This window comes from Podarcis melisellensis (genome assembly GCF_964234715.1).
Source record: "Podarcis melisellensis genome assembly, chromosome: 8".
Taxonomy (NCBI): domain Eukaryota; kingdom Metazoa; phylum Chordata; class Lepidosauria; order Squamata; family Lacertidae; genus Podarcis; species Podarcis melisellensis.
This window is the reverse complement of record NC_138540.1, coordinates 25,253,905-25,516,468: the sequence shown is the minus strand read 5'-3', so window position 1 is coordinate 25,516,468 and position 262,564 is coordinate 25,253,905. Positions and strand designations below refer to the sequence as shown.

General features: G+C 45.9%; 7 protein-coding genes across 21 annotated transcripts in view; 2 read left to right on the top strand and 5 right to left on the bottom strand.

Annotated features, from left to right (window-relative positions):
- LOC309376857 (arylacetamide deacetylase-like 4) overlaps nt 1-2,318 on the bottom strand; it is a 4,917-nt gene extending 2,599 nt beyond the window's left edge. Inside the window, exon 1 of the mRNA XM_081923760.1 lies at nt 2,076-2,318. Within this exon, the coding sequence (XP_081779886.1) occupies nt 2,076-2,252 (177 nt within the window). The 5' untranslated portion in view covers nt 2,253-2,318. The remainder of the gene's footprint in view (nt 1-2,075) is intronic.
- A 20,184-nt stretch (nt 2,319-22,502) lies between these two features.
- DHRS3 (dehydrogenase/reductase 3) lies at nt 22,503-47,090 on the top strand. Of its 2 annotated transcripts, none has more exons than XM_081923827.1 (6): nt 22,503-23,969; nt 40,372-40,515; nt 41,510-41,629; nt 43,533-43,771; nt 44,754-44,879; nt 45,912-47,090. In XM_081923827.1, exons 1-6 carry the CDS (start codon nt 23,775-23,777, stop codon nt 45,994-45,996), a joined length of 909 nt encoding a protein of 302 aa, XP_081779953.1. In that variant the 5' UTR covers nt 22,503-23,774; the 3' UTR covers nt 45,997-47,090. The 2 variants fall into 2 exon arrangements, with proteins under 2 accessions (XP_081779953.1, XP_081779954.1); XM_081923828.1 differs by lacking the exon at nt 22,503-23,969 and adding an exon at nt 38,391-38,411.
- Nucleotides 47,091-61,468: 14,378 nt separating this feature from the next.
- VPS13D (vacuolar protein sorting 13 homolog D) lies at nt 61,469-176,487 on the bottom strand. 12 transcript variants are annotated; one of them, XM_081923359.1, is made up of 72 exons: nt 176,014-176,234; nt 173,595-173,631; nt 171,005-171,175; nt 169,495-169,569; nt 168,899-169,089; nt 167,826-167,906; nt 165,999-166,115; nt 165,146-165,250; nt 164,889-165,059; nt 163,491-163,591; nt 162,184-162,352; nt 161,272-161,364; nt 160,447-160,657; nt 159,346-159,525; nt 158,470-158,600; nt 157,520-157,592; nt 157,235-157,405; nt 156,209-156,339; nt 155,680-155,812; nt 152,650-154,881; nt 150,675-150,823; nt 148,408-149,451; nt 146,164-146,254; nt 145,145-145,271; nt 142,975-143,155; nt 141,679-141,861; nt 141,521-141,568; nt 140,147-140,366; nt 139,332-139,542; nt 138,672-138,843; nt 137,912-138,018; nt 136,410-136,619; nt 135,041-135,306; nt 134,080-134,213; nt 133,308-133,463; nt 131,864-132,098; nt 131,026-131,100; nt 129,669-129,875; nt 128,571-128,660; nt 127,760-127,900; nt 127,365-127,487; nt 126,129-126,203; nt 124,440-124,545; nt 123,631-123,783; nt 122,891-123,026; nt 121,015-121,062; nt 120,111-120,261; nt 118,851-119,061; nt 118,049-118,296; nt 117,490-117,681; nt 116,765-116,891; nt 116,420-116,562; nt 115,042-115,172; nt 114,514-114,689; nt 113,792-113,915; nt 113,459-113,694; nt 112,198-112,306; nt 111,924-112,087; nt 110,806-110,914; nt 105,535-105,714; nt 104,010-104,117; nt 102,532-102,681; nt 101,791-101,940; nt 100,339-100,435; nt 99,497-99,645; nt 97,028-97,162; nt 95,915-96,082; nt 82,971-83,103; nt 82,348-82,543; nt 67,403-67,534; nt 63,431-63,671; nt 61,469-62,719 (listed from the first exon to the last, which is right to left on the bottom strand). In XM_081923359.1, the coding sequence occupies exons 3-72, from the start codon at nt 171,099-171,101 to the stop codon at nt 62,588-62,590; spliced, it is 13,242 nt and encodes a 4,413-aa protein (XP_081779485.1). In that variant the 5' UTR covers nt 171,102-171,175; nt 173,595-173,631; nt 176,014-176,234; the 3' UTR covers nt 61,469-62,587. The 12 variants fall into 12 exon arrangements, with proteins under 12 accessions (XP_081779485.1, XP_081779486.1, XP_081779481.1 ...); XM_081923360.1 differs by lacking the exons at nt 173,595-173,631; nt 176,014-176,234 and adding an exon at nt 176,353-176,487; XM_081923355.1 differs by lacking the exon at nt 173,595-173,631.
- Nucleotides 176,488-177,148: 661 nt separating this feature from the next.
- On the bottom strand, nt 177,149-217,532 carry LOC309376989 (tumor necrosis factor receptor superfamily member 1B-like). The gene is made up of 10 exons (XM_081923952.1): nt 217,380-217,532; nt 199,225-199,330; nt 195,271-195,399; nt 192,851-193,000; nt 188,557-188,650; nt 187,330-187,523; nt 185,352-185,429; nt 183,918-183,955; nt 181,753-181,981; nt 177,149-180,613 (listed from the first exon to the last, which is right to left on the bottom strand). Exons 1-10 carry the CDS (start codon nt 217,446-217,448, stop codon nt 180,324-180,326), a joined length of 1,377 nt encoding a protein of 458 aa, XP_081780078.1. The 5' UTR covers nt 217,449-217,532; the 3' UTR covers nt 177,149-180,323.
- Nucleotides 217,533-224,465: 6,933 nt separating this feature from the next.
- LOC309375841 (uncharacterized protein) lies at nt 224,466-241,322 on the bottom strand (the record flags this gene model as incomplete). The annotated part of the gene is made up of 11 exons (XM_081921759.1): nt 224,466-224,566; nt 226,072-226,178; nt 227,790-227,961; nt 228,941-229,041; nt 231,378-231,555; nt 232,619-232,725; nt 233,052-233,223; nt 235,256-235,356; nt 239,579-239,612; nt 240,370-240,440; nt 241,315-241,322. 11 exons carry the CDS (start codon nt 241,320-241,322, stop codon nt 224,562-224,564), a joined length of 1,056 nt encoding a protein of 351 aa, XP_081777885.1. The 3' UTR covers nt 224,466-224,561.
- A 2,780-nt stretch (nt 241,323-244,102) lies between these two features.
- On the top strand, nt 244,103-252,696 carry LOC309376802 (kelch-like protein 38). 2 transcript variants are annotated; one of them, XM_081923631.1, is made up of 5 exons: nt 244,103-244,209; nt 245,358-245,484; nt 246,534-246,612; nt 247,807-248,034; nt 251,091-252,696. In XM_081923631.1, the coding sequence occupies exons 2-5, from the start codon at nt 245,406-245,408 to the stop codon at nt 252,574-252,576; spliced, it is 1,872 nt and encodes a 623-aa protein (XP_081779757.1). In that variant the 5' UTR covers nt 244,103-244,209; nt 245,358-245,405; the 3' UTR covers nt 252,577-252,696. The 2 variants fall into 2 exon arrangements, with proteins under 2 accessions (XP_081779757.1, XP_081779758.1); XM_081923632.1 differs by having other exon boundaries at nt 244,157-244,209; nt 245,355-245,484.
- Nucleotides 252,697-256,578: 3,882 nt separating this feature from the next.
- On the bottom strand, nt 256,579-261,971 carry LOC309376648 (kelch-like protein 38). Of its 2 annotated transcripts, none has more exons than XM_081923181.1 (5): nt 261,854-261,971; nt 260,681-260,795; nt 260,505-260,583; nt 259,432-259,659; nt 256,579-258,103 (listed from the first exon to the last, which is right to left on the bottom strand). In XM_081923181.1, exons 2-5 carry the CDS (start codon nt 260,745-260,747, stop codon nt 256,660-256,662), a joined length of 1,818 nt encoding a protein of 605 aa, XP_081779307.1. In that variant the 5' UTR covers nt 260,748-260,795; nt 261,854-261,971; the 3' UTR covers nt 256,579-256,659. The 2 variants fall into 2 exon arrangements, with proteins under 2 accessions (XP_081779307.1, XP_081779308.1); XM_081923182.1 differs by having other exon boundaries at nt 261,849-261,957.
- Nucleotides 261,972-262,564: the final 593 nt, after the last annotated feature.

The window sequence follows — 262,564 nt, the reverse complement described above, 5'->3', positions numbered from 1 at the left end:
CAGCAAATAATATAAAACTATATAAAGATCATTATTTAAAAACCTGGGAAGATATTAAAATAAATTTGCAAATTTGGGACAGAATTAAACTTTCACTGTTATGTAAAGTGTCAGCTATAAAAATGAATCTATCACCAAGAATGTTATTTTTGTTTCAATCAATTCTGGTGTATGGCAAAAATATATTTCTAAATATATCTGGCAAGGGGCAAAACTGAGAATAAAATACCAAATATTGATAGATGCAAAAGTGAGAGGAGGTTTCTCCCTGCTGGATATGAGATTATATTATGAAGTATCTTGTCTTTGTTGGTTGACGGAATGGATGACATTGGAGAACCCACATATCTTAGATTTAGAAGGTCCTGGTAATACTTTAGGTTGGCATGCCCATTTGTAGTGAGAAAAGGTGAAAGCAGACAAAAGATTAACAAATCACATAATTAGGGGGGAAATTATAGAGCCTGGGATAAATACAAAAACTTATTCGAGACAAAAACACCACTTTGGCTCTCACCATTGGAAGCCATAGCAGTAAAGAAAAAGAATATGATAGAAGGTTAGACAATTTATAGAAATTTATTAAAACAAGAGGGAGGAGAGTTTAAATTAAAATAATTTAAGGATTTATCAGGAAAGTTAACAACATGGATACAATATCATCATTTGAATGAAGTATTTAAGAAATGGGAAATGAGGGGTTAGGGAACAAATATCACAACTGGAGAGAGATCTGTTGGAATGTAATGAAGTGCTGTCTAAAATGTATAAGATATTATTGGATTGAGAGACAAAGGATGAGCAAGAAAAATCTTCAATGATACATTGGGCAATAGATATTAGTTATAGATATGGAAGTGTGGGAACGAGTGAAATACGGATATAAAATTTACAGCATGCTATGGTGTAAGAGAAAACTATGAGTATGTTATATAGGTAAAGGTAAAGGTACCCCTGCCCGTACGGGCCAGTCTTGACAGACTCTGGGGTTGTGCGCCCATCTCACTTAAGAGGCCAGGGGCCAGCGCTGTCCGGAGACACTTCCGGGTCACGTGGCCAGCGTGACATCGCTGCTCTGGCGAGCCAGAGCCGCACACGGAAACGCCGTTTACCTTCCCGCTGGTAAGCGGTCCCTATTTATCTACTTGCACCCGGAGGTGCTTTCGAACTGCTAGGTTGGCAGGCGCTGGGACCGAGCAGCGGGAGCGCACCCCGCCGCAGGGATTCGAACCGCCGACCTTTCGATCGGCAAGTCCTAGGCGCTGAGGCTTTAACCCACAGCACCACCTGCGTCCTCAGTATGTTATATAGATGGTATCTAATAACCTGGCAAAAATGTATAAATCAAAATCAAATAAGTGTTGCAATTGAAAGAGAAAGAAGGTACTTTCCACCATATGTGGTGGTCTTCCAGTAAGGCTAAAGCTCGCTAGGATATATAATGAATTGAAAAATATGTTTAAAATAACATTTGTTTTTTTAAAAAACCCAGAAGCTTTTCTTCTGGGAATTATAAGGGTAGAACTAACTAAACAGTATACAAATTTATTCATGTATGCAACTACAGTGGCAAGAATGTTATTTGCCAAAAAATGGAAAGAAGAAGAAGTCCTGACGAAAGAAGAATGATTACAAAAACTCATGGACTATGCAGAAATGGTGAAACTTACCATAAAAATAAGAAATCAAGATAACAAACTTTTTTATAAAAGAATGGAAATGGTTTATTGAATGTGTACAAATAAGTTGTAAACATTGGCAGGATTATTGTAATAACCTGCAGTTTCATAAGAGGAAATAATTAAAGCAGATGAATAAAAGAATAAGTTAATGTAATTTAGAATATAATATACAGGAAATGTAAAAAATAATTTTAAGGAACCACAGAAAGAGGAGGAAGGAAGTTGAGTTTTGAAACATTAAAATGACTGTAGAACTATTGAAATGTATATAACTGAAAATTTTAAATAATAATAATAATAAAGATTATCATCATCATCATAATTTTTTAATCACATTTTACATCAGAATGTACGAATAACATCAGATAGTGGCTCAACAAATCCCCAACTTACCACAATGACCACCATAATGACATTGTAGTGAATGACCCGAAGCTTTAATGGACAATCAAATCCAGATGGAATTTTACTCCTGGAAAGATCATAATAAATTGCAAAGGAGAGAAGCAACAAGAAAAGAATCCCAATAACTCCAATCACCCCAAGCAGGAGGCCCAGAAGAAGCTCCATTTCACTGTTCCAAAGAGTGCAAGGGAAACATTGAGTCTACACTGGAAGAATTTCTACTCCACCCAAGGTATCTACTCTACTTAATTGTCTGTAGGCTGGTTGATGGAGTACTGTAATTATAAATTAGCACACATACTTCCAGGAAGAAATTTCATGGGTCTTAGCAGTAGCACAATGTGTGGTGTTCTATCCAGCTTAATGAACTCTTTAGTCAGAAATGGTGGTAGTAGTTGTTGGATATTGAAGAGGACTAGTGTGCAATGCCCAGCCCAAAATTTCCTACTCTTCAGACCCGAGTCCCATTCCTACCCAGAGATCTCAGGGTGGAACCTAAACCCTTGTATTTTCAAAGCATGGGCTCTTCTCTTAAGGCATGGTCCTCATAGGGAAATGCAAGTCCATGCTAAGATGAATTATACCTAAGACTACCGGATTCCAGATATGTTATTATTAATTTAGCGTATTTCTTAACACCCCCACTTTTACCTTGCCATATTTGTAAACATGTGTATTTCCTATCTTTCAGAAACAGGATGTGGGATTAAATTGCATGTATGCCAAGGGGAAAAAATAATTGTCAGTAATTATGGCTGCAGTCATGATAAATGCCTTTTTTTCTATTAAGGTACTGAACTTCAATATAGCCAGGAAGTGGAACAGGGCTTTGAATCCTTCAGATTCTTCCCCCTTTATGTCTCCCTGTCAACAGGTCTTAAAGGAGTTCTTGTTGTTGCTGTTGTTGTTACCATCCACACATGAATTACAACAAGAAGAAACTCAAAATATCAAAAGCACAGGAAGCAAACCACAGTTTGCTAGAGGGAAAGGGCAGGATTATTCCTGCCTTAATGTTGAGCTTTGCACTGAACAGGGCCATCTTTACCTGGGGGTGCAAGGGGAGTGGGGCACCCGGGCGTTCATTTTGTTGGTTTTGGCCCGAATCTGGAATCCTGATTCTATGAGCTACCCCTCCGTGTTTAGTGTCATCTACAAGTCGGATGGGCATCATCTCTATTCCTTCATCTTGGTCATTTACCAAGACATTGAAGAAAAAAACCCTCCAGCATCCAGTTCTCACAGCATTCAATTAGATGCATATGGGAAACATGCACAAGACATGAGCACAAGAGCACTTTTCCATCCTGCAGCTTCCAGCAACTGATATATGAAAGCACTGCTGTTAGTAGCTATTGGTGGCACGTAACTGGCTACCCTAGAAGTGCAGGAATACAAAATGCAGCAGTCAGCTTACTGGATGCAGTTCTGTTTAGATATCATATAGCCCCCATTTTCAAACATCTCCATGAGTTGCCAGTACATTTCTGGACCCAATTCAAGGTGCTCAGGTTGGTGTTCACAGCCCTGCATGATTCAGGCCCCAAATACCTGCATGACTGACTCCTTTGGGGTCCTGGCATTGCTCAGCTAGTAGGGCGGGGAACTCTGAATCTCAAGGTGGTGGGTTCAAGCCCCACATTGGGTGAAAGATTCCTGCATGGCAGGGGGTTGAACTAGATTACCCTCATGGTCCCTTCCAACTCTACAATTCCCTACAGGCCCTTTCAGGTGCTAAGGTGGGCAAAGGGGGCTCTCTTGGTAGCACCATGTTGGGATGCTGCCAGGGAGACAAAAGCCATCATGGCCCCCAAGCCGCCTCCGGACGTCCATCGATCTCCCGTAGATACAGTATCAGTCAATTAGCGACACGAAGCCTCAGAATTAGCTTTCCACATTCCAGAGCTCATGCACGCTCTATCAGCAGAGTTCGCACAACGAAAGATGCACTCAGGAGAGCATATTTACAAGTTTATTCAGCGTTGGTCAGAACAAAGAAAAAAACATGACTGCCTGCTCCGATGTTCAGACACAGAGAGAAAATGAAAGCATATACAAACAGAAACTTCCTGTGAGCAGGAAATACGTAGGCTGTGACTCACAACAGCCTGTCCCTTTTTTTTAAGGTGGAACGGAAATATCCTAACACACCACTGCCCTCAAAAGCTCAGGGGGCTTGTGGAGGGCATCCTCTGTGGTGGCCCCTAAGTTGTGAAACTTTCTCCCTGCAGAGGTTCAACTGGCACCTTCAACAGAAATCTTCCAGGTAGCATTGAAGAGGCACCTCTTTACTTTGGTTCTTCATACTTCAGGTGTATATTTTCTGAACCCCACTTTATTTCTGTGACTGTCAATTGCTTTAAACTGTTTTTAATACTGTGCTTCATTCTGGAGATTTGTACTGCTCAAGACAGGAAGCTGGGCTAGACTGCAGATGTGTCAGAGGCATAATTTTCCTAGCTTGCATTTTGAAGGGTAATTATGCTATACAGGTCGCAATCATAATAAATGATTCCATCCATTTCATTTATTTAATGAAGGTAAACAACAATTACAGATGGTGAATGAAGTCAAAGCTACTGTATAACTTTGAGGAGGTAATGATACTTTTCTCATTCTTATAGAACATGGACATCCAACACCGGCTACAGATTTGCAGTATTTTGGCATGTTTAAGATGTTTCATGGAAACACATAAAAATTTGAAGCAATGTGAGCCATCAGGATATATATTTTCGTATATTATTTATTGAAAAAGGAAAAGTACAAGATTACAAACGTACAGATAAAACAGGAAGAAACAAGAAATGGTGCCCATGTAGAAAACAAAACAGAACAACAACAAAAATGATATATATCAGGATGCATGCAATAGTAAATGAGATACTCTTATTTTGTTACATTGAGCTGCTCAAAGTTTATTGGCAACTGTGTATGAAAACTGGTATGTAATTTTAAAATATAATTTATTCATTAAATTCATTTGCCACCTGTCAACAACAGGACAGCATATGCCAATCAAAGCAATGCATACAATGAAACCATACCAATATACTGATTTTTTTAAAAAAATACTCTGCTTTTACAAAAAAAACAAAAACAAAAGCCCATGTTTAATATTCAAAATGTCCAAGAGCAGGGATCTGGACTGTGCTGAGAACATACTGACACCAGCCTTCAGGTGGGACATGGGAGAACAGAGAACAGGGCCGGACCTTCCATTTGGCAGAGTGAAATGACTGCCTCAGGTGGCAGATTCAGTGGAAGCAGCAGCAGCACATGGCTGTCCCTCCTGTGCCTCCCAATGATTGCTCTGTGGCTGCTCAGCCTGACTTGGGAACCCAGCTCTGACTTGCTGCCTCAGGTGCTGTGGAGGATTCTATCCCATCACCAGTGCAAGTAAGATTCAGCTGCCAGCCCAGCTGGCTCCTGTCCCTGAAATGGGAAGGGGGTGCCATCTTGAAGCGGTAAAATGGCAGGCCCTGGCTAAGGGAACAAACTTCCAGAAGAGGAGGAGCGAACTTATGGCCCTCCAGATTTATTGGACTCCATCTTCCACCAGTTCGTTAAGGGTTCTTGGAACTGTAGCACTCTGAGGGGTGAACTACACTTCCCAGGGTTCCTTGGGGGAAGCCATGTGCTTTAAAAAAAAAAATATGTGAACTTCATGCACATCCCTAGTCCTGAATCTTCCCATTCTCCAGGCTTCATTGGATGAGCCCCATTAGATTCTAATATCATGGGAACTTGGAGAATTTGCTATTAAGTTGAAAATTGCAAGATCCAGGACTTGCAATTAGGAATCGCAAGCTATGTGGAATCCAGTGGCCAACCTATTTAGCTTGAAATTGCTTTGCCACCTTTGCAGCACCTTCTTGCCTGTTTCCCTGTGGTATTTATAGAACTGGGGTCACGCAAGGCCCTCTGGGACAATAATTCTCACCTCAGACCAGTAGTTCCAAGGAGGTGGGAGATCGGACACAGAAGGCTCAGTGTTTGGTTTGAACAAGGACGGCTCAGTTTGTCGATCAGCTACAAGCATGCCTGTGTTTCCGCGCAGAAATAAGAAATGCTGCAAATTGGGGGGGGGGAGGGTAGGAAAAGAAAGGTCAGTTATTCAAGCACCAAGAAATCAGGTGATGCCATAATGACTGGTGTTTGTCTCGGAGGCTGGTTGAGAAAGAAAAAGACAGTGCTTAAAAATGTGGTGCTGATAACATTAGAAGGAGGCTGTTCAGTGCAAATTTGCACACAGGTCATAGAATCATAGAACTGAAGAGTTGGAAGAGACCCTGAGGATTATTTAGTCCAATCCACTGCAAGGCAGAAATACGCAGCTGTCCCATATTAGATAGAGAGCCAGTGTGGTGTAGTGGTTAAGAGTGGTGGACTTGTAATCTGGTGAATTGGGTTTGATTCCCCGCTCCTCCACATGCAGCTGCTGGGTGACCTTGGGCTAGTCACACTTCTCTGAAGTCTCTCAGCCTCACTCAGCTCACAGAGTGTTTGTTGTGGGGGAGGAAGGGAAAGGAGATTGTTAGCTGCTTTGAGACTCCTTCGGGTAGTGATAAAGCGGGATATCAAATCCAAACTCTTCTACTCTTCATATGTGGAGCGAACCCACAACCTTGGCAATATCAGCACCATGCTCTAACCAATGGCTCAGATCAATTTTACATATACAATTTTCTTCTCTTTTCTTAGTGCTAAATGCATAGTCTTTAAAAACAAATCATTATTCACTGCCACTTTGTTAGGTTTTGAGCCTTCAGGGCTCAGGCAGCATTTAAATCAGCCTATGATTCTGTCTCACAAATCCTGGTGCTCTTCAGATGTTTTGTCTCCAGGGAGACAGCTGGAGCTGATGGGGGCTTCTAGTTCAAAACCTCTTCAGGACACCAAACTGCGGAAGGATGATTTAAAAGTATCCCAATGGTCCACTGATGTGATATCTATTGCTTGCAAGGTCAGAAATGCCCTTTTCAGGCCCAGATGTTATACAACCCTCCTAGCTGCACCAATGTACAGTGTACAGCTGTTATCACACAGCACCGAGGTGGAGCAACTCATGGTTCTCCAGCTGTTCGTGGATTCCAGCTCCCATAAACACCAGCCAGCAGGGCCCAATGGTGGTCCAGCAAAATCTGGAAAACCACAGTTGCGCCACCAGTCACCTGGGCTGTGGTGTTTTTCATGCTCATTAGAATTTCTCATCCTGACATTGTTTTTTTGCAGACACTGACCTACGATTTCAAAGTATGGGTTCTAGGACTGTTGCTTTGATTGGCTTAGCTAGTTGTATTCTCTAGAACTCCTAGGTTGACTTTGTTGGGGGGGGGGAATGCTAATCGTTTGGCACACTCTAGGAGTTGAAATAAATAAATAAATAAATAAATAAATAAATAAATAAATGACACTGAAAAAGCCAGCTGACATTTGTGATCTGGCTGCCAGACGACGTTCAGAATTAAAGCGTTCAAATGAAGGTTCAGAGTTGCCTTTTCACCAAAGATAATCAGTGATCTTTTTAGATTAGTTCAAGGACTTTGTGGCAATGTTTTATGGGGGGAAATGTAGGAATTAAGCACAGTTTTGCAGAGGTTTGTCCACAGTATACAAATGTTTCTCAGGGACATGGCGGCTATTCCGGTTTTGATGTCAAGAGGCTATGAAATTAAGTCCTGCCCTTTTCTGCCTGCATTGCAGAAGCAGTCAAGTGGAGCAGGTAAGGAGGAAGGGAGAGAGGGAGCAGCACATCTGGGTAAAAGGTGAGATGTCATAACTGGTACTGTATGCAAGATGGCTAAGGCTCTCATGCATTCTTCTGTGCGCCGTTTCCCTATATTGTGTCCTCTATTCCAGGAATCCCTGTATTGCAGTCAAATTATACAGACCTGTGTGGTGTGTAATTAAGCAAGTTTGTGTGGGCAGAACAGGTCAAATTTTATTTGGTTACTTGGTAGGTAGCATGCAGTGTTGCAATAGGAGAGATTGCTAGGCAGCTATGACAGTGATTGGGTGCTTGAAGGAAGTGAATGAATGCTTCTGCAAAATTGTTCCAAATAAGATCTGGTGTTGTTCATGGGACTTAATGCAGTATAGTTATCATTCAGCTGATTGGTAAAGGTAAAGGGTAAAGGGACCCCGACCATTAGGTCCAGTTGTGGCCGACTCTCGCTTTATTGGCTGAAGGAGCCGGTGTACAGCTTCCGGGTCATGTGGCCAGCATGACTAAGCTGCTTCTGGCGAACCAGAGCAGTGCACGGAAACGCCATTTACCTTCTACTTGCACTTTGACGTGCTTTCAAACTGCTAGGTTGGCAGGAGCAGGGACCGAGCAATGGGAGCTCACCCCATCACAGGGATTCAAACCGCTGACCTTCTGATTGGCAAGTCCTAGGCTCTGTGGTTTAACCCACAGTGCCACCTGCATTCAGCTGATAGTTTTGTGTTAAAAGCTTTCCATACACTCACTATAATGGATATAAGCTATTACAGTCATACCTTGATTCTTGAATGCCTTGGTACTCATACGTTTTGGGTCCCGAATGCCAAAAACCTGCAAGTAAGTGATCCGGTTTTAGAACGTTCTTTGAACCCGAACATCTGACGTAGCTTCCGTGGCTTCTGATTGAGTGCAGAAAGTTTCTGCAACCAATCGGAAGCCGCACCTTGGTTTTCGAATGTTTTCAGAAGTCGATTGGACTTCCGGAACGGATTACATTAGAGAACCAAGGTACAACTGTAACTGGGAAAAGCCCATAAATGTCCCTGTGTGGAGCTCCTTCTGAGGAGTCCCTCCCTGGACCACCTCCTGGACCATCCTGGGATCTTTAGATGAAGGGTGGTATACAAATTTTAATGATGGTGATGATGATGATAAGTCCAAAAATTTTGCCTGGTTTCCAGTATTCTATTAAGTAAAGCTAGAATGTTTATAGCAGGCAATAATATGATTTTCACTCAGTGCACGTAGCCTATGTATGAGCCATACAGTTGCTGAGCATAGCTTCAGTGTGTGGTTTGATAGTGTGTATGTGTTTTATAGCTTCTGCTCTACCCCCTTGGCTCTTTCTCAAGTTATCTAAGATTTATATGCTGCTTAATTAAAAAGAAAAAAAAAGAAATCTAAGTGGCTTGCGTGAAATAATACAGAATATTCAGAAAATACCAACAAATCTAAACTTTAAAAATAAGCAGGCATCATGCAATTGTCAACAAATGGATAAAATCAACAGCTCTGCATAACAAAATCAGAGGACTGTCTACAGAGAAGAAAAACGTAGCAGGCATCAGAAAGCTATCATTATCGATAGACAGGAAGTATGGGCGAAGAGGTGCTGCGGCAATTAAAAGTGACTTTGTATCAGATGCAGAGCAAACATTGTGGGCAATTGTGAAAGTGCCGATTCCAGAGATGAAAGTGGTTGAGTGGGAACCAATTGGGGTGTGGTGATCATCCAAGACAGTTTCTCCAAAATTGTAGAGGGTTATCAGTGTTGAGGTTTATTGAATTTCGCTTGATAAGAAGTTGGCAGCTCATGCAAATCTTTGATGTGTTGTAATATGCTGATGGGGACCAGGGCCGATCAGCGGCGGGGGAGGGACGATGCGCCCATGGGGGCGCTGTGGCGATCAGTGCATGTGGTGAGCTGCCATTGGAGTCCACCTGGCGGATGCAAGCCCCACACTGCCTTTTCGGGCGAGCTGCAGGCCAGGCCCAGCGGTAAGTGCCGACCCCCGCGGTGTGCCATTTTGTCACACACAGCCCTCAAGAATGACACCCAGGGTGGGCTGCACCCCCCAAACCCCCCTTCCTACGCCCCTGATGGGGGTCTCACTTCTGCCAGCAATTCTGCCGAGGCATTCTGTGCTAACTGCAATTTCCAAACCCAGCACAGTGGAAGCCCCACACGGAATGCATTGCGGTAATCCATTTCTCAGGAGCATAGAGTTGTAGAAATCACACACCTTCACACGTTTCCCCAAGAAATCACACACCTTCATATATTACCCATAAGGTGGTAATAAATGTGTTCCTAAAACCAGAAGTGTCAATATGTGCCAAAGACACCCACACCTGACTTTATCGCAAGTTTGTCTTTATTTACTTTCTTTTGCTGTTTGTTTTACATAATGTTATTTGCCTCTGCAAACCTTTTATTTTACTATAAGTGTTTAGTTACACGTCTTTAGAAGGATACAATCTCCATACATCTCCTATGAACTCAATAAAGAAATTATAGAGAAACGTCAATTGTTATTAAGCAAACCATTGAAACGATGTATAAATATATATTCCATGTAGTTTTTGGTTGTAACTGTATTTTGGTCGTAACAAAAAAGCAATGTATCAAAAGGGACCTGGCCACAGATTTCCCAGAGGAGAAATCTTCTGATCATAACCTTCTTCCTCGGCCATTCCAGGAACTTTGCATCAACATTGAGCCTGCAGCAAACAAGAAGAATTAATTCCCATATCACACCCAGTTTCTGGGGATTCTTTCCCCAGAATCCGACTATCAACCTACCTTTTAAACCCACCAGGACTCTTTTGCACCTACCTTCCCTGACAAATTTAAATTAGTTTGCACCTGTGTCTTTTCATTTCTGCACCCGTGTAATCGTTTTTGGACTCCTCACCTATGTACCCACATATAACCCAATCTCTCACACCCACAACCCAAAAATGTAGTGTACCTACCTTACCATAGTAAATAAAAGTGTTACTCACCTGTAGGTGGCATTCTTCCTTTTGCTTTGCCTTGGGGGAACTCAGTTGCAACTGAAATAAAGGATCATAGCTTAAGGCTGCCTTGTTTTTGTCTCTTTGGTTGCCTGCTTTTCCAAACCTTGATACAGTGGTACCTCGGGTTAAGTATTTAATTCGTTCTGGAGGTCCATTCTTAACCTGAAACTGTTCTTAAACTGAAGCACCACTTTAGCTAATGGGACCTCCCGCTGCTGCACTGCTGCTACACGATTTCTGTTCTCATCCTGAAGCAAAGTTCTTAACCCGAGGTACTATTTCTGGGTTAGCAGAGTCTGGAACCCGAAGCATCTGTAACCTGAAGCATAGGTAACCCGAGGTACCACTGTATCCTGCAACACGTGCTCGACTCATTGATAATGCATTAGCGGTGGGTTTGTTCTGCTTTCGTTTGTGCTTCCTCGATGCTGCCACAAAATTGCTGTTTGGAGGTGCTACAGCACAACAAAAGTGCGACAAACGGCAACAGCAGCCCCAAAACATTTGTAGTATGGAAAGTTATGGGATTTCAGCAAGAAGTTACAAGGTATGCACCGATTGGGAATGGAGCAGTGACCCATCTGAAACTAGCTAATGGGGCCTCCCGCTGCTGCACTGCTGCTACACGATTTCTGTTCTCATCCTGAAGCAAAGTTCTTAACCCAAGGTACTATTTCTAGGTTAGCTGAGTCTGTAACCTGAAACGTATGTAACCTGAAGCACATGTAACCTGAGGTACCATTGCATTGTAATTTTTCCAGCAATAGGAGTCAACTTCTAGGGGCCAAGGTCCCTTTGACACAATGCCACCCCCGCAGGTTGATGGGCATTGCTGTTCAAATGGTGTGTGTATTGTGATCGCAGATGTGGGGCAGGGCTTAGCTGGGCCCTCTGAATGTTTTGTTCGAGTTGGCACCCCTGCTTGGGAGTTACCAATGCCTGGAGCAGGGGTCAGCAACCTTTTTCAGCCGTGGGCCAGTCCACTGTCCCTCAGACCATGTGGTGGACCAGACTATATGGGGGGGGGGATGAACGAATTCCTGTGCCCCACAAATAACCCAGAGATGCATTTTAAATAAAAGGACACATTCTACTCATGTAAAAACATGCTGATTCCTGGACCCTCCACGGGCCAGATTGAGAAGGCGATTGGGCCGCATCTGGCCCCCGGGCCTTAGGTTGCCTACCCCTGGCCTAGACTAACATACCCTCCAACATTTCTCTGATGAAAATAGGGGTGTCAATAATAATAATAATAATAATAATAATAATAATAATAATTTTTATGCAATACCCATCTGACTGGGTTGCCCCAGACACTCTGGACAGCTTTGAACATATATAAAAATGGAACAAAACATTAAACATTAACAAACTTCCCTATACGGGGCTGCCTTCAGATGTCTTCACAAGGATATATAGTTGCTTATCTCCTTGGCTTGGGAGTCGCATAACTCCATACCCTCCAACATTTCTCCAATAGGGATGTCCTAAGGAAAAGTACAACATTCTGGGATCAAATCAGAAACCGGGCAGCTTCTGTAAAGCCAGGACTGTCCCTGGAAAACAGGGACACTTGGAGGGTCTGGACTAGTCTGTTCAAGCTATTCCAGTCCAAGAACAGACATAGCTGTTGTAGAAGCCAAAGGCATTCATAGCCACTGAGGCAGAGTTCCTATCTTCTAACCTGTCGCTAAAATGCCTATATCTAATTTTTTTTCCTCCATAGTTTCTGCAACTGTTTCTGTATGAGGCACCAGTCACCACTAGATGGCTTCTAAGCATGGCAGATTGCAACAGAAGCAACAGATATTGCTAAACTTCTAATCACTTCCCAGCATTTGCCAAAACAAAACATACAGGGTCACTCCCACTCGCTGCAGCATTTTAATTGTCCCCGGTGCATTTTGTTTTGTTTTGTTTTATTAAAAAGGGCAAGATTCAGTCTTGCAAATGTGTAGCACTTCAAACATGGGTTTCTGTGTTTGCTTTGCACAGTGCCAAGACTGGGTGGTGGCAACTCTGAAAGTCATGTTGCTGTTTCTTAGCATTCAAGGCCAATCTGAAGTGACTTGGTTGTTGTTTCATTTATGGTCGATTCCTGCCTACCTCCACCGTTTACATAGGTCTCCACATCATGCCGATCCTGAAGCTGAGGCTCCAATACTTTGGCCACCTCATGAGAAGAGAAGACTCCCTGGGAAAGTCACTGATGCTGGGAAAGATTGAGGGCACAAGGAGAAGGGGAGGACAGAGGGCGAGATGGTTGGACAGTGTTCTCGAAGCTACGAACATGAGTTTGACCAACCTGTGGGAGGCAGTGGAAGACAGGAGTGCCTGGTGTGCTCTGGTCCATGGGGTCACAAGGAGTCGGAAACGACTAAACAACTAAACAACCACATCATGCCAACTGCAGCTGCACATCTGATGTTGGAGGATCCAGATCAGTGTTTCTCAAAGTGGGTGATACCAAGGGGGTTACTGGAATGATCCAATGGGGCAGCAGGAGCCCCAGGTGCAATTGGAGGACATGGAATAAAAATAAGAGGGCAGTGGAAGTGTAAAGAAACAAGAGAAGAGAATAAAATTTTGAGCAACCATTCATACCTGTTTCATCTGTTGTGTAATGACGCTTACCAATTTAACATAAAATTGTGGTGATTATTTTCCAAATAAACATACAAAATGCAAGTTAAAAAAAGAGACCAAGATTTGCCCACACTGGAAGAATGGCAGATGCAACTGATAGACTATATGGAACTAGCAGAAATGACTGGCAGAATCCGAGACCTGGGAGAGGAAGCAGTGGAAGAGGACTGGAAGAAATTTAAGGACTATTTACAAAAACATTGCAAATTGTATGAGTGTTAAGAAAGATGCAAGATTGTAAATAACATGGCACCATTAAGCTAGTTGGAAGGAACATGAAGACAAGTGAAATTTAAGAAAAGATAAATTTTGGATAAATATTATGTCAAAATTAAGTTTTTAAGGTTTGGACAAAAGTATCTAAAATTAGGGACAAAATATTGGAAAATTATAAAATAAGAATTGAAACAAGGTGATAAATTGCTGGTTAAAGTTTCATAAACCAGGAACGCAGGAACGAGAGATGCGAGGAAGCCCAAAAAAGCGAAGAAAATATGGCTATTATAAGATGTGTTTTTTTCTTTTTTGCTGTTATTTTCTTTTTTCTTTTTTATTGTATTAAGAAAATCTTTAATAAATATTTTATAAAAAAAAAGAGAAACCTACTGAAAATAGCCAATCGTGGCGATTTTAGAATGCTGCCGCCAAAATAGAGCCGAACATTAATAAATTGGCAGCAGTGCCACCGGTTGATCCTTCTCATTGGGATTATCTTTAATGTTATTCGTAATTTTTATTTGAATACTGTATTATCCTTTGTTGCCTTAATTTTCTGTGTGCAGTGTGAATGTTACTATGGTTGATTTTAATAAATAATTTTATTGTTTCAAGCTTCAACATGTCTTATTTACAACATCTTCTTTCATCACCATGTTGTAGGACATAGGTAGGAATACAGATACATAAAATAATGCAAATTTGTCATGGCAACTTTCTGTCTGTTCACTTAAAGAAGGCAGATTTCCAGGGGGGTGCAGGGCCAGATTTAGGTTTGATGAGGCCCTATGCTACTGAAGGTAATGGGGTCCTTTATATGTCCAGCTGTCCTTTGTCAACAACAAATTGTTGCTGTTTTTTGTGTTGAATATATGCTATATGGTAATTTATGGACCTAATAGGTATCGAAAGCCATTTGCACATAACAACTAGGAGCCTACAAGACACAAAACACTGTTCCTGTATGTAGGTTTTATTTTATTTGTTTTTTTATCTCATATTTTGAAAATGTACATCCAGGTTTTTTTCCTTTAATTTTTTGGGGGGGCCCAAGTGAGTGGGGCCCTAAGCTATAGTTTGTTTAGCTTATATGTAAATCTGGCATGGGGGGGCGCTATTTTTTTTCTTCTAGTTGGCCAAATGAGTTTGGAAACCTCTGATCCAAATGGATGCCATGTAGCAACCTTTTCCCCATCTCAACAGCCACAATATAAAGCAAGGGAGGTGAATCTTTCTTCAGCCCAAGGGCCGGATTCCCTTCTAGGTTACCTCACAAGGTTCACATGCCAGAGGAAGGCAGGGCCAGAGGAAAAAGTGGGTGGAGCAGCAAATGTAAATTTTACCTTTGTACAGGAAGAAGAAGAGTTTGGATTTGATATCCAACTTTATCACTACCCAAAGGAGTCTCAAAGCGGCTAACATTCTCCTTTCCCTTCCTCCCCCCACAACAAACACTCTGTGAGGTGAGTAGGGCTGAGAGACTTCAGAGAGAAGTGTGACTAGCCCAAGGTCACCCAGCAGCTGCATGTGGAGGAGCGGGGAATCGAACCCGGTTCACCAGATTACAAGTCCACTGCTCTTAACCACTACACCATGCTGGTTTGACACATACCCTCCACGCAGGCAAGCATGGGGTGTTATCAGAGTTCCAAGGGCACACTACGGTCATGGATGAAACATTGGATGAGCATCTCCTCAATTCCTTCATCCAAGACATTTATAAAGATGTTGAATAACACTGGGACCAGGGCAGAACCCTGCAGCCACTGGCGGAGGAACAGGGGTGCGGGGGGGGGGAATGCATTGCCCCCAGTGGCACTATCCCGGTGGGGTGCCATCGTGACTACACACACAAACACACACACACCCGCTGGGCACCACACTCCCGCAGGCGGCACGCCATGCCCCCAGGATGCGTGGCACGCCCTGGGATGCACACCACACCCCTGCAGGCAGCATGCCATGCCCCCAGGACATGCGCCAGCCATGCCACCACCTGCTCTCCATCCCCCCCACCCCAAGATTAAAGCTCCGCCACTGTCTGCAGCACTCTACTTGTCACTTTTTTCCCAGGATGACAAGGAACCACGAGTGAGCACTCATTGAGTTCAGTCAGTCAGTCAGCTACAAATCCACCTAACAGTTACCTCATCCAGCCCACATTTTACTAGCTTCTCCACAAGAATATCCTGGGGAACTTGAGGTCCAAAGCAGGACCAGTAAAGGGTGTGGCCTGGGGAGAACTTAGGAGCCAGACAGCTGCCATGCCTGAGGATAAAATGATATCAGGATATCCACGCCTGATATAAAACAGAGACAAACTGTAAAGCAGTCTTCCTCAAACTCAGCCCTCCAGATGTTTTTGGCCTCTAACTCCCATGATCCCTAGCTAGCAGGACCAGTGGTCAGGGATGATGTGAACTGTAGTTTCACAACATCTGGAGGGCTGAGTTTGAGGAAACCTGCTGTGAAGGGTAAAGAGAAGGAAGCCCTGCTAGGATTCTGTATGTGCAGAAATGGAAGGAAGAAGAAGTTCCAACCAAAGAGGAAGTGGGTTAATGGACTATGTATCTCAAATATTTCCATGAAGATATGAAAAATTATATAATCCTGGCCATGGCAAAATTTCTCTCGGAGGCAGTAAGAATTAGAAATATTGGATAAAACACAGTGACTGCCTAGTAATTTTTTTTCTGTATTTCTGCTGTACTTTGCTTTTGAAATCACTTTTGCCAGTCTCTGAACCATAATAAAGAATGTAGTGTGTGTGTGTGTGTGTGTAGAGCTGGCAAAATTAACAGCAAAATTAAGAAAATCTAATGGTGAGTGTTTAATGGAAACCTTCTTCAGACAAGTTAAAGAAATATTATAGTATGATGAACTCGCTAGAAGGGTTTGACCTATGAGCAACGGAAATCATATCTATCAAATCATAACCACAATATTGTCATCTACAATACTGTGGTTATGATTTGATAGCTAGAAGACAGGGTGCAGAAGATATACAGCATACACGGGTGTGCACAGCTTGACCAAAACAGCCTTGTGGGACACATGGAGAAGCCTGGCAGGCTGAATTAGGCCTGCAGGTCTGAGGTCCCCCATCGCTGTGTGTGTTTAATACAACAACAACAATCTTTATTATGGTCCAGAGACCCAACAAATCATTACAAAGCAATACACAATTCATACAGCCTACCTCCAGGTTAAACAAGCATTTTGTTCAGAATATATGGATCATTGGTTCTTGCAACCACCGATAAAAACTTTGCCACTGCTAAAGTTCTAGCATTTGTCTGGTCTTCCAATAGGAACCTGACATAGTGAGCCTCTGATTTTCCCGGGAAAGGCACCAGCAAGGGTAGTATCAGTTCAACCCTTGCTTGCTCATATTTTGCACAGTGCAACAAAATATGTTTTATGGAATCAATGTCTTGAGCACATGAGCAATACAATTGTCCCAAATGTCTAGTGCAGGTTGAGAAATGATAGAGAAAAGACAGAGTGAAGCAACAGTCTGCAAGTCTGTCAATTTTGTAGTTAATTCCTTATTTTATATTCTCTTTTGTAAACAACATAGAGGGTTTTTTTGGGGGGGTGCGTATGACAAAAGATACAGCCTGTTGTTCAGGCATAGGCAAACTCAGCCCTCCAGATGTTTTGGGACTACAACTCCCATCATCCCTGACCACTGGTCCTGTTAGCTAGGGATGATGGGAGTTGCGGTCCCAAAACATCTGGAGGGCTGAGTTTGCCTATGCCTGCTCTTGTTCAACAGATAGACCTAACAGAGACTGGTGGAGTGCTCTGCTGGAAAAGCATTACAGATTGGCTTTTTGGGGCTGGGAATGGCAGGATGGAGGTTGGAGAGCCCTTGTTAAGAACCTGTCTGAAGCAGCCAAACCAACAAGACAGGAGAGACGATTGCAACATTGCTTCACCCAGATATTGCTCCGAGATTGCAAAAGAAATTTTGGTGTCGTAACCCTGTTGAACTAAAGCCTTGACATGAGGAGGAGATTAGCTTAAAGAACTCCTCTCCATTGGGAATTTAAAAGCCCAGTTGCTTGGGCTAATCACTGCTGGGAGAATAAAAGTATTTTCATCCTGCTGAGCAGTAAATCCCAAAATAGTGGTCTCTTTGTGTTCCTTATCCAGGCTTGGAAAGCTCCTGATTGCCCTTGTGAATATCTTCCTTTATGCTTAAGAACATAATCGTAGAATTGTAGAGTTGGAAGGGATACCAAGGGTCATCTAGTCCAACCCCCTGCAATGTAGTACTACTGGCAAGCCAGGAGTCGCACCTCTTATATTTGTGCAGCTGGTTCTTCCTGCCTAAGTGCAGAAGCTTGCATTAGTCCTTACTGAAATTCATTTTGTTAGTTTTGGCCCAGTTCTGCGATCTGTTACGGTCATCTTGAATCCCGATTCTGTCTTCTCTGGCATTAGCTCCCCTCCCAGTTTGGTGTCGTCTGCAAATTGGATAAGCATCCCCTCCATTCCTTCGTGCAAAACGTTTTTAAAGGTGTTGAACAGCACTCCACTTGTCACTTTTTTCCAGGATGACAAGGAACCATTAGTGAACACTCATTGGGTTCGGTCAGCCAGCCAGCTACAAAACCACCTAACAGTTACCTCATCTAGCCCACATTTTCCCAGTTTCTCCACCAGAATATCCTGAGGGACCTTGTCAAAAGCCTTACCGAAATCAAAATACACTATGTCCACATTCCTCTGATCCACCAAGCTTGTAACTCTATCCCCAAAAAATGAGATTTGTCCGGCATGACTTGTTTTTGAGAAAGCCATTAATCACAGCGTCATTTTCTGTTTAATAGTATGTTCTAGGACCTTTCCTGGTATCAATGTCTGGTTGATACTTACCTGGGTCTTCTTCTTTTCCCCCCCTTTTGAAGATGGAGAAAACATTTTCCCACCTCCGGTCTACAGGCACCTCAGCTGTTCTCCAAGAATTCTCAAAGATCATAGACAGAGGCTCTGAGATTATATCCACAAGCGGCTTTAGTGCCCTTGGGTGCAACTCAACAGGCCCTGGAAATCTGAATTCCTTTAAAGTAACTAGGTGTTCCCTTGCCACCTCTTTTCCTATCTTGGACTTCAGCTCACTCCTTGCATTCTGTGGCCCACCTAGTCCTGTTCTCACAGTGGTCCCCCAGATGCCCCAATGAGAAGCCTATGATGAGAACCTGAGCACAGCAGCACTCTCCCTATCTTTGGTTTACAGCAACTGGTATTAAGAAGTATTTCTGCCTCCAACTGTGTAGGCAGATCATAGCCATCATGGCTAATAGACATCGATAGCGTTCTACTCCTGTATCTTAGGCTGAACACCTTATCATGTAGAACCACCAAGGTCTGTACCTGCCTCATTTTCAAGCCTTCCAAGTTGGTGACCATCACTGCCTCCCAAGGGAGCAAGTTCTGTAGTTTAACTCTGCACTGTGTAAAGAAGGACTCTCTTTTATCCAACCTGAATCTCTCAACACTCAAGTCTCTTTGGGTGTTAGGAGAGAAGGAGAAACACTTTTCTCTGTCCACTGCCTCCAGGCTATGAGCAACCTTATAAACTGCTATCATGTCCTTCTCTTAATTACCTTTTCTCCAAACAAAAAAGCCTCAGACTTTGGCCAGTGGTGGCTGGTGCCCTTTGGAACTGATTGGGCGGAATGCAGGGTACCCTGACAGTAGGTGGCGCCAGAGCCAATGACAGGCAGAGCTAACCGATTGACGTTTTTGTCAGTGGTGCACCTCCCTGCTGCATTGTACAAGACCAGGGGTCAGCAAACTATTTCAGCAGGGGGCCAGTCCACTGTCCATCAGACCATGTGGTGGGCTGGACTATATTTTGAAGGAAAAGAATGAACGAATTCCTATGCGCCACATATAACCCAGAGATGCATTTTAAATAAAAGCACACATTCTACTCATGTAAAAACACCAGGCAGGCCCCACAAATTCCCAGAGATGCATTTAAAAGAAAAGGACACATTTTACTCATGTAAAAACACGCTGATTCCTGGACTGTCCATGGGCCAGATTTAGAAGGTGATTGGGCCGTATCCGGCCCCCGGGCCTTAGTTTGCCTCCTCATGTACAAAATGGACAATTGCATTTTTGTGGCAGAGCAATTGTCAATTCAGTAAGACCAGTTGGTAGGGAAGAATGTGGCACTGCTCCATAAGTTAACAGAGCACTGTAGAGTCATGAGGGGTGAAACTGACAGGGACAGGTTTCAGGAGGACCAGGTCTCTTTTATTTGCTTTATTAATTCTTACCTAGAGGAACCTCAACCATCTGCTATTCATTTTGGAGGGCCTGGTGCCTTAATTCTAGGCATGTTGTCCTAGTATGCTTTTGTTAATACCATTAATTTTTGAATGTTTGTCTTAGTTTGCTGCACAGGATACAGGTGTTGCCATATTCTGAAGAGCAAGAAATAGGACACATTTGCCAACTTCTACTTTTAACTATGGATCGCTGTGAGGACTCTACCCATGAAAAAGAGGGTGTGCCCTGGGGAAAAAAGAGGACATATGGCAACCCTTTTCCAGCCCAGTGCAGGAATCACAACTAAAGAATCCCTAATAGATGTCCACCTAACCTCCAATGAAGGAGAGTCCACCACCTTCTGAGGTGGTCTGTTCCACTGTCAAACAGCTCTTACCACCAGAAAGTTCTTCCTAAGGTTTAGTCAGAATCTCCTTTCTGGCAGTTTGAACCCATTGGTTTGGATCATACCCTCAGGAGCAGCAGAAAACACGTTTGCTCCACCTTCCATGTGACAGCCTTTTGGCTATTTGAAGATGGCCATCATATCACCTCTCAGGCTTCTCTTCTCCAAGCTAAACATACCCAACCTCCTCAACTTTTCCTCGTAAGGCTTGATTTCCAGACCCTTGATCTTGGCCCCCTTCCTGTACACGCGTCCCTTCTTAAACTGTGGTGCCCAGAATTGGACACCACAGGTGAGGTCTGACCAAGGTAGAATAGAGTGGAAAAATGGATGTGACCTTTGTTTTATGTAGGCTACATTCCAGACACACAAAGGTTCTACACACACACACACACACACACACACACACACACACACACACCCCTCCATCCTGGCAAGCAAAAAGCATTATCAGAGTTCAAGGACAGTTTCCAGCCAGGAAAAATAAAGAACTCAGGCAGTGTGTGGAGTAGGGCCATGTGAGGGCTTGGGCTTGGGCAGTGTCTTAGAGGGCAGTTTTGAGTTTCCACACTGCTGATTTTAAAAAAATGCAAGTAGAAATACTTGAAATATTAGCTTGGAGTTTATTTTATATGTATTTATGTGTGTACTAGGAGCTCTGCCCCAACTCGCTTTGCTCTGCCCTGCTATGGCGGTTGTGTGACGACATCATTATATTTTTATTATACAGACTTGTCTAGGTGGATTACCATAGGTTCCAAAACATCTCTGACATTTTCTTTTGGAGAGACTGGAGTGTCATATGTTTGTCTGGCTCAACTCTCGGCTGGGAGCTTTACAGGGAATGACACCGCACAAGGGGTGTTGTGTAATAGGTTGATTGCTGCATAGTACCTCTAAGGTTTAGAGTAAGGATCAGCAACCATTTGGTGTCCATGGGCACATTTGCAAATAAGAGAAACTGCAGTGCGCACCACTGTAAAGGGAAGTTTTTAACAGTTGATGTTTTATTGTGTTTTTTTGTTGGAAGCTGCCCAGAGTGGCTGGGGCAACCCAGTCAGATGGGCAGCATAGACATAAATTTATTATTATTATTACTACCACTACTACTCCTGCCAACCTAGCAGTTCGAAAGCATGTCAAAGTGCAAGTAGATAAATAGGTACCGCTCCAGCGGGAAGGCAAACAGCATTTCCGTGCGCTGCTCTGGTTCGCCAGAAGCGGCTTAGTCATGCTGGCCACATGACCTGGAAGTTGTACACCGGCTCCCTCGGCCAGTAAAGCGAGATGAATTCCGCAACCCCAAAGTTGGCCACAAATGGACCTAATGGTCAGGGTCCCTTTACCTTTACCTTTACTACTACTACTTCAGTATCCACTGGGTGGAACCTTCCTCCCTAATAGACTCCTTTTCTGCCTGCAAGGACTTCTCTTTTTCCTTTTGCATGCAGACAGTCATGCAAAATCCCATAGGTAGATAAGAAGTGCCTTCTGGATCAAGCCAGTGGCCCCTCTAGTCCAGCATCTTGTTCTTACAGTGGCTGACCGGATGCTGGTGAGAAGTCCACAGGCAGGATCTGAGCACACAAGCTATTCTCCCCTCCTGTAGTTTCCAGCAACTGGCATTCAGAAGCCTCAATGCCTCCAGATACGGAGGCAGAGGATAGCCATCACGAAGGTGCTCAGTCCTCTTTCCCTGCCATCCATTCCTGCAGGAGCGAGTTCCATAGTTTAACTAGGCACAGTGCAAAGAAATCCTTTCTTTCTTTTTCTTGGTGCGGAGGCGCCAGCTTGGGCAATTGGGCCATTGTCACCCTGGAACAAAAAGGAAATTTCCAACCCGTACTTTGAAACATATGCTGCACACAACCCGGACTTTGAAACTTACGTTGCACCCCACCCCGTCCCTCAATAGCCCGGTCTCAGCACTCAGTTTAGAAAACACGTGCTCGTGTGTGTTATCAGCAGTGTATTTATGTAAAGGGAGGAGGAGAAAAGAAGAGGGAGCTTCGGCTGGCTGTTGCCGCTGCCTCTCAGTTACAAAGTACTTGAATTACAGCTTGCGCAGGCCCAACGTGGCATCCAGCAAGTCCCGGCTTGCAGGCTTGGAAAGGAGGAGGATGCAGCCGAGAGCCTGGCTCGCGCTTTCAAGTTGCCTGCGTGTTTGTGCTTGTGTGTGTGCGTGTATGCGCGACGCTGCTTGGGGGAGGGGAGCGAGCCCAGCTAGCCACTAGCAAGGAGATCTTCTCTGTCTCCCTCTCCCTCTCCCCCCAACCTCCAACAATACTTTAACTGTCAATCAGGCTTAATAGGGTATAAAACCTGCTCCCAGGGCAAGGGAGCCGCGCCGGGAAGATAAGAAAGTGTCCCAGGAGGAGCAGCCAGAGGTCGCCGAGAGGGAGGCGGGCGGGCAGGCAGGCAGCGCGAGTCGGACTCCTTCCCTGCCTCGGATCGGCGGCTCCGGAGCAAAGAAGAAGCGGCCAAGGCTCTCCGCCACTTCTTTTCGCGTCTGCGTAAGAAAAAGCAGAGGAGGAGGCGGAGGCGGGCAAAGGCGACGGGGAGTTTTCTTTACGCGGCGTATGTATAGAAGGGGGAGGGACCCCGGCGCGCTGCCCTGAACCTCCCCCCCCCCGACACTTTTTTTTTTTTTAAGCCAACTCCTTCCAAAAGTCTCTTTTTTTCCAACCCCTTCCCCGAGAAGCAATTTCCTGAACTCCCCAGAATAGACATGAGCTGTCTGGAAAAGCGCTGCCGGCTCCCCATGCAGACGCCGCCGCCTCGGAGAGCTTCTGGGGGGCTTTCCAGCCCGGCTTAGACAGCAGGACGCTCTCCAAAGGAAACAAGGAGTTTTCTTTCGCGAAAGCGGAGAAACGGGCTCGATCCTCTCCGGGATCCAGATCGCCCAGCAACTCTGGAAAGTTCTCCCGAGCTGTTTGTTTTGAGATCTCCCGCTCCTCAGCGCGGCTGCTCTTGCTTGGCACTTTGGGAGAGCCCCAGCGCAAGATCTGTATATCTATATTTGTACATCTATATGTGTACTCGGAAGTAAGCTCCGTTTTTAAGCGGGCTGGCGCCCGGGTAAAGCGTACATAGGACGGCGGCTTTCCATTGGATTCTCTACCCACCTGCGAGGAAGTCCGACCGAGGAAGCCAAAAACTCGTCCAACGCCAGAGCGGACTTTTGCGCGCAAGCTCGCGCAACCCATCTCCTCCCCCCCCCCTTTTGTTGTTGTTTTCTTGTTTGGCGGGGTGGAGGTACGTTTGCCTAGGATCCGACACACACTTCTGGACGCCGTGCCCCCCCTTCCCCACCCCTCATTTTCGACGGACTCCTCAAAATTCCCTCCCTCTTCGTGCGTAACCCCCCAACCCAAAGAGGATGGTTTGGAGACGCCTGGGCGCTCTGCTGCTCTTCCCGGTGCGGATGCTTTGCTTGGTAGCCAAGGCGGCGGCGTCCACGGTGCTCCCCAGCAAACTCCGCGACTTGGCCGGGGACAGCGTGCTCATCACCGGAGGAGGGCGAGGCATCGGGCGCTACTTGGCCAAGGAGTTCGCCAGACGCGGCGCCCGCAAGGTGAGAGGCTGGGAATAATGGGTGGCAATGATTTGAAGGCGGGGTGCGTGCGCCTGCTGGGGAGCGCGCGGGGGGGGGTCAAACCTGAAGCTGCCTTCCAGGTCCCCCTTCCAACTTCTCCGCTTGCACCGGTGAAGCATAGTAGCCAACTCCTAGAGACGGAGGAGACTTCGCCTGCCAACCCACAATAAAATATTTGAGGGTGCCTGGCCCCCCTAAAGTTGATGGGCATTGCCATTCAAATGGTGTGCGTGTATCGTGCCTTGTGATTGATTACCTGGACCCCCAAAATATTTTTTTCAAGTTGGCATCCTTGCGGCAAAGGGACCCTGCAATTTAAGGGTTAGCCTGCAGGCCAACTGAATTCAATTCGTGGAAATGGGTGAGCCTGCTAGTTGTGCCCATTAGCCTGAATGGGTCTGCTGTTGGTTTATTGCATTGATACCCGACCTTTTCACTCTCCAACCAAGTTACTTGAGTGGGCCTACATGGTTATCCCTTTCTTCATTTAATACACAACATCAACCCTGTGAGGTTGATTAGGGGGAGAGATAGTGACTGGTTCCAAGTCAGTGTTGTGGCCAAGTAGGGATTTGAACCCTGCTCTGCCAAGGTCCTAGTCTGACACTCTAACCACTACGCCACCACGGGCTCTCATTGACTAGCCTTGGCTGCAACCCCTAAAACTGCACTCCTAATCTGGGAGCGGGGCAGGGGAAGCACACCTGAAGCTGCCTCTCCCACCACCTCCCAACTTCTCTACTTGCATTGGTGTGGCAGGGATTGTGCAATGAAGGCAGGGCAGCCTAATGGTCAAGGCTGCATTCCTAATCCCACTTAACCTGGGGTTCTGAGGGAGGGGAGCCTCCGCTTGAAGCTACTTTCCAACCCCCCCCCCCCCCGCCTCCAATTTATCTGGCTGCATGAATAGAGCAACTGTGCAAGTGACAGATTGTGCAATTAAGGTGGAGTTGCCCAGCGGCTCATGCAGCAATTCTCATCCCACTTAACCCGGAGAGCAAGCCCCACTGAATCAATGGGACTTGCTTCTGAGAAGGCATGTTTAGGATGTAGCCTAAACTGCAGACAGTGCCCTGCAATGAGGGAGGTGCCACAGATCTCTGATCAGTTGGCCCCCACACCCAAAACTCAGATGGGCTGGCTTCCCACATTTTATTTATTCATTAACTTAATTTCTACCCCCCTCCCCATTTTATTCCCACAACATCCCTGTGATTATAGGGTGAAAGACAGTCTTGGAAGGTCACCCGAGGGAGATTTATGGCTAAATTGGGATTTGAACCCTGGTTTCTCAAGTTCTAAGTTGGACCCTGTAACCATTACACCTGAAGCAAATAAAGCAGTCCACTATGCCATCTAAAGGAATGTGTCTGTGCATGCAGGTTTAAAATCACTTTACAGCATCACTGGCTATGAATTGGGTAGCTCCCAGTTCAGATCTCAACTCTGCCTTAATTTGATCCTAGAGACTTAATTTAATTTGATCCTTGAGAGTTGGGACCCGAAGCATCATCTAGTCCAACCTGCTGCAGTTTCCCTAAATGGTCTTCATCAAGCCACTCTTTTTGTCCACCCTTCAACTACAATATGAGGAATATTAATCTAGATTACACGGTTAATGTATGGATTATGGCTTCCAGATAATGCAGGAAGGATAATATCCCAAGTCAGGCCATTGGTTCATCTAGCTCAGCCTACACTGACTGGCAGTGGCTGTCTGGGGTTTCAGGCAGGAGTTTCTCCCCACTCTGCTGGGGATCAAACCAGCGACCTTCTGTGGCAGATGCTCTACTACTGAACTGCAGCCCAGTAGTAGGGTGCATTTGCAAACTCTTGTGGGCACCATGTGCCTTATGTGATCATCCACACATGCACGCACTGTGTTTTTGAGCCATGTGTCATGCAGAGGTTAAGGCTGTGGTCCTAAGCAGCTCCTGGAAGAGCTGTGTAGCTCAGTGGCTGAGCATCTGCCTTGCAAGCAGAAGGTCCCAGGTTCAGTTCCTGGCATCTCCAGATAGTGGTAGGAAAAGACCCTTTTCTGAAACTGTGCATAGCCTTTGCAAGTCAATGTGGATGATAATAAGCCAGATGGACAATGGTCTGTGTTTGTATAAGGCAGCTTCCTATTTAAACCAAATTCTTTTTTTCCCAGAACCATGAGGGCTAGAACCCTGCTTTATTTTTTTAAGGGAAGCACCAAAGCTCAGTGGTAGAGCAAACCCTTCTGATGCAAAAGATTCCCCGTTCAATCCCAGGCATCTTCAAGTAGGGCTGGGAGAGGCTTCTGCCTGAGAGCCTGGAAGAGCCGCTGCCAGTCAGTGCAGACAATACTGAGCTAGATGGACCCAATAGTCTGACTTGGTATAAGGCAGTTTCCTATGTAACTCAATATGACTTTCTTCTGTATAGACATGCATAGGATTGCATGGCTTATAGCACACATGTCCTGTTGGTGCTCTGTCAAGGTGATTTAAGCTTTCTTTCAGCCTGGCAGTTTTCACACTGCATGTACAGCCTGGGTAAGGGATTTGCCTCCCCCAGGCCACACACCGCTAGCAATATTTCTTGCAGATGATAAGGGAGCAGTCACGCCCAGGGAGGGGTAGACCTCCCACATCCAGCTCTCATTGAGCTGAATGACACCCCACGGCCCAGTGGAATGCAGCCAGACCATTACGGCTGTCTGGTTTGTTTGCTAAATGGAGAGGGGCTCTAGGGTGTCAGGAATATGTGCAAACTTTTATTTCCATGGGTGGCAGATGGCAGATCTGGAGCTACCGGTAAATGGGTAGTTAATAGCAAATCAGCAAAGATTTCTGACTCTCGACTGCTCTACGTTGTCAACAGCCAAATAGACTCCCTCCCTTGGGGTAAACAGGAATGATTTTTACATGGAAGGGGTACATGCAAAACTAGTTCCTGGGCTTACATTTACTCACAGTAGACCCGCTGAAATTAAATAACGTGATTAAGTAAGGTCCATAGAATTCAACTTAGTTGAATACCACCCTCTAATACTAAACCTATGGCTTCAGACACACCATGTATTTAGAGCACAAGACTTCCCTCCTCCCAAGAGTCCTGGGACCTGCAATTTACTCATTGTAGAGCTACAATTCCCAGCACCCTTGTCAAACTGCAGTTCCCAAGATTCTTTGGAGGAAGTCGTGTGGTTTGAAATGTGCTTTAAATATTTGCAGTTCTGGTCGTTTTGTACCTGACCCTTGTGTGGGTGGATTTGGGGGTTGGGAGGGGGCCAACAAGCCTGAAGTCCTCCCTCCCTTGATTATGCAACCACTCCATAATCTGGAGCATGTGGCAGCAGGTTGTGGCTTCCGGGAGGTGAAGGGAGTGTAGTTTGCACATGCCCAGAGAGGCAATCTGCCCTTTGATGTGGCTCGGCGGAATGCAGTGGGTTTCGGAACAAAGGCAAATTTGGGACTGGCCTGTCTTGGGGTTGTGACATAAGAAGAACTCTGTGGAAAGTCTGTCTTGTCCATTTGCACACAGTCTGCAAAGAGAGGTTTCTTGGAAGCTCAGAATCTAGGGTCAAAGGCAATAACTGCACCACCACAATTTGACCATTGAACCTCTGGGATAGTTTAGTCCTTAGAGCATGAGACTCTTAATCTCAGAGTCATGGGTTTGAGCCCCACATTGGACAAGGATTCAGGATTGGACCAAATGACCCTTGGGATCCCTTCCAACTCTACAATTCTGATTCTATGAAAATGAATCTGCTGAATCCTCTAAGCCAGTAGTCATCGCCACATCTTGTAGCTAAGTGGTGGTGACAGGTAAATTTAAACTCTGGTCTCAGAGGGTCTGGGCAGTGTATCTTCAAATGGTAAGACTATGTATTGATATGCTTCCAGATGTGGAAAGCCGAGGGAATGGGACTCTGAGCTTCTACCCCAGAGTCCTGCTCCAATGGCACCCTGCCTGCATGTTAACTACAAATTATAAGAAGGGCTGGATGGTCAGTTCCTTAGTTAGCTTGATGGGGATACTGGATAATGCAGTCGTTCCATAGGCTACATGGTGTAAATAATCCTACATAGAACTGACGGAGTCTCATTACTGCTTACTGGGCTGGTTGCATGCTAGGGGATCATTAGACAAGGCTTGTTTGTTGCAGTCTGTACCAGTAGGGGGAGCTTCTCAAAAGATTTGCATTATAAGGACCTTTCCCGATTGGTGTTTCGCTGTGGGTGTACAGTGGTACCTCGGGTTAAGTACTTAATTCATTTTGGAGGTCCGTTCTTAACCTGAAACTGTTCTTAACCTGAAGCACCACCTTAGCTAATGGGGCCTCCCACTGCTGCCGCACCGTTGGGGCACAATTTCTGTTCTCATCCTGAAGCAAAGTTCTTAACCCGAGGTACTATTTCTGGGTTAGCGGAGTCTGGAACCCGAAGCATCTGTAACCTGAAGCATATGTAACCCGAGGTACCACTGTATCCTGCAACATGTGCTCGACTCATTGATAATGCATTAGCGGTGGGTTTGTTCTGCTTTCGTTTGTGCTTCCTCGATGCTGCCACAAAATTGCTGTTTGGAGGCAGCACAACAAAAGTGGGACAAACGGCAACAGCAGCCCCAAAACATTTGTAGTATGAAAAGTTATGGGATTTCAGCAAGAAGTTACAAGGTATGCACCGATTGGGAATGGAGCAGTGTGACCCATCTGAAACTTCTGTCTGCATAAACAGCATTGAAAGTGGGATCAGGTATGACCCCCTCCCCCAATTGTATCATGAGCACCAATCATCATAAATTTTCAATGAAAAGGACATCTGGGGATGCCCTAAGTAAGGTCGTTGGTTCATTCAACCCAGTATTGTCTGCTCTGGACAGCCAGGTCCGTTGACGCAGGAGTCAAATCTGGGATTTCTGACATGCAAAGCCAGCTACACTTGACTGTGCAAGTGAGAGGCAGCGTTTTAAAAACTGAACGGGAGGCCAAAGCAACCAAACTGGGGAATCTGGTTGGGTGACACCAGAAGAAAGGGGACGACTCTGTTGGTTTTGATTGGCGGCAGGGATTTCAGGAGGTGGGGCCCTGTGCTGGCGTGTGCGCACACGTTGTGGTGGGGAAAACCCCTTCGTGCTTCCAAACGGCAGAGATGCCAATCTTGTTCCAGCTTGCACGGAAATAGGGAGTGCGTTCACGAGCTGTGCAGCTGACTGACAGTTTGCATTTATGATTTACAGGCTCAGTACACTCTTTGCTGTTTATTTATCATTGGTATTTTTATACCGTGCACATATGGGTGTTTGTACATACCAGGGGCTGTCACCCTTGCTTGGTTTGTTCACCCAATCAGTCTCCTTGCCAAAACAACCCTCTTCCCTTAGAACTCGTCAAAAGCCTTTTATGATTATCCCCCCCACTTCTCACCCTTCCTCCACCCCATCACCACCAGTGTCGGAGGTGTAAAAGAGAAAGGCAGGGTGGGTTGCAAAAGTCTTGTATCTTCTTCTGTTGGGATGAAGAGTTGGTCCAGCAGTAGGAGGAAGGAGACCAGAAGAAGCCAGCCAGCCAATCTGGGAATTGGCAACTTCTGCAGTAGTAGATTACCAGGGTGACTGGCTACCACTTCTGGCAACCTTCCTTATTCCCACGCAGACTGACCCTTCATCCTAACTGGGTGGGTGGCAGAGGAAAAACAGTGGTTCTCCAAGCTGCCCAAGGAGGAGAAAGGTCACCAGTAGCACAGTGCTGGCCACTGGGATCCAGTGGCAGGGTTCCCAGGGCTGACAGGCTGAGGATTCAGCGGAGACCGAACCCATGGGACTCACTAATGTGTGTTAGCGATTGTAGCAGAGAAACTGGGGAGAAGTCGAATCTGGATTAACGGATTTGGCACAACGAGACGTGCACTCCGGATCACTGGAACAAGGCAGGCTAGCAATAGCCAAGCTTCCCCTTCTTCTGGCTATAGGACTCTGCTTTAGCTGGCTGGAGTGACAGAGGGGTTATTGCAGGAAATAAAGCAAGTACCGTATTTTCGTTCTGTAAGACGCACCAGACCACAAGACGCACCTAGTTTTTGGAGGAGGAAAACAAGAAAAAAAATATTCTGAATCTCAGAAGCCAGAACAACAAGAAGAATTGCTGCGCAGTGAAAGCAGCAATCCCTCTTGCTGTTCTGGCTTCTGAGATAGCTGTGCAGGCTGTATTCACTCCATAAGACGCACACACATTTCCCCTTACTTTTTAGGAGGGAAAAAGTGAGTCTTATAGAGCAAAAAATACGGTATGTAGTTATGCTAGAAAGGTTAGAGAATGAGGGGAAAAGCAAGCAGGCTGTTTTGCAGTAGGAAGAAGCACAGATCCTGACAGAGGACAGCTTGGGGCTCTGAGAGAAAGGGTAGCCAGAGAGAATATTTTGCCACACTTTGTTTTTGTGTGTGTGTGTGCTTCCTTGAATGACCTGGATACTAGGACTGGGGAATATCTGGTTTTCAACCTCGTGCTATATCACCAGCTAAAAATCATGATATACTGATATATCACAATGTCTGAAATAAGGATGGAGCTATGTAGAGGAATTGGCTGGCTTCAGGGTTTTCCCAGGATTGTGATTTTTGCCTAGCACAAACCCATCATGATTTGTGATATATTTCCAGGTCAGAAATTATGAGACCGATATCACAATATGGAGTTCAAACCGTTTTTTAGACAATATATGGATATATCACCCAACCCTACTGGATACGAAGTGGATCAGTCCCTTGAGTAGTTCACAGAGCTCTGTGTACATTGGGGTTGGGAACCTCAGATGTGGCCCTCTAGGCTTCTCTATCTGGCCCCATGGAATCTCCCCAGGTCACGCCCAGCTGTCCTGCTTTGCACCTTATTTGAGTGTTTTTGCCTGGCTGGAATGTGTCCTTGAATGACAATAGCGGCTTGTGCTTGTCTGGATCAGGGATAGAGCATAGAAATTTGCTTACTAAGCATAGGTAAATTTGCACCTGCTGCTCCGCCCACTTTTGTCTCTGGCCCCACCCACCAGCAATGTCACACAGCCCTTGAAAGGTTGCCCAGTAGGAAATGCAGCCGTCTGACTGAGAAAGATTCTCCAGCCCTAGTGTAGATTATTTCCAAGTGGTCTGTGGAGACGAGAAGCCTTGCTATCACTGCTCCAAGGTATTCAGGTGCAGCGCTCTTGCTGAGAGCTCTGAGCATCGCTGTCAAGAGGTTCTCAGCATCGGTTGCACACTGCACCTTCCAGAGCATCCCCATAAGCTTCTCAGCACCCACCGGGCTCCTGAGCCTTCCTCTGCCTGTTTCGCCATGTCCTCACATGCTCTTCCGAGGGCATGCGTCTCTGTCCAAGCCCTGCTTCTCAAAGCGAATTTCACTTCCCTTGCGGCTCTTGTTGAGTCCCTGCCACCTGTTTCATGTGGTTTCCGTATGGAGTTTCTCTTCCACGACGATTATGTAACTCTGGTGATTTTGCTCAACTCCTTCTTGTGGGCAGCTGCGCCTCCTGTTGATTAAGCTTAAGCCAATCTTCAAGCGTTGATCTGGAGGGGGGCCAAGAAGTCTTAGCCTAACAAGAAGAGGAAGAGAGAGGAAGAGGGCAGAGAGAGAAGGGTGGGAAGCTGACTCATAGCAGCAGCCTGGGCCATCCAGTTACTTTCCATTGGGATGAAGACACTGAGGTGGTGGCCCTTCGCAGTGAAATCTTTCTTTTTTTCAGACAAATTTTTATTGATTTTCGCAGGTTTTACAAATTTGCTTACATTTTGATATATGTTTCTCTTAGAATTTTGACTCCCCACCCTTATTTCCTTGATGTTTTTATTCCCACCTTATACCTACTGTTTTATATGACATTCTTTTCTCTAATACAATTATCCTCTGTTTCACTTATCGTTGTTCTCATCCCGCTGCCCATAATTTGAACCTTGTCCGCGTTTTCATTTGACTATAAGAGTACTTCAACTAGTCCGGAAAGGGTTCTCTACTCTTCCATAAACAGTTCATCTCTTTTACCTCTTATTTTTGCTGTCAAATTTTGTCATTTCCGCATATAGTCCATTAACTTTTGAAGCCATTTCTCCTTAGCTGGTACTTCTCTCCATTTCTGCGTGTACAGGATTCACAACAAAATCTTTCCCATGGGCAGAATCCAGCTACGTTTCTCTGAGAGGAGAACCTTTGAAATTAACGGACCCAAATGAGTCAGGACCCTTAATTTCATAGGGTCTACTCATGAGTAGGGCTGACATTGGCAATAACACTCTTGTCACTTTTGGTTTCTCTTTTTTTTCCAATTTTCAGTTCTTCATATTTCTGCAGGGATTTTTGTGATTCTGTTTATTTCATATAAAAAAGCCACAATGAAAATTCATCTGCATATAAATGCAAATTTTGCTTAATGTATGCTGCCTTGCCTTTTCCAAGCAGTGTCCCCAAGAGGATGCAGTTGGTGTGTTATTTTCATGAATGTGTGCAGAAAAATGCAGGATGGGCCTGGGTAGTGTAGAAGTCAGCAGCTGATGATGCTGAAGCCAGCTAAGAAAGGTCAGACTCACAGAGTTTGACCTTTGTCCCAGCAGGGATTAAATTGATTCTAATTAATAGACTTCACAATGGAAGGCTACCTTTAGTGGAGTTTAAAGGGCTTGGGTCATTGGTGGGTCGTTGTTGTTGTTGCTTTTTCCAGTCTGCCATAAATTACATCTCTAATTAGCTTGGGGGTCCTCTGTGTAGCTGCCCTTCCCCCTACCCTCTAGCTTCTTAAATACATCCCATTGCACTCCCAGCAATGCCAATGTAGCTATATTTGCAACCTGGGGGTGAACACACACAGAAATAATTTTGTTTAGATTTTGTTTTTTAAGAAAAGAAAACATAGCCATGGAATTAGGGCTTTTTGTGGTTGCCTTCTGCAACATGTCATAGATGCAGTAATAAGGCCTTAGCTGTGGACCATCCACTGGTCATTCCTCATTATTAGCTGTTCTCTGATGCTTCCACAATATTATGGTATTGTTGCCATCTGGAGGGATTATCTGGGGCTGCATTCACACCACAATTTATTCTGTCTCCCCAGCATTTCCTTGCCTGTTAATATTTCACAGAATCAAAGGGACCCCCCAGGGACTTCTCTTCCAACCCATCGCAATGCAGGAACCACAGCTAAAGAATCCCTTGCAGATGGCCATCCAATTTCTATTTAAAAAACCTCTGCCAGAGGTGAGTCCACCACCTTCTGGACTGGAGTTGCTTGTGTGGAAGGCAAATCCTCGTGAGATGTGGTTCTCCGCTGTTCAACGCTATTCCTCTGACTTATCCAAAATAATGTTTTGACATCTGAAAGTCGGGTTTGCAGAGGAGGACATTTGCATATGTAAGGGGAAGCCTGGCAATCAAAGGATCCTTGGTGTGTGTGTGTGTGTAAGCAGATCCGGATTGCTTGAGAGAATTGGCACCCACTACCTCCTTTGTGGCTCAGGGTTCATCGGCTGGTCAGGCAGTCCCCCCCCCCCAACCTATGACATCATGACAATTTTGTTTATCCCTCTCACAGAACAAGCACTGTGAAGGGAGAAGTGGCTTCTGACTACTGGTCCCCCAAATCTTCTTTCTTTCTTTCTTTCTTTCTTTCTTTCTTTCTTTCTTTCTTTCTTTCTTTCTTTCTTTCTTTCTTTCTTTCTTTCTTTCTTTCTTTCTTTCTTTCCTTCGATTCAGCAGCCGAAAGACACTTGAATCAGGAACCCCGCAGCCCAGCAATTTTTGCTCTCATCGACAAGCAAGCATGACAACAATACTTTCTTTCTCTTTCCTTTGAACTCTTTGCAGGCTGGTTGCACCGCCAGAGACTGTTCCAGACTGGGGACGGTGGTGTTTTTTATTCTATTTTAAGCAAGTATATTCAGCAGCATGTCATGGACACAAGAATGGTACGCTAGTGGCAAACTTAACACTGCGCTGTCCAAATACCATAACAGCTTTGTTAGTTGTGCTCTGATGCTTGTAAAAGGTGACCCGTTAGAAGGTTATAAGGTTAGACATGGCATAGAGAACACACAAAGCTTTATTGCGGTCCACAGACACAAAATACATAGTACAACAATAGTATATGTTGTTGTTTAGTCGTTTAGTCGTGTCCGACACTTCGTGACCCCATGGACCAGAGCACGCCAGGCAACAATAGTATATAGTATATTAGTATATATATAGTATATAGTACAACAATAGTATATAGCAACAGTCATTAAGGTGTAAGATCGGCCTTGCTAGCCAACAGAGGAGCTTTAGCCTATACATACTGATTTCTGATTTTTACTGCCTCTGAGAGGAATTTTACTACATCCAGTGTAATAGTATCAAACTTACCCTCAAGAAGAACCTTGACATGAAATGAGTTGGCCATTCCAGGTTGTTCTGACAGTACAGTGGTGCCTCGGGTTACATACGCTTCAGGTTACAGATGCTTCAGGTTACAGACTCCGCTAACCCAGAAATAGTACCTCAGGTTAAGAACTTTGCTTCAGGATGAGAATAGAAATCGCACGGTGGCAGCAGGAGGCCCCACTAGCTAAAGTGGTGCTTCAGGTTAAGAACAGTTTCAGGTTAAGAACGGACCTCCGGAACGAATTAAGTTCTTAACCCGAGGTACCACTGTATTGGATTGCTTACCATGAAGTTGTTACAGTAAGTGCCACACTTTTTTAACAATTAAAAAAATAGGTGCCAGTTCTACATACCCTTGAGTACGCGCGCCCCCTCCCCCCCGGGGGCGGGGGAAGCACCGGGTCTCGTAGGTTTAACAGTTTAGCATGCAGAATTTGCTTTGCTCTCTTGCTGCCACCCTGTTTCATCCCAGGGATTAGGAATCCAATGGAAGGAACTCCCCTATCCTTCTCAAAATACGTCACTGTATCTTTCCATTCTCTGCCGACACCTCTCGCTGTTTGCTTTCCATTATCTTTAATGCTCAAAGATTTGCCTCTGGCCCAACAGTGTTTACCATAGTTTCTCAGAGGTGTCATTAAGAGGCCTCTTAATGTCAGACTCCAAGCATCAAAAGGGTTTCTCTCCCAGCCTTGGACAATGGTCAACCTTTCACATATCTCCCTTGCACAAAAGCTTGCCAAATCTCTTTTTTATATATACATGCCAATCTGGCATGACATGGATTATCTTCTTTTTTTTAAGAGCTATTCTGGGAAGGGATGATGGTGCTTTATATATGGAGTCTGAGCACTGGTCCATCTAGCTTAGCATGGTCTGTGGTCCTCCAGATCTTGATGGACTATAGCTCCCATCAACCCTGTTCTCATGGAGGCTAAGGCTGGCCGTGATGGCTATACTCTGTCTCTGTGAGCAGAGGTAGCGATGCTGCTTCTGCATCCCAATTACTGGAAACCACAGGAGGGGAGAGTGGTCTCTTGGATGGGTCCTGCTTGCAGTTTTCCCACAGGCATCTGCTCAACCACTGTGAGAACAGGATGCTGGACTAGATGGGCCATTGACATGTCCCAGCAGGACAATTGTGATGACCTTATCTTCAAAGGCAGCCCAATGTAGAGCACACTGTAGTAGTCCAGTCTGGTGTCCCTGAAAAAAATTACCCTTCACTTGGGAAGACAGGTGAACTAATGCCAGTGTACTGGAAGAAGCAAAGATCACCAGTGTTGAAGCAATGATTCTTCAACATCAGCTTCATTTGACTGGTCATGTTGTTTGGATGCCTGACTATTGTCTTCCAAAGCAACTACTCTATTCCGAACTTAAAAATGGAAAGCGTAATGCTGGTGGTCAACAAAAGAGGTTTAAAGACTCTCTCAAGGCAAATCTAAAATAATGTAGTATAAACATTGACAACTGGGAAACACTGGCCTGTGAGCACTCCAATTGGAGAACAGCCTTTACCAAAGGTGTCATGGGCTTTGAAGACACTTGAACTCAGGACGAAAGGGAGAAATGAGCTAAGAGGAAGGCACGCTAGGCAAACCTTCACCGTGATCAATTCCTGCCCGGAAACCTCTGTCCCCACTGTGGAAGGATGTGTGAATCCAGAATCGGCCTCCACAGTCACTTACAGACTCACTGTTAAAACTGTGTTTATGGAAGATGATCTTACTAGGCTACGAGTGATCGCCAGAGAAGAAGAAAGAAGAAGTCCAGTCTGGAAGCCATCAGAGCATGGAATGCAATGTGCATGCACATTGATCACAAGCCATTTTTACTATTTATAGCTCTGCTACAATCAGATCCCATTCAATGGCTTCCCATGGAGGCATCTGCTTGGCTACTGTGAGAACAGAGTGCCAGACTAGATGGGCCATTGGCCTGATCCTGCAGGACACTTAAATTCTTATGTTCACTGGCCATTCTGGCTGTGGCCGAGAGGACCACATATATAAGTTTTAATAACATTCACATGTCTCTCAGCAACTTTTCCCACCAGGAGAGAACCAAAGTCTTGGTTACCAGTATTACATTTAAGCAAACCCCTAGCTGCAGGCAGCTGAAAAGAAGGGACAAAATTTGACCTCACCCAGTCCCTTTCTTCCATGACTGAACACAAACTTTGCTCTCTTTCAGCTACTGTTTGCGCTTGCTCAAGCTGTTATCCTTTTGTCAACAGGTACCTTTGTGTGGCCTGGGCTGACAGATCCTTCCTGGCTTCAAGAGTTATGAAGTGCCCATTAAGGGCAGGCAGATCTGGTAGCATTGCTTTTTCTCTGCTTCTCATTTTCCCAGTCTTAAATTCAGGTCTCCACATCTCTGGAGCAAATTCGCATTTTTTAATATTAAAAAACAAACAGACCCACATCCTCATTAAAATTCACCAGCATTTTAAGTGTACACTTCTCCCAACAGACACAATTTTTAATGCAGGTCTGGCTAACAGACACTTGCAATGCACTCCCCCCAACTATAAAACTTTTTTGTATCTTATTTTCACTAATATATGCATTTCGGGCTTGAAGCACCAACCAGAGCACCTTGAACTGGGTCCAGAAGTGAACTGGCAACCAATGCAGCTGTTTTAAAATGGGGTTTATATGGGGCACAGGATGCTAACTGTTGAGCAAAATGAAAAGAAAAAAAATTGGGGAAATGGAATGGAGTATCTTGAAAGGGGAAATGGCTGACTGGCTGGCACATTACATAGGAAGCATACTGGGCAACTAGGTCAGTTGGTAGAACATGAGACTCTTTATCTCAAGGTCATGCGTTCGAGCCCCATGTTGGGCAAAATATTCCTGCATTGCAGGGGGTTGGAATAGATGACCCTTGGGGTACCCATCCAACTCTGAATTTATATAAGTCTATGCAACATTTATTGCAGAGGCCACTTTTCTTGGTATGTATTCCTCCTGGGCATCCTTTCTTTCATCTGCTTGTCTCCAACAAAACCTTTTCCCCCCTGTTTATCTATTGCCTGTACTCCTTGCATTTTTTTTTCTTTGCACCTTTTTCTTTTAGAAAAAGGTCCCCCGCACCCAAATTTACGGTACATTACATTTTTTTAAATTTAAATTTTTATTGAATTTTACAAAAAAAAAAAAGAGAAAGAGAAACAAAGAACAATACATAACTCTGTAAACACATTTATACAGTGGTACTTCGGGTTACAGACGCTTCAGGTTACAGACACTTCAGGTTACAGGCACTTCAGGTTACAGACACTTCAGGTTACAGACGCTTCAGGTTACAGACTCCGCTAATCCAGAAATAGTACCTCGGGTTAAGAACTTTGCTTCAGGAGGAGAACAGAAATCGTGCGGCGGCGGCAGGAGGCCCCATTAGCTAAAGTGGTGCTTTAGGTTAAGAACAGTTTCAGGTTAAGAACGGACCTCCGGAACGAATTAAGTTCTTAACCCGAGGTACCTCTGTATACATGTTTTCCAAAATGCAGACTAAAAAAAAGACAAAAGTTGCCTTCGGCATCTTTACAATAAGGCAGGATGCCATTTTTTCAACAAAACACCCAACCGTGCGCTGCGATGTTTGTGCATTGCTCCTCCTCTGCTGACGCCAACCACAGAAGGCAAATGGGGTTGGTGGCAGAGCGCCACCCTGAATGATGATGTCATGCCACCCGTTGCATTGGCATGGGAAGGGAAAAGAATGGCATCGGTGCGGAGCCCCTCTCGGTCTGCTATTTGGGGGGTTGAGGCAGTTAGCAACTTGTAGCTAATTACGGTGCAACAGCAGAGTCCTTCCGCCATCCAGCGCTGGCATCCTAGGCGGGCGGGAGGCCGCTCGCTGCTGAACCCAGCCCCTGGCAGCCCACCTTCTCCTGGGATGGCACAACGAAGCATTCCACCTGGCTGCCAAGGATTGAGGTCACCTAGAGTAGCAACAGGGCAGCAAGCTTCTGCACAGCGCCAGCCTTCCACAGCAGGGATTAACCGCCTCGCTGAGCTGCTGCCCTCGACAATTTTCTGGTCAGTAACTTTCTGAAAAGGAGAGCGTGTCTCTTGCAGGAGGGAGGGAGGCCAGCAGCTGAGGAGGGGTAAGGTGGGGGGAGAGAGAGAAGAGGACTGGATGGGTTCCAGGATGGGAAGCTATCACATCCGAAAACTACAGCCCTAGACAGAGGTCGGGTCTTCCTGTCTGCCCCACACAAATACAGAAACCCCAGTGCTTATTTAGGGATTGGGGGTGGGATGTGTCTATTCCACTGATATTAAAGGTGTGAGAGATATCATGGCAGGGAATGGTTGTCTACTGTAGCAAGTCTTTGACTGATTTATTTAGTTTTTTATAATCCACACTTTCATTAAAAAATATAGCAGATGGAGTACAACACATAGGAATAAAATCAGCAGATGATCCATAAAAGCAGCAATTAAAAGGGCAAAATAATGATGATGCAAATGGCTGCCTAAACAATGCAGATTTCAGAAGACATATAAAAGAAGGCAGGTACAATTCCTGCTAAACCTCCACTGGCAGGGAGGGCAGGGCCTGCCACACTGATCTTTAGAAATGGCCAAACGAATCAGAGGATCTCAGTGACTGAGGTGGAGCATAAGGAATTGGGCAGTCCTTGTTGTGGTGGTGGTGGTTGTTGTTGTTAATTATTATTATTATTTATATGCTGCCCATCTGACTGGGTTACCTCAGCCACTCTGGCCAGCTTCCAACAAATATAAAACCATAATGAAACATTAAAAACTTCCCTAAACAGGGCTGCCTTTAGATGTCTTCTAAAAGGCAGATAGTTGTTTATTTCCTTGACATCTGATGGGAGGGTGTTCCACAGGGCGGGCGCCCTAACCGAGAAGGCCCTCTGCCTGGTTCCCTGTAACTTCTTGCAGGGAGAGAACTGCCAGAAGGCCCTCGGCGCTGGACCTCAGTGTCCGGGCAGAACGATGGGGGTGGAGACACTCCTTCAGGTATACTGGTCTGAGGCTATTTAGGGCTTTCAAGGTCAGCACCACACCAACATTTTGAATTGTGCTCAGACATGTACCGGGAGCTAGTGAAGATCCTTTAGGACCAGTGTCATATGGTCTCGGTGGCCACTCCCAGTCACCAGTCTAGCTGCCGCATTCTGGATTAGTTGTCATTTCCAAGTCACCTTCAAAGGTAGCCCCACGTAGAGCGCGTTGCAGTAGTCCAAGCGGGAGATAACCAGCACATGCATGTACTAAATGGCCTCGGTCCAGTATATCTGAAGGAGCGTCTCCACCCCCATCGTTCTACCCGCACACTGAGGTCCATCGCCGAGGGCCTTCTGGTGGTTCACTCACTGCGAGAAGTCAAGTTACAGGGAACCAGGCAGAGGGCCTTCTTGATAGTGGCGTCTGCCCTGTGGAACGCCCTCCCACCAGATGTCAACTACCAGACTTTTAGAAGACATCTGAAGGCAGCCCTGTTTAGGGAAACTTTTTATGTTTGATGCATTACGGTATTTAAATCTTTTGTTGGAAGCCGCCCAGAGCGACTGGGGAAGCCCAGCCAGATGGGCGGGGTATAAATAATAAATTATTATTATTATATTATTACTTTAGCCCAAGTTGTGTGGATTAACACAACTATCTTGAACCTCCCCTAATAGCAAATCAGAAACCAGTGAAACTCAGCATCTGAGTAACATGATGGCTGTGGTTAGAAACTTGGGCAGTCCCACGTGAAGCATGGCACCATAATCAAGCCTTAAGGTTACAATTGGCACTGGTAGGGAAGGCGGGGAGATGGACAATAGGTGGAACCAGAGCCAATGACGGGTGCAGCTACCCCCTGGCTGGTTGTGAGTGAGAAGGCAAGCAGAGAAACAAAAGGCGCTGGGCTGGCAGGGTGGACACTGGGGTTGGTGGGGATGAAGCTGCACTGGTGAAGCATTCTCAAAGCAACTGGATGTCATTGGGCAATGATTCTTAAAGAGCCATCTTCTTGCAGATTATCCTGTGGGGTCGGACGGAGAAGTGCCTAAAAGAAACCACGGAGGAGATCCGAGCGATGGGAACAGAGTGTCATTACTTCATCTGTGACGTGGGCAACCGCGAAGAGGTTTACCGACAGGCCAAAGCCGTCCGTGAAAAGGTACGTTTGGTGAAGAAACTTATCAAATTCTCAAATGACACCAAACTGGGAGGGACAGTGAATACCGCAGGAGGATTCAATGTGAGTCCACAGTGTGATGCAGCAGCAAAAAAAGCTCATCTAGGCTGCGTCAACCGAAGTATATTGCTCAGCTCAAGGGAAGTCAGAGTACCGCTCTATTCTGCATTGGGCAGACCACACCCTTAGTACTGTGTCCAGTTCTAGGCACCAGTTAAAGAAGGATATTGGCAGGCTAGAGGGTGCAGAGGAGGGCAGCCAAGATGATAAAGGGTCTGTAAATCAAGCCCTATGAGAAACAGTTGAGGGAGTTGAGGGTGTTTAGCCTAGAGAAGAGAAGATTGAAAGGAGAGCCACCTTCAACTTTCTGAAGGACCGTCACATGGAAGATGGAGAAAGTTTGTTTCCACTGCTCCAAAGGGTGGGACCTTTCTGACATTAAGAGCTGTTTGTCAGTGGGATGGAATCCATCAGAAACTGTACTCGACCCTGCTTCGCTTTGCAAATATGCCGGCAGTAAACAATGCAGACTGGAATCTTGCTTTCTTTTTAAGGGCAGTTCCATAAGTTCAGTGGTAGAGCATCACCTTTGCTTACAGAGGGTCCCAGGCATTTCTGGATTGGGCTGAGAAAGGCCTGAAACCCAGGGGAGCCACAGCCTGTCAGTGTAGACAATACTGAGCTCTAATATAACATGAGGCAGCTTCATGTGGAGCATCTGTAGCCGAAGAGCACATGTATTGGATGCTGAAGGTCCTAGGTTCAATCCCCGGTGTGTCCAGGTAGGGTTGGGAGAGAGTCGTGTCAAACCCTGGAGAACTGCTGACAATACTGAGCTAGATGGAATCTGTATAAGGATGCATAATATGTTTACTGTTGGGAAACAAAAGACTGAGCTCAATGTACCTTTGGTCAGATCTTGCAGGGCTCATCCACTGACTGGGGGCTTCTCCTTTCTCCCCTCTCTCCTCTCCAGGTTGGGGATATCACCATCCTAGTGAACAACGCAGCCGTTGTTCACGGCAAGAGCTTGATGGAGAGCGACGATGACGCACTGCTGAAATCACAGCACATCAACACGCTGGGACAGTTCTGGGTACGAAGCCATCCTTTCTCCCACGTTCTCAGGCTTGGAAGTGACAGCAGGGAATTGCAGCCAGTGAAATCTTGGCTGCTCCGAGGGATGGCTCAGCCGAATTCGGGAAGATCAGCCCGGCGTGCAAACCTGCCAGGAAAAAAAAAAGTGGGGAGGGGGGAGGTGTGTGCAGGGGGAAAGATTCCAGCTACCTACTGAAATCAATACTAAGCACCATCGGGTGATGCTTTAGGCATGTGATGCTCTTTTAGACATCCCTGAATTAGTCTCTACTGCTGGGTAGATTTTCCTTTTCTTGCCCCTGATCTAACCTGGGGTGATTAATTAATTAATTCTTCTTCTTCTTTGCCAATTGTCAATTAGATTGGGCATTGGGGAGCTCCTTATCTCTCGCTACCCAATGCATTTCCGCCTGTGGTCAATTGCCTGATATCTCAGCTCCATCCTACATGAGGAATTGTGACTTGCAAAGGAGAAGCAGGTCTCTTGAAAAAAAGAAGGGGATGGCCTCTGTGGCCCTCCTGGACTCCAACTGCCATCATGCCTCAGCCAGAAATGGCCAATTGTCAGGGATGATGGGAGTTGGAGTCCAGCAGTTCCTGGAGGGTCACAGCTTTCCCATCAGTCAGGGTTGGATGGAGTCAGGAGCAAGTTGGCAGTAAATCACATGGCGTCAGTGAAGTTCTCTTTATTCAAGGAAACCAGGTTGACTCCAGAGGCCAGGCCTAATGAGCACAGCAGTTCATCCTGGTAAATCTTGCCCCTATGAGAGAGTTGTTGGGAGTGAAGGTCCCCGCCTTCCCACAGTTCCCTAAGTCCTCTCTTCACCCAGGTCCTTCCCAAGCAATCTGAGTCATTGCCACTGTGCCTGACTTTGCTCCACACTCTTCATCTCTCTTCTGGTTCTGGGAGACCAGGGAGGGAGGGGAGCTGAACAAGCATGAGGGGAGACTCCATGGCTTCTTCAGCAGCCTGCCTGATCTCTGCCAATTGGGCCTCCTCTTCTCCAGCCTCTGCTTCTGTACTGCTCTCTGCCACAGCCACTTCCTGCTCACCAAACCCTTTGACCTCTTCAGCTTCCAACCCTCCTCCCTCTTCTCCCTCTAGCCCCTTATCATCATCCCACCTCCAGTCCCCAGGCTCTGAGCCTTCTTCCCTTGGAGGTTCCCCAGCTGGTGCCTCCCACCACATCTCTGACACCATCCCTGCCATGGCTGCCAGCTTACAGTAACACAGATGTGGGCTTTTCCAACTGGTGGCACCACTGTTGTGCAGTGTCCTCCTCTCTGATAATATAGGAGCCCTCCCCACTGGTTCTCGCTTTCCACCAGCTCTTGAAGACACACTTGGTTAAAGACCAGCATCCCCCTTAAATTTGAACTTCCTGATCTAATTGCCTTGGTGGCTCTTTTCATGCTTCTTCTTTTCAACGGGTCTTATCCCGTTGCATATTGTAGTTGCGGAAGATTTCGTGGGAATGTTTTTATTGTGCGTTTCAGTTAGGCACGGGTATTTTATGTTTTATTTTATACCTGTAACCCGCTATTTCGGTGCGCAAGTAGTACATAAATCAAGTACAGTGGATGCTCGGGTTGCGAACGTGATCCGTGCGGGAGGCACGTTCGCAACCTGCAGTGTTCATAACCCGTGACCCACACGTCTGCGCATGCACTGGTTGAGAATCAGTGCTTCTGTGTATGCGCAAAGCGCGATGTAGCGCTTCTGCACATGCGCTAGCGCCGAAACCTGTAAGTAACCCGTTCTGGTATTTCCAGGTTCGGCGCGATGCGCAACCCAAAATCATGCAACCCAACGCGTCCGTAACCCGAGGTATGACTGTAATTAACAGCAGTTATCAATGTTCATGATATGTGAACCAAGGTTGTTCTCTCTCTGCCCATAGACCACAAAGGCCTTCTTGCCGCGGATGCTGGAACTGCAGAAAGGGCACATTGTTTGCCTCAATTCTATCCTGGCCTTGTCTGCCATCCCTGGGGCTATTGACTATTGCACTTCCAAAGCCTCCTCTTTTGCCTTCATGGAGAGTTTGACGCTGGGTCTCTTGGACTGTCCTGGAGTAAACGCAACCACTGTCCTGCCATTCCACACCAGCACAGAGATGTTTCAAGGCATGCGGATCAGGTCAGTACAGACAGCCACAAAACAGGTCTGGTTGGCGATGCATGAGGTAGATCCTGCATTTATGAAGGAGCAGGGGTGGGAAATCCTGGGGCAGCCCGGCAACATTCAATCTACAGCTGAAGGATATCATGTAAGTGGTAAGGATAATGCAATATACAGTACAGTACAGTACAGTACCTTGGTTCTCAAACTTAATCCGTTCCAGAAGTCCATTCCAAAACCAACATGTTCCAAAACCAAGGTGCACTTTCCCATAGAAAGTAACGCAAAATGGATTAATCCGTTCCAGACTTTTAAAAACAACCCCGAAAACAGCAGTTTAACTTCAATTTTACTATCTAACGAGACCATTGATCCATGAAATGAAAGCAGTAATAATCAATCTACTGTACTATAAAATAAATAAGACAGTATTGTAGATGATAATTTTTAAAAATAAAAATTCTTACCTGCGCTGATGATAGTCATTGTTTGGATGGGGGGGTTTTATCCATTTCCGCAGTCACACAATCAATCAATCAGTAGCTGAACTGGGCTCCACACAGTCACAAAAACGAATTAACCGAAAAAGCCTCAAAAACAAAATTTCAAAATAAATAGTAAAAACAAAAGTCCCAAACTTATTCATCCGTTTGACTTCTGAAATGTTCGAAAACCAAGGCGCAGCTTCTGATTGGTGCAGGTTCCCCCAAAACAATAACCGACAACCACATTGGATGTTCGACTTCTGAAAAACATTTGAAAACTGGAACACTTACTTCCAGGTTTTCAGCATTTGAGAACCAAAGCGTTTCAGTACCAAGGTGTTTGAGAACCAAGGTACCACTGTATACGTTTTTAAAATATCAATATAAAAACAAGGAGACAGAACGTTTTTTCAGCGCCACTTTCTGTCCACCAAAGCCTGAGGCAGCTGCTTCATTCCACCTAACGGTAGAGCTGGCCATGAGATGAACAAACAGGACTGTGTTTTGTTTTCCAGATTCCCCAACCTCTTCCCTCCACTAAAGCCAGAGACGGTGGCTCGGAGGACAGTAGAAGCTGTTCAGCAGAACCAAGCTTTCCTCCTGCTGCCATGGACAATGCACATCCTGATCATCTTGAAAAGGTGCGGCCTGCTGCTCCACACCCATTTTTATTTTATTTGTTCAGTGATACAAGGAGGTCAAGTTGGCTCTCCGACTCCTCCCCATTTTTTATCAACAAGCCTGTGAAATGGTGGCTTGGTCCAAGGTTACCATGTGAGCTTTATGGCCAAGTGAGGGATTTGAACCTTGGTCTCCTGTGGGCTATTCCAGAGCCTATTCTGGCTGTCCCAACAGCTAAACCACACTAGCTCTCCAAATCTAGTCCTGGCAAGATGGAGCATGAATGGGGGGAGATTGAGGGGCTGCAGGTACCAACCCTGCCCTCATCATCTCCTACCTCCACCCTCAACCTTCATGTGTTGTGAAGGAAGGTCTGAAGGGGGAATCTTGGAGAGTTTGGCACTGAAAATCCTCCACATGAATGGTAAGCCCAGTCCTGCAGACCACACAGCTATTCCCCCTTCAGAACGTCCCAAGCCATGCATGAACATCTGAGGCTGCAACTGGCAGGGATGGAGGGCAGCGCCTCTTGCTGCCTCTCCTTGTGTGCATCTTTGATGATGAGAAGAGGCCTGATGGAGTAGGGAAGGGAAAACCAAGGCCCAGCAGCTCTCTCGGTTCCACAAAGAGCTTGTGCCAAAATGTCAGCACAGTGAGTTGCAGAGCAACTTGAACTGTGAGATGAACACCCTGAGATGGTGAGATTGTCCCAGAAGCCGGAACCCATCACCAAAAGTTGCACGTATTTCCATAAATGTGAAGGGGTGTGTGTGTGTGTGTGTGTGTGTGTAGGGCCCTGTACATTAATGCAAGGCCCTTTAACTTGGCCCAGAGGCGTATGGGCAACAACTGAACATAAGAACATAAGGAGAGGTTTACTGGATCAGGCCAGTGGCTGATCTAGTCATAGAATCATAGAATCATGACAAGCGTAAAATAAAAACAAATTACCCAGTCCTTCAGTGTCCAGTGCACCTGTCTGCTCTGCCTGTCCTCTGCTCTGCCTCCAGTGGACTGGCTGACCCACCCTCTCTTGCTTTCCTCTCTTGCAGCATCCTCCCGCAAGCGGCACTCGAAGAAATCCACAAGTTCTCCGGGAGCTACACCTGCATGAACACTTTCAAAGGGCGCACGTAGGCTCCGCGTCTCGCTCACGCACCAAGCAGGCCGAGAGTCCGACGAGGGCAATCGGGGGGCCTCCCGAGGCCATACGTTTGCTCTCCCTTGCCACGGCGACAGCGTCGAGAGCCGTAGCGGAAAGGGGTGGAAGAAGAACTCACAGGGGCAAGGAAGGGGGACGAGCAACGGCAGCCATTTGCAACGTAGATTTTCAGAGGAGTTTCAAAGCCTAGCGGTTTGCCGAACCTCCCGTGCCGAGTACATTCCACTTTGGCCTGCTAATCAGGAATTGCAAATTAATTTAGTGGGGTTCCCTCCCCAATTTGTGTGTGTGTGTGTGTTGGGGAAGGGGTGTTCTCATTTTGTAAAGCTTGTAAGATTTCACTACTCTTGGGTGAGTGCTGAGACTAGTGGTTCTGAAGAAGTAACAGAAAAATGGATGCCACATTATTCTTTTTAGCCAAGGAAGCAGCAAGGACCTCTGGCTCTCACATGCCAGGAAAAGAGTACGGAATGTTCCTTAGCAAGGGGCAGCTGGCAGGAGTCTTTGGCAATGGACAGAGGGAAACAGCATCAAATGCTTCTATTGGGTTATCCGTAGATTGTAGGGAAAGGTGCATCTTGTGTCTGCAATGCTTGGACCAAGGAAACCATCACAACTGCCTCATCGGATCACACCAAAACCCAGAATTCTGTTTCCAGCAGCAGACAACCTGAACTCCCTGGGTTGGTTTCATTCCATTTGCCTGGAGTAGATCTACTGCCTCTGAACAGGACGTGGTCCTTCTTAGCTATGGTGGTTTATTGCCATTGATAGACTCAATCTTAATATGCACAGGCTACGTGCAAGGGTTCTGCTTTTCTTCTTTTTGCAAGGAAGGAGCAAGTTAAGGCGAGTCATGCAAGGGTATCTCAGCATTTTTCAAGATAGGTAGTTGGCGCATCCTCTTTCTATGGTGGCCAGAAGCCTTGTGGGAAGGATCCAATTCACACGGACAGGCTTCCCAAACGAGTCCAGCTCTTTGCTCCTAAAAAACACCTCCAAATGGAACACAAAACCAGCCACTCATGCATATACACACATATATAAATAAAGGGTTTGCTAAGCTGCAGTGGTGGTCTTTGTGTGGACTCGGCGTGTTCTATGGCTGCCCATAAAAATAAAAAAAACAGCTCCAGATATAATGTCTGAATGGGATGAGGAGTCCAGCGAGAGAAGCCATTTTGTTTTCGACAGTGTATCCAGAATCAGCAAGCAAGATTGGCAACCAATTGTTCAGGGTATCAACCACTCAACCATGCCCTCTTGTGGGTTACTCAATCCATTCTGTGTTTTTCCCCCTTGCCCGCCCCTCTTTAGTTGGTAAGCATTCTGAGTCTGTCTTCACTAGGCTTGAGATGCATCAATTGTTCAAGAGATGTAAATTCTCACAACCTTGTGAAGGGAGTCGAGTCTCCTTCTTGAAGGGTCCTGGTGGCTCTTTCTGTCTAAGGACCGCATTCCCTTCTGGGCATCCTTCCTGGGAGGAGTCAAGTGTCAGTGGTGGGTGGGATCAGATAGAAAGATGGGTGGTGACAGATGTGCAAATTCTACCTTTGTACACACCCAGTTTTTAATTTCCAGCTAGTCAAACAAGGAGCTTTATATGAGTTGAAGAACTCATTCCAGTGAGGAGAAAACACTCAAGGAAGATGCAAAGGTGCACTGGTAAGAGGCATGGCCCAGGGAGAGTCCTGAAGGTCCTGGGCCTAGGGCTCCTGGTTCCTGCCATACATCAGAGTAGGTCTAGGGACCAAGTGCATGACCCTTGGAACTCCATGGGGCACACACCCTCCCCAGACTTGCTTTGCACCCTTCTTGAGTGTTTTCACCTGGCTGGATTGTTGTTGTTGGCATCTGTCTGGCTCTGGAGACACTGGAATGCACCTCCAGAGAAGTCAAAGTGCTGCCTTAGCAGCACCAAAGTGACCTCTACTGGGCAGTGTGTCTGGAGGTCCTGGACTTCCCAGAAGACAAGACCCACCCCCTCTTGGCCTCATTGATGTGGTCCAAAGGAAAGCAGAGCAATACACTTGGCACCAGCTTGGCTGCAGGAGTTGACAGAAGGAGGCGTACAAGGTGCCATCCAACCATCTTAGGGACTCCACTCCGGATTTGTGTAGGGTTTATTCCTTAGCCTCTCCTGAAGATTTAGGTTTAGGATCAGAGTTTTCCTTCTCCTAGATGGGCTACCTTCCCGGGTTGACAAGTCCCACCTGCCCCTCACTTCCCTCTACAGCACTTACAGAAACCACCTTCTTGACCATTGGACCCACTGTTGGTCCTGTCCACTGAGTCCATAGCAGCCTGTCTTTGCATGCTCATCCTTGACCCTGATCCTGCCTCTTACTAGTCTGGATGGAGGATACGGAGGGATTCGTGCGAGCGAGTAGAAGCTAGCCTACTGCACAAAGGTAAAGCTTAACATTTGCTGCTCCACATGTGACCCTCAGAAAGACTTCTCAGAAGGGAAAGCAGCTCTCTGGTTCAAAATGGTCTCCCACCCCTATGCATAAACTTAACAGGATTAGCTTTGCCTTGTCTGATCTCCACTGCTTAGCCTGCTTCTCTATTAATACCTGCAGAAGTCAAAACTCTTCACTGGGAGGTGGGCACAGGGAGAGCTCCCTGGACTATTTCTGGTGTGCTTCACAGTGGGAAAATTTCCATTCTTCTATTTCATTGCATTCTGTTTCCTTCCCCACCACCACCTCCTCCCCCTCCCTGCTCTCCACCATGTTTCTTCATCGCTACCCGCAGAGCTATATTAAATTAAGACATTTTCTTTCTTTTCTTTTTTTTAAAGAACTCTGTATCAACCCAGCGCTTGCTTAATGCCACCATCTTGTAGCCAGATGTCAACCACAAAATCGGGGGTGGGGGGTGGGGGGGAATCTGAGCCAAGGGAACTTCAACTGATCAGGGAAAGAGGCGAGATGATGTAGCAAGATTGGGACCATAGAAGCAAAAACCAGAACTGCTTAATCACACGGAAAAAATTAAGTAACTAAAGCCTGGGAGCAGATCACATTGGGTTGCTTCCAATGCAGTTTTACCCAGAGTAGAACCATTGAAACAGATGGAACAAAGTCATTCATGTTCATTAATTCCAATGGGCCTACCCTGAGCAGGACTCACATGCCCAAACCATTGGTGGTGGTCTCCTTTTTCTCAGAGTAGACACACCACGTTAACATGGCTAAGTTAGACCCATTGACACTGAAGCTCTATTTGGTTATGATTTTCTCCATCAAATAAAACCATAGGACGCTACCTTCTACCAAGTCAGACCACTGGTCCATCTAGCTCATGGTTTTCAGAGAAAAAGGTTCATCTTAGCTTCCTGGAAATGCCAGGGATTGAACCCGGGACCTTCAGCATGCAAGGTAGATGCTCTGCCACTGAGCTACAAACCTTCCTGCAAAGGCATGGAAATGTATAGGAAGCTGCCTTATACTGACTGGCCTTCAGATGTCTTCTAAAAGTCAGATGACTTCCCTAACTACAAACCCTGAAATTTGGGATCACGTCCAAACCAGGGCCCGTGAATCCAATGGACTTAAGTCTGTCGTGTTCACTACTCTGAGTAGGACTCACATTGGATACTACCTAGTGATCAGGGCAAGTGATCGAAAACCAGGCCCTGGTAAATAGGCAATTGGTACTTACGTATAATCCCAAAGGACTGCATCAATATGCCCTTCCAGAAACATTTGGCTATGCAAATGTTTCCTCTGGCGCTCGGTCTCTTTTTCCTTTGAACTTCCGGCAAAGAGTCACGGTCTGTTTGCTTTTTCTTTAACCACAGAAGGTCTTTGCAGTTGTGTGTGTGTGTGTGTGTGTGTGTGTGTGTGTACACACACACACACACACACACACACACACACACATATATGTATGCTGAGCTTGCAGAGAAATGAAGTCATCCCACAGGGATTTTCTGCAGTGTTTTTCTTTTTTAAATAATAATAAAAATAAAATAAAATAAATTGCACAATTCCTTCATTGCTGGGATGTTAAAAAAAAGAAAAGAATTTTCAAAGGAGAAAACACAAGCTGGTTGTTTGTGTTTTTGCTCTACAGCCAGTGCAGCAGCTTGAACATCTCTTTTGCAAGTTCAGAGGAAGGGAAAGTGCCAGGAAGAATTGTTCCTCCATGTTTGTCTTGAGCTTCAGATGGCAACGCTGCGGCCGCCCTCCTTAAGGTGCCCGTAAATCTCGAAGTGTTTCATATAGGCTCCTTGTCGTGTGGCCATTAAGTTTTATAGCCTTTATGCTTCAAGTGAAACGATGACTGCAAATTCCTTCTAAATGTCATAATGCATCCCACATGCTAGCAGCTCCGAGCATACAACCCAAGATCAACATCGAGCATTTAATAAGATGCGGGGCCATCTGCATCAAAAAGCACGAGCGGGATAGAAATGTCATAGTATCGCAGAGCTGGAAGGGACCCTAAGGGATCATCTAGTCCAATCCCCTGCAATGCTTTAAAAACCTCCAATGAAGGAGAGCCCACCACCTAGTGAGGGAGTCCGTTCCACGGTCTCAAATAGCTCTTGCCATTGGAAAGTTCTTCCTGACGTTTAGTCGGATTTTCACTTATGCACGCAGGGCCCCAGAATATAACCCCCACAAGAACTGGGAGGAGGGGACCTGAAATGATTCTACCCATTTCACAGCCTTTCAGGTGGAAGTCAAAAGGCAGCTATTAGACTTAGGCCTAGGACTTGCCGATCAGAAGGTTGGCGGTTCGAATCCCCGCAACGGGGTGAGCTCCCGTTGCTCGGTCCCTGCTCCTGCCAACCTAGCAGTTCGAAAGCACCTCAAAGTGCTAGTAGATAAATAGGTACCACTCTGGAGGGAAGGTAAACGGCATTTCCGTGCACTGCTCTGGTTCGCCAGAAGCGGCTTGGTCATGCTGGCCACATGACCCGGAAGCTGTACGCCGGCTCCCTCAGCCAACAAAGCGAGATGAGCGCCGCAACCCCAGAGTTGGCCACGACTGGACCTAATGGTCAGGGGTACCTTTACCTTTAATCCACATCAGAGTGGACATTTCAGCTAAAGTTAGCCATACGACTAAGTCCCACTGCAACTACAGACTCCTGAGAATCAGTACAAGACCATTTTCCATCTAGGTTCAGGTGTTGGCCCAAGAAACAGATCATCTTTATCGGGAGATGGACCACAGGTTGCTTCAATTTGATGTCTCAGCAGGTTTGATGCCACCAACCATGGCATCCTATTGGACTGACTTAGTGGGCTGGGAGTCGGAGGCACCGCCGTTTTCGCCTGGTTGGACCACATCCTTGAACTTTGATCGTGTATCTTGCATGGTGGACAGAAAGGGATCCGTGAGCCTGTGTAGAAACTAGCCTTTTGGACATAGGTAAAAATTTGCATGTGTTGCTCCTCCCACTTTTGGCTCTGGCCCCACCCAACACTAGCATGCGGCCCTCAGAATACTAGCTGAGTACCAAGCTGCTATGCACCTGAGATACTATGAAATCACATTCTTTGTTGAAGCTTTCACTATTGGCTCCACATTCTGCCTGTCAGACTCCATCTTGGCGTGCTGCATTCTGCACCCTGATTTGCTACTGCTTGCATCTGCCAGACAACAGCAGACTCCACCCCCTACCCCACAAAGCCCTGCCCCAAAGCTGACAGCCACCAGTTCTCTACCTGCTCATTTGGGGTCTGAAACTTTGAGAAGCTAGCAGATTCCAAGGAAGAGGCTATGGGGTTGCCAATTTCTCTTTCATCAGAGAATCAAGCAAATGGTCTCAAACAGCCAGGAATGGGCTCAAACTCCCAAAGGCTAGCTAATTAAAACAAAAGAAAGCCACGCTGTCTAAATCTAAACACACACACACCCTGTGGAATATGTTAGATGAACTTCCTTCTGTAGAAAGTAGATCTGCACCAGCTTTCTAGTGTAGATGGTTCTGAGTCCCTTCCAACTCTACAATTCTATGATTCTATGGTCTTCTCCTTGCCCTGGTTAGGCTACCAGTAGCAACCAGCCACAATGGCTATGATCTAACACCACTGCGAAAGGCAGCACATTGAAGAATATTGGTTGCTGGGAACCGTATTAGAGGAGTGTACTGTTGCCAACCTAGCAGTTCGAAAGCACGTCAAAGTGCAAGTAGATAAATAGGTACCGCTCTGGCGGGAAGGTAAATGGTGTTTCCATGCGCTGCTCTGGTTCACCAGCTCCCTCGGCCAATAAAGCGAGATGAGCGCCGCAACCCCAGAGTCAGTCACGACTGGACCTAATGGCATACCCTCCAACATTTCTCCAATGAAAGGAGGGACATCCTATTCCGCAATAAAAATAATTTTATTATTTATACCCTGCCCATCTGACTGGGTTGCCCCAGCCACTCTGAGCAGCTTCCAACATACACTACAGTGGTACCTCGGGTTACAGACACTTCAGGTTACAGATGCTTCAGGTTACAGACTCCACTAACCCAGAAATAGTACCTCGGGTTAAGAACTTTGCTTCAGGATGAGAACAGAAATCGTGCAGTGGCGACGTGGCGGCAGTGGGAGGCCCCATTAGCTAAAGTGGTGCTTCAGGTTAAGAACAGTTTCAGGTTAAGAACGGACCTCCAGAACGAATTAAGTTCTTAAACCAAGGTACCACTGTAGTGGCGGAAATTGTGGAAAACTTATGGGAAAAGTGTATTTCAGAGGTTTGATGGCTCATAACACCTAATTGGCTCTCTTTACACAGTCATGCTCATTGGCTACATTCAAATGAAGGAAAGCTATAGCATATCAACCTAAGCAAATTGTACTTCCTTTTTCTGGCTATTTGGCTATAACCTTTGATAGAATACAGATAACTGAACAAACTTTGTTGCATGACATTCTTCATTAAATTATCTTTCCATTGTTATATAATTTTATGGTATTACTCCAAAAAAAGGGGGTGTTATGAGCCAGCAAACTTCAGAAATACACTTTTCCCAAAAGGTTTCCACAAGTTTGGCCACTGGTGTAGATAAAAACATAATAAAACATTAAACATTTAAAAACTCCCCTATGCAAGGCTGCCTTCAGATGTCTTCTAAAGGTTGTGTAGCTACTTATCTCCTTGGCTCAGGGGTCGCCTAACTCCATACCCTCCAACATTTCTCCAGTGAAAATGGAGACATCCTAAGGAAAAGTGGGACATTCTGGGATCAAATTAGAAACAGGGATGGCTTATGTAAATCTGGGATCGACCCTGGAAAATATGGGCACTTGGAGGGTCTGCTCCTGCCTGCAGGTGTCCTGTGGGCACCAGGTTGGCATCTGGTGGAAACCGGAAGCAGGACTAGATGGGCCAGCAGGGTGCATTCCAGATGTTTTGGACCAGATGCCCCATCAGGCCATGCTGGAGGGCACCAGGTTGGCGAAGGCGGTTGCATGCTGTGGGTTTCCGATCTTCTCGGCATCAAATGCTCTCTCCCCATCTGTCTTGCTCCTTTCTTTCCCTTTCTAACATCCACTTCCCTCGCTCCCACCCCTGCCTTTCCTGAAGGGTCAAAGGGCAGGCAGAAAACCAGGGAGGGTTTGGCAGACGTCTTTGGCTGACATGAGCCTGCTCAGGAGAGGTGAGAGGCAGGGGTTCGGGGAGCCTCGGGTTCAGAGCAAGGTTAGCCAAATATCAGATAAATTAAGCAGGAGCACCAGACAGCTTGGCTTGTGGGTGAACTTTTCACCCAGCTCAGCTAACCTGTTCCTGTCCTGGCCGTTGCACAGGTGGAGAGGGCTCCAAGGGAAGCCTGACCCTCGGTCTCTCCGCCTTCCTCTGTCAACGCGGGGGCAGGAATCAAAGCAAAGGCCCAAGCAGGGAGGACGCCCAGCTCGCAAGAACATGAAAAACTGCCCATTGGTCCAGAATGCATCTGAGGCGACACATACATACACATTCAGAAGACCATTCTATGTGATGCTAAATTGACTTTAATTAGGGATGTCCAAATACAGTGGTACCTCGGGTTACATACACTTCAGGTTACAGACTCCGCTAACCCAGAAATAGTACCTTGCTTTAAGAACTTTGCTTCAGGATGAGAACAGAAATTGCGTGGCAGCAGCAGGAGGCTCCATTAGCTAAACTGGTGCTTCAGGTTAAGAACAGTTTCAGGTTAAGAACGGACCTCCGGAACGAATTAAGTACGTAACCAGAGGTACCACTGTATGTCCATTGCAGTTTCTCATTTTCGCCAATCCTCCTCATGAAAATTCACTGGCATTTCAGTGTGGATGTTTCTTAACTGTGCACTGGTTTGAGTATCGGACTAGGACCTGGGAGACCTGGGTTCAAATCCTCGCCACTCGGCCCTGAAGCTCACTGGGTGACATTGAGGCCAGTTCACTGCCTCTCAGCCTGACCTACCTCACAGGGTTGTTGTGAGGATAAAATACTATCTTTCAGAGGAAAGGTGAGTTGCAAATGCAATCAATCAATCAATCAATCAATCATTAAATTTGCCTAATACGTGTATTTCTGCAAAGCAATTTCCTCTACTGTAACACATTACAGTACCAATAAAAATTAAAATGTTACTTTCACTCATATATGCAATGCTATGCACACTTTACCCTTTCAATGCATTTATTTACAAATTACTTGGGTAGAGGAGTGCATTGCAAGATTCACGGAAGTGTGAATTTCGGATGGATGGCCCTGCTTTGGTTTGTACTTCGTTTCAGAAAGTGTGAATTAGGTGAGCTCATCTTCAAAGGCAAACTGCAACTAAGTTCTCCAGCATCACTGATCAACTAGTATAATGCTCTTCTAATGGTTTGGGGTTTGTTTTTAAGAAATTGATTATTAATATATGATATGTGATTCTAGGTCATTTCTTTTGCAATACTGAATTTATTCTTTTCTAAATTGTTGGGTTTTATCTTCTTCATATTTACTGATACGTTTTGCAAACCGTTTTCTCCCCATCTCTTTTCCCCAACTTCCCACAATGTTTTACATTTGGATAATAAGCAGGTGTCCATTGTAAGATGCTCACTGTGGGAAAGCTGCATAAAAATAATCTTAAATTATTTTAAATTTCAGATTTAAAATAATGGTGCAAATTTAAAATATGATGCATATTTTAAATGCATCAGTATTGCATTGTACCTGGCTTCTGAGAGCCTTCTGCATGTGAAGCAATTAAGAAATGTTCTTACAGAAAGCGTAACATCGGGAGGAGACCATATTTGACTACCCCCACATGAAAGCATCTATGGGGTTTCACACACCACCCAATTCAAAAGCCCATTTCCTGTGATGCTACATCAACTTTGACTCTCTGGCACAATTTGTTACCATGTGTAAAATTTGCCAAGTCAAGACAGAAATAAGAAAATGGCCAAATCTGAACCAGAAACCACTTGCCCTTGTATTGATTGCCCTGTATTGCTGAGGAAATTCTATTCATAGCACTGCACCATGCAGAATATTAATTGGGCAAACATCCGAAAATGGGCATTTTCTGTTCTTGCTCCTGTGGAATGCCCTCCCCTCTGCCAGACACCATCAGTTGCTCCAGAAATCTTTTGCCCAGGCCCTCCCTGAGCCATAAAATCGGACCCTCTTCTTATGTTTGAATCCCTCAAATTCCTGTTTTATTTGCTGCTGTTTTATTTGTTTAAGGTTGCGTTCTTGCTTTAACGATATTGCTTGCTTTTATGCTGTATGCTGTTTAGAGGTCTTTTAAAAAAAAGAATACTGAGCAGCTCAACTGTTGCCAAATAAAATAAAAAGTAGAAAGGGATAAGCAGAACTAAACATACAGGAACAAATTTCCACACCGAAACCAAACATCATAAATTAATATCACAAGGTTCCAAGTAACACAAATGGGTTTACATTACCTCATTATCGCAGTACATTATAAAAACACTGTATTTCTCAATAAAGACATTACAGTGGTACCTCGCAAGACGAATGCCTCATAAGACAAAAAACTCGCAAGACGAAAGAGTTTTTCGTTTTTTGAGTTGCTTCGCAAGACGAATTTCCCTATGGGCTTGCTTCGCAAGACGAAAACGTCTTGCGAGTTTGTTTCCTTTTTCTTAAAACCGTTAATACCCAGGGAATCCGTGCTTTGCAAGACGAAAAAACTCGTAGAACGAAAAAACTCGCAGAACGAATTAATTTCGTCTTGCGAGGTACCACTGTATCTTGTTGTCTGCCCTCTCTGGTTCTCACCATATAAGTAAGCTTAGCCATGCATACCATGTCTCAGATTTGAGTTGTTGATTGTCTCATGGTGTTCTCCTCCCCACCCACCCCCATTTTGACAAACAATATTTTTGGCAGCATTTAAGAGATGTTGCATTAATTCCCCACCCTCTGCTAATACACTTTCCTTAACATATCCCAGACTCTCCAAGTGTCCCTATTTTCCAGGGACAATCACAGATTTACAGAAGCCATCCAGGTTTCTAATCTGATCATGGAATGTCACGCTATTCCTAAGGACGTTCCTATTTTCATCAGAGAAATGTTAGAGGGTATGGAGTTATGCAACCCTCATGCCAAGGAGATAAGTATCTACACAACCTTTGGAAGACATCTGAAGGCAGCCCTATATAGGGAAGATTTTTGTTTTTTAAAATGTTCAATGTTTAATTATGTTTTTATCTATGTTGGAAGCCGCCCAGAGTGGCTGTGGCAACCCAGTCAGATGGGTGGGATATAAACAAAAAAATTATAATGATGGAATCGGATGTCCCTCTTTTCATCGGAGAAATGTTGGAGGGTATGATATCCAAATACAGTGGTACCTCGGGTTACAGACGCTTCAGGTTACAGACTCCACTAACCCAGAAATAGAACCTCAGTTTAAGAACTTTACCTCAGGATGAGAACAGAAATCGTGCGCTGGTGGCAGCGGGAGGCCCCATTAGCTAAAGTGGTGCTTCAGGTTAAGAACAGTTTCAGGTTAAGAACGGACCTCCAGACTGAATTAAGTTCTTAACCCGAGGTACCACTGTAGTAAAATTACACGACCCATGGGTAAACTAGTCAGTTATTACTTCAACTTCCATTGCTATATCTTCCCAGACAGATGGAGGGAAAGACGATGAAGAAAAATCCGTCAACGGCCCATTTTAGGACCACATCTGCACATTTCTTCTTGCAGACGAGATCTGGCCCCTTCCCAAGAGACTCTCAGCTCCCCAATCTGAAGCCAGTCACCCATTCCCTCCTTGAACAAAGTGCCTAGAAGATCAGGCCAGGCAGAGCAGCTCCTCGTGAGAGTGACCCAGCGGAGGAGACGGAGGCTCCCTCTGCCCTGTTCCATTACTCTTTTTGATTGACACTTTAATGAGGGTACGACGGGTCGCCCCCCTGCTGGGGGGCTGGTTCATGCCCCGTTTATCTCACAGTCCATGTAAGCCGAAAATAGCCGCTGGGCTGAGTTTCACCGGCCTGTGACCCAGCAAACCCCACCATGATGGATTGAGTGACTGAGGCGAGTTGGCAGCAAAAGTGTGTAGCAACAGTTTTGTTCTGTCAGCACGACACAATGGATTTGCTGATCCCTAGGTTTTTCCCTCCACAGCCGCTGCCGCTGTCCCTCGCAGATCTCCCCTCCCTTCGCAGGGGAATGGAGTGGGGAGAGGGAGAGGGATCAACAGAAATGGAAAACCTTCAATTTCAGTTTCTCTCTGCTTCTCTGGTTTAAATTCAACCTTTGAGAAAAAAATTCTCCTGAAAATTCACCAGCACTCCAGTGTGAATTTCGACCCACTCAGAGTGCGGTTTTGATTCATATATATATTTGCAAGCAAATTTTCTTATGTAATGCAATTATTGTACATTATTTTCACTAATACAGACATACACTTGCGCACGGCTTGTTCGAACTGCGTAGCAAAATTCAGCAAAGCGCCTATTTCAGACGACAGCTGCGTTTCAGTCGGTGTACTGTTTTGCGAACTAGGCGGTTTCTCATTAAAATGCAGTGTAATAAAATAAAATTGATTCCCCCCCCCCAATCCCTAGCTACCAAGGAAAAATAAATAATGTTTGAGAAGTCAGGCTCAAACCTTCTTCTTCCCTGACAAAGTACTGGGAATGGGCAACAGGAAATTTGAACTTTCCTTTTCTTGCCTTTTAAAACAGCTGCTCAGGAGCTGAATGGATGAGGCTCCGTTGTTGGGTGTGCCTGATTCTGCTCTGGCTCTTGCAGTTGCAAAAGGCAACAGTCACCAGATGTTACCAGACCCTTTGTGACCCTCAGGGTAGGGTGGGAATGCACTCTTGCGCTATTTAAAGCTAGGTGATGTCAGTGCATCTTGTACAGCTTTATACTTGAGCCATGCTTATGTTTGTTATTATTTACGGCTTGCGCAGAGCCATCAGGGCAGCAACGGAGGACGAAGAGAGGCCCTCAAAGCATTCTCAACATCTAATGAACTTTAACACGTGGAATGATAAAAGTCCGCCGTTTTATCAGGACAAGTTATTCGTTGTTTACTGTTGTAACAGATGTTTCCTCAAAATTTATCTTCTGTACCATGAAAATAAATAAAAACAGTATTCCAACGATATAGGTAATAAGCCTAGGTTAAAATGGTGCTTTTATTAAGTAGCAACCTCTTTGAAACTCACCCCCCCCCCGATATTGTGACACACAAATATTTTCTACAAATAAAAAGCTGTATTTTAATTAACCTCCAAAAAGCATTAACCACCACAGAAATGTTATTTCGTCTGTTGTTGCGAAAACCAAGATGTCTGAATTGGTCCTTAGGCTGCTTATCCATTTCAGTTTAATACTGATATTGCCTCACAGGTGCAGGATGGTGTTGGCAAAATGTGAATTTTTCCCTCTCAAAGGCCTTATTGTTTGGAAGAAGCTTATAGAGGAATATTAGACAGCTAGGTGGGGTTTACGGCTGTTTGTCATCAAATTTGGCATTAAGAACTCAATTGAAGAAATCATATCTAGATTTGGGACACCTTCATATACTCGGAAAATAAACCCTGGTTCATTATACGAACAATTTTGGAGGTACGCAGTTCCATTTTTCTACATCTATTTCACAACTCTTCTAACAACAGGAAGGCACCGTAAGGATCCACAATCTGCAAACAGCATCACTATTTCAGATATACGCTGTTTTGATAAACATGGGAGAGGTTTTAATGCATCTCCCCCTCCTCATTGCAGTCCCCACCTGGATTGGGCCCCACACTACTTTTCTTCGTACCTGGGGTGGGAGAAGCTCCCATTTAGGAGAAGCGTTCAGAGCCAAGCGCTTCCCCCAAGATGGCAATTCTGCATGTACCTGCTGCCCCCCAGTAATATCAGGCAGCAACTGAGGGTATGAACTCAATGTCAGCAGCTATTTCAGAGTTCACCCATTTGCAAAATGGCACACTTGACTCCTTGAAGGGTATCCATGGGGGGGGGGATAAGAAACCCCACCGCTTTGTGCTTTCTAGAAGTAATGGGAAGGCGGGGGGAGGGCAAGGGAGAGCCGGAGGATATTTTAAGCCATGGGCTTTGGAATCTGAATGCAATGTTTATTCACTTAGTAATGGGGTATTAGTGCCAATATCAACAGGAGTGTCACAGCTCCACACACACACACACACGACTGTGGTTCCTAATGCTGTTGTTGTTTTTTTTAAAAAAAAGCTTTTCCCCTCTGACAAAACACACTGCAAAAGTCTGGAATGACTCCTTTTGCAGACGCTAGATCTGAAACCAAAAGCAGAGGAGCCGGACGAGGGGCCCTCTCACCCAGAATCCCACCAGAGGGCAGGAGCAAAGCTGTGCTTTCAAGATGGCGTCAGGAGGCTGCTTTCCTGGCTCCGCACAACCATGAGGGAAAGTGACTGAAGTTATCCTGGTTTGAATTGGAAAGCTACCTGCGCATTTCAGAGTACACCCAACACTTGATGGACTCTCCCCATGAAGTCCTTTGGGTAGCTGAATTGGTAGCACACGTACGATATGTGGCCTAATCACAAGGATTCACAGCAGCAGCTATTGTGTTCCCCTTTCTATACTACCTATAGGAAAGTGGAGGTTGGTCCATTGAAGTGAATGAGGAGCAACCCCACCACCCTCAGTCTGGCCTCAGTCAGCTCCCACCTCCCTGCCTTCTTTCTTACAAGTAGTCCAGGGGTGGGGGGTGGGACTGGCTGTCAGCTTCTTCCTTCCTAGTCTCAGGTTTGGTTCATCCTGGAGCCTCAGAGATGAGCAGTAAAGTTGATTCTTTATTCAAGGAAACGGAATACAAACAGAGAAACCTAAGGCAAGAGTGGCCCCCTGGCAAAGCAGTTGCCAGTGCTGACTACCCGGGACTCCCGCTTCAATGTTTTCTTTCTACTATTGCCTCCTTCCCCCCACAATTTGGAAAGGTGCCTCTTGCAATAAGAAGTAGCTTTACACCAAATCAGACCACCATTGGTCCATATAACATTGTGGGCACATCTGGGATTTTGAAGAAGCACGGTGGATGCTTGTCACGTCTAAAAAGGTAGAGAAAGCCACCAACATCAGCTTCCCCCACACCCACAGAGACAGAACTTTGACAGAGAACTTCCATGAGTGCCATAGGAGGTGGCGCCCGCAGGCGTTGTGCTGATAATAATAATAATATTTTATTATTTATATCCCACCCTCCCTGGCCAAAGCTGGGCTCAGAGCGGCTAACAGTAAAAATAGCGCAATTAACATAAAATCACAGTCAATTAATTGAAATACATTCTAAAATCAATTCAGAATCGAATTAATGGCAATCATTGGGCTAGAGTTCTATGAGGATTATAGGAGAGAGGGGGTCAGACTGTGCCTTGGCCAAAGGCCTGGTGGAACAGCTCCGTCTTGCAGGCCCTGCGGAAAGATGTCAAGTCCCGCAGGGCCCTAGTCTCTTTTGTGACAAAGCGTTCCACCAGATTGGGGCCACAGCCGAAAAAGCCCTGGCTCTGATTGAAGCCAGCCTAACCTCCCTGTGGCCTGGGATCTCCAAGATGTTTTTATTTGAAGACTGTAAGGTCCTCCATGGGACATACCAAGAGAGGTGGTCCTGTAGGTACGAGGGTCCTAGGCCATATATGGCTTTAAAGGCTAAAACCAGCACCTTTAACCTGATCCTGTACTCCACCAGGAGCCAGTGCAGCTGGTATAGCACCGGGCGAATGTGATCTCACAGCGAAGACCCTGTAAGGAGTCTCGCTGTGGCATTCTGCACCCGCTAGAGTTTCTGGGTCAGTCTCAAGGGCAGCCCCACGTAGAGTGATGACCCCTGGTCTATAGTTTCTTCCCAGATCTACACACAGAGGCCCGGAATTGAACCTTGGATTGTCTGTATGGAAAGTGTTTGCTTTTTTCACTGAGCGACAGCCCTTCCCAGAGCTGCGAGGCAGGGAGCCAGCCTGGAATTCATGGTCACCATCCAAAGAATGTGGAGACAAGAGGAGAGAGCAGCAGTAGCATTTATTAATCCTCAGATTTAAGACTACAGGACTGCAGTATTAAAATTTATAAACTTCCATTCCTTTCCCCCCCTCCCAAAAGGCAGTTGATACTTTCCAGTCGTCTTATATACCTGGTGTTATTTCCTGGTCAGAGTCCATTTTCTGCTTAAGGCCAACAGAGGGGAACGTTTGTGTGTGTGCGTACGTGTGTGTGCAATAACATCACTTTCCTCTGCAAATGTCCCACTATAAAAGGAGGCATTATTGTTTAAACATCAACACTGCCTTATAAAGTGAACATCACAAAATGCAAGAAAAGTTACGCAGATGATTAAAAAACAACACAAGTCTCCTGTTTCCCTTAAACAGGAGATTCTGGCTCCCTGCAGGGATCACTGCAGTACACACACACACACACACACACACACACACAACCTCACCAGATTTATTTTATAGAGCCAACACCCTAGGTATCATTATTTTGCTGGAGCCCCCTACCCTTCCAAACAATGAACCCAAATAATTCTGGAGCCAGCAGCACACAAAAACACTGAATGGTGGAAAGGAACATGCCCCACCCTCGTCGCCAGGCCCCATCCTGACTCTGCCATAACCCAGCTTAGTGCAGGTCACTCACAGCACCTGTAACAAAACAAAAAATATGAGCCTCAAAGTGTTCCAGGTGTCCTCATCACCACCTCCACAGGAAAAGCATTGTTTCAAAATGCTCAGAATCAGTGCAATAGAAAACTCAATATAACTTCTCCTTTAATTTCTTTACATGAGATAGACCATTATACACCCTCACAACACCCTGTGCACTTTCTTATTTACACCAAACACAGTTGTACATACATACATATATATATATATTTATATATATATATCTGTAGAGGTATATATACACACAGAGAGAGTAAGAAAATACAGGGCTTCCCCTAAAACTAAATGTATGTCAAATACGTCTTTGATCTCGTAGTTCCCCCATGGCGAGACTCTCTCTTGTTTCCAGGGCCTTAGCTTCCTAGGCTCTCAGAACACACTTTCTAACACCCAAACGCTGGTCCTGCTCTTTTTCACCAAGCGCGGAGGCGACTTCTCCACGAGGTTCCGTCAGGGTCAGGAGTCCAGCTCGAGTTGATCTGGGTGCTCGCTGGATCTCAACATAAGCTGTTGTTCATAGAAAAGGCTCTTTGCATAGTTGATTTCTTGAGACAGCTTCACCGCGTGGGCTTCAGACGTCACATGGACCTGCACAAAACAAATCACATTTCTCATGTCAACAGAGAACGGAAGCTATGCTTTGGAAGTAGCCTGCCGCTCCCCTCCCCTTGCTGGGTAAAAATGACAAAAATCCACAGCCAGTGGTGACTAAGCTTAGGATTCCACCGTGAAGAAGAAATCTTAAAATATTGCTGGTTGTACACCACCCATGTCTTCATTTGTGCTTAATGGTGACTGGAGACAGCAGATGGCGTTGGGGTGAACCCCTCTATCTGGAACAGTGGTAGGCAGACCAGGCTGGTGAGATCAACTTGAAGTTTTTAACTAGAATCCTGAGATTAATTAATCCCCTCCAAGAGGCTTGTCTGGTGCCCAAGTTATGGTTCTTTCAGTGCCAGGTGAAAATTTCAATTCCCCACCCCGGCCTTTGAATTTCAGCCGTCTACTTGGCACTTTTAAATCTGGACACAGATTGCTCTCTCTTTTTGCTGTTTCTTTAGGTTGGTTTTTTAATATTTATTTTATTCTAGCTTGTTGTTCTGCTGCTTGGGTCACATTTTATGCTGGTTCTGAGTTCATGATGTTTGTACCAAGGAGACTTATTGACTGCATTGTTATTTGTGCATTCACTGGTTTTTATGGACTGCTCACAGAGGGCTTGGGTGATTTTCAGGGCGCGTCTGTCTGTCTATAAACAGCACAGATGCAAGAGGAAAGTAAATGAACCAATATCCTTACCATGGGCTTCTGATGAGATGGGCCAGGTATCGACACCCCACTGCTTGAATTGACAGCTTTCTTTGTCAGCTGCACATAGACTTTCCCGTGGTCCTTTGAGATAAGGCAATGGTAGAGATCGTCATACTTGACCTCCAGGAAGACGGCTTCTCGGTCCATCGTGTCGCCACTCTTCAGGAAATAAACCGTTTTGGAGGAAATGATAACGCAATAACTGTCTATGTTCTCTGCTGCAATGAAGCTGCAAAAGAAAGAAAGAAAAATCGAATCAAATCAGGAAGTCAGTGTCTCACTTGCTAGATGTTCATGTTTCAAACATCTGCTATCAAATGAGTTTGCTGCTAGAAGAATTCCAGACAGCACACTGGCTACCGAGATGGATTTTAATCTCACGCAAAACCATCACAGGACAGAAGACGAGGCAGAGAGGCAAGATGTGGCTTGAGAATCATTATCTGCCTGAACTAGAATAAATCGTCCTTGGGTCCAGTCCCAACTTGTATGCAGCTTGTGTCTGGCACTTGGGAAATCATTTATAATTATTGACAATCATGCAACGTACATCCTGAATCCAACACTGAGTCAGCTGCTTCTACCAATGAATTATGTCCCCCTGTTGCACTTTTAGGTTCCTACATTGTTAAGGTTGGTTGGGGGGCTGCCTTTCCTATGGCCTTCTGTATCTGAAGTTTATTTTGACCAGGAGTGCTAGGATGTTTTAACTCCTCATATATACACTGGGGCAGAGTCACGTGGAACCCGGAAAGATGTTCATCTTTTATGATTTCCCTTTGAGGCGGAAAACGACCACTTTCTGAATGCATTTTATTTCCAGGCCCTCTTTCCTTACACGCTTGGAAGAAAGTTTCCCGAGTTTGAAAGGGCTCCTTTCCAAGAAAGTTTGTGCAGATGAACGCCATGATCAGAAGCCTGGCTGCAATCCTACGCACAGCTAACCTGTGGTGAGTATTGCTGAAAACAATGGGATTTACTTCCAAGTAAACTATGCAATAGATCTGATGGCAAAGTCTCACATGCGGCGACACATTTCCGGACGGACTTTTGTTTCGCCTTTGCCCTTATTGGAGAAGGAAAAAAAATATTGTGTGGAGGAACCTGAAGGTAAAAACGTTCTCACCTATCCCCACATTTTAAACAACGTACTCTCCACAGAGGTGGCATTACCACAGATTCAGCGAGACTCCCAGGAGTTTGGGAAGAGCGTGATTGTGGCTTTAGAAAACTGCCTTCCCTGAAGGTGCTGTTCCTGAGCTACAGGATCCAGCTACATAGAGTCACCTGAACTCAGCAGGGGAATTCCCAGTTTTGTGACCATGCCTGGACTGGTAAGATATAGGGCATGCTCCTAGGGCAAGCTGTTTGCGATTCAACTCTGAATACTGCTACTCCTTCTGGAGACTAGGTGTTTCAGGCATGCAAGAGAGAAAACTTCCTGTGGTTGCTTATCACTCTGAAACAAACAACAGCTGAACATCCATTCACAGTTGGGGCTGCAAACAACTTCCGCTACTCTGCCTGCAGTTATATAGAGAGGTATAGAAGAGGGAGAGCCATGTACCTTGTCTACAGGGAAGCCTTATAATAAGGAAGCTTCGAAATCAGACACTGGGGTGGCTCACTCAAGGCCCTTTTAGAGACCAGCAGGTGGCCTGGGACAATATGCCTGGCATATGGTAGTGTTTGAAGTTGGGGGGTGTTTAAAAAGCACTTTCCTCTAGCATTAGCTGTAACTAGCCAAGTGCAGAAAACAAAACAAAGAACACGGCCACCCCTTGGTCTCCATAAAAACAAGCAAACACCCAAACACCGCAAACTCCCCTGTTACAAGGAAATCTTTTGTCAGCTGCGCTAAAATGGGCAATTGGGTGCAACGTGGGCAGGGAGTCCTGTAAGCACAAGAGGAGCCTTGGCAATGTTGTTGGCTGGAATATCCGTAGCAAGAGCTCTGTTTTGTTCTAAGCCTGAGTCACACATCATTGTTCATTTTCGCTTGCTGACACATGCCTTTCCCCTCTCCAGGATCAACTGACAAACCTTCTGGTGACCCCTGAAGGCTGTTGTGCTGCTCCAAAACCCCACCCTCCCCAAAGCCCTACATTTTGGCAATTAAAAAACAACAACAAAAAAACAGCAACAACTGCAGCGGCAGCAGCGACAACATAGCAATGCAAGCGACAACCTTCTAAATAAAATTAAAACCAAAACTAAAACAACAGATCTACAGAACAAAGTGGAAGCCGATAATGTCTCTGGAGAACTTATGGCTCTACACTCTTGCAGCACCCCTCCAAACCTCCCCCCTCCTTTTTTTTTTTACATAAGGAACTAATTTAATTACACAACCTTTTCCAGAAGTGAAACAGTGGGCCTAGCTGACGGGGGGGGGGGGGGGGTGGAATGGAAACATTTAGCAAGAACAGTAAACCAAGGCATTAGAGCCCTCCATTTTATGGATTTAACTGTGGATAAAATATGCAATCGTTTGATCGTTTGGGTCTCTCTCTATATATGCGCAATATACAATATATGCAATATATGTATGTATATATATCACAAGTGAGGAGTGTATGGCCGTTGGGGGCGGGGGAGAGGAATGCATACATCGGAGTTTGTACTGGGCTTCCCACAAATGGGTGTTGGCTTTGTTACTGAGATACCAGAGGGAAATGCTCTGGCGAATGAGCCATCGGTATGGCTCAGAAGGTTCTGGCTGACAGTCCAATTATCTTGTCTGGTGGGGGGACAAAATGAAAATTATGGCTGATAACAACAACAACAACAAAGCTTGGGAAAGGCTGCAGGTCAGTGGCAGAGCACCTAGTTAGCATGCAAAAAGGTGCCAGGCCCAACCTCTGGCACCTATCTCTAGGCAGCTGTGGACGAGATCCATGCCTGAAACTCTGGACAGTCATTGTCAGACAGCGCAGACAACTATGAGCTAGTTGGACTGATTCAGCCATGGAACTTGCTTGGTGATCCCCAGTCACAGGAACATAGAAAGCTGCCTTAGACCAATGGTCCGTTTGGTTCAGTATCTGCCACAGTTAAGAGTAAGTGACATAATGCCTTCCATATGTTTCTGGAGTTCAGCTTTGAGCACAGGCCATGCTGGCTGCAGCTGATGGGAGTTGGGAGTCCAACCTCTCAGGGTTGTTTGCAAGATCCTCGAAAAGAGATATAAGAATAATTTGAGCAGCACTCAGCCTCCTATGAACTTATTAGCTACTGGTAGTGACAAAAAAGAGTGTGTTTTGATACTTTCTGTCCAGTACAGCCTTGCAATATGACCACAGAATGAGCAGGAACTTGGCTACCCGGAAAGGCTTTTCCAGTTTTGTGTGTAACTTAATGGAACCATGTGCAATCACATTTCCAGGGATTTGTGGCTCACTCAGTTGTGTGTGTAGTTTCTTCTCTATGCTTTCATCCCACAGAAGACCACAATTTAAGGGCACAAGTTGAGATGCATTAAAAAGGAGAGGACAGATGCTCCCATTTTTCCATGCTCAGTTGCAAAGCGATGCTCAGTCTCTTACAGGCCCTTCCTTCCCGTTTACTGCCTTTCAGCTTGAAACCTTTAAGCGGACGCTGCAATGAAAAGAGGCTTACATTTATACCCCACCTCTTAGATTGTCTACAGCCAGATTATATAATGAATTGGATAAGGCATGTGCGGCGGTGGGGCAAGGAGTACAAGAACAGAATCCTGTTTTGGTTTTAAAAAATCTGTTTTCATCTCAGGAAATGAGGGGCAACAATAATGTGCTAGCAGGCAAAGCTGTTGCAACAAGGGGGTGATGCAACCCACATGGGAATTTCCTAATGCCGATGGGAATCGCACAAGAGCAAATGAAAACTGCGTTGCAGCGAGCTGCCTCTTGGTCTGCAAAACACGAGAAGGCATTTAAAGAGAATGTGGGGAGCAAAGGGACAAACTGCTTTGGTGCTTACAACTCATCCTGAATGTTCTCCGTCAGCTTGCACAGCACCTCTTGCCCTTCTGCCTGACTCTCCAAGTATCGAGGGAGGAGTCCTTGTGGGCCCCTGCAGCACCGCGGCTTCCTCACTCTTTCCGCTTGCGTCCTGTCAATCATAAACAAGACAGGCAATGTTATTCTTATTATTTCAATAATAATTTCATTTGCAAGTCAGTCAAATTCAATTTGCTGAAAAAACAGCAACTCATTAGTCACCATGAAAATGCCATAATACGGAAAGGCACTGAGATACGTTTCAGCGTAAGTGGCCCCCAGCATACTGAATTTTTTTCTAATCCGCTGGGCTGCCAAGGCCAACGTAGACACATTGCACGTAGCATGTTTGTTCCCATCCATCAGCAAATAACCAAATTTCTACCTACTATTCAGTAAGGAAACTCTCTGAAGAATTCCCTTAGGAACTCTATCCCAAGGGGAATTATATACAGTGGTACCTCAGGTTGCAGATGCTTCAGGTTACATACGCTTCAGGTTACAGACTCCACTAACCCAGAAATAGTACCTTGGGTTACGAACTTTGCTTCAGGATGAGAACAGAAATTGTGCTCCGGCGGTGCAGCGGCAGTGGGTGGCCCCATTAGCTAAAGTGGTGCTTCAGGTTAAGAACAGTTTCAGGTTAAGAACGGACCTCTGGAACGAATTAAGTTCTTAAGCCAAGGGACCACTGTAGTACATAAACAAGCAGAATTTCCCACCTCCCCCTGGCAGTGATTAGAACAATTTACAGGTGACTTATTAGTCACTTTACACCAGTGATGGCCAAACTCGGCCCTCCAGCTGTTTGGGACTACAATTCCCATCATCTCTGACCACTGGTCCTGTTAGCTAGGGATGATAGGATGTAGTCCCAAAACAGCTGGAGGGCCAAGTTTGGCCATCACTGCTTTAGAAAGAAGTATCAAAGCAGCTTACAAAATAAAACACACTGTATTTTGGGCATCACATGGCAGGGCAGAGTCTCAAACAAAGATGCGCTTTCCCAAGCCCACATTCCCAGCAGGTTGACACTCCTGTCTCAGTGATGTCTACGATGGCTTGGTCATGACCAAGATGGCAGGGTCCAGCGAACTGGCTTCAGGCACCAGGCCTGTTGGCAGACCAACTCTGTGTTACAAGGGCGCCTGCAAACGTGACGTGATGGTTGGCGAGATCCACCCGGCCGCGTGGCGATCCTTTGCAGACAACCACAGGGCATCCATAGCAGTGACGGGTGAAGGAATGACAGCTAGGAGTGCAGAGAGAAGAAATGCCATGGTGCATCTGCAGCAGCACAACCAGCTGCAACAAAATAATGTCTCTCCAGTATTGGTCTCTCCAGCCACAGCGGACACTGTAGCCTTCCAAGAGTTTGACCTCACCCTCAAAGGCGCACTCCTCCATTGTCTCCCGAGACAGACTGATACCCACAACAATACAATACAGACATGTTAAAGCCAGTAAAAAGGTCATCAAAGCTCGAATGAATATCTGCTAGGCTCCTTGCAACAGCACCTGGTCTACCCTCCCAGCTGACCCGTCCCTTGCAAGTGGAGATCATAGATGCACACATATACAATAGTCTTCTGTGTATGGTTTGCCCAGAGTAGACCCATTTATATCAATGAACCTAAGACAGCCACATCTGTTAAGTTAAACAGATCTACACTGAGTAGGAATAACATTGGAGCCAACCCTATGTAATTAACTTGCAAACTGCGGCGGCAATCTCTGTAGGTGCTCCGGACCGTAAACAGAGTCCTGTAAAGAAGGTGATTCTTACTCCCATTTTGCAGATGGGCAGCCAAGGCAGGAATTTGACCAAGGCCTCTGTGAGGAACACAGGAAAGCAAATCAGGCAGGCAGAAGCTCCAGCTCTCAACCCTGCACAGAGCATGCAGCAGGACCATGCTGTCTTGAATCAACAGCACATTTCGGGTAAGTCAAAACATTTATTATTTGTTTTAGATGTTTGCATACCGCCCTTTATCCTATTAAGGATTTCAGACTGGTGTACTGCCAACTTTATCGCAGTTCAAGTACAACAATGAAACAGATAACATCCCTGAAGTGAGTTGAAATGAAATAGGTGAGTAAGAGTGTGAGTTTTCTGACCTTGCATCAAAGATTATAGTGAAGGTGCTGGAAGCGTCTCTTTATGGAGGGCATTCCATTAGTTGGGGCATCACTCCTAAGAAAACCCTTTCCTTCATTAAGTTGTGCAGCTCTTATAACGAAGGCATAGGGAGAACTTCAGCAGAAGGTAATAAAACCCAAGGAAAGTGAGGAAACCATGATACATCCTCCTTGTTTTAAGGACCAGAGGACACAGAATGCTACCTTATACCTAGGGTTCATCCAACTCCATATTGTCTACATTAGGGTTTCCCAAACTTGGGTCTCTAGCTGTTTTTGGACTACAATTCCCATCATCCCTGATCCTGCTAGCTAGGGATGATGGGAGTTGTAGTCCCAAAACAGCTGGGGACCCAAGTCTGGGAAACCCTGGGACTTTATTGGGCCTATCTGGAGGTGCAAGGGATTGAATTTAATAATTTCTGCATGCATAAATGCTCCACCACCGAGCTACAGCCCCTTTCTTGAAGTGTCCAGGATTTGATGTCTTGAATTAAGTCTGAGCTTGTCCTGGAGGATGGCAGGGGGCAAAGCAACATTCCTCTGACCAACTTTATCTTCTTTAAAGAGCCCCACTTCACACACTGAGAATCTCTGGCTCTGACCACACATTCCTCCATCTTCACTCCACAATCCTAACCCAAGTGTCTTGTGCAAGGTATTTCAGATTTTATCATGAAGACCAGAGACTGTATCACTTCCTTGCACATAATCATTCTATGCTTTTGTTTAGAGACACTGCCTTGATGTCCGGAACGGAGAAAGAGGGTTCCTTGCTTGTAGATGCCATTTTGGGTGTTGCCCCCTCCCCGGCAGGGGCTGTGCTCAGTGTATTCTGCTTTCTTTTCAACCTTAACAGAGCTCAACAATCTGAATGCTGTGGGGCAGGCAGATGCAGGCAACCACTGGGGTGTCTTCACACCAAGTCACCCACCTTGGACTTAACACTCCCTAGATTTCATGCAGAAGTTTGTGGGTGCCTAGAGCTGCTTTATTTTTCTGCGCTACCTTCCGCCAGCATGAAGCAACCCAGGGGCTGCTCCTACGTGACTCTACAACCACGCTCGTTGCACAATTTGTGCTCCCCAGTTCCCCCCACCCCCCCTACAGACTGAACTGCTGCTGCTGTTGCACGTTTGATCTAGAAATAGATGAACAAATCATGCACTGTAACTGGAGGTGTTTTTCTTCTTCTTCTTCCCTGCTTAAGCCTCTTGGCAAAGTACAGAAGACTGACTGGCTTCTTGCAGATGTTTTCTCCAGAGGCTAGTTTCCTCCTCTCATACCTCGGCAGCCCCCATCCCCTTTAGCAACATGGGTCCTGGCTAAGGAGCACACAGGCCTTCTTTCATCAAACATGCGTTCCCCACTCCCTTAAAAAAAAAAAAAGGCTCCATTTACGGGACAATAGTGCTATTTGCACGTCTTCTTCAAGAGTGCCACTTTGCTAAATAAAAAACGTGGCACTAAGCTCAAAGGTAAGAGTTATGAACTCTATTACCACCACCGCTGCTCTACTGTAGCTGTTCCCCCCTACTCTGTCTCTTGGCTTTTCTTTCTTTCTTGCAAGTCTCTTCTATCATATGTGCATAGATGCATTAACAAAGGGGCCAGACGTATTGTCCCCGAAAGCCAGTAAAATCCTGCGACTTGGGAAAACTGAATTCAGCAGCCTACATATATTAGCCAAATTAAAAACAAAAAGAAAAAGTGATTTTCTTGTACCGGGAGTCAAGGGGGGCAGGCGGCGGCTGAAGCACTGCCCCCTGGGAATCTAAGGCAAGGGGTTGCATCTGATACTCAAGAGTAGCCCGACTGAAGTTAATGTATGTGACAAACTTGTGTCCTTTTAATTTCAATGGGTTTACTTGGCTGGTTGCAACAGTCCTGCTTCACACATGCCACATGACGCTCTAAACAGAGTAGGCTATAATTATAATTATTTGTCGCTTGTTGTTCAACGGAGGGGGGACACAGCTCTTACTAGAACCTTTCCTCCCAGCTTGGGAAGATCTATTTGCATTGGGCAAAAGACTTTCACCTGTCCCACCCAAGCAATGACCAAAGGCACCTCCATTCAAAAGATACCATGATTCCTGCTTCCTTGCTACTCTTTCATTCTGCGATGCTCAACCTGGTAATGATGATGATGATGATGATAAAAATCTAATCATGATGGTAAGAAGGTCAACTGCCTTCTAAATTATGTCCTGCTGGTGCTAACATGAATTACATTAATTGGTGCAGGCCATCAGTGTTTTGGCAAACTGGTCTGTTTGGTCTGGACAGCAAGCAACATTCCACACTACTCAATTTCCTTTTTTTTCTTTAATCCTACGATTCGTTCCACTGTCTCAAGTTACATTCTGTAAATAACAAGCCACACAGTGATGAAATCCAAAAAGCCGAAGATCCGAAAAAGCAGAATGAATGGCGGTTCTGCGCTCACATCTGTGTTACATTAAACTCAACTCTCAACACTCAACACATTTGCTGATTCGCTTTTAATAGGCACACAAAAGCCAACACAAAGCAGAAATGCCCTCGTGTCTACCCATCACAGCAGGGAAGAGCGTCGCTGAATGGAGGAATGGAGAGGCCGAGGACGGCGTCCCCAGGAGGCTGAGCGGCACGGGACAGAGTGCCACTGTTCAAGACCACGTTTGGCACCCGGGCGGCTATTGATCAGGCTATCTATCCATGGCCAGTACCCCTGATGGTTATGTTCCACCTCCACTGTCAAGAGGCAGTGTGCTTCTCAGTACCAGTTTGCTGGAAACCGCAAGGGGGGTGGAGAGTGCTGCTATGTTCTGGTCCTGCTTGTGGGCTTCCCACTGGGGCACCTCGTCAGCCACTGCGAGAACCGATACTGGACTAGAAGGTCCACTGGCTTGACACATCAGGTTGTCCTTAAAGGTAAAGGATCCCTGACCATTAGGTCCAGTCGTGGCCAACTCTGGGGTTGCGGCGCTCATCTCGCTTTATTGGCCGAGGGAGCTGGCATACAGCTTCCGGGTCATGTGGCCAGCATGACTAAGCTGCTTCTGGCGAACCAGAGCAGCACAAGGAAACTGCCGGAGTGGTATCTACTTGCACTTTGATGTGCTTTCGAACTGCTAGGTTGGCAGTAGCAGGGACAAGCAACGGGAGCTTACCCCGTTGCGAGGATTCGAATCGCCAACCTTCTGATTGGCAAGTCCTAGGCTCTGTGGTTTTAACCCACAGTGCCACCTGCGTCCCTCTCCATCCAAATTCCTTTTCAGTCCCAATGACCAAGAAAACTCTGGCTGCTGATACGTTATTGGGCAAAGTTCGAGGTTCCTGTGTTTATTTAAGGAGCGACTGATTCCTTATATCCCTGCCTGATCCTGGGTATCTTCAGAGGAGTTGCTGTTAGTGGTCGCCCATGGCTCAGATGCACAGCTTGTATCCATCTGAACTTGCTCTTTGCAGCCTCTGTGGCTGCTGCTAGAAGAAGGATCTGCCACCCACCTACTCCCCCAAAGGCGAGTGAGCGCAGTCCAACTTTTTTTATTTTCACCATCTACACGATCCAAAGCATATTGGGATAATATAGGAGTTTTAAACTTGGATAATGAAAACTTTGTAGATGAATTCTGTGGATAAATATTGAAACGCTTAATCCCATTGTCACGCTCACCCAGTCTTAAGATGCAGTCCTATGCTTTCTTTGCTTCAACAGGATCTGGTGGGTATGTGCTTGTCCAAGAAGGAAGGAAGGAAGGAAGGAAGGAAGGAAGGAAGGAAGGAAGGAAGGGAGGGAGGGAGGGCGGGCATGGCAGCTGGAACCATCACAGATACTGGCTGCAATTTTAAAGAACTGTTTATGTCTGGAAAGAGGTTTATGTCTGAGGTTGCTTTCCCCTTCTCCCTCCCCCTCCTTTTTCCTCGTGTGTCATGTCTTTTTAAAACTGTGAGCCTGTGGGGCAGGGACTGGTTTTTGTAAACGGCTCCAAGAGACCTTTTGGCTAACGGGCAGGGTATAAAATGAATACCTAACAGAATCCATGAACAACCAAGATGGCCTTCCTTTTGGATTATGGCTTTTCTCTGAAGCCTAGTAATGGACCACCAGAATACAGCTCTACAGAAGCTGCTGGAAAGGTACAGATGGCTATATGCAAGGAAGAAAGCAAAGCTCTTTAATAACCTTGATCTCAGTTGCTTTTCCAGTGTGGTGGTGTGTTATGTGGCTCCAAAGGAAGGTGCTACACGCAGAAACAGGCAAACACTTTTAACCCTGCCTAGGGTGGGGGGCAAAGGGTGGCTGGCTGGGAAAATACCTGCATTTATGATTTGCACAAAGAAAACCCGTTTTTCTGGTAGGAAGCCTGTAAGTCCTGTTTGTAGCTAACAAGAGAAAACACTATTTTAGAAGAAAACAGGAACCTGCCCCCGAGCAAGAGGGGAGAAACACAACAATGCCTTTAGGATAGACAATCTGGTGCCCTCCAGGGGTTACTGGACTACAACTGACATCATCCCTAAGAACTAGAATGAGAGTTGGAGTCTAGCAACATCCAGGAAGGCCACAGGTTCCCTAGTCCTGGGTTTTAGTGGTTGTTATTTATGATGGGTATGTCAATCTCAAAGCACTTTGTGGACCTAGGTAAGGTAAAGGGGATCCCTGACCACTAGGTCCAGTCATGGCCGACTCTGGGGTTGCGGCACTCATCTTTCTTTATTGGCCGAGGGAGCCGGCGTACAGCTTCCAGGTCATGTGGCCAGCATGACTAAGCTGCTTCTGGCGAACCAGAGCAGCGCACGGAAACTTGTGGACCTACCTGGATTGAAAAACCAAGCTACGACTCCCCATTGATCCAGACAATTCTGGAAAGTAGCTGGCACAGGTAATGAATGTTTTTCTACCTAATTGTTAGGAGGAACTATCACGCTTGTTGTATGCTGCAGTAATGTCAAACGAAAGCTTTTATTTAGCCAAAATTAGATTTCCACATGGCTTTCTTTAAAACGCAACTATACACACTGGCCTGGAGATGGAGAAAAGGTTTCGGTGGCTAGAAATGTGCGACAGAGTTGGAAAATTCTGGGTTTTGCCTCAGCTAAGCTTGCGGCAACAGGAGACCAGCAAGTCATTTGCAAGGAAGGACTAGCTCAGAGGTGAAACACACACTATATATACCGAAGGCTCCGGGTTCAATCCCTGAAATCTCCAGATAAGAGGATTTGGGGAAATGATTCCACCTAAAACGCTGGAGGGTCTCTACCAGTCTGTAACAACAACAACAACAACAACATTTCTATACCACTTTACATTTTGAAGAATCTCAAAGCTGTTTGCAACACATTAAAACAGCAAATAAAAATGATCCAAAACAATTAGCGAATAAAGTCAAATGCAAAGTATACATTCAAAGCAACATAATTACCAGGAAACTAAAATATTATCTTAAAGAATTCAAAATAAAACATCACAAAGGAGGTCAGCTACAGAATGCACATTTAATGCAGCAAAGCTAACAATAAAATAAATAATAAAATAAAATAAAATGAGCTAAATGGACCCAATGTGTGCTTTGCCCTAAGGCAAGAGTGGGAACCTCTGGTCTGTGGGCCGAATTATGATCCAACTTGGTCTGCCACACCGCTTTTTACCCAAGCACGCCCCCCCTTCCCCACACCAAACATCTTATGGGATGGAGACCCAGTGGCCAATGCACATTGGAGACCCTTAAAGTGGTCTCACCAAGTGCTGAGCCAGGCTCCTTACAATCCTCCTCTGCTCCTTGCAAAGAGCCTTGCTTGGTGCTTTGAGGCTCAGAGACTCAGCTGGCTGCCAGCACTTCAAAGCACCGTGCAGGGCTCTTTGTGACCACTGCTGGGACTTCAAAGCACCCCGTCACCTGATGTCACTGTGACACCAGGTAACTGAGAGGTGGGCAACCCCACACAGTGGTCCAATTTGGCCCCTGAGGGATAAGGATTTGGCTGGCCGGCCTTAGGAACTGATGCTGATTAGCTGGTTAGTATTGTCACTGGAAGGCGACTTCTCCTCCCTGCACCCGCCAAATACAATGTGTATATTAGTAAACAAGCAGATTTTTCACACTGCCGTGAGCTGCAAATGCTATCTCCTCACAAGAAAAGGACTGCTTGCAGCAACTGGCCTTGGAACTTCCTACTGCTTGGGGAAGGAGGGAGCTGTGAAAAAAACTGGTAAAAGAGGGTGTGTATACATTAAGTAGCCACAAAATGATAACGAGCATCCGGGACTGAGTTCAAGGCTACAACAGCGAGAGAGAGAGAGAGAGAGAGAGAGAGAGAGAGAGAAAGAACCCCAATTTAAGAGCATACAGACATCTGAAAAGCAAAGGAGCTCGAAGAAAACCTTCAAAAATGAATCTGGAGAATCAGACACCTCCACAAGCTGTGTCTTTTTGAACCCTGGCTTTCTAAACTCAATCTCCAGAAGACGCCCCTCCCCGATGTAAATTCCCCACACAGGCCTCTCTGCAAAAATGTCAAATTTGGTGACAAATGGAAAAAGTGTGTGTGTTGGGAGGGGTGGGAACCTGCACTGTTTTATGCAAGTACTGTGTTTTTAAGCAAATTCAAATCTGCAGCCCCTCTCACATCTGACTCATCACCAATATCAGAACACCGTGTCATAATTAAGTTCACAAGCTTTATTGGGAAAGAAAGGGCCAGATTCAGAGAGTCGGGCTCCCGCCTGCAGTTCCAACTACATTCCTGTCAGACCTACACAGCTAGTCCAAGAAACAAGGGGGAATTATGCACGCCCCAGAACTTTCTGCAGGGTGCAGGGTGCTCAATCCCAAGGCCCATTCCTGATGCACAATGACAAACATACAAACCATGGATGGCCCCTTCTCTAGAGTGCCAAACTGGGGCAGGGGATGTGAGGCATCAATCCGGCATTGTTCCCTGAAGTCAGCTTCGCTTTACGAACCAGACTCGGAAGTAAAAACAATTGCACGTTTACTCTCCCCCCACTTTTCCTTTTTAAAAAAGGCAACGTAGCTGTTCCTTAGCAGGAGCCCGTATACATTACATGCAGTGTGAGAGGGTTAAATAGGACAGCCTCAACTCCTTCTAAACTTTTGCCCTTTGGATATGTACTCATTGGCTGCCGTACAAAACTCGAGCAGTATTACACGCCTTAACGATATGGTTCAACTGTCGGTCAGGCCCGGGGCCTGGCATCGCGCCAGACCGCAATCAATGGGACGCAAACCTCCTCCCCGCCCCCACCCCCTTTTCAGATCATCACGAAGGTTCAGATTATCTCCCCCCCTTTTTTTTTGTCGTGCTGGCTAAATTTATGGAGCAGAACCCTGAAGCCGCATTCCTCGGCTTGGGCCGGCCCACGCGGGCCTCCCTTTGTTTGGTACTGTAAGCGAGACGTGCTTTGGAGAACTGCAGGGTTGTTAGTTCAGGCACTGACTGTTTGCTCATGACTGAAATGAAGAGAGTTCAGGGGAAGGGCAAAAGGACAGCTCAAGTGTAAACCCCGTCCCAGCAGGCCCCGGGCTCCGGCACCACCGAGGCTCACGGCTCGGCAGCAAGCACAACACACACACACACCACTCCCCGCGACAAAAGGCCAAATTTCAGGCAGCACGCACCGCCATCCTTCCGCAACACAGCATACCTGGAGGGAAACGGCGGCAGTGTCCACAAGGAAGTGATGGGACCCGGCTGCACGCTGGTATCCAGCTACTTTGGGAGCGGACGCCAAAAATACAGCAAAAGCGCCTGCGCTCCCAGGTGAACCGGCGGATGTTGAAAAAATGACTGCTTTTTAAATTGAGGGTGGTGGGGGCGGTTCTTCCCCTGCCCATTCTAAACTGCAAGTACCTCTCCGGGTTGATGAAGTTGAGGGATGGTCAGAAAGTGGATCAAGTTCATCCACTGAGCTTCATGGCTCCCGTTTAAACCTGGGCCTCTTGGCCTTAAAACTAACACTCAGTAGCCACCAGTAGACCGCTTCATGCCACTGAAAACAGGTTATGTATTTAGCCTTCCCCCACATCTCTTTTTGGACGAACACCAATGGAGGCCAACAAGTCACGTCTATGCCAGCTTCTACCAGCTTCTCTCTCGAGTTTTTGAAAGGCAAGATGTGACTGCATATGAACTACAGGGGGTTGGGCTAAATGATCCTCAGGCTGCCTTCGCAATTCTAGGATTCGTTTCTGCTGGAGGGAGATTTCCTAATATGGAGAGTGGGACTGCAGGGCAAAGGAAGGGTGAGAAGAGAGGAAGAAAAGGGGAAACACTTTGGAATTATCTATCCAGTGTACTTAGATGACCGTACCCCCACCCCCAACACCGAACTACTGCCAAACAAGCAAGTGTATGAGAGTCATCTGGAAAGAAAGGAACACAGAGAATAAAACAGAATGAAGAGGAAGAAGGAAGCTACCACCAATTAAAAGAATTTATAGCGATTGGCTGGAGCATTTGCAGCGGCATCCAAGGATGCACCGACTGGACAAGACATGTGGCTATGGCAGGTTACTCAGGTGTGTGTGTGTGTAGTTGCCAACTCTCCCCCCAGCCCCATACAGAGGTTCTTGTGTCTGCTGCAAAGCACAGCTTCTCCTCTCACCATTCCACTGATGGGAAAAGCAGCATTCAGACATACGCTGCATGATGACACTGTCAACTCTCAGCTTTTCAGAGCCAGTGCCACGAGGTGTTTTGTATTCCACAGGTGTGGATGGAGTCTGCAAGGCATTTGCCCGGCAACGTTTCCGAGTAGGCCTTCCCTGGATCGAGGGAAGGTTTCGCTGCGATGAGGATTTCTGGCTGAACTCTGCTTGAACCCAGAAGCATGTCACTTATAACAGACACTAACAATAATGCTCTGATTACCTGCTTAAGGCAGGAGGGTTCAAAGCAAGTTCGTGTTCCGTCACTCCTCCCAAACTTTGCCGCACCACTTTCAATAGTTCCTGTTCACAATGCAATGCTTAATGCGGTTCCTGTTTACAGTGTCTTTGCGCTCTCTCTCTCTCTCTGTGTCTCTGAAAGGTTCTCTTCATGAAAATGCCAGAGAAGGAAATCCGCTTTGTAGCACAGTTTATCGCAAGCATGCCTGCTTGTTTAACTTTGGCAGAAGCAAGCAGGCAGTAATGTGCTTTTAGTGCTATTTCGCAATGCTCACCTGTAGCATCAGTGCAACAGGGAAGGGATAAACATTAGAAAATGGCCAGAATGAAGCTCAGTCATATCCCTCTGTCCAGCCTTGACATTTTAAAGTTGCTGCCAAATTCAACCCCGCTGCAGTGATGCTTGAGAACAGCTAAAAGGGAGGGGGAAGGACCTGCAGCTCAGAAGCAGAGCAGAAGGCTGTTGGGTTTTAGCTTTGGGATCTCCAGTTTAAAAGGTTCTCAAGCAGCAGAGCTGAGAAGTAATTCCTGGACAGAGAACTAACTCACAGGAACATAGGTAGCTGCCTTAAACCAAGTCAGATAACGGGTCCCATTTCGCTCAGTGCTACCTGGAGGTTCTGGTGGGTTGAAGCTGCAACCTTATTCATGCAAATACTAAGCTATGGCCCTTCCATAGGAACACGGGAAGCTGTCCTAGATTGCCAAACCGTTGGTACACCTTTCTTTGTATTGTCTGCACTGATTCGCAGTGGTTCTCCGGGGTGTCAGGTATGTAAATGGCAGATTGGTAGATAGATCTATAAATATACAACATGCTTTCCTTTTCTCCCTTGCCTCTGCACATATCCAGAAAGCATGCATGTAGGCTCAACTGCAGAACAGGGAGAGTGAGTAATTAATTAATCAATCAATCAATCAATCAATCAATCAATCAATCAATTCCCCAATCTGGCTGGGTTTCCCCAGACACCCCGGGCGGCTTACAGTGTATATAAAAACACAGTAAAACGTCAAACATTTAAGAGATCTTCTAAAAGTCAGACAGTTGTTTATTTCCTTGACATCTGATGGGAGGGTGTTCCACAGGGAAGGCGACACTGCCGAGAGGGCTCTCTGCCTGGTTCCCTGTAACTTCACTTCTCGCAGTGAGGGAACCGCCTGAAGGCCCTCAGGGCGGGACCTCGGTGTCTGGGCTGAACGATGGGGGTGGAGACGATCCTTCAGGTATACAGGGCCGAGGCCGTTTGGAGCTTTAAAGGTCAGCACCAACACTTTGAATTGTGCTTGGAAGCATGTGAGTCTATATAGTTTACAAAACACCCTCCTGCAGATGCAGTCAAGCTGCACAAACAGCATTTAGGGGTGCAGCGGGCTTGTTTTAGTCCACAACCTGCATAAATTCCCAGCCCCTGAAACTGCGAAACCTGTAAAAAGCCTTGTCTTGTTTTTCACCTGGCTTCACAGCTCCATAGGAGGAGATGCATTTGTCAAGCAATCTATGCCCCAGCCAAGCTCCTGTTGTTGTTGGAAGGGTTTGCAAAGATGGCATACAAGTACTATCACAGCCATCCGTCTGGGAACAGAAAGAAAAACTTTGCATACTAATCCAGCCCAAATCTATCATCTTCAAGATCTCAGTGTGTCCAGGGCAGCTGTTTACCAGCTCCATCTGGTATGTAGGCTGAGACCCTATCTGCCTGCAGACTGCCTCGCCAGAGTGGTACATGCTTTGGTTATCTCCTGCTTGGACTACTGCAATGCGCTTGAAAGACCTACATTGGCTCCCAGTACGTTTCCAAGCACAATTCAAAGTGTTGGTGCTGACCTTTAAAGCCCTAAACAGCCTCAGTCCAGTATATCTGAAGGAGCTTCTCCACCCCCATCGTTCTACCCGGACACTGAGGTCCAGCACCGAGAAGCCAAGTTACAGGGAACCAGGCAGAGGGCCTTCTCGGTAGTGGCGCCCGCCCTGTCGAACGCCCTCCCACCAGATGTCAAAGAGAACAACAACTACCAGACTTTTAGAAGACATCTGAAGGCAGCACTGTTTAGGGAAGCTTTTAATGTTTGATGTATTACAGTATTTTAATATTTTTTTGGAAGCCGCTCAGAGTGGCTGGGGAAGCCCAGCCAGATGGGCGGGGTATAAATAATAAATTATTATTATTATTATTATTATTATTATTATTATTATTATTATTATTATTATTATTATTATTGTGGCTTCCCTTGGTCTCTCATTCTGACGACTGCTTTGAAAGCATCACATGAATACTTGCATCTCAGGGCTGTTTCTCGCTGCTCAAAAGGCTCTGCAAACTGCATTTTTGCATGTGTACATGTGTGGGAAAGGGGGAATGTCGGGGGGGTGGGGGGAGTAGCAATTCCCCTGCTTTCCTCTTGTTCAAAATTTCCATGTGATTATAGGAGTTCCGGGAAAGCCATCGCAGCTCACAAATGCCAAAATGGCAATGGAGGGGGGGAACAGAGAGAGAGAGAGAGAGAGAGAGAGAGAGAGAGAGGTGGTTATCCCACACCAGAAGCAAATCTACAAGGACCAAGCAATACACATCCAAGAGGCTAACTGAAAGTGATTCATGCACTCTCATAGCAATTCAAAGGGAAAGAAATGGATTTTGTTCATTTCTCAAGATCTGGTAAGAGCCTTACATAAGTGACACTCGAATGAGAAATGGATTGTTCTGGGCTTTGGAGTGCAAGGGAGTATTTAGAGTTCAGCCAACAGAAGGAAAAGACATTTGCAACACAGCTTTTTTTTTTTTTGCCTTTGGCTTGCACTGGGCTGGGTTGAAGCCGAGCAACAGTGAGAGCTTGGAGTATTAGCAAGACTTCAGCAGAGTGCAATTCTCCACCCAGTCTGGATGCAGAAGAAGGCACCATATAAACTCCCCATGTTAATTGATCTTTAGGAAAGCCTCTTGTATTTCCAAGTCCAACTGAAAGTATTCCTCCCTTTTGTTTTTTAGGGACATCACTGTATTTCTTAAGTGGGTCACAAGGCGCTTTTAAAAACTGGGCAAAGTATAACACTCAACGTTCATTAGGCAAAAGGGACTGGGGTCCTGGGTGCCCAAGCACCCACAAATTACAGTCCCAGGGCCTTGCACAATGCATGACACCCGCGGCCTTGGGCACCCACAGTCGCGGGGCCAAGCTGGCACTCCTGGTCCCTGCTGAGGGCCACTTGCCCAGATTTGCATCTTTACAACAATTATTAAACTGCTACAGATTCTCAGAGGGCCTTTTACATGTGGCAGGAATAAGGGGACAAGAAAGAGCCCCAAGCCGAACCCTTCCCAAGCCGCCTACTGGCAAACCTACCATTCATTCGCTGCTTTCCCACACACACTATATGCAACTGCATGGGGAGGTGAGCGAGGAAAATTCATTTTACCTCTTTGCCTTTCTGAGAACACCGAGGACCACAGATCCATAACACACCCATTGTCTGTTTTAACCCATCGCCTTCTGTTTTCCTGAGCTGAGAAACACCTCCGCAACAGCAAAGGCAGAGGAAGAGGCAATGAACTTTTTCGCCACCGTCCCCTTTGTAGGGAGAAAGTGAGGGGTGGGGAGGTGAAAAGGGGCTATTTCCCTTTAAACCTCTCACTTGCCTTTCAAAGCTACTAAACAGTTTGGGAGGGCAATAGGGAGGAGAAGGGCAAAAGGGTTTCAAGGGAAAGATCTCATTTTCCTGTACTTTGTACAGAAGATCTTCTCCCGGAACTCATCTCTGGAATCTTGTTGCCAGGTCAAGCCAGGAAATTGTTTCGCTGCAAAATGCTTTGGATAATCCCCATGTGATTCTGCTTGGTACTGTCATCATTCCCCCTTCACCCCACCAAAAAAAGGAAATTTAACTAACCTGGGGCCGGTAAGTGTGGCTGTATCTCTCACTGCTTGGGCTGTTTCAGAGGCAAAGTCTAGAGCACCAGCCACCGGTTTGGTCACAGTTCCGACGAGTCCTTTCCCAAGGCCGGATATAAAGCCACTGACCCCCCCTTCAGTTTTTACACCTTCTACCGTCGAGGTTATGACACTAGTCAATCCACCAATGATACCTGTCAAAGACAATGAGCATGCTTAGTGGCACAAGTAGCTGTAGGGTTCTAGGACAATGATAAGAAAATTCACGGCTGCTGTAAGATTGAACATACAGGGAAAGCATGGGCATAAATTTCTTAAAAGTACAATTTGGACAGACCCTGTCTGGCTACACTTGTAAAAATAATTGCTCTTCTAAAGCCTTTCATTCAAGGGAGCCCTGATATGCCCATTGCATAACCTTTTTTATGAACATATGATATGATTTGATAGCCATCTTCAAATATCTGGAGGGCTGCCACAGTGAAGATGGAGTAAGCTTGTTTTCTCCTGCTCCAGAGGGTAAGGAAAAACCAAACTTAAGGAAGAACTGACAGTAAGAACTGTTCAGCAGTGGAATCCTGTATTGCCGGGCAGGGGGGGAACCATATGTTTGTATATTACCATGAGCCAGTCCATGAATGCCAGCTACGAGATGCTCCCCACTTGTTGCAGCATGGTATCGAATGTACTCTCGTTCTGTTTGATGCCGGTTATCCATTGTCTTCCCCAACCCATCGGACAAAGTTCCAGTGAACTGTTAAAGACAACAAACACACAAACATGGAACTTGCATTAACGCTGAATGCGTGACTTGTAGTGACGTTGCTGGACTTCGGAACTGGTTGGTTCGTAAGTTAAATCTAGTAGGTTCATAGTTCCTGAATTAGGAAGACCTTTCCGATGGAAAGAGTTGTTCAACAGTGGAACCAACTTGGAAGGTGGTAGACTCTCTTTCCTTGGAGGCTTTTAAACAGAGGTTGGATGGCCATCTGTCAGGGATCCTTTGGTTGTGATTCCTGCACTGCAGGGGATTGGATCCTTGGGATCGCTTCCAACTCTACAATTCTATGAATGCATAACAAACCCAGACTTCAATCCATCAGACTTTATTAGCTTTGTAATTTCATTTTTGGGGTCACACCATTGTAGCCACCGTTTCCCAGACTCCAGGCTTACCTGACAGTGTTACGGGCTCAGAGAAGACCTGCATTGGGCATTGCCACAAGAATGAATGGTAGCATTGAGGGCTTTTAGGGACCATGGCTTCAACTGCAGGACTATCTCCCTGCCCCGATGCAGCCTAATGAGTCTGGGAAATGAGGAACAGCTTGTGGGAGGCCTTGCCGCTCCTCCGTGATTCCACCCTGACATTGTCGGGAGTTTGACGGGGATGAAACTTCAAGACGTGCTTGCGCAATCCCCCCCCCCCACTTTTGCTTTATTCTAAAAATAGGTTGGTTGGTTTGTTTTTGTGCTGAAGTCTACACTACACAGCTATCAGTATCATCTGAATTTGCTATGAGAGGAAGTGTTTTGGGTTACTATGTTGCAATCTGCTTTTCGGATTGATTTCAGAGAACTGCAGTACAGTACATAAATATTTCTAAACAACTAAATAAAACAACACTCTCTCCAGCCACTCCACCAATTCTTTTTCAAGTGACACATGCCCGGTTTCCACCTCATCTGCCTGATTAACCCTGGGAACTCCCAGAGTTTATTTCATGATGCATGCAAGAAGCGGTTCTCAGCAAAGCCGTCCTTTGTTTGGTTAAGTCTGGAGTGGAGCTGCTCGGAAGCAACACACTGCGGTGCCACGGAAATGTATATGTAGCCATAGCTAAGCCTAGAGAGTTAAGAGCTGGGAGAAGATGGCTAGCCCCTTAGGTAAAGGTAAAGGTATCCCTGACCACTAGGTCCAGTTGTGACCGACTCTGGGGTTGCGGCGCTCATCTCGCTTTATTGGCCGAGGGAGCCAGCGTACAGCTTCCGGGTCATGTGACCAGCATGACTAAGCCGCTTCTGGCGAACCAGAGCAGTGCACGGAAACGCCGTTTACCTTCCCACCAGAGCGGTACCTATTTATCTACTTGCACTTTGACGTGCTTTCGAACTGCTAGGTTGGCAGGAGCAGGGACCGAGCAACGGGAGCTAACCCCGTTGCAGGGATTCGAACCTCTGACCTTCTGATCGGCAAGTTCTAGGCTCTGTGGTTTAACCCACAGGGCCACCTGCATCCCTTTTGACTAGCCCCTTACAAAAAGGTAAAAACAAATGCAAAGTTAAGGACAGCAACACAAGGTTCTCAATCTGCACTGCTGGGCTCAGAGATACCAAGCAATTCTGTGATGAGTTCTAAAGCAGGCACAATGCCCAGGAAGAAGGGAATTAACTAACACAGGAAACTGCCAGATCATTGGTCCATCTAGCTCAACACTGTTGACCCTGCACTGACTGGCAGCGGCTCGCCAGGATTTCAGGCAGGGTCTTGTCCCAGCCCCACCTGGCGATGCCACTGGGCACTGCACCTGGGAACTTCTGCAGGCAAATCAGATGCTCTGCCCCTAAGCTACAACCCTTCTCCAAAAAGATGCATTGCCAGCCCTTTACCTTTGGACTGCCTTGCTTCTGCAGCAGGTCGCAAGGTCAGGTTAATGTTTAAGGCATTTCTGTGCAGCTGAAACAGCACAGCAGGTTCTTCTTTTTCATTTTTTTCTTAAAAAAAAAAAAGCTCTGCAAACACCATTTCTATTCTGCCCCGTCATTTCTCAACATTTTTTAAAAAAGAAGGCTCCTGACGGTTATTCACGTCTGAACAGCATATAGACAGAAACTAAATATATGTCAAATACAGTGTTAGAAACTGATATATGAAAGCTAGGAGTTAAACGGCACCTTAAACCTAGGTTATGGGCGCAACAACAAAATGTCTAGGCGTGCTTTTTTATAACAAGAATACAAAGCTGAAAATGAAAGATCTGCAGCTAAAATATTATGTTCATTTTTCATATGGTCTAGTCCTTCCCCTGTCCACCCCCCTAATATTCTTAAGAAGGTCTCTTCTCCAATCTTCAGAGAGGGGCTGGAAGTGGGGAGGCAGGAAAAGGTCCTCCTTTCCTTCTACTCTGCAGTTTTAATCTGAAATCTTAGGCACAGTACTGCACCCAGAGCTCAGAAACAGCTCACGCTAATGAAATTTTCTGTCGCAAAATGCACCTAGAACACAGGGATTTTCGAACGCTGATCAAATATATACACAAAAAAGCAGCAGTAACACAGTGGCACATTGGTAAGGAATCTCTGACTTGTTGGGTCTAATTAAGCCCGGCAAGGGTCCTAATTTACCCTGTTAACCCATGTTCCCCCATCCAGAGCCACAACTTCCCGCTCCACATCAGACGCTGTATATGATGTGGTGGCAAAGGAACAATTGTGAGCCTTAAAATGGTCTCCCGGTTGTTCCATGGCAAGAAGGTGAGCATTAGATTCAAATAAATACAGTAGTTCCATTCGCAGAGCTTGAAGTCTGTGCCAGACTTGCTTTGTTGCAGCACTTCAAATCAAGTCACACTGCAAAGGGAAGAAAAGGATCACCTGATGGCATGGAAATGTCAGCTGACTGATAGGTGTGTGACCCCACCCACCTGTCAAAGTGGCCTGCTCAGGGTGAAGGCATTCAGGATCCAGCCCTCCTGCTGGATTGCATTCCCCATCTCGGTAGCAAAAGAACACTCAAAACAGCACAGAAAATCAATTAAACATTCAAGATCCTGGACGAAACAGGAAGATCTCTGCATGGTGCCTCATCTACTCAGTGTTACCCTGTGGCCTAATAGTCCAAGGGGAGAGCACTCCAATGTTGGGCTGCCACCACAAAAAAGACCCTGTTAATCATTTAAAAATGAATGAATGTAAATTAACATATAGGAAATGTAGGATAAAGGCAATACAGATTCTTCCCGCAGACATACAGACATAGCTAGATTTTTTCTTGGGAAACTTAAAACATTCCCTATCTGACTTGAAATGCGCACACTGAAAAACCTAGCTCTGAAAAATAAAAAAAATGAAATAAACAAGGAATGGCTTTCTAGTTAAGTCTACACCACCCGTCTCAATGTCCATCTAAGGCAAACCATGATCTGTGGTTTGTGCCTCACTGTCTCACTCACAGGGTTATCAAATTTACCAGGACATTTATTTCAATAAATATAAAGACAGGAATTTGGTGCAATGTTGCATTACAAGACATGTTTAACACCAGAATCCTTGCAGTGCCTTCCTGGGAACAGAAGCCACATAGTACAAAACGGCAAAGATGCTGCCACCAAAGGACTCAGCAAGAAGCAGACATACAATAGACTTGGCCCATGTGTCACTTCTACAAAAAGCCTGACATTTTACCGCCCCTCCCCACTAAAAAATAAAATAAAATAAAAAATGGAAAGAGAAGTCTGCTTCATAGCACTTATCCTCAACCTCAGGATACTTGAAACAGTCTCAGACTGGCGTATTGTGGGCATGGGCTGGCAAGCCAGGAACATGCATCTCAAGGCAGAATAAACACACACAAATCTCAACATACAGTGGTACCTCGGGTTACATACGCTTCAGATTACATAACGCTTCAGGTTACAGACTCCGCTAACCCAGAAATAGTACCTCGGGTTAAGAACTTTGCTTCAGGATGAGAACAGAAATCGTGCTCTGGCAGTGCGGCAGCAGCAGGAGGCCCCATTAGCTAAAGTGGTGCTGCAGGTTAAGAACAGTTTCAGGTTAAGAACGGACCTCCGGAACGAATTAAGTACTTAACCCGAGGTACCACTGTACTAACAATTCTCAGACCGGTAGGGTGTTGGTGGTGCATTGACTCTGGCAGAATTTGCAATTCTTTTTTTCCTTTTTTTAAGAGAGGCTCAAATACAGGTTGTACAGCGCCCAAACCCAGAAGCTGCCAGAAAGGTAGCAGCAAATTTTCCTTCCACCAAGCCGGACAGTATCCGCCTTACCCCCAATTTATGTCACGGAGCCCAAGCGAAAGGCCCTTAAATTAGCTCGCATCTCCTCGTTAACCCGGCCTTGTAATGAATTCTGACAATAGCATGTTGCTGGGAAATCCGCAAAGACGTCTAATGAGTTGTCTATAGGGATGCCCGGCCAGTCGAGAGGACCTGCTGGGGAGGGCCCAGTTCTTCTCCACCTCTACAGATGCCCAATGTGGGAAGGGGGCTGTCTCCCCCCTGCCCTCCGCCGCTCCCCCAGCCCCAGGACCCCCTGTGAGCCTGCCCAGCAGGTGCCTACGGGGGAATAGTTTTGTGTTACAGGCCTGAATGAGTGATCCCTGCAGGAGCTGCCGGCTGTTTTCACATACACAGAAGGCAGTCAAAAGTCCACAGAATGAACTTGGAATGACCCCAACTGGAGAGTCACTGGCGGGTTCACCGAGAGGGCAATCTACACTTTATTAAGCAACCAATACTCTTTTTAACAGATCACTTTTGCGGAAAAGAGGCGTAAAGTCCCGCCACCCCCACCCCCCACTTTGCTGCAAAAGAGGCACATGCACAGCTACTTCTCCAAAGCACCTTCTCCTAAGGATGAAAACAGGCTGGCGGAGAAGCTTAGAAACTTCCTTCCTCGCCCGCCACCCCATGAGAATATAGCATGCTTTTATCCTGCTAACACAGAAAATCCAAACAAGGCAATCTGGTTTTCAGAAAGGGCAGCGGGGCAGATTTTCGCTTATCCTTCTGTGCTTTGTTTCCTTTGATCCCCTTTCTCCTAAAGTGTGAGGACGTCGCCTTGGGAAGGTGAAAGAAAGGTTTCCTGATCTCTCTCCCCGCCTCTGCCACACACCCCTCCCCAGAATGTCTCTCAGCTGGGCAAGGAGGCAAAACAGGACAATCTACATTCAAACTCAGCACATCTACTCCTCCTGGGGGAATCCGTGGGGCTGCCTGGCAAGTTTAGCCGTTGTTTCATAAGCTATACATGACAGGTGGCCATCCAACCTCTGCTTAAAAACCTGCAAGGAAGGAGAGTCCATCAGCACTACTGTTCCACTGTCAAAAGTTGTTCCTGATGTTTAGCCAAAAACTCCTTTCTTGCAACTTGAATCCCCTTTCGTGTAATAATAACCTTTAATGCTAGATATGGCCATACTTCAACTGCTTGGTTTTCTGTATTCTGCATAATCCAATTTTGTTGCCTATTACTTATTTAGTTTATATACCGCCCTATACCCGCAGGTCAGAGTCCAGATCGCAGAATGTTGTTGTTGTTATATATAGGAGTTCGGCCACATACCTCCTTTGTTATAAGATACATTTTCCCTTGAGATGATGGCTAATGGTCAAGGATCTGCCCAGAGCTCTAACTCCCTGTAGGATTGCAGCACATTTACAAAAGGAGAAGGAATGGGGCAAGAGAACAGCTCTCTCCTTCATTTCTATGTGAGTGTCTTTTAGGGGTGAAGATGGTAAAAGAGGACCCCTTTTCCAGAAAGCAGCTGGGTAGCGCAGTACTTTGTCCCCCCCCCCCGACTGTCTGCTCATTTGGCTTAAGAAAAACTGTAACACGAGGAGCACTGCTGCCTTCGTTAATTTGTGCAAGACTTGAGCTATTGTTCCGAAGTTAAGAGGATCTGGTGCAGAAGTGCAAGAACTCACAAGGAGCGGACACGAGAGCTAGTCCCCTTCTCAGGTAGGTCATTTTAACATGCGCAAAGATACGCCTGGCAACTACTCTAAGAGTCAGGTGAGCAATGCAAATCTACTGAACTCGTTTCATTTTAACAAACAAGATCACAAGCAAGCGTTTAAAATCTGAAAGCTGCCTCGTAAGCCATTATTTGCCCTGCGTTTGCAGGGTATGATATTATCTGACCATATTAAAAGGGTCGGAGGGGTTGGGGGAGGTAGTCTGCCAAAGACTGGCCAGTCTGTTTCTGAATGCTGACTTAGGGACAGTGCGTCCAGATCAAGCCGTTCCCTTGCCAGGGTTCAAAGTCATCATTCATGCAAATTTACACAGGAGGAGGGGAAACGGGGCGAGGATGGTTTTCCCCAAAATGCACAATGTGTATTATGTAACGTGTACCACCTCGCAGCTCAACACTCATACATAATTGCCTTCAGTAAGCAAGGCTGAATTCAGCTCAAAACAAGAACTGCACCTTCTGTTCAGCCCTGACAGAAGTCACAAATAAAAGGATTCTTTTGCTTGTTGGACACACTGATGGTGCTAAAACCAAAACAAGGGTTACACAGCAACCTTCAAACTGAAAGGCTAGTACAGGGATCAAGCTGTTGCTGCTTTAAAGAAAGAAATCAACACAAACAGCGACTTCCTGTTCATTCCTTGGTGTAGCACAAACTCTTTGTTCTTACCTTAAATGCTCTCCAAGACCTTGCCCAGCCTCTCTTGCCATCTCTCTGTCCTCACATACTGTGACATATCCCTGTCAATTACCTCTTGCTATTTTAGCACTGCCTGTCATAACCCTGGAGTCGGAATGCTCATCTGCAGGGGGTGAGAGTGAGGAGCAGAATGGGGGAAGGGGGAACACGTAGGGCCAGCCCCAGAAGCGCTCTTGGTCGAATGTGCAGGGCAAGACCATTGCCATTCACTGACTCAGAAGACTTCCCCGGAGAGGACCCAGGAAGATCGGAGGCTCCCCACACCACATCGTTGTGCAAAAAACTGAGCTGCACCTGCTGCTGCTGCTACTAGCACAGAAGGGCTCAGTTTCAGCTTGCCCCTTGCTAAACCAACTTCAAGCTCGGTGTTCCCCACCGTCTAAGCCTTGCACTGAACCTTGCCTTGCATTTCTGTTGCTCCTTGCTTTGACACACAATGAAGCAAAACACTGCCCGCTCCATCATCCCTCCTGCTCCTTAAGACTTCACTCTTTCTCCTTTACTGTCTCTTAAGTCTGGGAAATCTCTCCCCACCCCCAGAAGACCACAATCAGGCCATCTCTAGCTCTCTTGAGACCCCTTCCCAAAGAGACCTTTTCTGTGCCAACCATCCAGTCTCCTGCCTCCTACTGCAGTTCACACCAGCCTTTGCCAACCTGCTGCCCTCCAAATGCTTCGGATTACATCCCATCAGCCGGTATGAACCAGCGACCAGCGATGATGCGAGTTGTAGTCCAAAGCATCAGGTACTACAGTGTCCTCCTGTCCTTCAGAAAGTACCAGGCAGATAGATAGCAAAGAGACCTACGTATGGTACCTTAAGCCAATGGACTACAAGTCCTGACTCCCATCATCCCTTACTGCTGTCCTAAAGATTAACAGCTTGATTAGGGGATAAACTTTTGTGGACTTAACGGATCTGATGAAGTTGCTGCTGGTCTACAACAGCTTATCCTGTAGTAAAGTTGGTGGTTCTGTAAGATGGCAGAATAATATGTGCCACCACCAATATTATCCTCACAACCCCCCTGCAGAATATGACCTGCCCAATTTCACCCACTAAGCTTCATAGCTATGTGGGGATAGGAAACTGGGTGTCCCCAGTCCCAACACCTCGATTAAGACATGTAAAAACTGACTATATAGCCTGGCTGAGCCCAATTAAACAAAACAAAACAAAACAAAAAACCTTGCCAAAATCCCCTGGAATTTCCACAGCGAATATTTTGCAAAACAGCGGGTGTCACCACTCCCAATGTTGGAGGGAGGGCACGTCACAACATCAGCTCTGCCAGCTTTTAATCACTTTGTCATACTTCAGATGAAAATGTTTTCTTCCTGCCTTGCCTTTATGTTGGTCTTTAACTCCTTTCTAACTCAACCAAGAGGATGGTACCCGGGGGTGGGGGTGGGGAGAACAACAGCTGCAGCTGGTTCAGCAGAAATTGAAACTCCCAAAGAAAACATCAAATTTTAACATGAAAGCTGAGCTCTCGTTGCGAGGTTTCTCTGTTGCTTATATTTATAACCTTCAGAACCTTTAATTGCCCTAGTGCAGCAAGTAAACTTTGACTGCTCCTCCACTCACTTTAGTTTCTCGAAGTATTACACTGTCCGATAGGTACCAAAGAGATTTCTTTATGCTCCAGAACAATTTGCTTTAATAAGAGTGGCAAGCCGATTTCTCCAGTACAGTCCAGAACAAAACCCTTCAGTGGAGATATGGTGTATATACAGTGTATACAGACGCTTCAGGTTACAGGTTACAGACTCTGCTAACCCAGAAATAGTACCTCGAGTTAAGAACTTTGCTTCAGGATGAGAACAGAAATCGGGCGGTGGCGGCAAGAGGCCCCATTAGTTAAAGTGGTACCTCAGGTTAAGAACAGTTTCAGGTTAAGAACGGACCTTCAGAACGAATTAAGTTCTTAGCCAGAGGTACCACTGTATTTTGCTGTAATCTGCCATACTGGATTCACAGGAGATACTGAGATAAGAGAGATAAGACAAAGCTTAAACATCCAATACACACAACGCTCACTAGTTTAGTGAGAAATCTGTCTTGGAAGTTTCAGCTAAAAAGAATTAACATGCCAGTAACTTGCCAGCTGGACATTAGGACAAACCACATCACGTGCCTTGGCAGAAAGGCAGTCTATACATGCAATAAACGACAATAAAAATAAACAAGTAAGAGACTGATTTTCACTCCCCATCAAAATGGCTGCAGCAAAAGCACTGTCTCAGAAGTCACACCAAAGGATCATTCCTGCAGCAAGCTGGGAAAAGTATCAATTCAAAAAGCCAAGCATTATCTCTTGAGAGGTGTTGGGCTGACACACCAAAGCAGAAAGGAGCTTTCACTACATAGTGGGTCATCTTGTGGAAAGGGAAAGAAGACCAGTCACAGAGGGCATCAAGATCTGCCTTAATATGTTGCTTAAGAACTGCATCCTTTCATCTGCCCCACCCCACCCATATCAAGGGCACCCAAGCCCCAAACAGCACCTACCAGTGCCTTCATAAAAGTCATTTTCTATATCTGAGATTATCATGAAAATGCAGACCCTGCACTTCGTATTTTGTGTTTCCCTTCATTCCCAGTAACTTCAACTTATAAAGTTGTTGCTTTACCTAGATAGATGTACGTCTGGTGCTCTAGTTTTTTGTTTTTGATTAATATACAGTTGTATCTTGGTTCTCGAACACAATTCGTTCCATAAGTCTGTTCGACTTCCGAAAACCAAGGTGTGGTTTCTGATTGGCTGCAGAGCTTTCTGCACTTGATTGAAAGCTGCGGAAGCTGTGTCGGACGTTCGGCTTCCAAAAAACATTCGCAAACCAGAACACTCACTTCCGGGTTTGTGACGTTTGGGAGCCAAAACGTACGAGTACCAAGGCGTTCGAGAACCACTCTGAACATGTAGGTTGTGGCATCTCCAACCGTTCAAACCTCTTCCCATCTCTTTTGAGAAGTTTTTTTGAGCTCAGTTCCTACTGAAATGAAGCTTTGTGCTCATGCGCAGCTCCATAAGTACATTTTCTGCCCTTGCCTGTTGTTCTCTCTTTATCTTTGAGCATACTTTCCCTGCTGCAGACTCACCCCCCCCCCCAGTCTCCCTAAGCTTGCTGCCATCACCTTGCCCAAAATTGTGCTTGTACTTAGTTTTAAAGCCCATCTTCTGCAGGGATTCTTTGGGCACCCTGTTCCCACACACACCAGTCATGGCAGCTTTTCTGTAATTTCCAGAATGGACTGCAAGCACGGGACTCTTTAGCCGCCAGCAAATAATCCGCTGCGCCTCTAGTACTGGAAGCCATTTCCAACGCAGAGCCAGCCACCAGACTGTAATATTTCTGACGCAGAAAGACAACCTTTCAGGGGGGAAAACAGCCCCTCTCCTTACGCTGGCAGACACTGCAATAAAACCGAGGCTTCGAGCTGGAGGACAGAATTGAATCACTAAAAGGAATTCATCTTGTTGCTTATAAAGTTGCACCACCAACTGTCGTCTCTAACCAAGAAGTCATTGAAGGGAGGAATAATTTTAGCTTTTGGTATTTGCAACCCTAAGGGAGAAAAAAGGAAAAAAGGAAAAACCCAAATGAAAGGGGGGGGGGGAAGGATATTTGATGCAAATAGTTCAAACAGGGCTGTTGGGTTTCTTTCTTTTTCTTTTTTAGCCGCCATGGCAGATGGAATGGAAATTCCCTCCGGTCTCTATATTTAGGATCAAAGCCCTTCTTAACACACAAAAACAGTCAGTCTCCAAGGGATCATGCCGCAGAGAATGGTCTGAAGTGAACTTCCATTAACCTGAGTTTCTGTGCCAACTTAAATACACAGAACCTCTCCACTTGAAAGAAGTCATTCACCCAGTACACGCTCTGAGATACATGGAAAACCCATTACTGGAATAATCAACAGTGATTAAACAGAAAATCTATACAATGGCAAAACCAGACACAGCTCATAAATAAGGCATTTTTGTGTGTGTGTGTGTGTGTGCGTGCAATTCTTGCAGGCACTTTTTATTTCTTTTAAAGGGGTCGTTAAAGTTCAGCCTCGTTAAGAAGTACGTGGATATGGAAGGTCTGCCATTATTTGCATCTTCTGAACTGCTATTTTAAAAAAGAAAGGGGAGGGAAAAGAACCAGGTAACCGAGGGGGCAAAAGACACGTACAAATTTCCCTAGACGGGTTTTGGCTGCCTCAACCACCAACGACTTAGAACTGATGTAATGAATTGAAGGATGTGAAAATGTCTGGCTCCTCTGTGTCAGGTGGAAGGGTTTGCAGCGAGAGCAGACACCCTAATTAATCATACTCTGCCTGCAGACAGCGCGCAAGAGCAGAACCAATGGCCACGATTTTTACTGGTCTGGCTAGGTTCCCTTGTGGCGAGACTGGATTATTTCTTCTCAACACCCGAGCCGAGTTTTCAAAGATTCCTTTGCAAGATGCAAAAGCACAGAGCACTCAGTGTAGGTTGGAATGAATAATCCGAAACAGGCATGCACGAGATGGATTCTGAAGGGGCTTCGCTGCTTAGGGAAGAAAAATGCATAAATCTCAGCAGGGGGAAAAAGCCCATGCTGAAAACGTTGCCTCAATTGTGCTGAGGCTGTAAAAAGAGGAGAACACAATGTCTAAATGAGAACCTGAAAAATAGAGCATGCATCACCAAATGATGTAGGGTTGTATATAAATGTCTAAAATAGATATACTGTGCGCACATCGTTCTGCCTGTTTTGGGATCTGACAATCCTTCTGCCCAGGGCAGAACTCATTTGACAGCATGAGGAACTGTAAGGGAGGCAAAGATAAAACTGTGGAGGAGACAAACTGCAAATAAAACACAGCCATAGCTCTCAAAAACCACAAAAAAGCAAATACAAATAAAATAATCACAAATAAAATCAATTAAAAATTAAAAACCAATATATGCAACTCAACTACGAATTCTATCCAATGCTAGTGTCTGCTCAGAGTAAACGCACTGAAATTAACGGATCTAAATTAGTTACATAAATTCATTTCAACGGGTCTAAGTAGGACTAATGTTAAATATAGTGCAATGGATTGCATCCCAAGTTGGTCATAATCAGGGCAGGCCCATTAATTTTAATAGGCCTACTATTGAGTAGAATTGGATACATTCCCATATCTCTGGGCAGGGCTTGCTGAAATAAAAACTTTCCCGTATGTGTTTGAAGCAATATTGAGTGGCGTCAATAGGCAGGGAGTTCCAAAGGATGAAAGCTCCTATTATATAGGAAGGGTTTAAATGGCAACAGTTCATCAGTATGGAACAGAATTGGGAAAACAAAGACATGCCCTATGGTCTGTCATGATATCGGCTGATGATTTTATCTATGTTAAAATGCACTGTTTTCCCACTGGTTCAAGTCAGCCATCTTGCCAACCCATGTTTTGGGACAATCACACCTGGTAGCACAAATAATTGTGCTTTCAAGCAGTGTTGTTTGAGAGAAACAGGTAGGGGAACGTTGCTCTGAGGCAGGCGCCGGCAAGTTGTTTTTAGCTGCGGGCCGGTCCACTGTCCCTCAGACCTTGTGGTGGGCCGGAGAAGCGGCACCGGGGGGGGGGGCTGGAAGAAGAGGTGAGGGGGGCAAGTAGTCTTCCTCCCCACCCCCACCCACTGCGCTTATCTTCCCTGGGGCTGCTGCCACCACCACACCAGCGTCACTACTTATCGTGGGTAGGCAGAGCGAGCTTGTCCGCTCTGCTCTCTGGCCCACAGGAGCACCAGGGTGGAGGAGGGAAGATGAGCGGTGCGAAAGGGCCGGCTCCCGAGAGGGGCTGCTTAAAATGGCGCTCAGCCAGCTGAGCCCAGCCCCCTTCCTCCTCTAGGCAGGGCAGGAGGAGGGAGGGAGGAGATGCCACTACGGTGTGTGTGTGTGTGGGAGGGGGTGGAAATGGTATGGCGCAGGAAAAAATATGGCGCAGCCCAAATGAACAGAATCCCCACACTGATCCACAGACAGTCTGCGGGCCAGATCCTGAATGCAATTGGGCCTGTTCTGGCCCGCGTACCTTAGTTTGCCGACCTCTGCTCTGAGGCATCAGCAGTTGCTAGAGCTGCAGGAGGAAGAAACGGGCCTCCTTATCCTTCGTATCCATACCTTTGCAGCAGAGTTTGACACACCGTGGGCAACGTTTCGTATAAGGCCGCCGACGTTTCCGTATTTTATCAGCCCGGTAACGCCTTCCGAAACATCGTTCAGGAGACCCATCGGGTTGCCAAGGAAGTCCACGGAGCTCAGGATCCTTGCCGCTTGGCTGAGCAGCTCCTGGAAAGGGCATCAGAAATGTCACTGGAAACAGAGCTCACGGCAAGTCATCATGTTCAGTAAAGGGGGCTCTTTTGCATAAGGAGGGGCGACCATAAAGGGGGGGGGGATAAGATCCTTTCCCTTCCTCTCTTCTGTATCTGAATCACAGAGCTGGAAAAGACCAAAATGGAGCCTTTTGATCTCATCATGGGTGCTAAAACAGCAGTCAGAGTGAAGGAGCTGGAGACAGCACAATGTTCATGTCTTACCCTATCAAAACCCTCAAGGGGGGATAATATGTGAGTCAGTAAGTTGCTTTGTAACTTGAGCTACAGACAGTAAGGGAGAACAACCAGCAAAGGAAAGGGAGAGACAGAGAGGGACAGAAAGAACAAGAGGGAGGGGTTACCACACCCATTTCTCCCACTCTGATTACAAAACTGAGGTGGGCAACCTGTGGCCCTTGAACTCATTTCACGAGGCTGTTGGCAAAATACTAGTTCACACCTCTGGTAGGAGTAATACACTCTCTTCCCTGCAGTCTGCTGGGCAGGGACCAAGAGGAACAAAGAAAGGTGTGGCCCCACCCATTTTTTATTCTGGCCGTGGCCACCACTGGCAAGCACAGAGGGTGGTTTAATAAGATGCCCATGCAATCTACTCTATATTGGATCAACCACACGAGTGGTTGGTGTTTGAATAGGGGAGCACACACAGATTGTCCCCAAAAGAGAACATGGCCTCTTAACACACAAAAGGCTGCCCACCCTTGCTATAAACCTATCAGAACATCTGTGCTATCGCTGTCATCAAATGCTAGCAGCCCTCAAGTCTGCTCAGACTGGGGTTTTGGTGAACCTGAGTGGGGAAGGAAGGTTCCTATGTTGCAATGCAGCAGGGACTACCTAGCAGGAAGGCCTGGCTCCGTGTGGTCCTGCGCCCTCTAGTGCAAAATTAACTCACTTCTTGGAAGTGCTTTAGGATGTCGTTAATGATGAACTCTTTCGTCTCGTAGGGATGGACTCTGGTGAAGGGGTCCAGGTTGATCACAGCATCTTCAAACCTAACCAGAGGGAAGCCCAGGGTGCTTTTCAATGCCTAAAGCAAACAGAGTAACTAGATTAGCATCTTAACACTTTAAAGCAACAGCAACAAAAATCAATAGGATGAACAATTCAAAGGGAGAAAACCGCAACTGTGACTGAGTGAAGTACAATATTGCTTACATCTTCTCCATCTTCAACATTAAGAAATCAAGACGGGTTAGAATTTACATCAAAATGAAATCAGATCAAAAGTCATCATCCCCAACAACAAAAGGGACAGTCTGAAACATGTCTAGACCAGGCAAAAGGAGAAACCGTCAGGGGGGAGGCAACTGCCCTCTCTATGATGCATGAGCCATTGGAGGTTTGTCTAATATGCTGTTGTTGGTTATAGAAGAAACCCATACTATATCTCCTATGGCCAAACCTTGGACGACTCTGCGGTGGTAAATCAGATGTTCTGACAATTCAATTTGCCATCCCCTCTCTTGCCATCTGCTATAGGTAGTAGGGCCAACAGAACATCTACAGTGAGATATGACCTCAAGGCTACCAATCCTTTAAATTCTGTATCCTGGCACTTCTCAGCTAAATCTGGCAGCTTTGCTTATGAATTAATGCAAGAGGCGATTTGTGTTAAATGTGCATGACTTGGCACATGCTTCTCCTCATCTTCTTTTCTTACCTCCCAACCACCTTGGGGTTGAGCTTATGAAAAACGAGAGAGAGAATACAAGAATGGACAGAGCTTTAGCATTCGAAGCCCAGGTGGAGGCTGCCTTTTCTCTTCTGCTCCACTTGTTAAAAATAAAAAAAGACATCTGAAAGGACATCTTGAAAATCTCATTCCGTTTTCCTTCCCTGAGCTTTTTTGCTTTTGGTCTGCACCACGAAAGGCAGCTTCCTTGAGAGGCAACAAGCCTCTTCCCCGTTCCTAAGTCCACTTCCGTCCTGTTTCCTGAGAGGGGCGGACAGCAGCAGCCGCTAAAGCTGTGGGCTTCTCTGGACTGTAAGGACAGCAAACAGAATAACCCTGCCATTGCTTTCCAAAGAGTCCCCAGCACCATTCGGTTTAATGCTCCCTGTGTTTTTGTTGGCATGGCCTGCCCCAGACTTGAGCTCAGAATGAATGCCACAATATGTGTGGCTTTTTGCTGTTGTTATTGTTAATTAAGTAGAGGCTCCTTGTTAACTGGAGGCTAAAAATAGGTCTGTTCACAGTCTTTTTCAAACTGTGTTCCCAGGAAATCCAGGTTCCCTGGAACCTTATCAGGAGTTCTTCAACAAAGAAGCGCAGGAAGGAAAGCAAGAGAAGGGCAGCTCACACCCCAGTGCAGCTCTCCCCACACAACACAAAGCAAAGCTGCAAGAGATCATGCAGTGGCGCACTCTGCTCCCACAAGGTAATGGCCAGGCTGGTAGGTCCAGAAAGTGTTTCGCTTGGATAATGTGCAACAGTTCCATGGCAGGATGTGCAGAGTTTCTTTGGGGGCTTAACCCAGAAGGGTCCCCCTCTCTCTCCAGTGTCAAGAGGGAATGTGCCTCAGAACACTGTTTGCTAAGAATTGCAGGTTGCGAGGGCTGCTATTGCACCCAGGCCCCTTGTGCTGGCTTCCCATGGGCATCTGGTTGGCCACTGTGAGAACAATAAGCTGGGCTAGATGGGTCTTTGGGCCTCATCCTGCATTGCTTTTCATTAGCGGAGTCTGTAACCTGAAGCGTCTGTAACCCGAGGTACCACTGTATATAATTTCACAGAAGTTATACAGTTCCTATTAGAGCATTTTCCCATGAATGCTCTCTCCTTTAAGCCAGAGATGGCGAGTGGGTGTGGGGCACGAAGAGCTTGCGGTCCTCCAGTTGTTGTTGGAGATGGCTGGGCCTGGAGGTGGAGTTCCACATCACTATTTGGACATACTGTAGGTTCTCCCATTCATTTTAAGCTGTACTCAGTTTGATTCCAAATGACCAATTAAAAAAGCAAAGTCTCTGCCGATGATCCTCCAACAGGCTTCCTTTTCAGGATATGCTTCAGGTTCAAGTCTTAACATTGTCACACACATTCAGAACGTGCATATCCTAGAGGCTGCCCATTGCTGTCAACCAAATATTCATCAAGCCAGACAATTGGCAAGACAATCCTCAGTTGTTAAGGGGGGGAGGGGGGAAGAGGCGTGCATTTTACTACCCAATTCTCCCTGGATTCTGCGCTTTCAGCAGATATTATTTCACAGCCTTTGGTACTAGAAATCTGGCTTTCTAAATACAAGGAGATTCTCAGGAAGACTGCAGATCTCCTACAGACCACTGCTTATCTATCACCCTGCAAGAATTTATTATGCAATGCAGCAGAACACTCTGGAAGGATGGGCCCATGAAGCCTTACCTTGAGATCCAAGGGGAGTTTGCTGGAAGTGAAGACACTCAGCTTTATCTGCGGCACACTGATCTTGAAGTTTTCAAAGTAATATCGCTTCCGTGCTCCACCTTGATCAACCGGCTTTTCATGAAGGTTTTCATCGTAACTTTCAACTTCTGTGTTTCAACAACACAACACAGGCATTATTACTACAGTACCTGGGGCATCTAATACCATTGTGATGAATGAGGACAACTAAAGTAATTACAGTATAAATCCAGGGAGCTTACAAGTTAACAGTTTCTGCAACCAACAGTTTCTGCAAAAACATCTGTGAGTTGCACCCAGGGTTAGGCCTACTCAGAGCAGACCCAAATAAATTAATGGAAGTGACTATCTGAGGTCTATTCATTTCAAGGGGCTTACTCTGACTAGGACTTAGTTGGAAGCAACTTTATGAATCCCAACCCAGCTTACTGCTGTGATTTTTGGTACTCCCCATTAATAATCTCCTGCTCCAAATCAGATCATCTTTAAATAAAATATATTAAAATGTGCATTTTATTTATATTTAATGCCCCTTTCCAGGACTGCACTGCAAAATATTCAAACATTTGCAAAATGTTTTGTATGAAATACTTCCACTACTGTCTAGAAAATATAAATTAAGGCCCCAGCATGGCATTTTTTTTAAAAAAGCAAAAGCAGGCTGAAACCAACATAGAAACATTATTGCGGGTGGATGAGATGTATTCTGCCAAAATGTTTTCATCTCAGGCTTTCCATCCCAATGTAGGGAAAATTCCAAGCACTTTTAATTTCCTTTATTTACAGACTCCGCAGGTGTGACTGCGGACCTGACAACGTACCTGATTCTGACTGATCACAGCCGAAGAAACTCAGAAGTTTCAGGAGCAGCTTCTCCTCGATTTGGACTGTGAACTTGCCAGCTGTGATCATCAGATGCTGGAACGAGAGGGAGGTGTGTTCTTTTCTATCGTGCTATGCACACAACTCTTTATAAAAGCAAACACAGATCACACGAGGAGTTTGTAATCTAAATAAATGCGCTCACAAAAAGACCCGTGACACAACCGTATTTTAAACTCTGCATTCTGAATTTCAGCCTTACAGGGCTTCCATTCGGTAACACACAGATTCAGAATTAATACACGCCCAGAAGGAAGCCTGAGGATTTGAACCAGGTACATATGCCAGGAGGCTGACGAAATGTTAACACATAATACAGATGTTTACCAAAACATTAAACGGGTTCGCATTGCATGAAGTCAACTTTTCGTATCTTCAAATAGGTACAAGAAAAAGATAAAATGAAAAGTTGGAAGCACTACAGGATCAACTTGAACCTTAGGGATGTGGTCTCCAACATAGTGCCCACAAATCTGTTTTACTTTTATCTCCCAACTTTGAGGTTCCCTCTTTTGAGATGTGTGCACACACGTGCTATCTGCTTTCTTTGGTCTGCATTTTATTTGTTCTGTATGTGTGTCTCTTTGGGCATTTTGCCTAGGTTCCTTGTGGGGAGTGCGGGGAAGGCTTCTGAAGATCAGCAGGTCTTCTGTGAAATCAATATTTGGTGGTACCTACAAAATATCCTTAGATTTCCAAATATGGCTCTGGACACCCCACCCAGCCCCAAAGCTGAGATATCCCTTCTGTAGGGGATTCAGCATAGGACGCAGGTGGCGCTGTGGGTAAAACCTCAGTGCCTAGGACTTGCCGATCGTATGGTCGGCGGTTCGAATCCCCGCGGCGGGGTGAGCTCCCGTCTTTCAGTCCCAGCTCCTGCCCACCTAGCAGTTCGAAAGCACCCCTAAGTGCAAGTAGATAAATAGGTACTGCTTTATAGCGGGAAGGTAAATGGCATTTCCGTGTGCTGTGCTGGTGCTGGCTCGCCAGAGCAGCTTCGTCACGCTGGCAACGTGACCCGGCAGTGTCTTCGGACCGCTCTGGCTCCCGGCCTCTTAAGTGAGATGAGCGCACAACCCTAGAGTCGGACACGACTGGCCCGTACGGGCAGGGGTACCTTTACCTTTACCTTTTAGGGGATTCAGCATAGAACAAATACAACAAAAAACCTTAAGGTCCCCCAGTGAGATTCGTGGCTGTGTAGGGATTTGAACTCTGGTTTCCCTGGTCCTAGACTGACCGCGCATGTTCAAAAAAAATTTTGTACATCTGTTTTGCTTTTTCTCCAATTCTGTCTACTAGAGGGAGCAATGCCTAGATAGGTACACAGATCCCTTTTCTTCCTAGTTCTGCTGTTCAATAGCCCAAACAATATCCGGTTGTTGGATTACCTTGTATATATCAGTTAAAGGGCTCTTACTGGGAAATTTCATGGCATTCAATTGTAGGGCAGGACCTGTCTCGGTTGCTTCATTTTCACCAGTTTTGGGGGTCAGGAAGAGCATGAAAGGCTGAGTGGTACGAAGGAGCTGGTTGTCCACCTAAACAAGGAGAGAGATGGGGGAGAAGGATCAAGATACCTTGAAGTTGCAAAATGAAAAACAGCTTCCGGTGAAAAACGGTACCCTGATGTTGAAATGGGAACACTTTTACAGGTCCCAAAGAAGACCACGATTTACACCTGTGTTGCCTTAGTAGGCACACCAAGGTCTTCACCGTTATATCAGTCAACAGCCAAAATGACTCCAGCTAGTTAACACCAGTTATTTCCTATTGGCCATGTTATAGCATGTCATTTTCTAGCACTGCTAGAGAGTGTTTCGTCTGTTTGGGTGCACAAGTGCTATCTGCTGTTTGCACAGACACAATTCCATATCTGGGACTGTTTGGCGAACCAGAACATCCTGATCAATGATCTGATTCGAGGGCAAGCTTCCAAGGGAACAGCGACTGCTCCTTATCAAGAGGAAGACAACCAGATCCACCCCTGGCAATCAGCTGTAACCTCCTCCCTCCTGTTTATTTTTCCTTGCGTGTCATATTCACATCTAGCTTATATATTTCCGGGATGAATTTCACTCCAAAGTCTTCTTTCCTTTTGTTCTTCTCTGAGAGTGGACCCATCCAGTTACCTGTATATCCTGTATACTCAGTTCGAGCACTTGACCCGTTGACAGCTGTGTGAAATGGACGTTAATGCCGGTGAAGCTCGCAAACACCAGCTCTTCTGGGGCCTTGTTAACTAAAGATAAACCTATTCCGCCTTCCAATTTCAACTGGACCTACAAACGGAGCAGAAACGAAATGGGTTGAAAAGCATTCACGCAAGGATTAAACCACCAACGTTTCTATTTTTCAACCTGGGGGCTTCAGTTGGGGACTTTTGCATTCAGAAACAGGGTTCACATCCCCTGGACGTAAAGACTGAGGACTTGTAATTAGAACAACCTAAATCGGGTGTGGGGAACATCAGGGCTGGGGACAAAATGTGGCCGCTGTGCCACATTTGGCTTAGGGTGGTGCTGTGGGTTAAACCACTGAGCCTAGGACTTGCCGATCAGAAGGTCGGTGGTTCGAATCCCCGCGACGGGGTGAGCTCCCATTGCTCGGTCCCTGCTCCTGCCAAACTAGCAGTTCGAAAGCATGTCAAAGTGCAAGTAGATAAATAGGTACCACTCCAGCGGGAAGGTAAATGGCGTTTCCGTGCGCTGCTCTGGTTCACCAGAAGCGGCTTAGTTATGCTGACCACATGACCCAGAAGCTGTACGCTGGCTCCCTCGGCCAATAAAGCGAGATGAGCGCCACAACCCCAGAGTCGGTCACGACTGGACCTAATGGTCAGCGGTCCCTTTACCCTTTATCTAACTGGCCCTCAGGACTGTCCCACACACTCTCCCCAGGCCTCACCCCTCACCAACCCTGCCTTTTGCCATCCTTGAGTGTTTTTGCCTGGGTAAATGCCACAGAGAGATACAAGTTGGAACTTTTGCATGGTTGCCACAGCCTTTCAAACAAAGCCAAGAGTCACGTCCATTGCAGTGCCTGCTATTGCCTGTGCCCCCCCCCCCCAGAAGGCTGCCATGAGGAAATGTGGCCCTCGGGCTAAATAAGGTCCCCCACGGTTGATCTAAGGAGCCGTTACGTTTCTGCATGAACCTCCTTGGCACAAAGCACCCGTTTTGCTCTGGCTCTGTACTTTTGCAGTCTGGGTTCTGTGATTCATCTGCAAGGGACTCCTGTGTGTTATGAAATGCAACCCCAGCTCTTTTGAGTCCATAAACAGGAGTTCCTTGCTGGCTACAGCTTGATGTTTCAGAATTAAAACAGTGAAAGTTATTAGCAGTCGAATTTAGACTGTGAATGCTCCAAGAGGAACTCTCTACATTTCACGATGGGAACTCTCTCTCTCAGATCCAACCCTATCGGTCTCTGCATCAGGTCTGCAATGCAGAATTTCTGAAGCACAACGAAGTGCAGTGGCCAATGCCTAATTCAGATTTGAAAACGAGAAGAGTGAGTGAGTGGTCCTTGTTACGCAGCTTTGTCTGTTGAAAAAACAGCAGCAACAGCAACAACCTCCCAACCGCAGATAGCAGCTTTCCTGACTCACTTCCAATTCTTGCTCTGTGTCAGGGTTCTTCAGCTTCCGCAGATCGTGCTCCAGCTCATCCCCTTCATATGAGAAACGATCATTTCTGCGTTGGTTGAAGTCTGTTATCTAATACAGAATACACTATTAGGATTTTTTTTCCCCCTCTACAAGGCCAATTAAATCCACAGGCCTCAAAACAGCACCCAGAAACAAAACCTGAAACCTGAAATAGAAAGTTTCAGTAAGAAATTGATGAATTGAAAAGAAACTGGCAGTAACAAAATATCTAATGCAACACTTTGTTCCTAGTTGGTTCTGTATGAACTTCTGCATCTTTAAAGGAGTCCTATATCCGTGTCCCCATCATCTGGTGGGGACACAACACAAGGTCTTCTTGGAGGTGGTGCCCAGGTATGGAAATCTCAGTGCCAAGTGATCTGCCTGTTTCTCACTCTCTTTGCCTTTAAGGTAGCAGCGAGGAACCTGTGACCCACATGCCTCAGCAGAGCAGGTCTCCCCATTTGGCCTGTGAAGCTGGGGTTGCAGGCACCGCCAACAAGCAGAGTCTGCAAATGCTGGTGCCTTTGTAGTTTGATTCCAAAGCACATTTGGGGATGGGGGGTAGAAACAATTTCGCCTGATATAACTGGGTTGTCAGGTGGCCGACAGGTAGGCAGCCCTGCCCACCTGTAAAAATGGCCCAGGGAGAACTTAAGCATCGTGCCCAAAGGCTTCTGCACCCGTTTTAAATTGTCATTTTAAAACAAAGTAATTGCAAGATGCTTTTCAGAAGCAGGGGCATTCTTTGATAGCTTTTGTTATCGGTTTCTAATTTATTAGCACGGCTGCTATTTATTTCCTGGCTAGTGGGTTTTTTTTGGGGGGGGGAGGTGTGGTAATTGTTTTGTTAATAATCGTCAGCCAGCTTTAGGGTCCCCTTTCTGGGTATGGAAAAGCACAATATAAACACTGCTATACTGAAAGATAGCACGGGTACTGAAAGATGCATTAGCTTAATTTGCAAATGTTAAGTCACCATGCCTATGTCTGAAGAACTTTGGCTGAGGCCATTCCCCCAGTGCCTTGTTTAGCAATGCTCAAAATATATGAATGCATATATAAACAGTGGACCTTTGGTGCAGTGGTGTTTCAGCATTTTCTGGAGGCATGACTGGTAAAGACATTACAATCTTTTCAATGATGCTTTAAGACATTAAAAAAATCTGGGATTTTTAAAGGCTAATGCTGCTTCAGCCTGCTTTTAGTTTTTATAATGTTTTGCTGCCTAAAAGTTATGAAAGACACTGTGGTTTTCTATTGGCATTCTGTATGACTAACTGTCTATGTTCACTGCGTATCATGTCTGGATGAAGATCGGTTTAGAAATACTAAGTTGTATTCAATGTCAGGCCAACTTAAAAATAGGCCTGGTGAAATGAATGAACGGGAAGGACACGGCTCAACAGATGTCAATGGGTCTACTCCAAGCATAACTTAGTTATAGAAATAAATCTCCATGGATCAGATGGAGAATTTCCATCACCTGCAGGACTCTGGTTGGGCCATCTGGAATGACCCTGACTACCAAAACTCCCGAGCCAGGCCTCATCTTCTGATTGACAAACTGCTGTTCTGGTGGAACTGGACCTAACATCTCCAGGGACGTATCGGGTCCAAGAACGACTTCTGCTCCGTCATGTAGCCCTGCAATGCCTCCTTTTGCCTAGAAGGAAACAGGAAACAACAGAGAAAGCGGAAAGAGATTAAAACTAAATAAAGTGGTACCTCGGGTTACAAACACCTTGGCTTACAAACATTCCGGGTTACAGACTCCGCTAAACCGGAAGTAGTACCTCAGGTTAAGAACTTTACCTCAGGATGAGAACAGAAATCGTGCGGCGGCGGGAGTAGGAGGCCCATTAGCTAAACTGGTACCTTAGGTTAAGAACGGTTTCAGATTAAGAACGGACCTCCAGAATGAATTAAGTTCGTAACCAGAGGTACTACTGTAGCACTTTCTATTCAGAGCACCTGCATTTTCAAATCTTCGAGCCGATATATTTTAGCTGACTTGAGAACTTTTCCATGTACAGTGGTGCCCCGCAAGACGAATGCCTCGCAAGACGAAAAACCCGCAAGACGAAAGGGTTTTTCGTTTTTTGCGACGCTTCGCTATACGATTTTCCCGGAAAGGCAGGCAGGGGGGAGCAAAGACTTTTGCCCCCCGCCCGCCTTCGGAAGAGGTCCAGGACCTCTTCCCAAGGCGGGCGGGGGGCAAAAGTCTTTGCCCCCCCTGCCTGCCTAACCGGGGGCTTTTAAATCGTCCCGGGACTGTCCAGGGCGATTTAAAAGCCCCCGGACGGCTTTTGAAGCCTCCCCCTGCCGCCCGGCATCGGGGCATCGTCCCGATGCCGGGCGGCGGGGCGAGAAAGCCTCCCCCCGCCGCCCGGCATCGGAACGATGTCCCGAAGCTGGGCGGCGGGGCGGGAAAGCCTCCCCCCGCCGCCCGGCTTCGGGGCATCGTCCCGATGCCGGGCGGCGGGGCGAGAAAGCCTCCCCCCGCCGCACGGCATCGGAACGATGTCCCGAAGCTGGGCGGGGGGCGGGAAAGCCTCCCCCCGCCGCCCGGCATCGGAACGATGTCCCGAAGCTGGGCGGGGGGCGGGAAAGCCTCCCCCCGCCGCCCGGCTTCGGGGCATCGTCCCGATGCCGGGCGGCGGGGCGAGAAAGCCTTCCCCCGCCGCCCGGCATCGGAACGATGTCCCGAAGCCGGGCGGCGGGGCGAGAAAGCCTCCCCCCGCCGCCCGGCATCGGAACGATGTCCCGAAGCCGGGCGGCGGGGCGGGAAAGCCTCCCCCCGCCGCCCGGCATCGGAACGATGTCCCGAAGCTGGGCGGGGGGCGGGAAAGCCTCCCCCCGCCGCCCGGCTTCGGGGCATCGTCCCGATGCCGGGCGGCGGGGCGAGAAAGCCTTCCCCCGCCGCCCGGCATCGGAACGATGTCCCGAAGCCGGGCGGCGGGGCGAGAAAGCCTCCCCCCGCCGCCCGGCATCGGAACGATGTCCCGAAGCTGGGCGGCGGGGGGGGAAAGCCTCCCCCCGCCGCCCGGCTTCGGGGCATCGTCCTGATGCCGGGCGGCGGGGCAGGAACGCCTCCCCCCGCCGCCCGGCTTCGGGGCATCGTCCCGATGCCGGGCGGCGGGGCGAGAAAGCCTCCCCCCGCCGCCCGGCATCAGAACGATGTCCCGAAGCTGGGCGGGGGGCGGGAAAGCCTCCCCCCGCCGCCCGGCTTCGGGGCATCGTCCCGATGCCAGGCGGCGGGGCAGGAACGCCTCCCCCCGCCGCCCGGCTTCGGGAGAGGTGCTTGCGGAGAGGTCCGCGAAGCCTGTCCTGGACCTCTTCTGAAGGCAGGCGGGGGGCAAAAGTCTTTGTCCCCCCTGCCTGCCTTCCCAGGGGCTTTTAAATCGCCCCGGACAGCGGAGAAGTCCTCCGCTGTCCCGGGCGATTTTAAAATGCCGCCCGCCAGAAGAGGTCGGGGGAAGGCGGTTTCCATAGGAACGCATTAATTGATTTTCAATGCATTCCTATGGAAAACCGTGCATCGCAAGACGAACAACTCGCAAGACGAAGAGACTTGCGGAACGAATTAATTTCGTCTTGTGAGGCACCACTGTATTCTTTTTTTTTTTTTTTGTCGTTTGCTTTGGTTAGGGGCTCCTAGCAAACTGACTTAAGGTCCAAACCTGTGCAAGTTTGCTTGGATGGCAGTCCCACTTAAGTGTATGGGACTTACCTGGGAGTGAATGCACCCAGGACTACAGCCTTAAAAGGCCAAGTAATAATTCAGCAGGACAAACAGGAAAGGAAACACAACGGGCCCAGGTACTAGCACAATATGCCTGTACCAGATTATCTTTACTGGGTTTTTCCAGGAACCTAGGAAGTCACCTTATACCAGGACATTGGTCCCTCTAGCTCACTATTGTCTTAAACTTACTGCTGACGGCTCTCTAGGATTTCAGACAAGGGATATTCCCAGCCCTACCTGGAGATGCCGGGGATCAAACCTGGGACCTTATGAATGAAAGGCTGATGCTTGACCACTGAGCCACGGCCTTCCACTTCTTTGCAAAGCACTACAAATAACTACATGGAATTAGGGAGGAAAGGGAGGCAGACAGGGCAAATAGAGGGATCACAAATCCCTTTAATAAAGAATTCTGAACAGTGCATCTGTTATAATATAGCTTACAAATTAATTCCAGATGGATAGTTCAGAGTAGGCAGTCTTTGATCAAAGATCTCTGAGTTACTAAAATACACTCCCCCCCCCCACTCTTTTCTCTTTCTCTTTTGGTAAATCAGGTTTGATTCTTAATGACATAGTTTGCATTCTCCCTTTGAAAATCCTTTTCTTGTGGAAAACCAATTCACCGTAATCCTACCAATTTTAAGTTTTTAGCTCAGGGCTTTCTTTTCCGTTAAGCTTTCTATTGTGATCACAGAATTTAAGTGAAAAGGTTTTTGGAAACAAAAGCTAGACAAACGTAAACAAAGCTAACAAACCACACAGGCCATAAATAATTCCTGAAATGCAAGCATGGTGGCAATGATCAAGTTTTGGCAGAACAGGGATGCTCTGTGGATTTCTTTACTTTTCCTTCTGGGCTGACAAGAGGCCGGGGCAGGCAGAGCTGTCGTGTGCTTTATATCTCAATTCTTATGCTGGTTTGTTGAATTTATCAGTCACTTCTTACAACCAGCAGGGATCCCCGAAGCAATTTGCAGAAAACTTTTTTTTAATGCAATGTAATCAATATAATGACCCCAATGATACAATGCAGAATATAGCAGTGCTTATAAAAGAAACCCCCCAAAACCCCCTCAACGGGAGCTGAAAGCATAAAAGGTCCAACCCTCCCCAATCCAAACCAAGAACGAACACCTGACAGAGAGAAGAAAATCCAGGTCTCTATTGCTGTCCTAGTAGATGGGGAAATAAAAGAATGTTTCTGCTTGGTGCTGAAAAGATAACAATGCTAGTGTCAGGTGAGCTTCCCTGGAAACAGAGTTGTTCTGTGGCTGGAGGTCCACTAGAGAAAAGACCTGCTCCCTGCTATCTGCCGGACCTCTCTGCTAATAGGATCTGGGGGGGGGGGGTTAAGCTGCACCCCTTAGCCTGTTTTTATTGGGCGAGAAGAAACCAGAAGAAGAGAAGGGAGGAAGTAGGGGGAAAGCTGCAATGGACAGAGTTGAAAGGAAGGGTGGGGTGCTGGGGAGGACGGGCTGTAGCTCCACGGAAGAAGGTCCAGAAGGTCCCAAGTTCCACCCCTGCCAGCTGGGGAGGACGCCCACCTGAAACACTGGAAAGCTGCTGCCAGTCAGTGCAGGCTCCTGATGTTTTCAGGCATGCAACCCACCTTTAATCAAAACATCTCTGCGGTGGGGTGGGGCATCTTGCGGGTGAGGACAGGCAAGTTACTATGACTGACTGAGGTGGCTGAGAACAGTGTGTCACACTCTTTGCTTCAGCCGCCGATTTTGGCCATCGGTCATGGATGCTTTAGCTTAAGAGTCCTGCATTGCAGGGGGTTGGACAAGGTGACACTTGGGGTCCCTTCCAATTCTACAATCCTTTTCTTGATATATTTTTTTTACCATAGTATTTGTCAAGCGGTCGTGCCCACTGATCCGAGCTTGGATCAGGCTGCGACTCAGCCATCAGTCTGGACCCACCCGTCGAAGAGCAGCGGTGTGGAAGACAAATGGTCTAAGCCAACATAAGGTGACTCCCTAGGTTTCCATGAAAGCTCTAGGCAAGACATTTGTTCAGACCTCTTGCTGGAGAAACCCGTTCCTCCCCCTGCACCCGGCTGGGTATGGAGGGAGAGAAGAAGATGGGGTTGCAGAAAGAGAGGAAGAGGAGTAGGTTGAAAAGAACGAAGAGGGAGATTGGTTGGGAAGGGGAAGATCTCACCCTTCCCTGATGGTCTCATAACTTTGATCCCTGACCAATAACCCCAAGGAAATGTGTGTCTCAAAACAAGAAAGGTTCCCCATGCCGGCTATAGCGCAGAATGACCGTGTGTGTTAAGTTAAGCTCAACTGGAGAGTGACTAGGTTCAGGGCCACCCTGCGAGTTCCAGAACACAGCTCTCCCACCCAGCTCTCCACATTATATGGCTGGTCCTGAGCTACCACAGAAAGCTGGCGGCAGTTAAAAAGCCTTTGTCTTTGAGCTACTCATGCGCTGCAAATTAAAATCAGGCCTATGGATCAACCCGTACCTTTGTCCTGGCAGAAATGTTCCAATGAAATGCAGAAGTTGGATGAAATAACGCCCCGAAGGCAGTGGGTGGCTTGTGGCTTACTGAACAGATTCATGGGATTCCTGGTTAATTGTTGTTGTTTTTAATAGATCACAGGCTTTTTCAGCCCTAGGGCCGCATTCCCTTTAGGGAAACTTTCTGGGGGCCACGTGCCAAGGCCAGAGGCAAAAGTGGGCAGAACAAGGAATGTAACGCCTTACTGCTGTGCAGTAGAGAACTTTCTACACACACCCCGTCTCCATCCTCCACCCGGGCAAGCAAGAAACATTTTCATAGGACCTTTCCCAGCCAGGCACAAATGGTCAAGGAAGGTGTAAAGCAAGTATGGATATAACCCAGACAAAGTCCTAAGGACCAGACAGAGAGGCCTGGAGGGCTGCTTCTGGTCCCCAAGCCCAGAGTTCCCCAGCCCCGTTAAGGGGATTTACAAAGGGCTGGTCCTTGTTCACCTCGAGAGACATCCAGGGGAAAAAACACCCAATGCCAACCTGAACGACAAGCCCGTGCATGCCACAGACGAGCTTCCCATCCCGAAAACTCCAGGTCTGTGTCGTGCTACGCCGCCGGTCCGGCTTTCTCAGCATCAGCGGTTCATACCTGAAAAAGCAAAACAAGTTCATCTGTGCACCATTTGTTTTCCCCCAGGTTTTTTTTTTTAATGATCTATGCATTTTAGTTTATTTCATTTCTACCCACCTACAATGCTAATTTACAGAAAGGCTGTTGCCCTCTGATGAGCAGTGGGATGCACTGTTTTTTGCAAGTAAGGCCGACAACTACTCACAGAAATTCGCTCCCACAAGAGGTAGCGACGGACATCAGCTTTAAAACTACTGTTTACCTACCTCTCTCTATCCTTCATTTAGACAAGCACCAAATTTCAAGGGCACATTCCAGCCAGGCAAAAAACCCATAAAACAAACAAAAGAAACCCCCACAAAACACTCAAGGAGGGCACAAAAGAGGAAAGTGAAAGTGTGTGTGGCCTTAAAGGTAAAGGGACCCCTGACCATTAGGTTCAGTCGTGACCAACTCTGGGGTTGCGGCAATCATCTCCCTTTATTGGCCGAGGGAGCCGGCATACAGCTTCCGGGTCATGTGGCCAGCATGACTAAGCCGCTTCTGGTGAACCAGAGCAGCATGCTTTCAAACTGCTAGGTTGGCAGGAGCAGGGACCAAGGAAGGGGAGCTCACCCTGTTGCAGGGATGCAAACCGCCAACCCTCTGATCGGCAAGTCCTAGGCTCTGTGGTTTAACCCACAGCGCCACCCGCGTCCCTCCGTGTGTGGCCTTAGGCCTGATTTAAAGGCCGAACAAGTGCCAGCTTCATAACTAGTGCATTTTCTTCCTCTGCCCAATTTATTTTTCACCCTGCAAGAGTGCCCCTCCTGACAGCAATAATGCAATTACATTTTGGGAAGCAGCACAGAACAACTGATAAGGCAGAATTATGTGTGTACAGTTTGGTAATAATCCATCACTAGCGCACCAATGCACCATCAATGACATGTTGCAGGATACACCTGAACTTTGGCAATAAACTCAAACTCCTTTTGTTAACACGAGCGAGCTCCGCATTAGGAAGCCCATTGGGATGTTTGCAGACCTGTTGTCTGTGACGGCAGCCAGGCCTGCGATGTCCAGGATCAGAGAGGATTCTGTGGAACGGGGAGGGGACGGCTTGTTCGGATGGTGAGGAACCGCAGAGCCCTCGTGGCAAAGCATCCCGGTGCCCGTCATCCTCCACAACTGGGAGCGCTTCCCCGGCTCCTGAGAAGAAAACAGCAGCGAGGAAGAGATGGGATCACAAGCAGCATAAGGCGCCCACTTTTGTGTTCAGAACGAGGCAGTTTCTCTCCACAGACCGTTGAGCTTCATACCTTTTTCTTTAATATGACTCTCTGCGTTTTCAGAGAAACATCCAGGACAAGTTCAGCACAATCCACGTCCTTATTCGAAGCCACGGGCCTCCCGGTTTCTTCCTGCAGGCTAGAATTGCAAGGAAATCGATTAGGTGCTCACGCAGAGAAGGGTTCCAACACTCAGAAGGAGCACTGATGTTTTAATGTTATCAGACTTCTTACAAGTGGTGAGCAGAAAGGTAACTTTTACAGGAAAGCAAAAGCACAGGCAATTTTTTTAAATGCTCCCGGTAGTAGCTGCAGAGGCTGCCCATTAGGGCAGATGGAAGTGTGCCCCACCAGTGTAAGTAAGCCTGCCTGCCAGCCTGCCTGCTTACATTTTAAGCCCGGGGTTTGGCACTACCTGTCATTTTCTTCCTCCTTAGTCTCCATGTTGCCCATGTGGAATTCAGCAGGGAAGAGGCAGATGGGACGAAACTAGAACTAGCTGCCAGTCATTGCCACTGGCACCACCTACTGTCTGGGCTTCTCCCCTACCCGTTCCAGTAGGGATGAGCTACCACTGGATATTATTATTATTATTAATTTATTTGTACCCCGCCCATCTGGCTGGGTTTCCCCAGCCACTCTGGGTGGCTTCCAACAAGGATTAAAAATACATTAAAACACAGTCATTAAAAACTTCCCTAAACAGGGCTGCCATCAGATGTCTTATAAACGTCAGATAGTTGTTTATTCCTTTGACATCTTATGGGAGGGCGTTCCACAGGGCGGGCGCCACTACCGAGAAGGCCCCCTGCCTGGTTCCCTGTAACTTTATTGTGCCAGAAGGCCCTCGGCGCTGGATCTCAGTGTCCGGGCAGAAGGTTGGGGGTGGAGATGCCCCAAAATGTTTCTGAGCAGTACAGGGCTAGAAATGCCTTTCCTTTGCTTCTGGTTAGTGATGTGTGACTGTATAACTGTATAAATGTATAACTAAGAAGTTTGGGCGCACCACATTACGATACACTGCAAGGGATGGTAACAAGCAAAGACAGGCAGGCCCCTGCCCCAAGGATGTTGCATTCTGAAAGCTATCAATAGTTCTTTTGTAAAGCGTGCTCATTTTAACAAAGTGCCTTGTTCTGCCTCTGGCCTATGAACGGGAAAAGCATTCTTAGGCTGCAGTCCTAGAACTGATTTTATGTTTTTTAACCTGCTCCGACAGCCATTTGGTTAAAGGGGGGGGGGGAGGAGAGATAAACGCTGCAAATAAATGATGTTTAAAAAGAGAGGTTACCCTGAGAACGTGTACGTTGCAGCAATATAAATGAAGTTCTCATAATAGAGCTGCTTGCTGTCTTGGAAGTCATCCATGCTGCAGCTGATTTCGGAGGAGCCGGCTCCTTTGACGGTCAGGGTTATGTAAGGCAGAAGGGTGGGCTCGTCCCAGGCATAATCTAAAGAGGTTGTTGGCTTGACTTCTGTGCTGAGCCGTGGTTCTGCAACACCGTGCTGAGCAAAGACGATCGGGACCTAGAGCAACGGGGATGTCACAAAGGGGTGAACCATTAGCACCAAGTCCCAGAAACGTTTTTGTTACAGGCCGTTATGCTACGAAATGGTCCGTCACCTTGGAAAAGTTGTCTATGCGGAACGGGGGTGGCAACTGGATGGTGTCGCTGAACGAAACACGGTATGTAGCTCCCTTCAGAGTGATCTCTACTCGTAGAAAGTAGCATTTCCCAAGGGTGTCCCTGCAGAAAACAGAACCAGTCTGGTTAGTGTCACAAACCAGGAAAGCACCTTGCAAAACCAATAGGTTTAAGTAATGGCTCACAGTTTCAAATCCTCATGAAGGTGAGAGCTAGAAATCAACAATGCTTTCACATGCCGGAATACCTGTCCCAAATACTGGCACATCCAAAGATAATAGGCTCGCATAAATTCCAGGTGTAATGTGAACTTAGAATTAACTTAGAATCAATGCACTGTCAATGAAGAAACCTAGATTTGTCTACTTTTGCTCCAGGGTTGTCAGAGCCCAGGGACTGTCTGGAAGACAGGTCATGGAGACAGAAACTCTTAAGGTCAAGCAAGCAAGGCAGAGTAGATCCGATGAGGGAGAAATCACACACAGCTGTCAGCCGATGGCCAGTATATCTGTGGTTCTCTTCTGCCTGACTTTCTGGAGCTCATTTTGGAGGAGGTGGCTATGATAGGAATTCCCTGCTCTCTAGAATCACGATGGTAAGCCCATGTCAAATTCTGTCTTGCACAACAACTACTAAGGAGTATGCCTGCACATGTGTTTTAGATGTATTAAAGCAGCAGCATCCACACGACCCAAACTACCTCATATTGATATGGAAGGAATTGTTTTTGTTGACTTCAAAGCCTCCAGACCAAATGCAGTTTGGGACGTCCATGAGCCGGACGCAAAGCAGCTGGTCGTAATCGTTGCGCGGCCAGTGGAACACGACACTGGAGCCAGGGAGGGTGGAGATGTAGCCATCTGGGTTCAATGTGCCCTGAAACAACATGCATCAGCCAACAGCATTTACCAATAACCATTTTGCATGGCCCCAAGGCGAGCAATCAATTGATGGTTTTCCTTAACCCACATAAAGAAAACACAGGGAACATCTAAATGTTAGTTAGCACGAAGAACAACCGGTCTACCTGAAGGACAGATTTCCTTTCGATTAGCATTATTACATCAACACCACATGGTGCTCTGTCCCTGTTCTGCGTCCAGTACAGAGTCCTTCCACTGCCAGGCCCTAGAGGGCTAGTTAACTTATTCAGGGCTTATTATACAAGGCTGGAAGACTCTTATGCAGTAACACTAAAACTGCTTAGAGGGAATGGAAGCTTTCTTACCTGTCCCCTGGCAAACGCCCGCTGTGCAAAGGCAAGCTTGTGCATGGATTTATTATCTAGCAGGTAGCGAGGGGCAAATGTTACCATACAGGTGTCAATGTAGCGACCTCTGCCCTTCTTGACATCGATACCTGGTAATAAATACAGCCACAGTTAGAACATGCAGCATCTGGGGCTCCACAGCCTTAAAAAGAAATTTAGGCATTTTATTGATTTTCCCAGCAACTGGTATCCAAGAGCATTACTGTGACTGGCCATGGAGGCAGAGCACAGCCAATATGGCCAGTAATCATTGATAGCTTTCTCCTCCTCCATGAGTTTGCCTGATCCTCTTTTTAAAGCCATCAGTCGGTGGCCATCCCTGCCTCCTGTGGGAGTGAGTTCCGTAGGTTAGCTATGCGTTGCAGGAAGGAGGACTTTCTCTCTCCAATCGATAGGGCTGGTTTAGAAACAGTGGAGTTGGTCTAATAAAATATGGTTTATCAGTAAAAGTACTATGCTGCCACATACACATTGCTCCTCAGCCCAGTGGCATAACACAGTCTGATCGCAAAGACTGATGCCATTTAGTTATTATTTAGTTTAAGTACTTATATGATGCAGTTTACAGGACAATCCATTTGCAATGCTTCTGGACCAGACGTCTGCCCAAAGGTATTATTTTTACCCGTCTACCTGTAATCCATACTGAAGTGGCTATCTGCCAAGGTTGGTCCTAGACCTTATACCTCCCTCCACGTCCCCACCTTGTAGAGAGTTTGGAATTTGGCAACAGATATAGATGACTATTCAACTTTCCATTCACCAAAACCCTTCACAGCTGCATGACAGGCAGCAATTCAGAGGGTTGTGGAGCTGGATCCAAGCGCAATGAAGAGGCAGCTTCTTCTGTTGCTGCTGCTTCTCCCTCCTTTCGTATGGCTTAGGGGCAGTTATGGGGAACCTTTGGCCCTCCAGATGCTGCAGAACTACAACTGCCACCTACCCTGGCTTTGCTTTCCGGGGCTGATGGGAGTTGTAGTTCCAGCAGCATCTGGCAGGCCAAAGATTCCCTACTCCTTGCATAGGGAAATAAGGTAACGTCAAATCATGCTTTATGATTCTGGCTTGTCTCTGTAAACCCTACCTACCATTAATCAGAATTTCAGGCTCAGGCCAATAATGAATCACAGTTAATGGGAAAGCTTCTGATCTCTTTGCCTGAAATTCATGCATGTTAACAATAATCCAGAATGTATCAATGAATCCAAACCAAACCACTGTCTCTTGAATTTTGTGACTACTGTAAGCCGCTTTAGAACGCAAACTGCTTTAGAATCAACAAACAAGTAAATTATTTAATATGATGGCCTCAATTATTAGCCATACAAGTTCTTACCAATGTTATAAATAAGGCCTGGCCGGTTTCCTTGTTGGATCACTTTAAGGGCTCTGACCCCACTGCCTCCATCCAGCGAGAAGCCTTGGCACCAACCAGGCATACCTTCAGGGTGGATTCCTCTTCCAATTCTCATTGTGCAACTGCAGCAAGGAAGACAATGAGATATACTAGTTCAGCAATCCATACGATTCTGCTGATTTAGACAAGCCTTGAGAACCTACAGTGCAGTCTGGACCCAATTAAATGGTCATATTTCAGTTGTCACAGAATCAATTTTTCAATTCGACTACAACATTTTGCCACTGCACGGTTCTCTCGTAATGTCCCGTCACCAAAGCTTACAGGTTTGGCTGTTCTTTGTCAGCATAACAGAAGAGGAGAGGGCTCAGGCTTCTGGCCAGCTCATGTTCTTCAAACTGGCCTGCTGCATCGATCTTGGCATTATCTTGTCTGAAGATCAGCGGCAACCCTTTAAAAAGAAACCAACCAGATGGCCGTTAGCATCTGAATCTGAACTTGAATGCTCTGTTAGTTGCATCATCACAGAATTAGATGGACTCACTTTTTCTGTGTGTATCATTTAAACATTGCTTTAAAACAAATGTCCTTATCTCGACACGGGAAATACGACCCGGTAGGCATTATTGAAACCTGGTGGGATGAGACTCATGACTGGAATGTAGGAATTGAGGGGTATAACCAGTTCAAAAGGAATAGACCAAAGAGGAAGGGAGGAGCTACTGGGTGTGATCCTGTGGTCAGAAATACTCAATGAACTGCAAGCTTGGAATGCATACCAGGTTGGTGCGGGCAAGCAGATGAGGGGTGGAGAGTTCCATCTCTCTCACTGGGCAGAGCATCAATGACTGGGTGTTTGTATTCAGATTATGTTTTTAACGTGATTCGTGTATTTTGATTACTGTATTCTTATTCTGGTTGTCAATTGCTTTAGGAATCTTTGTAGTGAGAAGCAATTATCAAATTCAGTAAGCCTAACCTGACCTATGCAGACCTCTCATTTTCAGGTGAGGAATTCTTACATCCGTAAGAGGTTAGGCCAGATTTACCTGTTTTGTTGAGGAGCCAATACGGTGCTGAAATAAATATCTTCAAGGACCCTTCAGCCCGACACACGATCCTTATGGTGAGATTCATCTGCCGCTTGTTAACGTCGTACATTCGCATCCGCACAATGTAGTTCTGTGTTCCGGGGGGTATTAAAAGCTCTTTGCACTGTGGAAAGTTTTCAAGGGAGACCCCTGAAATTGAAAAGAAAGAAATGTGTGCTCTTGACCGTTCTTATGGGGCACCTCTCTCCATTTGGGGGAGATTGGAGAGCAAAGTAAGAAACCCATTTTTTATTTTTTTGTAAATGGTGTCCTCCCTTCCAACAACTGCACTGTATGAGCAAATATGATAGCCATGGTGTGACTTGAATCCTGGTGCATCCAGACAGTGCATCCAAAGTACAATTTTTAAAAGTTGTTTTTAAAAAACAATTAGTTACTTCCAAGGAACTCTCTTGGGAAAACGAGGGATAAAGGGACCTTTGGCAGCCATAGCAAACTTGTGCTTTGGTCTTGACGTCCTATAGCTTAAGCCACAAATAATCCCTGGGTGCCTTACCTAGCTCAATGTTCTGCGAAGTGTCAGCTGTATGCAGTACTGCCTCTTTCCCAGGTTTCAGGGTCCCATTAATGGGCATCCCTTTCACGTAAAACTCCAGTTCACAAGGCAGCAGGTTACAGAGCACCACGGTCGGAAGGAGATAAATGGTGTGTCCGGGCTGCCTGAAAATCTGCTTAGCGCTGTCGGAAAAGATGTTGGAGGGCATGTAATCTGGGTAATTCTCTTTCTTTATGGCGACGCAAAACCTGTAAGCGAAAGGCAAGATACGTATGAGTCACGGATGTTGCCTTTTGAAGAAATGCTTTTATATGTTTTCCCCACTCTCCGGAGTGCTGTGGGCATCTCTGAGGTGCTGCCAAATCTTTGCAACTCCTTCTCCTAAAGAAGCTCAAGGCTGGACTTCAGGCAGCAGGTCAATGCAGCCCATTTTAGGAGAACCTGCCTGTAGCAACAATTCTATTCATTGTATTGTTTGGTTTGCTGTTTTACGCAATGCTGTGTTTCTTTTTGTAAAAAATGCAGAAAAGTTGCAGGGTCAACGACACAAATTAGGTAGCACAGTCAGCTACTCAGCTGCCATCAAATGGTAGCCTGGCCATATTTCTCCCTCCCATGTGATGGTATCTTTTCACTACCCTTGGAGCAAAATGGACAGATCTCAAACACAAAACACCTCGGCCATGTTGTTTTCTAAATACTTCCTTTTCTTCATTTCTCGATAGCCTCTGCCAGCATACAACACTGTTTCTATTAGGAACAGGAGAAGCAAACAGTGCAGTTTCCCCAAGACCCAAGTCACCTGAAGAAACGGCTGTTTTCAGACTCCATCGCATGGCACTCTCGTTTGCTGCTGCTGACCTCCGAGGTCTTCTGCACATTTGTCCAGTGGATCGGAGACTTGCAGAAGAAAACTCCCATCCCCTTCGGCCTGGCCTGAAGTCGCCAGGATGTCAGATGCAGGGGAATAGCAAAGGAATCCCCCGGCATGACCGAAGGCAGCACTACAGGCTCTGCAACCAAATGAGAAATGCAAAATCTGCTTGCAATACATCAGTTTCAGGACAGACAAAAGTGCAGAGCACATAGTTGAAATGACCAATCTGCTCCTGCAAGAGGCAGTGATGGCCGCCAGATTGGATGGTTTTAAAAGAGGATTAGACAAATTCATGGAGGAGAAGCCTATCAATGGCTGCTGGTCACAACGACTATGCTCTCTCCCTTCTACTGTCAGAAGTAGCATGCATCTCAATACTAGCTGAAGGAATCACAAAGGGGAGAAAGCTGATGCCCTCAGGTCCTGCTTGCAGGCTTTCCAGAAACATATGGCATCTGGCCTGTGAGGACAGGACGCTGGACTATATGAGCCTTTGGCCTGACTTAGCAGAGCTCTTTTTACATTCACCCTTCAAAGGAGAACCTCTGCTCTGAACTGTCATGGGTCTCACCTTCCTCTTACACTGCTGGGCCTTTTGGCCTCAGTTTGTATCACAGTATCTCGGATTCCTCCTACCCCCCTTTGCTTTTCTGTATTTATCTAAGGGCATGTCGTGTGTGTGTGTGTGTGTGTGTGTGTGAATAGAAGGCTAAAGTTCATGCCTTTGGCCCACAAAGACTGAAGCTACAGTATGTAAGTCTTCAACAGTGCAGTTCTACGCATGCACGTCCCACTATGCCCAATGGAGCGTACTGCAAGGTAACTATGAACTAGCTTGCAGCACTCAGGTGTCTATGTGGGGTGTAAGCAGGAGTAGGAACCTGCCTTCTACGGAGTCAGGTTAATGGCTCAGTACTATCCATGCTTGAGTGATAGGAGCTTCCCAGGGTTTCAGACGGGGGACAGCCTCACTCCTACCCAAAGAAGCCAGGGATTGAATGTAGGACCTTCTGCATGCAAAGCAGATGATGCTCTACCAATGATCTCTATTGGGGGCTGAAAGAAGAATTCCTTAAGCACGGCTATCTTACACCACTGGTAATATTAAGAATCCACAAAAGGAAAGCATCCTGCCTCAGACACTGCAGTTCTGCAGGACCTTAAAAAATGAAGACACACACTTACTGTCTGGTGCTGAAGGGCTGTCTAGCCTGAGTTCCATAGGCGTCTCCAGTTTGTTTTTCACAATCAAGGCCGAACGGACAGTTATTACCTTCCGAGCGCTGCCTTCCATGGTGACTGCAAATACTACTCGGACTGGAGGCAATGAAGAAAACTGCAAAAATACAGGACTTATCAGTGGGGGTGCCAAGACCTTTGGAACTCCCTATTGACTTGTATGACCATTTATATGAGCCCTGAAAACCTTCCTCTTCAATCCTGCATTAAACTGAGATCACAATTAGCTTGGGAGTTACAAAGCCACGTCTGAAATAATGCCCTATGTTTGGCTAATGCGGCTATTAGATCGTTATATTTTGCCTTGCTCTTGTTTGTACACTGTTTTATGGGGGCATAGGCCTAAAAGAAATATAAAATACAAATTTTCTGTTTGATTTAAATGTCTGCTTTATTTACCCAAGCATTCCTAGAAAATAATGCTGATCAAAACACATACATGTTGGAATTCTGAAGGATTTCCTTTTTTAAAAAATCCTTATATTGTCTTGCACCCATGGACCACTTTCACCCACCCACCCCGCCTGCTTAAACATCCTTTTATAGATGCGGCCATTAATGTTCTGCTTGAATGTCCAGAGATTTTTAACTGCCAACAGTTATTAAAAGTGTCAAAAGGGGAGAGAAAACCTACAATACAACTAAGATGTGAAGAGGTAAGCGAAATGCAGTCATTGCTATATCCACTCTAAGCACGATGTCAGGTGCTGTGACTCTTTCTTCTGTATCTGCTTTGCCAAACAACTTTGATACTCAAATGAAATGAGATTCATCCCAATGCCTCAGAAGAATGCCCCTCTTAATGTATATTGTACATACCACAAAGCTCAAGGGAGAATTCGCTACTCACATAAACATGTGGATGTATGATGTTTGTTCTGCTAATTGGGCTGCCAACCTAGGAAAGAAAAAGTAAAGCCAAAAACAGCCATTAGGAAGCTTGCCAGCTCTTCACAGAGGATGGCATTTCTCTGATAGACAGCAGACAAACAGCAACCCGTAGAAAGGGCTGGGGAGGTTAGCAAATGAAAGGGGAGCATCTTTTTCCTTCCGCCTTTCAAAAAATACATCCATTGCCAGAAAAGTGTCAGAACTACAGAGAATAATCTGTACAGCAAAGTGTAACTGCCCATGCCATTTTCATGTTTGCAAAAATAAATCCCAGGTAATGGATATATAATGGCAAGAATTCCAAGTAAATGATTTAATTCATATTTGCATCGCTAGTGAAACGCTCACGCCACCCTCTCTCTGTTTCCCAAAGCCAGAAACCTTCAGTTATGCTAACAGCCCATTTTGATTCCACTTCACTGATGGAAACTTGTCCCCAAAGTCTAAGCCCAAAGGTTCTAGACCATCTTTCTCAACCTGGTGGCCCTGTAGCTGTTGCTGGACTCCAACTCCCATCAGCCCCAACAAGCATGACCAATGCTCAGGGATGGTGTAGTCCAACAACATCTGGAAGGTGCCAAGTTTGAGAAAAGCTGTTCTAAGTTTCTCAGCCATGTTTTGCCCTTCCTTCACCCCCTGGAATGTCTACAGATGTCAGTCAGATATTCCTTCAAAGGATAACAGATCAATAACCCTCAAGTGATGTGCCACACATTGCATCTGGAGACAGACAGAAGCCAACAACAGTGCAGTTTTAAAGCAGACACCTGGCTTTTAGCCACAGTTGTCATCTTTGCAGAGGACAACAAAGTCCCTGGAGCACATTGGCTCACTTATGATGACAAACAGGCTGGTAGTAGTTTGAGAGAATCTTGCTTTGTACAAACAGTGTTCATGTATATATAATTTATATTTTAAAAATCTATGGAATTATCCAGCAACAATTATACACTGCTTGACTGTGGTAAAATCTCTGTGCAGCTTACAAATGTATGCCATGCCTTTCTAGGTAAAGGTAAAAGGTAAAAGACCCCTGGATGGTTAAGTCCACTCAAAGGCGACTTGGGGGTTGCGGCGCTCATCTCGCTTTCAGGCCAAGGAAGCCAGCGTTTGTCCACAGACAGTTTTCCAGGTCATGTGGCTGGTATGACTAAACCACTTCTGGTGCAATGGAACCCCGTGACGGAAGCCAGAGTGCACGGAAACGCTGTTTACCTTCCCGCTGCAGCGGTACTTATTTATCCACTTGCACTGGTGCGCTTTCGAACTGCTAGGTTGGCAGGAGCTGGGAAAGAGCAACTGGAGCTCAACCTGTTGTGGGGATTCGAACCGCCAACCTTCTGATCGGCAAGCCCAAGAGGCTCAGTGGTTTAGACCACAGCGCCACCCGCGTCCCATGCACATGCCTTTCTAATACACATAAGAACATGAGAAGAGCCTGCAGGATTAGGCCAATGGGCCATCTAGTTCAGCATACTGTTTTCATGGTGGCCAGCCTGATGCCCATGGGAAACCTGTAAGCAGGACTCGAGCACAAGATAACTCTCCCCTCCTGCAGTTTCCAGCAGCTAGCATTCAGAATCTGACCATGGGGGCAAAGGAGAAACTCAATCATACTAGTGGCTATTGACAGCCTTATCTTCCACTTGTTTTTTTTGGTAGTCTTTTATCAATGCACAGACCTACTTTGATACAGCTGGGGAAAGGAAGTTGAGGGAAGGGAACAGCCAAACAGCATCAATTACTAAAATGGGGGGGGGGGAGAGGAAGGAAGGAAGCAAGCAAGCAAGGAAGCAAGCAAGGAAGGAAGCAAGGAAGCAAGCATCAGGACTTACAGTAGAGGAAGATGTGCTCTTATCAGGAGCTGCATACCGGAAAAATATTCCTACTTTGTCTACTGACACTGGACTGACTTGTTCCCAGCCATTTACTCTCACTTGCAGCTGGTGAATTCTTAGGTCGTGTGTGTGCCTGTTTTAAAATGAAGCAGATTAACATTAAGACCAAAGGAACAGTGAAGAGTTTCCAGATTCACCTTGTTGCAAAAAAATAAAATAAAAGAGCATTATCTCTTGAGAGCAAAACTAAATGCTTCCCGGTTAAACGACCAGTTGACTTTCACTAGCACAACACTATTGGGTCATATGAAGCTGTCTTATACAGAGTCAGACCACTGATCTACGAACCTCTGGACTGCCTCAACCAGGGATAGTGAACCTCTGGCCTGCCAGATGTTGCTGGACAACAACTCTCTTTATCTCTGACCATCTGGCTATGCTAGATGGGGATGATGGGAGCTGGAATCCAACAACATGTGGAAGGTCAACAGTTCCCTGCACCTTGTCCACATTTAGCCATGGCTCTCCAGGCTTTCAGATAGGGGATCTCAGCCTTACTGGGAGCTGCTGCAACAGATCCTGGAACTTGCTGCATGCAGTGCACTGGAGCTTGCAGTTGATCCACTAAAGGGTCATTCAAATTCCAGTTAAAGGTTACCTTCTCCAAGGTGCACAGTCAAGAACTGAAGCATCAAAATGCAAGTGGATAATCACAATGTGGTTTCAGTATGTGTCACCTGTGTCGCTGTTTCCCTTTGGCTTCAAATGCAAAGGGAACCTCTTCACCAGTAAGAACTTCTCGCCACTCGCTGACTTTATGTGTGCCATCCAGAAACGATCCGTTTTCCTCCGGGATGACTCCCGGGCTTCCGCTGTGAGAGAGAGCAGCACTAAAAGCAAAAGTCATACCAGACTGTCAGTTTTTGTGTGGACCTCGCTTTGCCAGCTTCAAAGTCTTCAGTGTCTATCCTACACAGACAAACATATAAACTTGCTTTCACCTTGTGTTTTCATGACACAACAATTTGGGGCAGCGGGGGGGGGGGGCGGGAATTTCTCCGAACAAATCTGCCAGTCTGCTTCCAGAAAATGAATCCTTCCAACCTCTAGGTTTGGGGAGTGTGTGTGTGTGCACACACTTTAAAAACAAACCAAAGCAACATACCAATTGCGGGATTTTAAGGAAGAATGGGAGCTTTTTACAACTTCTAAAAGGCAACAAAGTGAATTGGGACTCCTTGGCAGGTTTTGAATAAGCATACACAAATTTAATAGGCGTTAACATGGTAGATAGATAGTGTAAGAATATGTATAATTTTACAACATGCAGAGAATAATATGTGCTGAGAAATCAGAGAGAGGAGCTGAGGGAAATCTTGGAGGGGGGGAGGGAGGGTTTGAAGGGGGGAAGGGGGGAAAATAATGAATATGATATGTTTTGATAATTTGCTATGTGGAATTCATTAATAAAAATATTTTAAAAACAAACCAACCAACCAAATCAAGCTCTGCATTCACCTCCTCCTCCCCACCCCCAATTCCTTACCGGGTCGGTGTTGTTGTCAAAGTGGCAAACCACAGAGTGCAACCCGTGTGATTTCGCAGGGCAAATGGCACAAAAGGCTGCCTGCGTTTTGGCGTCTTCATTTCAGCTGTGAGGGAAGGAGGGAAAAGAAGTTAGGAAGCTATGGGCACTGACCTGCAGGGCTTATTCTTCTCTTGCTGGGATCAGACACTGCTCCAGCTACGGGCAGAGTTCCTAGCTTGACCAGCTGAATACAGCCTTCTCCCAAATTTTCAAATGCTGGGCTAGAGATCACCCTCTCCAAAAAATTCCCAGTCAGCTGGATTAGATTGTTCATTTGCCTGAAACACTGCAAATAGTGTGTTCTGCATTGCTTCTAGTTAAGGAGAAGCCTGGCATCCTTGCCTGCTGCACAACATCATGCGGGGGAGAATGATGTTTTTTTCTTTTTTGCTTGGGCAGCTAGTGAAAAAGGTAGGGTACAAACCCCATTTCACTCAAAATGGGGCCAGCCTTTGAGTTGTTATATATTAGTTTGGGAAGCCTGAATGGAAATTTACTTAAGAATACTTTGTGAATTTGCATTTTTGTGATAGAGCAGGTATAGGTGCAGAATTAGCTTTAAGAGAACTTTCTGCAGAGACATCAGAGAGCTATAGCTCAGAAGTTAAGATAGAATCAAAACAGTGTTTTCATGTCTTAAGGATTTTTAGCCTTTTAAAGATTACCCAATCATTAAACAAACGCATTGTTAGGTTTTGCACGGATACTAATAGTTATAAGATGAGAAATGAATAGCCATTAGCGGCGAGATTAAAAGGTATGAAAGCAGAGCTCAGCTTTAGGACCAATCCGTACAGGGTGGTCCTTCACTCATAAACTTTCCCTTACTTTGTTTCTAAGTTTGTAAGTCTGTGAACTTTTGCTGGGAAAGGCCATGAATGTTCATTTAAAAGGTAAAGGGACCCCTGACCATTAGGTCCAGTCGTGATCGACTCTGGGGTTGCAGCGCTCATCTCGCTTTATTGGCCAAGGGAGCCGGCGTTTGTCCGCAGACAGCTTCCGGGTCATGTGGCCAGCATGACTAAGCCGCTTCTGGTGAACCAGAGCAGCGCACGGACACGCCGTTTACCTTCCCGCCGGAGCGGTACCTATTTATCTACTTGCACTTTGACGTGCTTTCGAACTGCTAGGTTGGCAGGAGCAGGGACCGAGCAACGGGAGCTCACCCCGGACATCTGTCTGTCCAGTGGGAATCTGACTGAAACATCTGCTGAGCCTACACACTAGGAGAAACTGCTGGGAACTCAAGGACTGCACCCTTCTTCTCAGGCCCTGGATTCCATAGCAACCTTAATTTTACCCCTAACACACCAACGTGTGAAGTAAGTTCACCGGAAATGGCATTTCCAGTAAGTGGGTGCTTAGTTTTTTATTTATTTACACCATTCGAAGAAAGGGAAGTGAGAAAACCAACTGGGCATGTCCACAGGAGCTCAATAAAGCCTGGCCAGCTTTGATTAAAAAATCTTCATATTGAGTTTGATCAACACATATCTCAATGTCCAGTAGGATTTAATTATGCAACTCCGCAAGCAATTTAACAGATCGCATTGGCTCCTTTTGACAAGTGACACAGAAGCAACAACTATCTGCTATACAAGACATTTCTGGGAAAGAGCAAAGCATCTCAACTTTGCAATACAGTACCTCTAGCATACATCTGGTGCTCTAGGTTAGTCAGACTGGCTGTACTCCTAGTTCTAAGGTAGACAAGAGGAAGGCCTGGCAGACAGGAAAGACAACATTAGCAAGGAAGGGGAAAATGCAGATATACAGGCAAGATTGTTGCACATACCCAAAGGAGGGGACGTTATGAGCAGAAAGGGTACCACACGGCCAGAGAAAGAGCCCCTGCCATTGAGCTGGTTTACATGCAACACCAAGCCATGGTTAATGTAAACCATGAAAAGTGAACCATCATGGGTGTGGCTGATCTGTGGTTAATAAGCCATGGTTAAGATGCTAGGCTAGCTTTGGACAATCAAATTAAACCATGGTTTAGCGCTGCATGTGAACCAGGACAATGGGGGTGTGAAATACCGCAACAAAAATATAGTGATACTGGGGGAAAGTAGGTGCAAAAGAAAGCTTGATATATTCGTTTTATTTTCAGGGTTTCGTATCGAAGTAATCATTTATTTCTTTTTAAAAGACAGAGATCAAAGGTTTTAACAGAGGCCACAATGCAGTATTTCCCCTTGGGTATCAAGGACGCTCCTACCATCTCAGTCACTCTCTCTCAGAGTTGTTAATACCACGCGGGATGTAAGACCAGAGGCATCTGACTGGGAAGCAGTCCCAAGGCAAAGGAGTGAGGATGGGCAGATCTAGTGTTTAGAAGTTGCTTCAGCGCCCATTCACAGTCTTCTCAATCTGAGTGGGGCTTGTTCCCAAACAGCTAGGAGAGCAGGAAGGAAGGTCATGCAAGAGCCAGGATCCTGGTTAAGAGATTGGGACTGGTTGGCAGTGCAGGTAGAAGCTTGGGACAAACATTGGGAAGTTGGGCTTGAGGCCACACAGGAGGCTGAAAGGGTGTTGGTGTGGATGTCCACTGCGAGTAGGGTGTAAACATGAAATAAAGTGAGCCAGAAAAGGGCTACGTGGCCTGGTTACACTACCAACAGATCTTTTGTGTAATAGAGTATTATGCACATAGAAGTTACAGACAGGCGGTAACAAGCGCTCAGTTTGAAGCCGAATTGCCCAACAGCAAATTATCGGAGAGGAATAAAGCAGAGTGGGGAGAACTCTAAAGGCAGTGCCCTAAGCATTCTACTAAGAGCAATATTATGACAGTCTCATTCTATAGCTACAGTGCAGCATGTGAAATCACAAGCTAAAAAAAAAAAAAAAAAGCCCACTGTAATGGAGTAAAAGTCATACCTTGTCCGAAGGATGGAGGGTCAACTGAAGAGCCCATCCAGTCTTCAGATTCAACTTCCTCTACTTCCTTCTCCTGCTTGCAATAATCTGCCATCCATGATTGCTTGGTGCTGGCATACTGCTCTAGAGACAGACAGAGAAACAGAAGAAGAAGAAAAGAAAGAAAATATAGCACAGGTGAGGTTGAAGCTAAAAAAATTGCACAACCAATGACTTCTCTGGTGCCTGCAGAGTTCCTTTCCCCCAAAAAATTAGGCTTAGAGAAAGATGCAAACAAAGCCAAGGGTTGCAGCCAATGCTAGTCCTACTGATAACAGACCCACTGAAACTGATGGGCAAGACTAACTTAAGCTGGTTAAATTCAGTGGGTTTACTACCCCACAGGCCTGACATACCGATTAACACAGTAGTTATGTTGATGTCCAAACGATGCTTTGCTTTCACTTCCAGCTTCAACCGGGAAGGGTGGAGGCGGCTGGCTAACTGCTGCTGCCAGGACACAGAGCATGGCCAGGGCTCAATAAAAGGCTCCCAGCCTGGGAGAAACAGAGGAAAACAGACCAATCATCATGATGGGTTAAAACACGGATTTTGAATGCCAGTCATACCAGTTTCACACATGCTGCAGTGCGTTTTATGTTATTATGCTTTATTGGAGTAACTGCAGCCTTAAATGCAAGCAGAAGTACCCCAGTCTAACTACCTGCTTCTCAGGTAGCATAAAAACAGAAACAGGTCTTTTTTTCTTTTTCTTTTTTAAAAAAGAGTATTCTCAGATGTACAGCAAACTCAGGTAAATAGCTGCTAGCCATGGTGGCTAAAGCAGCATTTTTCTGAGTGCCAAATGCTGGGAATACACAAACACTTATCCTCAAGGGTGGCAAACCCTTTTTAGCCTGAGAGTCATGTTTTCTTTTGTGCGACTTTCCAGGGGGCCACAATGGCAGTGGTGGATGGGGCCAGAGGCAAAAGTGTACAGAGCAATGAATGTAAATATTGCCTCTGTACAGTAGGCTACACACACCTCTCTGCCCTCCATCCAGGCAAACAAGAGGCGTTATCAGAGTCCAAGGACACATTCCAGCCAGACAAAAACACACAAGGAATATGCAAAGCAGGGTCAGTAGGTGACGACCGCCACAGGAAAACCCTGAGGGCCAGACAGAGGGGCTTGAAGAGCCACGTTTGGTCACAAAGCCTTCTTACCCGAAAGCTCACGGTTATAGTAATCTCCCGAGAGTGTAAAATTCGCATAACCTTCAGGGCTGGCTCTTAGATGCTGGAGAAAATTCAGGTCTGAAATTAAACCATTTATACAAAAATTGATGAGCAACTTTTCAACCATTTAAAAATAAATAAATCATATCCCCTCCCAGCCTCAGTCCATAGTTAACAAACATTTTTCAGTTCATCACTTTGTGAGAGGGTGCTCTAAAGGACTCTATCCAGGTACGCATTTAACCCACACAAAACGACACATACACACACACCCTTGTCACTTTTTTTCTTTTTAAACCACAATGAAGCATCAGAAGTAGTTGTAACAAAAGCTGGATCCCAAGTGAGAGGAGAAGAGGGGGGCTCTCAAAGGTGCAAAACAAAGGCAAATTAAATGGCATCACGTTTCCAAGATATTCTTCCTTGGAGTACTTAGATGTACAGCATTGTGTCCTATACCCATGAGCTGTAAACAAACAAGCCTAATTAACTTTGAATATCTTCAGAAATGCGTTGGGCCATTAATTGCTCCTTTTCAGTTTTTTGCTCTTTTGAGACTCCACCTCTCCTTTCTTCCTCCTCTAGTACTCAAAATGCTTTACTGGCAGACCTGCTTGATATTAACAGTGGGTTGAGACTGATGGATTCATTGGTTTTGTGGAGACTGGTATGTAGCCCAGCAACCCTGCTTGAAGTCTCAGATGTTGCCTTCCTAAACTCACTCTTTCTCTTAAAGGCACTTAACACCCGGGGCATGCTTTTCTTTCCCTGTTAATGGCGGAAGATGCTGGGTAAATTCTGATTAATGCTAGGCATTATTCCAAAAGCCCGCCTTGCTGTACAAGGGCTGATCCTCAGGTTCTTACAAACTTGCAATTCTACATACCACACCCTGACCAGCATTGAGCATTTACTGAAGCTTATGTGGCTAACTTCCCAAGAGAAGTGATTACAGGATGGATTTCCGAGAACCTTAAAATGCCCTCATCACTCCAAGATTCCCCAGCCTCAACAAACTGAAACGCAAGCCATGTGACAACCAGCAAACTCTGCAGCAACGGCTGCAAATAAAGTGGGAATATTTACGTGAAAAGGTTAGCTCGGCTAAGGGAACATCACAGTCCATGCAGTCGTCGATAAAGCAAATGCAGATGCTGTCTGCTTTAATTTCTACTCCAGAGATTAAGCGCAGAGCCATGGGGCCCTGGATATCACGGTGGCTGGAATCCAACGGTGCACACTTCAAAGGCTCGGCGTTCTTGAACAACCAACTTGCTGCTTTCTTCAGCTGACCTGAGTGCACAACAAGCAAACAATCAAGACACCTACTAAGCAATGCAAAGCAGGAAGGACGTCAAAAGAAAACTGCTTCTGTCCCAATAATGCAAGCTTGTCCCTTTGTACTTGAAAACATTAGGTAAAGGTAAAGGGACCCCTGACCATTAGGTCCAGTCGTGGCCGTCTCTGGGGTTGTGACGCTCATCTCGCTTTATTGGCCGAGGGAGCCAGAGTACAGCTTCCAGGTCATGTGGCCAGCATGACTAAGCCGCTTCTGGCGAACCAGAGCAGCACACGGAAACGGCGTTTACCTTCCCGCCAGAGGAAGGTATTTATCTACTTGCACTTTGATGTGCTTTCAAACTCCTAGGTTGGCAGGAGCAGGGACTGAGCAACGGGAGATCACCCCGTCGCGGGGATTCGAACTGCCGACCTTCTGATCGGCAAGTCCTAGGCTGTGTGGTTTAACCCACAGTGCCTGGGTTGAGCTAAAAATAAAATAAAAACAGAAGCCTTCAAAGTGCCACCAGGTTAATATTATCTATCAATCTAATTGGAAACACATTTCCTTTACTATCCCTTAAGCACACCCAAGGCCAAAGAAACTCCCTCCATGCCTATATACGTAGCCAGAAGGAATAAAATCATGCTTTGAGCAGCCAAAAACCCTTGCCAAGAAGGGCCATACCTCTTTCCCCACCAAAGCAGCTTTATTGCCATCCTGACTGTTTAATTTATTTGGATGGTCTAGGAGGAAGGTTATAGACCTCTGGGTATAGGGCAGTATATAAATTCAATAAGTAATAATACATAATAATAAACTGATAAGAACGATTTATATTGGTAGTCTTCAACTTATTCCAACCTTTAACACAAAAGTGCACTTTTGTATGGTGGTAGTGCTGCTGCAGCCCTTCTTAGATCAGGCCATGGCCTGGTAGCAGGTCCACCCTCTAGTTGAAAATCACATCTTCACAAAAACGGGGTAAGGACAATCAATGTTATGGCACTGAGGGGCAGGGGAGGGGGAGAGATGAGGGGGGGGAAGTTGTGGACCGACAATATTGTCCACCTGCAAAGGGTGGAATGCACTCCTGTTTTGGTGCGGAAAACTATTATAAGGATGATTTTATAACATCTGCAAGTCACACAAAAATAACCATACCTTGGCATACCAATAGAGCTTTGCGGCAGTCATCTAGGCTAAACCCCAGTTCCTGCAGTCGGGCCAGCTGCAACTCTGCAATTAAATAGTAAGTTGCTATTAAGGCCTGAACACATATTCACTTCCTACTGTTTCCCCTCCAAAATATTTTACGGAAGCGGACAGTTGCAAAACACAAGGAACAATTCTATTTTCAAGAAAAGTAGTATTATCAGTGTAGCATAAACAGTTAACACATTTAGCAAGGTTGGGGACAAGTCAACCAGAGTAAGACTGTAGATATACTGCTGTCATTATGAAGCCACATCCCAACTGCCTAGAACTGCTATAACAATATATAAGCTGTCATACTGGCTGAGTTCCGATTGCCATCTTTGCTTAAGTTGAGATAGGAACAAGCAAATCAGGAAGTCTTCCATTCCTGTGTCAGCTGAACCGGGAATCTGTGGTTATTAAGCAGGAAATTATTCCCAAGCTGTTAACCATGGTTTCCTGGTTTAGATGACAACATGGATGGACTTCCTGGTATGTTTGCTCACTCAAAGGCAAGAAATATGAGAGTATATGACACTGGATGTCATATCTGTACCAAGCATTGAAAAATGTAATTAATAAAGGATTTTTTGCGGGGAGGCAGATAAGCAAGCGATACGATTGTGATCACATTCAGACAATCTCCTTTTTAATTGTATCATTTATTATTTTCATTTGTATATTTTAGTTAAACGAATTAATCAAACTACCCACTTATGTCGTACTAAATCTTATGCAAGACCTCAGCAATGGATGACTTAAGGCGGAAGTAACACAAGTTTAACTTAAAAAAATGCATTCATACCAAGAACGGGATCCAAAGTGTGCTTGTACGTTTCTATGGTTTCTGACACCAGTCCTGGGATCTCATTTACCCAAGAGGAAGCAGCAGGAGAAGGAGAAGCTGTGGCCCTGGCATCCGAAGCAGCAGCCGGGTCTGGCACAGCGTTGCTGGTCTGACCAGGAATGGATTTTGCAATGGCCAGAAACAGCTGGACATCGTTGTAAGACAGCCTGATATCCAATGCTTGTAACTGAATCTAAATAAAAATTAGAAACAGCGGCAAAGAGAAATTAGCAAGTGGGAATGTCTACAGAATATAGAAGTGGACTAAAAACAAAACAAAAAATTACTTGACCCTGTTAATTAAACCATTACAAAACCCTATGTTTCTCTTTTAAAACAACCTGGTTTAAAATTAAATCAGAATCTAAAGCACAAAGACAGGTGTTAAATGTTACAAATCTCTCAGAACTGGAGCCATGAACTTTCTATCAAATGATGGAGTTTAAAGCAGCAGTGGGGATTCCAGATGTAGCACTCCAGATGTTGTTGGGCTGCAACTCCAGAAGCCCCATTCAGCATGACAAATGGTCAGGGATGAAATGAGCAACCTCTAGGAGGCCACAGGATCCCCATCCCAGTGTTGAAATAATCCATTTATACCAAGGAAGAAAATGGGGGGAAATATCTGCCCCGTGAAGCGAAGTAAATTGGCAAAAAAGTCACATATAAATTTCGGATTAGGATCTGTTCACTGGTGTCTGAATCCAACCCCTTGTTCCAAGAAGTACAATATTCCCCCCCCCCGCAGGTGTCCTAGGACACATCTTTGTTCCAAAAAGGCACATCTGTACAAGCAGCTATATAGCTTATTTTTGTTTAAAGTAAGGTTTCATAGAATTGTAGAGTTGGAGGGGACTGCAGCGGTCATCTTGTCCAACTGGCTGCGATTCAGGAATCGCAGCTGAATAATCCCTTACAGATGGCCATCCAACCTCTCTTTAAAAATCTCCAAGGAAGGAAAGCCCACCAGCTTTCAAGGCAGCCCGTTCCACTGTCAAGCTGTTCTTGCAGTCAGAAAGTCCTTCTAATGTTTAGTCGGAATCTCCTTCCTTGCTATTTGAATCCACTGGTTCGGGACCTACCCTCTGGAGCAGCAGAAAACAAGCTTGCTCCATCTTCTAAGTGACAGCCCTTCAGATATTTGAAGATGGCTCTCATATCACTTCTCAGAATTCCCTTCTCCAGGCTAAACTTAACACAACCAACACCCAACTCACTCAATCGTTTTACATGTTATTATGACACTTCCAAGGAAAGCAATTACGACACCCTTTGCAGGGTAGCTTGCACGTATGTTTGAGAATGCTGAACACGATCATTTAGAGAAGCCTGCCCCCATCCAGATGTTTGGGGAGGCAATTTCCATCAACCCCAGCCACCATAGGCTGATTTAGAGCCTTACCTCTAAAACAGGCGGGAAGTCTTCACTGTTGAAGGCATCCAACAACCCTGAGCCACTTGGATATGAAGAGTTCCCCACAAGTTCAACTTGAATTAGTACAGGGTCGATGATGGAGAGTGCCGTTTCCTGCTCATTTCCCAGTCGGCATGAAAAAACCTAGGTGACACGGAACAGAGATCAAGCACTATGTTTGTGGTCCTCCGCCAACACAATTTTCTCCCTCCCCACACCCTGTGATACCGATACCCAAAATATGCTGCGGGGGGGGGGGGGACAGGGCAAGGCAGTGGATTTTCGAAGGCTGGTCCAAGTTATGGTAAGATACAGCTTTTATGCATCTGCTGGATTCTACCCTATTAGATTATTTAAAGCTCTTATGATACACTTTAGGAGACAGCTTCATTCTTTTTCTTGCCTGTTGTAGAAATTTTGATGTGCTGCCCTAGACGCTGTCTGATTTTTAATTGTGCTTTTATCGCTTCTTTAATTTTTTGTCTTTCATAGCATTACAATTCACACTCCATAGGGTTTAAGTTGCAGTGCAATAAAATACGATATAAGAAATGCAAGAAGCAACAAAATACAATTGAAGATCTATATGGATATTTAATGCTGACATGCTGCGGACCACCTGACCACAATTTGAGAACCCCTGCGGACCAGAGTTTGGGAACCCCTGCATTAGGATGACAGGTAAGCTTCCTCCACCCCCAAAAAATAACATCATCACCTGCTAGAATTGCATCAGGTGGCAGGAGAGTTGCACTCTTACCTCAATGCCAGACAAACTGCCCGAGAAAGGGCGATCCACTAGTTTGGGTTTGTATGTGAGAACCGTGGTCCCCTTCAGAATAATTGCATTGGTATCCACACAGGACATGTCTTCGACCACCACAAATTCAGTATCTGAAGGGAAACGTGACAAGCATTTCTACTGTTGGTTAATGGGTTTTGGATACTGTCAACATTCTCTCTCCAGCTTAGTGATGAAAGTCAGATGTCACAAAATGAGAAATTTAAGGTAAATAACAGCTTTTTAAAATTTCTGATGCATGGGACTCTCCATCAAGCATCACAGAAAGGTAGCTAATTCTCAGCAATGGCCAAATAACACACTTGGCTCATCATTTCTGTTCATCTTTGCAGCCACATTCAACACTTCGCAGAATGCTGGGTGTCGACACAGAACTCCGAGAGCTACCGTCCCTAACCATAGTGGCAAACTCTAGAATGGGGTGTGGTATGGGCAGATAAGCAGGAGAAAAATCAGGGTTAACACAGACTGGCTGTTCCCTCCTCACCCTGCCAAGCAGGTCTATCCAGGCTGAACCCAAGTCATCCCTGCTGTAATGGTTCAGGTCTGAAACTGCAGGTGTTCAACCTGCAAACTGAGTTCTGTGTTCATGATGGCAACAGGAACATAGGAAACTGTGCCTGATACTGAGACAGTATAATCTAGCTCAGCATTGTCCACACTGACTGGCAGTGGTCCTCTGGGTTTTCAGGCAGGAAACTCTCCCATTTCCACCTGGAAATGCCAGAGATTGGGGCCTTCTATGTTTAAGGTAGATGCTCTATCCCTGGGCTTCATCTCTCCCACTCTCACCCCCCACTGCATGACAGAATGATGCACAAATAATGTGGATAGAAGCATGGGTTGCCGCCATGGCAAAGCCTTGACCTCTGACTTCCCCCAGCCCTTCCCTTCCCAGCCTCCCGAGTTCTTGCCTTACCTGTCACATTTACCTTGACCTCCAACTGCTTTTCGGCAGAGACCTGAAGGGAAGAACGCTTTGTAACTATCCCACACTTCACTGCTTTGGGAACAACAGCGGCTTCACTGCTGTAATTGCGCTGTCGGGAAGGAGTGGCGCTGGACTCCTTTTTGGTGTCGCTGGGCGTCTGCAGGAAGTCGTGGACAAGCACTAGCCAATCGAAGATGAGAAACACGCGGAGGTTGTTCAGAACAACTGTGAAGCAGGAGGAATCCTTGGTAGATCTAGTGGGGAGAGAGGTGAGCAATGAGTAAGTTTATGCACCTTCTATCAACCCCAACTGTCCACTTTTGAGCATCCATCATTTTGAAATTATTTTGGGGGAGTATTAAGCAAACAAAGCTGATTAAATGACAGTTGAGATCCATCTTTTTTTCTAGTATCGATGCTGTGACATCGCTGGTTCAAAAGGATATACCGTATGTACTCGAATATAAGCCGACCCTCGGCTTATACTTGAGTGAGGCGGGCGGCAGCAGAGGGAGGAGCCCTTTCTTGCCACTCGTCCCTCCACCGCCACCCGCCTCTCAGCTTTCAGGCTGCTGTGCTGTGCCTCTCCCAACCGGGCTCCTATGCCAGTGGCAGAGGAACGAGCAGACCAAAAGGAAGCCCCACCTTCCTCCTCCCCCACCTTTGCCGCTGTCGGGGGCAGCGGAGGAGGAACAAGCGACCCAAAAGGAGTCCTTTCGGGCTGCTGCTCCTTCCTCCTCCTCTGCCTTTGCCCATGGCGGCGGCGGAGGAGCGAGCAGCCCGAAAGCAGCCCCTTCGGGCTGCTTATTCTTCCTCCTCCACTGCCGCCACCACCAGGTTTGTGGTGTGGTGATCCGGCTTATACTCGAGTCAATAAGTTTTCCCAGTTTTTTGTCCTAAAATTAGGTGCCTCGGCTTATATTCGGGTCGGCTTATACTCGAGTATATGAAACAGCTTGAAACAGCTCAGCAGCTTGGCATCGGTTCTTTAGCTGCCAGCTGTGCTCCAATATCCAGTCACAGTAGTTTCATTTCAAGCCCCCTTGTTGGCTCCCCAAAGGCACCTGATTCGCCACCTTCAGAACAGAATGTTGGACTGTGATGGGCTTTTGGACTGATCCAGCAGGGGTCTTCTTATGTTCTAAATTATAAATGTTAATGGACCAAGTGATGCCGTAGAGACCATGAAATCTTGCCTGAAAAGGTGGCCTTGACACAGAGGCTCAAGTCCTCAGTGACCCTTAGCCTGCAGGCTGAAAACCAAGCTGAAGGCCACCTGTTCCACCTGAGCCAATACTGGGCTGTCTGTCTCATCTATCTTGGTCTCAGTGGCACGGTGATCTCGGGCTCCTCCTACCTGTAATGCAGCTCAATCTGTATTGCTCCTTGAGTACTGCTGTTCTTCGATGACTGGAAGATACAGTTGAATACGTTTGGCATTCCCGAAGCCATCTTCTGCCCTGTGTACCGCGTGTCAAATGCCATCATGGAATGTGAAACCAAGTTGATGGATTTGGTTTGGTTTGAGAAACCCTCAAAGAGCAATTTGGACTTCTTAAAGTCAAACCTAAAGGAATTTGAAGCAAGGGAGACCAAACAAAACAAAGCACATCACAAAATGCTTCCAAACAGTTGCCAAATATTCTGCTCATATTTGCATATTGTAGCATACGCTTCCTCCACTTCCCCCAGAAGAACTGGGTTGTGTCCAACTGAGTTGTACTCACGAGCAGACCCACTGAAATTAATGGACCAAAATGAGTGATCGCTGTTCATTTCAATGGGTCTAGCATTGGATGCAACCTGTTGTGGCTGGTGGGAAAATTAAGTACAAGGAAATGGAGAGCTGGAACACGGTCGGTATGGAAAACAACAAGCTAGACGGGTCAATAGTTTGAGTTGGTGTGAGGAAACTTCCTGAGCTATTATTACCTAGCTAAGTGTAGGAGGGTAAGGAGAAACGTTGTAATTTGATGGTAGGGTGGCTGCTTTGCATGCAGAAGGTCCCTGGCAGATCTAAGTCACACAGAGCTGCTGATTCCCTACTGTAAGCAGAGATCACCCTGGCACCGGATTTTCTGAGCCAGCCTCAATCTGGCTAACAAAAGGAAATGAAAACAAGGGAAAGTGAGGAATTGTGGCTTTGCCTTAAGTTTTGCTGTAGCCAAACAGGATGGGCAGAGCCTTGTGACAGCACTAGGATGCATCGGCCACAAAGCATGCTGCAGGGTTAAGAGCTGTGAAGGACTGATACACTGGGATGGACACTATTGCAAATTGTTACATTCCCTTCTAAATTGTACTTGCCCTGCTTTACAATCTTGCTGGTTTAGGAGGAGTTTCCTTTTGGCATCGTTCAGCGTGCTGAGCACACTGTCTGCCCTCTCTTCGTAAGGGTGGGGAACCTCCAACCCCACAGATTAAACATGGCGTTCCAGGACTCCTTCCCATTTGGCCCATTAAGCCATTATCACCTGCCCTGCACCTAACAGTATACATGGACTCAGGTGTGGGGTGGCTGTTCCTTTGATCGAGCAAGACACAAGCCCACCGGCCTAAAGTGTGGGAGGGGGGCGGAGAGGGGACATTTGAAAGCAGGCTGGCGCCCCTTGCTCAAGGTTTTCAAAAGCGCCCCCGCCTGACGTTTCTCTTTCAAACCTCTGCAAAAAAGTCTTCCCACCCCTCACCCACAGGAAGTGACATTGTCCCCCACTTTCATCATTTGAACCCTCCCTCTTGTCCTTTATCATTCATCCCTTGCATGGAGAAAAATGGAAAAAGAAAAAATCAACCAGGTTTGAAAAAATCAAACGCAGTAAAGAAGATTTTCTCTCTCTCGAAAGGGTGGGGGAAACGTACCTGGCTAATGAGCCTTCCTTCCCCTGAGGATTAGTGAGTTCCAGACTTACATTGACCATGTCAATTAGGAAAGACACACAAGTGTACACTTCACCACTCAACACAGTCTAAAAAGGAGAAATGAACAAAAACAGTTGCAGAAAAGGATTCCAGTTTCCTATCCATGTGCACAGAACATTTTCTGAATGACTCCCAAGTTGAAGGATCACAGTCTTTGCTTACGGCAGCCCCACAATTTGTGTTCCACCTCATCACCACACCTCTCAGTCCACTGGAATTCTCCACACCTACACACTCAGTAACAAGTGTTTCAACGTGACTCCTATGCCTCGATAGAGCCTCAACATTCAGAATCTTCCTCTCTCTTCAACCAACATTTTCATCTGACCCAGTCCTTTATTCGTCAAGAGCCTTCTAACGGCCAGTGGTGGACAGGGCCGGAAGAAAAAGCAGGTGAAACGATAAGTGTAAACGTGATTTTTACCTTTGTACCATAGGTTAGTTTTTACGCTTATTCATATGTCCCTCTCCATCCTCTGTCCAAGGAAGCAAGAGGCATTGCCAGAGTCCACAGACATATTCCAGCCAGGCAAAAGCATTCAAGGAGGTTGTGGAGGAGAGCCAGTGAAGGGTTGTGGCTGAGAGGACCACATTTGGCCCAGAGAGCCTGAGGTTCCCCATCCCTGGCCTATATTATATCTTAACACAATGCAAATATTTCAGGACAGATTTTTCAACTGCAAAAGTGCACTCCTCTCACATGTATTCTTGGGTCCTGTAAGTCATAAGGCCGCATGAATTCTTCTATCGGCTCCCCAAGATTATTTTCCAAGAGTCCACGAATTAGTTTATATTTACTCAGATCCAGGGAACAATGCACCGACGACAAGATGCCATGAACAGATATATCGGGCACCGCATGGCTTATCTCCCTACAAAAGAAAAATGCACACGAGTCATCACAATGTCTCGGCATTGTGAAGCTGTTCTTCAACACTAACTTAATGAAAACGGTTGAGAAGTGATCTTAAAAACAAGTACCGTATTTTTTGCTCTATAAGACCCACTTTTTCCCTCCTAAAAAGTAAGGGAAAATGTGTGTGCGTCTTATGGAGCAAATGCAGGCTGCGCAGCTATCCCAGAAGCCAGAACAGCAAGAGGGATCGCTGCTTTCACTGTGTAGCAATCCCTCTTGCTGTTCTGGCTTCTGAGATTCAGAATATTTTTTTTCTTGTTTTCCTCCTCCAAAAACTAGGTGTGTCTTGTGGTTTGGTACGTCTTATAGAGCGAAAAATACGGTATATATGAAAAACTGCCACGCTGCCACATAATGACAAGCTGAAATCTTCCAAACGCAAGTGAACTTAACTTAGGAGGGGAGGCAACCCAGTGAATGTGGAATCAGAGTCACATAACTCACTTGTCCAAGTTTCTTTCTACTTGCAACTTCAGCCTGAATGGTTCAGTCAAGAGGCTCCCCCTTGTCTGCCTGACAATGAAGGATGGGAAGACCAGATCAGCACTCGCATCTTCCGTAGCTTTCGAATATTCTCTTGAGTACCTTTCAGCAGCAAAAATATCCATGTCCTGCAGGTCAACCACAATGCAGTCCAGCAGGCACATCTGTTCCTCTGCAAGAGATCAACCCAAAATATTTTACTTTCCCCTGTCCAGCTCTGCAAAAAGTGCTCTTTGCTGCAGAGCATCGTTCTACACCATAAGGGCCGGTTCGAAGCTATCTCCAAGTGAAGGATGCTATCAAAGGTTTGCTATCAAAAATACAGCTCCACAAAAACACCTTTCAAAATCTACATTGAGCAGGGTACATACCCAGACCCAGGGCCTTGCAGAGCCAGGCAGAGGCCCGGGCCAGGTAGATAATGTGCCCCCCCTTTTTTTACCCTGGGGATAACTGGGTTAAAATGTATTATAATAGTTCAATAATGTATTTAAAAATCTATTTTTAAGTAGACAAATTTGACTATTAAATTATAATTATAATTAAAACTTCTCCATCTTCCTATTCAATTGTGAATATGCTGACCGAAGCCCCCTTTGGAATCGGAGGCCCGGGCCAAGTGGCCCATATGGCCCCCCCTCTGTCTGGGCCTGCCAGACCACCCTGACTGTTGGATAACTTACCACATCAGTGGTAGCCAATCTGAAAAGAACCAACACAAAATGAACAGGAGAAGAAGATCAATGAGTCTGTTGGTCCAGCTCTCTCCAACTTACCAGGACTGTCCGGGACTGGCAAAGTGGCCATCTTTGGTGGCTTAGCCAAAGCACTTGCTCCTGGGTCACTTTTTAGCCGACTCAGATTTGGTCCAGAAGAGGACAGTTTCATGAACAACCCTTCAGAGGAACATGATGCCATCTTGGACTCATCAGTGCTTGCTGTCTTCTTCATGCTGTGTTTTGGGGTTCCCAGTGGTGAAGAAAACTGAACGGAATCCTGCTAAAAATGGGGGACGGTCCAAAGTTAGGGAAATTCACTGTTCGAAGCAATGGGCCACAACTTTTTTAAAAAAATAAAAATCCATAAAGGGAAATGTCCTTGTTGTTTATTTCTCTAGCTACTAGTTGGGCTTGAACAGCTAACCTGGTGCTCCTTCAGATGCTTTGGACCAGTGATAGCTGATGTCCATTGGAGAGAACTGGGCTGACAGTCTCATTGATCCCCTCCCTCTAGGGTGGACAGCTAACAGTAGGTGAAGGCAGAGTCGATGACGGGCCAAGTTAGCTAAGTCTACTATTCTACCTATCCTCCTCCCTGCCGAATTCCACAAGGGCAAAAGTGAGAGCAAGGAGGAACAAGCTGGCAAGCATTGAACTGCATGCTAAGTAAGAAGGGCTGTCAAGTGGGAGCAAGCTGAGGTTGGTGGGTCAGTGCCCCATTTGTCATAAAGAACCAGCCTCCACTGTTTGGGGCTACAACTCCCTACATCCCCAGTCAACACAGCTGTACTAGCAAGTTCTGGTGGGAATTTTAGTCAGGAAGGAACCGGGCCAGCAAAAGCTGAGCTATGTCATGACAAACGAAATATTCCATATACAAGGAGCAATTCTCACTCCATCGATGCAGACCCTTACTGGAAGTGCATTTTCTTCCTGAAAAGCAGCTGCAGCTGAAGATACCCTCTGCCCACTCCACAAACACTTCCTATCGGTTGTCACCCTATGACACCCGTCTCTGCGGTATGTTGCCCAGAAGCAAGGATGGCTGCACAACTCCTCCTGACTCTAGGCAAAATGGGTGATGGGGGACACTGATGGAGATGTGTTACGCCTGTGAACATTGAATTACATCACAAGCTGGCACCCACTTTCCACTGACACCTGCAAATAAGGTGATGCACTTCTGAAGAGCACTTTGAAAAGGCACAGCAAAAAAAACACCGCAAGCTAAAATTCCAAAACAACCCTTACGGAATTCTGCAACTAATTACTGCAGCAATAATTGTGTCAATTATTATAGCAGCAGCGGTAGTAGTTTTAGAAATATGGACACCGTGTTTTGAATGAAATGTGCATAGTAGCTGAATTCCACATGGGTTCTCAGCACAAACACCCAGCACCCTCTCTGCAAGGAAGGATGCTTGGAGATACCTCACATAGAATACGATCCTTGTAGACACCGCCTTGCAAAATTGAGTCCTCGGGGGGAAAGGAAAAAGGGACAGAAATATTTCAAAACAAATGCATTTTTACTGTATCCTGAGCTTGACTCAATGTACAGAACTTGAAGGCAAGTACATTAGTCTTACCTTATCTTTTAGCGAAAAGGTACCAGGGGTACCTGCAAAGAGGAACCGGTTCTTGACTTTCAGTTTCCCAAGATTGGCTACAATAAGATGGTTGGATCTGGAGCTTTCAGGAATGAGGAGGACAGGAGCGCCAGCTTCAATGTCCAGAAGAACTCTGGTGGCTCGCTGGGCCTGATCTCGTACCTTAGGGAAGAGAGAAGCTGTCTCAAAAGATGCCCTGTTAATGTCATGGGTATGCTATGCAAAAGAATGATTTTACAAAAAATCAAGCGATGATTTTTCGCTACTACCACAATGCTGAAAACCTGCTACTGGTTTCAGTTAATCTCACCAAAAATTCTCACGGCCAAAAAGCCAGACCTTCCATGTCTGCCTGAATTCTACACCTTGGGGTATATCACTATTAAAATACTAAAAAAATTACACAAAATTCAGTTTGACACGAAATTCAAGTTTCTAAACACAGGAAGCTGCCTTAGATCAGCTCAGACCATTGGTCCACTTACTCTGCATTGCCTATGCCAGTGGTTCCCAATTAGCTAAGTACCACAGATCCCCTGTTTTTCAAAAGCCAAGCCATAGACCCCTTACTTCTGAAATACTCTGGCCCCATCTGAGCTGAAGCGGAATCTCTCCAAAGCACTCAAAACTGGGGTGCTTTGGGGATTTGGATTTTTAAATTTATTTATTTTTAATGGATACTATGTGTTTGCAAATATATATATATATGTTTAGAGAAGCTTTTAATGTTTGATGTATTACAGTATTTTAATATTATTTTGGAAGCCGCTCAGAGTGGCTGGGGAAGAACAGCCAGATGGGCAGGGTATAAATAATAAAATTATTATTATTATTATTATTATTACACACACACACACACACACCCAAGCAAAATGCAATGGCAGAAAGAGGGAGAGCTCATTGTTTATAGGTCTAGCTCTCAAATAAGTGTGTTTGTTTGGGGAACAGATGACAAAGTAATGCGTCAGCTTGCTATGTATTGCTGTAGACTGTCCCGATTTCTAGTTCTGCTTGCTTGGAAAATGTTGTGGACGTTCAAACTCAGTCTTCTGAAATTCCACAAGTTACTTTCGTAGGGGCACCATTATGATGTATGCCATTATGATGAAAGAACTGTGCCTTCTAGTCCTTGGCTGCGCAGGGCAGGGAAAACAGAAGGGCTATCGCAAAGAGGCCTCTCAAATTGCAGAGAAGCCTCCAGTAACCCTCGGAGGATCCTCGTGTTTCAGAAGGAAGGCATCTCCTGCAAGCTGAAAGGAAGGCTATAAAGCATACCGTCTGTCCCTGGATTGCTGCTCTCTGCCGCCCCAAGACATCCTGCAGCTGAGTGAAATGCTGAATGAAAGACACCACTTCTGCTTGAAAGCGCTGAGTGTGGACATACTGCACCGATGCCATTTGTAGGCTGACGCGCATATCACAGCCTCTCTGCAGCAAGGGATCAGGCCGGCCGTACCTGGTGGGAAACGAGACATTCAGTGTGCTCCACTCAAAAGTGCTCAGGTGGTACCGTGGTCACCTGGCTACACCAGATGACATCTTCCTAACCAGCTGCCATTATGTTTTATTGGCTGAATACATTTCTCTTCTTCCTCATTATGAGCGGGAGTCAAACAGACCAACGTATCTTGGCTCACCGTGAAATTTGTTCTCTACCCCTCCCTTCTAAAGCAGGAAACACTGGTGTTACACTGAGCTCAACACCCAGCAGACTTTCAGGGGATGAGTCCCTCCCTGACAGCTGAGAACATGGACATTTGTTCCTACTGTTCTAAACCTCAGGTGCTCAGAAAGCAATGCCAAGTTCCAAAGCTCTCTGAGCAACCCTGAGGCCGTACCCCTGTACTTCTAATCATAGAATTGTGGGGTTGGAAGCAGTGGGATGTAATCCATTGGTACAGTCAAATGCAATATTCCTCATTTCCCCAGAGTGGGCACAGGCAGGGGCACATCCTGTCAGTGTAAGTTCCTGTTACACTGGTCTGGATCATCCTCCCCCTGCATGTGACCTGGGAGACGGGCTTGGCTCTGGCTGACTCCATAAAAGAGCCAAGTCATGCTGCCATTTTCTCAGTCTCAGTCTTGATTCTTGCTGCCTTGTTGCTGCTCTCCTGCAGCCATTTTGTTATATTAATGTAATTTTGCTGTCTGCTGGCTCTCAGCCAGCAGCACATGAGTTCTGTCTCCCTATGAAAACTTTGTTTGTGCAACTACTAAGAAAAGTCTGCCTTTCAGGGATCGAATTGTGAACTGAAATGTGAGTAAACTTCTTGTTACTTTACTCGGAAAGACTCTTGTGTCTTTAAGAGGGATTAAAGGGGACACCAGGAAATAAACTTAAATAAGAGATTCAAACAAATCTGCAAACTAGCCTCCAGCTATATTGAGGGGAATCTGCTCTGCTATATCACTTACTAGCGTGAGTGAAGGAAGGATAATACTTATCCAATATAGCCTTTCCTATTATCCTCAACATTCCCAAAGAAACGACCCTGAGGATCATCTAGTCCAACTCCCTGCAATGCAGGAATATGCAGATGTCCCATATGGGGATCGAACCTGCAACCTAGGTGCTATCAGCATCACACTCTATCCAACTGAGCTATGATAATTCTGAAGGAAGCCTGATCATAAAGCACACTGTAGAAGGCAGGGACTCTCCTTGATGCTATGCTCTTGAAAAGATGTAATTGTCAGCAGTGATTGCATTTGAAGATGTTTAAACATGAAGTGCCCAAAGCAGCTCGCAACGTTTAGGGTTCCAAGTAAAATATAAAAAACTAAACAAAAATGAAACGCACAGACACAACCTGGCAGACAATGTGAACCAAGTAACAGCTAGGGAAACAAGCAAAACTGGCAGGCGCTGAAAATGAAGACGTCAGAGGCAGGCCTGAACAACAAATGTCTTCACCCTTGCGGGAGTTGAAGGGATTTCCCAGGAGAGGGCATTCCCAAGCCTGGGCAAAGCCACAGGATCAGATATTAGCAGGATACGCACCAGGTCTCTGCAGAGGACCTCAGGGAGCAGGGTGGCAGAAACTTGCAAATGACAAGGCTAATATTGGCTTCCAGTGCCATCGCTCCTGAGGAATGAGGTTGGAATGAAGTGATGGAGTGCTCACATGGAAGAATGGACCAGACTACAGGTGAAGAACCGCTCTGAGATCTTTGCCCAGGCTTGGGAATGCTGTCACTCTCAGGGGGAACCTCTATAAACACCACACATAAATCTAATGTATTTTAGTTTGTTTTGATCTGGTCTGAAACAGGTGTGGTAAGCCTTAGGGCTCTACAACTCCCATCATCCCTGCACACTGGCCGTGCTTCATGGGGCAACACCTGGAGGGCCAAAGGCTCCCCACACCTGGTTTGGAAGCATCAGTGGAATCCTACTGATCATGCTGAAGCAGCCTAGCCAAACAGCAATGTCTCCACCACCTACTTGTAGATCTGAAAGATGAGTGCCTCTTCGCCGCTGGTAGTGAAACGTTCCCTGTACAACTCTCCGTGCGAGGTGAGATCACTGAGGGATAGGCTTCCAAGGCTCCCTTGAAGGGCCAGATCTCCTTCTACAAGAACAGAAGATGGTTCAGACACCACACGAGTGAGCATTCACTGCCAGCTAATTTAAAGCCAGTAAAAGGGGCCAGGGAGGCGAGACCAGACATGGGTTATGAGAAATCGAAGGCATAAGTTTCAAGGTGCTCTCTCTGGCTGACAGCAATAATCAAGCTGTAACTCTCAACTCCCTCCTGCTCAGCACCCCACAATAGGGGAAGGGATCAGGATTTTGAGGAAGCCAAAAAAAGGGGGGGGAATCCTCTTCCTTGATAAGACATATAATGGAAGAGAAGGAGGAGGGCTGGGTTTTCAAAACTAGTAAAGCTCCAATAGGTGAATCTACCGTACCAAACTAATAATAGCTGACGTTGTCTTTGCTTTCGTAATGCACTTCTTCAATTATGTACCACATAAACAACCAAAGCAAGACCGAAGGATTTTCTTGCTAATAGAATGCCCAATGTTCACCAGCAGCTCAGAACAAAATTTATCAGCCAGCAGGTCATTTTTAGCTGTAGTTTACATGGTGCTCTGAAGTGCCTTCTTAGCAAGTCGCTTGCTTTGCCACTTCAGGAAGGCCACACACCTTAGTTTCTGCTTGTGCTTAGCTAAATGAACTATGGTTTAACATTACATGCAAACTGGGACATATTTGCTCTTTGCCAGATGTCAAAAAGCCATGAATTTGGAGATCTGAGTCTCATCACCAAATTCAGCTGCATGTTCCCTTCCTCCGGTTTTCTGCTTGGCAAACTGGGTATTTAGCAAGTCCAAAAGGGACATTATGTGGCACATGAGAGTAAGACCGGCAGTGATTCCCAAGTGTGAAAATCATCCCGAAACACAACTCTCTATAATGAAATCCCCACCCCATAAGAAGTGTAGGCAACTCACACTCACCAATCATTTCCACATGAGTGGCCAGTTTAGATACATTCGCTTTAGCAAGTTCATTGGTCGTCTTATTCAGAACTAAGGAGAGGGAATGCACCTAATAAAGCAGAAAGGATGAGACTGGAAACATGCTCAGATGTATGACCTTTTCCATCCAAGTGCTACAAGCCTTCCTCCTGAATATATTCCTCAAGGCACATTTTAAAGGTCATCCTTATGAGACAGAGATTCAAGACATCTAGAAGGCAACAGGAGCTAGCAATACAGGTAAGAGACACATCCAGTGGAATTTGCCTTACCATATAGCTGGCTACATACTGGCTCTAAGAGTTACTTTGACAGGAAGGCTAAATTCAAACACTACCCTGGCTGTTGATTGTATCAACCACAGTTCAGAATACAAACCATGATTTGGGTGTTTGTTTGTTTTTTAAAAGGAAGGGACGCAGGTGGCGCTGTGGGTTAAAGCCTCAGCGCCTAGGACTTGCCGATCAAAAGGTCGGCGGTTCGAATCCCTGCTGCGGGGTGCACTCCCGCTGCTCGGTCCCAGCGCCTGCCAACCTAGCAGTTCGAAAGCACCTCCGGGTGCAAGTAGATAAATAGGGACCGCTTACCAGCGGGAAGGTAAACAGCGTTTCCGTGTGCAGCTCTGGCTCGCCAGAGCAGCGATGTCACACTGGCCATGTGACACGGAAGTGTCTCCGGACAGCGCTGGCCCCTGGCCTCTTAAGTGAGATGGGCGCACAACCCCAGAGTCTGTCAAGACTGGCCCGTACGGGCAGGGGTACCTTTACCTTTTACTTATTGTTTTTTAAAATCAGGCAAACCATGGATTACAGTTGTTTCTTTACTTTCAACTTCCGATTGCTTGGCAACCAGAGGAACATAGGAAACTGCCTTATAAAGACCATTGATTCATCTATGACCATTGGTTTACACTGTCTGGCAGCAGCTCTCCAAGAATTCAAACGGGACATTTCCTCACCCCTACCTGGAGATTCTAGAGATTGCTTTATTTTGCATGCATAGCAGATGTTCTGCCACAGAGCTTTGGCGCTTCCCCAAATATCCAGCTCACAGGTCCAGGTTCAGTGGTCTCCGGAAACAGGGGGGCAGCTACAACAATGGCTTGTCAGTATTAAAACACTACGCCAAGTCATAAACAAACCATGGTTTACAAAGCCACATCAAACCAGTTTCTGATTCTGCACTGAGAGCTAATTATAAGCCACAGTTTGCAAAATGACACAGCAAGGGATAAATCTCCTTTAACAATGGTTTGGCACGATGTCTGAATCAAGCCAACCTTCATGTCTCCAAATCTCCTTCAGAATTTTTGTCATCTGGACAATCAGAAGTATGTTTTGAAATATATGTAATGCCTACTCAAAAAACAAATACAAACTTACATATTGATTTGCCTTATTGGTTTGTAGTCAACACAAGCCTACCTTCATGCTTGACTTGGAAGAGAGGCAAAGTATTCCCACCTGCATACAAGTTTGGAGAACAGAAGAGCCAGCAGAAGTTTCTTCTCTTCTCCAAACTTCTGTGCAAGTGAGGGTCAAACCAGGCATGACATGCAGTTATCCTTGTAAGAAAGAGCCAACATGAAAAGCACAATGAGATGGAATGAGGAGTGCTTCAACCCTTTGCTTCTGTCACAGTCCTGAATTATGCCCTGTAAAGTCTTCAGTTGGCAAGGGGAGGCCATTGCAAATAGCAGGCAGAAAATGTGAGGATTCCATTCAGGACCAAAAGAGGAACAAAGAGTGAAGGACCCCTCGTGCCACAGTCTGAATCCATCTCCTACCCATCCATGGCACCAGCTGTTTTATTTCTTTTTAAAAATCAGCTATGCAAGAGCAAACTACATGATGCACTGGCTTAACAGAAGACTCTGCCTCTGTCACAAGATATCTGACAAGTGCAGAGCTTGGAAGAAAGCCACTTTTCTTTCATTTATTCTGCTGTTTAGAGAAGTGAAGCTCCTGGTTTGAATCCAACAAAGCTCTACTCAAGAGCAGTAGACCCAATGAAATGGAAGCGCCTCGTGGCCAAGTCCCTAAACATCAATAGGTCTAATCTGCGTATGATTAGTATTGGATACAACCCTGTTTCTCTTCTCCAAAGTGGCAACACAGAAGCATCTACTGGGAGGCCTACTTGCCAAAGGGACAACCTGGCAAGTAGTCACTGCACGAAGACATAATTTATGAAGACAAACAGGACCCCCTGCCCCTCTCGTACCTTCAGATCCAGTTTGGTATTTAGAGAGTCCTGGCCTTCTGAGGCTGACAATACATTTGCCTCCGATTTAACGGTATGCTGCACATCTTCAGGCTGTGACTTCAAGCTGTGATTCTCGGCAGTGGACCCAATCCCAAAGAAGTCCAGTATCACCACCCAAGTTTGCAGAGTTATCAAAACATCCAAACAGTTAAAGTCAACATCCACAATACGGTTGATTCTGCCATAACTGGAAGAGAACTCTGGGTGCTTCTTGTCCACCAGCAACATGTTGATGTGGACCAAGGAATCGTCAAAGTCGCTCTTCCCGCAAGGTGTAGCTGTCCTTTTGGCGGTGGGAGAAGGGGGCGGTGTTAACGGATAGCCTGAGTCTGCATCTTCTTTGTGCCTTCTTTGGGAGACGCAGGTGGGCCGCTGATACAGCTGGAAGACATTAGGAGCTTCCTCCATATGAGAAGGGAGAGAACGGGGCATGTCTGGATATTCCACATTAGACACAGACGGACAAGACTGGGAAAGGTACTCCTTGTGTGCTAAGCTGGATGGTTTGGGTGCTCCGCGTGACACCATGAGGTTCTTATACAGAGAGTCTGGATTCTTCTCCAGAAGATCCTCCATTAGCAGAGAACGTAAGGCAATCTGAATGGATAAGGTATGAGGGTGGTCCTTGGCAAACTCAACGTCAAAATCCTGAAATTTCAAGCTAACCAGGCCTTGTGCCCCAAGCGTAAGGTCACCACTCAGCTGAACCTGGAGCTCTGAAATGTGAAAGGTGGCTTGTATTTGAGTAAAGGACTGTGCCACTTCCTTGACAGGCACAAATTTGTTCGAAGACGCAGAAAAGCTGGAGTGACTGAAGAGCCCGTTTTCCTTCCTGTCGGTGGAAAAGTCCGTGCTCATACTGCGGAGCGATACTGATGGGGAGCTGGAGCTGGGATACGGGGAGGATGGAAAGCTGGATGGTGGCTTGGTCAAATCTTCATTGCAAACTAAGTTGTCAAGGGTTTGCAAGACTTGCTCATACACGTGTTTTGCCAGCACCACCTTTAAGGGAAAAGATGTGCGTTGTAAAACACTTTGGAAACTGAGTTTCAAGAAGTCTGTTGATACTTTCAACCACATGTATCATGCTTCTTCTGGCATGAGAGTAGGGCTGTTCAGATGAAATTTTCCCCACTTCTTCAGTGAACACATGGTGGGGCAAAGATGGTTCACTGGAACTTACCATCCTCTGCTGGATAAAGGAACCCAATTACTGCTGGACTAATGTCTCCAACTTATCAAGACAGAAAACTCATCAAGAAATCTGCATGTTCTCCTCTTCTGCCTCTCTTCCAGGAAACCTCAGCTTAGTTTCCTGTGTAGCCTAGATCAGAAGTCCTTTTGTCTCTTGCCTACTGAGAAAAAAATTCTCTTCTCTTACCTTTAAACTAATTATCGTTCCTTAGCTTTAAACTAATCTTTCCCGCCACCTCTATTTTCTTCAAGAGATCCTCTGCTGTTGCCAAATTGTTTCTAGATAGGCAGGAGAGAGAAGGACTTCTGGCCTAGGCTAGACAGGAAACAAAACTGTGGTTTCCTGGCAGTGGAATGTATGCAAACTACTTGAAGAGTTTCCTAACTAGGCAACTTGGAGGCATTAGCCTAGCAGCGATGGGCTCCTGGACCAGGAGAAGAAGAGCCTAACTACGGCTGCCAGTCCCAGGCCTATGCATTAGTGAGAAAGAGCTCTCTACACCTGCAAGATGGTGGAAGTACCGTCAGTGAAGAATTGTGGCCAGCAGGTACATTAGCCTGGAAGCAGTATCATACTGTAAATGCATAAGGGGAGTTTCTTCCGAATAGCCCTTGTTAAATTATTATTCACACTAAACTCCATGCTACAAAATCAGCTAGAGGACAATATGCTGGTAGGACCATACTTTTATTGCAGGTGCTTGAAACTGCCCCACACAGAGAGAGGCCACTTTGTGAATTACCACAAAATAGACGGAGGAGTTAAAGGTTATCACACAGGGAACCACTCTACAGCATTTTAAATGTCTTGGGGGGTATTGGTTTGATTTGTTTTAACTATTTATTTTGCGCTTTCATCCCTTTTATCTTGTGGACCACCCTGAGATCTTTGGACGAAGGGTGGTATATATATGTAATCAATAACAAATAATATTGATAATAATAAATGCAGCATATGTACCACAATGGCATCATGGTCATCTCTAGCAGGAGGACCACTACCCAAAATTAGAAACAGAAGTGTACTCTACCCGCAGAGGGTTGACAAATTTCCCCTCGATCCGCATAAGGCTTGAAATTTCAACATCATCGTTCATGGAGAAGGCCAACTCTGCATCGCTCTCTACTGGAATCTTCTCCAATTTGAACTGGATGGTGGCATTATTCAAAATATGAAACGCTGCAATTAAGGAGACGTGTGTTCAACGTTATTAAGGTCTGGATTAACAGTCACAGGTGTTACGATCTGATAAGGACCAGAGATGGGTCATCCCTAATGATAATAATAATAATAATAATAATAATAATAATAATAATAATAATAATAATTTTATTATTTATGCCCCGCCTACCTGGCTGGGTTATGCCAGTGACCCTGGGCGGCTCCCAGCAGAATAGTAAAAACACGATAAAAACACTCCAGGCTATAGGTAGCAGCTTCACCAGCCAAGATGGAAACCTTGATTCCAATTCTGTTGTTTGAACTCACATGCTGAAAAGGTGTTGCCTGCTACAACCAGTAACAGCCTGCATTATGCAAATTAGTGATTAGGTGTTCACAAATTCACTTAGTAAGAACTGAAGAAGAGCCCTGCTGGATCAGGCCAAAGGCCCATCTGGTCCAAACACCCTGTTCTCACAGTGGCCAACCAAATGTCTATGGGAATCCAACGAGAGCTCTCTCCCCACCTGGAATTCCCAGCAACGGGTATAGTCATCGCAGATAGCAGTCGCTGACAGCCTGATCCGCCATGAAATTGTTTAATTCTCTGTTAAAGCCATCCAATTTGTGTCTGTCACTACATCTTGTGGGAGCAAATTCCACACGTTAACTACACCTGAACTAGAATGGTACCTCTGGTTATGAACTTAATTCGTTCCGGAGGTCCGTTCTTAAGTTGAAACCATTCTTATCCTGAGGTGTGCTTTCGCTAATGGTGCCTCCGGCTGTGCGTGCACCTCTGGCGCATGACTTCCACTCGCATCCCGGGGCAAAGTTTGCAACCGGGAGCAACTACTTCCAGGTTAGCGGAGCTCAGAACCCGAAGCGTGCGTAACCAGAAGCGTTCATAACCAGAGGTACCACTGTATGTGCTGTGAAGAAGTACTTCCTTTTGCATGTCCTGAATTTTCCAATGTTCAGCAGCGCACAATTCTCATCACTGGGGCTTTTGTCCGTGCTGAGGTTTGCAAAAGTTTAAAAAAAGAAGAAGCAGGAGTCTCTCCTCCTGCTACTAACTGTAGCCCAGTACGAACAGAAGACCATGCTCGCCCACAGCCCCGAAAAATTCCAGAGGTTTCTGAGAAGAGATGACAGTCAAAGCCGGTTGCCTTTGAATATCTTCTCGTTCCAGAATCCTCTAGAAATACAAAGCCATGCTAAGCTGTGCGAATCGGTTAATAATCAGTAAACAGTTGAGATCTTTTGTGTCTAAAATTACTTCAAAATGGGAAGAAGCTATAAATCGGTGTTTCCCAAATTTGGGGTCTCCATTTGTTTTTAGACTACAACTTCCAGTGGTCAGAACTGATGGGATTTGTAGTCCAAAAACAGCTGGAGACCCAAGTTTGGGAAACACTGCTATAGATGAAAGAAAACACCAATTACTACTTAATACAAGGGTGGGGAACCTTTTTTTTCCAGTCCGAGGGCCACATTCCGTGCAACCGTCCAGGGGCCACATGCCAATGGTAAGCAGAGCATCAAATGTAGATTTCACCTTTGTGCAGTAGGCTAGTTTTTTATGCACACACCCCTCACTTTACCCTCCATTCTGGCAAGCAAGAAGCATTATCAGGGCACATTAAAGCTAGGCCAAAACTCCCAAGGAGACTGTGATGCAAGATCAATAAAGAGTCTCAAGTGCCAGAAAGAGGCCTAGACATCTGCATATGGTCCCTGGACCCAAAGTTCTCCACCCCTGACTTAGATTGACTGCATGGTTACCAATAAATCTGTAGCTCTGACAAGTGCGAGCAAACGAGCCCAAGCCTTGTTTAACTCACCATGGCCTTTATGTAAGGATTCAAAGAAATCGTGCCGAGTGAACTGAGGATCTTCCTGGCTGCTTCCACTGCTGCTAGCAACGCCTGAAGGAGGGTGCAGTGCATCTGGCATCTCAGAAGAAGCTTCTTTCTTGGCTGCTAAATGACTGCTGTTTAGAGAATACATTTTAATATCTCTGATTTCAACTTGAAGCCTATCACTTCTCAGGCTGTCCTCTCCGGCCACAAAATTCTGGATCGATATTTGCCCTAAATGCCCCACCAGCAGCTCTGGGCTGCCTGGCTTCCGGGGTATGGATACCACTGGGGATTCAATGTTCACATTCAAAATAAGCTTGATCGTTTCGGTTTTGAAGCGCACCGGAAAGACCTCCTCCCCTTCGCTGTTTTCCAAATTGAAGGGGTCCCTGGACCGAGGCGTCGTATCGAACAGAGACACCATTTCGCTATACTCGGCCGTCTTCGTGGCCAAGACGGTGGTCACTTTCGTGGCTGCACTCTTCAGCATGCTGCGGAAGTTCTCCTCCAGCTCATCCATGGACAAGGTGATCTCTTTCAAGAACTTAGCCGAGTGGTTGTAATGCAGCGAGGCCATCCTGAGCTGGAGAGAGCACTCCTCTTTCGACTTCTCTGAGAAAGTGAAGCTCAAGGCATCAGGAAGGCTACTGGCATCGTCGAACTGGAGAAATGTAGGCTTGAAAGAGCCCGTGACCTGGGTGAGGTTTTCATACCGCATCATATTCCCAATGCTTACGACATACTGGTTTTTCATGCTGTCCAGAGTCAGGTCCATAAGATGCAAGCAACCCAGAGAGCCATTTATGTCCAGCCGGCTGCCCATGGAGACGTTCACTTTGGTTCCGCCAATGCTCGCCGTTGCAATTTTCCGGCCAAGTTTTTCTCCGTTCACCATCGTAACAGTCCTAAGGAGAAGGACGTTTAACCAGTGGATGTCTACTGCTACCTCTGTACTCTGGGCGTGGGTGGTCTGGAAGGTTTCCTGCTCACTGAAATGCCTTTCTGCATCGGTCATGAGTGGCTGAGGACTAGAATCATCTTTCTCCTTTGGGAAGGACTTTTGGAGAAAGCCAATCAGCTCAACGATCGTCTCCGGGTTGAGAATGATATCCAGGTTGTTCATCTGGACCGATATCACTTGGAGAGTGCTGTCCAAGTTCATGGAGGGGCACTCTGCACTCACAAACTGGTATTCCAACTTAATTAAGGATTCGTCGTCCTGTGGGAAGCTGCCAGGCAAATCACTTGACGCCACAGCGTATTTCTTGATCGAGTGCGCCCTGTCAGCTACATGAGCCTCATCGAGCCCACCGACAGGGGACTGGGCTCTGCTGTCCCGGAGGCTTCCTGTTGGAACATCGAAACTGAGATTCTTGTGAGAAGCCATCAAGAGGTCAAAATCAGAACCGTAGGTTTGCATAGTGTCAACCAGCAGCAAGCCGTGGACTGTGAGGGAAACTTCTGCGTCGTAAGGCCTCTTCACAAAATGTGCGTTCGTGCCGAAAACCTTGAGGACGGAGATATACCGGCCATTGCTTTCAACGGCTAATTGCATACAGTTAACTTGGAACTCTGCTAAAAGCAGCTGCGATTCTACAAGGACTTCCTTAGTGTGTTGTTCTACCACCATCACGCTCTGTGTTAAATTCACCACAGAGCTGTGCAAACTTCCGCGCTGGTCCAGATCTGAAAAAGTCACCTCTTTGCCTATCTGCGAAGAGCCCGCAATGTCTGTATCAGATGTGCTCAGCCTTCCAAAGCAGTTGTTCAGAGCCATTATTTTATCTTCGTTGATGTGTATTTTCAAATCGGGCAGATTCCCAGACAAGACGGCTCCCGGGTACTTGGGATCAGAGGTGTAGATCAACCTGCGTTCCAGCTGCAAGTGGACGTTGAATTTCTCCACCACATGGGTTGGGCCGACATCACTGTCCTGGGCATGCTTCCAATTGTCTTTCACTCGGCCGACCATGATCTGCAGGTCCATGAATGACAAGCTGTAGGTCTCATACATTTTTTTGCTCATCAAGTGCGCCTGCAACTGCGCTTCACTGATTTCTACCCCCGTGAACTTGAGAGTTTTGTCCTCGCCAGCCACACTAATTTCAGGAGGCGGGCTGCTTGGAGGGGTTGCAAGAGGTGTTTTATACTCATCGTCGCTCATGTCACTCAGCTCTGAAGATGGACCACCGGAGCTCCTCTTTTTGTGCTCCTCTAGAAGATTGAGAAGACAGGAGAGATAAATTTATTCAGGTATTCTCTCTTTCTCAATCTTATGCTCAAAGTCTATCCATGAACAAAGCCTGTCTGCTGCAACTGGACAGTGCCAATCCTGAATGTATTGGATTTGTGACTATTATGCTCATTTGCCTTCAGTAGCAGAGAAGCTCTCCTGGATGAAGTATTGTCTATTTTTTGGAAATCCTGCAATGTGCTAAGTTTCTTTTACTCTGCTAACTACAGTGGACGCTCGGGTTGCGAATGTGATCCATGAGGGAGGAACATTCGCAACCCACAGTGTTCGCAACCTGCAGCAGCACATCTGTACACGCGCAGGTCGCGATTTGGTCCTTCTGTGCATGCGCGAGCACCAAAACCCAGAAGTAACCTGTTCCTGTACTTCCAGGTTTGGAATGGCGCGCAACCCGAAAATATGCAACCTGAAGCGCCTGTAACTAGAGGTATGACTGTATACGTTGGAATCTCCTCTGGGTCAATATGAGCAGAATTCATGGCATAAATATGTGTAATTAGAAAAGAAACTGGCATAGGAACTGAACTCCTTGCTGCTTCCAGGATTCTGGTTCCTTGCATTCTAAATCAGAATAGTCAGTCACAGTTTTAGCTGTTTTTTTCAAAAGGGGTTTTTTTTTTTTAAGGACTAGCACTGGCGATACCCCACAGATTCTCTTCCTATTCAAAGCATTTTGAATAAAATAACAATTTTCTGATTTCAAGATTAACAGGCATGCTCCTCCACCACCATCACCCTACTAAAAGTGTAAACAGTACCTTGTGTGTTGGTAAGCAGCATTCTTCCCAAATCGATCACTACTAAAACTGGATCAGCAAATTTAAAGTCATCGGGGAAGATCACCTGAGGAGCAGAAATATCAAGGCACACTGTCCAGCGCTTGCTTTCTTCCTGAAAAGAAAAAAATATATTTTAAAAAGTAGTTTATTTATTATGTATAGGTCCAATAGGATTGCAAGAAAACAGCTAGCCCCAAATACTACTAAGGAACATTATAACATATGGCATTCATATTATGTGCAAGCCTCTGTTCATGTGGTTTTGCTGTTTTCATTTTTGCTTTATTAGCTATTGTCATTTTTATAACTGCAATAAATAAATAAATAATCCATGCAAATTTCCCCCCTTAATATACCACATTTTATACACTCAATTTTTCAAAGTGTGTGCATGTCCATTGGTCCTCTCTCCCTTCTGATCCAGAGACCGACATTACATTAAGCTACTTTCGTGCTGATAAACATAGATGCAAAGAGGACAAGTCACCATCCTTTGAAATCCCCTTACAATGAAATCCCCCACAAGCAAGCGGTCGATGGTTTGCCTGATTTCGGCTTTCGTCTGCATTTTGAGCTTGTTGTACTGTCTCCTGGCAGCTGCAGCCACTCTCAGCTCCAGCTCAGACTGGCATCCGAAACCTGCATCAAGAGACAGACAGAGGCGGATGCCACAGTTTGCTTACACTTCAATGGTACAGAAAGGAAAAAAGTAACAATCAATGGAGATAAGTTTCATAGGCGGAAAAAAGGGGGGGGAGATTTCCAAGTTAAGGCTATTTTCCCTCTTTTATGAGCATAAGGAGTATATCTCTCTAACTAGGCAAATAGTGTAACTGACAATTTGGGAGTTGTCTCTTCTTAATTATAAAATAAATGTTCTATGCAGGAAATGTCCGTAATTGAGAAAACTTCCTCTTCCCGCACCCGCCAAGTCATTGTTAGAAGCCAGTCACACATTCCATTTGGACTTTATGAAGATAAAACAATGCTCACAGAGGACTCACAAGCCACCGCAGATGTCATTTATGTGCAAGAAACACCCTATGTTCACAAAGTTATTTCTCTCCCAGGTTTAGCTCCAAGAGGGTAATTAGTAATTCACCCCTTGCTGGAACTTTGCAGGTAAGAGCTGAACAGCCATCTGCCGATGGTAATCTAGCTCTTGATTTCTTGCACTGAGATGCTCTTATTATTCTATGCCTCTTACTCTCCCCGGGGGCTCAAAGTCTCCCAGACACTTGATCTGGAAAATCATCCAGAAGTCAAGTCCGCTCAGGAATACTTTATGATGACCACATCAAGGTAACGTAAGAAAAATTCTAACTTGATGGCCATCACAATATTGGGGCATTGAGTTCCAGAGTTTACAAATAAGAAATCTCATTCAATTCTTACTCGCGCACATGCATTGTACGGAATAAATTCTTTATTGCTACTTTGACAGTACTTAAGTATGAAGAAAGAAAAAAAGAAAAAGAAAGGAAAGGAAAATAAAGAAATGTAATTATTCTAGCAAAAAACAAGAAAGGTTAACCTGAGGTATGAACCCTTCCCTTGTAGAAGAAATCGGCTACTTTCTTAATGGCTTGTGGATTGTAAATAATATTTAGAGGTCGGGTACTGACTTCCAGACGTCTCTCAAAATTGCTGCGAACTGGGTTTCTCTCATACAGCATCTCAAACACTGGAACAGCAGCATCAGCAGCTGAATCAAAACAGAGCACAAGAGAGATCAGCAATGATGCCACCGACACGCACAGCGCTCAGTTGTATTTTTAGTTGTTAACGATAGATTTGCTAGAAAAATGAGAAATGTTACCAGCGCTTTCATTACTCGTGTCTGAAGAGGACGTCTGGAGACCAATGGAAGAGACACAACCGACTTCTTTTTGCTGATGAGAACATGAGAGATATTATTATAGTTTATTATTTATTGTGTTTATATCCCACCTTTTCCTCCAAGGAGCTCAAGGTGGAGTATGTAGCTCTCCCCCCTCCTCATTTAATCCCCACAACAACCCTGTAGGGCAGAATAGTCTGAGAAGCAGTGACTGGCCCAAGTTCACCTAGTGAAAGCTTTATGGCCCAGTGGAAATCTGAACCCTGGTCTCCCAGGTGCAAGTGCAATGCTGGAACTGATACACCAAACTGGATCTCGCCACACTATACCCTGTGTGTTATGTCCTGCTCATCCAGCATCTATTCGAAACAAAACATTCTACATTCTGTTGTAATTTCTATCATTTCTTGGGCTTATTGGTACAACTAATGGCCTTGTGGAATTGTAATAATGGCAGATGCAATCCTAAACACATATCCACTTGGAAGCAAGTCCCGTTGAAACCAATGGAGCTTACATTCAAGTAAATCCTTTTCAGAGTGTGTGATCAAATAGAAGTCAGAATGAAAATACTTTTTTAAAAAAATGCATGCCCCTTTTTTGCAATCTCTCTAGCTCAAGGCAAATCATTAAGGTATGGGTCACTAACCTGTGGACCTCCAGATACTGTTGGACTATCAACCCTGATTTTGGGGCCATGCTGACAGAGGCTCATGGGAGTTGTAGTTCAGAAGACCTAGGGGGCAACAGGCTGGCAAAAGCTGCTCTAGCAGATGTGCCTGAAGCGCAACAGCTGGATAATCCCCCCCAACTCATTTTAGCAGAAAACTGGTTGTTCCCCCCCCCATCCCTTTCATGAACACAATGTAACATATACGTTAAATTCCAAGTTCTGCAACAAATCGTGTTATCGGCACAAGTCAACATACGGGGTTAGGGAAGACAAGGACAGGGAATATGGTCCCTTCCGTCGCTAAGTCTCGTAGGAAGAGGCCACCAAGCTGAACCTTGAAAAGGGAAGAATTCCTCCGAGGAAGAGATTCTGCTAAGATGGTTACTCCTAGAAAAAGAAGCACACAAAAGACAGTGTCATGTTGACTCAAAAAAATAGTCACGGTATTAGTCTGCTAAAAAACAGAAACAAGGAAGATAAATGCCCCTTGACAGCAAGGGCTAACGCATCTTGTTTGTTACAGCCGCTGCTGCAATCATGTCTGTTCCACATGATCTTTCCCAACATTGCAAGTGAGAGTCTGCTTCAAATCCAACCTATGTGGAGGCACATTGGCCTACATAAGGAACAGGGCCTTTTCCACTGAGGCCCCAAGAATGCACCATGACATTTTGTCTGGTTGCAAGCGCCGTATTAAAGAACTGGCAGTGTCTGGACTGTCATCAATAAATTTAGGTTGGCTCCATCGTGGGCCCCGTCCGAGCACAGAAAATCATCCACATATAATTGAGAAAACTGTGTTGGGGGGCAGGTCTAAAGCTACCAAATGATTGTCAGGGATACTGATGTATGGCTGACGCAGGGAACACACCTCGTCCTTGTATCCCACTGCCATTTTCTTATTGCCTGGTAAGGTGCCTATTTTGAGCAGCTCGCTGTTACTGCAATTCTCACCAATACCACTACTTCCTGATGGCATGTGCTGTTCAAGAGCAGAAGAGACTGCTTGGAAGGTTTTCCTGCATTAGAAGCGTTGAAAACTGCACTAGTGGATCCCCTGCACCACTGGAGATTCCAGTTCATAATTTTAACAGAAAGAGGCTTCTCACGTGTGCACACACACAACCAATACCTGAAAATTCAAGCTGCATGAAAGCTCTTTCATGGGCCTGCAGGCCCTTCTTCTCAGCATGCAGCAAAGTGACAGAGCCACCTTGCAGCTGGAGATTTAACTTTGCCAAGACGTGATCCCTCTTTGTGAAGGTGTTTATGTTGGAGACGTCCGCAGCTGGATCAAAAAAATCGTCGGCACCTAATAATACAAGGAGAGGAAACAGCAGAGACTTTAGAAAATGCAAAGCAGTTGGAAGCAAATCTGCCCAACCTTAACTAGAGAGTAAGAGCTTCTGGCCATTAATTGTGCTGTTGTTGTTTTTTCAGTTTTTTTTTAAAAAAAATATGTGAATACTACCGCACAAACTTAAAGGAGCACAAAATAATTATTTTTAACAATGAACAGAAATCCATGCTTGGCCCAGGCCCCTATCTCAGAATTTAAGAAGGCTGGATGGAAGAGTCCCTGCAGAATCAGCAGGAAAGTCCCCCAGATCCTTCTGGATGCCAAGACAACTCATATTTTGTCAGAGGCAGATCATTTTAACAGATGTGGAACAGGTTTTAAACTGGCAAGAGCCTAGTCTTGGCCGGGTAATCTTAAAGTAAAAATAGTACATGCCCAACAATGAGACCACCAAACCAGAGGTCAGCATGGAATTAATAGTACAAGGTTTGAGTGCCAATTAGACTCTTTATCAAAACCTGGTCTTCGGAACAGCCATCCACATTTTCTATCGCCAGTCCCAGGAATGGAACAACACAGCTCCCAACTACATCTAGTAAAAACAGGCTCTTACTGGTTTTCCAGCATAATCGGCATGGATATGTATTGTCCATGTAGTACACCACAACTACGCGATTTTAACACACTTTTTTTATAAAGTTCCGGGCCTTGTTTGTTGTAGGTGGGGGGGGGTCCTTGTTGTGTACAGTGTGGCAGCACCTTCACCAAGAGCTAGGATGGAAAACCTGCAGCCACACAGGTCCTGCTGGGACTTCTGACTCCCATCACCATAGCCAACGAACGAGGGATGATGGGAAATGTAGTCCAACAACAACTGGAGGGCCACAAGTTTCTCACGACTGATCTAGAGCTTCAGGGTAAGTTTTCCCGTACCAGCGACATCGTCCGGCCTCCACTGTTCAGATGTTTCTGAAAGCAGTCCTTCGAAAGATTCCTTTTCCAGGGCTTCCTGAGAATCGCTGTACCAGCCTCCCCACCCAGGAAACCAGGACTGAAGATAGCGAAGCATTCCGCTGCTGCTAGTATCCGATTCAATTTCAATCGTTTCCTCTGAGGAATCGGTCTGCGGCTCCTTGATGCTCTGCTTGAAATGAGGAAAGGTATGATTCTTTTTTTAAAAAAGAGGAATTTAAAAGGGGTTGCTAATCAGAACTATTTTCTCTTACTGTTATTACATGCCTGGAGTGAATGCACGATTGACCTGCTTTATCCCTGCTCTTTCTAAACGTGTTTGCTGGAATACTGCTACCACCACACCCTCTAACCCACAGCACGATCCAGTGGCGACAGAAACGGGATCCAAACTGGTATTACCGAAAAACAAAAAAGGAGATCAGAATAGCTAGGGAGAGCCCCAAGATTTGTGCAAGAACCAAAAAAATGATATACAGGGAGGGGGAATCTAAGGGGACAAAGAAGTAAACCAAATACAGCCCAATGTGTACTGAGAAACCTCATTAGCCACAGGGTGTTTGTTTTGGGATTATTATTATTTTTGCTTTGTATCTCACACTGAATACTGGATAAATGAGATTCAAACAACGCATGAAATCAAATCAATAATTCTGATGTTATTTCACATGCTTAAAGTCACTGCTCTCGGACGTTTCCAGGTTGGGTTGGTTTTCTGTTTGCATCTTTAGCAGCTCCAAACCCCCTAAGGTGCTTCTAAATATTGCATCTCATAAAACCTCTAACCTCAGCAAGTTCGCAGAATCTGTTGTACACAATCTCGCGCAAGATTTTCAGCTCCTCGAATGTCTGTTCATCCTCAATGCGCTCTATCTCCTCCTGCAGGCAGAAAAGGAAATGTTGGCAAAAGCTGAAAGACTCAACTCTTCATTCATTTAGCCATTTCTTGAAGGAGCCACTTAATCTGAAGTTATGAGAATTAAGCTTTGAAATCGCAACACCAACTTAAGTAAATGGTCCAGTCTGGATGCAAGGCATCTTGGTTTACTAAGGAGAAAGATGCATGAGCCTTGTATGCATGCACACCACCCCGCAACTCCTCAGTGTGCCAGATTTCCAGATTTCTGCTATAGTTACCTATTACATTCTAAATGGAAACTATAGTTACTATGATTGGAACCCATTGTTTGAAGTTGGTTTCAAATCCTGGTTCTAAATAGCACTCAGAGGCCTACTGCCTCCGACACTGGAGGGAGGTGATAACGAACTCCTTGGAGTCTCTGTAAATGCTACTTCTGCAGTGAAAATGTTCAACTTCTGCAAACGCTTGCTGCTGTGCTACTTATAAACAACTGCCTGTTTTACCTAAACATTGCAGCATCTTACAAATATGTATCCCAGGCATAGGCAAACTCCGGCCCTCCAGATGCTTGGGACTACAATTCCCATCATCCCTAGCTAACAGGACCAGTGGTCAGGGATGATGGGAATTGTAGTCCCAAACATCTGGAGGGCCGGAGTTTGCCTATGCCTGAATCTGAACAAAGGTAAGCTCTAAAATGTTTCCAACAGGCAAGAACGTATATATTTTTTTAAGCCATAAAAGCTCTACAATGGAGTACGATTATACATGCCAGTTGCAGAGCTATAATCTCAAGATGATGGCTAAGATATGGTAGCCCAGCTGTTTCCCAATACCTGCTCCTCATCAGACAGCTCCACTTCTTTTAACTTCTTGTAATACAGATCTGTGTACAATACAGCATCTTGGGCCCGATGCAACACGAAATCCCAGGAACAGCGTTCCCTCTGCTCTCTGATCTCCGCAATGTGTGCATTCAGAGCAAAAAGCCACCACTCCCGGCAGCTGAAACATTGCAAATGAATGTATTTCTGGTTATTATTATTATCTTCACTGTTTCATTCATTGCCTTCTAACCCACTACCTCAAGGCATTTTACATGCAATGTAATTAAAAGTCAAAAAGGAAAAGCAACACACACATTTTAAATGAGACTAAAATTCTAACAAGTGGGCACTCATGGTTAGCAGTAATCCCTCAGGTTGCAGAAAGATGCAAGAAAAGAATGAGCTACAAATGGTGCTACAAGGCTCTTGCTTGAGGCAGGCTGCAGGTCTAAATGGGAACACCTTAGCTGGTATTTCGTTTCAACACTCTAGCTGGTATTTCGTTTCAAGCACCCCACTTGTTCATTTCTATCTTCATTAACCACTGTAAGAGAGACCCTACAGCCTGCAAGATAATTTTTTAAAACCAACAGTGCACTGCCGAAGGGATCGATTGGGTTATACTAAAAAGTCAAAACAACAAGGGGTAGACTATCTCCAACCAACAAGACAAAACTTAAAAACTAAGTTGGGTAAGATAATATAGAATGCTTCTGAATATTACAGGAAAGCGAAGTACAGCTTTAGACCAATAGAAAAATATATATAAATGTGAACAAAAAGATAAAGTTGGGGGGGGGGGGATGATACAATAACAGATTTACTTCTCTATGGTCAAAATCTGATTGAAATCCAATAGAATGACAACAAAAATTGTCAAGCAGATACATTTCAACCCAATCGGCCTTCTTCAGTGATCAGAAGAAAATTATTATAGGCAACCTGTTTACAAAGTATTGGCTGCTCTGTCTAAATGATGTGCTGAGCTCACCAGTCATACAAACTCACGATCACAGGATTACTATCCACAAGTGGTGCTACTGAAAGCACACCACACAAACAAACAAAAGCCCTTGTTCATCTTAGCACTGTTATCTCCATTTGTCACTTTGCCAAGCTATGACACTCCTCCAAACTGTAGTTTCTGTGTATAATCTTCAGTCCTATTTAAAATTAAGCATAAAAGTAGATGGCAACTCAAGTGTGCATTCTTATCAACAACAACAAAAAGTATACCAGGTTTAGGGAACAGTATTTAATTAGGAAAGGGAGACTTGCGTGTATGGTTATTTGATTCAAGAAAACAGAGCTCATACTTTCCAGCTACGGGGACCTTCGGCTTCCATCTTCTGAATCTGAGTTGTCGCTCTTTTCGATCCAGCTCTTTCAAAAAGTCCATTATCTGTCGGTATTGCGTCTGTGTGAATAAAATCACCATACAGTGGTTAGGCAATCAGTACGGATGCATTCCGTAACAGAACACAAATGCCAATATTAACGGCTGAACTCAAGAATGAACTTTGCCGCTTTGCCTAAAAAACTGTCCACACGTATAACGAAAAGGCAACATGGGCTTTAAGTAACTGTCCAGGGTGGCTGGCAAGGCTAGAGAGATGCAAATGAGGTAACAGGTTTATAGTTAGTGGCTTTGATAGTTTATTCCCAAATTCAGATTAAAGAAGCTAAAAAAAGTGATGTGAACATAGGAAGCAATTTCTGAAACCTCCATAGATATCGGCTGTGAGGACTCAACCTTGGTGGTTTGAAGCAAGCCCTCCCAACCTGTTAGATTCGCTGCTGACTACTTGCATTTTTTGTGGCCTATAGGCACGTAAGGCTATGTACTATTGGTAGAAAAAGTGCAGCGTGGAAGATCATCATCATATTTCTTTCCAGTGCTTCAAGTGTTCAAAGCACTCTCTATACATACCTTGTTGTAACCCTTATAACAGATGTGGGGAATCTTTTTTAACCTGAGAACTGCATTCCCACGGTAAAGAAACTTCCAAGGGCATCTTTCTAGGAATGGGTGGTGCGAGACTCATATACCACCACAGAGACCTTTACATATGTAAGAAGCTATTTTCCATGGAAACAGAAGCTAATGTTCAATTCTTGATAACTCCACTCAGCTCTCCCCTTTCTTTTGACTCCCCCCCCCCCCCACACCAGTTTAAAAGAGAAGGCTCTCCAACATTCTTTACCTGCCATAACTGGGCAGAATAATACAAACCAAGGTCAGAGCTGAGGTTTCCTAAAAGCTGAACAGTTAATGGTTAAAAGGAGACCCAGAGGGCTGGTTGAAATCTGGCCGCAGCAAGCCTACGTATTCTCCAGTTGGGAGTGGCAGTGGTGAAGCAGCTCTCCTAAGCTGCCAAGCAAGTTCATGGCAAAGGCGGAATTCACACAAGGGCCTTTCTATACAATTCTATACAAGCCTGGAGTAAAGAAGGAAGTTAGGCAACATGTGCATGCGTGAAAATATTGTATGCAGGAGAAATGGTACGTGATTCGCTTGAGTGGTATATGTATGCTGGTACTCTATGTTAAAATGAAAGGCATACGTTAGCATTCCTCTTCTACGAGTTGTTTGATATGACATTCAGCCTTGATTTGTGTAGGTTTTGCCAACAAGCACTGAATGCCGTTACTGTCTGGCTTCGACAACTGGAAATGTTCACCTTACAGGGCAACCTCCTTAAAGCAGCTTTTACCTGGGAAAGTTTCAGAGGTATCGTCTCCAGCTGAATGTCAAACTCAAGCCGTGGGGTATTCCGCGATTTGAGGGGCTCCTTGGAACAGTTTCTCTTTAGAAGGGCAGAGGTACACACAGGCTCCATGATGTAGTTATGGTCACGGCTTTCCATGCTTTCATCCATTGCTTCCTGGAAGTCATAACCAAGTTAATTCCTCTGAATAGGCAAGCATTTCTCATGCTCACAGGCAAAGGGGAAGAAGAAGAAGCTTTTACCTGCAACTCCCCAGGTGGCAAGTCTCCCATTAAAGCACTATCAGTGTCCCAATAGATGCTGAAGTCAGCAATATCCAGCTGCTTTTTCTTCATTAGCTCCTCCACCTTAAAATGAGGACAACTAGATATGAGCCACAGAAAAACCACACAGTATCAAATAACCACCACACCTTTTTATTACTTTACTGATTTATCAAATTTACAAACATACCGTCAAGATGGTGCAAAAGACAAAGACAAAATGTTCTAAAAACAACAAAATCGGTTCAACAAAATCTAAAAATTATAAAACAAATCCTGAAAACAATAAAAAAGTTTCTGCAGAGATGCTGAAGACATGCCTTCGAGGCGTCTTCATAATCTAAGCATTATGACCAATACACACAGAAAATGCAACCCAGATCATGCTGCCAGAGACAACAACAAAAGATCAATTGCACTGAACTTTAATTGGTGGCCAGGACCTGCTACCAGGTCACAGCTTGACTTAACGCCGGTCACAGTAGCAGCAATACGGCCATGAAAATTAGGGTGGGTTCTGAGTCTGAGAAGACTACTAGTACAAGTACTTGTACAACAAATAACATAAAGCAAATCACTTATTACAAAAGGAAAAATGAGAAGACAACACGTTCACTAGCTGATCTATCCTAAGTGAAAATCACTATTTAAGCCGTCTCTGCCTCAGACCTGAATCAAACCACTGTTTCTTGAACTCACACATCCTTTAGTTGAAATCAGACTTTTTCTGTTCAATATTCCATCCAAGGAAACCAGTGGAATTTTTTTAAACACTTTACACAACACAGCACTTCAGTTGGGGCAATTCTTCACGGGCACAGCATTGACTCACCGGCTCATTTACGGCATTTTGCACAGATACATTTTTTATGCAGACTCCAAATGCGAACGGTTGTGAAGGATTTGTGACGCCATCCTCAAACCTCAGGTGGACATCTTGAATGTTTAACTGAAGGAGGATAAGAGGGAGAAGGGGAAGTTCCCATCAGTTAGCAGGTACAAACTTATTGCTAACAAAGATTTTAAACACACGAAATGGACGGAATACTGTCTTAAATGGGGAAATGCTGGTCAATCACCAAAAAGGACTAAAGGTTCCAGTCTGGCGTAATATACTGCATAACATTTGCTCATGATACACAGTCACATGCTCAGCGGCAATACCCTTTGCACTTCATCATTTGCTACAGTAAAATCTTCCTCGTTGCTCAAAAGAGCCTAACTTGTCTCCCTCCTACTCAAAATGAAGTAACACCCAAGCCATCTTTTCGTAGAGGAAGTTACAGGTTGGCTCATTTGTTTATTTAGCTGGCCTTGGTGGCCAAAAAAACAACAACAACCTGTGGCCACCAGAAGTCTGTCGCTCCTCACAATGACTGGGATCTTGTACCAGAGAACATATTGTATGTGCCAGAATGAGATTTGGGCCAATCTACTGCTCTCCTCCCCAGCTGTAAGGGAGTGTTCTTGCAAGGATGCTATACTTCCAATGCATTTCAAGCATCTTTTTAAGCAGAGTGCCAAAAATAAGCCTGAGCCCTCCTCTCTAGCTGGACCTGACCACAAGAGCACTGCCTCCCTCCTGTGGTTTCCAGAAACTGGTATTCAGAAGCATGACTGTCTTCAACTCCAGAAGCAGAGCATAACCATCATGGCTAGCGGCCACTGATAGCGTTATTCTCCGTAAACTTGCCCATCCAAGTTGGTGGCCGTCACCGCCTCCTGTGGCCGTGAGCTCTGCAGTTTAACTACACGCCGTACGAAGAAGTGCTTTATTTTATCTGTCCTGAATCTTCCAACACTGTTTCACTAGATGCCCACAAGTTATTACAAGAGAGGGAGAAAAATCTGCCCACTCTCTCCATGCCATGAATAATACTATATAGTCATACCTCATGTTATGTCCGCTTCGTGTTATGTTCTTTTAGGTTACGTCCCGCGGCGACCCGGAAGTACCGGAAAGGTTTACTTCCGGGTTTCGCCGGACCCGCAAAATGACATCATGCACATGTGCAGAAGCGGTGAATCGCAGCCCGCGCGTGTGCAGACGTGCCACTGCAGGTTGCGTTCCTTTCATGTTGCGAACAGGCCTCCAGAACGGATCCCATTCGCAACCAGAGGTACCCCTGTAAACTGCTATCATGCCACATTGTCTTTTCTCTAAACTAAAAAGCCCCAAGTTTCTCTGCTACATCTGCCTGATCATTTTGGTTCCTCTTTCCTGAACCCCTTCCAACTCTACAATATCCTTCTTGAGTCGAGGCAACCAAAAACGTACAGTGTTTTCCAAAAGTGGTTGCACTATAGAGTCATACAACGGCATTATGATAGCTGCAGCTTAGTCTTCAGTTTCTTTGAAGGTGGGAGAGGGGAAATTGCAGGTCAAATGGTGAAGCACATCAAGGGCTGCATCTGATCCAAGTTGCCCCCCCCCCCCAGTTTTAAATGTCATGAAGGCATGTTCCCTATAATCCATCTATCAGTCAATTATGATCCCCACAGGCACTCATCATCCGTTCACAATATTTCCTCTCCCATATGCTGTGCTTGCTACAGCAACCTGAGAATGTGTTTAGGGGGAAGGAAACTTTTTCTCTGCTTGCACACAGTTATGCTGATGGCAGGGTGAGGGGGGAGACTGTCCACCGATCCAACTTACTTCTATGTTTTCTACGATCCGTGCGACGACAGATGCGGTGACGGAATACCAGTACGATTCTGCTGCCTGTTCCCGCTCTTTCTGAAAGAGAGAAAGAGGAGGGGTTCAATCTTGTGCAGGTATGAAAAGAACACCTACAAGTGGCTTTGTGGACTAAACTCGAGGAGAGGAGAGGAGAGGAGAGGAGAGGAGAGGGGAGGGGAGGAGACATTCCCGAACACTTGTAGGTTCTTAATCAAAATCAACCGCCTATTTCTCATGTTTGAAAATTTCACTGTCTATAACAGAGATGGAGAATTCGTGATCCTCCAGATGTTTCTGGACTAAGAAAGTCCGTGATCTCTAACCATTGGCTATGCTGCCTAACACTGTCAAGAAGTTGTAGCACAACAACACGAAGAAGCCCCAGACTCCCCAATCTTGATGTGTAATAAAAGTGCTGTTGCTTACCTACAGCCCCCTGAACAACCAAGATGTTTGAAAGACCTCCTTTCATATGGACCTGCCCATTGGTTGGGATAATATTCCAAGGGCCTACTGCATGTCCCATTACAAAAAAAAAGATTTTGGTAATACCAAAAGAGATTTTGTTGGTGTGAATGTGAAACAGGGTCTTTGCTGTGGCAGCACCCCAATTAGCAAATTCTCTCCCTAGGGAGACTAGACTGGTTTCATCCAGCCTTTTTATTGGGCAGAAAACACTTGATTATCTTTCCCCAGTACTCTCTCTAAATTTGGGAAACATAGATGAATGTTACTATTAGGCTATAGCTCTAAGATCACAGAATATACAATAGCCAAGTTTAGCCAACAAAATCAGTTCACAGTTAATGGAAAGAGAAAGCATGAGTAAACGTATGTGGGGTTTCTTTAAAAAAACCTATTTATTATTGTTTATAGCAAAAGGAACCATTTGTGTGTATGCGCATTGCCTTTCAAGGCCATGCCATTTTAATTTGAGAGAAACAAGAATTCGGTTTTCTGGATCCAGCCAGAAGGAATTTGATTTGTGGTTTTAAAGTAATTTCCCCAAATGCAGAGATAGTTTCATTCAAAGCCCCCAAGCAACTCACTTTCCATTTTTCTTCCAGTGCTAATAAAATAGCTGCCTTGCTTTCTTTTTCAAACAGCCTCTCTTTTTCTTCATCAAAATCTTCTTGCTTTTCCAGTGAGCCAATGAGGTGTAATTTCGATACCGATATCACCCATGGATCAGCATGAGGGCGATAAAATGGTATCTGTAATGTTATCTTGCCAATGAAGCCTGTAATTGGCAAGGAGAACAATGTCAGTACGTATAGAAACATCTTCCCTCTCTGTGACTGGTCACCGATGAAGAAGCTTCCAAATGCATAAGCTTCCCATTCACTCCAAAGGAAGGGGATGCTGTACATTAAAAAACACCCTGTGGGGTGCCAGCAGAGCTCACGATAAGATGCACTGCCTATAAATTCCATACATACAAGTAAGGAATATAAATGTCACTTTTGTGACAAGCATTATTGCAAAATGTGATGATCATGCTGTTTAAGTCACTGGAAGCCGCTGAGATTCACAGCCAAGTTATTGTTTTAAAACCACCAGGTCACTATAATAAGAACCTTCTGACAAAGGTGTTCCAGTGAATATAACACTTCAACAGCTGCAGAAGCACACTTCTAAAACATACCAGCTTTGACCTCAAAAGGCAGCAAATCCTTCAAGGCCTCTTTTTTTAGTGGTAAATTTTCCAATTCTACAGCACCTGCAGGAACAAAGCAACAAAGCAGATTCTGAAGGGAAAAGACTCATGTTTTATCATAGTATAGAGAAGCGAGGTAATGAGAAATATATTAATAGATAGCACAACAATTAATCGTTTCCCCCCCCCCAAAAAAAAACCCCAACCAGGTCTGAAATACCAAAACCAATTAAGCATCACTAAAGGTAAAAGTTACAGGTTGTATCCAATACTAGTAGTACTCAGAACAGACCCACTGAAATCAATGGGCCTATGCCAGTAGCACACTGGGGTGCCTTGAATGATGGTCAGGGGTGCCAAAGGCAACACTGGCCTCTGTCCCTCTTTCCTTCCCTCTCCTTCCCTCCCTTCCCAAAGGCTTGCACAGCTGTTTGTTGCAGAAGTCCTGGATACAGGCTCCCCAGGTGAATGGTGTCTCTACGGCTGGTGAGGGGGTGCTGGGTGCCAGGAGAGGTAGCCTTGGAGTAAGCAAGCAAGTGGGTGAGGGAGCCCAGCCGGCCAGTCCACCAGCCCTTGCTATTTGGAATGGACAAACAAGTCCGAGGCCCCTGTGGGGCGGTGTGAGGAGGCACCTCTCTTTGGGGAAGGTGGTTGGGCAGCTCAGAGACTGGGGGTGGTGGCAGTGGCTGCCCAGAGGACTCCCAAGGAGAGTGGAGAGGAGGCTGAGGAAACACCCCACAAGGGAAGGTGTTCAAAAAAGGGAGAGAGGAAAGCAGTGACATAACTGTGCTCCTGAGCCCCACAGGGGTTCCACAGAAGTAATGTAGTTGGTCCCTTGTGGAGCTGTGGACTCAAAAAGGTTGAAAACTTCTGACATATGTTAATCATGTCCATTAATTTCAATGGGTCTACTCCAAGTAAGACCAGCAATGAATGCAATCCATCATTTGTATTCTGCCGTTCTTCTAAAATCTCAGAGCGGTAATTTGGCCACATCACAACAGTGAGAAATAGACTGGGAGATGCCAGCTTGCCCAAAGCTTCAGAGGCAAATGTGATTCCATTAAGCTATAGTACAGGAAGAGATGGAACTGCAGGGTCTCTCCACTGGCTCTGATGAAAGACCATTGACTTCTCAAATCGTTCTATTCTGGCTGCTCATTACAAGAACTCTGGTACATAAGAAATAGTGCCCAGGTTTGTCTTTTTTCCTTCTGCCTTTTGTGATGTGCCTTTTAAATCATAAGCCTGAGAACAGGGACAGTCTTATCATGGACACCTGTAAACTGCTCTAAGGACCTTCACTGGCTGAAGAGTAAAGTAAATTTGAAGAATAAAAATGCTTTAAATAAAGGTATAAGTTTGAACCTAAGGTGTGTATTTGAAACCTCCTGTATTTCTATACTGGTTCCATGGTAGAACATGGAAACAGACTCTAACCAATGTATGGCATGCTTTAAACGAAATTAGTTCTGTTTGTAACATTCATGCACCTTACCTTTCAGAAGAGCTACTGACAGTTGATCTGTGTTCAGGTTGCTGACATACTTGCCGAGGTAGTTGTTGAGAACCCAGGCTACCAATCCCTCCAACATGACTACTTCTTGGGAGAGGGTAGCAAGGATTGCTCTCTCATTCCTGGTTGCTCTCTTCCATAGTTAAGAGGGATCTGTATGAAATGCAGAAGGGGGAAATTAACTTCAAAGGCGCATACATGAAAGCTGCTAAATGCAGCCACCATCACCACAGCAACAATGAATACTGTCCAGCAGTATCCAGCAAGAAGGAGCCATATCTAGCCCAGGGACAGAGCATTCACCCTGCATGGAGAAAGTCCCGGGTCCTAAAAGGCCACAGCCTCCCTTACGGACCTGCCCATGGGTTGAGATCCAGGTTCAATCCCCAGTATTTTCAGGTAGACCTTGGAAGGTCCCTTGCCTGAAAGCCTGGAGAGCACCTGTTAACCACAGTTGACAATACTAGCTAGATGGACCAATGGTCTGACTCCTTCTAAGGCAACTTCCTCTGTTCCTAAGAAGCTGTAGAAGCTTACTCCTTAAAAGCACCTTGCCAGCATTCCCCTGATATGAGTTGTTTCTCCTATTAAGCTAGTACAGGCTTCCTCAAACTCGGCCCTCCAGATGTTTTTGCCCTACTACTCCCATGATCCCTAGGTAGCAGGACCAGCGGTCAGGGATGATGGGAGTTGTAGTCTCAAAACATCTGGAGGGCTGAGTTTGAGGAAGCCTGAGCTAGTAAGTTGCAGCACCAGTAAGTGGGAGCAAACCACACCTGCCTCTGCACCTGCACCTTCCTGCCTCTGCACCCACCCACTTCCCCAGCCACTACTTGTTTCCCCAGTTTTGCTCTCTGCAGACTGCAAAACCCTCATCTGCAAATGCAGGGCTGCCTTCGTTGAGGGTTTTTCCTCACTCCCCATGTCCAACCCCAACTTACTCCAGACACTCTTATCTTGGCCTGGCAGATTTTAAAAACAAAACGAGATTGACTCCTGAAAGGAAGGATGGAACGTGTGGAGTGGATTTCTGTCCAGCTGGTATGTGCTCAGGCACAAATTAAGCCGTACATGCAAAAGAACAGAGAGCCCACTTAAGGCAAGGGAGTTGAAAGGGTTTCTGTATGGGAGTTCTGGTGGGACGGGGACGGGAATCTTTTTTGTTTGTCTTCAGCTGTGCACAGCAGGGATGAGGCAACTGTGGCCCACCCAATGTTGCTGGACTACAATTCCCATGATCCTTATCCACAGGTTGCATCGGCTGCAGCCAACAGGATTTAGAGCAAAACATCTGGAGAGTCACAAGTTCTCCCTCCCTAGTGTACTGGGGACATGGTTTAATTTCTTAGAAGAGAAGAAACAAGAGCTGGGGGCTGGGGAGAAAACCTTGCAATCTGTTTTATAAGCCCTTCTTTATTCTGGGTGGTTGGTGGGTATATGAGATGAGATGAGAGAGAGAGAGAGAGAGAGAGAGAGAGAGAGAGAGAGAGAGAGAGAGAATTAATGAATGAAGTTGAACTCATTTGGTGTGGAAATGCAGCACTCCCACTGTGCCCCATGTATTATCACAGACAACCAAGCCCAGTCACATGTTTTGACCCATGCAGCAGAGCCCCTGTTGTGATCCTACATCTGGACAGAAAGTGAGTCACTGCCAGCCATATGAACTTTCCAAAAACCTTCCTGATGCTCTAAATTGATTACAATCTGGCTAACATGTTCAACTTTATTAGTAAAGCTGCAAAGGTCAATGCTATGTGCAGTACTCTTTACACAAAGTTATTCCAGTAGCCCAAAGTAGGGTTTAAGGCTACAGGAGGGGTAACTGCAGGCTCTGGTATATACCAATGATGTCACTGCCATGCGATAAGGCCTAGGATCAATATCCAGACTCAAAGTAGAGTCAGATTAACTCTGCAGAGAGCCAAGGAGCAGCCATGGGGCAGGGGGAAATCAATCAGTTATTTCATCACCTCAAGAATCTGAGCACCAGTTGCCCGCTTGGGATGCAGCCCAGACTTTTGCACAGATTCTATTATCTTCTAATTACTGCTATTAACTAGAGGGCACTTTTGGGAATGCTTTGTGTTTTTGCAATTGTAACCTTGATTTTGTAATTCTTTACACAGGTAGGGATCGGTCTTCTTCTTAATTACACCACTATAGTATATCGATGTCACAATACTACTACTTAGTGACTCAGGTCTAAAGATCTACTTTATGAATATCCAAGATCGTGGAGGTTCTAGAGGAACTTTCGACTCTTCCCACATTCTTCAGACTATGAACTTGCCTCCCTTTCAAAATAAGTGTGCTACAAACAGCATTGCACTGCACACAAGTCCAAACCTGTCTTGGGCCAACAAAACTAGTTATGGGGCGTTCTGGATCCAGGTCAACATTTATATACTGAATTTTAAGATTTCAAAATGCTTAACACAAATTATCATCACAGTGGATCTTTTTGGAAGCTCTATCACCACCACCATGTTGCAGAAAGATAATAATAATGCAAGAGGAAATAAAGGGGAGAACACTGTTCACCCAAAGCCAGGCCTTTTCTTCCACTAACCTGTTTTCTCTCAGTCACAGCAATCTCACCTCCAAATCTGAAATACAAGATGCATTTCAGAAAGGTAGCTGTGTTAGTTATGTTGCAGTAAAACCACCAAGTGTGGTGCACCTTGCAACTAAGAAATAAGTTCAGACACCAGCTTTCATGGGGCAAAGCCCACTTTGTCAAATGCAAGGAGTGATTGTATTAACTAGTTGATGGAGGAATTAATGAGTTGTGTACAGATACCATTTCAGCCTAAGAAGGGACAGAAGAAAGGAGAAGGTGTGTCCCATTTATGCACAAATGCAACAGAAGGGGAAATAATCCAGAGTGAACTATCCAGTCCCAACTGGCAATGAACAAACAAAGCAAGAGAAATAGTATACATCAGCATCCTCAAAGGACCAAATTTTAGAACAGTTAATCTGTTGTTGAAAGAGTTGCCAACCCTTTTACGCCAGAATCTAATTCATCAAAAGCAACCATAAATAATAAAGCCATGTCTAATAATAGTTTTGCAATATGAAATGTTTTAGGTGACAGCTAGTGTAGCATAGAAGCCAAGAGATTTGGCAACAAATCAACTAATTCCAGGTTCAAATCTTGTATCTGCCATGAATTCACTTTGTGGTCTGTGGAGAGCCATTCTTTGTTCCTGTCAAATCAGGCAATGGGGTTACTACCCAAAGCATTGTTGTAAGGGTAACACTAAGATAAATGATCTAAAAAACTTCTGACCTAGAAAACACTACATAAATGCTATATAGAGCAATATGTGGGATAATAATAGCATAACAATGGCCTGCAAAACAGCTTTGATGTACACTTGGGAAGAGGATAATGGATGTGATTAAAAAGCTCTATAAGATGAACCCTGCTCGATCTGACAAAAGGCCTATCTAGTCCAGCTTTCCACAGAAGTCAACCAGACATAAGAAGAGTCCTGCTGGATCAGGCCAAAGGCTCATTTAGTCCAACATCTTTTTTTCAGAGGCCAACCAGGTGCACATTATGGGATGCTCGCAAACAGGACTTGAGAGCAATAGCACTCTCCTCACTTGTAAAACCCAACAACTAGTATTCAAAGGCATACTGTCTTGGACAGGGGATAACACAGCCATTGGGGCCAGTAACCAAAATCATCCATGAATTTGCCTAATCCACTTTCAAAGCCATCTAGGTTGGTGGCTGCTGTTACATCATGTGGGAGCAAGTTCCATAGTTTTAACTATGTGTTGTGCGTGAACACGTCTCATCTGTACCAAAATAATACATATGAATTGCGGTATCGCAGAATTCCTTAGACTGCCCATAAGGAAGCCAGAACCTTATATATCATACCATCATCAATCAGCAATACCTGGGATAATACTATGACCTTACTTCTGAAGGCCATTGTAACTGTGACACCACGATAATAGACATGAAGCACTTTTGATGTTTGAAAGGACAAGGCAACTACTACTCTTCCAAGCTACAATCAGGGGTGGGGGGAGGAGAGAGAGAGATAGATAGAAAGAATGGGAAGAATCCTACCTGCCCCTCTCCAGGGCTGCTGCAGTGTGGACATAATATACTAAATACGAATCATTATGCAGAAACCACTAGAAACAAATTAAAAATTAAATTAAAACCCATACCCCCCACCCACAACAACGGGGGGGAAGTATGGGTTGAGGGGGAAATGTGAAGATGCTCATTGCACTGACAGACCTCATAGGGATGCTATCAAGCCAGATGCCCAAGGGAAACGTGCGGCAGGAGCTACTGTCCTCCTGACTTGGGTGTTGTCACCTGCACTGCTCCTGGATCTGATCTGGGGGAAAGAGTGCTCATTATCAAGAAGACAGCCAGACCTGCCACTGACATTGGTTGCAACCTTAAGAGCTTGTGCCTGAGATTGTTTTTCCTTCCTTTCTCCTTTCTATTCCCTTTCCCTCGATTGCCATTCCTTGTTTGCCTGACAGCCTTATAAGTGACTGTGTGAGCTGCCTCTATTTAGAGAGCCTTTCCAGCTCACGTGCTTCATTATGTTTTTATATGTGTTGGAGGCTGCCCAGGTGGGATGTAAATAATAAAATATTGTTATATATATACATGCTGGGTGTAAGTGATGCATAGCTAAGTAATAAACTAAATGAACACATAATTTCAACAAACGAGACAGGCACCATGGATTAAAGCACCATATAGACCCGAGAAAGGCTAGGTGAAGCGTTTCCTACGACCCAAACGGTACACGAATACTAAAGGAGGGTGAAATGGGAAGAAGCTCCTTCTACCGGCCGACCTCACAGGGTTGTTCGCAAAGATGGACACCTAGAGAAGAGGCACGAAGGAATGCCAATGGGCATACTATTCTCCCCAACGACAACATGGTGGGGGCGGAGGGGGGAGGAGAGAGAATGGGAAGACGCTAATCGCACGGACCTACCTCACGGGGTTGTTGTGAAAGGGAGGGGGGAGAAGCCCAACACACTGGAGATAAATGGACGTGCGAAGCCAAAACCAAGTGCGAAGCTAGCGGGCCCCGCCCCCTTTTCCCATCAGGCGTAGCGAGAAAGTCACCTCCTCGCCAGCCAAAGGGAGGGGGAAAGGACAGGGCAGCCCAGGCGGGCCTGCGCCGGGTCTTCTTCTACTCCGCCGCTGCCTCCCGCCTCAGCACTTCCGGCGACGTCGAGTGACGGCCAGTTACTTCCCTCTTCCGTCCTCTCCCCGGCGCGCGCGCGCGCGCGCGAGAGAGAGAGAGAGAGAGAGAGAGAGGCGGGCGTACCTGCCAGTCCTCGCGGGTCGCCGTCCTGCGCTCGCTTGTGTGACAAGGGACCAGCCGAGCCGGGCTGGTCCCGCCTACCTTCGGCCTGCGTCAGGTCGAGCGCAGAGCGAAGGCGCAGGCCGAGACGTGGGACGCAGAGCCGTCGATCGGATCTGTCGGCCGGGCCGGGCGTTTGCCGAACGCCATTGCTGGGAGGCCGGGGAAAGCGGGCGTGACCCCGGGGGGGGGGGCTCTCGGTTGTCATGGCAACGGAGGCCGCCCCGTTCAGGCTGCAGTGCTGTGCGCAGGCGCAGCTTAACTTAGTTGTAGAACGGTTGGATAGAAACTGCACTGACTTAGCTCAGTTTGTTAGAAGGGGGCGCTGGTGACGCCAAGGTTGCAGGTTCCATCCCCGTACGGACACCTGCAACCTGCACATTCCTGCGGGTTGGACAAGGCTCTATGCTGCCTTTGGCTGAGTATTCACTCCAAGCCCTCCAACATGTCTCCCATGAAAATAGGGACGGTCCTATTCCCTAATAATAATAATAATATTTATACTCTGTCCATTGTACTGGACGGAGCCATTCTGGGCAGCTTCCAACATACGTAAAAACGTATATAAACATGAAGCATTAAAACTAAACTATACATGGCTGCCTTCAGATGTCTTCTAAAGGTCTAGTTCCTTATTCTCTGATTAAAATAGGGACGCTGTAATGATTTAAAAATTGGGGTTTGCTGCCCAACTCCCCATGGGATTCTTGGGTCCCCTAAGTCTATGATCCATGAGAGAAGAATGGATGGAGACAGGAGCCAGTGGAAAGCAAGGCAGATGTTTATTTTTCTGTTGCAACAGAGTTCCTTCCCCTCCTTGCAAGGAGGCAAGAGAGACCCTGAACAAAAGTATACAGGAACCTTTAAAGACTTTTGACATTGCCCAACCCCCTTACCTAAAGACCACCCCAAAATCATCATACATACATCATAGGAGACAGTCTACACCAGGCATGTCTGAAAGTCCATTTCGGGGGTCTAATCCGGCCTGCAGGTCACTTTAACAACTCTGGGGTAAAATTGTAAAAAAAGCTTAACAACTTTGGTCGGACCTCACGCATGTTTACTTCATCAAATCTGGCCCTCTTTGAAAAAAGTCTGGGCACCCCTGGTCTACACAGAATCCTCTCTGCCAGGATAAGGGTCATTGATTGCATTACCTGGGCAGCCTGGCCTTTCTTTAGCGATGGTTCATACTTTAGTTCCTGAATCCAAGTCACAGGCTCACCCTATTCATACACAAATAAGCCCTTAAAACAGGACTTGTAAGCAAAAGGACAGTGGGAAGGCTTTCCCCATTTGCCTCCCTTACTGCAGAGGAATATTTGAAGTTAATGGGAGAGTCCAAACGGCTTCAGGATTGGTCTCCTGAACATGGTTTATATATTTAGATATGGGTGCATTTATGAATGCTTATTCTATATTTGAGGCCTTAGAATTCTTGTAACGCTAAGGAAAAGCAGGAAATTCCAGGATCAAATCAGAAACCGGGATGGCATCTGTAAATCTGGGACTGTTCCTGGAAAATAGGGACACTTGGTGGGTCTCATTCCGATTTGTTTATGAGATTATGACAACGGCGACGATGATCAGTTGGACTTGTTACCCGAAGTTTCCAAACAATGTCAATTTTAAAACAAAATGCATTGCATAATACAAAGGTGAATTCATATAAAGAAGCATTAATGCTTTTGTAATTCAAACAGCACACATGCACCGAATGACGACAGTAAAATAACAATAAAAACATAAATTGGCTCAGCCCATCAAAGTCCTGGTGGAAAAGCCAAGTTTTTGCTTGGCGCTGAATAATGCCAGGTAGACCTCACATATGACAAGGAGCATTCATCCTGATTTGCTTGTGGGGTCTTTATAAGTCTTCCCATTAGTCATTTGTTTGCCCCATCAGTTCCAGGTTTGTTTGCACTAGGGCAACAGCACAGGTTAAACCCCCTGCTTTCCACTGGTGCTGCCGAATGCCCCATTTTACTGCCTCCCATTACAATAAATGGCATGTGAAGATCTGAGTGTGTGAAGATGTGAAAGCCACTCAAAATTACCACACAATAGATGTCCCTGTCAGATTTATTTAGCGATAGAACTGCACGTCCCACCTGCTGGGTTTGGGTACTTTGGCCTGTCTGGAGAGCACGGGCCCAACAGACACCGGAAAAAGCTTGAGGGTTGTTCCTTATAAGTCATACCAACAACGAAAAAATGGTTATGCTATGCAAAGTCTAGTTTCATTTCACGGGGATTATCAGCTGTTGCAAGCTCTGCTTAACTTTCCTGAAAACGGAATTCTCCATTTATCAGCGACTCAAGATGCTTCAAAATCATAGAGGCAGAGGAGTTTGGGTCCTTCTAGCTCAGAACTTTCTGCACTGAAAGAAAACAGCTCTTTGGGGTTTCAAATAGGAGTCCCTCCCAGCGCTACCTGGAGATGCCAGGGATTGGACCTAAGACCTTCTGCATTCAAAGCAGGTGCTCCTCCAACGCAACGGTAGGATCAGGAGGCAAAGCAAAATTCTTCACTATTTTTCTCCAAGGCGTCTCTCAAGCAAGCATGCGTAAGGGAGGTAGAAAGTTAAACATTAGCAACTGAAGCTTTCTCGTGCACAGATGACTAAAATTCCCTCTCTATTTTTTATAAAACTGCTTCCTCTCCCCACTCAGTGATATATTACATTCTTTTCTTTATTTATTACAGCAACTGTACACAATTACATAAATGTAAAAGAATGCTGACTAAAATTCTGGGAAACTAAACTGAATAGGGAAAAAAAGGTTTAGAAAAACAAATTCATCATTCTTATTGAACAATGGAAACCTATTATGAAGGAAAACATTCATTGCAATCAAATTGCAGCTATCTTACAGGCCTGGGGCTCTGGAAGTGTGACTGAAAATCCAGTCTTCTGCTTAAATTGGATAACTAAGCCACCTTTTACCAGGTCAGATCCAGCTCAGTATTGTTGACACTGACCGGCAGCAGCTCTCCAGGGTTTATGGCAGGAGCCTTTCCAAACTACCTGAGTTTGCCTCGGACCTTTAGGGAACAATGCATGTGATGTGCCACTAAGTTGTAGATGTCCCTAATGACCACAGGAAGCTGCCTTATACTGAGTTAGACCGTTGGTCCATCTACCTCAGTATTGTCAACACTGACTGGCAGCGGCTCTCCAGGTTTTCAGATGGGACATTCCTAGCCCTACCCAGAGATACCAAAGATCAGACTTGGAGCTCTTTGCATGCAATGCATGTGCTCTATATACGCTCCCACAGGAAGCTGATACATATGGTCAGACCATTAATCCATCTGGTTCAATATGGTCTACACAATAACTAACAGTGGCCCTCAAAGGTTTAAGACAGGGGAGCATTCACAGCCCCATCTGGAGATGCTGGGGACTGAACCTGGGACCTTCTGCACGCAAAGCACATGGTTTTCCCACAGAGCAACATCTCCCAGTTGCTAAAAACACAGGTAGCATTTCTCCACTCCCTGGGCAGAGCTTGTCTGGGTTTGAATCTGGGACTTCCTGCACCCTAAGCAAAAATAATACACATAGGCCAAAAAGCAGGAATGGGGCAAACTAGGGGGTGATGGAAAGAAAAAGGTGGGATGGAGGCATAGGGGGAGGGGACACATTTTGTGGTGGCAACTGGGCACGGAATCAGAGCACCATATCTCTTTAGGTGTAATTTTGGGGCAACGTGGTGATCAACGCATTCCAGAATCTGCATCTTTAGTCACCAACAAATCCTGGAATTCCAATACTGTACGTATATTTCTCACAAAGTTTGTTTTCTCCCCCTTTTATATATTACTAATTAAGCACCTGAGATTCTCTAGAACCCGTGGCGGGCTTGTGATCCATTTGTAACATACAAAAACTGCTGTTCCACACTCTGCGAGTCTCCACAAGCCTCCCTCATGTAGCCTTCATGCCCATATCTTGTATGCTCAGGGGAAGTGCCTTCCCCAGGCTGTGGTCAAACGAATCCATATTGTCCTCAACCTCTTCCGCAATCTGCGTCCCGCTCTCCTTTTTCAAGGGGCTTTCTTCCTTCGACAGGGGAAGGTCTTCTGCCAAAGCGCAGTCTCTGGAATTGGAGGCACCCGAAGCATTCAGCAACTGGAACGGCAAGCTGTGGTCCGAAGCGTTACAGATGCTGACGGTGCAACTGACATTGACGTGTGTTCCTCCACTGCCGGATTGCTCTGTTAATAAAAAATAAGAAGGCAAAACCAATTTATAGCTGGCACTTTACTCCACGATAGCTCTCTTTTGTGCATCCTGGTGCATCTTGACTGTGCTGGAGGGGCTGCCATGTGGTTGGTACATATAAGCACATATGGTGGGACTGAAATTTGGTGGCTGAAAGGTGGCTGAATTTTGGAAGAAGGTGTTTGCTGAAATCGCTCCAATAGCTGCACAAACCATTACTCCGTCTTTCTACCTGGTGCTTTTGAACCAGTACATAGAAGCAGAACTTGTTTCACCTCATAACAGCAGCCCAGGGTTGTACTGCATTGCCAAATCCTAATAATTAAGATTCAGAAAAACTTCTGTGTTCTGTTTATAATATGGTTTGGGGCGCGGAGTTATCTGTCTTGTTAATAATTTGGATTGCTGGTGTTCTAGGGTTTAACAAATTACCTTTATTGAAAAGATAGTTCGCAGACTAAAAGTGTCTAAAGGGCAGAGCTTGAATGAACATTTTTATTATATACAACATGATTTTATTTCTTATACAAATATTGAGGCACATGGTGGTTACTCAGTGCCAGCCATACATGCAAAAGTCTGGTTTGTTTAAAACTATATAGAACCCTTATTCTCAATAATGATAGAACTCACAGGCGGAGAACACTTTTGTTTTTCTATACAGTGGTACCTCTGGTTACGAACTTAATTCGCTCCAGCGGTCCATTCTTAACCTGAAACCGTTCATAACCTGAGGTACCACTTTAGCTAACGGGGCCTCCCGCTGCCGCCATGCCGCCGGTGTGCAGTTTCTGTTCTCATCCTGAGGTAAAGGTCTTAACCTGAGGTACTACTTCCGGGTTAGCGGAGTGTGTCACCCAAGGTGTTCATAACCCGAGGTACCACTGTATCTTTATTATTTGTAAGGAGGACACTCTATTGTCGCTTTGGAGCTGCACTGGACCTGTGCACTTTTGTCCTTCCGTGCCGTGACACTTTCTGCTTTATATTTTTGTTTCTTTGTTTTCTTTCTTGCTATATTTGTACTTTTCTTTTGTAACTGAACAATATACCTATTTAAAGCACACTATTATTGGGCAACTGATAAATGGAATAAACGAGTACAAGTAGCATGCTCAGGGGAGTTCCTTACTTGAGTGATGCACGCAGGTATTTGATGGAGAAGATCTTTGTTGAATCCTCTCTGTGTCGGTGCTTAAAGTACCCTCACTGCTGACTCCACTGCTTTTCTCAGAGGCCGGTGGGCTATCTAAAGACCCGCTGCTTGAGGCGGAGACCTGAAGGAGATTCTGCTCCTCCTGCTGCAGAGCGTTGGTGTCCTGATGCCAGTTGGTGGGTGCTTTTTCGGGACACGAAAATGGCTAGAAAGCAACGAAGGACAGAGGTTTCAGAGACACACCAACTTTGTGTTCAAGTAACTGACCATCGGCAGGTGCCCCTGACTGAGTTTTCATTTAAAAAAAAAGTCCTCCTAAACAGAAAGTTATGAGGCAAAACATGCAAGTACCTTTCAAACAATTTATGTGAATTGAGAGTGGCCGTGATGTAGCCACCTTATCTGTTTTTAGTCCTGTTGTGTTTAGCCGGCACCAGTATGTGAGAGAGAGATCAATATTATGTTATCTCCACAAGCAGGACCAGCAGCACATTAAAGGCATCCAATGAAACAAGAAGCTTGAATTATTCAGGAATAAAGTCTCTGCGTAAAAGGGTTGGGGGTGGTTGTCTCTCTGATTTTATGTTATGCCATGATCCCTAATGGCGGCCTTTTTGTGTTATGCCCCGCCACACCATGGCAGCCATTTTGCGGTTGGCACCTCCAACACACACTCAACATTTGAAATGTGCCCACTGGTACAAAAAGGTCAGCGACCCTCCAATGCAGAGCAGAGGAGTTGTAATTATCTATATTCACATTTGCCTAAGTATTATCACTGAATACTCCCATTACATTTCCGAGCACAATTCAAAGTGTCGGTGCTGACCTTTAAAGCCCTAAGCAGCCTCGGTCCAGTATACCTGAAGGAACGTCTCCACCCTCATCATTCTACCCGGACACTGAGGTCCAGCACCGAGGGCCTTCTGGCGGTTCCCTCACTGCAAGAAGCCAAGTTACAGGGAATCAGGCAGAGGGCCTTCTCGGTAGTGGCACCCGCCCTGTGGAACACCCTCCCACCAATGTCAAAGAGAAGAACAACTACCAGATTTTTAGAAGACATCTGAAGGCAGCACTGTTTAGGGAAGCTTTTAATGTTTAACAGACTACTGTATTTTAATGCTTTGTTGGAAGCCGCCCAGAGTGACTGGGAAAACCCAGCCAGATGGGCGGGATATAAATAATAAATTCTATTCTATTCTATTCTGTTCTGTTCTGTTCTGTTCTGTTCTCTAACCCAAACTGCAGGTCACAGTTAATATTTAGCTGAGGGCTGATGACCATCCCCGGCATTTGTGTTAGGAGGCAGAGTACTCACCTCCAGACAGTCATTGCAGAAGCTAGAGTGCATTTCACAGGGCCAGGCATCAGGAGCTGGCATTCTTGGGCAGTTGTTGAGAGATCCACACCCCAGTGGGGGGATGGGGGGATATAATTTGATTTGAAGGGCCAAGGGGTTGGGAGAAGGCTGACTTGGACCATACTGAGCTATATGGACCAAGGACTGTGTCCAACCTTTATACAGAGTAGACCCACTGACATTAATAGAAGTAGATCCACAGGTGCAAGGACGCTGGGATACCCAGTGGAGTTTACCCTCCATCTCCCTATGTGCCTCCCTCAATCTGTTATGGGGATTCTCCACAACTCACCAAAGCAGATTTGGGGACGGCAAAGGGAAGGGGTAGGCAAGTTTTGTTGGGCAAGCAAAAATCCCCTTGCTTGCAAATCTTCACTGCATACGGTCCAAAGGACCAAAGTTAGTCATCTCCATTAGTTCGATGGGCATACTCTGAAAAGAACCAATGTTTGACACAACCCTAACGGTCTGACTTTGTATAAGGTAGCTTCCTATAACCTCCACTCTCTTCTTCTTAAAAATTTGCCTCAGGAAGGTTTTGATAGTGCTCCAAGGCATTACGGGACATTAAAATGGTTCTATATGAGAAGCACCATGTCAGGGGCCTTATGGGTAATTAAAATGGAGGGTGCCTCATGGACTCGGTGACCTGGTGCAGTGGGGATTTGCAGAGGTGCACTGGGGTTGCCCACAGATGCTGTCTGTGGCACACAGGGAGGAGCATCCATGCTTGGTATAGTTGGAGATGAAAATACAAGATTATAGAGAGGCTGTCACTCACCTGTTTTTCCTTGGCAAAAGGCAGTACATAAAGGTGGCCTGCAAAAGAGAAAAATCACAAATTACAAATTAACCTCCCTTCATGCAAAACTAGTTCCTGCAAAAGCCCACAGAGGAATGGATGGATTTGTCAATTTCAGTTTCTCTCGGCTTCTCATTTCTTCCCGTCTTTTAGCTATAAACCAGGACAAGGACAGGGAACTAGATCCATCTTTCCCCAACCCCTGTGGGCAGCTTTGACAGTTGGGCTGGGGCTGCCCACCTGACAATCACCTGATGTCACAATGTAGCCACACAGTACTTTGCAAGCACCCCTGTGGTCGCTGGTGGGGACCTGACAATCGGAGCTCTATACATTGGAAGATGCCCCAAAGGTGTAGCTCTTGAAACACAATTATCAGAATACTTCAACTACCTATGCCAATTAGCATTGCATGTGCCTAGAAAGAGATATAGGAATGGCCAGTTCATATCATTTAGAAAAACTAACCTATTGGACCCATTCATGTTAACCAAATTGTGCATAGTAATTCTCCCCTAACCGCTGAAGGAGGCCAATTGGGTCTAAAAGCCTTTGACTAAATTTGTTGCTATTGTATTATCTTTGTGATTTTCTCCGTTTCGACTGCATGCTTATGTTTCCACATTGCGTTAAAGTTGTGTTTTATTTTCTTATAATATTTAGAAACATTTTTTTCCTGTTCCTACCCAACTTAAATCTTTGAGACTTGTTTTGTATCGTGGGGATAGAGCATCCTTTTATCATGTTGCACAGTTACTAAGAGAACATCTGTTCTTATCCATTGGGCTGCCTGGTTTTCTGTGCTGCAAATTCCAAGAATCTGGAGCTGTCCAGCAACATCTGTTGTCATTTATTGGAAGCTGGTATGTTCACTGCTGCTGGGAGCATAGCCAAGATTCCGATCTCATTCTTTTCTCTGATTTCCGGCTAAGACCTCTTGCAGCTTAGAAAAATATAATACTATCCCCTCCAGAAAGTTGGGAAAGAGAGAAAGCTGGGGCAGCAGGCAGGCAGAGTATTCCGAAGCTATGTAAGTAAACTCTAGCAAGATCACTGAGACGTAAGATTGTACAGTTGGAAGGTACCCCAACGATCGTCTAGTCCAGCCACTTGCAAAGCCAGCAACAGAGAGGAATGGAAACACAGGCAGGAGAGAACACTGTACTAGGGGTATAAAGAGTTGAACTGTATAATGGAAGACAGGAGAGAACCCGCTGTATACAAAACAAAACAAACAGAATGGGGGCTTATAATGAAAGAGAGGACAATGGAGGACTTTGAATATGTTCACCACCAGGGGGAGCTCTGAGTGCAAGAGACCACCAGGGGGTCTGAGGATCTCTTAACAGGGATGCAGCAGCCATGATGTGGTTTAGTTGCGGTATTTCCTCAGCAGTTCTTCACACATCTCACCTTTTTTCCTCAGAACAAAGCAGGCACAAGTCCCTCCGATCAGTGCAAAGATGGCACACGCCACTCCGGCCACCAAACCTGGGAAGACAAATGACGACAGTGCTAGGAACCCCAATGCAAAACCCAGAAAAACACAACTTCCAAAGCTTCCAGTTTGCATATGGAAAACACTAGGGTTTTAAGATGTCACATTTCTGGAAACTTTGAAGTGTACTGGGTGAGGGGGGAGTCAGTTTCAACAATGTAAATGATGGGCAAAATTGAATTTTATGCCACCTTATCAAACCTAGACTGGACTTAAGGAAGAAGGATCTAAATCTGGGTCCTCAAAATTAGCCAGAGTGAAATGTCTTTTTTTTGGTCGTTCTGTTGTGGATGACATGTAATAATAATAATAATAATAATAGTGGTAGTAGTAGCAACCCTTAACGTTGTTTTTTTACTGCACTTCTAAGTGCTCAAAGCACCCACCATGTGTTATCTAGCTGTGATCTTTTATTTCTTCGATTTCCTAACCAGCCTTCCCAGGGCAGGTTTACAGCAATACAGTTATAAAAGCAGTTATGCAATCAAATGGTTATGAAACCATGTACAACAGTCCCAACCAAAACAAGAGCAGGGGTTCTGGATTTCTACAAAAGTGATGGGTCCCCAAAACAAAACACCTTAACAATGAAAGAGCAGAGCAAAGAGGCGCATCTGTAACACATGGCAGAAGCTGGATGCACCTCTGTAGGGAAGGAGTTCTGCCTTTAGGGGCTGCCACAGAGAAGGCCCCCATCCTGGGCCACCTTTCCCCACATTCCTGACCATGGCAGCACTACCAAGAGAGCCCCCTCTGCAGATCTTTACACCCAAGAGGACCCTTAGGGATGGAGTCAGAAGTCCTACACGGCAAAGTTTGCAAACCTGTTCTTTTCTTCATGGGCCATTTGAAAATTGATGAGGGCCTTGACGGACCATATAATGTTATTTTTCTGCCCCGGGTAGCAATTGTAATGTGTTGTAGTCTTTCCTTATTTATTTTTTATTTGCTTCCTCCTGCTAATTCTTCCCAAGGAAGGATCCAAAGGGTTATTTAGCCCAACCCTCAGCAATGTAGGAGTCACAGCTTTAGAATCCCTGACAGATGACCCTCCAAACTCTGCTTAAAAACCTCCATCAAAGGAGAACCCACCACCTTCCTAGGTAGTCTGTTATTACACAGAAACATAGAATTGTAGAGTCGGCAAGGCCCTGAGGATCAACTAGTCCAACCCCCTGCAACGCAGGAATATGCAGCTGACCCATGCAGGTATCGAACCTGCAACCTTGGTGCTATCAGCACCATGCTCTAGCCAGCTGAGTTATCCAGGCCCCCTCAATGGTTGAGATGCATTCCTTTGATGCAAGCTGCTTTGAGCATGATTATCTTTGTGGGCGAAAAACTATGAACAAACTACAAACGAATGAGTCCATCCCGACCCCTGCCTGGAAATGGCGAATATTGAACCTGAGACCTGGCACTGTGGCGCTGTGTCCCCCTCTCTAAAAGAGGAACATGAGCCCAGCTCACTCTGTACACTGCCTAGGTAAAGGTAAAGGTACCCCTGACCATTAGGTCCAGTCGTGACAGACGCTGGGGTTGTGCGCTCATCTCACTCTATAGGCCGCGGGAGCCGGCGTTTGTCCACAGATAGCTTCCGGGTCATGTGGCCAGCATGACAAGGCCGCTTCTGGTGAACCAGAGCAGCACACAGAAACGCCGTTTACCTTCCCGCCACAGCGGTACCTATTTATCTACTTGCACTTCATGCTTTCGAACTGCTAGGTTGGCAGGAGCAGGGACCGAGCAACGGGAGCTCACTCCGTAGCGGGGATTCAAACCACTGACCTTCTGATCGGCAGGTCCTAGGCTCTGTGGTTTAACCCACAGCGCCACCTGCGTCCCACACTGCCTAGAAGTTAAGTTAATTCCCCCGCCCCCCACAATGCTCACCAGCAATTTGAGACATGTCTGCCGTAGGCTGTTGCCGAACCTCCTGCGTCCTCGCTGTCGGACTCCTGGTGACCAAAGGACTCTTTGCAGTGACTGTGGTGTGCAGAAGAGTTGCCACGGTGCCCATGGGCGCACTGAGATCGCTGCAAACTGCATCATGGGTGCTGTTTCCAGGAGTGATTTCTGATTCACAACTGTGAGGATCAAAAAAAAATAAATGGGAGAAGGAAAGTGAAAAATCCAGCAAGAACCAGGAAAGTGTACGCTTATGACAGTTAAACCAATCATAGAATTGCAGAATTGCAGAGAAGAATGGCAAACTAAGCTGCTGGATTATGCTGAAATGGCAAAACTGTCCGGAAAGCTCAGGAACCAAGAGGACCAGAACTTTAATAAAGAATGGGAAAAATGTATAATTTACTTGATAGACCACTGTAAGCAGATGAAAACATTATCAGGATTGCAATAACACTTGTAATGCAGAAAATACTATGGACAAAATGGAGAGACATAAAATTTGGATGATGAAATAATATGCAGTTGATAATATTTTTTGATAATAGGACTCATGGATGGGAAGGTGGGAAGTCTAGAGATTCGGAGAAATCTCTACACATGGATTTGTATTTTGTATTGTTATAATTCTACATTTGTAAAATCAAATAAAAATTATTTCGGGGGGGGGGGAGAATTGTAGAATTGGAAGGCACCCAAAGGATCATCTTATCCAACCCTCTGGAACCACAGCTAATATTTTTAAAATACTTAATACTAAACTTTAAGGCAGCAACTAATGAGGACTAAGGTCACTGGTACAGCAGCTGTTTTGCATGCAGAACATCCCAGGACCCAGTCTTCCCAAACCTGGAATTATTATGATTAAAATCTGTGTATCACCCTTCATCCATGGATCACTGGGCAGTTCACAACATAAAAACACAAAACAAGAACTCAAAATACATTTTAAAAAGCTAAAAACAAACACATTAAAAAGACCATATAATGTTTATTCAGCCAAAGGCCTGGTTATAGAGGAATGTGTTTGTGTGCGTCTATTCTTAAAGATCACTTGGGTTTTGCATTGCCAGTAATTAAGGTTCAAGTCTGTGTACTCCATCACCACGAAAACCCGCTTCAACTTTAAAGGAAGAAGCAGGACTGCTAGCATCCTTTGCAAGGCTGCCACCTGTGTATCTGCATATTTGGTGGAGAGATGGGGCAACTTACATCCTGTGAGGCCTGCAGGAGGCGCTGTGGGACTCCACATCTGAAAATGTGCCTGGACCGCAGGGCACACATTCCACATCCCTATTTTCTGTGCCTACAAACAAACAAACAGGCATTTTCAAAGCGTTCTGGTTAGTCACGTCCACAGAAACATGAGAGCGGAAAATGGCTCAGAATCCCAGACCCAGATGCTTTGAAGTTGACCTCCCAGAGGAACCATAGTTCCCAGGTTCCCAGCTCTCTTTTTAAAGAGAGAGAGAGAGTTTCTTTTATATATACAGAATTTTTATTAAATTTTCTGTTTTACAATTTAAAGTACTCATTTTTACATCCTTAAGATATCAGTGACTTCGCTTCTTCTCTTTCCACAGTTCATTTCGCATATCATAAATCCCCGCATATTTTACAAAAAACTATACCATTCAGTATTCCATTATTACGTCCATCAAAACTTATTTACACTGTTGAATTTATCTTAATGCTTCTTCAGCTGTACACAATTATTTCCCACATATTCAACAGACAGAGTTTCTAGCATTTGTAGAAGTTGATACATGAGATAAAAGCCACATTCACACCACACATTTGAAGCACTTTGACCCTTACTGTCCATAGCTGTCAACTTTTCCCTTTTCTTGGGAGAAATCCTATTCGGAATAAGGGAATTTCCCTTAAAAAGGGGGAAATGTTGACAGCTATGCTACTGTCATGGCTTCCCCCAAAGAATTCTGGGAGCTGTAGTTTGTTAAGGGTTCTGAGAGTTGTTAGGAGACACACACACACACCAATTCCCCTCCCAGAGTGGTTTAACAATCAATCCCTCTTCATAGGGAATCTGGGGATTTGCAGCTCTGTGTGAGAAATCTCCTAATAACTCTCAGCACACTTAACAAACTACAGGCACCCAGAATTTGTGGTAGGGGCGGAGGGAGGAAGCCACAACTGTTTAAAGATGATGGTCCATGTTTGGATATTTGAGGGGTGCAACTTAGATGATGGAGCAAATGGGTCTTCCGTTGCTCCAGAGGGAAGCACCCATGGCAGTTCAAATTATAAAAAAGGAAACTTTGACAAAACAGTAGGAAGAGCTTCCAGGCGACACGGACTGCCTTACAGGGGAACAGACCCCGCCTCAGAAGTGATGGTCTCTCCTTAGATGTTCTAGAGCCTGGGATAAGCGCAGGAAAGTGGGGAGCAGCCTAATTTGTCACCTAAAATAAAGCAATGAGAGGAATAGAACCTGTACATTTCAGTTGTTCCCCCTGTGTCAGTTGTACTCAGAGCAGACCAATTGAAATAAACAGATCTGATGAACTTAATTGATTTCAGTGGGACGCGGGTGGCGCTGAGGGTTAAACCACAGAGCCTAGGACTTGCCGATCAGAAGGTTGGCGGTTCGAATCCCTGCGACGGGGTGAGCTCCCGTTGCTCGCTCCCTACTCCTGCCAACCTAGCAGTTCAAAAGCACGTCAAAGTGCAAGTAGATAAATAGGTACCACTCCGGCGGGAAGGTAAACGGCGTTTCCGTGTGCTGCTCTGGTTTGCCAGAAGCAGCTTAGTCATGCTGGCCACATGACCCGGAAGTTGTACACCAGCTCCCTCGGCCAATAAAGCGAGACGAGCGCCGCAACCCCAGAGTCAGTCACGACTGGACCTAATGGACATGGGTCCCTTTACCTTTTACTTTGAGTAGGACTTAGTTGGATACAACTTATTTAAAAGCGCTGCAATACCACTTCTTCGCTGAAGGGTTTTAAACAGAGGTTGGACAGACATCTGTCGGGGATTCTCGAACTGTGATGCAGCGGGTTGGACTAAATGACCCCTTGGGATCCCTTCCAACTTGACAGTTCTATGATTCTACAACAGCACACTGCCCACCTGCAGCTGCCAGCAACTGGCACCCAGAGGCCTAATTCAGGAGAGATCCTGCACGACTACAGTTGCGGCGGTGCCTAAGAACTCTTTTTGGACACTTTGGGTGTTGCAAAGTAACCTATAAGCTTCCCAAATATTTTGTGTGTGTGAAGTTTATCATTTCTTTGCCTGAGCCGCACAGAAGTTTTACTGGCTCTTTGCCACGCTCCAAATCTCTCCCTGCATTATCGGCCACTGCCCTTTCCCGTCCCTGTGTAAACTTCCCCTTCCTGCCAGTGAACTTTGCAGAACAACAAAACCTCCTACAACATGCAGGTCAGAGATTGCACTCTTTCGTGTTCCCAGCCTGCTCTGGCTCTGCTTCCTTGGCTTCCTGGCGCCTCATTCCTACCTGACTTGCTACCTGCCTCTCTCTGTATCTGCCTTGATTGCCTTTCAGGAATTGAGCTATGGAAGAGCCATAGCTCAGGGGCAGAGAATCTGCTTTGCATGCAGAAGGTCCCAGGTTCAGTTTTACAGAAAGTAGGTCAGAAGGTTTTAGGTCATGTGGGTACAGCAAGAGAGTTTACCCCCGGTATATTTCATGCAGGGATGGGGAAGCCCTTTGAGAAGTTGCTGGCCTATAACCCACATCATTTATTTATTTATAAACATTCAAATATATCTGTATCAAATATTATATATATATATATATATATATATATATATATATATATATATATATATATATGTATTTGCTTTCGTAGATTTTCACGGGTACAGGAATGCAGGTTTTGGTGTCCTCGGGTGTCTTCCCGTGTAAAAGTTGGGGTGTCTAGGCGACGTTTCGACGAGGTCTCACTCGTCATCTTCAGGCTGGTGCTTTCGGCTTCTTGTTACTGGAACAGAGCAGGATCTCAGTGTTTGAGTTTCTATAAATACTGTTGAGGGGGTGTGGTGTATAGCCTCCAATGTTCTGGGCAGAGAGGAAGTTCCCAGGCTAGTGTGCCTTTTCTTCTTTTGTTCCTTAATTACTTGAGGGATATCTTGAGTGATTTCTTGAGTGATATCCTTTAGCAACTAATCCACACCTAATGACCCACCTAAGTGGTACTCAGGATATCACTCAAGAAATCACTCAAGATATCCCTCAAGTAATTAAGGAACAAAAGAAGAAAAGGCACACTAGCCTGGGAACTTCCTCTCTGCCCAGAACATTGGAGGCTATACACCACACCCCCTCAACAGTATTTATAGAAACTCAAACACTGAGATCCTGCTCTGTTCCAGTAACAAGAAGCCGAAAGCACCAGCCTGAAGATGACGAGTGAGACCTCGTCGAAACGTCGCCTAGACACCCCAACTTTTACACGGGAAGACACCCGAGGACACCAAAACCTGCATATATATGTATATGTATATATGTATATGTATATATATATGAATGAAGTTGCTGGCCTATAACCCACATCATTTATTTGTTTATAAACATATTCAAATATCTCTGTATCAAATATTATATATATTCTTTTATACACACACACACACACACACACACACATATATATACACACACACACACACATATATATTTATATACACACACACACAAAATCACAGCAGTTTACAACAATATAAAAAAATCACAAACCGTACAACCAACCCCCCAAAAAACCATAAATCATAAAAAATTAAAAGCAAAAAGAAATTTTTAAAACAAACATCAGTAGACCATCGGGTTGGGGAATGTACTCTTAATTGCCTGAATAGGCCTGGCGAAATAAAAGTTTTCAGCAGGCATTTGGCCCAGAAGGCACTTGCTGAATCTCTAGTGGCGGGGTATTCCACAGGACCGGGAAAATGACACTTAAAGGTATTTTCTCAATGCCGTCAAATGAGTCTCACCAACTCTGGGAACAACCAGAGGCTCTGGCCATCGGCCTTGCTGGTTGGGGCTGGCAGCAGATGTAGTCCCCAAAGACCATCAATTTCCTATCTCGAGTCACACCGAAGCCAGAAGTTCCCACACATGCCTCTCCATTCTCCATCCAGGTTAGAGTGTTGGACTGCAACCCAGGAGACCAGGGTTCAAATCCACGCCCAGCCATGAAGCTTTCTGGGTGGACATGACCCCAGTGCTTTGCCTAACCTCTCTCACAGGGCTGTTGCGATGATAAATTGGAGGACCACATGCACCAATAACACTAATAGGGACAGATTCCAGCCAGGCAAAAGCCCTTGAGGAGGGTGCAGAGCAGGGCTGGTGAGGGACGTGGCCCAAGGAGGGGTTTGAAGGCCATTTTGAGAGGTCTAGGGGGTTGCACTCTGCTGTTGGCCTGAGGTCCCCCACCTGCTGCTTTGAGATACCAGAAGACCCTTGTTTTTGTTTCTCTACCATCACCATTTGTCCCCTAGGGAGAAGAAAGTAAAGATTTACCTTGTTTTGCAACTCCAAAGCCTTTTTGGCATTGCTGGTATAACTTGCACCATATGCAGGTGCCTGAATAGGCCAGGTGGCAGAAGTGATGAGGAGGACACTGGCATGATCTGTCTTGCATCCGAGTGCACTCCCTTGTTTGAACCAATCCTAATTTCAGGGGGGAAATATAAGACATTAGGGGGCTGTAGAATGGCAGAAACCCAAGTCCTTGCTGTAAGAAGCCAATACAGTGGCACCTCGGGTTACATAAGCTTCAGGTTACAGACTCCACTAACCCAGAAATAGTACCTCGGGTTAAGAACTTTGCTTCAGGATGAGAACAGAAATTGTGCAGCAGTGGTTCAGCGGCAGCAGGAGGCCCCATTAGCTAAAGTGGTGCTTCAGGTTAAGAACAGTTTCAGGCTAAGAACGGACCTCCGGAAGGAATTAAGTACTTAACCTGAGGTACCACTGTACTCAAATGCCTGGAGATTGGGGAGGAGGTGGTGGGCGAGAGGGACAGTCCTCTTGTAGGGATTACAGGATTTGACTTAATTTGGTGGGAGACAGGAAGTGGCATTTTATAGGCTCTATGGAGGCCCTTGTATCTTTCCCTAGCTCAGTAATGGAGCCTCTGTTTTGCATGCAGAAGGTTACAGGTTCTATTCCTGGTATCTCCAAATAGGGCTGAGAGAGACCCCTGTCTGAAATCCTAGCAAGCCACTTTCAGTCAGTGGAGGCAATGTCTAGATAGATGGACCACTGGGCTGACTTGGTATAAGGCAATTTGCTGTACTAAATATATCCCTGCTGAAATATGAGAGGCCTTGGTGTAGTGGTTAAGAACAGTGGACTCGTAATCTGGTGAACCGGGTTCGCTTCCCCGCTCCTCCACATGCAGCTGCTGGGTGACCTTGGGCTAGTCACACTTCTCTGAAGTCTCTCAGCCCCACTCACCTCATGGAGTGTTTGTTGTGGGGGAGGAAGGGAAAGGAGAATGTTAGCCGCTTTAAGACTCCTTAGGGTAGTGATAAAGCAGAATATCAAATCCAAACTCTTCTTCTCATCAGTATTGGCATTCCACCGGCTCTTGAAGAGACATGTGTTCAGACAAGCTTTCCCCTGAACTTTTCAATCAAACTACTGTAACTGTTGGAATTGTTATTTTTTAAAAACAGGTTTGTTTCATTTTATACTTTAGTAGTGGGCAGTATTGGGTAATATTATGTATTTTCATTATGTGCGGATATTTTAAAATTGTAGCTCCTAGAAGCTGTCAGCATGTGGCAGCAGCCACACCCTGTGAACGGCTTCGATTGGCTAGCTAAACCAGGGGAGGGTAGCTGAGGGGTCTTAAACCCTCAGTGAGTTAGGGATTTCCCCTGCACGTGAAGACAGGCTCCGACAGATTGAGCAGACACAACCAATACTGGGTCCAATGGTCAAGAAGGCGGTTTCTGGACATACTGTAGAGGGAAGTGAGGGGCAGATGGGGCTTATCAACCTGGGAAGGTAGCCCATCTAGGAGGAGGAAAACTCTGATCCTAAACCTCTGTTACCTTGAGGGATATCTTTGTAAGAAATAAAGGCCAAGGGGTAAACCCAGAGTAGAGTCCCTAAGATGGTTGAATGGTGCCAAAAGTATTGCTCTGCTTTCCTTTGGACCACATCGGTGAGGCCGAGACAGGGGTCTTGTCATTTGGGCAGCCCAGGACCTCCATACACACTGCCTAGGCTTGTGGCCTGGGGAGGTCACATCAGTGCTGCTAACACAGCAGTTTGACTTCACCCCCAGAGGCACACTCCATTGTCTCTTGAGGCAGGCAGATGTCAACAACAATCCACTTAGAAGTCGATTTGGCATGTAAGTGGTATATGAATTTAATAATAGCAATAATCATTCAATTGAGGACCATGAAGGCTGAAATCTTACTTGATATTTAAGTGAAGGGACCGTAGCTCAGTAATAGAGCACATGGTTTGTGTGCAAAATGTAACATGTTCAACCCACAGCCTCTCCAGTTTGGACTGGGAATATCCCCCCCCCCGAGCTGCTGGTGCCACTCAATAGAGAATTCTGAGCTAGAAGGACCATTAGTCTGACTCTTAATAAGGTAGCTTCCTATTCTCCTAATCAGAGAAATGGCTTTTATGGTATGAAAAGTTACAGGACTTGAAGCAGGAAGTTACAGGATGTGTGCCAATTGGAAATCAAGCAGTATGTCTGATCTAAAACTTTTGCAGGCACAAACAGTATTGAAAGCGGGTTTGCTTCTAACTGCCCCAATACCATCATGGCTGCAAATCACCACAAATGCATGATAAAAATGGTGCCTGGAAGGGGGCCCCATAAGCATAAGGGACTTGTGTTGCATTATCACCTTCCACCTCCAGGGCCTTCACATTCAGGCTAGCAAGCTCCAGTGAGCTCAACATACCTGTTTTGCACGATGGTGAACAGCTGAAACAGAGTCCAGCTGCGCTCCAGACATCTGTATACGTCCCCTCACTGCACGCTCCGCACTTCGTATCAGTGTTCTCAGTGCACTTTTCAAGCACGCGGGAACCTGCAATGCAAACAAGGGAAATATATTTGTCAGAGGATGAGGCTAGCAACAGAAATGGTTTTAATTCCACTGTAAGAAGAATTAAAAAGGGGGCCTCCAAATATCACTTGGCATAGTCCTTTGTCAAGATTCTCCTACAACATTCCAGTAAAGCCCTCCTGTACCTTTGATTAGAAGATTCTTTCTTGAGGCTTCAGGGGCTGCAATCAGTTCTGTTTGCTCAAAGGCATTTCTTAATTCTTATAGGAATAGTAAGTTCCTATTACATTGGGGGGGGGGGGGTTGGTAATTAATTTCCTATTCACAACCCAAACAACAATTCATTTCTGAATTTTGAATTTTTATGCGTGCAGTTTTGTAATGTCACAGTTGCACTTTTTAGAACAACAGTTCGGGAAACTAATAAATTGACCTCAATGCCCCACTCCCTAGCAGAAAACAGGCATGGTTTTATTGAGATGCAATTGAACATCAAACCAGGAGGAAGCTTCTAACAAAAGGTACACCACCACCTCAAAAAACCCTATAGGTGCTTTGCCAGGCTGCACTGGGCTAGCAATGCTATTGCATTCAAAGTCTGAAAAATCACCATGGACCAAGTCTTTAAATGATGGAGGGCAACACAGAAGGTATGGAGATGCAGTGATGTGCTCTGCAACAGGGCATCATCTTTGCATGCAGAAGGTCCCAAATTCAATCTGTGGCACTTCCAGTTATAAGGACCTCTGCCTGGTCATTCTGTTTGGTTATGTCAAAGGTCTGGTCCTAGCAGATTAGAGGGAAATTGCTAGATATTTATTAGCCGTTGCTCATGTAACAATCTGCTATAACTGAAAATAGATGAAGACTCTTGACTGTAGCGGGCAATGTAGCCGACTAAGTTCTACCCAGAGTACAGCCACAGAAATTAATGCAGCTAAGTTAGCCATGCCCAGTAATTTCAATGCACCTACTCTGAGCAGGATTAACATTGAATGCAATCCTAATTAAAACTCCAGAAATACAACAGACTCAACAAGAGTGCATTCTAAACAATATATCCCAGATATACATGTGCAATACTACTCGAAATATACTCTTGGTAGTCTTATAATTTTCTCTTCGTTACTGCTATTGGCTTATTTTGCTGCTATTATATTTTGATGGTGGTTGTACCTTTATGGATTAAAACAGTAAATAATTTGACGAGGGACCTCTGCCTAGAACCTGTCGACAGTCAGCATGGAGACCCTAAAAGGGCTGGATCTGTTCTGAGCATTTGCTAGATCACGCTTTTTCCACCACTGCTGCCCCTTCTATTTCCGTTTCATTTTAATGGGGGTTAAGGATAAGAGGGCTAGAGCCACTTTTAATGTTTATGCAGCATTGTTCTAACACAGCGAAAGCCACTTTGCAAGCTTTTCTTAAAATAAAATAAAAATTACTAAGAAGGCTGAATAAATTCAGTTTTAAATGAATGTAAACCCCCCCCCCAGGGTACAGTCAAGTCAGTTGATTCAGGATTCACTTGAAAACATTACATCAGTGGATTGGAATTAGAAGCCGTGCGCCCCAGAATCCAAAAAGACTGCAACACACTGTGAAAAACACCACTGTTTTTGAGCTCTGTATCAGGGCTGGCTCCACCACTAGGGAGAGTGAGACATTGGCTTTGGGCAGCTGATACTAGGGGCTGCGGCACCCTTACTTCTAAGACAGCCTTCCCTGTAGCCCCTAAAATAATCTGTTGCATTGTAGAGAAGGTCACTGAGACAAGCACTGAAGCAAATATTAGTTGCTATTTGGTTGAATTCTCTATATGGAATCGATGAGGAGGCTGGGTCTTTCCCGGGCTGCAAGGTTTTCTTGGGGTGCCTGTGCTATGTAGCAAACTGACTGAAAACTATACTTTCCTGATGGGAATTGTAGTCCAGAACTTACGGAGATCCTCTGGGATGAATGAGGCTGGCACAGACAGTACTGCCTGTAACATGGCTCAATACTGCAGCTCAGAATAGGGCAAGCTTCTTACGTTCTGTAGATCAGTATGCATTTAATAGACGCCTTTAGCGATCAGTGTAGCATATTTTTTCAATATGCGATGGCTCTCAGACTTTGCCATACATGCATTTATAAAAATCACACTTCCTTTTGTTTTTTTTTTGTTTTTCTGGGTTAAGGGAACGTTCATATGGCAAAAGCTCACTGTAAACAGGAGGCTTTGCCCTTTAACTTCTCTTTTGAGTTCTCCTTTGAGAGCTTTCTGGAAGACATACTTCTGGTCACTGACTCCCCTGCAACACAGGAAACCCAGCTAATTTGCTTGACATTCACCACTTTGCGAAGCTCGCTCTCTTCCCCTGCGCGCTGGTTTCCTGCTTGTTCAGCCAAATTTTGGCAACTGGGGGAGGGGAGGGCAAAGACTTGCTTCTGTTGTAGAGTGCACATGGCCCGGAGTTTTGAAAAACTGGGGTGGCAGGGGAGAGAACAGCTGGATGGAAGAGTTCCCCTGATGTTAGGGACTGGGCAGAGGAGGAGGAATGGTGGAGACCGCCTCCCCAGCCGGACCCTTCCAGAGAAGAAGAAGACAGTTCAGAATTACAACAGGGGTTTGCGGGAGGTCACAGCTCGGAGGAAGATGAGGGGGAAATTTGGGAAATAATGGGAGAGGAGGAGGAGAAGGAGACAGAGCAGGAGCAGCTGGCTGACATGTTATCACTAGAAAGCATTCCAGATCCACCATCTCCCAGAACCTGGCGAACCTTAAAAGTAGGAGAGCAAAGAACACGGAGACAGATGGCACTAAGTGGCAACCGTAAAGGATGTGTGTGTGTGTGCTGTTGATGAATGAGGAAGTGGAAGAAAAGGCACAAAAGCACAGTGGCAAGGGAAATTGATGGACTATGCAGAACTGGTGAAACTGACATACAAACTGCGAGACAAGGACAACTGTGGCTTTAAAGAAGAATGGGAACTTTTTACAAATTACTTTAAACAACAAAATGAATGGGACTCCTTGGCAGGTTTTGAATAAACATACGCAAATTTATTATTGTTAACATAATAGATAGATTATTTAAGGTTTTTTACAATTTTATACTATGCAGAGAATAATACGTGTTGAAAAACCAGGGAGAGGAACTGAGGGAAGTCTGCGGGATAGGGGGTGGGAAGGAGGGTTTTTTTCGGGGAGGGGGGAAATGGCGGGGGAATGAAGATGATATGTTTTTGATTTGTTATGTTGAATTTTTTAATAAAAACTATTTTTTTTAAAAAAAGGACGTGGAAGAAAAGGGGGGAGGAGATTTACTCAGGACAACACCACTATTTGAAGAGGCTGCATTCTCAAGCCTCTCTCTGTAAATATTGAATAGAAAGAAAGTGGTAAGGACTTTTCCTTGTCTTATAAGTTCCTGGCAAACTTCCATGGGGGTTGGTTCTCCTGCTGCCTGACACCTGGAGTTTCTTCATATTGTACAGGGAGAGGGCCAGTGGTGGCTGGTGCCCACTGGGACAGACTGCAGGGAGATCAACAAGTGCTGGAGCCAGAAGAAATGACGGGCAGAGACAACTAACTGCAGCTTTGCCTGCCTCCCGCTCCTCTTCCTCCTTCCTGCAAGGGCAACACTGAGACTATGGAGGAGGAAGCTGACAGACAGGGCCACTTCCTGGACTTGCTATAATAAATAAGAGCAGTTGGGCTCAGAGGAGATTGAGGCTGAGCTTGATGGGGCTCCATTAGCCCTAGTGGACAAACTCCATCAACACACCCATTTCCTATTCAGATGCCCATGAGCTGGATGAATGCATCAGCTTAACGTTTAGGACTGACTGCAAACACATTACCTGGAGGGCACAAGCTGCAACATTTACGGGTGGCTTCATCATATCGCTCCGTGCTTGGATTGTGGCACTTGCTCTGATTCTGGGGGGTGTACGGTAGTGAGGACACCTGCAGAGATCAAGAGAGAAAATAGGTCTTGAGTGGAGAGAAAGCTTGAGTTTGGCCATCACTATCCTGAGATCTGTAACCCTGTGGGTTAAACTTGCCGATCAGAAGGTCGGTGGTTCGAATCCCGGCGACTGGGTGAGCTCCTGTTGCTCGGTCCCTGCTCCTGCCCACCTAGCAGTTCGAAAGCACGTCAGAGTGCAAGTAGATAAATAGGTACCGCTCTGGCAGGAAGGTAAATGGCATTTCCGTGCGCTGCTCTGGTTCACCAGAAGCGGCTTAGTGATGCTGGCCACATGACCCGGAAGCTGTACGCCAGCTCCCTTGGCCAATAAAGCGAGATGCGTGTTGCAACCCCAGAGTTGGTCATGACTGGACCTAATGGTCAGGGGTCCCTTTACCTTTACCGTGAGCTCCTCAGGAAAGGGTGAGACACTGATTAGGGGCCTAGGAGATAGCAAATCCATTCCTAGTTCACCCTTGGGCAGAACTAATGTGTGACCCAAGGTATAACTAGTATTTCAGCCATGGTGGTGTCATGGTGAATCTTGAAGCATAGGAGTTCATCATGACAGCGTCCAGAGCCCAGGCAACTGGTTCCAACAACCTTTAAGCCAGAGTTTCTCAAACCTGGGTCTCTAGCTGTTTTGGGACTACAACTCCCATCATCCCCGGTTAGCAGGACCAGTGGTCAGCGATGATGGGAATTGTAGTCCGAACATAACCCAAGTTTGGGAAACCCTGCTCTAAGCTGAAACCCAGGGGCTTTGATTTGGAGAAAAGTTGGTGTTCTCTCCAGACGGCATTATACACAGGATTTCAGGGCCAACCATGTGGATGTGCTGGCAGATTAATGCGGGAGCTGATCTGTGCCGCCACTGACCAGGCGACCACAGCAGCATGGGAATGAAGTGGCCTTGGGCTCTGCGGCAAACTCATCACTGGCGCCAAAGCTTCCTAATGCAGGAGTCAACATAGAAGTGGTCAGTACAACACCTTGAAATCAATAACTCTGCTGAAAGGCATCAAAGTGCGCAGCTGTGTGGGGAAAAAGTGACTCCACAGGCTTCTGTTTCTTATGGGCACAACAAGGCCACAAAAAGGTACTCTGGAGTATCTTGTGCGTATGAGTTTCATGCTGTTAGAAACGATGGTTCAGAAATAGTTGACGGCGCAATATGCAGAACAGAGGGTATGAGAAGAAGAGATTTACCGTATTACATGCAGGGTCGATAAAAATCAATGGTTTTGTTTTTTTTAAAAAAATAAAATTAGATTTTTAAAATTTAAGTTGGGGGGGGGGGAATCTTTCTAGTTTTCTATTTAAGTTACATTATAGTCCAAAAGCTATTCATCAGGAAATAAGGATTTGCTTTAAGTGTTTCACATGTGCTAAAACTCAGTCTAAAAAAAAATTGTTTAACCACATCAGTTAACAAACATGGATACATACGCTATTGAGTTATTGTTTGAGTTAAATAAATTGTTATTAAGGAAATGATTATTTTTCTCCTTCCAATAAAGTCCAGCAGAAAAGTTGTCCAAATACAAACAGCGTATTAAACCTCACAATAATTTCATAATTTTCTGTCTCTGTATTTCTAATAGTATAACCAAATCAGTAATTTTGCATATAACTGTAAAAACTACTCTGAAAATTTATTATTCCAAAAATGAAACCTTCAACTGGTTGTAAATATTAAGTTTATACCAGCAAAAATGAGTCTTTCTGTAAAAAAGAAAAAAAATTAAATCAAGTCTTACTGACTAGTGATTTAAATTGATTGGATTTAAATCAAATCCACCCTAATTACATGCCCAAGAGGCTTCTAACTGGTTGTCCCACCCACACCCAACCTGCCACTGCCAAAAACCTAGAAACCCAGCAGCTCAGTGGTAGAACTTCAGGTTCCAAGTTCAATCCCTGGTATCTCCATGTAGGACTCCCTGTCTGAGACCTTAGAGAGCCAATCAGGAGCCATTTCACAGAAAGGTGATGAACACACTCCTGCTTCTCTCTTGATTCCGCCTTGCCTTGGAAGAAGGACTGCAGCTCAGTAGCAGAGCACTGCTTTGCATGGAGAAATCCCAGGTTCAGTCCCTGGTGTCTCCAGGTGGTGCTGTGGTCTAAACCACTGAGCCTCTTGGGCTTGCCGATCGGAAGGTTGGTGGTTCGAATCCCCGCAACGGGGTGAGCTCCTGTTGCTCTGTCCCAGCTCCTGCCAACCTAGCAGTTTGAAAGCACACCAGTGCTAGTAGATAAATAGGTACCACTGTGGCGGGAAGGTAGATGGCATTTCCGTGCACTCTGGTTTCCATCACGGTGTCCCGTTGCATCAGAAGCAATTTAGTTATGCTGGCCACATGACCCGGAAAGCTGTCTGTGGACAAATGCCGGCTCCCTTAGCCTGGCAGCGAGATGAGTGCCACAACCCTACAGTTGCCTTTGACTGGACTTAATCATCCAGGGGTCTTTACCTTTACCGTTACCTATCTCCAGGTAGAATTGGGAGAGAGAGACCCCTGTCTGAAATTCTAGTGTAGACACTGCCAGTCAGTGTAGACAATACTGAGGTAAATGAGCCACTGTTCTGACTTGGTTCAAGGCAGCTTCCTGTATACCTATCTGGGCCAATTGCTAGCCTAATAAACATGTGCAAACATAATCTGCATGGAGATAATAAGAGAAATCAGAAGTAGGAACAAAAGGTGGAACAGGCCAAAATCAAGGGCAGCCTTCCTCCATGCTTTACTGTAAACCCCACAGTGACTTGACTAAGTTTGTTCTTTGGTAGCCAAGATAAACATCTGCACTGAAAGGGAAGTGTCATTTTAGTACACAGGGAAAATGTTTCAATTACTTCTCTGACAGGCATTTAACAGCATTCAGAACTAAGAACTCTCTCTAAGTGGGCTATGGGCCAATAAAAAAATAAGCTAGCAACAATCCAGTTACTTGTTTTCCTTTTTCTTTTTAATGTGTTTAAGTTGGCGCTTTGAGGAGCAAGACACCAATACAGTTCTGGGTTTTAGCCCCCTCAGAAAAACCCAGGAAGGAATGATTGCATGTCTGGTTTGGGCTGTTGCTGACTTTAGCTTAAGCTTGAAACCAGAAATAGTTTGGAGCAGAGGGGCTTGCTCTCGGTTCAAAGAACGTCTAAGGAATTGCAAGCTGAGCTGAGACAGTGCTGGCCACGTGAAACATCACAATGCACATCAGAGTCTGCCTTGTGCATTTCATGACATTTAGAAAAGTTTTAACACCGGAGAGAATTTGAAAAAAAGAGGACAAACTTTAATTCCTTTTGAGAAGAAGAATGGAAGCTGCAATAGATTAGCCTAAGAACCTAAGAGTCTGCAGGATCAGGCCAATGGCCCATCTAGTCCAGCATCCTGTTCTCAAAGTTGCGGCCTGATGCCTGTGGGTAACCCGCAAGCAGCACCAAGCAGAAGAGCACCTGCCACTCCTGTGGTTTCCAGGAACTGGTGTTCAAAAGCATTTCTGCCTCCAGCTGAGGAGACAGAGCATAGCCATTATGGCCAGTGGCTATCAATAGGCCTTTTCCTCCATGAATGTGTCTGGTCCTCCTTTAAGGCCACCCACGTTGGTGTCCATTACTGCCTCCTGTTCTGGAATTTCACTATGCTCTGTGTAAAATAAAGGTAAAGGTAAAGGGACCCCTGACCATTAGGTCCAGTCGTGGCCAACTCTGGGGTTGTGATGCTCATCTCGCTTTATTGGCCGAGGGAGCGGGCGTACAGCTTCCAGGTCAAGTGGCCAGCATGACTAAGCCGCTTCTGGCAAACCAGAGCAGCGCGCGGAAACACCATTTACCTTCCCGCCGGAGCGGTACCTATTTATCTACTTGCACTTTTGTGCTTTTGAACTGCTAGGTTGGCAGGAGCAGGGACCGAGCAATGGGAGCTCACCCCATCTCAGGGATTCAAACCGCCGACCTTCTGATCGGTAAGCCCTAGGCTCTGTGTTTTAACCCACAGCACCACCCACATCTTTACTGTATACTGTCTTAAACCTTCCACCATTCAGTTTCATGGCAGAAGTCTGAGAAACCTGAGCAGATGAAGCAATAGGCTAAGAGCCCACAGAGTGATTTAGTATGATGGTCCTACCACTTGGCTGCTTTCTAGGGGCAAAGGTGGTCTAAACCACTGAGCCTCTTGGGCTTGCCGATCAGAAGGTTGGTGGTTTGAATCCCCGCGTGCGATGGAGTGAGCTCCCGTTGCTCTGTCCCAGTTCCTGCCAACCTAAAGCACTCCAGTGCAAGTAGATAAATAGGTACCCCTGCAGCAGGAAGGTAAACAGCGCTTCCGTGCACTCTGGTTTCTGTCACAGGGTTCTGTTGCACCAGAAGTGGTTTAGTCATGCTGGTCACATGACCCGGAAAACTGTCTGTGGACAAACGCCGGCTCCCTAGGCCTTAAAGCGAGATAAGCATTGAAACCCCATAGTCACCTTTGACTGGACTTAACCATCCAAAGGTCCTTTACCTTTTTTACCTAGGGGCAGTGTCGCCTACCGGTGTTCAAGGTGGTTGGCATATGAACATCAAAGGGGGTAATTTCACAGCAGGGAAGTGGAAGAAGTGTCATGGTTTGATCCTGGAGAAGAGAAGACTGAGAAGCAATCTTCAAATAGTTGAATGGCTGCCACATGGAGCAAGCTTGCTTTCTGCTGCTCCAGCAGGTAGGACCCAAACCAATGGATTCAGATTATAAGAAAAGAGACTTGGAACTGAACATTAGGAAGAACCTCTTGATGGTAAGAGCTGTTCAACAGTAGTGCATAGGGGGCCTTAACTGGATACAACCTTTAAAAATGATTCCACATTAAAAAAAATAGTTCCAACAGAGATGCAAAGTGGGATGGAGATACTCACTTTCAAAGCACTGTTGAAATTTATGTCAATGATATTAATTGATGATGACGATGGTGAAAATTCACATTTCTTAACTGCATGGCTCAGCAGCTCCAACAAGCGTCACTCAGGAAAATGCGGCAAGCAATAGAAAAACCGCAAGGCTTAGAACTGTGAACAGACATTATTTAAGAATCGAAAACAGGGCAGCTTGACGTGGGGGTGGGGCACGTCACAAGGGAAGAGTTTTGCAGCTGCCTGAACTATTTTTAGGCCAACCTGTTTGTGGTTTGCACAGAACACACAAGATCAAGGTCCACTGCAAAATTAAAAGTCAAATTAAAAGTCAACCTCATTCAGCAGTGTAGCTCCTAATCTAGAAATCTTCCATTCAAGAACAAAGAGAAAGATAAAGCAGACCGCATTAAATAAATGCATTTGAGTGATGTGGCTGAGGTTTTCCAGAAAGTACTTATCTTCTGCAGGGCCGAAGAGGAAGATCACTGACACCACAGAGAATCATGTCACAAGAATTAGCAGAAAGTTGGGCTTGGCCCATCGTTGAGCTACTGGCCCATTTGTGGTGGACCATCTCACAAGTAGTGGTAGGATTTCTTGCCAAGGATACTAGTCTACTTAGAATAGTTCTGTTCCACATTCCTTATGTTCTTACTAAGCCAAGCTGCACACTCAGGATTACTCAATGCCTATTGATTATCCCTTCGCTATTAGGAGAGCCCTAACCATGCTTCCTAGCCTTGAGCTGCTTGGCAAGAACAAGCCATGGTTTACCAGTTTTGATGAAACATTAAACTACAGCTGCCCTGTGCAGAAAGGGAGGATCACTGCATGCAAAGGGAAAGGGGAGAATTGGAGTCCTTGAGATGCACTGATGTAGCAGCAAGCCATGGTTTGGCATTATTGTCAGGATCAGCCCAGTACCTGAAACTGAATCTCTTCATCATGCCCATAAAGGTATCTCCTAGTATGAGTCAAAGTCAACTCAAGGGGAAGTCACTTGTGAAGTCTGAAAGGTGGCAGGAAGCAAACTTTTTGAGTTTACAGTCCATGGTCTCTCCCACCTTCAGGTGCGCCAAAAATCTACATGCCAAGGGCACAAGGGATTATAGAGGAGCAATGAGAAACAGTCTTGGAGTGTAATGTTCTGCTGCCAATCAGAAGCCATGCTTTGGTTTTCAAATATTTTAATAGTCAAATGGACTTCCGGAACAGATTCCATTCAACTTCCAATGTACGACTGTACGTAGCTGAATACTGCCCCAGTAAGAAATTTGGATGAAAACTCTGGTGAATTTTCACGATGATTTTTTTTTAAAGAAAAGAAATGAAATTGCAAACTGATGTGGAAATGTGGAGAATTCAGCTGAAGACTGGAAAAAGTGATGAGTGGAGAGAACCAAAACTGACAGATTTGCTCATTCGCGCACGTGAGACCAGCCCACCCTGCGCTCATCAGTTGTGGTAGACCTCAAGGTCACAGAGGAAAGCAGAAGGTTAGCCAGACCCCCTCTTCAGGTGAGAAGGTAACTCGAAAGGGGGAGAAGCAGTGACGGGCTGACTAACTCTGCCCTCTGTTGCACATAATGGTAACAGCTAAAATGGGGGTAATATGCTGAGATGGAGACAGGAAACAACAGAAAGAATAGCCATACCGGCTGCATGACAAAACCACAGTGATGAAGCCACCCACTTTCTGACATCAGAACCTGTGGCTGTGGAAAGAAAGAAAAAGAAGAACAGAATATCTGAGGTTGCTGCGCAAAGCAGCAAAATTTTGCACATATGAAAAAGGGAAACGAAGTTCCGCTCCCTGCTCCCTCCGAAAAACATAAAGGTCCATTGAGCGATATTAAGAAAGAAACACCAACCACATTTTGCTCACAGAGAGGGGCAAGGAAGAAGCCCAGGAAATGCAGAGCGCATGATTCATTGTGAGACCACACTCTTGTGCAAGAACGCCGCTGTCGCACCGAAAGGGGGGCTTTTGGATGCGCATCCTACACATGACCCAAATTTCACTTGCGCGGGGAAAGCCCATTCCAAAGGTCTGCTATGGCGTGGTGGTTAACCTCAGGCCTGGGGAAAGAATGTCCCCCTGACCCAGGAATCCCTATGCAGCCCTTGGGACTCTCCCCAGGCCACACAACAGCCCTGATCGGCACCCTCTTGCAATGCTGTGTTGAGGCCAATGGTGAGCCTGAGAAAGCATTGGGCAATTTCTCCTTCCCCCTGGAGAAATTCAGCTAAGTAGTCGCTGCCACCCTCCCAAACCACCTGCACGTAGGGTGGAGAATTTTGGGGGTCCACTTGGGAAAAGTTCTAACATCAGCACAAGAGGGCATTTTTGTCCTCCCCCCGTTTCTGGTGGGCTCTGCAATGAGATAAGCAGGCACCTGACTGGTGACTATCAGAGATGGAAAGCAGCTCTTTGGGGTTTCAGCCAAGCCCGTTACCGTTATCAGACAAAGTTCCTGGAAGATGGCAATTGCGTGAACATTGGCCTCTCAGAAAAAACCAAAATGTTCTTCCTTTGAGGTATTTAACCAGAGGCTGATTGCCAACTGCCCACTGTTTGTCAGCTGTGATTCCTGCATTGCATATTATAATATTATTATTATTATTATTATTATTATTATTATTATTATTATTATTATTATTATTATTATTTATACCCCGCCCTTCCCAGTTCAAAAACCAGGCTTAGGGCAGCTAACAATAAATTTAAAACACTTTAAAACACTTAATTATAAAAGCAGCATAAAATACAGTATAAAAACATGAATAACAATAAAATTCGAAAATAAGACGACTCTCGGGGTCCCTTCCACCTCTACAATTCGAAGTTCTAAACTACACCACTGCCCTGACAGCTGCTGCATGAAAACTTGTGGGGTGTGGGTGGTGTCATTCCCAAGATTGCCCTATAAACTCTATACCCTTTTAAATGTGTTTACCGGAGTGGGGTGATTGGTTTGTTCTTGTTTTGATTATGTATTTTGTGGGGGGTTTTTATCTTGTATTTTTATGTTGTGAACTGCCCTGAGTTCTACGGGTGAAGGGTGGTATACAGATTTAATAAACACTAATTATTATCAGCAGCAGCAGCATTGAGTCGACACAGCATCCCTCTGCCTGAAACCCTGAAGAGCACTGCCAGTTCTGGGCTGGGTGAGCTGCTTTTCTGATTCAGTATAATTCAGCCCTTTCTCCAGAAACATGAGGGCTAGAATCTTACTTCACGTTTAAAAGAAAGACCGTAGCTTGGTGGTAGAGCAACAGCTTTGCATGCAGAAAGCTCCAGGTTCAACCACTAAAGGCCTCTCTAAGTAGGGGTGGGAGAAGTTCCTGTTTGAATCCCTGGAGAGCAACTGCCAGTCAGTGTAGACAACACTGAGCTACATGGAACAATGTGCACAGGGCAATTTCCAATATTATCTTTATCGATTTTCTAAAAAAACAACAAATGCTGTTCTCTCCTTGGCTTAATCAGATGCCTGTTTGATACTTGGCACAGCTGTCTGTGGGTTTCTTCATTCTGGGGCGATGACTCACTGCAAGGCGCTGTTATTTCCTAACTGTTACGTTAGCCCTTTCCAAAACACAGCAATACTGTTAACGTGAGAGTCACACTTCGGAGATGGATTTGAGTCACACTTCCTGTAATTCGCCTATTTGCGATACCTTCCCCTCACCCCCTTGTGCAAACCATGAGTGTGGGTGTTAAGGAGGTAGCAAGCCTTGCTGCAGGGAGACTGCAGCTCAGCATGGAAAAATTACCGCACAGCTATTTGCACTGGTATCCTCACTTTGCCTTCAATGAGCTCAAGGCAGCATACATGCTTCCTTCCATTTTTTTTGCCCTCACAACAACCCTGTGAGGTAGAACTGAGCTGAAAGGCAGTGAGTAGCTCAATGATAATTTGGATTGGGGTCTGCCCAGTCCTAACCTAAAGCTGTAACTAGCTCTCAAAGGTGTCTACTGCCAAAGAAAGCAAATTGTGTAAGACAAGGGGCTACCGCTCCTGCTTATGTTGCTCGCCAGACGCACATGTGCCCCTCCCCGCCCTGCTTTATTCGAACCCCTGCCATTGTTTAAAAATGCAATTTTAACGTTCTCTTTTGCTCCCTCCCTTCATGCAGATCCAGGATTGCAATGAGCTACTACAAATCCTCCAGTGTGGGCGGTGTGACGACAGCCTTGTGTTTTTATGTATATAGGAAGAAAAGGGAACCATTCAACTAATGAAGGCGGATTGCAGTGGGAATATTTTGGCAGCTGAAGGTCCCACACTCATGTGGCACAGAGAGCAGAGGTGTGCTCTTAAAAAGTGCACTGCAAAGGAACGCATATGCTAAGCTGGTTGTAGCTCAGTGGTTAGAGCAGATGCACTGCATACAGAAGCTCCCGGGTTCAATCCCAGCACCTCTAGGTAGGAAGCATCCACTGTCCTAGGGCCCCAGTCTGTCAATTTGCATTGAGAAGCAAACACAAATAAATAATAAAACTCTGTGCTTCAGGGCACAGATTTTTGGGCACTCCCAAATGACCTACTTATTGAACGTTCCTCCTGACATGTTTGCAGGGAAGCAAGGTGATGTTGCTTCAAAGCAAGCATTTCACAGTCACTTTCCTTCCTGCAAAAAGTCTGGGGTAGCATCTTTGTTTGGGAAGACCTCCAGAGCAGCTTTAATGGCACAGCCTGAATTTGCTGCCAAGTGATGGAATCACAGCTGAAAACAGCCACAGACTGGATTAGACCTCCTTGCAGTTACAGCAAGGGAGCAGAAGGTGGCCGGTGGGGAAGGTTTGGAGGCAGCAGAGGTGCCACAAGTGCCATATTTTTCGCTCTATAAGACGCACCAGACCATAAGACGCACCTAGTTTTTGGAGGAGGAAAACAAGAAAAAAAATACTATGAATCCCAGAAGCCAGAACAGCAAGAGGGATTGCTGTTCTTGCTGTTCTGGCTTCTGGGATAGCTGCGCAGCCTGCATTCGCTCCATAAGACGCACACACATTTCCCCTTACTTTTTAGGAGGGAGAAAGTACGTCTTATAGAGCGAAAAATACGGTACCATTTCTGGTTCGGCCTCAAACAGCAAAATGTATTAGGAAATGAAATAGGAAGGGAGGCTGGGGTAACGTTTGCATTGTTTTGAAAAGCTGAGATTATCCTCTGGCCAAATATTGTTCTTTTCCAACTCCTTCCAAGTAACTGTTTCACTCAGATAAGATTTTGGCAGGGAGGCAGCTGTTAATTAAACATTTTGTTCAGGAATTGGTGTGTGGGATTGCCACTTGTTCCTATGGGAATGTTGAGCAGGCAGTTTCCCTCGTAAGCTCTAGGAAGCTCTAGGGAGGGGGGGAGAGATGAGACGTACCATAGAATCAAAGAGCTGGAAAGGACCCATCGAGTCCAATCCCCTGCAATCCAGGAATCGCAGCTAAAGAAACCATGAGAACAGACAGGCGCATTTTTGAGAAGTTGCCTAGCCATACAAGGCAACCTAAATGTTCAAAGGGACTGAGTGACTCCCAGATGAGGAAAGGTAGAATCACGCTTGGTTGAAGTGTTTGGGGCATTTTAAATTGTGAGAAAAGGAGAGTAGGAGATGGCACGGGTTAAGTTTTTTTTTAAAAAAAATTGTGTGTGGCATGGAAAAAGTGGCTAGAGAAAAGTTTTCTCCTTCTTAAGCAGCACTAGAACTCCTAGAATGCAATAATAATAATAATACAGTGGTACCTTTGGTTGTGAACAGAATCCGTTCCGGAGCCCCGTTCACAACCTGAAGCGAACGCAACCCGCGTCTGTGTACACGCGGGTCATGATTCGCCGCTTCTGCGCATGCACATGACGTCATTTTGTGCATCTGCGCATGCGTGAGCGAGGAAACCAGGAAGTAACCCTTTCCTGTACTTCCGGATTGCCGAGGGACGCAACCTGAAAAGACATAACCTGAAGCTAAGGTAACAAGAGGTATGACTGTAATTATTATTATTATTATTATTATTATTATTATTATTATTATTAATTTCTACCCCGCACATCTGGCTGGGATTTCCCAGCCACTCGGGGCAGATTCCAACAAGACATCAAAAATACATTAAAACATCAGTCATTTAAAACTTTCCTAAACAGGGCTGCCTTATTTTCTTGACATCTGATGGGAGGGCGTTCCACAGGGCAGGCGCCACTACCCAGAAGGCCCTCTGCCTGGTTCCCTGTAACATTCAGCAACCAACAAAACTGAATGCTGGGAGTTTTAGAACAGATAACAGAAAGGACTTTTACACACAGCGCATGGTTAGACTACGGAAGTCACTCCCACAGGAGGCAGAGATGGGCACCAGTGTGCATGGCTTTAAAAGAGGATTAGGAAAATTCATGGAGGGTCAGGCTATCACTAGCTACTAGCAATGATGGTGATGCTTTGCCTCCATAGCTGGAAGCACCAAATGCTTCTGAATACCAGTTGCTGGAAGCCGCAGGAGGAGAAAGTGTTCTTGTGCTCAGGTCCCGCTTGCAGGTTTCCCAGGGCATTTTGAGAACTGATTTAGGACTGGATCGGGCATGGACCTGATTATATTTCCCTGTGCTAGATTCCGTCAGGCCATTGGTTCATCTAGCTCTGTACTGTCTACACAAATGTTCTTCAAGCTTAGGTCCTGAGATGCTCTTGGCCTGCATCTCCTATCATCCCTGACCATTGGGCAAAGCTGGCTGGGGCTGATGAGAGACAGAACCCAACAACATCTGGAAGGTCACCACTTCCCCATCCCCATGTCAAAGGATACAGATTTCATCCTCAACTTAACCGTGATTTAATCCCAGCATTATTATTCTTGCCTCTTCCTCTTCACTTCCCTTTTTTAGTTTAGAGATCTTGAGACGAGCAGCAACCAGCAGAGAGAGAATTAATTGTCGAGAAGCAAGGTTAGCCTTGGCACTCTCATCAATGAATAAGAGACATAGCTCAGCATCCAAGGTGACCTGCTGGCCAACAACAATACCCATCTCTATTGCAACCTGCTTCCCGAACTTGTGTACATAGTCGCACCCCTACCGCAAATACCAATATGTTCCTCGTACCTTACAACCCTGTTCATCTAGTGATCTCTCACGGGTGGAAGGACGCACCTTGTTATTCTATGGGAAAAGTCATGCTTCTTGACATTTCGGGGAGGGGGATCTGACTCATAAAATACATGCCGCCGGCGGTGAAATAGACCTCTCCGGCTTTGCTTCAGCTTAGGGGCTGTTTGTGATTAACATGACAAAACAATCTCATGGTTGGCACATTCCCACTAAATCTGTGTTTATTTGGCAACATGCATGAACATCTGGTACGTTCCTTGTATTCCACTAAGTAATATATTTTACACCATTCGTTCTTTTAAAACCTCCTATGATTATTATTTTATTGTCTTGTGATGTTGTGGTGTGGTGTAGTGGTTAAGAGCAGTGGACTCGTAATCTGGTGAACCGGGTTTGATTCCCCGCTCCTCCACATGCAGCTGCTGGGTGACCTTGGGCTAGTCACACTTCTCTCTGAAGTCTCTCAGCCTCACTCACCTCATGGAGTGTTTGTTGTGGGGGAGGAAGGGAAAGGAGAATGTTAGAATGTTTGAGACTCCTTAAAGGTAAAGGTAAAGGTACCCCTGACCATTAGGTCCAGTCGTGGACGACTCTGAGGTTGTGGCGCTCATCTCACTCTATAGGCTGAGGGAGCTGGTGTTTGTCCGCAGACAGCTTCCGGGGCATGTGGCCAGCATGACTAAGCCGCTTCTGGCGAACCAGAGCAGCACACAGAAATGCCGTTTGCCTTCCTGCTGGAGCAGTACCTATTTATCTACTTGCACTTTAATGTGCTTTCGATCTGCTAGGTCCTGCTAGCGAAGGAGCAGAGACCAAGCAACAGGAGCTCACTCCATCATGGGGATTCGAACTGTTGACCTTCTGATCGACAAGCCCTAGGCTCTGTGGTTTAGACCAACCACGCCACCTGTGTCCCTTTGAGACTCCTTAGGGTAGTGATAAAGCAGGATATCAAATCCAAACTTTTCGTCTTCTTCTTTTTCTGTTTTTTGGCTGATAGGGTGAACCTACAGAATCAGCAGCTTGACACAATCATCCCTTTGGAACTTTCTTCTCTCTAAGGGTCACTTACTTTTACGGAAAGGGCTGGCGCTGTGATGTTTCTATTGAACCCATCTGATCTCTTATATGTGCATATTGTATATGAAAATATACATATATGTATCTATTTTAATACTACTACCAATGTCCTGCCTTGTTAATAGCTACCCATTCTGAGTTAATTCTTCAAATCTGGGAATCCCCTTCTTTTCTCAGTTAATAAAATCTGCACCGAAAGGGGGAGATCTTTCTGTTCAGTCTGTCATAAAACAGGATGCAAACCTTTGCCAATATACATCCAGAACTTTTTTTTCCAGCTGGATCTCAGTTCCGGCACCTCTCAGATGGGCGCCATTGTCATTATAAGAGAACAAGGGAGGCGTTTGTGCTGCGTTCTGACACCTCTTTTTCTAGAAAAATAACCCTGTATACCTCTATACCTTTGCTGCTCATTGCTAAACTAAGTTGAAGGTAAACATATGAAACAGATAAGAAGTTTGGCATAAACTAGCCAGTCAAGTATTTACTGTTTATGGTCCCCACCCCCAGCATATGAGTCTTCACTGTGTTTGAGTCATGCTTTCACTGTCTACCTCTGGCCTTTGCCCTGCCGCCATCACCGTTAATCTAAGGAGTAAACAAGACCAAACTTTTGTTGTAATAATACAGTGGTACCTCAGGTTACATATGCTTCAGGTTACAGACTCTGCTAACCCAGAAATAGTGCTTCAGGTTAAGAACTTTGCTTCAGGATGAGAACAGAAATCGTGCTCCGGCGGCAAGGCAGCAGCAGGAGGCCCCATTAGCTAAAGTGGTGCTTCAGGTTAAGAACAGTTTCAGGTTAAGTACAGACCTCCGGAACGAATTAAGTACTTAACCCGAGGTACCACTGTAATTGTAATTGTAATCATAATCATAATTTTTTTGTACCCCATCCATCTGACTGGGTTGCCCGAGCAACTCTGGGCAACTACTAGCATATATAAAAACATAGTAAAACATTAAACCTTAAAAAGCTTCCCTATACAAGGCTGCCTTCAGATGTCTCCTAAAAGATATATAATTACTCATCTCCTTGACATCTGATGGGAGGGCATTCCATGGGGTGGGTGCCATACCGAGAAGGCCCTAAACTCAGGTTAAAGTCCCCGTTTCACCGAGTGATGCTGAACCTTAGAAATTAAAAGGAGCTACAATAATGACCTAAAGTCAAAATAAGAAAGATGCTGTTTCCAGATCAGGCCTGAGGGTTCCTCCAGCCTGTCACTGTTTTGCAAGAAGGATTCAAACGCATACAGAGAAATTTCGGTTTGGGCAATTAAAGTTGATTCAAGTGCTCTGTCACCCTGACACAGCAAATCCACTGTTAAAAAAAGGAACCAGACATTTGCAGTTAGGAAAAAGGAAATGCATTGAAATGTGTGGGGTGGGTGGGTGTATAAACAGTATGCAAAGCAAACGAGGAGGAATGCTCCTTGTCCTGCAAACTGCAAATTGAAACAAATGCTCAATAAAGACCAGACATAGTCTAAGCCTCGCATAAGGTTCTTGCAAGCAAATTAGGATGAATGTTCAATAAACAACGAATGCTCAGTCAAGTGGAAGAGCCCTGGGATTTTCCAATAAAATCCAGGCCCTTTCATGCACTACTTGCATACGGGGTGTAATTATGAAGACTTTGCTTTCAACATTGCATGTGTTGCCTATGTGTTGCTTGAAGCGGAAAAAGCAGCTCAGTCCTGATCGCATGTAGAGCTTCTGTCGATGCTTGTGATGCATAATTAATTAGAACTGCAAAATCCCATGCAGAGGTCTCCAACAATTTTTTTTTTTCAAATTGTGCAACAAAATGACAAGAGGAGTTCTAATGTAAATTCAATGCAAAGAGAGAGAGGGAGGGGCATTGGGATAAAAAATAATAAAAGAAACTGTAAATTCCCAAAACTTCCCAGGGCTTCACTGATTGTGCTTTCTCCAGAAAAAAAGGGGTTGTGGTGAGCAGCAAATGTCAACTCGGTGCAAAGAAAAGAAACTTAAACACAAGAGTCCATCCCACACAGACAAGTTATTGACATGCCTCAAAAGAGCTGTGTGACAGGTATAGGAAGGGCAGTTTTGTGTTGGGGATTTTTAAGAAAGGGCTTGAAGTTTTATTTTAAGAAGGCCTCTTTGGATCAGGCTGATGGCCCATCTAAGTCCAGCATCCTGTTCTCACAGTGGCCAACCAGATGCCTAAGGCCAGCACTGGATGTAGCAGTGGGTTCACTCTTAAGTACGTAGGACTTAGTTGGCCACAGCCCCATGCGGAGAAATTGTGTTATAGAAACAAATAAATTCAGGACACTTCCAGATTTGCTATTTTGCAAAAGAGATACAATCACACACCAGTAAAATCAGGCAGCAGAAATTGAAGTGAATTTGGGGCCCTTGATCAACAAACCTGCTGCCTCTCCTATTTTTATTTTTTAGAAAATGATTTATTTATTTTCTGCAGTAAGAAACATGCCTGGAAAGTGTGGCATAACAATTCCTCGGCGTGATGTTATCTAACCAGCCCACAAACAAATCAGAAGAAACGCTCGATAAACAACCAACATCGCCTAACCTCTCTGGGAAAAAAAACTATTTTCCAACAAATCAGGGTGAGCTCTGAGCAAAATGACAGCCACCAGATGTGGTGGCCATGAGCTTTAGGCTGCAATCCCATGCGCTTAATAATAATAATAAATTTTATTTATACCCCACCCTCCCCAGCCAAGACTCACGGCTCAGGGTGGCCAACAACCGACTTAAATACAAATTGATTGAAATACAACTTAAAAACAAGATTAAAACACAACATTAAAACATTAAAATGCAGCCTCATTTCAATGGAAACTCAAATCAAAAACTTGGGATTTACTTCTGAGTAGGCACATAATGGGCTTGTGATTGAAAATGGGATGAGACACATTCCTGGAGGACTGTCAATGGGTATCTGTTTGTTTTACTTACATCTCTCTTTCAATGATCCCAAAGTGCTGAGCACCATTCTCCCTCCCACCTACCTATCACCCATTTTATCCTCCTAACACCCCTGCGAAGTAGGCCAAGCTGAGAGGGTTGCAACTGGTCCACGGCCACAAAGAAGTTTGAACCTGGAATACTCTGTTCCTAGCCAGACAATTCTGCACCAGGCAGTCTAATGCTTATCTGCTCAAAACTCCCACTGGAAGAAGCTGAAATGTGGTCTGGATCCAACCACCCCTGGCCTGGTTTCCTCCAGATTTTTTGGTCCTGGTGACTGCAAAGGTTGTTGCAACCCAAAACAGAACCGAGCACATCTTTACTACAAAAGTGAAGACGGAGACTCTTTGGGACTTGGAGATTTCTGTACCGCAGGTGAGCCTCGGACGATTTTTCTTAAAACTGCAACAGCAGAATTATCTATTATATGAATTTGCTGAGCCCACCCACAAGGAATGCTCTCTTCCAATTTGTTGCCTCTGAAGACTATAAATTAAAATGTGCCTGCGGTGTTTTCTTCAAACACACTTGTTGCAACAGGCTTGCTTCTTGAGGATATCAGAGTTTGGGTTGACCAGATCTTTGCATTTCATGGCTGCCACGCAGTCAGCATTGGACAGAAATATCCGGTCGGCTCAGGTAGATATTTCAGAACACATTGACTTGATAGAACACACAATGTCTGCACTTCAGTGTCGTGAAGCTGCATATGCCTGCTTGGGTATTACTGTATATATTCTACTGTCCAAAGTCCAGGCATTTACAAAGGCTTAGTCTTCGCAAAGTTTCTAAACCTTTGCATTACACAGTGTTTATTTAGTACCTTGCCTGTATCGCCTCCTTTGTAATGCAAAGACTATACGAGCTGCTGAAAAGTTTTATAGCTATGGTAACCTGTATTTTCCATCAATCATTCCCTGCCCCACTGAATGTGGAGAGATTCAAATATATGTTTTTTAGGGTGGGGAGACAAGTACAGTGGTACCTCAGGTTACATATGCTTCAGGTTACATACGCTTCAGGTTACAGACTCCACTAACCCAGAAACAGTACCTCGGGTTAACAACATTGCTTCAGGATGAGAACAGAAATCGTGCTCTGGCGGTGCAGCGGCAGAAGGCCAGTACCTCGGGTTCAGTACTTAATTCATTCCAGTGGTCCGTACTTAACCTGAAACTGTTCTTCACCTGAAGCACCACTTTAGCTAATGGGGCCTCCTGCTGCTGTCGCGTCGCCAGAGCTCGATTTCTGTTCTCATCCTGAAGCAAAGTTCTTAACCTGAAGCACTATTTCTGAGTTAGCGGAGTCTGTAACCTGAAGCGTCTGTAACCTGAAGCGTATGTAGCCCGAGGTTCCACTGTAATCCTTCTGCCTCTGGGGAAGGAGGAGCAATATAGCAGCTTCCCCGTGAATGGAGATATATAGTCACACTGTAGCATGTACCTGTTGGATGTCTGCCTGTCTCATGGAGACATGGAATGCACTCCAGAGAACTTTAGGTGCTGAATCGAATGTGGGGCTGGGCTTTAAGGACACAATAAGGCATCTGTTAGAAGGGGATTGGCAGTTGATGGGGTATAATTAATTAAAAACGATTCTTAACTGCTTAATGCTATTAAAAATAAACCCTAGGGAAACCCACAGTGAAAAGCAGGAATGGTTGGCACTGTCCGGGCACGAACCTGAGGGGGGGGGCGGACTGAGGGGCTTTTCCTGGCTTCGGTTCTTGGGGGTCCTAAGGACACGGTAGAGGACTGGCTTGGGGGTGGGAGGGTGTCCGTGGACTGGGTTGTGGGGGGGGAGCTGAATAGGATAGTGGGGGTCGCGCTTTGTGCTTCTAGGAAAAGAAGGGGGGGTCTCTTGATGGGGGTTGGGTGGGAGCCTGCCTCTGTGATTTGCTTGGGGGCTGAATGGGACGGGGCAGCTCTAAGGACACCGGGTGGGGGAACCTGGGGACGACGACTCTATCCTGGGGGTGGGAGAGCCCACGGAAGGGGTTGCCTCTCTTACCTTCAGGAGCCCCACCAGTTGCAGCGCCCCATAGAGTAGGAGCCCCGCGGAGCGACAGCGCGCCGACATCTCGCTCACTCGCAGCGGAAAGCGAAAGGAGCGGCGGCTGTTGCCTCGGGCGCCCCAAGTTGAGGCGAGATCCGAAGGGGCGGGGAAGGGGCCGGCCCGGAGGAGGGCTGGGCACCGGAGCCAGCGCGCTCAGCTTCCCGATTGGACCCAAGGAGCCAAAGTAGGGGGATACACCGGGCGCCTCTGAGCATGTCCAGAGAGCACTTTCTCGCAATCCCGAGGAGAGTTTTGTGCAATACAGTGGTACCTCGGGTTACATACGCTTCAGGTTACAGACTCCGCTAACCCAGAAATAGTGCTTCAGGTGAAGAACTGTGCTTCAGGATAAGAACAGAAATCGTGCTCCGGCGGCGTGGCAGCAGCAGCAGGCCCCATTAGCTAAAGCGGTGCTTCAAGTTAAGAACAGTTTCAGGTTAAGAACGGACCTCCGGAACGAATTACCGGTAAGTACTTAACCCGAGGTACCACTGTATACGCGCGCAGAGGCGTCGCTCTCGCGGAATAAGCGATCGCTAAGGAGGGGCGGTTCTCGGGAAGCGCTCAGAGGCATCTCAGAGGCATTCTTCCCAGGCTGGAAACAGTGACATCTAAGCATGTGCAAAGAACTTCTGCCGCCGTTGCTCCGCCCCAGCCCGCAGTGACCCTGGACGCAGAGTGAGACGCTTGCTTCTGTCATTAGAAAAATTGTCGGTCCTGCAATCGCGACTTCAAGGGAGAATGGAAACTTTTTTACAAATTACTTAAAAAGACAACAAAATGATCTGAACTCCTTGGCAGGTTTTGAATAAACATCCGCAAATTTATTAGTTGAACATTTGATAGATAAGGCAAAGATAGGTACAATTTTATAACGTGCAGAGAACAATATGTGCAAAGAAATCAGAGAGGGAAGTCCTGTGGTGGGGGGAGTGGGAGGGATGGCGGGGCGGGTGAAATAATGTACAGTGGTACCCCGGGTTAAGAACTTAATTCGTTTCAGAGGTCCGTTCTTAACCTGAAACTGTTCTTTTTTTCTTTTTTTTCTAAATAATTTTTATTCATTTTTCAAACACATAATAAAAAACAAACACAACACAAAACAAAAACATACAAAACATTAAACATATAAAATTTCATAACCTTACTTTCATACACCTTCTTTCCTCCGACTTCCCCATACCTCCCTTTCACTGCATCCTTATTCTGCGATTCTTTAGCAACCCTTTAGTCAATTTGTCTATTAGTTTCCCTTTCATTAAATTTCCTTAAACTTATTAGTTACAGCTGTAATTCTCTACTTCTTGCCCCTTGACATCTTAACACTCCTCAATTTTACAACAGTTTTTAAGATATATTTTGAATTTCTTCCAGTCCTCTTCCACTGTCTCTTTCCCCTGGTCTCGGATTCTGCCGGTCATCTCTGCCAGTCCCATAAAGTCTATCACCTTTGTCTGCCATTCTTCCAGAGTAGGTAGTTCTTGCATCTTCCAATACTTTGCCAGAAGAATTCTTGCTGCTGTGGTAGCGTACATGAAAAAAGTCCTATCCTTCTTTGGCACCAATTGGCCAACCATGCCCAGGAGAAAAGCCTCAGGTTTCTTAGGAAAAGTCCACTTAAGGACTTTCTTAATTTCATTATAGATCATTTCCCAATAGGCTTTAATCTTCGGGCAGGTCCACCAAAGGTGGTAAAAGGTACCTTCAGTCTCATTACATTTCCAGCATTTATTATTGGGCAAATGGTAAATTTTTGCAAGCTTGACTGCGGTCATGTACCACCTGTAAATCATTTTCATTATGTTTTCTTTTAAGGCATTACATGCCGTAAATTTAACGCCAGTGGTCCATAACTGTTCCCAGTCAGCAAACATAATATCATGACCGATATCTTGTGCCCATTTAATCATAGCTGATTTCACTGTTTCGTCCTGTGTATTCCATTTCAACAGCAAGTTATACATTCTTGACAAATTCTTAGTATTGGGTTCTAACAGTTCTGTTTCTAATTTTGACCTCTCCTTCTGAAATCCTATTTTCCTGACCTGCTTAAATGTCTCAACCTGAAACTGTTCTTAACCTGAAGCACCACTTAAGCTAATGGGGCCTCCTGCTGCTGCTGCGCTGCCAGAGCATGATTTCTGTTCTCATCCTGAAGCAATGTTCTTAACCCGAGGTAATATTTCTGGGTTAGCGGAGTCTGTAACCTGAAGCATATGTAACCCGAAGCGTCTGTAACCCGAGGCACCGCTGTAATTGATTATTTGGATTGATAATTTGTTATGTTGAAATTGTTTAATAAAAATATTTTTTGAAAAAGAAAAGAAAAATTGTTGGTCCTGAATCCGTTTTAGAATGGTGATATTGATCGTGACAACAATCTTGGTGTCTGTATACAACAGAGCTTGCTTGCTGGGGTGCCTGTTTATTTCCCCCGTGGCAATCCTGTTAGAAGTTTGACTCCACTTACTTGATAGAGCTCTTTGAAGGCCACAGGGTCGATTCCTAGACGCACTATCTGCATGTTCCTGCATTGCAGGGGGCTGGACTAGATGACCCTCGGGTCCCTTCCATTTCTACCATTCTGCAATTCTATATGCAAAGCCTGGGGCGTATGGCTAGCGAATCTGGTTGGAGAGCAGACTCCACCTGTTTCAGTCTCACACACGGAGATGATTGTAGACTAAGAAAAATAACGAAGTAATTTATAGTAAGGAAATAACTCAGGTAGATTTTTATATATATATAGGTCTCTAACCTAACTAGCTCATCTGGAGAAGACAAAAGGCAGACTTCTTTGCTCCTTTGTTCTCAGAGGATAACTCCAACGTGAACTTCTCCTCTTGAGGTCCGATAGAGAGAAGTAAGTGTGAGGAGGAGGAAGTTGTAAACAGGATGCAACCTAAGATATATCAGTATAGTCAACAAAGAGAGCGATAGGGAGAGATAAGTCAGCATAGAGATAAAGGTTCAAGGATAATCTGGGACTCTGGAAGTTCCTCGTTCTGCCTTAACTCCATGCAACCTCTCTTCTGCAAGCTGACTTGTACCTAAACTTCAAACAAATCCACTTGGTTCCATTTATATCAGGGGCATAAAATGTAGCTTTGTTGTTCTTTTTCTCTATTCGCACGGAAGCTGGTTTGGGGAAAATGCAGCATTTCCAAGAAATAATATGATAGATACAGGTTAGAATATGGATCGTAGATATAAACTGTGCATGTAACACCACTTTCTAAACCAGTGGTGGAAGCAGAGTGGATGCAGAGTAAATGGGAAATCTAACATGCGGAGAAAATACTTTTTTTCTGTGCCCCCAGGAGTGTTCTGATATACAGTGGTACCTCAGGTTAAGAACTTAATTCGTTCTGGAGGTCCGTTCTTAACCTGAAACGATTCTTTACCTGAAGCACCACTTTAGCTAATGGGGCCTCCTGCTGTTGCCACGCCGCTGGAGCATGATTTCTGTTCTCATCCTGAAGCAAAGTTCTTAACCCGAGGTACTATTTCTGGGTTAGTGGAGTCTGTAACCCGAAGCGTCTGTAACCTGAGGTACCCCTCTATCTTCTTAACCTCCTTCTGTTTACGAGTTTATGGATGAGCTGCAGTTACTCATATCCCCCACTGTTTATTTTATTTTCTATTTGTTCGCTTGATTTGCCTAGTCAATATTTTACACTTCATGCATGTCTGTTTTGTTATCATTATGCTTTGTTGACATTTTATATCAGTAATCAAGGGGAACTTCAGGTGGTGAGAGAAGTCTCTCTTATGAGAGCATTCAGCATTTCTCCTCCTGCGCAACATTTTTCAGGAGCGGTCATCAGCTGAACTGCATTTTCTTAAGAATTATTATTAAGAAAATAAAGAATTTTTAAAAAATAAAATAAAAGTGTGGCATTGAAAATAATGGCTTGAAAACTAACCCTGCTCAGAGTAGACCCATTTAATTAACAGCCATGACTACCATTAATTTCAATGGGTTCAGTCTGAGTAGAATGTAGTTGGCCACAATCCAGTGTAATTAAGCAAGGCCACAACTCATCTGTGTTGCATTCAGAAGATCCAAGGTCCAATTCCTAGCATCTCCTGGTAGGACTGGGAATACCCGCCACTTGAAACCCTGGAGAGCCTCTGCCAGTCAGTGTAGACAATACGGAGCAAGATAGACCAATGGTCTGACTCAGTATAAGTCAGTTATGTATGCTCCTATTTCTCACCCTTGTTTTGGTTTGAACGCTGAGCAAAGGCCTGGGGCCTGAAGGTACCTAATATCTGATAAGAGTCATATTATTGCTCCATGTAGCTCAGTGTTGTGTACACTGGCAAGCAGTGGTGCCTAATGGTTACAGGCAGGAGACTTTCCCTGCATACAAAGTGTCTCTCCGTTCCCGTCAATGTATCGCACATCAACAAAAGGTCTTTGGACAGGTGAACTGAACCTTGTAGTCTTGGCAGGATTTGTTGGCACCCTCCTGTTGCTCATTGGTGCAAAAGCAAATCCTCTGAAATGATGGAAACTGCACATGTAGAGACACAAGGTACTCAGTTCATTCATTATGAGCTAACAAAATTTGTGGGTGGGTGGGGGGACACTGGAACAAGGCTGGGCTTTCCCCCCAACCTGAGGGCTGCATTCCTTCCTGGGCAATCTTCCAGGGGGTCATGTGCCCATGTTGGTGGGTGGAGCCAGAGACAAAATTGGGCAACATGGCGGCTATGACTCTTACACACTTAGTCATCAAAAGTCAGAGCAACATGCTCTCAGTCTGTCCGTCCTTCATCCAAGCAAGCAAGAGGCATTATCACAGTTCCGTAACACATTCAAGCCAGGTAAAAAAGCCATCAAGGAGAGTGTGGAGCAGGGCCAGAGAAGGGTGTATCTGGCAGGGGGTCCTGGAGGGCTTCATTGTACAGAATCAGGCCATTGGTCCACCTTGCTTCTGGGACTTTCTCCATGCAAAAGCACCTGCTCCATTCAAAAGCACTGAGGTGTTAAAGATATCACATTAAATGTTATGTTTGAGTGCATTGTATTTGAAATGCTATGCTGTAAGGTTTGTATTTGCAATGGAAGGTTTGCATTCGCATGGGAGGTTTCACTCTGGCAAATGCAGCAGAAAAGGCTGGATGTTTCCCTTTCAGTCATTAGGCTAAGTGATGACTCATTTTTGGAAAACCAAGAGATCTTTAACAGCAGGAGATGAAACCCAATAAGCCCAGTGCCTTTAGTCACTGGTGGAGCCAGCAGTAGCAGCAATAGAAGCTAAGCTCCACGATGATGATACAAGCAAGTTACTTAGGATCTCTCTCTGGGAGTAGAGAGAAGAAATTTTAATTGAACTGTTGTTGACATCTGTCTGTCTTGGGAGACAATGGAAGAATGCCCCTTTGGGGCTAATCTCAAACTTCAGGAGAGCTACAGCGCCTGCTGTGGCTGTACAGACCTATATGGGAGAGACTAGTTTTATTGCAGCTGGAGCAGATACAGGTGTCTGGTTTTGCTGCTACAGTTGCACGATTGTGTTTCTTCTGTCTGTGCAGTCATTTCTCCTCTGGCCACTGCTGTAGATACAGTATTAGGACCTAAAAAAAGAGACTGGACCACATTGCTTGCTTGTTTAACAACAATGTGTTCCTTTGTATCTTGTAAGATTTAATTGTAACTGTTTTAAAGACTGTTTGCTTTAAAGCTTTGAAACTCTTTCTTGTGGTGGAGCACATTAGTTTCTCAGGTGCATGGACTCAAATGTAGCTGTCCAGGCCTTTCTCTTCATCCCATGGGCCTTTGCCTAGGAAAGCCCCCCTCCCAGTGGGCACGCCCCTCACGCCCCCTCCCCTCCTCAAGTGGTTTTGCTTGGGTGAAATGTGTCTTTGAACTGTGATAATGCTTGCCTAGGTGGTGGATGGAGACGTGTGTGTGCATATAAACTTCTTTTGTGAGGCTGGACTGTAGCTACTGTAAAATGTAAGAATCATACCCAGAGCCGGTGTGGTGTAGTGGTTAAGAGCGGTAGATTCGTAATCTGGGGAACCGGGTTCGCGTCTCCGCTCCTCCACATGCAGCTGCTGGGCGACCTTGGGCTAGTCACACTTCTCTGAAGTCTCTCAGCCCCACTCACCTCACAGAGTGTTTGTTGTGGGGGAGGAAGGAAAAGGAGAATGTTAGCCGCTTTGAGACTCCTTTGGGTAGTGATAAAGCGGGATATCAAATCCAAATTCTTCTTCTTCTTCTTCTTCTTCTTCTTCTTCTTCTTCTTCTTCTTCTTCTTCTTCTTCTTCTCCCAGTTTTACCTCTGTCCCTGCCCATCAATGGCCTTTGTCCTCAGGTGGTTGAAAGGGGTTCCTAATCTGTGGTCCATACTGGTGGCAGCAGCTGCCCAGCATTTCAGATAGGTGCCTGGAACTGTAGCTTTTGTACCTGAAGCATCTGCTCTGCCCACTGAGCTGGGACCCTCCCCCAGTTTTCCCCGGTAAATAGTCAGGGAGACACCTAGAATATGAGACAGCGGTAACAATTGCACATGACTCCCAAGAATGTGAAGCTTTGCAGATCACTTCCCCACCACAGAAGGAAATAGTTGACTCAGCAAAGACTCAGTTGGGAAGTGCAAATTGACTTTCTCCAGTTCTGCATTTTGGAAAGTTAAATGCAACCTTGTGCAAGCATGAATTAGAATGCCTATAACACACCTTTTGGAGATCTTTTAACAAAGGAGAAGGAGAAGGAGATTCAGGTGGAACTTGCTGGCATTTGCTGAATGGCCTGTTTATAATGTATTGTGAGGGAGAGTTGAGGAAAGGAACAAGAAGCACTGAAGTTAAAGAGGCTGAAAAATGTTGTAGGGCAGAGAGAATTGAGGGTGGAGTAGCCCAGACTAGAGGAGGGAAATTTTTCTAGCCTGAGGATCACATATTTTTTTCATGCCCGGGGCGTGGGGGGGGTGTACTTTTTGTTTGCAACCACTGGCTGAAGTAATTAGAAATGACCCTAAAACAACAGGAGTCCAAATTAATCACACACAATGCTGCATAGGAATGTTTGCTGGCGACACACAGATTTTATTGAATTAACAATTAAGAAAAGCAGGTGATGCCTCTCATGGCAAGAATGATCCAGAAGGTCTGGCCTTCAGATTAGCCTAAAGAAATCAGAAATGCTGTGCTTTAATTTAGATCACAAAAATAAACAAAATAGACAACACAGGTATACCAAGCCATGAAATATTTGGGTGTCGTAGAAACACGTAATTACAGACCATTTATGAAAAATAATAATTTAAAAGCTTTGCACATTTTAACTTACCTTTTCTGGCTGTTGCCTATTCCTATGGCAACTAAAACGCTCAAAAATTGACAGAATTTTATTAATTTATTTATTCACGGTGGTAAAAATAGCAAGATTAAACCCCCCACTATAATGTATAAACTATTCCAATACGTTCACAATGAACACTACTACAGCAGATGTCTTGTGGTTCTGTTTTATGTTGATGTTTGTTATTTGTATGTTCAGAAAAATCAAATATTTACCACAAAAGAAAGCCCACCCGCACAGGAAGCTGAAACTAATCACTTACTTACAGATATATCATTGTACAGATAATGCGGAAGATTATTGTAATTTCGAGGAGATAAGTGATCTGACATGGCCAACTCTTCCTGTCTCTGGTCATCTCTTCCTGTCTCTGGTTATGTTTTATTACATTCGCTATCCTTTGTAAGAAGGTCTTTGATGTGTGGACTGTTGGCACTGGGCAGTAAAAGCCTTTGATGTATGGCCTGCCTTTTTGTAGCTGGTAGTTGAGCCTGTATTAGCCCTAACAGGACACAGTATCTATAAAATATCTAGTTTTGAGGCATGCCAGTCAGAAGTTCACCACAGGCTGTTGGCCACAGTGCTGTGCATCGAAAGCTACCTGGAGGTCACTTTGCCACTTCTTCAGGGCTTCTCAGTAGCAGATCGAAGTGCTATCTGGTAATGTACATTTTGCTTGCTCTTTGGGATAAAATCTGTAACATTCTCACCCACTTGCGTCTGTATTGCTTCTGAATCTAATTTTAAAAGAACCATCTCCTACTGGTGACTGGGAGTGGCCGCCGAGACCACATAACACCGGTCTTGAAAGATCTACATTGGCTTCCAGTATGTTTCCAAGCACAATTCAAAGTGTTGTTGCTGACCTTTAAAGCACTAAATGGCCTCGGTCCAGTATACCTGAAGGAGCGTCTCCACACCCATCGTTCTGCCCGGGCACTGAGGTCCAGCACTGATGGCCTTCTGTTGGTTCCCTCACTGTGAGAAGCCAAGTTACAGGGAGCCAGGCACAGGGCCTTCTTGGTAGTGGCACCCATCCTGTGGAACGCCCTCCCACCAGATGTCAAAGAGAAGAACAACTACCAGACTTTTAGAAGACATCTGAAGGCAGCCCTGTTTAGGGAAGCTTCTAATGTTTAACAGACCACTGTATTTTAATACTTTGTTGGAAGCCGCCCAGAGTGGCTGGGGAAACCCAGCCAGGTGGGCGGGATATAAATAATAAATTATTATTATTATTTAGCAAAACAATCATTAAGGAGGTCTGCCATCCCCACTGCCCACTCCCTCCCAGTAGAGAATATCCTATCAACTCATAGTGGCACTCACCAGAACAGAAGGATCCTGGGCATGTGAACTGGACCCTGTAATCATGGCAGGACCGACCAGGTTTTTGATCATCATTGACGCAGGCAAAGCCTTGAGTAGGGTCATACCTGAATAACAGCAGGTGTGGGGGGGGGGGAAGCACTCTGTATGAAATTGCATGTTACAGGTGTTATTTTCCATATCTTAATTTAACAACAACAACAACAACAACATTTTATTTATACCCCGCCCTCCCCGGCCAGAACCGGGCTCAGGGTGGCTAACACCAATAAAATTACAATAAAACGTAATAGGAAGGGGGGGAACAGTTAATTAAAATACGGGTTAAAATATGGGTTAAAATAGAATTTAAAATGCAGCCTCATTTTAACAGTAGCCCATAAATCAAAACCATAAGAGGAGGGAAACATAAGGGTCAGACTGAGTCCAAACCAAAGGCCAGGTGGAACAGCTCTGTCTTGCAGGTCCTGTGGAAAGATGTCAAATCCCGCAGGGCCCTGGTCTCTTGTGACAGAGCGTTCCACCTATACTGCAAAGGCCCTGGCCCTAGTTTAATTTAGTAATCATAGAACTGTAGAGTTGGAAGGGACCCCGAGGATCATCTAGTCCAACCCTCTGCAAGGCAGGAATATGCAGCTGTCCCATACGGGGGTCGAACCTGCAACCTTGGCATTATCAACTCCACAGTCTAACCAACTGAGCCATCCATGTTTAATTTAGTTTTGGCTATGTAACAGGAGCCACACTCATCTCTGCACTTCGGAAACCGAAGAAACCATACATCACAACATTTAAAACACACACACACGAAAACCACAATTTAATCAGTAAAGCAAATAAAAACAAACACATTCCCTTATGAGCAAAATTCCAGGAGTCATTTGCTATTGGTAGGTGGGGGCCAGAAGAACAACTGAACAAAGCAACTGAAGTAAATTTTCCCTTTGTTTTTTCACCCGCTGCATCTCCACCCAGACAAGCGAGAGGCATTATTAGAGTGCAAAGATACATCCCAGCCAGCAGAAATATGCAAGGAGGGTGTGAGCCACAAGCCACTGGCTGGCGGAGCGAGAGGCGAAATGAGTAGCACAATAGACAAGACTCTTGCCAACGGTGCAGAAGCCAGAGTCTCCTCTGCACAAACACATTTCTTTAATTGTTGCTGTTCACTAATCACCTTCCATGTATGCCCCAACATGATATGCAAAACACAATGTAAAAAGTGGTAGGAAACCGTTACAAACCATCAAAAGAAATAAGAGAAGGCGAGGGTAAATGCAATGCTGAATGGACACTTGTGGCAAGGGACACCTCTTTCCATCCACTTAAATAAGAGCTATCATTGCAGCTCAAGGAGCCAGGGAAACTGGACAAAAGCACTCAAAGAGGGTGTGAAGCAGGGATGGTGAAGGTTGTGGCTGGGGAGAGTTCCAAGGGCCAGATTGAGAGGCCTGGAGAGTCACATTTGACAGTCTAGATCAGGCACCCCCAAACTCAGCCCTCCAGATGTTTTGGGACTACAACTCCCATCATCCCTGACCACTGGTCCTGTTAGCTAGGTGTGATGGGAGTTGTAGTCCCAAAACATCTGGAGGGCTGAGTCTGGGGGTGCCTGGTCTAGATAGAGGTTCCCCATTTCTAAGCTAGAGTGCAATACATGAAACCCTATCTGACACCTGTAAAAAAAGTTCACAACCATCACAAAAGTGTCTTCTTACACTGAGAACTTTTGCCCTGTCTTCACTGCAGGTCTCCCGTCCACAGTCTGTACGTTGATGGCAAGGGGCTCGTCACAAATCCCACCAGGATATTCGCTCCGCAGATTGGAAAGGAGTTCATAGTCTCCCTTTCCAGATGGATTATCCCGATCAAACCAGCGAGTTGTGCATCCTAAAGAAGGGGAAAAGGCAAGGCAAAATGCAAATGAGTGTTGTTTGCAGGTATGGGAAGACAAGAAAATTGGAACATAGGAACATAGGAAGCTGCCTGATACTGAGTCAGACCATCGCTCCTTGAAGCCCAATAGTGAACCCCCCAGGCATTGTTATCTGCTGAAGGATAGATGTAGCACCCACAGTGTCTGTCCTCCATCTCCTGACCTAGCTTGCTGCTACCACTACCCTCCAGCAGTGCAGGATACTATCTTGCCACTAGTGCAGAAGTGGGTTGCAGGGAAGAGGAACACCTGCTCCTTTGCCCTTAGTAAAATGTGGAGCAGCTGGATGGCCCAAGACATTTGGGCACTAAATTATGTCATGTGAATGCTCAGATAGGTAAAGGTAAAGGGACCCCTGACCATTAGGTCCAGTTGTGGCCGACTCTGGGGTTGCAGTGCTCATCTCGCTTTATTGGCCGAGGGAGCTGGCGTACAGCTTCCGGGTCATGTGGCCAGCATGACTAAGCCGCTTCTGGCGAACCAGAGCAGCACACGGAAACGCCGTTTACCTTCCCGCTGGAGCGCTACCTATTTATCTACTTGCACTTTGACGTGCTTTCAAACTTCTAGGTTGGCAGGAGCTGGGACCGAGCAACGGGAGCTCACCCCGTCCAAGGGATTCGAACTGCCAACCTTCTGATACGATGTGCAAATATACAATTACGGAAAATGGAAAAAATTATTGTGTGAACGCAGCCTTCTTTTTTTAATACAACCACTGCCATCCTATGAGATGTGGGTATGTTTAAGGGGATATGCTTAACAAAGGAGCAGCACACTGTGGGTTCCATGTCAGCAACACCTCATATATAAACTAAAGACTCCTGCTTTTAATTTATGAGCTATTGTTTTGGTGTTATACAGGCATGGCTTATTATGATTTGGTTGGAGATCATTCCCCCATCTCACCACAAGATGTCCTGGTTGACTCACCTGAGCAGAAGTTCGAGGGACAGGTGAAGCGGACTTTGTAATCCAAGCAGAAATACTTCTGCTCCTTATTCACACAAGCAAATCCTTCTTTAGGGTTAAACCTAGTGGGGAGAGAAAGAGAACGACAGTAGCAATCTGACTCACCAAACTGTGACCAGGAAAGAGAGAAGAAGTTGTAGAGAGATAATCTGCACTAAACTGGGATCCAACAGAACTTTCCTTTGAAATACAAAGAGCAGCTTTGAAGAATCTATTTTTCTTGGGTCCATGGCAAGGAGAGAAAGAGTTAAAGTTCCCCTCCCCTACCAAGGCTGATCGTGCCTCCCCATTTACATAACAAGCTATGTAATGTTAAGAAACACACTAAAATAACATCCATGCAATAAGTGTCATGTCTTCTTTGGCCTTGATGGGATCAAGCCAGGAGTTCTTTCATTCATTCAGACGGTGCTTCTTTACTCTCCCTGTGTTACTAGGGAAGAAGAGATGCAACAACAGAACTGATTGCCACATGTATGTATTCTTTCATGTAAAACAATCAGAGCAATTTGAAATCACACCCATTGTTATTGCTTCACAACTACGTTTTGCAGCAACGCTTTCACTGAATCACACATGCAATGGAATATTGCACGTGCTAATTTGGGTAGGAGTCATCGATATCTGTATGACTAACGGCTAGGGATCTGCTGGGTGTCTTAACCCATTCTGATATTCAGTCATACATTCTCCTGGTGTTTTCCATTCCACTGCACTTGCTTTACTTTGATAAAGTGCCTTCTGTTTTGTAGTCTGCTGATGTGAAAATGTATGTATACTTAGCCATCAACAAATATTTACAAATCGGTTGCTTTCTTTACATGCTTGTTTTCAAAGTTAATGAATTTTGGGAGGGTAGCTCCGTTAAACTTGTACAGTAAGGTGTCCTTTGGCACCTTGATGACAAAGTCAATCAAGTGACTTATCACAAAGTCAGTGGTGTCCAACCTTTTTTCAAAGGGGGCCAGATTTGATGAAGTGAAGGGCTTTGAGGGCCGACCGAAGTTGTTAACCTTTTTTTAGGATTGAAGTTGTTGAGCTTCAGGATTTTACCCCAGGAAATAAACTGCCACAGAGGCTGGATTAGACTGACCAGTGGACTGGATTAGGCCCCCAAAATGGACTTTGGACATGCCTGCACAAAGCCATATATGGTTGCAATTCTAACCATATCTACTCTTGATTTCATTAAAGCTTTTCACAAAGTCCCCTATTCTTGCAGAGAAGCTGTGGCAAGATGTGGGCTGGAGAGGTAACTGTGAAGTGGATTTGTAGCTGGTTGACTGACCGAACCCAAAGAGTGCTCTCCAATGGTTCTTCATCATTCTGGAAAAAAGTGACAAGTGGGGTGCCACAGGGTTCTGTCCTGGCCCCATTGTTGTTCAATGCCATTATGAATGACTTGGATGAAGTAATTGAGAGGATGCTCATCCTGTCTTCAGATGATACCAAACTGGGAGGGGTAGCTACTGCCACAGAAGACAGAATCGGGATTCAAGATGACCTTAACAGATTGGAGAACTGGGCCCAAGCTAACAAAATAAATTTCAATAGGGACAAATGTAAGGTTCTGCACTGAGGCAGGAAGAACCAGCTGTGCAAAAACAAGTCCTTTCTGACTGCAACACATTATTTCATAAATGTGTGTTCTATTCAGAAAGTGTTCTTGTGTTGAAACACAATGCTCAAGCTAATCTATGGCTGCACACCTACCCCCAATGTATCCCGAGAACCGCAGTTTGATCCGTACAGATTTCCAACACCATAAATAAATCACAATGGGGTTGGGAAGGGAGCGAGGTAAAATTTTAAGATGAAAGTATAGGGCAGCCTTTCTCAACCTGTGGGTTCCCAGATGTTGAACTACAACTCCCATCACCCCTAGCTAGCAAGACCAGAGCTCAGGGATGATGGGAGTTGTAGTCCAACAACATTTGGGGACCCACAGGTTGAGAACCACTGGTACAGGAGATGGGTGCAAGTCCAGATGGTTGTTCTCATTTTGGCAAAGGGTCCTGATTTCGGAAATCAGGACCAGCAAGACATAGATGACTTTTCATGGTAAGTGTGACATTGCCCATGAGCGAGGGTGGCAAATCCACAATGACTGCATCTCTCTATGGCATGCTCCCCATGACAGCCATGTTGTCTTATGCCACCCACCCATGGTATCCTCAACACTCTCTCAAATGTGCCACCAGGTCCAAAAAGCTTGGTGACCCCTAGCACACAGCATTCAAAGCAAGAGTCTATAGGCAGATGGAAGAAAATCCACTGGATAATCTGCTTCCAACAGATTCCTCCCACATTCCTAGTTGGGCCAACTGACACATAACAGAAACATTGGAATGCTGCTCAGTAATAATTAATTCCCTAATGCTGTCCTGGCACCACTCACGGATGAAAGATCTGCCCAGTGCTGGAGGCTGGGGTTCCCTCCATGGTCTGAGCTTCAATTCCAATGGGTTCAGGGCAAATGTCTGTGGGATATTCCCTCCTCAGGTCAGCAAGAGTTTCAAAGTCACCCAGTCCTGAAGGGTTGTCCCGGTCGAACCAACGAGTCGTGCAAGTTGAAGCTGAGGTGAGACGGAGAGAAACTATTCATGACGCTTTACTCCGGATACACTTTTGGAGAAAAGGGAGTTTTTTGAGTGGAAATAAGGAACAATAATGAAAAGGTATTTGAAATCACATAATGTGTCTGATGATGCAAGTGTGGTCCCAGGGTATGGTGTGAAGGCACAAAATGGTGACGCCAAACAGGACCAGGTCTCTTTAGTTCTTGGATGAGAAACCATTTATGTAGGTGCATTGCAAGCTGATATTGTGTCAGCACCCCCTTCTTCCTGAGATGCTCTGGAATGGCCTGCACTCCATCCTACCATCTTTCCACTTCATTCAAGATGTACAGCTATGAGCTGGGTGTTTATTGGGCATTATACCGTTTTGTGTTTGGTGAGCAGGGGGTCAGACTGGATGAAACCCTGGGTCCCTTCCAAACCTGCCAGGGAAGAATGTATAAGAGGAAGCCTGCCATGCCAGTTCCTTTGTCAAGGAAATGGCTCTGGCTGGCTAGTTAAGTACAGTGGTACCTCGGGTTACAAACACCTCAGGTTACAAACACTTCAGGTTACAGACTCCGCTAACCCGGAAGTAGTACCTCAGGTTAAGAACTTTACCTCAGGATGAGAATGGAAATCGCATGCTGGCAGCGCAGCAGCAGTGGGAGGCCCCATTAGCTAAAGTGGTACCTCAGGTTAAGAACGGTTTGAGGTTAAGAACGGACCTCCGGAACAAATTAAGTTCATAATCAGAGGTACCACTGTACCATGATTTAGCATATCCAAAGAAGTTGTTCTCTTGCCATAGAAGGAAGTGGTTGGGCCTTTTCCCGTGGGGAGAAGAATGGGCCTTAGTGGGGCTGGCTTTGTGAGACTATGGTGTCTTTATGATAGATTGGCACCTGAGGCGAATCACAAAATAGCTCCTCCACCTCTAGGTAAGAACCCCCATCCCCACTGAGAACATCCCATCAATACATAGCAGCCATAGCTGTCAACGTTTTCCTTTTTTTAAGGGAAATTCCCTTACTCCGCGCAAGAAAAGGGAAAAGTTGACAGCTATGATAGCAGCACTCACCGGAACAGAAGGATTCTGGGCAAGTGAATTGGACCACGTAATCTAGGCAGGACTGACCAGGTACTTGCTCATTGTTGACACAGGCAAAGCCTCTAGTAGTGTCATACCTGCATAAGGGAGGGATAAAAAGTTGTGCTGTATGGAATGACAGTTACAGATATGATTGTGCCCATCTTAGTTGAGTATTGTTACGAGCTTGTGGGTGCTAGACACTTCTCAAGTCCTGGAACCAATAAGTGGTAGAATTTAATCAAGGCTCCGGGGGCTATATGATCCCTGCTCAGCTCTGGAATCCATGCCCACCTTTAGAAAGAGAAGAAATTACGTATCACAAGGATTTTAGAAAAATACATCTCTGAGCAAGAGCACAAGTGCATGGTCTGATCTGGCATCTTTAAAAAAATCACAGCCATCAACAAAAGTGTCTTCTCACACTGAGAACTTTTGCCCTGTCTTCACTGCAGGTCTCCCGTCCACAGTCTGTACGTTGATGGCAAGGGGCTCGTCACAAATCCCACCAGGATATTCGCTCCGCAGATTGGAAAGGAGTTCATAGTCTCCCTTTCCAGATGGATTATCCCGATCAAACCAGCGAGTTGTGCATCCTAAAGAAGGGGGAAAGGCAAGGCAAGACTTAAATGAGTGTTTGTTGCAGGTATGGGAGGACAAGAAAGATGGAACATAGGAACACAGGAAGCTGCCTGATACTGAGTCAGACCATCACTCCATGAAGCCCAGTAGTGCGTGCACTGACTGGCAGCTGCTCTCCAAGTCTTTCCCAACCGTACCTGGAAATGCGAGGGCCTGAACCTGGGGCCTTTTGCAAGCAGTGCAGATGCTGCAGCCCTTTGCCCATGCCCAGCTCTTCCAAAGGCAAGCAGAAACACCATTCTCAGTGCCACCCTGCTCTTTGAGTGGACCCACTTGCTCAGCAGTGTCCCAGGTCATTCACTTACCCGTTGAGCCTGTGAGGGGCCCTTCCAAGCCCCCGTGGCTTTTGCTCATCCTAGCCAAGGTCCAACCTGTGCTGCTAGATCCATCCTTATCACTCCTTGCTGGTTCAAGCAGGGCAGGTGGACGGGAAGTGGCAGCACAGAGGGGAATCAGCAGGGAGACGGAGGCCCTTGCAGTGTGGTGGGCTTCAGCAAGGGCCCAACAATGCCATCTTCTGATATCAGCCTTACAGGAGCTGTGCAAGCGTAGCTGAGTGGCAGGGCACCTGCCCTGCATGCGAAAGGTCACTGGTTCGATTCTCAGCATCTCCAGGTCTGTCTGAAACCCTGGAGAGTTGCTGGCAGCTGGTGCAAACAATATTGAGTTAGATGGATCAAGGGTCTGACTCAGTACCAGTCAGCTGCTTACGTTCCCTATTGGTTCCAGTCCTGCTTGACTGGGGGATTCAGCAGGGGAATAAAGGGGGTTGTCCTCTGTTACCGCAGAGGCATTGTGAGGCCTGTTACACACAGACTGTCACGTTTGCTCCTTTCTTGCTACATTACAAGGGCACGAGGAAAAGGAAAAAGGAACTGCGGGAGCAAATGTTTGGTTGTGCAACACGGGCACGCTTGTTCTTCCACAACCACAGGCAATAGTTCCCTAAAATAGCAGGGCTGGTATATTTCCCAGCCCTGCCCCCATACGCTCAGGTTGCAATATTTTATCAGGAGGAAAATGTGACTCCACATACAAACACAGAGGACTGGGGCTCCTTTGGGTGGAGCGAGGCCACTCTTGCTCCAGGCAGAAGCAACAGCAGCAAAATCCAACCATTGCCCTCTGCTGAAAAATAGAGGTGTTAAGTCCTGCCCTGCCCATCTTGCACCTGCTGATCAAGGATGCTGCCATTCTCCCTCACCAGATGCTATCTTGTCTCCAGTGTCAAAGCAAGAGTCAGCTGACAGCCCCAGGTCAGCTTCCAGGTGTGAAATGGATTGCTCCCCAAGAGAAGCACTTTGCAGCGCTCTTCAGCTCAGAAGAAGTGGGATGGTGGGTGTCCTGTTTTGAGTGTTGTAGCCAATGTCAGTCCTACTCAGAGTAGACCCACTAAAGGTAATAGTCATGATGACTAGCTCAGGGCCATTCATTTCAAAGGGGTCTGTTTTGAGCAGGACTTAGGCTGCTATTACATGGACGTTTGTTCTGTTTTCCAGACTGTTTCCCTAACTGTTAATTTCCACCTTGCATTTGAGGTTTCATAAGATGTAAAAGCCACTTTACTGCTCATTTCTGTATTATTTGCTTCCAGAAGAAGCCCTTTTTTTGGGGGGGGGGGATGAGCACTAAACTTGTGCTATATTCTACTATGTTTCTGGTTTTTATGCCTTGTGAAAGTTCAAGTACAATGCGAAAATTAATAATGGCAGAAATGTCAGGGAAACGGAATAAACTCTTGTGTAAATGCAGCCAAAGTGAGCAGGCAGAGGAAGCAGCTCTCTTGCACACTGTGGATTCTTGGAGGCATATTTATTGAGACCTTTTTTGAGCACACTGCGAGTTCCATGCCAGTAACCCCTCTTATATACTATAAAAGTGAAAGACAGTTCACTTTTGAGCAATTGGTTTGGTGTTATACAGACATAGCTTAAGTGGCTGAAGAGCATTCCCCCATCTCACCACAAGATGTCCTGGTTGACTCACCTGAGCAGAAGTTCGAGGGACAGGTGAAGCGGACTTTGTAATCCAAGCAGGAATACTTCTGCTCCTTATTCACACAAGCAAATCCTTCTTTAGGGTTAAACCTAGTGGGGAGAGAAAGAGAATGAGAGAAGCATTCTGACTCACCAAACTGTGACCATGAAAGAGAGAAGAAGTTGTAGAGAGATAATCTGCACTAAACTGGGATCCAACAGAACCTGGGATCCATCAGAACCTTCCTTTGAAATACAAAGAGCAGCTTCAAAGAATCTATTTTTCTTGGGTCCATGGCAAGGAGAAAAATAGTTAAATTTCCCCTCCCCTCCCAAGGATGATTCTTCATTTCTGGCACCACTCACGGATGAAAGATCTATCCAGTGCTGGACGCTGGGGTTCCCTCCACAGTCTGAGTTTCAATTCCAGTGGGTTTAGGGATATTCCCTCCTCAGGTCAGCAAGAGTTTCAAAGTCACCCACTCCAGAAGGGTCATCCCGGTCGAACCAACGAGTCGTGCAAGTTGAAGCTGAGATGAGATGGAGAGAAACTATTCATGGCCCTTTACTCTGGGTATACTTTTGGAGAATGGGAAGTTTTTTGAGTGGAAATAAGTAGCAATGAAAAGGTCTTTGAATTCACTAAATGTTCCTGACAATGCAGGTGTGGTCTCAGGGTATGGTGTGAAGGCACACAAAGCCACCACTTTGGCGAAGCCAAACAGGTTGAGGTCTGGTCAGTTCCCAAATGAGAGACCACCGATCTAGGTGCATAGCAAGTTAATATTTTGCGCCACCCCCTTCTCTCCGAGACGCTCTGGCATGGCCAACACTCCTCTGTAGCATCTTTTGACTTTAGTCACAGATGATCCCCAGCCAAAGGAATGCACACAGCAGATGATGAACTCTTTATTGCAAAAGCAGACACTTTTCTGTAGTTTCTACAACTTTAGTTTTTAGTGTAAGGCAGGGGGCTGGTTCACCGTCCCCCAGACCTTGGGGCGGGCTGGACCACGCAGTTGGCGGATGGGGATTCTCTCTCTCCCCCTCTCCCCCAGCCCCTCCCCTCCCCCTGCCTACCTGTGCTGCTGCTGTTGGTGACGCGTTTTGCCAACCACGGCTCCTGTGCCTGCCCTTGCGAGCGGCAGAGGCTGTTGGCAGCTGCAGGGGAATGAGGGCTGGCTGGCTCTGGAGTGGCGATGCCCAAAGTTGCACTCAGCCAGCTCAGCCCAACCCCCTTTCTCCACTATGCAGGGCGGGGAGAAGGGTGGGGAGAAGGCACGAGGAGGGAGGGAGGAGGCACCGTGGTGTGCAAGGGGGGGGGAATGGCACCCAAAAAATGATGGCCCTGGGAAAAAAATTATGGGGAAAAATTAACAAACAGAATCGCCGATCTATGGAATGTCCACGGGCCAGATCCTGAGGGCAATTGGGCCAGATCCGTCCCATGGACCATAGTTTGCCGACCCAGGCATCTATGCCCTGGTCTGTGCTGCTCTATAGAATGCTTGCAGTAATAGGTGCAGCTAGCCCCCTTCACCAGCTTATGTATCTTCCCCTGATGGGCTGTACACACATAGCCAGAGACTGTACCTGAGTAGAAGCTGCCTCTGCTATTCCCTCTTCAATCTGCTCTTTGTTCTAGGAGACAATGGTGCAGGAGAGGTCGAGGATGCACCTGACCCTTCATTTGCCTGACCTGCCTCTTCCTCCTCTTCTGATCTATCCTGTGCTTCACCCTCCAGCTCTGAAGCTCCCCCTGCCTCCTGGCTGGGTACAAGTTCCCACAAATCACTGCTCCCCTCTCCTGAGTCAGACTCTTTCCCCCAGTGCACACTTGCCAGCATTTCGCCCGTCCCTGACATCTGGGTGTTTACGGGATATTATACTGCTATGAGTTTGGGGAGCTGTCATGGAATCTTGGGTCCCCTCCAAGAATGTGTAAGAGGAAGTCTGCTAAACCAGTTTCTTTGTCCAGGTAATGGCTCTGGTCTGGCTAGTTAAGTGCTGCAATTCAGCATATCCAAAGAAGTTGCTCTGTTGCGATAGAGGGAAATGGGTGGCCCTCGTCCCATGTGAAAAACAATATGCCTAAGCGGGGCCGGTTTTGTGAGCTGCGGTGTGTGAAAGCTAAAATAGAGATTCTGGAAGCACTAGGCACAGAGAAATATGTTGAACCTAAGCTGGACTTGAGGCTCCCCAGGAAACCTAATGGAGAAGCGATCCCTTGGGGTGTTAATGCCGTGAGCCCTTCTACCCTATGCTCAGGTTGTTATATATGTTTAAATAAAACCATATATCCCAAAGACACCACACACTCTGCTGACCTTCATTCCAAGGAAACCAAACACTGGGTAAATGAATGAACCCCTGGAGTCTCTCACCTGTCAGGGCAGAGGAGGAATGGTGGAGACTGCCTCCCTAACCTGAACCTTTCAGAGAAGAGGAAAACAGTATAGATTGACAGCAGTGGGCTGTGGGAGGTCACAGCTCAGAGGAAGATGAGGGGCAAAGTTGGGAAATAATGGGAGAAGAGGAGCGGGAGGCAGAGCTGGAGCAGCTGGCTCACACGTTATCACTAATAATAATAATAATAATAATAATAATAATAATAATAATAATAATAATAATTTATACCCCGCCCATCTGACTGGGTTTCCCCAGCCACTCTGGGTGGCTTCCAACAAAGTGGTCTGTTAATACAGTGGTCTGTTAAACATTAAAAGCTCCCTAAACAGGGCTGTCTTCAGATGTCTCCTAAAAGTGTGGTAGTTGTTCTTTTCTTTGACATCTGATGGGAAGGTGTTCCACAGGGCGGGTGCCACTACTGAAAGGCCCTCTGCCTGGTTCCCTGTAACTTGGCTTCTCGCAGCGGGGGAACCACCAGAAGGCCCTTGGCACTGAACCTCAGTGTCCGGGCAGAACAATGGGAGTGGAGATGCTCCTGAAGGTATACTGGACCAAGGCCATTTAGGGCTTTAAAGGTCAGCACCAACACTTTGAATTGTGCTCAGAAACGTATTCCAGACCCCCCTTCTCCCAGAACCCAGCGGGCATTGAAAGTAGGAGAGCAAAGGACTTGGAGGCAAATGGCCATAAGAGGCCACTGTAAGGTGGGTGGTGCTGTTGACGAGTGAGGAGAGAAGGGGGGGTGGAGATTACTCGGAGCAACGCCATTACTCCAAGAGGCTGCATTTCTAAGCCTCTCTCTGTGAATATTGAATAAAAAACATTGGTAAGAACTTTCCTTGTCTATCTATTCATAGCAGCCTTCCTTGGGGGAATCGGATTCCCTGACGCCTGACATCACCATTCATAGACGGGGGTGGCATGTAACAGTTAAACATACCCATTTTACTTTATTGCAGTTATAACAATGACTACTGTACTACTGTTCCCAGAATGCTGTTACACGAGACGCCAGTCTCGACAGCAGTGTGAGATTCTAGGGGTTCCAGGTGCGCTTACACACAGCCTGTGTTTCCCTTTGGAAATGAGGCAAAGTGGAGACAATGGTGTCTTTATGATATAGAATCATAGAATCATAGAATTGGAAGAGACCACAAGGGCCATCGAGTCCAACCCCCTGCCAAGCAGGAAACACCATCAGAGCACTCCTGACATATGGTTGTCAAGCCTCTGCTTAAAGACCTCCAAAGAAGGAGACTCCCCCACACTCCTTGGCAGCAAATTCCACTGTCGAACAGCTCTTACTGTCAGGAAGTTCTTCCTAATGTTTAGGTGGAATCTTCTTTCTTGTAGTTTGGATCCATTGCTCCATGTCCGCTTCTCTGGAGCAGAAGAAAACAACCTTTCTCCCTCCTCTATGTGACATCCTTTTATATATTTGAACATGGCTATCATATCACCCCTTAACCTCCTCTTCTCCAGGCTAAACATGCCCAGCTCCCTTAGCCGTTCCTCATAAGGCATCGTTTCCAGGCCTTTGACCATTTTGGTTGCCCTCCTCTGGACACGTTCCAGTTTGTCAGTGTCCTTCTTGAACTGTGGTGCCCAGAACTGGACACAGTACTCCAGGTGAGGTCTGACCAGAGCAGAATACAGTGGCACTATTTCTTCCCTTGATCTAGATGCTATACTCCTATTGATGCAGCCAAGAATTGCATTGGCTTTTTTAGCTGCCGCTAAGATATATGGCTTATTTATACACACATATATAGCCCAAACCTACATTGAAGGGTTCAGAGCATCAACATTCCAAGAGGTCCCAGTTTCTCCTAAATCATAAGCTTTGTGGAAGAAAATCCGCATGCGTGCTCCAGAAGCTGGTTGTCAGGAGAAGTTCTAAGACAGACAACATTCACTCACTTACCATATGCTGGGAGAACCAGGACAGTCAGAAGAAGCTGAGGGGATGAAAGAGAGAGGATGCATTTAATGAGAAGAGGGGTTGACTCAACCAGCCACCATTCTGACATACCCACAAAGTAGAGTGGCAGCAAATTCAGAAGCTCAGGGTCCCTTCATTATAGTCAAAGCCATGTCTCCTCCCAAGATTATACAATAATCTGACAATCATACAGTAATAATAATTAGAGATGCATTACAAAGAACAGTGTGGCTCTCCATGTCTTGCTTTTCAGCTAGATCTACTATCTTCTGTGCACATACATGGGCACATGATTTGGGACGCTCCAAGATCTTCTTTCAAAGAGACTTAAATCATGTTTTCCTTAAAGTCTGTTGTATGTAACATATGTAGCTTGCCCATCTTTCCTGTGAAAATTGTGTTTCTAGTGTTTCTAAGTGCCTAGTATGGGAGCATACAAAATAATTCCTCCTTGGTGTTCCTCCTGTGCACCTTCTCCAGAGTGACCCCAGGAGCCAATCCTCAGCAGCTGACTCACCTCCTTTCACTCATCGCCAAGCACACATCAGCACCAAGTACGAGAAGACTTCAGTGGCTAAAAAGTTGCCTTTTCATGCTGATTGGATGGCTGGAGAGAGAGACTTGGAGGGACCTTGTTGCAGAAATGGTAATGAGTCTTTGATTACACCTCCCCACCCATACCAGTTGCAAAGGGTACAGACTCTGGATTTTGTGTTAAAGTACCAGATAGAGAGGATTGTTTTACTCCCTATTACCAAGCAAGCAATGCTCACCAGTCTTGGAAACTTTCCCATACTTCTTGGCTGGCAACGTCCCTATCTGTCGTCCGCCCAAGCTTTCAGTGCTTCAGCTAGAAATGCACAAGCTTTTATAGACCTCGGGACCACGCCTCTAACTGCATTGCTAGGATTCCTCCCTTCGAATTGGGTAACCAATACTGCTGGCTGTTACAGAGCTGACTCCCAATGCCAGGTGATCCCCGCCCTGCATAATCGCTCACATGATGCAGTGCTCATGCACCATTTGAATGGGAATGCCCATCAACTTTGCAGGGGCTCAGCCCTCGTAGCCCCTAGAAGTTGGCTCCTATGAGACAGCCTGTTTTGTAGGCTTATGTTTTAAAAGATGCAGTGAAAACGAAGAACGGATATAGAGAAAGAAACAGGAAAATCTACCCAGGCACATTAGACTTGCTGCTATGGAAATATTTCAGGGGGAGCTCAATGGAGCTGTTCTTTCAGCAGTGCTGATGGAATGGGCCCCTGCTTTCCATCTCTCCCATTAGGACTGTGCTGTTTGGTTTTGTCCTCCCAGATCTGGAGTGCCAGGTGGGTGTGTATAGCCGTTTAGTAAAGAGCCTGGGGAACCAATCAGTCTTTGTGGGCCCTCATGCTACTGACATTTCCATAGAATCATAGGATTGTGGAGTTGGAAGGCACTCCAAGGCTCATCTGGTCCAACCCCCCCATTGCAGGAGTCACAGCTAAAAAAATCCCTGACAGATGGCCATCTAACCTCTGTATAGAAACTCCCAATGAAGGAGAATCCATCACCTTTTACAGGAGTCCTTTCCACTGTCACTCAGCTCTACACCGTGTTGCCAGGTGGCAGGACTGAGCTGAATGGGCTTAAGATTAAACCTAAACCCCCCAGCTCTGCTAATTTCTTTTTGGAAATTGACCCTGGCTTTGGCTCAGCCAGCTGAGCAAGTTACGTACATCGGCATATTGTTGGCTGAGCCAGGGTTGGGGGCTTAGCACCAATGGAGATCCGCAGCACCTTAAATTCCTGGTCACAGGATTAGCCCCACCAACCTATTATTTATACTATACCATCAATGGCCAGAGCCGATGACAGGCAGAATGACAGAATCGTAGAGCTGGAAGGAATCCCAAGGGTTATCTGTTGCAATCCTGTGCAATGCAGGAATCTCAGCTGAAGCATCCAAGACAGATGGCCACTCAACTTCTGCTTAAAAACCTCCAACAAGTTCTATGAATTCTAATTTTGTCCTCCTCCTCCTACCTGATGTGTTCTACAAGGAGCAACAGCTCCCAAGGAAGTGCTGACAGCCATGGTAACTCTCCGGACTGAATATGCAACAACAATACTCTTTATTTCGGTCCAACGACCCACAAACACATTTTCTTTTCTTTTTTTAAAATATTTTTTATTAGGGATTTCAAAATAATAATTTAACAAAAATACATCATCCACATTTCCCCCTTCCATTCCCCCTCCCCCCTAAAAAAAGAAACCCCTCCTCACCCCCCTAGACTTCCCTCAGCTCCTCTCTCTGGTTTCTCAGCACATGTTATTCTCTGCATGTTATAAAATGGTAAATATCCTCAATTTATCTATCTGTATGTTGCCAATAAAGAATGTGTGAGTGTTTATTCAAAACCTGCCAAGGAGTCCAGTTCATTTTGTTGTTTCTTTAAATACTTCAAAAAAGTTCCCATTCTTCTTTAAAGTCACAGTTATCCTTGTCACGTAGTTTATGTGTCGATTCCGCATAGTCCATTGACTTCTCTTGCCACAGTTCTTTAGTCGGGATTTCCTCATTCTTCCATCCTTGTGCTATTAAGACTCTTGCCACCGTTGTCGCATACATGAAAATGTTTTTTAATTTCCTTGGCAGTTCTACAAAAACATTTTCAAAAGCAAAGATACAGAGATACAGGGCAAGGGTTCCAAGACGGATCACTGTGTTTTAACCAGAACATGTATGGTTTCTATTTTTTATTATAAGCAAGAGGGCAGACAGCTGGAGGCTGCTGAGTGCAGACTGAGGTGGGTGGGGCACAGCCCCATTTGCCCTTAAGGAGCAGCCTCCACTGTATGCGATCATTCCAAAAAATTAATCATTTATTGAGCATTAAGCCCTTTTGTGATTGTGTATTTGCACCCAGGGCCATAAGTCTTGGCAGGCCAGGGTGCTTGTTTATTTTGCTGCTCTGCTGACAATCATATTTCATTCTGGCCTCAACAGGATTTGACCGCTGGACTGTTTGCTTTCTTGGTTGTCCAAGGCTGGATTCCCCTTGCAGATCTGAATAATCTTTTCTCTACAAGGATGTATCTCTCAGTTTCCCTTAGTTTCTCATAGAAACCCCTGTTTCTATTTTGAGCCTGAGAATGAGGAAATGGATTGGAAGCAGTGAAAGAAGATACACTCTATGTTGTTGTGAAATCCTCCAGCGTAACCTTGACACTACAGTAGGGATGAACCTAAGCACTAAATAGCATTAAAATAGCACCATGAACCAGGAGAACCTAAGGAGAGCCCTCCTGAACTAGTGGTTGAACTGGTCCAGCATCCTGTTCTCAAAGTGGCCAACCAGATATCTGTTTCAAGAAGCGCCCCAATAGGACTTGGGCACAACAGAAACTCCCATCACTTGTGATTCCTAGCTACTGTTTTTCAGACAATGACGGCAGAATGGAGACATAGTGGCTAGTAGCCGTGTGGTACAGTGGTACCTCGGGTTAAGAACTTAATTCATTCTGGAGGTCTGTTCTTAACCTGAAACTGTACTTAACCTCAAGCACCACTTTAGCTAATGGGGCCTCCCGCTGCCGCTGCACTGCTGCTGTGTGATTTCTGTTCTCATCCTGAAGCAAAGTTCTTAACCCGAGGTACTATTTCTGGGTTAGTAGAGTCTGTAACCTGAAGCGTCTGTAACCTGAAGCATCTGTAACCTGAGGTACCACTGTATTTGTGACCCTTTGGATATTGCTAGACTACAGCTTGCATGATCCCTCACCACTGGTTGTACTGGGGCTGATGAGTACTGGAGACAAACAACATCCAGAGAGTCACAGGTTTCCCAATGAAAATGTAACAGATCATGAGGCAGGGCCCAACCAATGACACACCACTCAACATTTCTTCAAAGAAAATAGCGATGTCCTACTCCTTAATAAATTATTATTATTATTATTATTATTATTATTATTATTATTATTATTATTATTATTATTATTATATCCCAGCCACCCTAGGCAGCTTACAACAAACATAAAAACATAATAAAATATCAAACATTTAAAAACTTATAGGGCTGCCTTCTGATGTCTTCTAAAGGTTACTTATCTCCTTGGCTCAGGAGGGGGGGGTCACATAACTCTATAACTTCCGATGAAAATAGGGATGTTCTACTATACCCGCCAACATTTCCCTGATGAAAACAGGGACATCCTAAGGAAAAGCAGGACATCCTGAGATCAAATCACAAACTTGGACAGCTTCTGTAAATCTGGGACTGTCTCTGGAAAATTTGGACACTTGGAGGGTCTGCAATGATGCTCTCTGTTGCTGAAAGAATTCATTCTGAAGTTGTTTGTTCTTGTTCTATGGTCCATTTAAGCCCCGCCCCCCTTTCCTGAAACCACACCTCTCCTCTCCTAATCCTTAATGAGGCTCCAGGTGTGCCCCCTCCCTATCCATGCAAGGCAGACAATTGGAGAATAACAAATCAGAGCACAATAAGCAAAACAGACTATGACACCTCTGCCAGTTGGACCAATTGGAGGCTGGGTGATGTTCAGGCTGGGAGGGGCAAAGCTTGGGGGAAGGAAGATCAGGTTGCACACCGGACATTTGGATAGAGGTGGGGTTATGGAGATGGGAATTAGCCTTGTGGGTTGATAGGAATAACTGGGATGGGAGGCACATTGCAGGCCCTGTGGGGAGGGCCATGGATCTAGTAGTTGTGTCTCAATCTGGAAAGACTCAAAGGCTTCACGTGCTGAATCTGAAGCCATGGCCTTCAGGACCCTCTCTAGAAACTTAATGGGGAGCCCAAGATCTGTTGAAGTAATGGGGAGCCCAAGATCTGTTGAAGTGTTAACGTTGTGAGTCCCTCCATCCTAAGCTCAGGCTGTATATATGTGTAAATAAAACCATACATGCCCTAAAGCAGAGGTCAGCAAACTTTTTCAGCAGGGAGCCAGTCCACTGTTCCTCAGACCTTGTGGGGGGCTGGACTATATTTTTTTTAAAAGAAAATGAATGAATTCCTATGCCCCACAAATAACCCAGAGATGCATTTTAAATAAAAGGACACATTCTACTCAAGTAAAAACACGCTGATTCCTGGACCGTCCGCGGGCCGGATTTAGAAGGCGATTGGGCTGGATCCAGCCCCTGGACCTTAGTTTGCCTACCCATGCTCTAAAGAATCCACAGTCTTCATGGACTTTCATTCCAAGGAAACCAAAACCTGAAAACCGACCCCTGGTATCCTTGGAGCATCTTTCTCCTTGGGGACTGGGGGGCATGCAACCCATAACTAAAATATGTAACGAAACTAACACAACACACACGAATTAAAATAGGGGACTCATGTAAACAGATTGGGGCTGATCAATGTGTGAAGCAAAATGCTAGATGAGTCTTTGCAGGGATCTTCTAATATTCTGAGGGACTTTAGAAGAGCTCACTGGATCAGGCCAATGACATCCTGTTCTTAACAGAGGTGAACCAAATCGCCACAAGCGATCAGCAGGACCTGAGCACAACAGCACTCCTTGTTCCTATCGTTTCCAGCAACTGACATTCAGAAGCATTACTGCATTCAACCATGGAAGCAGAGTGTAGTCACCATGACCAGTAGTCATCAATGGCCTTCTTCTGATAAACTTGTGTCTTTGCCTACATCTTACACTTGACTGGGAGTCTCCAATTCAGATTTCTTGCCAATGACCTCTTCTTATCTTTATTCTGTGTCCCACCCCCACCCCCCCACCCCGCCAGCAGGAATGACTTGCAATACAGCTTCGCTATCTGGGAGCAAGTAGGAGTGCAATGATGAATTCACCTTGGGACAGAGATGATGATATCGTTGGAGAGGAACACAAGTCTTTGAATCAGTACATACGAGAGGGTAGGTCCCCCAATATCTGAGCCCACCATGGCTGGGCAAGATTTTTTTACCATCTATTTCATGTTCACTCAGAAGCAAGCTTTGTTGTGTTCAGTGGGGCTTATTCCTAGTACAGTGGTACCTCTGGTTAAGAACTTAATTCGTTCTGGAGGTCCATTCCTAACCTGAAACTGTTCTTAACTTGAGGTAACAAAATGTTTAGGGATATGCGTACCTTTGCTTTCCCCCAGGAAGGAAGCACTGTTAATAACATACCCCAAAATGCATTCTGTTTGGGAGAAATTATTTGCAAAAATTTGCATATTACACAAGATATGCAGCAAAAATAGACCCAAAGTGTGTATATTAGGAGAAAATGCTGATCAATTCCAATGCAGACTTACAACAAAACAGCAAGCTTGCTTAGTGTTGAACTCAAGAGTGGGAAAATCGAGAAGCGGAGAGAAACTAAATTTGTCAGATTCAGCCATCCCTGCTCTCCAGTGGTGAATCCCGGCCTCCTCTCTGCCTCTACAACAACTTCCACAGCCCTGCCCCATCTGATATTGAAGCTACAATGTTGTGTATGCCTGGGAGGACCAAGAAACATCTCAGATCTGAAGGACTGGAAAGCTACATAGCTGCCCTGGTTCCCTGACATGCCAACAAACCAGAGATGGCTTCCCAGTGGAAGCAAAACTGGTTGATAATAATAAATCAATAATAATAATAATACTAACATATTTTTAAAAAATCAATTATTATTATTTTAAAAACAGTTAAAATCATATCTCTCCACCAGTGTTTTCAGGGTTGCCAGGAATGGTTTATTTCAGCCATCAGATAAGCGTGTGAAAAAGAATCCTTTCAATTTCCCACTGAGAGTCAGTAATGGAGAGAGATGCACCTCATTGAGGAGGACATTCCACAAATGGGGAGCTGCCACTAACAAGGCCCTGTCACAGGTCAAGGCCAATTGGGCAGCCCCCACTGATGGCACCACTAATAAGGCTTTGCTTCTGATGGATGTCTGATCTGTCTCATCACACGCATTCCCTCTCTTCCTATAGGGCTGAATCATCTTCTCCAGGAACAGCTCCTCTGTGACACAACCATCGTGGCCAAAGGCGAACGGTTCCCCTGTCACAGGTATTTATCTATACATTTTGGGGTTGCTATTTGCAATGCAGGCAAAGGGCCTGCTCTGGGTTTGGAAGGGACCCTGGGCAAGACACTCTCCATGTGGTTCCCTCTGCATGTGACATGATCTCATCACTACCTGCTCCTCTTCCTTGTAATTACAGTTTAGGAACAGTCCTGTTTATGAACTATTTGGTTTATGAACTCTACAAAACCGGAAGTGGTGTCCCGGTTTGTGAACTTCACCCCGGTATACAAATGGAAGCCGAATGGTGGAAGTGTACTGGCGGCAGGAGGCCTCATTAGGGAAAGCGCGCCTTGGTTTAAGAACAGATTTGGTTTAAGAACGGATTTCAGGAACAGATTAAATTCATAAACCGAGGTACCACTGTACCACCACATGCATGCTTGCTTGAACTCCAAATCAATTCAGTCTAGCCAGCATGTCTCATGGTCAGGCATGATGGGAATTGTAGTTGTAGCAACATCGGAAGGTCCTTGGGATTTGACATCCCTGGTTTAGGACATCTCACACGGAATGCCTTGTTGACATTCTTTGCTATATATAGCTCTTTCCAGCATAATCGTGGAAATTCTTGTGCTAAGCTTCCTAGATCTACTCGCATTGGGTCATTGGGTCATTCTCTACCATGGTTGAAACAGCACCCATGTACTCATGAGGTATGGGGTGGTTAGGGTGCTGGACTCCAGTTCCCATCAGCCATAATCACTATGAGGTTTTTCCTACAACCAAGTGGGCATATACATTTTATGAAATAATGAAACAAAATAAATTATGGGACCTGCAGTCCACCAACATCTGGAGTTTCTTAGGCCTCCCCACCCCCGGTTTAGGGGAACTCCTATAGAATCAAACAATGGTCAGAAGTGGGGTCATCTTTTTTTTTTTTCAGGCTACAAGAGGCTGCAATAATTAGAAACAGAATATGGGAGCTGGTAGACACAGGAACATTAGAAACTGCCTTATACTAAGTCAGACCTTTGGTCTATCTAGATCAGGGTTGTCTACACTGTGAGTCAATACTTTTAAACTCGCTCATAAATGGTTTGGAGTTAGGGTTGAGCAGTGAGATAGCCCAAGTTTGCTGACAGAGATTCCACATGGTTCAAGGTAGCTAAGGGATGCTGAATTGATACCCTGACCTCCTAATGTTGACACATCCCTCCCTCCCTGTTGTTTAGGATGCTCCTTGCTGCCATCAACCCCTACTTCCGAGCCATGTTCTCCAACTCCTTCCGGGAGTCAAAGGATGGAGAGGTTCTGCTGCAAGACATGGAGCCCTCCATTGTCCAAGCTGTGGTGAACTATTACTACACGGAGGAGATTGCGCTCGTGCCAGAGATGGCCCAAGACCTGTTTGTAGCAGCCAGCAGGCTTCAAATCCTTCCGCTGCTCGAGAGTTGCTCCAGGTAATCCCTAAATAATGCCACATTTTTGAACATTGGTATCCTCTTTACTGCCTTATACCAAGTTAGATCATTGTTCCATCTATCTCAGTATTGTCTCCGCTGGCTGGCAGCAGCTCTCGAGCATTTACAGAGCGAGGTTTCTTCTGACCTTATCTGGAGATGCTGGGATCAAACCTTGGACTTGATGGTCTAACTCTAAGCTATGGTCCGTCCCTAAATATGAAGCAAGATTCTGGTCCTCCCATTTGTGAACAAAGTGCTGGCTTAATCAGGAAGCTGCTTTACAGTGAGTCAAACCAGTGGCCGACTAGCTTTGTACTGTGAACAGTGAGTGGCAGTGATTGCTCTCCTGGGTTTCAGGCAGAAGTCTCTCCCAGCCCTACCTGAAGATGCTGGGGATTGAATCTGGGATCTTTCACTTGCAAAACGAATCCTCCAGCCCTGGGCAATGGTCCCTTAGTGGGAAATGCCCATCTTGTTTTGTATCACTTGTCCAGGGAGTGACCTATGTTCTCAGGTAGGGAATTTATTAAGTAAAAAGGCAACCAATGTTCAAGCAAAATGATACCCATCTTCCTTGATTGTAGTGCAGTAAAGGATGGTCCATAAAGGGATGGGAACTGTAATGAACACAGGGTCTTTTCAGCTTTTATGCCACCTCACAACCACCCAATTAATCAGACAAGGCACATCACATTTGTCGTACAATTATTGCCATGTTGTCCATTACATGTCAGCTAAGCCAGTGGCAGGTGGCGGGATGCGAGTGGCGCTGTGGGTTAAACCACAGAGCTTAGGGCTTGCCATTCAGAAGGTCAGTGGTTCGAATCCCCTCGACAGGATGAGCTCCTGTTGCTCGGTCCCTACCTGCCAACCTAGCAATTCCTCCTGCCAACCTAGCAGTTCGAAAGCACATCAAGTGCAAGTAGATAAATAGGTATCACTTTGGCAGGAAGGTAAATGGTGTTTCCATGTGCTGCTCTGGTTTTCCAGAAGTGGCTTAGTCGTGCTGGCCATGTGACCCGGAAGCTGTATGCCAGCTCCCTTGGCCAGTAAAGTAAGATGAGCACCACAACCCCAGAGTCGTCTGCGACTGGACCTAATGGTCAGGGGTCCCTTTAACTTTACCTAAGCCAGTGACATGACATCTTTATGAACCAGCCAAGTTAACAGCATGGGTTGGTCAGTAGCACAAGAACAGTAAACAGGAGCAGATTGCACAGAAAGTGTACCTCCATCTTCTCTGCCTCTAATTGGTTTGAAAGGAGGACCACTCTGAAATAAGGCCTTTCTGCCTCTGTAACTACAGGCAACCCCTGATTTGTGTGGTAGTTGCATTCCTGGTTATTGTGCATGATGGTGGAGCATGGATAAGCCCACTCCTCCCTGTTATGCCCCTAATCCACCCCCTTCTGCCTCCTGTTCCACCCTCTTTTCTGGCTGCTTCCTGGCTGCCGCGATACACACCTGCATGGTCGTGCGTCAATTGGACTCACATAAATCAGTTGTTGCCTGTATGTTCAAGCTATTGCAGATTCTGGGGAAGTGGAATATTAGGGTGCGAAGACATTCCCTTCTCCAATCAAGTGCATTTCCATCACACGCTGAAGCAATAGGGATAGATAAATATGTCCATTTTTTTCAGTTTCAGTGGTTTTCCAACTGTCAGTTTGCCCCATTTCCGTATCAAAAATTCTTTTTATAAGCTTGCGGCGAAATCGGCAGACCTTTTTTAGTGCCTTTCTCCTAGGTATATGCATTTTGGTACGCAATTCTGTATGCATTTTTCCCTTTTCTTTGGCAAGCAATAATGTAGATGCTCCCCTTTTGACTGGAGAACTGCTTCGCACAATTGTTGAAAAACAGCTATGTTTTCACTTTGCCTTTAGAGTCAAGAAGTGTAGATTAGGTAGACTGACTTTAAAGCGTGAACCAAAGTAATTTCTCCCCCGTGAGTCAGGAGTGCCATCTGCAGGGCTCATGCACAATTCCAGATGAGATGTAGTGTGCCAAAGAGTTGCATTCATATTATTCAGCCTGCACACTTGGATTTTGCAAGTATATTCTGATTACAAACACAGAGTGGTTTAATAGTCAACTCCTCTTCCCAGGAAACTCTAGGAATTATCGCTCTGGGAGGGGAATAATACTCTCTTAACAACTCTCTCAGTTTTTAAATACATTTTATTTATAGATTTTTCAAAAAAACCAAACCAAAATAAATTGTACAACTTTTTCAAATTAACATTCAATTAGTATTCGAATTCCCTTCCAGCCCTCCATAGTTTCCCCAATTATTCTAATGTTGCTGTATATTATAATTATTCTATACATTACCTCCTCCACAGTATTCTCAGATATGTATTTTACTGCTGTTCTTACTCTAAACCTGCTTGTGTTTCAATATGTTTACAATGATTTTTTAAAAGTAATCTACAAACATTTTCCAATCCTGCTGAGAAACAGTCTCATCTTGATCTCTAATTTTACTAGTTAGACTTGCTAATTCAGCATATTCCACCAGTTGGGTCTCCTAACAACTCTCAGCACCCTTAACAAAATGCACATCCTAGGTTTTTTTTGGAGAAACTGTTTAAATTGTCCCGATGCTGCTTTAAATAATATTGTGCAGCCTCTTCTCTAGCTCATCTTCTGCAGTGGTGTGTCCTTTGTTAGCTGTGGTCTAAACCACTGAGCCTCTTGGGCTTGCCAATCAGAAGGTTGGTGGTTCAAATCCTCACGACGGAGTGAGCTCCCATTGCTCTGTCCCAGCTCCTGTCAACCTACCATTTTGAAAGCATACCAGTGCAAGTAGATAAATAGGTACCACTGTGGTGGGAAGGTAAACGGCGTTTCCGTATGCTCTGGTTTCTGTCACGGTGTCCCGTTGTGCCAGAAGCGGTTTAGTTATGCTGGCCACATGACCCAGAAGGCTGTCTGTGGATAGATGCCGGCTCCCTCGGCCTGAAAGCGAGATGAACCCCATAGTCACTTTTGACTGGATTTAACCGTCCAGGGATCCTTTACCTTTTTACCTTCCCATCTGTCCGCCCCAGATACCTCTTGGAACACATCTCCCCAGAGAACTGCCTTTCACTCTACCAACTGGGCTTCGCACACAGCGACCCTGATCTCCTCCAAGAAGCCAAGATCCTGGTCAACCTGCACTTCAAGCGCCTCTCCATCGAGGACAAGACCTTCCCCAACTTGAACCCCAGTACCCTCATTAGCATCATCTCCTTGGACAGTCTGGTGGTCTCTTCCGAACTCACCGTCTACAGGGCCGTGTGGCGCTGGGTGATGGCCCAGAGCGCCAGCCGCCTGCCATTCCTGGGGCAGCTCCTGACGCATGTGCGCCTCCCACTCTTGACCCAGGAGGAGCTGAGGGTGGTCCAGTCCGAGCTGATGTGCTACAGGGACGTCCGCCTGCGGTGGAAGCGCTTCAACCGCCAGGAGAGGCTGCAGCACAGCGGAGGCCTGCGAAGAGGGATGTACTCCACCTGCATCATCTGCGTGGACCTCTTCAACATGGAAGGTCCAGAATTGAAGACCAAGGACTTCCAGGTCGGCTGCTTTGACCCCCAGGCTGAAACGTGGGAAAAGATGCCCCTGTTGAAATGCCTGTATTGCGCCCGCTGTGTGGCTGTCGGGGACAAGCTGTATGTCACCGGAGGGGTCCACACGGATGACTCTTATTCAGACACGATGCACGAGTACAGCCCCTTGAGGGGTCGCTGGACTCAGCTCCCTTCCATGTCTGTGGCCAGGGCCTCCCACGGCTTCCTCGCCTGCAACCAGCAGCTGTTCGCCATGGGTGGCTGGTGCAAGTACGAGGACTACCTCGACACAGCGGAGTGCTTCGACTTGGAGAGAAAGTTCTGGGCCCCGATTAAAAGGATGCCCTTTGCGCTCAGCCACTTTGCCTCGGCAGCGCTCAGGAACAAGCTCTACCTGGTCGGCGGCGTCACAGACACTGTCGGCTCGTGGTACGCTTCCCGGAAGGTCCTGATCTACGAAGTGAGCTTTGACACGTGGAGTCAAGTGTACCTGGACAACGAGTGCTACTGGTCTGGCGCTGTGGCCATGAACAACGGGATCTATGTGATCGGGGGCTACTTCCGGAGCCGGACGAGGCACAATGAGCGCTGGTCGGAAACAGGGAACCTGCGCTGCACCCGGAAGTGCTTCTTTCTGGGGGAAGACGGCCAGTTGGACAGGAGAGTCACTATCCCCAGGCTGCCCATAGAGCTGGCGGGGGCCGGTGTGGTGCGCTGGAAGCACCGCATTTACGTGCTGGGTGGGGAGAACACCTACATGTATAACAACCTGGAAGGAGAAAACGAAGAGGAATATTATAACACTGTTTACTACTGGGAACTCGGAGCCACAAAATGGGTCCAGTGCCAGGAGAGGCTGCCATTCACCAGCTGGGGACTCAGCGGCTTTGGCTGCACCACCATGAAGGTCCCCAAAAAGCCCATCCTAGAGCTTTTCCGAAAGACGTCGGTTGCACTGACAGCCATAGAGGTGGTGAACCCATAGTGGATATGTGAGGCTCACAGACAGCTTGCAAAGTGGTTTCTACAGCAATGATCTGCCTGAGAAACCTGAAGGCACTTAACTCCCGAGAGGTATAGAACAGAAGGACTAGTCATTACCTACCCACTTGTGTTCAGTTTTTTATTTGTAATTTGTATGATTTTCCATCTAAGTGGTGTAGGAGAGGGCTGGGGAACCTCAAACCCAGGGGTAGGGTTGCCACCTTTGTTCGGGCAAAATACAGGATAGGATGGTGGGCTGGGTTGTGGACTGGGTGGGGTGGCAATTGCTCCTGCCTCCCGGCACTGAAAGGACTTCAAAGCAATCAGTTGCACTCTATTGCAGCCAACCGGGATGCCACTCTGGAATTTGTCACACGCAGACACGTGATCATGGATTTGCAAACCTGTCTGTGCTTTGCTACCCAGAGCTGAAATCCATGACCTTTCACACACCCTTTCAAACACATCCAGTACTGTACATTCAGGCCAGGACAAAATAAATAAATAGTGGGGCATATTCTGATGAGGAAACAGGCTCTGTTCCGCATGTTACGCTTCTGAAGGAGAGAAAAAACATTAGGCATGGAGGGCAAGCCTTATGGGGAGCTACTTCTCCCTCACCCTCCTCTCTCAAATATCCTGTAGATAACTATGTTCAGAACTGGGGCTTCTGAGCTACACTGACACAAAACCGCTTGTTTCTAGAATCTTGGAACCTGTTTCTCTCTGAGGAATGCAGTGGTGTAGCATGGGTTGCCAGAGCCCAGGGCTACTTGAAGGGGAGAATGGAAGGGAGGGAACTGGATGGAGTATGCATGTGTATTCAGCTGCTTAACAGCACCTGCATTATCCAGGAGATTGCAGCCACAGAGATAAGAAGAGTCATTCCGTTGTCTGGAGAGGCCATTTCCTGGTTTGCATGGAGAAGCACGGAGCCCAGTGATGGATGCATGCAGCTGTATCGAGGTAGCACCAAGTGTTGAAATTGTGCGCCTGTAACAATTTTGCACCTGGGGCAACTGCCCCATGCCCACCCCCATGCTGTACCACTGGAGGGATGCTGCCCGACACTCCCAGGCTGCAGCTCTTTGGATAGGCGCCTTAACCCATGCCAAAGGTGTAGGGGACTGGAAGAGACAACATGAAAGCCTTGCCCTGGTTTGCTCCTCCTTGGAGGTGGGATAAGGAGAGGGGGCGAGGAGAAAAAAAGGAAAAGAAAGAAACAAGAGGTGGGGAGGGAGGGAGAGAGAGAGAGAGAGTGTGCACACAGAAATAGGGGAAATACAGGACAAACTGTGTCCTGTATTGAATCAATACCTAGCATAGCATTTTACATTGAAATAAGGGACAATCTGGCATTATACAGGATGGGTGGCAACCCTACCAAGAGGCCATGTGTACCCCTCTAGGCCTCTGGAGCCAGTGTGGTGTAGTGGTTAAGAGCGGTAGTCTCGTAATCTGGGGAACTGGGTTCGCGTCTCCACTCCTCCACATGCAGCTGCTGGGTGACCTTGGGCTAGTCACACTTCTCTGAAGTCTCTCAGCCCCACTCACCTCACAGAGTGTTTGTTGTGGGGGAGGAAGGGAAAGGAGAATGTTAGCTGCTTTGAGACTCCTTCGTGTAGTGATGAAGTGGGATAGCAAATCCAAACTCCTCCTCCTCCTCCTCCTCCTCCTCCTCCTCCTCCTCCTCTTCTTCTTCTTTGCCTGGTGCTTGTAACTCTCTCCAGACCACAACCCCTCTCCAGCCACACAAGGTTTCCCCAGGCCACTCCCCTCACCCGTCCTGCTTCACACCCTCCTTGAATGTTCTTCCTAGTAGGAATGTGTCTTAGAACTCATGGTGATGCTGTTCTCATTATCAGGATAGTGAGGGCTGTGTGAGTGTATTTAGATGCCAGCCTACTGTGCAAAGGTATAATTCACTGCTATTGCCCCGCCCACTTTTACCTATGGCCCTGCCCACTTCTGGCATGTAGCCCCCAGAATGTGGTCTGGAAAGGGAATGGGTCTCTCAGGCTGAAAAAATGTCTCCCACCCTACCTATCAGGTACGATTCCAGGAGAGATGAGCAGGAATGCTTGGTCTGGACATAAAGGGTAGACACTCCTTCACAGAATTGTTGTAAATGATAATTCAGTACTGGGGTTCTATGATCCACTCTCCTGACCCAAATGCCCAGGTGATCTTGAGCTGGAGAAAGAGATCAAGGGAGCATCCAAAAGAGGATTTATACTGTAGTAATAGTTGGTTTTAATTACTCTTGCTTAGACTGAGTGCATGTGTGTCACAACAAAGAGGTAAGCTTTTTAAATGTCCTAGAATTCGGGTGAGCAGTGAAATAGCCAAGTTTGCTCCAAACTCCTCCAGACTGGGTGAATGGGCATGTAAAATGGCAGGTGCGGTTCAAAGAAGCAGGTGTGAAGTGATGGACACGTGTGGGTGTCCTGATCTCACACACTCATGGGGTCTGAACTGGAGCTGACTAACCAGGAACAAGCTTGTAACAGATAGGTCAACAAAGATATCAACTGCAGCAGCTGGGGGGGGGGGAAGGTAAATTTCACACAAGGGATCACGAGGACAAGGACTGGAAATAAAACTGTTGTCAGGGACTGGGCAGAAGAGGAGGAATGGTGGAGGCTGCCTCCCCATCCCGACCCTTCCAGGGAAGAGGAAGAGGAAGACAGTACAGTGGTACCTCAGGTTACAGACACTTCAGGTTACAGACGCTTCAGGTTACAGACTCCACTAACCCAGAAATAGTACCTCAGGTTAAGAACTTTGCTTCAGGATGAGAACAGAAATTGCGCGGTGGGGGCATGGCAGCAGTGGGAGGCCCCATTAGCTAAAGTGGTACCTCAGGTTAAGAACAGTTTCAGGTTAAGAATGGACCTCCAGAACGAATTAAGTTCTTAACCCGAGGTACCACTGTATAGATTTATGACGGGTTTGCGGTACCGTATTTTTCGCTCTATAAGAAGCACTTTTCCCCCTCCGAAAAAGTAAGGGGAAATGTCTGTGTGTCTTATGGAGCGAATGCAGGCTGCGCAGCTTACCAGAAGCCAGAACAGCAAGAGGGATCGCTGCGCAGTGATCCCTCTTGCTGTTCTGGCTTCTGGGATAGCCGCACGAAGCCTCTTCAGGGCAGGGGGAGCATTCCTCCTGCTGCCCTGAAGAGGCTTTGTGTTGCTTTCACTGAAGCCAGGACAGCAAGAGGGATCACTGCACAGTGAACCCTCTTGCTGTTCTGGCTTCTGGAATTCAGAATATTTTTTTTTCTTGTTTTCCTCCTCCAAAAACTAGGTGCATCTTATGGTCTGGTGCGTCTTATAGAGCGAAAAATACAGTAAGTAACAGCCCAAAGGCAGATGAGGGGGAAAGTTGGGAAATAATGTGAGAGCCAGAGCAACACCCAGCTGACACGTTGTCATTAGAAAGCATTCCGGACCTGCCATCTCCCAGAACCTGGCAAGCCTTAAAAGTAGGAGAGCAAAGAGTTCAAAGACAGAGGGCAAATAGCAGCACCCGTAGAGGAGATAATGATGATGATGATGAATGAGGAAGTGGGAGAGACAGGGGCTGGAGATTCACTTGGGACGCCATTTATCAAAGAGGCTGGTTTCTATAGCCTCTCTCTGTAATATTGAAATAAAAAAGGACGGTAAGAAAAGTTTCCTTGTCTTTATGCTTTCCTGGGCAACCAGCCAGGAGCCACTGACAGCATCCTGACAGCTGTCAATATCATAACACTGCTACACGAATCTATGGTGCAACCATACTAGGAATACGGTGCACTGTTCTGATCACCTCACCTCAAAAAGAATATTGGAGAGCTGGAAAAAGAACTCAGAAAAGGGCAAACAGAACTAAGTCTTACTCTGAAAGCAATGGACATGACTAATAGAAAATAATATTGATTATATTGATAACAATAAGAAGCGTTCTGCTGTTCACAGCATTGCAGACCAAGTCTCGCAGCGAGTCAGTAGGTGACTATCCATAATTTTGCTATGATTTATTTGCATGTGTCTGCCCGGTTTCTGCTAACTTGAAAGTTCATTCAGGACCACCAGGGGGATGGCTATTTGCTGGCCGCAGACACAATGACAAGGGCGGTGACCTGGAAAAGCTGGCGGATGTGTGGGATGGGCCTCATCACGGTCACACATCCAAAACTGCTGATGCCCTCGCGGGTGGTAGGGATCTCTGTTGTGCACCGGTGCCAGCGGGGTTCTCCAGGCTCCCAGTAGTAAATCAACTTGTAGCGCTGGGTTAAGTCTTCCCCACCCAACACGTAGATCCGCTTCCCGCAGGAGACTACCCCTGCGTTGGCAACCCCACGCGGCAGCTTGGGCATACCAATGTTGCCACTAATTTTGCCAGTCTCGTTGACCAAGAAGCACTTGCGAGAGCTGTGGCGGTTCTCGGGGATGAGGAGCCCTTCAACCCAGTCCCGCATTTTCTTCTCGATGTACCCCCCGATCACATAGATCCCCCTATCCCCAGCCACAGCTCCTGCAGCAAAGAAACCCGTGGACAGAGGCACCTGAGTCCATGTGTTGGAGCTGGTCTCGTAGATCAGGAAGCCTTTGTGGAACAGCCACTGGCCAGAAACTCCCGTCGCGCCGCCAAGGAGGTACAGCTTGTTCTGGAAGACGCTGGAGGCCGGGTGGCTCAGGGCAAATGGGAGCTTTGCAATGGTAGCCCACGTCCCTGTCGCAAGATCAAAAGCCTCAGCCAAGTTGAGGAAGCTTTGGAACTGACACCATCCCCCCATGGCGTAGAGCTTCTGGTTGTGGAACAGGAAGCCATGTGCAGCCCTGGGCACAGTCATGGGTGCGAGCTGCAGCCACTGGCTTCTGAAAGAGCTGAACTCATAGACGGCGGTGGAGTAAGAGTTCTTACAGATGCCTCCAGAGACATAGATCTTCTCACCAGCTGTGGCACAACACGCATGCGTCAAGGACTGCAGGCCGGGAAGCTTCTCCCACAGTTCGGTCTGTGGGTCATAGCAGCCCATGTGGGCCTCTTCACTCTCTAGCTCCTGGTACTCGCACATCTGGGTGTCAATGCACAGGATGTGTGGCTTGTACATGCCCTGCCGGAGGCCCTTGATGTGACGAAACCTCTCCTCGCCATCCAGCACCTTCCACTCGAGCCTGAGGTCCTTCCACTTCTCCAGGTCCCTCTGTAGTTCGACTTGCTCCTCCGGACTGAAGAGCGGGAAGCGGACATGGCGCATCAGGTCTCCTAGCAAAGGGCCATGCTTGCTGGATTGCCCTTGCACCCAGAGTCGCACAGCCCGATAGACCTTGATCTCTGAAGCCACTTCAAGGTTGCTGGAGGATATCAGGGTGACGAGTGTGCTGAGGTCCAGCTGGCGGAAACTCTCATGCTCACAGACCTGGCTGAATTTTCTGGTGAGGAAGTGTATGACCGCATGGAGGAGGGCAGGACTCTGGTGCGTCCTTGCCAAAGAATACATCTCAAAGCAGTTCTGCACAGAGAGATTTTTCCCGAGGAACCTGGAAGGCGAAAGAAGGAACAGGAAGGCCTGTGGTGCAGAGGAATTTGCATGGCTCCTACCGTGAAACCTAGTGGTTAGCCTCAGGACTGCCAAATGGCCACCCAATTGGAAGGCTTTGAAAGAGGATTAGACAAATTCATAAGGCTACCAATGGCTACCCTCCATGATGGTTCTGTTGTTCTACCTCCCCTGTTGGAGCCAGTATGCCTCTGAATTCCAGCTTCTGGGAATCACAACTGGGAAGAATGCTCTTGAACCCACGTCCTGCTTGTGAGTTTCCTATCTAGACATGTGGATGGCCACTCTGAGATCCGGGTGGACTGGATGATCCAGCAGGAATTTGCTTATGGGAAAATGCATGCTAATATGGCAACCCGCTGTCTCATGATTTTACATTAGTTCTGAAGATCCTTTGGCCATGTAACAAATACTGGGAAGCTGTGTTGGATGAAGCAATCCCATAGTTGTATCCATAGTCCAAGGGCCTTGACAAAGACTCTCTAAATTGCAGCAAAAACTGGTTGGAGACTCCTTTGGATTTCTCTATGGATATAACTCTTATAACCATAAAAAAACACACCAGAATTTTGTAGACATTTTTAGATTCTCCATTTGTGTCCATATTCAACGTTTCATGAGACAGCAACAGCAGATTTCAAAGCTGTCTCTTTGCAGCAGTTCTTCATTATCCCTCACTCCTCATGCCAAATTTAGCTAAAGTAGGTGTGACTAACTTGTGACCTTACTTTATTCTTCAGCCTTGAGTCCCTAAATGTTTTTTGAACTACAACTTCCATCATCCCCAGCCAGCATAGTCAATGGTCAGGGATGTTGGGAGTTGTAGTTCTGAAGCTCCAAGGTTGAATGCTTCAAATGATGCTGGACTCCAGTTCCCATCATCCTTGACCATTGATGGGAATGATGGGATCTGGTGGTCCAGTAGCACTATAGGTTCTCCATTCCTGGGCTAAAAGAATCCTGATAAGATATTATGCACTACAAGCATAAGAAAAGTCCTGCTGGGTCAGACCAATGGTCCCTCTAGGCCACCCTCCTATTTTCACAGTGGGCAACCAGAAGTCCATGGGCAGCAGATAAGCAGGACTTGAGGGGAAGAGCACTCTGGCATGCAGAAGTATGCTGCTTCCAATAGTGGAAGTAGAACATAACCATCAGGATAGCCTGATCCTTCACAAATTTATCTCTTTTAAAGCCATCCAAGTTGGAATTTGCATGCTCATGGTGTGATGTTCACTGCACCTGTCAAATTGTGGAACTGCATGCACAGTCATGGTGTGAGTAGAGAAGAAAGATGCAGTGACTTACCTACAGCAGAGGTTCTGCAGCGGTACGATCTGTAAGCGGTTGGCCCCAGCAAAGAGGTGCGGTGCCAGCTCAGGAGTGAGTGTTATGTCCTCTGTGTAGATATATTTCAGGATGTTTTCGACGACGAATGGAGACACCTCCTGAAGCAGAACTTCTTTCCCACCAGGTTCTTTCCAGGTATTGATGAAAACGTCCCGAAAGTAGGGGCTAATAGCTGCTAGCAGCGCTCTGCAGAGAAGGAAAGTGAGAACTGCAATTGCTGGAGGCCAAGTTCAAACCCTTGGAAGGTTGCCTGCCATGGACTGGCTGGATGCAGAGGACTGGTAGGAGGCACCAACTCAAGGGACCTCAAGGGAAGAAGGCTCAGAGCCCGGGGAGTGGTGTTGGGATGATGATGAGTGGTTAGAGGGAGAAGAGGGAGCAGATTGAGAGGAGGAGGTGTTGGGAGCTGAAGAGGGAATGGTTTAGTGAGTGGGAAGAGACTGTGGAAGACAGCAGTCCAGAAGCAGAGGCAGAATTAAAGGCTGGAGAGGAGAAGGGGCCAAGAGGCAGAGATGGGTCAGGCTGGGGATGACGCCAGGCTGTCTCTCCCTCTTGCTGTGACCAGCTTCCCTCCTCTCTCATCTCTCAGAACCCAAAGGGGTATGAAGAGGGTGGAGCAAAGACATGCAAGACCTCAAATTGCTTGAGAAGGAACCAGTGGAGGAGGAGACTTAGAGAGCTGTGGGACAGTGGCGACCTTCAGTCCTGGTAAGGGATTTTCCTTGAGGCAATAGCTACCAGGAAGAGTTGTGTTCACTAGGCTTGAACTGCTTGGTTTCTCTGAATCAAGAGTTAACTTCCTGACACTGTGTGAATTATTACTGACCTACTCCTGATTTCCACCCCTTGACATTCTGAGAATGGAATATGACCTTAAGGTTGAAAAAATGTTCCTTGCCCTTACCTACTTGATTTTTTTCCTCTTTTTCTTTTTAAAGGCAGATGAACCTGAGATGCTCTTTGTGCAACCTTTACATTCAAACAATGAGTTCTGGGCAGCCTTCATGTTGCTCAGAAAAATCAAGGCCTACCTGTGGCAAGGGAATCGTTGTCCATCGGCTATGAGGGTGGCATCATAGAGCAGTTCTTCCTCATACATCTCTGCTAGACCTGGAGTCAGGGAGAGGGGAGGAGGTCAGGGAGACAACAGCTGGTCATTTGATAAGATGGCCCCAGTTCTTTGGCATAAGAGGTCTTGGGAGGTTACCTTGTGTTAAGCCAAGAGGTCTTGGTTTGAAGGTTTCTGGCTGCTCCCTTTTATGACTGGAACTCATGACGAGCAGGATGAAGGAAGTAGATGAGAGGAGAAGGGGAAGGGGAAGCTGTCGTGAGAGAGAGAGAGATGAGTTATACAGTTGTATAGAATATTAGAATTATAGAGTTGTAAGGGACCCCAAAGGTCATCTACTCCAACTTCTTGCAATGCAGGAATCACAACAGAAGAATTCCTGACAGGTGGCCATTCAACCTCTGCTTGAAAACCTCCAGTGAAAGGGAATCTGCCACCTTCTCAGATAGTCTGTTCTGTAGTGACAAATAGTGATGGACAGATCAGTCTCTTTCCATTCCATGGCATTTCAGCATGATTTCAAAATTAAGTGCACTTAATCTCATTCTGTGAAGATCTTCTTCTTAAAAAGATATATTTCAAAATAATGTTTAAATTCTATGTATTGCAATTTTTAATACACATTTTCTCCCTAAAATGCACAGCTCTTTATGTTTTCCCACTACAATGCATATTTTCATATGCAATACCCCTAAAATGTGGGGGTTTTTTTGGGGGGGGTTATATATCTCCTTATAAAAAAAAATACAGGTTTTGATGGATTTTCTTTTTAACTGAACAGCAGTTTGAATGACAGCTGTGTTTAGTTCCATGTACTTGCCTCAGAATGACAAATTTAGCCAGCTTGCCTAAAATGTGTACAGAACAAGAATTTCCTCTATCCCTGATGGCCAGCATTAAAGAGAGTTCAGAGTGAAATTAGCTTATAACATGGGGAACATTTCCCCAAGATTTTTGAGCAAAAATGAGACTTGCTGCAAATGGTGCTAGAGCAGCAAGCAGGCACTATTGACTGAAACTGATTTCTGGATTCATTTTCAAACTGGATTCCAGCCGAGGCTTCCTGTGCTACATCCCTCGCTGGCCCCTCTTCTTCAGGTTATCTGCTTGGCTGCAACATTTCATTCAGTTGTGGTAACATGAATGGTTTGCATGAAGGGAGGAGTGTGTGTTTGTGAAGCTCTGAATTACTGATTCTAACCCAGGAAAGAGTGACCACAGTGTTAAGGAGCTTGTGAAGTTTTCACCCAAAGGACAGCACCATCAATGGCAGAAGATGCTGCCCACCTGCATATGCCCCTCTCACCTCACCTCCTCAAAAGGGCCTGCTCTTCAAGTCACTGTTGTGGCCCCATGCCATCTCTGGGGCCTCTTGCTCAAGGTGAGTGCTTGTTGTTGATGAAGGCCTGCCAGGGACACTCTGAAGTGCAGCTATTGTGACATCAACTGTGCATGTGGTCCATTGGGTGCAGAGAGGGAGAGCGAGCACGTATGTCCTATTGGCTGGTGGGCAATCCAGCCTCCAAGTAGACACTGGGTCTAGCTAGGGCCATGGTGGTTTGTGCCCATTGGAACCTCTAGGGTGGAAGGCAGGGAGCCAACAGCAGGTGGCACCAGAGCCAATGATCGACAGAGGCAACTAATTCTAGATTTTTCTCCAGCCTCTTCCCTGCCAAGTTCTACAAAGGCAAATGTTAGACGGAGGAAGAGGAGGAAGCCAACAGCCAAGGGCCATCTCTGGTTTTAAGTAAAAGGGCATGCAGGTAAGTGAAAGGTGGGCAAACAGAGGAAGAGGAATTCTGGAAGGAAGAGTTGTTGGGCATGGGAGTCCACTAACATTGAGCGAACACCCTGATGGGGAAAAAGCTTCTGCCTTCTCCTGGTCTGAGCAGCTGGTTGTTACATTTCCAGACCACTAGTTTCCTGATAGCCCAGCCTCCACCTTGTCAGTCCGTCCATCTGGCTCTGAGGTACTGTTAGAAGTCGGGCATGTGTCTCTGCCAGGGTCCTACTCGAGTGTAG

What these genes read in the sequence shown, in the direction of transcription:
- DHRS3 (XM_081923827.1), top strand. Translation starts at nt 23,775, where the DNA reads ATGGTTTGGAGACGCCTGGGCGCTCTGCTGCTCTTCCCGGTGCGGATG. An exon ending in TTTCAAGGCATGCGGATCAG is followed by an intron (nt 43,772 to 44,753) that starts GTCAGTACAGAC and finishes TTTGTTTTCCAG; the next exon opens with ATTCCCCAACCTCTTCCCTC. An exon ending in ATCCTGATCATCTTGAAAAG is followed by an intron (nt 44,880 to 45,911) that starts GTGCGGCCTGCT and finishes CCTCTCTTGCAG; the next exon opens with CATCCTCCCGCAAGCGGCAC.
- VPS13D (XM_081923360.1), bottom strand. Translation starts at nt 171,101, where the DNA reads ATGTTGGAGGGATTGGTAGCCTGGGTTCTCAACAACTACCTCGGCAAG. An exon ending in CATAACTACTGTGTTAATCG is followed by an intron (nt 127,488 to 127,759) that starts GTATGTCAGGCC and finishes GTCTGTCTCTAG; the next exon opens with AGCAGTATGCCAGCACCAAG. An exon ending in CATCTCATCAGAAGCCCATG is followed by an intron (nt 62,720 to 63,430) that starts GTAAGGATATTG and finishes TGTTTTGTGCAG; the next exon opens with GTCCATGTGACGTCTGAAGC.
- LOC309376989 (XM_081923952.1), bottom strand. Translation starts at nt 217,448, where the DNA reads ATGTCGGCGCGCTGTCGCTCCGCGGGGCTCCTACTCTATGGGGCGCTG. An exon ending in AACTGGTGGGGCTCCTGAAG is followed by an intron (nt 199,331 to 217,379) that starts GTAAGAGAGGCA and finishes TGATCTCTGCAG; the next exon opens with GTGTCCTCACTACCGTACAC. An exon ending in CTTTGGAGTTGCAAAACAAG is followed by an intron (nt 188,651 to 192,850) that starts GTAAATCTTTAC and finishes GTTTGTTTGTAG; the next exon opens with GCACAGAAAATAGGGATGTG.
- LOC309376802 (XM_081923631.1), top strand. Translation starts at nt 245,406, where the DNA reads ATGATGAATTCACCTTGGGACAGAGATGATGATATCGTTGGAGAGGAA. An exon ending in GAATCAGTACATACGAGAGG is followed by an intron (nt 245,485 to 246,533) that starts GTAGGTCCCCCA and finishes CTCTTCCTATAG; the next exon opens with GGCTGAATCATCTTCTCCAG. An exon ending in GAACGGTTCCCCTGTCACAG is followed by an intron (nt 246,613 to 247,806) that starts GTATTTATCTAT and finishes CCTGTTGTTTAG; the next exon opens with GATGCTCCTTGCTGCCATCA.
- LOC309376648 (XM_081923181.1), bottom strand. Translation starts at nt 260,747, where the DNA reads ATGAGTTCCAGTCATAAAAGGGAGCAGCCAGAAACCTTCAAACCAAGA. An exon ending in ACCTCTTGGCTTAACACAAG is followed by an intron (nt 260,584 to 260,680) that starts GTAACCTCCCAA and finishes CCCTGACTCCAG; the next exon opens with GTCTAGCAGAGATGTATGAG. An exon ending in CAACGATTCCCTTGCCACAG is followed by an intron (nt 259,660 to 260,504) that starts GTAGGCCTTGAT and finishes CCTTCTCTGCAG; the next exon opens with AGCGCTGCTAGCAGCTATTA.